We start from the raw sequence: 246,967 nt of genomic DNA on the forward strand, positions 1-246,967 counted from the left end.
CATGGGAGGCATTCCTGCAGATCTGGCCTCTGAGGTGTACTTCCAAGGAAAGGCCGGAGGACAGGGGCCCCCAGGCTGGGAGAGAATGAGATGTTTGGAAACAACTTAGTTTGGCTGAATGTGGGAGCCAACAGAGAGATGTTTGGATCATGCTGTGGAGAGGCTGACCATGGCTAGAGGCGAGATGATTCAGAGAAGAATACTAAGTGAGGTGACAAGCTATTGGGCCTCTGTTCCCACCTCTACCCTCCTCCCTGCCAGCTTTTCTTTTTTGACCTTGTCTGGAAGTGTGGGTCCTCCCCAGGATTGGCCCACACTCTTCCTTTCTTAAAACGATTCTGAGACTGAGGGCCAGTGGGAAACCTGAATTTGGGACCCTTCTAGAGCAACATTAGAGGAATTCTTCACATTTCACAATCCGAGGCTCACCCCTGGGCTTGAACTTGCCAGTGATGAGAACCCCAGTCCCTTGAGCCAGGACAGAACCACACAAGCTTCCCTTCTCCACAGCGGTCTTCAAGACACATGAAGTTTTGATGCCTTGCTTCCACCACAGGCTCCCAAACTGGAGCAGGGAGAAGAGAATCCAGAGGACAGGCAAAGTTAGAAAAAACATCATCCCCTAAGAGCCAAAGACAGAAGTGGATCAATCTGATCCTGTTTCTGATTTTCCATCCAGGCCCTCCTGTGAGGACTTAGGAAAGGTGGTGGGCATTCTGAGAGCACAGGCTGGGGCATTTGCCAGATGGGGTCCCTGTGTTTTCACCAGGGGAGCTTTGGTATTTGAGAGGTTGGCGTCTGTCCCCGGGAAGATGTCTGCCAGGAACAGACAGATAGTGGACAGCACTCACCATAGGGCTGTCACCAGGAAGACCCTGCCGCACAGGCAGGTCTGGGAGGTGTATTCCTCCCAACTATGGGCTGCAGTTTCCTCAAGTGAAAACAAAGAGATTAGATCTGCAGGCTGCTCACAGCAGCCATGGGCTGTGCCGGCCACAGCTCCACCGAGTCCCTCCCGGGATTATAAGAACCAGGAGGCAGGACGTGTTAGTTCTTGCTTCTCATCGGCTTCTCAGGACCTGGCCCAAGGCTGGGACTCCATAAACACTGGTTAACTGCCTGGCAGAAATGAACCAAAGAGAATGGCTATAGCGCATGACCTTGTTAGATCAGGCACTCTAGGATGTCCTACATTCATTCGACAAACACTTACTGACTATTTTGTGTCAGGTGCCGTGCCAGGGGCCAGGGATACAAATACGAAAAAGAGCACAAGTCCTATGCCCAACAAAAACAGTCTGTAACATGGCAGTTTTTGAGTTATAACTCAGTGTGTGCCTGGAGTCAGGGGAGCTGAAAAGAGATTTCAGCCCCTCCTCCACCCGAGCCTGGGCGCTGAGAGAAGCAGAGGTCAGAACGTGCTTCCAAGAGGGGTCTTGGAAAACGACTAGGAGTTATTAGAAGGAAAAGAAAGGCTTTCCAGGCAGAAGGAATGGGATGTCCAGCGCAGGTTGGCAAGAGGGTGAATGTTCTGGGTATCTGTGGGGCGGTGGGGAGTCAGAATGGTAGGCGCTCGGAGGAGGTGTGGGATCTGGCTGGGGAGGCCCCTGACTCGCTGTGCCTGGCAAACAGCAAGGTGGGAGGGCAAGCCCAGCTCCTTCTGCTCCCAGGGTAAGGCAGTGTCCGGCTGCAGCCTGGAAGCTGGGTCTTAAGTTTCCCAGCTAGGCATGGAGGCTCCTATCACCCCGGCTCTGGGAAAGCCTGAAGATTCTTCTCCCACAAGACCCAGGTGAGAAGGGGGCAGGGCAGGGCAGGGCACAGAATGGGTACCTCTCCGACCTGGGTGCATTCCCTTCGGCATCTCAGACTCACTCAGGTGCCAAGCTGTTTTCACTCATTTGCTTGATCCTGAAGAGGCCATCCAGGACCAGGGGGAACTGCCACAGCTGGTCTAACTGGTTGGGCTGTAGGCTGTGGCTCCTGTCTCTCCCGGAGGGTTCCTGGGTCTCCCTTCTCCCCTCTTTGCTGTGCCCAGCTCTGACATGTTCCCGTTGGCCGTGGTGGCCAGTGCTCATCCCTTGACACCATAGCCCTCCCACCTTGAGGATGTGATGGAGAGCCCTGTGCTGTTTTCACTTCTGCATCGTTCTGTGCCTTCCGGACACCTCTGCAGAAGTAGCCCTACTGTCAGACAAAGTGCTCCTCTCCAGAGGTTTGCACGCCCAAGGTGGTTCTGCTCCCCAGAGAGTGTCTGGAGGATGAAGGTATTTTTGATTGTCTTGGGGACTGGGGATCCCTGTGGGCATTCAATGGGGATGAGGCAGGATGCCCTGCAAATCCCCAACAGTGGATTGTCCCACCCAAAACAACAGTAACTTCCGCCACTGAGAAACACAGCATCGGGGTCCACTTTATTCAGAGAAGCAGAGTCTGTGTAACCTCTGAAGCAGATCTTCTCAAACTTCACGAAGCACCTGGGGAGCTTGTTAAAACGCAGACCCCGATTCAGCAGGACTGGAGTGGGGCCCGAGATGCCGCACGTCTAAGGGGCTCCCAGGTGTTCAGGCTGCTGCTTCCTCAGGACCACATGTTGTGTAGTGAGGCTCATAGCACAAACGCGCATGTATTTTTCTTTTAGGGCTTTCGATCCACTGAATGTGTTGAATCAGATATTGCCAAGTATTTGCTTAGGTTGATCGTTTTCAACCAGGAGTGATTTTGTCTCCTCTCCCAGGAGACGTTTTTGGCTGTCACAACTAGGGTGGCAGGGGCAGAGGTGCTCCTGGCATCCAGTGGGTAGAGGTACACTGCTAAACATCCCACGACAGACAGGACAGCCCCTCACAACAAAAAATGATGCAGCCCAAAATGTCAGTAGTGACGACGTTGAGAAACCCGGGCTTAGATAAAACTTTTGAACGATGTGAAATCTATTTGTGTGCGATGTGACTCCATGGCAAGCTGGTGACTCCAGCCATAGTGCTGCTAACACATATCACTGACTGAGGCTCAGGCCTCTCTGAGCATGAGCACATGCAGCCAGTTAGAAATCAGAAGCGGGGCACCTGGGACACTCGGTGGGTTAAGCGTCGAACTTCGGCTCAGGTCATGGTCTCATGGACTCTGATGGTTCCTGAGTTTGAGCCCCATGTCAAGCTCTGTGCTGACAGGGCAGAGCCTGCTTGGGATTCTCTCTCTCTCTCTCTCTCTCTCTCTCTCTCTCTCCCTCTCTCTCTGCCCCTCCTCTACTCGCACTCTCTCTCTCAAATAAACAAATAAACTTAAAAAAAAAAAATCAGAACTGGGTGTGCTCCCAAGGCCCTGGTAGTAGTTGTGATACTTCATAAGCCTTGGCAATCAAATTTAAAAAAAATCAGTGGTGGCGGGGGGTGGTGGTGGGTGGCAGGGAAACCGATACGATGAAGGAGGAGCTCATAGGTAGATGTGGGTATGTCCATGTTTTAGTTCTGGTCCTGGGCGTTCATGGGTGCTCCTTATGTTATTTTGAAATAAAGAATTAACTAAACACAAATAACCACAAAGGTGAGCCAGGCCTGGATCAAAGAAGACAAAGGGCTATAGACCGGGGTCGTGACTAATCCAATGTACTTGGAGTTTAAAAAAAAAAAAAAAAAGTGAATTACTTAAGGTGAGTGACTAATAATAAAGTAATACCATTATACTCAAGGCAAAAATATCTGTGAGGGGGAGAGAACATGACAGGTTATGCAAAAAGACAAAAGTAGGCACCCTGGGAAGAATGCCACTTGCCTCAGATCTGACTCTTTGCGCACGCATAGCGGAGGGGAGATCTGGAAGTCAAGGATGACAGTTTCTTACCTCTTCTGTTCAGCTTCAGCCCTGCAAGGACCCTGAGGACTGTCCCAGTGGACAGTCCCTGAGGGTGTCACAGTGGAAGGCCAATGGCTCCAGGCAGCATCCTGCTGCCCAATGGGGCCGCCCATCAGGCTGCTAGCCAGGGTACCCGCCCCATCCCTGCCCACTCTCCCTCTGTGATCCACAGCCTGGCTCCTCGTGTTCAGTTATGCTGCTAGACAGACAGGGGCAATTGATGTTTTCTCTGGCGACTTTCTGTGTCCCCACAATTCCCCATTGTTCTTATGTCCCATATGTTCCAGTCATCCAGGCTCCTTGTCCCCTCCGTATTTCTTGCAGCATTTCAACTAGTCCCAGAATACCTGGACAGTACAACTTGTTTCAGACTCTTTCTTTCCTATCCAGATCAACACTTACCTCTCCTATGCCCCCGCTCTCTCCAGACGCTTTTCTCTGAGAGTGGCCAATTGTAAACACCACAGAATTTTCCTCAGTAATGCCAGTGGTCTTTTTTATTATCCTAACCCTCCCCGACATGGTGAATGTGTATTTTAACAGGAGATATCTGGATACCTAATGTGTCAGTCTAAAGAAATCAGTCCTGGGACGCCTGAGTGGCTCAGTGGGTTAAACAACCTAGTCTTGATTTCGGCTCAGGTTATGATCTCAATGTTTGAGCCCCATGACCGGCTCTGCGCTGGCAATGCAGAGCCTGCTTGGGATTCTCTCTCTCTCTGCCCCTTCTGCCCTACCCCCCACCCCACCCCCCCACACACGCTGGCACGCTCTCTCTGTAAATAAACATGAATACATTTTTTAAAAAACAACAACAAAGAAATAAGTCTGGAGGTGTTCCTTCATCTATGGTGGGAAGTAAAAATCCTCAAATGTCTGAAGGAGAAGAGGTCTTGGAGATCTTCCAGGGCCGCTCTCTCAGTTGATAGGCAAGGAACCAAGGTGCTGAGAGGCTATTTGCCCAAGGTCACACAGGGAACCGCAGGCAAGACTAAGAGAGCACAACCCAACTCCGGAGCCTCTACTTAGTCACTTAGTCACTCAGCCAGCAAATCTTTATTGAGTGTTTGCCATTACATGACAGGCATTAACTGGGCAGCGGGGTCACAAATAAGATGAGATTCTTGTCGGGAGCCACCTGCCCCCCATCCCCCCCCCCGCCCCGTTGAGTGGGTGAAGACAGCCTAGTGGGAAAGGAAACTGCAATATAGCGGGGGTCAGTGATTGGGCGGAAGTCCCCTGTGCAGCTTTACCCCACAGAGGAGGGAGGAGCTCTGAGGCGGCTGTGGAGGACTTTCCTGAGCAGTTGTCTGATTGGGTCCTCCAGGGTTTCTCTCCATGACCTTCACCAAAAGGGGAGACGGGGCATCAGACTGCTTTAGGGACAGGATTTTAACTACTTTCCACCCCCATCCTCACCTTTTCAATTTTTTTTAACGTTTTATTTATTTTTGAGAGACAGAGCATGAGCGGGGGAGGGGCAGAGAGAGAGGGAGACACAGAATCCGAAGCAGGCTCCAGGCTCTGAGCTGTCAGCACAGAGCGTGGACACAGGGCTTGAACTCACAAACCGTGAGATCATGACCCAAGCTGAAGTTGGATGCTTAACCCACAGCCATGCAGGTGCCCTGTCACATGTTTTTTTTTTTTTTTTAATGTTTATTTGTTTTCTACAGAGAGGGAGAGAGAGCAGGGAGGGGCAGAAAGAGGGAGACAGAGGATCCGAAGCAGAGCTCGATCTGGGGCTCAAATTCACAAAACGTGAGATCATGACATGAACCAAAGTCAGACGCTTAACCAACTGAGCCACCCAGGCACCGCCCAATCCTCACCTTTAACTGCAGACCAGCTTGTTTCAGTTACCTGTTCACCATCACCTTGGGCCCAGGAGCTCCCCACAGCCGAGTTAACTTCACTGCAGCCATCAGTAGTCATTGGCCAACCTAACACCAGTTCCCCCTGCTCTCCTTTGCTAGTAAGGTGATTTCCTGCGATGATGATGGGCTCTGCCCCAAGCAGCAGCTCATGATTTTCCCAACCCAGTCATGACAGTTCTTTTCCCCAGTCTCTCAGCTTCCCTCGCGTCCGAGAATGGCCATATGATCTAGTTGTGACCCATGTAGAAGTATGGAGAGGACAGAGATAGTGGAGACACAGTTGGCATGGCCCTATTGCCCACCTTCCTAACTTGGAGTATGTGATGTCTGGATCTGGGCAGCCTCTTATAACCATGAAGTGAAATTAGGAAGATAAGAGCCAATATGCTAAAAAAAAAAAAAGCAGAATAGAAAACCATGAAGAACCTGGCTTTATGACAGCATCATACACAGTTTGTCCTGGGAGGGAGAACAGTTCCAAGGAAAAGCAGCCATCATGGGGAAGCTGATGAATATGCCATTCCAAAATTCCACCGTATTATCACATTTCACGATCACCAACCAGCTCCCAACAATTCTAACCTTACTATGGTTGCCAGGAAGCTGAAGGTGAGTGAAGAGCTGATCTTTGAGTTTCACCAGTTATTTGTTCTCAAGAATGGGAATCACAAATGGATTTGCTCTAATGATACTTTTAGAGTGGCTTCATATACTTTGATTGAATACTTTGTACATTGACTCTTCACCCTGTTAACAGCTTGGTTTGACTTAAGAAAAATGTAAAGATGGGCACCTGGGTGGCTCAGTCAGTTGGGCGTCCAACTCTTGGCTTTGGCTCAGGTCATGATCTCAGGGTTGTGTCGAGCCCCACATCCAACTCTTCACTGAACATGGAGCCTGCTTAGGATTCTCTCTCTCTCTCTCTCTCTCTCTCTCTCTCTCCCTCTGACCCTCTCCACTGCTTATACTCTCTCTCTCTCTCAAAATAAATAAAATTTAAAAAGAAAAATGTAAAGAGCACAGTGTTTTGTTTTATTTTTGTTTGGGAGAGTTTAAATAAAGGAAAATGCATGGTTTCATTAAAAAAAAAAAAAAAAGCTATCTCACCAATCTGGAACTGCTACCCCCAGACTCTTCATTATGTGGGGAAAAATACCCTATATTGTTTAAGTCACTGTTTGTCAGACTTTCTGTTACTTGAAGCAAAATTCGTTCTTAGTGGAGATATTATTTGTTAATCAGCTGAGCTCCTAGCAGGAAACCAGTGTCATACTGTAAGTGAGACTGAATAGAGGGATAATTTACAATGGCAGAGACAGGGTTAAAGGACCAATAAAGAATGAAGTAATCAAGGACTAGCAGTAGTGGGAAGCTGTTACCCCTACTTCCGATGGGATAATGGTTGGACTGGTTCCTGGAACCCATCGAGAATTATAGCAATGAGAAAGCCTGACAGGAGATGTGGTTGAAGATAGAAGATCACAACCACCGACAGGCGTGACACCACTGAAGAACAAATATCCCAGCGTCTCTCTCTTCCCATCTTTTGATCCCCTGACTAGAGCCTCCCCAAAGCCAAACCACCTGAAAGCTGGAGGGCAAGAGCACTAGTTGATACAGTCCATCTAGGGCACTAATGGGAAAAGAGTAGAGAGTCAATTAAAAAATTAAAAAAAAGAAAGGAAGAAAGAAAGAAAGAAAGAAAGAAAGAAAGAAAGAAAGAAAGAAAGAAAAAGAAAGAAAGGGCGCCTGAGTGGCTCAGTCGGTTAAGCGTCTCACTTCCTCTCAGGTCATGATCTCTCGTTTTGAAAGTCCAAGCCCCACGTCGGGGTCTATGCTGAGGGCTCAGAGCCTGGAGCCTGCTTCAGATTCTGTGTCTCCCTCTCTGTGTCTCTCTCAAAAATAAATAAACATTAAAAACTTAAAACAAAAAAAAGAGAGAGAGAGAGTGAATGAGTTGGGGCAAGTGGGTAATACATAGCACGCCATCCAACGCAGATTTTGAGGGTTTGTTTTTTTTTTTTTAAGATTTTATTTTGAAGCAATCTCTACACCCAACGTGGGGCTCAAACTCACAACCCACAAATTCACAACTCGTGCTCTACTGATGGAGCCAGCCAGGCGCCCCTCCAATGCAGGTTTTTAATTCTCTTCCTCACTGTGGGATAAATCCATTGAAAACAAAGAGCTTGCTTTGTTACATGCCAGCCGTCGCCCTGGCAGAGCCTTATTCTCCCGACCACCCACACTGATAATGGGAGGTACATTAAGTCACCAGGTATCCCTTACTTGACTTGGCTGCCAGGAAGTTAGATGTGAAATGTTGCACGCAGTCACAGTAATTTCCTTCAATGCACCTTTTCTGGAAAAGCTGTCACCCCATTTTTATTACATGCCTCTTATTTCTTTATCCTTGCCTACATGCTTCTATCATTTATTTGTCATTTACTGTGAGTTGTCTCAAATTATTTTTGGAAATAAGTGGAGTGTGAACAAGAAGTCGTCACATACTTAGATCAGTCAGGATTAGGTTTGGTTGTGGGTGAGGGATATTTAAAATAAGCATGGCTTGAAGGAGATAGAGGCTATTGCTCTCTTAAGTGACTGCCTGGGGGTAGGCAAGCCTTAGCCGGCTTGGTGGCCCTGCTCCACAAGGCTTGTGGGAGCACAGGCCTCCGGGTGCTTGGCTGCCAGCTGCAACTCAGCCCCCTGGAGCCCTCCTGTTAATTATTTGCCAGGAGCTAAATGAAGGGCCCTTCAGCTGAGCGGAGGCACCAGGCCCAGGCCCCAGCTCCTTAGCTGACTCTAACCGCTTTAGCTCATGCTCCCTCACACCTGCCATAGGGAGGTCCCTCCCTGAGGCCCAGGAACCCTCTGGACACCTGGGCTCCAGGAACATTTGGGGCTTGGGTGGAGTTTGCCTCCTATCTTGGGGAGCAGCATGTCATAGCGGAGAAAGAGAGGAGAGAGTTGAGTCGGGGCCTCAATCAGTTGCTGTGGAAGGAGGCAAATATGGCTTCTTTAGAGGCAAAGGCCCAGACTGGGCCCCATAGGAAGACAAGTCTGGCATATAATTCCTTGGAATGTGACCTCCTCAGAGGCCTGTAGATGAATTGTGTTGGAGCCAGTCCCCACGTATAAGAAGTCAACCTGCAATGATACTAAGTAGTCAACGAATAGTGTGATTATAGTTTTAATTATCATTAATTAATTGCCTTGCCTTGGTGTAGTGTCCTGGCTTCCTGGTTTCTCCACCGTACAGCCCTTGCTGTCTCGCTGGCCTACCTAGGAGAGGAAAGTCTAATATCATGGTGCAGCTATGTAAGAAGTGTGTGCCCGGTCCCAAGCCCTCCTCCTCTAGGCAAAGGGCTTTGAGTCTGTTTTAGGACAGCCCTGGCTGTCCAGCACCAAGGATGAGCCTCCCAGGCACCCCACAGAGTCCTGAGCCCAAACCTCTCCTCCTTCCAGTGCTAGGTACTGAAGGTGTGTCCAGAAGGCTCAAGGTAGAGCAGGGACAGGGAAGGAAGGCCCCATGGGGCCAGGGTAGGGTCTTGGGATCCCCACCCCTCAGCCTTTGCCATCAGAGAAGGAGCTATACCAGGTGACCACAAAAATTACTGTCTAAAACAGCAGCAGTGATGGGTAGTGAAAAGGGGCACTTTTAGTAAGTTTGCTTGCATAGTAAATATATGTGATATGCTGGGATTGTCCTAGGCAAATCTGGATGAAGGCCTTTCTAACTGTGGGGGTGGTACCAATCGGACCTCCCCTCCCACTGGCCCTCCGTCCTGCTGTGTTAACAGTCAAGGTTAACCTCCACTGTTCTCAGCAGCCAAATGGTGGGCTTTCCTGCTTGTTCTGCCTCTTGGGGCTGAATCACTAAGCACATAGCTCTGCTACCTGGCCTCTGAGGATGGCCCCAAAGCTGACAAACCAGCCCTACTCGCCCTGGACCCTCAACCTCAGGCAGAGGATGGGCCTCTCCTGTCTTTGTCCCTCATGCTTTGCTGAGGGGTCCAAGGAGAATTCTATGGGAACTGTAGAGCCTTCTTCATGGCGAGGGGGTGGGGAAGATTGGGGGGCTGGGGAGGGGTGGTGTCTCAGCTCCAGGGAAAGGGAAGCACCATGGGCTATTCCAGAGAGTACCTGGCCTAGTTGTAACTTTGGTGTTTCCTTACCTTAAAGGGACGGTATTGGACCTGAAGAAGGAAGTTCCAGCTCTAAAATCCCATGATTTTATGATGGTTCCTGCTCTGTACAGATACTGAGTGAGGAGCCTGAGAGCAGTCTTAGACTTGCATCATCATGGCAGGTGTTAGATTTAAGGTTGTACCAAAATCTGCACCCCTCAAAAGCAGGCACAATTTGAAAGAAGCAAGCAGGGCTCTGTGCTTTGAAATGACAAGAACTGAAGACTAACCCACAATGAGTTGTACTCTCACTGGCTGCCTGTCCTCCCTGCTGGCAGTTTTCCATTTACAAGAAGGGTCCACCCTGGGTCCTCATATACCTCCCTCTCATGCACTTCTTGCTCATTTCCTGAAAGTTCTCCACAGCCAATCCTGGGCCTTCCTTACCTACAGGAAAACATCCACACTGGCCAGGCCACAATGGTGGTCTCTTCCCCTCCAGCAATCTCTATCAGAATGGAGAGAAGTGAGGATCCCAATAGCATATTCACCTTGGTCATACAGATGTAGGTTTCATCCATACCCCTCCAAGTTTTGGCATACCCGCAGCGCTCTCTCTTGTCAGATGCCCTTAGACATTATACCTGATTAGTGGCTTGAGGTTTGATACCTCCCAAAATCTTTGCATTTTTTGATTGAAACCAATGGAATCATCTCCCTGCTATCCTCTCTGTTGTAGCTCAATTATGGCACTTCTCACCCTCTCATGCTGTAGTGTCTGGATTTGAAGGAAAGTGAAGGCAGGAACTTTGTCGTTTCCATCTTGGAATATCCTCTACACATGTGCTAACCAGAGTGTGGTTTGCACTGTAATAAGAAGTACAGGTGATACGTGAAGATTTGAGCAGCACTGTCATAGGTATCCAGCATGGCACTCTTTAAATATCGGCCTGAGCTGGGAAGCAGGCATGTAGATGGATGGATGGTTAGAGGCACTTTTGAAATGACATGTTCTGTGGGTCTGTTTTACTGTCCCAGTTAAACCATAAGCTCTTCAGGGTGGGGACTCTGGGTTTCACCCCTTTCTCCCAGTTCATATTCAGTCGCCATTGCCCAGGGAGGACAGGGTTTGGCAAGTAGCCCTGGGAACCTGTTTAGCTCCAGTTACCTTGTCTTCTGCCTCTAATGAGTAGATGCCAGCAGAGAAGGTGAGAGATACGGGTGACATGGAGAGCAGTCCTCAGAGGTGGGGGACCTCAGTATGGGAAGAGTGCTTATAATAATTTACAGAGATAGTGGCTCCTTCTCCTCTCCTTTCTAGTCCCTGTCCATCATCCACCTTCTCCTCTTCTACTCTCCAGCTCTCCTGGCTGCATACTCAAGTCCTCAGTGACACCTGAACCCTTCATTACACATTCCACACTAGTTGTGGCTTTCTAGTAAATAAAAAGGACCATGAGAAGGCATCTGGCACCTGTTGTTGTTACTGCTCTTGACAAGCTGCAGTGTTTGGGCAACGCCTTTCCAGAGGTCTCAGGCCTCAGGCTCAAGCCAGGGAAGAGTGAGCACACCCCACATCTGGCATACAATGCTAGACAATTGTCTTGAGGCCACACAAAGGAAAACTAGGAGTTGCTCTGGAGGGGAGGTACAAAATAAAATAAGATAATCAGGTGACATTTGAGTAAAGACATAAAGGTTGTGAGGAAATAAGCTATGTGGATAGCTGAAGGGAAAATTATTCCAGGGATAGGGAACAGCCAGCACAAAAGGTCCTGAGCATGCCCAGATATTAGAGGCCCTGCATATAGATTACCCTGATGAATGTTCCATGTGTACTTGAAAAGAATATACTTTCTAAAGCTCTTAGTATAGTGGTCACTATATGTCAATTAGATGAGGTAGGTTGACAGTATCGCTCAAATATTCTATATCCTTAGTGACTTTTTGTCTATTGGTTCTATTGAGTGTTATACTCTCCAACTATAATTAACGATTCATTTATTTTTCCTTTTACTTCTGTCAACTTTTGCTTCATGTATTTTGAAGCTCTGTTATTAGGATGGTTATTTAGGATAGTTATTTCTTTTGATGAATTGATCCTTTCATCCTTATGTTCCTCTTTACCTTTGGCAATACTCCTTGTTCTGAAGTCTACTTTATGTTGTCTTTTTTTTTAAGTTTATTTGTTTTGAGAGAGAGAGAGAGAGAGAGAGAGAGAGTATTCCAAGCAGGATCCACACTCAGCACAGAGCCCGACATGGGGCTCTATCCCACAGGCCTAGGATCATGACTTGATTTTTGCCTGAGCCAAAATCAAGAGTCAGACCCTCAACTGACTGAGCCATCCAAACGCCCCTAAAGTACATCTCTTGTAAACAGACTTAGTTAGGTCTTACTTTTTAAACTAGTTTGACAATTTCTGCCTTTTCTTTGGCATGCTTAGTCCATTTTTATTTAATGCAATTATTGGTATGGTTGGGTTCATGTCTCCCATTTTGCTATTAATTTTTACTGGTCCCATATGTTCATTGTGTCTTTGTTCCTCTTTTATGCTTTCTCCTGGATTGATTACTTGGTAGTATCCCATTTTGTTGCCTCTTTTGCTTTTTAGCTATACATCTGTTTTTAATGATTGCTCTAGGGATGACAATGTGCATCTTTAACTTCTAACCATCTACTTTGAATCTACATTCTATCACTCCACACATGTGAGAAACTCAGAACATTATACTCTTCCCACCCTTTACTTCTACTTTAACTTCTGTGTATATGTCCCATAATACATGCTTATTACTTATGTTCAAAAAGCCAATTGTCTTCTTAAATTAAGAAAATAGTCTTTTCTATTTACCCATTCATTTACCATTTCCAGTGCTATTCATTCCTTCTGGTTGACCTGTTTCCAACTGATATCATTTCTCTTCAGCTCAAAAAATTTCCTCTAGTATTTCTTGAAGTACAGGCTAGAGCAGCAGCAAGGAGGTTGATTTGGCTGGAGCAGAGGGAATGAGGAGAGGGAGAGGAGATGGAATCTAGGGGGTAATCAGGAGTCAATTAAGCTCAACCTTGTAGGCCACTGGAGACTTGGCTTTTACTTTGAGTGAGACGGGAAACAATTGGATGGGTCTGAGCAGGGGAATGATGCCATCTGGTTTGGGTATGGGTGTTAATAGGATTGATCTGGCTGCCCGGATGAGAATGGACTATAAAGGCAGGAGAGGTAACAGGGAGGTCGGCTGTTGTTACAATCCAGACAACGGATCATGGGTGCTTGGGGTAGCTGTTTTAGTGAGAAGTGGCAAATTCTGGATACATTTTGAAGGCCGATTCAATGGGGTTTACTGACAGATTCAATGTGAAATATGAGAAAAAGAGGAGTTGGGGATGACGCCAAAGTTTTGGCCTGAAAGACCAGAAAGATAGAGCTGCTGGTTGTGATGGGGAAGATTGAGGAGGAGCAGGTTCGGAGGAAGTTCCCTTTAGGCATCCAAACAGAGATGTTGAGTAGGTCTTTGGTCTGCAGTTAAGGGAAGAGAAATTGGTTGGGCTTATCCTTCTTTGGCGGGGGAGGGCAGCAGTAATAAGTGAATGAGTGAATGTGCTTTATCTTTGTCTGTTTTAACATCATAATAGCTAACATTTATTGAGTGCTTATTTTGCCAGGCATTGGACTTTATTCTTATATTCTTACTCATTCAATCCTCACGACAACCCTTGGAGTTAGGTTGTATTATTACCATCCACAAAAAGGTGTATTAGTCTGGTGGGGCTGCCATGCAAAATGCCACACGCTAAGTGGTTTAATTTTCTTTAATGTTTATTCATTTTTGAGAGAGGCAGAGTACGAGCGGGGGAGGGGCAGAGAGAGAGAGGGAGACACAGAAGTTGAAGTGGGTTCTAGGCTCTGAGCTGTCAGCCCAGAAGCCCATATGGGGCTCAAATTCATGAGCCGATGTCTGGTGTTCAATCCACTGAGCCACCCAGGCGCCCCATAGGCTAAGTGGTTTAGACAACAGAAACGTCTTTTCTCACACTTTTGGAGGCGGGAAGTCCAAGACCAAGGTGTCAGTCAGGTAACTGGGTGTCGGGCAGTTTGGTTCCTCCTGAAGCCTCTCTCCTTGGCTTGCAGATGGCTTTTTCTGCGTACACGTGCATTCCCAGTGTCTTCTGTCTGTCTTAATCTCTTTTTCTTATGGGGACACCACTCAGATTGGATTAAAGACCACCCACATGACCTCACTTTAACTTAATTACCTCTTTCCATATACGGTCATATTCCTAGGTGCTGGGAGTCAGGGCCTCAACACAGGCGTTTGAGGGTGGAAACAATTCTATTCATAACAGGAGGGATAGAGAGATGGGGCAATGTTAACAAGGTCACACAGCTGGGAAATGGTGGAACTAGGATTTGAGTTAAGTAGGTCTGAGTCCTAACCTACTTTCTTAACACAGTCTAAATAGTCTCCTGAGCAGCACTATTCATACCTTGGTATAGTTTATTCTTCACCTGTAATAGCATAATATATATGTTCCCAATCCCTTATCTGAACCCTTGGAGCCACAAGATAGGGGTCACATGCCATGTGTTTTGCTACTGCCTCCAGCAGGGGCTGGGCCAGTGCTCCAGAAGTAAGTACTTGACTAACTTGACAGAAAATGTAGTAATAATCACCCTAAATGAGGTAGAAATCATGAATAGCTTCACATCATTTTAACAGGCTTTGTTGCGAAATACATTATACATGTGGGGGATTTTTGGTTGTTGTCGTTGTTCTTGGGGTTTTTGTGTGTTTTGTGGGTTTTGGGTTTTTTTTTTTTTAATAGACTGGGGCCAAATTCCTCCCCCCACTCCCCGCCCAAGTCTGTACCTCTGCCTCCCTCCCTGGAGATTTCCTCACAAGGCTCCATTCTGTTGGCAAGCTACTGCATGTCTGCCCTGCTGTAGCCACTATGTAGATTCTCTTGGGAGGTGGGCACTGCTGACAGGGTGCCCCCTTTTCACACATGCGGGAGCTCTCTGCAGCCTGAAGATCCTGTGGGGCTCAGGCCTGCCTTAACTCAGTGCTTTCAGGAGGGAGTCACTGAGCCATGGCCTCCCCTAGATCTGGAGGGAGAAGAAGGAAGGGCAATTGGATCTGGATCTGGATGGGGTGGGGGGGGAGGGGAAAGATGGGAAGGCACTACGTCTCTGTTGCCCTAGGATTCTGGTCCTCCCCAGAGCAGTAGCTGCTTCTGGCCACCAGCATGGTTTACCCTGTCATCCTGTCACCTGCTTCCCATAGGCCAGTTTTTAATACTGGGGTTGATTGCCATAGCCATTGGGCACCATAATTAATTGATGGTGCATATTTGCCTATAACTGTATGTAAATGTATGCAAATGAGCACAACATATATGGCTGTTCCAAGAGTCTTGGTGTTCTTTTTGTTGACATTTCCAGGCTGGGAATGTGGGGTGCATGTGGGCTGGGGGCATTTAAAAATTGGGACCATTCCTTTTTTAAAGAAAACAGCCCATTTTCCTTCTACTTCCTTTTCTTCTTTCTTTTAGAAATTCAGCCCTAGGTTCTATGAGAGAATGGAGAAATGTGAACCAAACCCAAAAATGAAAGTCCAGAAGAAAGCCCCAACCCCTCGTGGGAGCGGGTAGAACCTTCAAGGCACTGTCTCCCCTGTGAAGAAATAATTGTCCTATTATTTTTACATTAATAATTACAGAATTAAACTTTATGTTCTGTTATTTGAGTTTCTAAGTTATGTACTGGGAATGTAGATTATAATTGAAAGTGCGTTAAACCACAAATTTGCTGCAGCCCCAGCTGGGGAATTATCAGAGAAATATGTAGTACATAAATCTTAACCTGTTCTTAATTAGCAATAGCTCTGAAAGACAGACACTGAGTCGCAGGGACACTGGTGGTTCTGGGGGATCACAGAGGAGACTTGGACAGCTGACCGATCATAGCCCTGCCACTGCTTCCCTTTTCTGGGAAAGGGAAGGGAAACAAACATTTCCTGAGCATCTATGTGGTTGGCAACATGATAAAGGCTTGCTTGTTTGTCATCTTGTTGAATCCCCATTTTTTATAAACAGATGAAGAAACTGGGACTCAAAGAAGGAATTTACAAGGGAGGCAGCAGGATTTCTACGTCTGAGGATTCCAAGCCCCACCCTTCTCTCACTACTAGCTACTTCCCTAAAACAGCTTGTGGCAGAGGAAGCTTCTGCTTTACCAGCAAGCACAGCTGAGGAGCCTGGTGGCAATTCTCCCTACATGCAGGCTAGTTTAGGGGTGAAAATCTGCTTCCAGAGGCCTCAATTTGTACAACCACTTACGTAGGATGACACGTGGGCCCTAGGTTACCCTGGTTTCCCTTTTACTTCCATACTTTGCAAAATTCCGCACCAAGCTCTCTTTCTGCCTGAGAAATTGTCCTGGGCTTTGAAGGCACTAAAGATGTGCCGGTTCAGCCGGAGTGCAGCCAGCATGCATGTTGTAGGACGGCCTGCATCTTGGAGCTCCTGGGGTGCGTGATTATGGCTGATCAAGGATCTTCCTTGTGTCATGACACCCCCGGGTGTTCAAGGCAGTTGCCTCCTTGTCCTCCAGAGGGAACTTAGCACTGAGTGATTGAAAATGAACACGGGCACAAACTTTCAGTGTCTGTTCCTGGGATGACATTCCATCTAAGGGGAAGGGGCAGGGTATGTTTCTTCATGACCCCCAGTTCAAGTTCATTTTGGGAAAGAGGCTCTGTTTTCACCTGTGACTCTTTTTGTAGGGCAGATTTGGGAGGAAGGGGCAGAAGATGAAAAGGGGTATTTTAGGGCCTCTTCCATAACCTGTATTGGTAAATGTATTAATTTTAAAGTTTGAATCTTCCCTTCTAATTGTTAATGCAAAGCCCTACCTAGAGGTATGTTACTAAACCCCAGAAATAGATTTGCACAACCTGGGGAGTGCTAAAAAATTTTAAGGCCTAGATCCTGTCCCCAGAGATTCTAATTGGTCTTGGGAGGAGTGTGGGCATCGGGAATTTTTTTTAAGCTCCCCAGGTAATTCTAATGTGCAGCTAATATTTAGAACCCCTGCATCCAGATAGATCTGGCAGGGAGATCAAGAATTTGCATTTCAAACAAGTTCCAGGTGATGCTGATAGTGTTGGACCAGGGGCCACACTTTGAAAACCACTGTCCTAGAGAGACTCCTAAGGCAAAGGCAACCGTCAATAATAACCACTCTACCATTTATCAAGTGCTTACTATATGTCAGGCATTTTGGTATCAAGCATTCATATATTATAGTTTCATTTATGCCTGTACTAATCACATTCTGTGTAATACGATTTTTAGGTAAATGATATGTGATTTTTATAATGCTACAGTTATTTTGTATGTGCTAGGTCTAACTCCCCAGCTAGAACATGCACATTCTGAAAATAGGACCGCTGTTGTTTTCATTCTTCTTCTGAACTTTCTTTCCCAGTCCTAGGTTGTCACACAGTGCTAAATACATAGTGATAGCTATGATTTGTTGAGCATCTACGATATTCCAAAGCATTCTACTAGGAGCTTTGCATAGTTTATTACAACAACCAGGTGAAGAGAGTACTGTACTTATTTCCACCTGACAAGTGGTATAGCTAAATTCAGAGAAGTTAATTTACTATTCCCAAATCACCACCAGTAGGTGTCAATGCTGGGACTTGAATCCCCATTTGTCTGCCTCCAAAGCCCTGCTCTTATCCTGTTATTCTGGCTTCTTAACTGAGTTACAGCATTTATCTCTGGCCATCTAATTAAATCCCCAAGGAGTCCACGCTCCTTTTTCAATGCCCCCTGGGTGTGGAGTGGGAAAGTAGCTGGGGGTGTCTTGATGACTTTGGGATGCTGGCTAGAATAAAGGGTAAGGCACTAACCAAGACCCATTGGCCTCCGCAGTTTTTATCTCCCCAAGCCACAATATGTGGCACAGAGTTGATGCACAATAAATGTTTATTTAATAGAATAGCCCTGATTGCCTGTATCTTACAGTACTTGGTTATATACTGTTTTACTTTGATATCCTCTATTCCTTCATCTGTGTTAATTGTACCTGCTGAAAAGTCTATAAGACAAAATATTAGCAAACTGATATCAGCAACACATAACAAGGGATTATACATAGAGTGGAAAATGTCCCAAGATTGCAAGTTTGGTTCAGCATATAGAATCAATCAATATAATACCCATTATCAGTAAAGTAAAGGAAAAAGTCACATATTGTCTCAAAAGACACAGAAAAATCATTGACAAAATCCAGTATGTTTTCATAATAAAAACACTCAATAAGCTAGGAATAGAAAGGAACTTCCTCAACCTAATAAAGGACATCTACAAAAACCCCACACTAATGTCATACTTAATAGTGAAAGACTGAAAGCTTTTTCCCTAGGATCAGGCGTAAGACAAGGATGTTCGTGCTTGTTACTTCTATGAAACATTGTACTGGATGTTCCACCCAGGACAGTTAGGCAAGAAAAAGAAATGAAAGGCACACAAATTAGAAAGGAAGGCATAGGGGCACCTGGGTGGCTTAGTCGGTTGGGCTTCCGACTTCGGCTCAGGTCATGATCTCGCGGTCTGTGAGTTCGAGCCCCGCATTGGGCTCTGTGCTGACCGCTCAGAGCCTTGAGCCTGTTTTGGATTCTGAGTCTCCCTCTCTCTCTGACCCTCCCCTGTTCATCTCTGTCTCTCTCTGTCTCAAAAATAAATAAACGTTAAAAAAAATTTTTTTAAAAAGGAAGGAAGGCATAAAACTACGTCTATTTGCAGATGACCTGATTTTGTATGTAGAAAAGCCTAATGAGTGTTGTATGGAAACCAATTTGACAGTAAATTTCATATATTAAAAAATAAAAAATAAATAAATAAATAAATAAATAAATAAAAATAAAAAATAAAAAAAAAAATAAAAAAAAAAAGAAAAGCCTAATGAATCCTCAAAAAAGGGTGGGGGGGGGGGGAGACCCTATTAGATTAATAAATGAATGCAGCAAGATTATAGAATACAAGATCAATGTAAAAAAATTATTTGTATTTCAGTATACAAGCAATGAACAATTTAAAAATAAAATTAAGAAAACAATTCTATTTGCAGTAGCACCCAAAATGAATAAAATACTTAGGAATAACTTTTTAAAGATGTGCAAGATGTGTACATGAAAACTATAAGATATTGTTGAAAGAGGTTAAAGAAGATAATACATGGAAAGACATCCCATGTTCATGAACTGGAGGACTTAATATCGTTAAGATGATAATACTCCCTAATCCATTTATAGACTCAATACAATCCCAATTAAAGTCAGATGGCTTTTTTTCCCAGAAATTGGCAAGCAGATCCTTAAATTTACATCGAAATTCAAGGAACCAAGTATATCCAATTATCTTGAAAAATAAGAATAATCTCGGAGGACTCACAATTCAAAAGTTACTGTACAGCTACAGTAATCAAGACAGTGTGGTACTGGCACAAAGGATAGACATAGATGAAAGAAATAGAATTGAGAGTCTAGAAATAAACCCTCACAATATGGTCAATTGATTTTCAACAAGACTGCCAAGACTATTCAGTGGGGGAAACAATGGTCTTTTCAACTAATGATGCTGGAATCACTAGATATTCACACACAAAAGAATGAATTTGAACCCTTTCTTTATAGTATACACAAAAATTAGCTAAAAAGGGAGCCTAAATGTAAGAACTAAAACTATAAATCTCTTAAACGAAAACATGTGAGTGAATCTTTGTGACCTTGGGTTAGGTCATGTTTTCTTAGATATGATACTAAAACCATATGTGACATAAAAAGAATAGACAAATTTAACTACACCAAAATTTAAAACTGTGCTGCAAATGACATCCTCAAGATGACAAGTACAAAGACAACCAATGGAACAGAAGAAAATATTTGCAAGTCACATATTTTGATAAAGGACTTGTATCCAAAATATATAAAGAATACTTACAACTCAGCAATAAAAAGACATAAAGCCTAATTTCAAAGTGGGCAAAGGATTTGAATAGACATTTCTCCAAAGAAGACATACAAGTGGCCAATAAGCCCATGAAAATACACTAAGCAGTATTCATCCTTAGGTAAATGCAAACCGAACCCACAATAATTCTTTAAAAGATTAAACTTCATTACCATTCGACCCAGCATTTCTGCTCCTAGGTGTGTACTCAAAAGCATGGGAAACAGGTGTTTAAACAAAAACTTTAAAAAAATGTTTATTTATCTTGAAAGGAAGAGAACAAGGAGGGGAGGGACAGAGAGAGAGGGAGAGAAGAGAATCCCAAGTAGGCTCTACGCTCAGTGTGGAGCCCAACACGGGGCTCGATCTCACAACCATGAGATCATGATCTGAGCTGAAATCAAGACCCAGCTGCTTAACCGACAGAGGTACCCAGGTGCCCCTTAGGCAAAAACCTGTACACAAAGGCTTATAGCAGCACTATTCATAATAGCCCCCAAATGGAAACAACCCAAATATCTATCAATTAATGAATAAACAAAAGGGGATATATCCATGCACTGGAATATTATTCACCCATAAAAAAGAATGTAGTACTGATACATGCTACCACATGGATGAATCTTGAAAACATGAAGTGAGGGGTGCCTAGGTGGCTCAGTCTGTTGAGCATCTGACTTCAGCTCAGGTCATGATCTCACAGTTCACGGGTTTGTGACCCACGTCAGGCTCTGTGCTGACAGCTCAGAGCCTGGAGCCTGCTTCGGATTCTGTGTGTGTGTGTCTCTCTCCCCGCTAGTGCTCTATCTCACTCTGTCTCTCAAAAACAAATAAACATTAAAGAAAATTAAAAAAGAAAAACGCATGAAGTGAAAAAACTCAGTTACAAAAGGCAATATAGTATATGATTCCTAGCATGTGAACGAAATGTCCAGAATAGGAAGATCTACAGACAGAAGGTGGATTAGTGGTTACCTGGGCTGGGGATGGCTTGGGCATGGGGGGTGGCTGCCAGGAATGAAGAATGACTGCTAAAGGGTATTTCTTTTTGGGGTGATGAAAATGCTCTAAAATTGTGATGATGTTTACAAAACTTTGGAAATATTTTAAAAATCATTAGTTTGTCCCCTTTAAATGGGTACATTTTATGATATGCGAATTACATGGCAGGCAGTGGGGAAGGTAGGCAGGAGAGGTGTCTTATACCTCATGGCTTCCTTAGTGCTCCTGTTATGGTTTGGGGCACATAGTATGTGCTCAGTAAATACTTAATGTAAAGTAAATAGTTTCTTTTCAGAGAAGAAGTAATAATGATTTCAGTTAAACTTATTGGGACACATAGAAATAGGAAGAGACCCCCATTGCCAAAGAACCAAAAGGGATCAAATGAAACTGACCTCAAAACATAAGACTAAATTATTTTTTTAAAGCACATTTCAAAAAAAAAAATGGCACACACTCTTTTTTCAGTGTCAAAGAAATGGAATACAGAAGATCTCTTCCTTCAAGGAATATTTGACCAATAAACATTTAAGCACAAACTTCCTGCAGGCAAGGAAACTGCTAAACTGAAGAATGCTTTTCAAAGAACTACATTCTAAACCCAAAGCCACATCAAGATTCTTTTTTCTCCTCCCCTCTCAGAGTTTACCCAGTCCAAAGGCACAGTGAAGGTCATAGTCTGTGACCCTGTCTCAGAGCTGATATAAGCTGGAGAAATAGTTTCCCCCTGAGGTTAATAAGAATTTATGCGAGGGGCTTATACAGAGGTCAGTTTTGTGAGAGGGGTTAGGATTGAAAAAAAATGATTCTACTTTGAAGCATCTGGGAATTTTTTATATTTTTCTCCAGCTATGAAGTCCAGGATTGATCCCAATATTTAGTTTCTTCATCAAGAGTTTATATAGGGGCACCTGGGTGGCTCAGGCAGTTGAGTGTCCAACTTTGGCTCAGGTCATGATCTCGCGGTCCGTGAGATTGAGCCTCACTTCAGGCTCGCTGCTGTCAGTGCGGAGCCTGCTTTGGATTCTCTGTCCCCCTCTCTGTCTGCCCCTTACCCGCTTGTGCTTTCTCAAAAATCAATAAACTTAAAAAAAAAAGTTTATGTAGACTCAGATAATGCTTAGGAGTCTATGAACCCAGGAGTAGGCTCCATAACCTGGTCTGATTTTCGGGAAGAGCTCAGAGTTGAGGTCCCTCTCTTCATTTCCTAGAGGTTTATTACATCTAGAGCAGGTTTAGTGATCCTGAAGCCTTAGGAGAGAGCCTGAATGGCCCTATCATTATCCAGTTTCATGTTGCAGTTTGACATTTTTTTTAAAAAACAAAGTAAACCAGTATTGGTAATGTAAAGCTGGGCTGGTCCCAAAAGAACAACTTGGTATTTATGTACACCATTGTTTCAGGTGCCCTAACCCCTGCCAAGGAGCAAGTCGGGTTAGTGGTGCAAAGAGCATCTGAGAGCTGGAGAGACCCGTATAGCGGTCACTGGTTTAGCATAGTGCTCTCTCTCGCTGTGTGGGTGAAGAGCTAGGGATAACCCCATTCACAGAGCCATTTAAAATGTCACCCAGACTCAAACAGACCATTTTCAAATGGGGATGATAGCATTAAAGGAAGCAGCCTCTCTACACAGAATGACTTCTACTAAAACATTGTGCAGTTTAGAAGTCCATTTTATGAGCTGACAGTTGTTGTTGTGGACCAAAGAGGCCAGATGGAGGTGGCAAATGCAGGAGGAAAGCAGGGTAGGAAGAGAGATTAAGGAGATAAACAGTGCTGCACTGGAGAGAGGGAGAAGGAAGTTGGCAGAGAGAGAAAGAAAGTCCAGGATGGGCAGGAGCAGACCGACAGGGGTGAAGATCTATCCTCAGTTCCAGATGATTCCATGGTGATGTAGGGAGGGAAGCAAAGCCAAGTGCAAGGTGTCTGCCAATCTAATGGGCTTGAGGTACAACAACAGACATCCTGGCTATGTTGATAGGCTCTTCAGCACCTTGGCCCAGACATGCAGGGACCAATCTTTGAAAGGCAGGTGCAGGGTAGTGGTGGCTGCCTGGGACCTGTCTTCTGCATCCAAGAGACTTTTTCTTTGAGCCCATGGGATCTCTGATTGGTTGATCTCCTTGGCTGGGAAAGCTCCATCAGCCTGACCTCCCCTCCCCCATCTGGCAGCGTTCAGAAAAGGGATGAGGGGCTCCTATTGGTCCTGTACAAATCTCATCCAAGCAAGAGACGACAGTCCCTTGGCCAGGCATGCACGTTGGCCTAAAACCCACAGGGCCAGGGCAGGGGTAGAAGACAAGGCAGTAGGCTCAGTTTAAGCAAGGATAGAAGTAGGAACTGAAAATGTGCCCCAGAGCTGATGCCGGGCTGCTGGACCGCTTCCTGCGGGTGATGCAATCGCTTCTGCAGCAGGTGGTGGTGGTGGGAGTGGTAGCGACTGAGAGAGGCTGGAATTTACCTCGCTAGGCTGCCTCAGGCTCTGCCTTCCTGTTCTGGGGGCACAGGGGACAGTGTGTTATTGATGGGGGAAGGGGAGTGAATTCTGTCTGTGGGGGAGGGACTGGGTGTGCCTTTAAGGCAGTAGTAGATGCAGGGGATGTGAGCACTGGCTTTCACTTCACACAGATTGGCCTCAAATCATGGCACCGTTGCCAGTTTGCCTGTCTTTGGAGAAGTGACCTTAGTTTAGGTCACTAAACTAAATCAGTGCCAGTAAAATGGAACTGATGGTGATAGCTCCCTCTTGGGGTTGTTTAGGATTAAATGAGCTCCCTTTTGTCCAGCGTCTTGCATTCAGTAGGTGCTCAACAGGCGGGAGTTGTTTTGATTATCGCCCCAGGACCTCTGGCAGAATTGGGATCAGAGGCTGCAGTTGTCCCCAAAGTCCTAAGCCCTGCCAAGCCAACCTGTTTAGCCAAGGTTAAAGCTTTGAATCTGTAGGGTAAGGACATAAATGTGGTGGAAGGTCACCTGTTGATGGCAGAGGTGGGAACTGGACACAGATCTCCTGACATCTTTCCACTCGACCTGTTGATGGGTGAGCCTTGGGGACAGAGAAGAAGGGGGCCTTGGACATTTCTACGATACTTCTGTGTGAGGAAAGGCAAGACTGCTTTGGGGGAGGCTCAGCCTCCCTGGGAAATCTGTTTACCTTCAATTGTAGCTCTCCGTGACAGACCTTCCTCCTGTCCCCAGTTTCTCTTTGAGGTGGGCATATGAGGGTTCATGTTTGGGAGAAAGGGTGTGGATACGGTCAAGGATCCCCCAGGGGTATCTGTACCTCCAGCCTTTACATGGCAGAGGCTCAGTAAATGTTTGATGAACTCACACCTGGGTGATTGAGCCCCTCCCTCATCGCCAAATAGTGACGCTTTCCTACACCTGTTCTCTGGCCTCAGCTGAACATTTCTGAGGCTTCCCTGCCAATCCCAAGTATATTTGACATACTGGTGTACCTTTGCCTAGGAAAATGGCTGCATCCTGGGGGAAGCAGAGTAAAAGGAGAGTATTTTGATAGGATTGCTTCATTTCTTGACAGGAAAAAGCTGACTTCTTTTTTGTGGACTGGGCCTGCTGAGCCCTGGGCTGGGGAGGAGGTGGGGGAGAGGGGAGATGAGGACTAGGGCCATGCTTTTAGTTTTTCTGTAAATGTGTCTCCACTGTCTTAGTTCTAGCAGGTGCCAAGCCGGGAGGGGGGTGTTCTGGGGGTACCAATATGAAACTATTCATGTTTTTAAAGTCTGGAAATGTACATTCATTCACTGAAAACTGAAACTGAACATGTGCTGAATGTCATTAAGTCATGGCATCCTGGATGTCACCTTATCTTTTAGGTTCCACTGGGCTTTAGCACGGCAGCCTCAGTCTCTGCATTTTCCTTTACATCAACGTCTGAGCTCCTAAATGTTTTCTCTTTGGCACCCGTTTTTTCTATTTGAATCCCACTGAACCAGTGACTGGCAAATAGTGAACTCACTGACTGGGAAATCAAGTCTTTCCACTTGCTTACCCAATTAACAGAAGCCTCTCTCTCCCCCCACCCCCCATCTCTCTCTCTCTCTCTCTCTCTCTCTCTCTCTCTCTCTTACACACACACACTCTCTCTCTCTTTCTGCAACTCAGAAGACAATGACTGTTCCTTTGCAGACAGATGGAATGATGCTCCGAGAGATAAATTCATTCTGTTAGACCAATACCAGCAAGGGAAGGACATTCAAGTCTTCCAGGTTCCTGGTCTTACTTATGGACATGATCCCTCCTGAAGGGAGTTAAAAGGCAAGGGGGTCAAGCACTTTGGACTCCCCTACCAAGACCCCCATGTTACCTATAAATCAGTTTCCAATCTAACCCCTCCCTGGGGGTTGGGTTACAAACCTCAGCAACCCCAGGGCAGCCTGCCTGGTAATTCCTATTATTCAGCTGTCAGCTGGTTTTTTAAAAACCTCCCTTCCCAGTGATCCAGTTACCAGAGTTTTAGAGCCCATTCCTTGTCTCAGAGAGAAATCCTATAGCCAGGTGAAACAATGGAGAGGGCTGCTGCCTGCTTTGTATAGGGAGCTGGGTTTTCTCTTCTGTTGAAAGCAGCCTCCTTTTAACTCTTTGCATCCCTCCCAGATTGTTGGGAGGGTCTGACCCCATCTCCGGGCCTCCATACTGATGCCTTTCAGAGCAACTTTGCCTTTCTCAGGGGACCCCACAGCCAACATCAGTCAGCAGAGGAGAAAACAAATTGGTGCAAGGGGTGGAAAGAGAAAGAGAGAGAGAGGGAATTCTTCAAAATAAAGATGGCTGTGGCTTCAACTAGGGTGCTGCTGTTGGTCAGGGATTGAGAGCCCAGATCTCCAGCCAGGCAGGTCCTGACACTGCCCTGTGCTGGAAGGGGAGGAAAGGCACAGAGGAAGGGGTCTGCTTTAACAGTGATGAGAGGTGGGGAGTGAGGCTCCTGACCTCCTTGACCCCTTTATCCCTGACAGTCTTTTCTGGTCTGGCAGCTCAGAAGGCTGGGCCCCTGCTGCTTGACCTTAGAGGCTGAGAGCACAGGAAGCCAAGCCACTGGGTGTCCTTCAGAACCAGCCTGAGAGAGCAGGCTGGGAAGGCCTGAGAGAGAGGTCTTAGAAGAAATGTCACTAGAGGGTATGACCCCCCTTCCATCTTGCAAACTACCCAGACCTACTAAGATGATCCCTTTTGTTCCCAGCCACACTCCCCCTACATTGGTGATTTTTAACCTTTTATGGGGTCACAGGCCCCTTTGGGAAACTATTGTAAGCTATGGAGCCAACCCCCCCCCAAAAAGTCTGTGTGAACCCACATACCCCATTTAGCCAGTTTCGGGTTCATAGACCCTAAAGCTGAGGAGACCCTGGTGAGTTTGGCAAGTACATGGATCCCAGATAAAAATTTTGCTCTACCAGCTTCCTTGCCTTGTGGAACCAATTCCACCATGCAGAGCTGTGATGAAGCAGACAGAGCAGTAGCAGCTTGGGGCAGGGGGTAAGGAGAATTAGTATGACCTCTGTCCCCCAGGGCCTGTGCTGCCCAAGAGGACAGATCCAGAGCTGGTTTGTCCTTCAGTTCCATTCTTGATCCTAAGTAATATCCATGGTCATCACTGGCCAGCTTGAGACAATGGCCCAGGAAGAAAACCATTAAGAAGAGAAGGATGGAAGAAAGGAGAAAAAGAGGTCTGTGCGTGGTGACTGTGGTAAGGGCTCCCCAGCGCCCTGCAGGGTGGCTGGGCTTGATTTCCTCATTTCCCCACATGTGTCGTGAATGAGAGGTCACCCTGACCAGCTGATACTCCCTCTTGGCCAGGGCTCCTGGTAAAATACTATACCTGCTTTTGGCTCTAGCACCTGTTTTTGGACATCTGTCAATTCGTGGTGGACTGGGCTGCAGGCCAACCTTGACGCTCCCCTCTTTCCCTTTTCCCTCTTCTCTGGACTTTGGGGATAGTGTTTTCCTGCCCTAACAACCCCAGCCCTCAATATGCCTGGCTGGCTCTCTTTCAGGTACCCTTTGAAGAAGCTAAGGAAGGAATGGGTAGGGAAAAGGTGCAAGGAGACTTCGGCCTCCTCTGGGCTAAGAGTCCTAGCTCCACTTAACTCAAATCTGTCTGAGTTTATAACCAGAGAGAGCAGCTTGGTGGTCAGAGCATTGTCAGTCCCTACTAACCCTGGGGTCAGGCCCGTCATCGACCACCTACCTAGTCTGTTGCAGGGACTGGCTGTCTCACTGATTTCTGGCTTCTTCATTTATCTTTCCTAAAATGTAGGCTTGGTCAAGTTACTCATCTTCTATAAAATCTTTGCTGGCTCCCCTTTGTCTCCAGAATAAAGTAGATTCTCCAGCCTGGAATTGCAGGGACACCTGTGTACTCTGACCTGAATCTACCTGTCCATGCCCAGCCTTCCGAAACCTTGGGGTGCACCCCATAACCCCTCATTCAGCCTGCCGTGCTCCCAGGACAGATTCGCCAGTTCAGCACTTGATTCTGCTGTGCCAGGCCTGGGCTGCTTGGTCTGTTTTCTTTATTGAAAAACGTCCCCATCCTTCAAGGCCCACCTCAAAAGACGTCTCCCTGAAGCTTTCCCCAGTGTTTTGCATTCTGAATTTTTCTGCCCCTTCCGGGTAGTCACTGTCCCTGAACATTAACACATTTCATGTCACATTCCATTATTTTCAGATCTTTTCCTCTGAGTAAACTGCAAGCTCCCTGGGGACAGGCACCAGGTGTTTGGCTCCTAACTCAGTATCTGGCACAATGTAGGTATTCAATACATGAGAAATGGCCTGGGGACTCTCGCACTGAGAGTACGAGATCTGCAGGACACATTACTCTCTTGGCAACAACCAGCACCACCTCTGGACGCTGCCATAAACAGGCTGCTCAAGCAGCCCTTGCATTCCTGGTCTCTCCTCTCCTCAGCCAGATGCTCAAGAAGAAGACACGAGGGTCCCTTTGGATGTGTTTGATCTGAATGTCACCCACTAACAGCGCCAGACACACGTGTTCTCATGCTTCCTACAGATTTGCACCTGGAGTTTTTTCTGACAGCCTAGGCAGGCGGGAGGGTGCTTTGCTACCAGGCCGGGATCCACAGGGACCCGCACCTTGCACCCAGGGGACACCGCCAGTCGCTTCTAAAAGCTTCCGGCTTTCCTCCCCTCCGGTTTGTACGCTCCGTAATTATTCCGGCCATTCCCGAGAAAAAGAAGATAAAAGTCACTTTGGCGCCCCCTCTCTCCCTTCTAATAGAGCGGACTCAGGGACTCTCCAGCCCTTCCCCAGCTTGCGTTAGGAACGGAATCTGCTAGGACTATGGCGCTGCAATTGCGTTTCTGATTGGAGCCGGAATTTCGCTCGGCCCCTTGCAATGTTTCCAAGGGAAGGTTCGTACATTCGTGACCGTCCCTGGCAGCCGCCCAGCCCGGGACTTGGGGCTCCACTCGCCATTGGCCAGCCGTAGGCATGACGCGCTGGAGGCGGGGCCTCATCAGCTGTTTGCGGGATGCCCCGAGCGGGCGTATTTTGGAAACAATACCGCGCGGTGCACAGTGGCCTCCTCCCGCGCCAGCCCGCCAGCTGCCGCTGCCGCCCCTGCCAGCGCCTCCCGCCACCCGCCGCGGCCCGGTGAGCGCGCCAGCGGCCGGGGACCGGGCGGAGTTGGATCGCACCTCCTCGGGGAAGTGGGGACTGGAGTCGTGCTGCGCTTAGGGGCCCGGGAAGGGTTGGGCTGCGGGCGTGTGGGGTGACCATGAAGGACTGGAGCGCTGGGGTACGGGAACGGGGTACAGAACCCTCATCTAGTGCTCTGCTCCACGAGGGAACTTGAGGGTAGTAGCATTTAAGACCGCAAGCAGTTGGGTCCAGGTGGGTAGGGGAACCTGCGGCTCACTGCTGAGCAGACCTGGGCTCCCGCGAACGGCCCTGCCTCTGGATCTGACTTTGGGGTAGGACAGGGAGTTGTGGGGCGTCCTGCCTCCCTGCGGAGTCTGAAGGCTCCTCTCCTTAACAGCTGGGCTCTTTCCCTCCTTCCCAATTGAGTCTGGGCGCCAAGCCCCCGAGTGCTCGTCACGCTGGACCCTGGCGCGGAGCCCTGGCATCACGACTCGGAGGCTGAGACTCTCTCCTGGAGTCACCCAGGTCTGCTGTGTGTTGTGTGGGTGCGTGAGTGTGTATGCTTGTATGTGTGCGTTCCTAAATTTTAGCTCTTGTCGAAGTTCAGAGTGCGTGGCTACTGCCTTCTCCTGGGAGGAGGAGTCTTAAATTCAGCATCCCTGTTAGAGCCCTTAGTGGCTGGGATGGCTCCAGAGCGCTTTGGTTCCCCTTGCTAGGAATAAAGCCTTCCCAGGCAGTCCTCTCAGGAAGTGTGCTCCTCCTACCAGTTTGGACATCACCTCCTCAGCAAGGGGAGAAGAGGGTCTCTTTGCCTATCCCAGTTTACACTTGACCTTGCCCAGCTCCCCTCTGGAGGCTCCCACTTACAGAAGAGCCACCTGCAGTTCCTGTGGAGAATGGGTAGGGTCCTCAGGGCTTGCAAAGACACACCCTATGGCTGCATTTCCCCCACAGTCCAGTCCAGGCAAGGCTTGAACTTTGGGGCTTTGCTGGGAGGAGGAGGGGGAGGGGGAGGTGGCTGGCTTCAAAGGAAGAACCAAGACAATGACTCCTGCTTGTGATTAGCTTTGGAGGGCCTCTTCTTAGGCTGGGATTGCCAGCTTGTAGAGAGAAGGTTGAGGGCCAGAGGGGAGCCCCTGCCAGGTGACTGGCAAGATAGCGCTCGGTCCTTTCAGCCGGAAACTTTGTTTCCTGGTGCTGATAAGCTGAAGATCTCCTACCCTTCTTTGGGAAACACTTCCCAAAGAACACCACATGCCTGTGTTGCCATCCGAGTGGGCGTCTCCTCACCAGGGAAGAGGACAAAGATAGGATCACACATTGTTCATGGACTGGTTGGGATGGAGGGAGTTGAAGCAAGCACCTCAGAGAGAGCTTGCATTTGGGAAAGCCAAGATTCTGAATTTAACTGAGATTCCTTTAAGTACTTTACCAAGCCACAGACCATTTGGCTTGTTCTTCAAAGGCAAGAGATGGAGAGACAAAATTCCCAGGGGATCGCTCAGTGAGTCTGGCAGTGACAAACAGTGTCCCTCTGTATCCTTAACCATTCAGGTAGTTGCTGCTTCGGGCTGCCCCAGGGGTCCTAACAGGTTCCTCCTGTGTGTGTAGGGGGCTGAGTTGGGAGCTAAAGATGCTGGGTGGCTCCAAACTCAGACTTCCAAGAGCCATCAGGTGGAGCAAGAGGAACTTCTTTATCACCAAGAAACTCATGCCAACAACCTGAGTAGTATACAGGCGGTGAGTGAGGTCACAGAAAGAGGGCTGAATTTCACTTCCTTCTGTGAGGAAGGTTATACCAATCTCACGTTCAGCGCTGACAGGAATGGTAGGCTGTGGGAAAAGAAGATTGAAGTCATGGAGACTCGTGAGTAGTCATGGAGGCTAGTGAGCTGGGGTGGGGGAGGCTGGCCACCTGCCGGATGTTGGACCTACCATCTAGGCCAAGCTGTGGTGGGCAGACAGCTCCCCTTTGCTGTGAGGGCAGTGTCTAACTTGGGTCTTTCTGCCCTTTCTTCCAGGACACACTCTTACCACAGCGTGGAGCCTGTTTGTTGTGTTGAGCAAGCAGGGGGTGGAGACTAGAGGAGATGGGCAGCTGGGCGGGGCCTAGCAGGTTTGGAGGGAACCTGGCTGCCCTCGGATTGCTGGCTTTTGTTTTTGCTGCTGAGCCTGGAGCTCAGCTCAGACTGGGATGAGAGCTTGGTGGTTACTTCTCAGGGCAGTGAGTGAGTGAGTGAGTGTGTGTGTGTGTGTGTGTGTAGTGACCACTGTGTGTACAGCCAGTCACAGCACCCTCTGCCCTCCCACAGCCACTCGCAGGGCCTAGTCTTGTTGACATTTCCCCGGGTGTCCTGAGTACTTGCCGTGGTTAATCATGCCTCTGCTATTGCTCAGAGTCAATTGCAGTCAGACTTCATGACCAGAACCAGCCCGGGTCAGAAGAAAAGGCCAAGGTGGGAGTGGCTCTGGGAAGGCCCAGGGAGGAGGTGTGGAGCCTCCTTGAGCAGTGAGGCAGGCCACATTTGGGGAGGGTGTCATCCTCAGTGGTACTTTATCACCAGGTCGTTTGTCATCAGTATCGGGCCCCACTTCCCCCAGGTAGAAGGGAAAGGAGAAAGGAAAGGGGGAGTCCTTCAGGTTCGGCCTTGGGGCAGGGGACAGCACCCCAGATGCCTGCATTGCACCCCAGCAGGGGAGATGGAGCCGCCTCAGTGTGTGGAGGAGCTGGAGGATGATGTGTTCCAGCCAGAGGATGGGGAGCCGGGGACCCAGCCTGGGAGCTTGCTGTCTGCTAACCTGTTTGCCCAGAGCCAGCTGGACTGCCCCCTCAGCCATCTGCAGCTCTTCCCTCTCACCCACTGCTGTGGTCCTGGGCTTCGACCCACCAGCCAGGAAGACAAGGCCACCCAGACCCTCAGTCCGGCCTCCCCGAGTCAGGGTGTCATGCTGCCTTGTGGGGTGACCGAAGAACCCCAGCGACTCTTTTATGGTGAGTGCTCTTAGCCTCAGGACTCCTCCCATAGAGACTGGGGGAAAAGAGGGGACTTCCCCTCCCCAAACCTGCGCTTTGTTATTTCCTTCCCCAATTGAGCCGCAGGGGCTATTGATTCCTCGACTCTTGTCACCGTGCTTCTCTGCTTGTTCATGCTCTTCACCTGTGCTCCATGGGCACCAACAAAGGCAAATTGCTGTGCCATTATTTCTGCCTTTTTGTCCCTTTCTGCAGGGATCCTTGGGTCCATGGTGTCTTCTTGGGTCGGAGAGGGGGTACCTGGGCCTCAGCTTTTACATCTTGTGGCCAGTTGCATGGCCCAACCTTTTGTGTCCTGGTAGTGCTATGCCTTCTGCCAATTGGCCAACATTGCCCTGGAGAGGGTTACGGGATCTGTGACTCGCTGTTGACCCTGAAGGGAAAAACCCAGCCCTTTCTGGGAGGGAAGGTTTTTGAAGGCACAAGGTGTCACTTGGGACTTTCTGGGCTTTGGAAGGGGAACTGGAGAAAGAGGTTGGGCCTGCCAGGGCTCAGTGCCAGCAGAGGGGCTGTTTCCAAGGCTCGATCAGACAAGACCCCTTCATTTGTGGTCTTAAATGGTTTGTTTTATGAGTAACATGTCCCTCCTCTGGCAAAGGCACAGTGTTAGACACTCAGTCTTCTTTCTTCTTTTAGCACAAAGCTTATGGAGGGAGAAAAAGGGTTCAGAAGCTATCTTGCTATGTCTGATGGAGCATATTGAAGAGACGCTACAGTTATTCCTGGAGGGAGCTACCCCGTAGTTCTTTCGGGAGTCTGGGAAGATGGATAAGGCCGGCCCGGCCGGCAGGGAAGAAGGAACAGAGGGAGGAGGCAGGCGGGCACCCCTAGCGGCAGCTCGATTGCCAGCATTTGGTTAGGGTGCAGCGCTGGTCTCGAGGTCTTGCGGTCTGGCCTGGGGCTCCTCCAGAGAGGAACTTGGCTATCCAATGGGTTTGAGGAGTTTTCTCTCCCTAGTTTTAGTTCCATTGCCCAGGGCTCCAGGACCTGAGCCCAGCCAGAGGCAAAAGCGAAGGCACATTTTGGTTTTCTCTTTCTCTCCCTTGCTTTGCTCAACCTAGGAACTCTAGAGAACTGCCTCCAGTGCTTTTCCAGAGTAGAGCTTCAACCTGCTACTGCATGAAAAATAAATTGTGGTCAAGCGTAGCTTGGTAAATAAGGACAGAGGGCTGGCAAGTTCACCCACGCATATTACTTCTGCCCTGGCACTGCCTGTGACTAGAGAACTACAGGGAAGGCTAGGACCATTCTCTCCTGTTCTCTGAGTATCAGCTTTTCAACGCTTGGGTAACAGGCAGGTTAGGCTACCCAAACTGGGTGGAGCACCCCGATAAAGTCTCAGCCAGGAGTGTTAGGCATGGGGTAGGTGGTACAGTCGTGGAGAATGCTGAGATGTGGGCCCTCTGTCTTTGCAGGCAACGCTGGCTACCGGCTCCCTCTCCCTGCCAGTTTCCCTGCAGGCTTGCCCCTTGGTGAGCAGCCCCCTGAAGGGCATTGGCAGCATCGAGCAGAGGTACAGATTGCCCGAAAGCTTCAGTGCATTGCAGACCAGTTCCATCGGCTTCATATGCAGCAAGTAGGCATGGGGGCTTGGGGCGGGGGGAGAGTCTGCTGGGGCTGGGGGGCCAGGACCTGCCTCAGCAACTCTGTCTCTGCCAGGCCTCGAGGATATGGTCCCAGAGTTTTAGCCTCAGCTATTATGATCCCCGTGAATTGGATGGGCCCAACTGGCCGAGCACACTTGCCCTCATCTCTGAGCTCCACCTTGGTTACCTGCCCTCTGTCAGCTCGGGCTTCATGAAAGCGATTTGTCCCACGGTTTGTCAAGAGACACTACAATCTCTCCTAGGGCCTGGGGTGGCTTTCCTCAGCCTTGCTCAACACACTGTGTCTTCTTGAGGCCAGGTTGGAAGATTGTCCCTCACAGTCCCGAGGGGAAGATTTTCAGGGTGCTGCAGTGAAACTGGACGGTTGGGGGTGCCTGGCCGAGGTGCAGCGGGGAACTGGGTAACCAAGGCCGAGGGATGGGCCTGAGTGGGGGAAAGTGGTGGAACCGGTTGTAACCTGACACTTTCCAGCTGGGGAGGCTGCTCCTCATTGTCTCTGTCTGGGAACCGGGACCTGGGACTCTGGAGAGTGAACCTCGGAGAGGCTCTCCAGACTGGCGGCCGGGTGCTTGGCCGGCAGCCTGGCACCAGCCCCGCCAGGGCGGAGCATCGCGTGTCAGTCGAGCATGTGGCAGAGTCCATCAACAAAGGCGGCGGCTGGCAGGCTCGTGCTGGAGGAGCCCTCCGTGCCACGGGCTGGAGGCTGCCCTGCTCTGCAGCCGCTGTCTGGGCCGGCCCCCAGACACTTAACCCTTCCTCTCTGGGCTGGCTTTCTGGATGGCTGCCAAGGCAGGGAGAGGAGCCCAAGCTGAATCTGTGCTAGTACAACCACCACTGAAGCAAAGGCACACCACCTGGAAATGAACATGTTCCCCACCTCTGGGACTGTCCCAGCAGTGTGTGTGTGTGTGTGTGTGTGTGTGTGTGTGTGTGTGTGTGTGTCTGGAAATCAAGAGAATAAATATCTCATCACTCTTGGGCAGACCCTGAGGTTAGATGGGTAACTTCAGGGGATCAGAGTAGGTTTGACTTACGGGCCAAACCACTGCCAGCACCAGGAGAAAGAGAAGTTGTCTTTTGGTCTCCTGGTCTCCTGAGAACAGACCGCCGGGGGTTAGATATGGTTAGTGCCTTCTGCCAAAGAGTTCTGAGGGAAATCTAGGGCTAGACCTGGTCCTGGTCAGCTCTCCCAGTCCCTCAGTGATCTGGAAGAGAGAGTGGCCCTATGTTTAGATAATAAGGCAGCTTAGCCTCCTCCTTTGGCCCCACGCTCCAGTCCCCAGTCCCTCCACTAATTGTTTTCTGGAAACTTGGCTTTGAGTCTCCCCTTCAGTCCACGTGTGGACTCACTCTGATTCTGGATTTCCGGCTCTTGGCCTTCTTCCTGCCCATTCACTCTAGCCTGGTTGTACAGGCCGATGGCTGAGACCAGCTCACAGCTTCCAGTCCCGGTGCTGGAGCTGCTAGAGGACACGGGAGCTGTGGGTCTCCTGGACTCATCTACAGGAGTGTCTGGAAGGTAGCTTTCTTCATTCCCAGTGGACCTCATCTCTCTCAACAGTTGTTTCCCAGAATATTCCTCCCTCCATTGGTGAGTCCCTGTAGGCTTGGTGGCAGGCTGGGAGGATAGGACTAGAACATTGCCCAGGGCCCTTTCTTGCTAACTCAGTCCTGAAAGAGAGGAGACGGTCCTCATCCCAAGGTCTGACCCTGCTCTTTGCAGCTTGGCATCATTTCCTCCAGTCCAGGGCTGCCTCTCGGAGGGCAGCTTTCAGCTATCAGCCAGAGCCACCCCAGCCTGGGGGAGGGGCAGAGCAGCAGAGCTGAAGGAGAACCGTGTCTCCTGCTCTGCACCTCACCCCAAACTGGCTCCTGAGTTCCCTGTGCCCCTCCCCCTCCTGCCTGCTGTCTACTCCTACCTCACAGTGGCAGGAGGCTGGTCAGCTAAGCCTTTCCAGCCCAGAGCTGGTTTTCCCAAATTTTCCATTACAGAGAGAACCAATCTTTTTGTCTGTGGAATCCTCTTGCTTTTAACCCTGTCCTCCCCACTAACCCTGCTCACAGACCTTCTCCAGGAGCTCATCCTGCAGAAAGGGCTAGGATGCTAGCCACAGGCAGATGGAACACTGGCACGCAGAGGAACTTTTAGTAGCTAGTTTTGTTTTGTTTTTTTCTTTTTTTAAGATTATTTATTTGGGGGGGGGGCGCGCGAATGCGCGTACACAAGAGTGGGGGAGGGGCAGAGAGAGAGAATCCCAAGCAGGTACTGCACTGTCAGTGCAGAGCCCAACATGGGGTTCAGGGCTCTGGGCTCAAGATCATGACCTGAGCTGAAATCAAGAGTCAGACGCTTAACCCGCTGAGCCACCCAGGCAGGCTCCCCTTAGCAGCTAGTTTTAAGAAGTGAGTCATTTTCTGACCTTGATTATTACATAAACCAGTCTACTATTTCATATCTAGAAAGTGCTGTTGTGACTCTTACATTCTTTTATTTTCTTTCTCTATTCCCTTCCCTAATCTTTGCAGGCAAAGAAACTGAGTTACTAGGATTTTTAAATTTAAGCCTCTAGGCTTTGAGTCCAAAGTCAGAAGGCCCAGATTTGAATACCAGCCCTGCCACCTGCTAGCCATCAGGAAGGCACTTGACCTTGCCAAGTGTAGCACCTCTTCTGTAAATTAGAGCTAATACCACAGAATTTTATTGTGAGGATTAAGTGAGAAAATACCAATGAAAGTTCCAGAGACACAGTGGGTACTCTTTAATGCTAGTTTCCTTTTGTCTGTCTATAAGCTTGATCATCTCTTACATTTGTTCTTGTCAGTTCACAGTGCTTTTCCCACTGCTCCCACCAGGCTGATCCCTTAGCTGCCTGCCCTGAGCTCCCCTCCACCTGCCCTGCACAGAGAAATTGGTGTCCATGCTGTTCAGTTGTAGGACTCAGCCTCACTTGTTTCTCCTCAAAGAATGGTCATTCCTCATCATTATAGGCTGAGTTTAGAAAGCCAAGAAACACAACTCAAGAGGCAGTAAGACGTTGAGTGGGCTTGGCCATTTCCTTTCTCCTTAGATCTGGAATGGTGTCCAAAGACCAGACCGTGGCCATTGGTCCCTGAGTCCTGTAGGGAGTGTGAGCTCCCACTTTTTGTCCCTGGTTACGGACCTCAGTTATTCTTTTTCTGTATCAGGGGAAGCCTTCTTCCTAGGAGATGTGGACCAGAGGGGGTGGGGGTGGGGTACGATGACCAGGTAGTGCGTTGTAGGATGGCATTATGGCAAATTGAGTGCCATGACCTCAGATTCAAATGGTTGCAAATTCCACTGGATGTCAGTTTTTGCTGGCCATAAGCCCTCCCAACATGCTTCCTAGGGAGCATACAGGATGGGCTTCTAGCCCCATTACCCAACTGATCAGTTCTGGGTGGCTCCAGTAGATGGAAAGGCAAGGATTTGAAGGCAGAAGATCAGTGTCAGTGAGGTGCTTGCTGTCAGCTCTTTGGGTCTCCAAAGCAGCAAGAGAGGTGGAGGCCAAGTGATTGGAAGCAAAAGCCTTTCCAAACCGGGTCACATGCCCCATCTTCCTTTGACTGGGCCAGGAATAGAACTTTCCTCTCTTTGTTGCTCTGTAGCAGGTGACTTCTTGTGGTCTGCTGACCATGGTCTGCCTTGACTCAGGCTCTGTGAAGGTGCCCTGGTGTTTTTGTGTCTATCCAGCTTCAGCAGCAAAGAGGAGGTACAGGTTTGCTCCCTTACTGTGTTCACGGGCTACTCTGGCCAGAAGGTGTGGGTTCTGGTTTCTTTTCATTCCACCTGCCATGGTCTCCTCCAGCATGGGCCTAAGAATGGATAGTAGCTGCTGCTGTCCTCTCTTGTTCCAGCAGCGCTATCTTGAAATTTATGGAGGGTATTTCTGGGCAGTGTTAAGAACCCAAGAATCCTCAAAACAAGTAGCTACTGTAAACCATTGAGTGAGTAAAGCTACAGGAGCATTGGAATTCTTTAAGTCGGAAATGGCTTTTTCACTTGGACCAAGAGTGGTTTCATTGAGAATAGTCAGATTTGGAAAGTCTTTGAATAGTAATTAGACTTTCTGGAAAATGCCATCTGAGGAAAATTTCAGCCACTCACTAAAAACTATCTTTAGTTGTAATATCACAGAAAGGATCCTAGACTTAGAGGCAGACCTGAGTTCAAATCCTACCTCTGTCACTTATGAGTTCTGTGTCCATGGGCAAATCACTTAACTTCTCTGAGCCTTCATTTCTGATACCCAGCAGAGCAGATGTGAAAGCCCATTGGAGATTATAATACATATAACTATTAAGGTGTGGGCAGTTTAACACTTTGGGAAATGTGTCAAAAGATGATGTTAGGATTTTGCTTGGACCTGTCTTTATAGTTCTCAGGGAGCTCATTTGGAAGTTGTACCCAGAGTGGTGTTTACATCTGCCAACAGTCTGGATCCTTTGTTCAGGGTGCCCTTGAGTGCTTCCTGACCCTTTGGGATGCCCTCCTTTTTGCTGAGTGGTTTTGGGGGCTCAGGCTGTGGCTAATGAGGTTGTTCAGGCCCTAGATGTGGCAGCCCGGGCAGGAGCCCCAGAGATTTGACCTTAAAGTGGGAAGGTCTCTGTGGAGCCAGCCTCTGTTCCAGCAGTGGGAGGTCTACCTAGGAGGGCGCCTGGGGAAGAGTGAGACTGGGGGAGGGGCCGTGGAGGGCCTCTGTGCGTGAGAGCCAGGCCGGGGCTTGGGGGCCCTGTGTTTGCTCTGTGGCTGGCTCTGTTTATATCGCTCACTATATTTAGCTTCTGAGTCATCAGCGTGGCTGACTAGAGGCCGAGTTCCCCACACAACTCTGCACCTGACTACTCTCTCTTCCAGGAGAAGGGCCTTGTAGTTCCGGATAGTTCACTCCCTCCCCACCAAAGCCAGGCCTTGGGAATGGGAGTTGTTTTTTTTTTTTGTTTTTTTTTTTTTCCTTAGGGGTGAGGGGGGGTGATGGGAGAGGAGGGGTTGGGAGAGGTACTAGAAAAGGAGAATAAAGAAAAATCTTTGGTTTGCCTTTGGATCATGTCTGGCAACCAAGAGGGCATGCTCCCTGACCAGAACGAGAACAGTCAGTGTATGTGGTGAGGAGGAGGGTCCAGCTTTCTTCCATGCTTAGCTTGCCTTGTCCTGGCCAGGGAACCGGCCGCAGGCAGGACAAGAACAGCCGGCTGCCAAGGCCCCAATTTGGGAGTCAGAGCCTTGGGGTTCCTCCTCCACAGCCTTGTGGATGTACAACGGATCTGCCACTCCTCAGTCCCCTCTCTCCCTCACTCTCGGCCAGAGCACACACCCCAGAGTTACTTCGTGAGTTCTTTAGAAGTTGTTCAGTAGTTCCCATGGAGGAGTTCTCAGGCTGCGGGAAGCCAGGTGAGGGCCCCAATGGTTCCCGCCCCCAGAGGCTGTGGAGATGCAGCACAAGGCTCTGGGGATGTGGAGGGGCACATAGCCCATCCCTCCTCTCCCACCATTCCCCAGTGGCTGAAGCCAGTGGCCTTCAATTGCATTAGAGGAAGCCCTCCTGTCTTCCACTGAGAACCGGCTGGCCCCAGGCTGCCGTTTCTTCCTTGAAGAAGGGATTGGTGTTGCCACGGTGGCAGTCGGTGGCTTCAACGTCCCCATAGCACTGCTGGCTGCGCTGAGGAAGCTCTTGGCGAGGGGTATTTTTTTTCTTTTTCCGTTTTGCCACGTTGCTCGTTCCTCCCGCGTCTGGGTCAGAAGCTTTCCGGGGCAGTGGGCCCCTGGACCCAAGGGGCTGCCCTGTGGGTTTCAGAATCCTTTGCTCAGCTTGGCAGCCTGGAATTCTGGGCCCAGCTGCCTCTAGCTGCCTTGGCCCATCTCAGAGTGAAAAGTCAGGGATTTCCCCAGGACTTCCTAAGTCTGTTGAGAAGATAGCGCGCTCCCGGGGCAGGCGCTCTGAGCACAGGGTGTTGAGGGAAGTGCTCGGCAAGGTTAAGTGGGGCCCGCGTTTTCCCTGTCCTCACTGTGGAGAGGGAGCTGCTCGGTGCAGCCACCAGGCCAAGGCCGTACATATACTTTTCTCGTTTGATCGCCACAGCAACCTCATACTTCTAGAGCCCATTGTCCCCATTTTATAGGAAACTGAGGCTCCCAGAAGGGAGACAGCGTACCTGAGTCACACTGTAAGTGGCTGCACTGGGAGCCATACAGCTCTGACTCATCCTAAAACCACGGTCTTCCCGCTACCTACCTCTGCTCTCAGCGGGAACCTCCTAGAAAACAAGAGCCTGAGGGACGCCCACTTACTGCCCTGACCCGGCTCTGCCTCCTGTAAAACTTGGTTCTCTGCTCTTGTTTTCTTCCCTCAGATTGGAAAATAATTGAGGACAGTTTACATCTTGCTCATCTTTACGTCCTTCGAAAGTCTTAGCTCGGTTGGGTACTCGATAGGAGCTTGCTGAATTGAACAAAAATATCTTCTCGACTTCTCTCAAGTGGAATTTTCCTGAAGTGTCTCTTATCTCTGTGTTCCTGTTCTCAGTGGCAAGGTTCTTTCCCTCACCTCCTGCCAGGGTGAGTTTAGAGTGTGACGGTAAAGGGAAGAGGTAGGAAAGCGTCACTTTGGGGAGTGCGTGTCTCCCTTAAAACAGCGTATATGAAACTCTGCATTTTAAAGAAACTGAGCGTGGTTTCTGAACATGATCTGAAGTTATCATTTCGGAGCAGTTTTGGCTTTATTTCTGTTTGATCTTCAGTTAGCTCTGCCTCTGAAAGGTCTATTTTTTCTGGTCCACAGCATCCTTACTAAATAGTTAATGATCTGGAAACAATGTCTTTAAGCATACTAGGGGAGCAGTTCAGTGGCGATTCTCTTTGAAAAGTTAGTACTGTTTTCATGATGCGACTAAACATACTGTAATCTTTTAGTGGAAAAATGTAGCTCTGGAGTCAGAGGCCAGGGGTCCAAATAACCTCCCCTCCCAACGGACTATGCTTAGGGTAATGTTTCCGAGCCTTTGTTTCCCCATCTGTAAAGTGGGATTGATCACGCCTGTCCTTCCTGTGTCCCCAGATCTTTGTGAAGAGCAAATGGAAAGATAGGAAAGTACTCTAAGTATGAGATATTATAAACTGCTGTCAGCTCAGTAAATTGCCACTGTTTCTTTCAAGCGGGGCCACAGCATAGATTTGCTCTTTCCTCTGTTCTTTGGGGTGGAATTAGCTTTTTGCTAGAGCATCTGGAACACCGGTGACACACAAAGCCCCCAGAGGGTGTGAATTGGATCCAGAGGGAGAGAGGCAGAGGGAGATTGTTATCCGGGGAGGGGAGGGAACGCTCTTTGTGCTTAGGGCAGAGGCCACGTGGGATGAAACAGAGTTTGATTTGTGTAATCCAACCTTGTCAGACACCACAGCCAGCTCTTTTAAAAAAAAAAAAAAAAAAAAAGAAGAAGAAAAAAAAGCCTTTTACTAGTTGGGCCTCTCCCCAGGCAAGAGGCTGATACTATCACATCAAGTACATCTTTAGACCTGGCCAGACATCAGTTGTTCCTGGCCTCAGACAAGTGGGTTATCTGGCGAGGCTGACTCTTCTGTAGTTGGTCCAGCGTGCACTTGTTGAGTACCTACTGTGTGTCCCTGCGAGTTCCCTGGTACACAGGATGCATGGCTGTGCAGTCACTTGCCGTACCTTGTGCACAGTGGGGGTAACTTGAACACTTGTCAGCTGATTGCCTTCCTCTGCCAGCCACAGCCAGAAAGCGGGCCGGGGTCAAAGAAGAACCCTAGGTCTCCACTGCCTGGCTGTGCTGTCTTAACTAGAGAAGATATTTTTATCCACTATATTGAGACCCTTTCCCTTGGACCATTCACCTCCATTTTTTCCCTCCATGCCTTGGTCTTACCCTCTGAACTCTGAATTCGAGGGCTTCTGGTGTAAGCTTAAATTCCCAGCAGTATCCCATCCCCTGTACCTCAGCCCCCTATCCCTGAGGGTACCCTGACTATGCATCCTTAGAACCCCCGCTTTTTTGCAGGTTCCCTGACTTAGAGGGGTGCGCAAGCTGAGTTTGGGAGAGTTGGGCCTTGCTCTGGGGTGGGGATGGGGCGTTGCATTCATTGATCTCAGATTCTATGCTCTGTGCTATGCCAAGTGCCTGAGAGTCAGAGGCCAAGCATACTCCTTCTTGCTTCCCCCTTCCTTTTGCCCTTCTCCTCCACACCTTCTCCTGGAAGGATCCGTGTTCTCTGGTGTCTTGGTGTCTTTGTATTCCTCATCCTGTTCAGTGAATGTCGATTTCCTTCCTCCTTACTATTTCTCTCCCTGGCCTCCCTTCGTGCCTTTTTTTCTCCTTTTGTTTAATTTTTTTAAATATTGTATTTATTGTTGTTCCTCATAACCAGGGGATTCTCTGATAGTCTTGGTATGAAGCAGCTTGCTTCATTTCAGAAAAGGGCCTTTTGGGGGCTGCCCTGTGACAAGAGAAGACCAAGCGGAATTTATGTGGCATCTGCTAGTGCCCAGAGAAGGGACTTCTGAGGCTGTGCACCGGTTACTAGACCCTGCTCTTGCTGGTCTCCAAGCCCACCCAGACCCTCCAACAGGCAGGCTTGACTCAGCTGAAGGTAATCGTGGATGACAAAATTCCCGTCACAGACCTTAGGGTCGGAAAGCACCTCAGTGGTTTCCAAATGCCTGTCTGTGGCCTGGCTGCCTCAGAACCACCTGGGAAGGATTTACCTCTGGCTTGGCCAAGTCATTATTCTGATGGGAAGAGATTGAAGGAGACCGAAAAAAAATACTAAGTCATGAAGTGTTTTCTTCTAGTCCATAGGATCACGAGTGATTTTATTTTCTCCTCTCTCATGTCTTGTATGTTCCAGTTTTTCTACAGTTAACATGTATTACTTTTATGACTGAAATATACAGTAAATGTTACTTCTGATTTTAAAAATGTCAACCCAGGGAATTTGTTCAAAGTACAAATTCCTGGACCCCTTCCATAGAGATTCTGACTAGCTGGTCTGGGTGGAACCCTGGGACTCTGTATGTATAATAGCTCCTCAGTGGATTCTGTGACAGTCAGGTTTGGGAACCACTGGTCTAATAACCGTGCCTGCATTTCACTTATTAGGGAAGTGAGGACTCACAGACAGGCTGGTGGGAAATCCCAGCCTACAGCCAGGTCCTCTGATTCCTGGCCCAGGGACCATCCACCGCCCAGTGCCTTCCTTGCTGATTCATGTACCCTGAGGCCTGTCACAGGCAGAAGCATGGGACCTGGGTCTTCCCGAAGGTGGGCCTATGTGCCCTGCCTCCTGTATCTAGGCCTGCCTGTGTCACCCAGCAAGACCTCAGCCTTCTATTCTGACAGGGCTCTCTGGCCCACAGCTGTTTCTGGGTCTCCCAACACCCCCAAATGATGGGAGTGAGAATGCTGCATTGCCTCATCCCCAGACGCCTCAGGCCCCAGGAAGTTACCCAGGCAGCAGGTGGCCTCCATTAGGGGAATTTGGGGGAAAACTGAGGCGTACATAAATGGGATTGGCCTAGGCCCCAAATCATAGAATTGTAATCTCCCTTCCTTGGCCATTGAGCTCTTTTGATATGATTTAGAGAAGGGGAGGAGAGAGAGTCTGCTTTGGCATAAAGAAAGGTATATGCTGGCACTCAGAACCTAATGATAATGGGTAAGGACATAGCTCTAGGGCCAGGTAGTCTGGATTTAGTTCAGTCCCTGCCACCGACTAGCCACGTGGCCAAGTTACCTAACTCTTTCAATGTTCTCATCTGTAAAATGGGGATGAGAGTATATAGCAACCTCATAAGGTTGTTGAGAAGGCCAAAGGAGTTTAATGTGTCTCCAAGTCCCCCGGGGATCTTGTCAAAAATGCACGTTCTGATTCAGTAGGTCTGCATTTCTAGTAAGCTCCCAGATGATGCTGAGGCTGCTGGTCCATGGACCACACTTTGAGAAGCAAGGACGTAAAACACTCAGAACACAGCCTGGTACATTCAGTGTTACTATTCTTGTCATGATCGTGGTTGTTATTGTTACTTGGCCTTTTCAAACAGGCACCTGAAGAGACTTGGAATTCCAGCAGACTGGCCTCTCTGGGGACCGGTGTTTTCCTGGATTTTCCTCCTGTTCCGCCAAATGACCTTTGCACCTGTCCTGGGCAGCAGCTGGGGGCGGGAAACAGGAGGAGGGGTGCTCTGCCCAGCTGCTGCAGGCAGGCCAGAGTCTTCAGGTTTTGCAGCTGAGTTCGTTTTCACGCTACTTTACTCTAACCAGATTTTGTTAAGCCGGGTGTGTTTCCTCTTTTTACTCATCTTTGTTTACAAAACACAAGGAAGCCATCATTCTCCTGCACAGTCTGCCAGGACTCCTCTGTGGCACACCCCAATTTCCCCTCCTGGCAGTAACTGCGACTCCAACTTTCTGGGTTGTTTTCCAGGCTTCCTTCCTTGGGGGAAAGGGGCATGCTGTTGCCCCACACAGTGGGGGCGTCCTCTTCACCTACCTTAGCAGGGCCCTGAGGTCGGCCTCAGTTGACATCTCACCTCCCTTCCCTTTGTGGCCTAAGGTAGGGTGAACGGAACCCGTGCTGTTTGGAACCCACATGGGTCCCCGGGGGAAAGTCCCGGAGGCCAGGGCCAGCCGTGCCCATGAAGCTCTGTGGGGGCAGGAGACCTGGGCTCACTTTCCATTCTGCCACTGACTTACCCTATGCTCTTCATCTGAGAGGAGTTGCCTGGTAGGGGCCGGGGCAGTGATTAAAGACAGCCTAAGAAGCGCCCCGGCTCTGCTGACGCTTCACACGAACATGCTCACTGCCACGGCCACTGAAGTAATCCAGGTCCAGCCCGTGCTGGCTTCCTCCTGCACACTAGCTTTTTATTCCCTTATCCACTGAGGACCCTGTGGAGAGGGCCCCCATCCAGTCCTCCTGCCTGGCAGACAAAGACAGCCTCTTCCAGCACCCCAGTCCCTTTGGGGCCTCCCCTAGCCCCCGGGGACATGGTACCTGTGTGGGTGGGGCACCAGCCGCAATCCTGAGAGCCACTGACCCCTGCCCTTTGCCCCCAGCTTCCCTGCCTGACAGTAGGACCTGGGATAACCCCCAGAGAGTAGTGTGCATTCTTTGTTTTTGTTTTGTTTTCAAGTATGTTCTTGCTTAACGTTTAATTGGCTCCAGTCAGTAGGAAAGCGCTCCAAGAGGGATTATTTATGGCTTACTGTCAAGAGCAGCTATAAAAAGGGCAGCACTGAGCTGGAGATGCTGGGAAGGGAGAGAGGGCAGGCACACAAGTGTGTGTGTGTGTGTGTGTGTGTGTGTGTGTGTGTGTGTCCATGTGTGTGCGTGTTTGCACTGGATGAAATCAGATTTTTGCTGCCTCAGCAGTGTGGTTTAAATTGAAGATTAACCCTTTGACCTTCACAGTGTCAAATCACTTGCAGATGGAGACTCCCCCCCTTTTCCCCCTTGTTCTCTGTGTTACTTTGGAGTTGGGGGAGGGAAGGGGCACTTCTCTTTCTTTCTGAAGAAAGTTTGTTGTTCGTGCAGCTGAGGTTTGAGGGGCTCAGGAGCCAATCTGATTAAAAGCAGCACTTGGCTAAACTCTGGAAAATCCTGCAAGCAGGGGAAAAAGTTTAATCCTCTTGTGCACAGTGCATAAAGAGCCTGGTCTTTTCTTTTTAATGTTAAAACTGCAATTGTTTTTGGAGCACTCAACTATCTCCCCCTCCTCATCAGCCACTCCTCCCATTCCCTCCCCCCTCCCCCAGGGTTTGCTGCACTGATAGGATTAAAGTGCTGCCCTCAGACTTGTCGATCTGCACTTTTATCAGGAATGATAAGGAGTCATCAAGGCTACAGGCTACATTTAGGAATTATGTTGATTTTTTTTTCCCCCCACTGCCTTCCAGCACCAGCAAAACCGCCGTCGAGTGTGGTGGCAGATTCTCCTCTTCCTACACAACCTGGCTTTGAATGCAGAAGAGAACAGGAATGGGGCAGGTCCCAGGTGAGGCTGGGCTGCCCTCCTCGCATGGGGCACCACAGGAAGGACATCAGCGAGGACTGAGCCCGCGTCTTGTGAAGTTTATTCATTGCTGTTTTGTGTTTGCATTTTAAAAGTTTCTGTGTACATAAGACGTACCCAAGTGAGACCTCTTTCCCTGTTCAGGACCTCACCAGGAATGAGGGCCTTTGTCAAACACTGTTGAAGTAGAGGCTGATGTGTCTGTGATGTGGGACCTCCCAAGGGCTCTGACAAGTCAAGTCTTCAGTGAGCCATTGAAGATGACCAGGTAGTGATGTTCTCCAGCGAGTGGACTGTAGTTTTCCCATAGGAGCTTGGTTAAGAAATTAGGAGACTGGATTAGACTCCTGGTTGCACCAAAACTATCAGCCTTCTACTGTGGACATGGACGGGGCCAAGACCTGACAGTCACACTGCCTTCAATCCCCCAGGGCCTCAGCCAGGGGCTTTCCAGCTGAGCAACTTCACTAGGCCAGTCCGCCAGCCCCGTATCTGGGTTCTCCTTTGGCCCAGCCAGTGCCTGCCCCAAGGGCTCAGGGATTCTCGCCCAGCCCCTGTCATCTCCAGCAAGACCTCAGGGAGGGTTGGGTTTCTCCAAGGACCCCCTCACATATGCCGCAAAATGAACCAAACTTCTGGGTAGGCCTCAAGTCTTACTTGGTCTCGCCCAGAGGCCCCAGGATTGGTCCCGAGGTGCCAAACCTCTGCCACCTCTAGCTGCCTGGGACTGGCTGGGTGTCAACCACGGATGAGCCACATAGCCAATGAACATGCCACAGACAGCAGCTTGTGCCTTCGTCAGCTCTTCTTTCAAAAGAGCCAGCCAACACACTGCTTTCCTCCCCCAGGATCAGCACTCTAGAGCATGAAGGGGCAGGATTACGGTGGGGCTGGGAAATGCGGTGGCCATCCCATCTATAATAGGAGTCAGCCCTCGAGGAACCCAGACCCCCTGGTTTCCTTGGAAACAACATACCTCCTCCCGCTTATCCCCATTCCTTTTTCACACCTAGTGGGATACAGGCAGAAGCCAGCACAGTGGCTTTGTCAGCTGAAATGTGTCTTTTAGAGTAACCGACAATGATTAGAGTGTGGAAACGGCAGAGCTGGGTACACGTTTCCTGTCTTCCTTCAGCTTCCAGCTAGGCCAGGAGGGCGTGCTCTGGAGCTCCGTGGGATCACAGCTGCCTCTGAACTTCCCTCCTCTCCCTGCTGTGGCACTAATGGAGAGAATTTAAAGCAGCCAGTCTAGCAGCTCTGATAGTAGATGCGGGGAATCTGGAAAGACACGGGGAATCTGTTAACCAGACACCGCAGAAATTAAATTATAATTTTTGCATATGTACGACAAGATAACATTGGTGCTAATGTGAAGCAAGGCCCAAAGAAAAGGCAGAGAAGACCTCAGGGCTCCCCAGGGAAATTGGAAGAGCCCAAGTAGACTCTTAACTCTAAACAAGTCCAAGCTCCTCCAGTTCTACAGAGAGGAGGTCTTCAGTACTGTTGAAGGAAGCATTAATCTACTGGATGTACAGTTGGGCAGGTTGTTCACTGCACAAGGGCACCTGCAGAAGAAGAGAATAGATGCTAAAGTCCAGCTCATGCTCTGCCCGCCAGGCTACATGCCCTGGTGTCAGGCTATGTCTGCTCAGAGGAAGGGGTGCCTTTCCTAATTTGCACGAAGGTGCCATATGGGCTCACAGTGGCCCTGAGGTGAAGGACCTCAAACTGTGCATTAGCCTTTGTTTTGTTCTGCTTGGATGTTCTGAGGTATTACCTCTTCTTGGCTAGAATTCCATTCTCAGGGTGTGTACCATGGTTTGTCTGCTAAGAAGATGGGTTCCTGCTTACAAGAAGGAGCCCAGGGAACAGGTGAAGACCGGCTCTGGGACACGCTGACTATTGTGAAATGCAGCCTTTCTTGCGTGTCTCCACGCCATTTTATGATGTGCATCGGACATGTGTCGTTTCCCCCCCTCTCCTGGACCGAGACTATGACGGGCAGGGTGCTGATGTGTGCTCCAGTGGCACACATAAGAAAACCACGATTATTTCTGCCAGCCGCTTTGAACCCCTCCTAGTAGACTTCCCACCTAAGCTGAATGAGAGAGCAAAGAAATAGTCTAGGTGCCGAGAGGCAAAGCCATCAGCTTCAGAGATCTTGCTGGCCCAGGCCGGATGTCCTGTGGCCTGCCCTGAGAACTGAGCCCAGAGTTTGACAAGCCCACCTGAACATTGAGCCTGGGGCCAGGTGGAGGGTGGTCTGACTAGCTGTCTCCATTTTAGGTGATGCCAGGAACTAGCTCACTTTCCTAAGCAAGCTGGGGCAAAATTTTAAACCCCTCCTTCCTCTTCCCCAAAAAACACCCAGGAGGTAAATAGCCCCAGGAAGGAGAGAGGTTCCTCCTGACTGGCTGTTTTTAATTGGCCTAGTGATCTAGACTGGCCCCTTCCCCCTCGGCCTGCTGAGTTGGTCTGAACATTCCTCAAGACCAGCCTCAGGAGACACATCCCTCCCTCTGGGCCCCCTTTCCCCATCCCCCCACCCCGAGGAGCATGGCAGTGTGTAGTTAGGGGGTGGAGAATCAGATTTGGAGGGAGGGAGACTCTGACCTGCCTCCTGACCTGTAACCAGCTGAAGACTTATGGAGTTGTTGTGGTTTGCCGAGGGTGAGGGGTGGGAGAGGGGCTGGAAATGTTCCTTTCATTATAGAAAAGCCCTGGAGGGAGGAAGCCTGATATTCAGGGTCAAAATAGCCCTTCTAATTCAGAACCCTAGAGTAGGGGTTTCTGGAAGCTGGTAGACAGAACTGGGAGAAAACCCCACCCAGGCCAGACATCTGACCCCTTCAGTGGGTTGGAGGACCTGAACTGGCCTCTCTGCCTTTGCCTGCTTCAAAGTTTGGGCTGCTGGAGAGCTGTCCCCGTGGCCTTTTCTTGCTTAGTCCAAGGGAGCGAAAGATCACCTCCCAGTGACCTCTCCAAGCCCTGAGGGGTGTGGGTCTGTGTCCAGAACTTACGTGTCAGGCGTGCTCAGAGGGACCCAGCTGACTTGTCTCACTGCCCCCAGTGGCCCAGCCTCATACAAGGATGGCTCCAGCCGGGGCTTGGCAGGGAGGGGCTTGTTTGGGATGGTCAGCCAGGGCCTCCACCGGAAGCTGGAGAGCCACTGTGCCTGTCCTGGTCAGCAAGGAGCACACTGAGAGCTGGCAAGCTTGTGTCGTCTGGTAGACTTGATGAAGAGGGGGTAAGGAGAGTGGAGAGCAGCAAAAACAGAAAGACTTCTGCCTTCACGGTTCAGCGGGGCTTCTGGGAATCAGTGTTCAGCCTGGGCTGCAAAAAGCTACAGGGCCCTCTGGGTGCTGAACCCTGGCTGGACTCGGTCCAGGAAGGAGTTAACTTATCAGCCTTCGAGGCTTGTGGGCACACTGTGGGCAGGGGGCACATCGGCTGGTGGGGACTTTGAGCTTTGAGGGAGTAACACAGAAAGCCGAGCTCTTCCATAGATGCACCAGCCTTGCAAGCACAGGTGCTGAGAACAGGCTCCGGGTCTCCCCGCCCCCCCACCTCCCCACACCCCCGCTGCCTGCACAAGTGGCCAGCGCCTCTCCCTCCTCTGTGAGCATTGCCCAGTGGGCTGCCCCATCCCTTGGTCCACAGGGGCTGCAGGGGGAGACCCAGTGAGAATGTAGCATTTTGCCCAGCCCAGGTTAGTTGTCCTGGGCTCTAGGCACTCTGCCTCTGAGAAAGAGACAGGGAAAGAGAGGGAGGGGAATGGGGATCCGTTGTTTTTTAACCTGTACAGAGTATTCGGCTTTATGTTCTTCACATGCGTATATGTGTGTGTGTGTGTGTGTGTGTGTGTGTGTATATTTTCCCCCATCAATTGGTACAATTTTTAATAAAACCATTTAAAGCAGAGCTGGTCTTTCTTTTTCATGGTGTGGTAAAAATGCAAGGGGATCTGTCAGGGAATTAGATTCTTGTCCTGAGTTACCCCCAGTCTCCCTGCTTTTGTCAGGACTTCCTTTCGACTCTGCGAGTGGACAAGAGCCATGCTGACCTCACCATAAGCAGCACAGGGAAGGCCTCATGAGGTGGAAAAACGAGGGAGGGGTGGGGGGGAGGGGCGGAGTGAGGAAGCTTTGGATCCAGACCTGGCTTTGGATCTGGGTCCAGCCTTCTGCAGGATGAGGGAGGGGGTAAGTGCGAAGGCACTCCGAGGTGGCAGGCAGCCTCGGTGACAGATAATACCCTGGCAGACCCTCTTCTCAGCTCTCCCCTCTGGTGTCAAGCTGGGCTTTGGTTTCCTTTTATCAAGGTAGCATCTCAGCAGTTATGCTAGTTGTAGGGGGGACTTCTGGCTTGCCTTTCTTTGGGGCTTAACAATGTGTCTGATTCCAAAGGGTAATTTAAGGCCCTTGACAGAATTCTGAAAATCCCCGGGGGGGGGAGAACTACTTTTGGTCCTATCTGCAGAAAGCTGTGAGCCCAAGGTCACAGCCAAGGTCACGCCTTATCTGCACACAGGGTCCCCATGATTTAGGAGACCTTCAGCTCTCTGAGGGCCAGCTTTGGACTCCAGTTAGTACTCTCATAGAGCGTGGGAGCTAGAAGTCCCATCAGTTGTTTTGCTTTACCTCTTCATTTTATGGATGAATAAACTGAGGCCCAGAAAGGGGATGTAAGTTTCATTGTGGGCTTTTTAAGTAGCTGAGTCAGTTGGAGGGGGGCCTCCCCTATCCATCTAGGTTTCCATTTGGAAATTGCAGTGCCCTTGCCCAGATTTGCAGGGAAGCTAAAGCTTGTCTATTTTTAATGCCAAATAACTGCCTCTTATCCTGTAAAACATGGCACTTCTGACCGCTCTATATTTGGATGGAGAGGTTTATTTTTGCTGGAGTGTGGTAGAAGCGGGGCCTGGTGCCACATCCGGATGTTATTGTACAGTTCACGTGCTGGGTTATAGTCGAGCCTGTTAAGCAGCTCCTATGGGGAACACAGGGAATTAGTAGGTGATTGGTGATGGTAATGTCTTTCAAGTCATCTGCTGCTACTTTGGGTAAGGCTGCCCTCAGCTGTCCAGGCCGGAAACCTGAGAGCTCACCCTTGTCCCCGCCTCTCCCTCCCTTTCTCCCACCCATCCCTCCAGAAGAAGTCCCAGGAGATGTTAAAGGCACAGGTGCCCAAGTTTGAACTCAGGCCCTGCTGCGTACCAGCTAAGTGGCATTGGGCAGGTCATAGAGTCTTTCTGTGCCTCAGTTTCCTCATCTGTAAAATGAGAATAGTACCGCATAAGGTTGTTGTGAGCATTAAACATGGGAATACATATAAGAGGCTTACGAAAGTGCTTGGTACATACTAAGTTTTCTATAAATGTTAGCTGTTAATATTATTGATAATATTATTCCTTTTATTATTATCTGTAGGCAGCTGATCAATAAGCTCTGAGCATTCTTGCTCAGCCTCTGGCACCAATTTTCTTACTATCTCTGCCACATCGTCTTAATATATGTCTGTCTAGACAACTGCAGAGTTCCCTAACTGGTCTCTTTTCTGGTTGCATCCCTCCATCCTTCCGTGCTGCCAAGGGATCTCCCTCCCCTCCTTCCTTCCTTCCTTCCTTCCTTTTAAATTCAAGTTAGTTAACATGCAGTGCAATATTGTTTTCAGGAGAATTCAGTGATTCATCACTTACATGCAACACCCAGTGCTCATCACAGCAAGTACCCTCCTTAATACCCTTCACCCATTCAGCCCTTCCCCCACCCCCACCCTCCATCAACTGTTAGTTTGTTCTGTCTTTAAGAGTCTCTTGTGTGGGGGGAGGGGGCCCTGGGTGGCTCAGTCGGTTAAGTCAAGTCATGATCTCACGGTCTGTGAGTTCGAGCCCCTCGTCAGGCTCTGTGCTGACAGCTCAGAGCCCGGAGCCTGTTTCAGATTCTGTGTCTCCCTCTCTCTGGCCCTCCCCCGTTCATGCTCTGTCTCTCTCTGTCTCAAAAATAAATAAACGTTAAAAAAAAAAAATTAAAAAAAAAAAAAAAGAGTCTCTTGTGGTTTGCCCAGGGGACCTTTCTGAAAGACAGACCCAGTTCCATTACCCCCTACTGGAAAACTTGCCCTACTGGATCAAGTCCACGTTCCCTGGCCTGCCTCTCCAGCTACTCCCTTGTAATAGCAGTCTGTATTTGTATTCAGCGCAACCAACTATCCTGAAATTTACCAGTGTTAACACCACAGGCATTTGTAATTTCACGGTTTCTGTGAAATTATTCCCTCCTGTCAGGGATTCAGGAGTGCAGCCTGAGGTGGGGTGGCAGTGTGTTGAGAAGCTATTATTAAGGTGGGGATTCCTGAATCCTGTGGCACCCATTTAAATTTTTTTTAATGTTTTTTTTTTGTTTGTTTTTTTTTTTGAGAGAGAGAGAGAGACAGAGTGCGAACAGGGGAAGGGCAGAGAGAGGGAGACACAGAATCTGAGGCAGGCTCCCGGCTCTGAGCTGTCAGCACAGAGCCCGAGGTGGGGCTCGAACTCACAAGCCATGAGATCGTGACCCGAGATGAAGTCAGACGCTTAACCGACTGAGCCACCCAGGCGCCCCTTTGGGGCACCACTTAATTTACATGAAGTCAACTGTACAAGCCCTGGTGGAGGTGGGGAGAGCAAGAGAAATGGATGTAGTGATATAGGGCTCCAGATGGGTCTCCTGCCCTCTACTCAGTGAACATGTGCCTGGAGTGAGTGTGACATGGGCATGTGCATGACAGCCCTTTCCTGGCCTCATATCACACCAGCATCTTATCATACTCGAAGGTAAAATTTTCTGGTCCAGGATAGCCCTAAATGTCAACGGTTTCCTCCATTGCTCAAACTGAGGCAACAGAACTCGCTTCCAACCTGAAGGAAAAGCGGGCTGTCTGGAATTTCCCGAGAAATGATGTGTCTGCTTGTTGTCCTTCATGGGTGTCTGAATGGGTTTCCAAGGGCATTTTCTACTTTGTGTGTTTTTTGCTTTTAGAACCAGTTCCTGTGGAAAATGAGACTCAGTCGGACCATTCAACCCAGCCACGCTGCCCTCATTTCCCTACTTCCTAACAGACATTTTTGCCCACCTAACTGGACAGGCTCAATGTGGAATTAGAATTGCAATGGGAATTACCCTAAAGAGTAAGTGATATATGTGGTGTCCTGTCTGTCTGCTGCTTTTGCTGCCGTTCAAAGGCCCCCAGTTCCATGCTACCTGCAGGTGGGTCTGTCACTAGCATATGAAGTAATGTCAAGTCCTACTCATGAGAGAAGACAAGGTCTGTTAAGTGACTCCACAGTACTGTCTGAGCCCCTCACCATGAGTGGGACCCCACTCCAAGCCCATGCACAGATTCAAAAGAAACAGGCCACGTGATCCCTGCCCTCAAAATTATATCTTAGGGGCACCTGGGTGGCTCAGTCATGATCTCATGGTTCATGAGTTCGAGCCCCGCATCGGGCTCTGTGCTGACAGCTCAAAGCCTGGAGCCTCTTCCGATTCTGTGTCTTTCTCTCTTTCTCTGCCCCTCCCCTGCTCACACTCTCTGTCTCTCAAAAATAAATGAACATTAAACAAAATTTTTTTAAGTAAAAAAAAAATAATATCTTAAAAGAAACCCAGTTGCTATGAAGCAATGGAAACACTACCTGACTAGGTTTAAGTAGACTGGATTTGTAAGCTGTTTCTGTCCGTAACTGCCTGAATTACTTTGGGCAAGGACATGACTTGCCTGAATAACTTTGGGCAAGGACATTCACCCCTCTGGTCCTTGGTGTCCTCATCTATAACTCGGGGTAGGCCCAGACTGTGTATCTATGACCCCTCCAGCATGTTACTCAGCAGTTTCTTTGTTGGATCTTGAACTCTCTTGAGATTCTGCTGAAACTATATAGGAATCTTCTCCTTGGGCGATGGCACAGAATATACGGACCCAAGAATTTAAGATTTCGGGAGATTTACCGAGTCTCTTTAGCTGTCACTTGGTCCCCGGGTTTAAGGACTATCGTTGCACCGCAAAGGAAAATCAAAGGAACAAGTACTGCAGAAGCTTAGAAACCAAATGAGCCCTTTCCTCATTCTGTTCCTGACTTTGCTCATAACACAAGAAGTCACCTCTACCTCATGTACCTTTCACCCTCGGGAGCATTGTGAAGGAGGGCAGGGCAATTCCTGGAGGCACTCATATTTATTGTGCTGCATTCTTGGTTTCCGAGATGCACCCTTCTCCAACAGCACACTCGGAGACTAAAGCTGTGACAACGGGCTGGCCTTTTGCAGGCCACAACCCCAGCCCGGACAGGGTGTCCGTGGCCACCATTGTCTTTGCAACCCTTCTAGCTTATCCAGCTTGAAGGAGGGCAGTGGGCCTGCGTGCCTTTCCATAAACTCAGGGAGGAAAGGGGCTTCTGACTCAGATGTTCATGCTGAATGAGCTGGTAGGAAGCAATCAGACGTTGAAGGTGAAGGAGAACATGGCCTGTGGCTGTGGGGCACCCAGAAGCTGTCAAGGGCAAAGGCCTGAGAGCTCTCTATGCCCCAGATAAAAGGTTCTTGCTTTTCACCTGAGTGAGCCCAGGGTTCTGCTCAGTGATTCCATCTTTGAAGTGGTGAGGGTTCAGTGCCTGGTGGCAACCTCATTTCTAACACATCATTACATTTGCCAAGTGCCCTTGAGCATGGGGTATAAACTCCCTAGATACTGTACACACACACACACACACACACTCAAGTGGGCTGGGTACTGTTTTAAATTGCAACCACACAAAAACCCATTAGCCCCCAAATCTGATAGATGGCACCTTGGGCCAGCGAACCCCTTGCCTGAGCACTAGGGTTTGGTGCTACTTCAATATGCAGCTGCTTGTTGCCATTTCAGACACATAACTTCAGCGATTCTCTCCTTGAAACGTAGAGAAGAGCCGGTGGCATTTCATGGACTGGAGAAATGAAATCCACCTGGAAGACTGGATTTCATACCATTAGGACCACCTTGTGCCACTGGCAATCACCGTTAACCTGTTAACACCGTCACCATTTTCTTGACTCCCAGTGGGCATTGGTATGTGAATGGCTCTGTGCATGTCTAGATAGATTAAAGGCTCCTGGTGGCAGGAACTGGTCTGTCTCATTCACCGCAATATCCTCACTATCCAGCGAACACCTTGACATTTGCAAGGTGGTCAGAGATCTTTGTGGAAGGAAGGAGAGTGGAATAACAACCGGAGGAATGAGCTGAGTACCACTGTGGTGTTTAGCAAGATAGGCCATCCACCGCCATATTTATTTCTGAACTCCCACGGGCCCAAGCTGTGGGTGGCAAAATCAGCTTTGTTTCCTTTTCCTCCCCCAGCCAAAGTCTGGAAGTCAGATTCTGCCGACTTTTTTTTTTTTTTTCAATTTTTTAATGTTTATTCATTTTTGAGAGAGAGAGACAAAGTGTGACTGGGGGAGGGGCACAGAGAGAAGGAGACACAGAATCGGAAGCAGGCTCCAGGCTCTGAGCTGTCAGCACAGAGCCCAACGCGGGGCTCAAACCCACGAACTGTAAGATCATGACCTGAGCCGAAGTCGGATGCTAAACCGAGCCACCCAGGTGCCCCAGATCCAGCCGACTTTCAAGAAAATTGCCTTGCTCACTTCAGTAAGATTTGAAGCAGCAATTTCTGGGCCGGGGCAGGATAGGGGAAAGTGCACCCTGACACTGTGCCAGGTGGGCCATGAGTAGTGTGGCACGGTGGACCAGGCAGGGGGCCACCTGCCTTGCTCAGTGTTCGCTGCGAGCAGAGCCCAAGCTCACTAAATGTCCGTGGGTCCCCAGCACCTTGGTGCCAATGATGCTGCCAATGGCTGCTGGTGCCTGAGGGTGCAGCCGGGGTGGACTGAGTCAGCAGCCTGCCGTTTCCCTCTGGCAGTGCTCTGCCAGCCACAACCCTCCCCTTCCTGAAAAGGAGCCATGAGGGGGAGATGTGGTCTAGGCTGCCCTGGTTCTCTTCTTCTGCTCACCCCAGCCATCCGGGATGGGAAGGGGAGGGGCTTCGAGGGGCATGGGCACAGGAACAGCCTGCCTTGTTTAGATGTGAGGACTCCGGGGAAGTTCTATTGGGTAATCTATCAAAAACGCCTCCTCGGACATTGCTCTTGCTTCCAGTGGCTTCGGCCTGTCTCATCCCAACAGGAGCATGGGTGTCCCTTTGCAAGCCACAGAAACTCCAGTTTCTGTTGAAGTTCTCTGTTCTACCATGAGGCAGGGAGAGAAGCTCCCCTAGGAAGCCTCAGAGCCTGACACAAAGAGGGAGCCTCCCTCCAGTGGTCTCCTCTCAGACCCTTGAAACCTGTGTCAGCGCTCTTTCCCGCTCCCCCCGTGTGTAGCCTCAGGACTGCCAATCGCTCCCTTCCCTCACACAAAGACTTCTCTGTTTCTGGCCAGGCTGGAGTCACATGCTTTCACTCTTAACCCCAGAGCTTTAAAACTAAACACCCACCCTCTTTGGCCCCAGATGACCCTGTTTACGTCTGCTGAGCCAATGGCAAACAGCAACAGTAGTGAAAACTTCTGTCGGGAGAGACTTCTTGACTATTGGTGTGAGAGGACAAATCTTCACTTTGTATAACGTGAGGACTTTGAGAAGTTTTGGGAAATGACTTAGAGGAAAAAAAAACACAAGGAAGCCAGCAGCCTGCCCCAGCTCCTCTGTTTTCTAAAGCGTCTCTTCCCAGAGACCTCGGGGGCTCAGGATACAGCTCGAAATAAACAGAAAATGTGAGCAGAGTTTTCACGGCTGAGGGGAAAGACAGTCTAGATTTTCTTTTTGAGATCCTACTTTGTTTAACCCTTAAGAAGGATATTTTTATGAAGGATATTCTCTTTGCTCCATATCACCAAAGATATGAAAGAAAGATTCCCTTCCTTGGTTTAGGGGAGTAACCTGTGAAACTATGGAGGCTTCTGGAGAGGAGGTCTGGATTGATCCATTTTAAAGTTGTGGGTCAGAAGCACTTGCATTTCTGTTTTCCCCTAGAGATTCCTTTCTTTCAGTCTATGCGGTAGCCCATGTTAGCTGCGAAGGAAGTCAAGTTTCCTTTGATTGTTCTTACTCTGATCAAAGTGGTAGAAGCTGAAGGGAAAATACCAGTGCCCAAGAGTGCTGGTAACATTGGAGACTCCAGATTAGGTCGTGGAGGGGGGTGGAGCCAAGCAAGCCCGTTCCACGTCCTTGGGGGTGGGGGAGGGGTGCCAGTGAAATTATCTCGGCAGGAATGGCAAATAAATTTCATTCATAGTGATGATACTGAGAAACTGGCAGCCAGCTGTGTTAAGAAGGATTCTCATGCTACGTCTAGGCTTAGCAGAAAAGAGAGCCATGACCAATGAGCCATGTCTGCCGGGCACAGGGAGGAGGAAATGACAGCACGTATTTGCTATCCCCAACCTTCCTGACGCGCTCTCAGAAAGTTACATTATTGTACATATGCAAAGATAAGTAGCAAAACGGACAGGAGGAAATGGTGGACAGTTACAGAGAAGGGGTAACTACGGGCAGAGACAGGGTGCTCAGGAAACACTGTATTGAGTCCTGCATGTTAGGTGGGCCCATGACAATGAAATATGAATGAGCAGTGAAATATAAGCAAAAATGATGTGTGTCACCTCCAAGCTGGGGCAGAAAATGCCCTCGTGCCATTCTTTATTCTCTCTTCCACGTCCAGCGATCTTGTTCCAGATAGTATAGCTATAACATGGTGCAACCTGTCACCCCGGGCCTCTGAGGACTATGTGGAGTGGAGCCCCTAGCCCACTTGGGGGCTTGGAATGAACACCCAGTATAAGACAGAAATAAACTTCTCTGTTGTCCATTGGAATTTCTGAGTTACTTAGTTACTGCAATATACCCTGCCCTATCCTGGCTAACGTAGTTACCAGTGAGAACAATTTTCTCTTTTCTTTTTCTTTTTTCATTGTCTTCCCATACTGGAGATCACTATTTACAAAAATGAATAAAATGAGGGGCGCCTGGGTGGCTCAGTAGGTTAAGCATCAGACTCTTGATTTCAGCTCAGGCCATGATCTCCAGTTGGGCACTGCGCAGGGCATGGAACCTGCTTAAGATTCTCTCTCCCTCGCCCTCTGCCCCTCCCCTCCTTATGCTCATGCAGATACTCCCCTCACCTCTCTCTCTCTCTCTCTCTCTCTCTCTCTCTCAAAAACAAAAAAATTGAAATTAAATGAAAGAAACTTGATGGGGCGCCTGGGTGGCTCAGTCAGTTAAGCATCCAACTTCGGCTCAGGGCATGATCTAGCAGTTTACGAGTTCAAGCCCCACGTCGACTCTGTGCTGACAGCTCAGAGCCAGGAGCCTGCTTTGGATTCTGTGTCTCTCCTTCTTTCTGCCCCTCCCATGCTCATGCTCTGTGTCTCTCTGTCTCTCAATAATAAATAAACATTAAAAAAAATGTTTTTTAAGTGAAAGAACCTTGAAAGTCAACTCTGGTATATGTGAGAGTCGCCATTCCAAAAGTTACCATTTTTGAGGTGGAGAGTCTAATCTGCAAACTAGTGAAAGCGTATGAGAAAGTAATTTGAAAGTATAAGCAAAATACAAATATAGTATGTATGTATGTATGTATTTAAGAGAGTAAGAGGGGCAGAGGCAGAGAGAATCTTAAGCAGTATCTTAAGATCCCATGACCTGAGCCAAAATCAAGAGCCAGATATTTAACCGACTGAGCCACCCAGGCGCTCCCCAATATAACATATTTTATTTTTTTATTTATTTATTTTTTTTTTATTAAAAAAAAATTTTTTTTTTAAGTTTATTTATTTTTGAGACAGAGAGAGACAGAGCATGAACGGGGGAGGGTCAGAGAGAGCGGGAGACACAGAATCGGAAGCAGGCTCCAGGCTCTGAGCCATCAGCCCAGAGCCCGACGCGGGGCTCGAACTGACGGACCGCGAGATCGTGACCTGAGCCGAAGTCGGACGCTTAACCGACTGAGCCACCCAGGCGCCCCAATATAACATATTTTAAACATAACTTCTAGTATTAGTACTTACTCTCCCAGTATTACCATCACTGCCTGGGGCCAGACAGGATGGTGAGAAGGATCACTTATGAAAAGGAAAAGAAAAGTCTTCAGATTTATGAAAATACTAACATTAGGGTACTCGGCTGGAGAAACCTAGACAGAAAAGGTTAAAGAGACTGTGGCAACTTAATCAAATGTCAAAGGATTTCTTAGGAAACAATGCTGATTATCCCTAATCACAATTAACAAAGTATTGCCATGCCAGGATCTATTCACCAACCTCTGCCAAAATGTTTGTACAGATGGTTCGGTTTATACACGTGTTAAACACAGGGTTTGTTGATCAGTTTTTTGATTGTCTTCTCTGCTGCTCTTCCTTATTCCCACCACAACAATTAATATTTGCACTACTGTGCAAGTGCCTGGTTTATTTTCACTCTGCTGCCGGCCACTTTCCATCCCCGTACTTCAGAGGCCTGTGCGGCATTCACTGTGATTCTAACCAACTATGGTTTTGGTTATTGTTCTTTGGCTGTATAAATCTTTGCATCTCTGATGATTTTTTTAGGAAACGTTCTTTTTTCTTTTCTTTCTTTAAGTAGGTTTCATGCCCAGCAGGGAGCCCAGTGTGGGGCTCAAACTCACAACCCTGAGATCAAGACCTGAGACGAGATCGAGAGTCAAATAAATGCTCAACCGACTGAGCCCTCCAGCAATGCCAGGAAACTTTCTTATAAGTGCAATTTCTGGGAGATGGAAGGAATGCTAACTGCTATATTAGATAAGCCCCCAAATCTCAAAGGTTTAACATAAAAAAGTTTCTTTCTCACTTGCACAGCCGTCTAGTGTGGATGTTTGGTGGGTGGCTTTCACCATGGTGATTCAGGGATCCAGGTTCCTTCCAGTTTGTCACTTGGTCCACTTCAGCACATACCTTCAAAGCCATTACAGATGGGGAAAAAGAGGGTGGGTCGAGAAGGAACATCTGCTTCTTAGCCATGTCTATTTGGAAGTGATACATGCCACCTCCATCATTTCCATTAGTGAGTACTAGTCACATGGTCCCACCCTTACTGCAAGGGGAACTGGGGAATATAGTCCCTGCCTGGGGGTGGGCACTTCCCAGCATCACCTGCACCCTAAGGAAGGGCGCGTAATTGGCGCACAGCTAACCAACCATCTGTGGCTACAAACAGTATTCCGAGTCCATCTGCCTTAATTCTGCAGGGAAAATCCCAGGTACTGTTGGGTCACATGATTGACTAAGGTGGTTAAAATTTCACCACTTACTTGATTCCCTTCCTTCTCTTATCACTAAGCTCGGAGTTAATCACTTTGATTCTGATGGTGTGATTTTCCTGCCCTGGGTATATCTTTCCCCTTTCACTTTTACCCAGCATCTTGACAATCTTTCTTAGTGGAAATTTCCAACCTCACTCCTCTTCCCTTTTAAGGGGCAAGACATAATTTTTGCTGACTGCCCTCATTTGCAGCTCTGGCCTTCTCTTGCCTCAGGGTGCCTTCCCCCTTTCTCCAGAGCCACAACATACATCCTTCTGCCATTTGAGCCTTCTCCAAGGTCCTCCCTAGAAACCAGCCCTCTCTAATCTTTTGGGGATTTCAATTTTCAGAGCGTGTTCCTGCTCGCTCTGGGCTTACTGTTCACCTTGTCTCCTGACCTGCTCACAGTCTTACCTACTTAGTCCTGTCCCCAGATTCAGGGACGGTGCCCAGTTTGTCTCTGGATGGCTTCAGTGCTGACCTTCAAAGGAAGACTTGAAGCTCTGGGCTTATCCTTGGGCCCGGCAGGCTGTTCTGCAGTGAGCGGTTGTATCTGGCATGGCACCTCTCCCTCCCAGGTCCTGTGGACTCATTGTAATCGGGAGGAAAGAGGGAGAACAGGGACACAGGAGTGACATGAACTGTGTACACTTTCCTGAGCACTGCACTAGGTTTTCTGGGGCAGTTAGAATTGACCAAGTACAGTGCTGAGCGACCCTAACACCTTGGGAGAACTGGAAAACTCCCGATCTGGGCCAGAAGTGACTGCCGCACATTCTCAGCTCAAAGGCCTCTTCCGAGAGCCCTGGGATCCAATAAGGAATAGCCTCAGCCACTAAGCTTCATCCACAGGAAGGTAGCAGGTGCAGCAAATTCCGCTTTGTCACCGGCCCCTAGGAAGTGTTGCCCAGAAGCAAGTTGTGAACAATCCATCACCTTCTTTCAGAATTGGTGACTGCAGGTGTTCTAATGAGAGGTACTAATGTTCCTCTAGTCCCTCTCTTTCTGAGCTTCTCCTTCCGAAAAGCCGCTGAGAGTCTAACTTCACCCAGGGTGTTGGCGAAGAGATCCCACAGCCAGGGTTGGCTGACTTCTGACCTGCCTTGTACTTCAGATGTTCCCCCCACCTGCTCTTAGGATAATCCTCACGAACAGACTTTTCTTGGTGGGGGGGGGGGGGGGAGGGAGGAGGAAAGACATCAATTTCCTCGAGAGAGGTAGAGCAGGGGAGCAGCCGAGAGAAAGCTTCTCTGTCTGGAAAGGAAGCCAGAAAGGAAGACAGAGTCTCTTTGAACTTCTCCCACCAAGCTGACAGGAAAATTGCAAAAACACCATCAGACTGGATCAGGATGCAAGGGAGCAACCAGGAAGGCATGGCTGCTTTGAAGGTTCCCCGCTCTGCGTGAGGTATAGCTTCTGGAGGGGAACACCAGCTGTAGTGAGGCACAAACCTGGCTGCGTAGACAGACCCCACACTGGAAACGGGCTCCGTGTTGTTGTAGTGTTCCCGATGGGTCACCAGAGCCAGAGCAAAAGAGGGCGTAAGAAGTCGATGCTGACCAGCTCCCCTGGGGATGGGGGAGGATCAGGCAAGGACCAGATGAGGTACGCAGGGGCCTGCAGAGAGGAGAGGGAGTTAAGCAAGGACAAGGGCCATCCTGGATCCTGGAGAGACTGTGCCAGTGAGTCCCAGTAATGGCCTAGAGGGACCAGGACCGGGACGGTCAGCATTGGCCTCAAGCAGGGGGATTGGTGGGGTGTGGGTGGAACCCTCTAAGTCACTTGTGGGGCACAGCGCAAAATGAAAATGGTGTATCCTTGTTCAAAAATTATGATGAATTTATTGTTTTTAAAACTGTTTCAGGGGCGCCTGGGTGGCTCAGTCGGTTAAGCGGCCGACTTCGGCTCAGGTCACGATCTCACTCTTCGCGAGTTCGAGCCCCGCGTCGGGCTCTGTGCTGACAGCTCAGAGCCTGGAGCCTGCTTCAGATTCTGTGTCTCCCTCTCGCTCTCTGACCCTCCCCCGTTCTTGCTCTGTCTCTCTCTGTCTCAAAAAGAAATAAACGTTAAAAAAAAAATTAAAAAAAAATAAATAAAATAAAACTGTTTCATTTATTTTTGAGAGAGCACGAACAGGGGAGAGGCAGAGAGAGAGGGACAGAGGATCTGAAGCGGGCTCTGCACTGACAGCAGACAGCCCAATGTGGGGCTTGAACTCACGAATCGAGAGATCATGACCTGAGCCGAAGTCGGACACTCAGTCGACTGAGCCACCCAGACACCCAAAATTATGACAAATTTAAAGATGGCAACAGCAGATATTAAGCTGAGTGCAGGGCCATGTGCAGCTGGCTCAGGTCACATGCCCACGAGGCCAGCCCGGGGTGTGAGGTACCCAGGGTGGAAGGGCTGTAAGCTCCTGTGTAAACAGACGTCACAAGGATGAGTCCAGGCTGTAGAAGTGAAGGCCAGTGGTGAGGGAGGGGGTGCGGGGCGGGGGGGGGGATCAAACTCCCAGAGGAGTCTTTTGGTTTTAAAAAATATGAGAAAAAATAAAGACTCTCCATTAACAACACGTTTTTAACTGTTTAACAGGCCTTCACATCTCTAAAACCATATAACAAAGGTGACAATTTTACGAGCCAAGTTATGCATAGCACATTTTATGTTCCTAAACGACCTAAGTGATTTTTGTAGGTCCTCAAAGGACACTAAAAAAGTGTAGCGGAGGAAAAGAGAATTGTACGTATTTCGATTTCTCCATCAAATAGCCATATTTCTTTAATAGAAAAGTCATTCCTCACCCCCCTTCCTCCTTTTGTCCAAAACATCCCGTTTCTCCTCTCTAGTCCGGACCTGTTTTGTCTGTGACCTGTCACTGTGTCGTCTGCCACAGTTCGGAGGCCACGACTCCCCAGTGTGGTTGGAGCTGGTGTCACTTGGTGGGCCATGTATTCTCCCCACCCTCAGGTGCTCAGTCCTTCCATATAGCAAACTCCCTCCGAGAACAGAGCTCACGGAAAAGGGAAAGATCTGGGCCTGGAACTTGAGGAGGGAGCCGGGGAAACAGGACTAGAGGTGGCATGACAGAAAGCTGCTTGTCTTCCGCTCTCAGGGGTCTGTTTCACCTTCCCTCCCTGGGTAAGGAGGCCGGGTTGGGGGGTGGGGGTCGTACCTGCCTGCTCATCTGGGATGCCCCCCTCCACCTGTAGCTCTCCAGCCATGGCCTCAGGGAGCAGGGGCTGTCACCCTGGGCATGTGGTCGCGTGTTTTCTCTTCTCACTGGGACTTCTCAGAGGAGTGACGTCCTGACCATCCCCTAATATTTGGAGACTCTGCCCAGCCGAACGAGCTGTCTCCCCTGCTGTCAGGCCAAATCAGCAAAACCTTTGCTCAGCAAGACTGTGAGACCTTGGATCTTCTCAGAATAGGATGAGGGGTCAACTTGAGAAGACACGTGCGCTGTTCTGTGAAGACACTATACTTCATCGCCCAGGGGGGAGTGTCCAAGGAGATTCTGGGAGCTTGAAGTAAACTTTAAAAAGCAAAGAATTTCCTTTCTCCCCAGCCAAGCCCTGCTTCGAACTGCAACATGAACAGCTTCATAGCAGAGGGACTTGGGAGAGCTCTCAGGTTGGTTCCCCTGACACTCCCTCCCACTCCCTCTTCAGGGTGGGGTTGCTGAAATGGAGCGGAGCCAGTGGCCCTGAGGAGTTCCTGAGGGACAGGAAAAGAAAGGCCCACTGGGGACTCAATCTGAAGGCCAGAAATGAGGCCTGCCTCACCTGCTCTTCCTGCTGACAGACACCAACAGAGCTTAGCTATGCCCCTCATTCCTTGCCACTCACCCCCCACCCCCACTGTCACCCTCCCCTCCCCCCCTCCCCCCCCCCTTCCCAGTCTGTGAGGCCACATAGCAACCTGGAACAGGAAGAGGCCCTATCAGGGACAGTCCCCTGGGGAGGACCAAAGGTCAGGGCTGAGGGTCTGGGGGCCCAAGGGGCAGCCCTTCCCCACCAGCGGTGCCGGCAGCCAGCAGGAGTGGGGCCAGCGGGTGGCAGCGGCCCCAGGGGCAGGCCTCATGCCCTCATGGCCAGGGTGACTGAATCTGCCAGCTGTGGGGCCCGCCCGTGCCAAGTCTGCCCTGGCTCCGTCTAGTCGTAATCGATGCTGGCGCCAGGCCAGGCCCCCTGCCAGCTCCGGTCACACTCGGCTAACGCGAGAGGCCCAGCCCATTAACTCCTCGCCAAGGCCCATTGTCTGGGTCCCTGCCCAGTGGTTTATTTACGTGGTTTATTTACTCCCAGGGCTGGACGGCTGGGGTTGGGAGAAGGGGAGGGCAGGGGGGGAGTGGGGCTGGAGGCCGCTGGCAGGGAGGGGCCAGCCATGGAGCCCAGTGGGCCTGGTGGACAGGACGGCGGCATCCAGAGCCCCAGGGCAGGTCACACTGAGGAGGGTGGTTTTTTGGTGTTTTTTTTTTTTTTTTTTTTTTCAAGCCACATCAAAGATTCCCTGTAAAGGCAGAGAGGGACAGATGCTGTAGACAACTGGATGGATCCTTAACTCCCAGACAGTGGCCTTCCAATCCTCTCAAAGAAGTTTTAACGTTATATACCCTCTTGTATTAAGTTGTCGTCTGAACTTTTTCATCACAAGTTTAAATAGTTCCAAAGGATATGATTTCTAGTATTTTATAAGCATTGGTTTCTTTCACTTTCTATGTGCCTTTATTTGACTGTATACCCTATGTGACAGTCATTATGAAAATTTAAAGACAAATGAATATTGATATTTTTATTTTATTTTATTTTATTTTATTTTATTTTATTTTATTTTATTTTATTTTTTAGAGAGGGAGAGAGAGAGCATGTGTGAGTGGGGAAGAGGGGCAGAGAATCTTAAGCAGGCTCCAGGCCAAGCAAGGCTCAATCCCACGACTCTGGGATCGTGACCTGAGCCGAAGTGAGAGTCAGATGCTCAACTGATTGAGCCACCCAGGCACCTGAAACATAGAAATTAAATTTTTATTGGAAATACCTCTCTTAATGAGATGGCAGGGGTAGGTTTTCTTCCTAGTTAATGTGTGTATATGTGGACGACGATTCCTTATTGCTGGACTGAAGGTTCAGCATCTGTTTCATTCCAGTGATAGATTTAAACACTGAGAAACATTGTTCACATAAACAAATTCGTAATAGAAACCAATGAGTTTTGTTACAGGGTGTCATTTAATTCTTTGAACTTCCAAATTGTACGCCTCATCTTACTATCACATTTAATGATCACATTTTAATGATCTGTTGACAACTTGATTAGCATCTCCTTCCCTTTCCTTGAAAGCAAAGAATTGGAAGCCACTTGACTTGCAAAAAGACTTGTTACCCCATCCTTGGAGTCCTTCAAGTTCTCATACCTGCTCCACGATGCCATGTTCCCAGGGGGGTCACATGAGTGAGAGGTGCAGCTTCCTCTGGTAAAGCCCTGTTTCCTCTCGGTGTGAAAGAGGCTGTCTGGTGTTAGGTGCCTTTTTAGGAAGATCACTTTTAGGAAAAAGCATAGAAAAATGGAGAATCAGAAAAGGGATTCTCTTCAAGCTGTCTGGAGTCACAACTTCTGGGATACAACACCCCAACTTTATGACTAAGACTGAATGACTTATTGAATGACTAAACCCAATAGGATTTAAATACACAGATCCCTGTGGTCACTGCTCCAGTTTTTCATGGCCCTCAGACTGTCCTTCGAAGAGCTAATTGCCCTTTAGTCCGACCTTTCTCAGGTTCATTCCTGCAACCTGCTATTTATCATTGCCATTTATGGAAAGTCCCCTGAACTAAAGGGAGGAAAGCAGCTGGAGGCTGGGAGAGACCTTGTTCATCTGAGTTAGAAACATTCATCTATCTCAGGATCCTAGAGAGGTAGTTTCCAACCAAATGGCAACATATTGAGAGGCATCACCCCCACAATATTTGTATATTTATAAATCATACACATGTACTACCGTCAACCCATATATTGTGTAGATTAAGCTTTATTTGAGATTTTTGCAAACATGAAGTTTATTTTATTCCCTACTCCCCATGGATTGTCTCAGGAACCTTCTGTGTAACCCGGTGCTTAAGAGCTTTCACTCAGGTTTGCTCTCAAAGCCCCAGGGGAACGTGTGGGGGAAGGGTAGGAGACAGCACTGGAACCTTTGCTCTGGCTCTCTCCAAAGCATGAAGCTCCAATATCCTCCAGCCAGTATTTACCAAGATTATGTGCCAGGCACTGTGCTCGGTTCTGAGAATACACAAGGATACAATCTCTTGTTGCACCATAGCTCAGACATAGTGAATTCTCCTGAACTATACACTTAAGAATGGTAAAGATGGAAAATTTTACGTTATGTGGTTTTTTTCCACACACACAAAAGACACAGTCTCTGCCCTTAAAGAGATTATAGAGTAGTGAGGGAAATGGAATTCACTCACTTGTCTATCTGGCAACTTTTAATTAATGGAGTGCCTGCCAATCATGTTCTGGGCCCCGTGTAGGTGCTGGGGAGAAGCCTGTAAGCAAAGTCAGACACAGTTAATGTCTTATGGAGCTGACAGTCCGTGGCCTGGCAGGAATGTGCACCCACACTGCCCCAAACAGTAACTACTAGCCACACATGGCTCTTTAAATGAATTAAAATAAAATAAAAGATAAAATTCAAACCTCCATCTCACTAGTCAAATTTCAAGTTCTTGACAGCTGTAGCCAGCTAAGTGCTACAACATTGGCCAGCATAGAGAGCATTTCCAGCATTGCAGACAGCCTTAAAGCACTGAGCCTGGTCACTACAACGGACAGGGTGCACCAGCTCATCAGGTGGGGCCCCTGTCAGTCTCTCCAGTGCCTTCGTGGCCATTTGTAAAAGCTGCTCATTCTGGGCTGGTGCAGCGCCATGCCAGGAATGAGACCTGTGGAGCAAAATGTGGTCCTGGGCCTGAGAGAGGTCAGAGTCTCGAGAACAGGGAAATGGAAATTACCATGTGGTTACCAGGTCCCCAGAGGTAAAAGACTTGGGAACTCCGAGTTATGGTCTAATCTCCAATCCCACCAATATACCAGGCATCCTTGCTTATGCTGTTTTCTCAGCCTCTCCCCTATCTCTACACCAAGGAAATTCCCTTTAAGGTCCCAGGTAAAACACCACCTCCAGGCTCTCCAAAGCCCTTCTTGAGCCCTTTATGGGGACTAATTAGCATTTATTGAGCACATACCGCATTTGTGTGACAGGTGGGCACAGGGGGGCAGAGTCTGGTTGTGTGGCCACCAGATGAAGCCGGAGCCCCTAGACTTTCATTGTGGTGGTTTTAAGTCCCCGAACCACATGACTGGCCACGGTAGCCTCACCGTCGGCAGCACACATTTGTTAGGCAACAGAAGGCTCTGGCCCCAGTACATTGCCTCTCCTAACCTGCGACTTGTCCTAACTGTGCCTGACACATCTTTGTCCTCACCTCCTGCCTCACGTCACACATAAAAGACACGAGATTCATGGAAGGAGTCCACCCTTCCATGCCTCAGCTATCCAACCTGAGAAATGGTGAGGCTAAGCCTCACTAGAAGACTCCAGAGATTCTCTGAACAGGCTGGAATGTAAATAACCACTTACCCAGCTTAATTCTCACAGAAGACAGAGACACGGGCAGGTCTCACTCTTCCAGGCATCCGAAAATCCACCTCTTTGTCTTCTTCTTATTATTTTTTTTTAAATTTTTAATGTTTATTTACTTTTGAGAGAGAGAGAGAGAGAGACAGAATGTGATCAGGGGAGGGGCAGAGAGAGAGACACAGAATCTGAAAGAGGCTGCAGGCTCTGAGCTGTCAGCACAGAGCCTGACGCGGAGCTGAAACTCACAAACCACGAGATCATGATCTGAACCACCCAGGTGCCCTGAAAATCCACCTCTTCTGGGTGAGTTTCAGGAGGGAGAATACTGCTGCCTGAGTTCTGGAGTGATGGAGATGTATCTCAGCAAAACGCTTCCTGCAAGCATCTGGCCAGCTGCCTCCCCAAACCTGCAAAACCTTCCTGGAGTTAGACTACAATTTCTTCTCTTGTTTTTACAGTTGGGGCCTCATGTAGGGCAGCCTCAAGACTTGTCCTGGCGATGAGGCTGGGGTTCATATGGTCCAGTGAGAAGAGAATCGGCTCTGGAGTTGGGCCTGGATTCCATTCCTGATTCTGCTGCCTGTCAGCCCAGTGACCCTGGGCAAAGAACTCAACCCCTCTGAGCCCATTTTTCCATATTTGCAAAATGGACAGTAGTCCCTACTTCACAGGTTGTGGAGGGACCTTAAAGGACAATAAATCTCTAGCGTATGGTTTGGAAGTTAAGATCCTGGCTCTGTCACTTACTGGCTGTGGGACTTGAGGCAAGTTACCTAGATGTTCTGTGCCTCTATTGCCTTTTCTCTAAAGGGGGACCATAGTAGGGACTAATTTAGAGGGTTATTGTGGGGATTACTTAATGTCTGACTCAAGGTGAGTGCTCAGTGAATGTTGGCATTTAGCACTTCATGTTTCCAACAAATGAGGTAAGCAAGGTGGTGATTATTACCCTTCCCAGTGGATAAGGGAGGATCACACACACATCTAGTTTGTGAAAACTAGATGAGAATCTGACTCCCCCACATCCTAGTCCAGGCTTCAAATCAAGCCCCTGGCGAGGACGTTGTGCTGGCTGGTTCCCTGGGCTGGGCCTCAGGCTCACAGAGCTGCTAGATTGTGAACAGCTCATCCCTGAGCCATGGCTGCTGGCTTTGTTCCCTTTTAGAGGGCCTGGGGAGGCTCTCCATGTCAGTCTGTGGCTTTGTCACTTGTCCCTGCTAGAGTCTTCCCCACTGCCTGTGGGAAGTTTCCTCTCCTTACTCATGCCTGAGGTTCACTTCAATGCCCAAGGGAGGCCCATGCCTAACCCCCTTGGTTGCTTGGGATTAGAGTGGCATGGGACAGTGCAATGAGCATTTTGGAGCCAGGGAGGAGGAGAGGAGGAGGAGGAGGAGGAGGAGGGCAGGCCTTGGCTCTGCATCTCAGCTATCCTGACAGCAGGAGTGTGGTGAATATAAAGTGAGGGGCCCAGGAAGAATTAAGCCTTGGCTAAGTGGGAGGCTGAGGCTCCTCCCAGGGGGAGGCTGAGACAGGAGGTCAGGGAGAGAAGGAGAGAAAGACCAAGATTTTCACAGGTGGGATGGACCTTCTTCCCTTTCCATCTCATAGATAAGGAAAATGATGTCCATTTTGCCCACAGTTACAATAATTTAGCCTCTCGAGTGCCCATTTAGCTTTCCTTCCAGTACCCAGTGCCCACTCACCTCCCATTCTGAACAGTTGGTATCTGGCAGGACTTCTTCCCTGAACCAATGTGGCTGCCTCACTACCACCCAAGGGCCCAGCCTGGAGGAGGAGACTAGGATGAGACCTGTTCTCCCCACCTTCCCTTGAAAGACCGTCAGGATAATCCCCTCATGCCTTGCAGTTCTTGTGTTCCTGGTCACCACCAGAAGCCTTAAAATCTTGGTGACCCTCATCCTCCAGACTTTCACTCCCATATAACTCTGTAATCCCCTGATCTGATCCTATCCCCCCCCATAACTGCTTCCTAGAACCCATAGCTTGCTATCAGCAAAATTTCCTCATAGGGGCGACTGAGTGGCTCAGTCAGTTAAGCATCCGACTTCAGCTCAGGTCATAATCTCAAGGTTCGTGGGTTCAAGCCCTGCATTGGGCTCTGTGCTGACAGTTCAGAGCCTGGAGCCTGCTTCCGATTCTGTGTCTCCCTCTCTCTCTGCCCCTCCCCCACTCATGCTCTGTCTCTCAAAAATAAATAAATGTTAACAAAACTTTTTTTAAATAAACATAAAAAAATCTCCCCATATACTCAACCTTCTTTCTGAAAATTCTTTCACCTTCTTGCTCTAATGGAAACCTCTCTGATCTGCAAAACAAAACTTCCTGGCAGCCACCTCTTTTTGTGTCTATTTCTTCTCCCACATCCCTCATACCAGTGTGCCTAGAGGTGGGGAGTTGTCCTTCTTGCTCCTGATGGCTATTTTTAGGATTTTTCTCCTTCTTCCTCCCACTTTTAAAACTCCATCTTTGGGGCACCTGGGTGGCTCAGTCGGTTAAGTGTCCAACTCTTGATTCAGCTCAGGTCATGATCCCAAGGTCGTGGCATCGAGCCCTGTGTTGGGCTCTATGCTAAGCGTAGAATCTGCTTGGGATTCTCTCTCTCTTGCTCTCTCTCTCTCTCTCTCTCCCTCTGCCCCTCCCTACCTCACGTGTGCTTGCTCTCTCTCTTTCAAGTAAAAAAAATAATAAATGAATGAATAAATAAAACTCCATCTGCCGGAGCACCTGGGTGGCTCAGTCAGTTAAGCATCAGACTTCGGCTCAGGTCATGGTCTTGCGATTTGTGGGTTTGGAGCCCCATGTCGGGCTCTGTGCTGACAGCTTGGAGCCTGGAGCCTGCTTCAGATTCTGTGTCTCCTCCTCTCTCTGCCCCTCCCCTGCTCATGCTCTATCTCTCACTGTCTCTCAATAATAAATAAACGTTGGGCGCCTGGGTGGCTCAGTCGGTTAAGCGGCCGACTTTGGCTCAGGTCATGATCTCACAGTCTGTGAGTTCGAGCCCCGCGTCGGGCTCTGTGCTGACAGCTCAGAGCCTGGAGCCTGCTTCAGATTCTGTGTCTCCCTCTCTCTCTGACCCTCCCTCGTTCATGGTCTGTCTCTCTCTGTCTCAAAAATAAACAAACATTAGAAAAAAATTAATAAAAAAATTAAAATAAAAAAATAATAAATAAACGTTTAAAAAATTTAAAAAACAAAATCAAACTCCATCTTCTTTGAAGGCCACACCATTAGATCAAACCAGCCACCATCCCTTCCAGTTGTACGCGTTTATCATAATCTAGGCCATTCCCACTCCTTCACAGAATATTCTAGTGCCTGGCTCACGATCTACCTCTCCACCACCACTCCTTCATTATCTTTCAAGATCTTAACATCCATTCCTTCATTCAACAAATATTGTTGAGCACATGTTGTACAACAGGCACTGTTCTTAGAATTGAAGGTACAGGAGTAAATCAGAGAGAAAATGTCACAGCCCTCAAGGTCCTCCATTACCACAAGAGCAAGGATAATTAACAAATAAGTCAGTAGTGCATAATATAATGTGAGGTAGAGACACTGCAAAAGGAGAAAAGGCAGGTGAAGGAGCTATCTTAGAGATAGTGGACAGGAAGTTCATCTACACAGATGACCCACCCAGTGCCCACCACTCCTGTGTGGTCTGTGACTACCTCTCTCCACCAGATTCCACTCCTGTGGCCATAGCCTAGAACTGGGCACCGCTGAATCCCACTCTCTGATCACCCCCTCGTGTGTTTCAGTTCATTTCCTCAATTGTCTCTACTCTTTGTCCCCGTTGGGACCTCCATTCCACTGAACTCGCCCTCTTTCGCTGTCCCTCAGTCCCTTTATCTCCTCGTGAACTTCCTCTCCAGCTGATTCTGTGGCCCGTGACAATAATCACCCCCTTGCACAAGCCCTTCCCTCTTTGACCCTTTCCCTTCAGTTGGACTCTGCTGACACACCTCGACCTTGCTTAACCCCAAAGCCCTACCTACTCTGCACCTGCACCGAGTAGCTGAACATCACTGGGGAAAATTCTCAGCCGAGCTGACTAGCCGCACTTTACATTTCTGACCACAAACCTCAAGTGGGCACTCAGCTTGCCCAGTGATCCTATTGTGTTTCTCTACAAAATTCACTGCCCCACTTTCCAGATGAGTGTTTCACATCTTCTTCTCTCTTCTCCAACCCTCAACACCTCCTCTCTGTTCCCCGCTGTTACTAACCACCTCACTTCTTATTTCACTGAGGAAATAGATGCGATGGTATGAAAAGTACCTGTCTTGTCACCATCGCTGCACCTGCCTTCCTTTCTTACAATGGGTGGCCTCCTCTCCATTTCTGCGCCAGCCCCTCCACTGTGCACCAGATTCTAATCCCTTCATTCCTCCAGGACTTCGCCCCAAATCACCCTTCTCCCACCTGTGCTCCCCAACTGCCCCTCTCTATCAGATCTTTCCCCTCAGGGTATCAGCGTGCTGTCATCTCACACCTAAAAAGACAAACTCTCCTCTGACCCTCTTTAGCTACTGCCCCATTTCCTTCCTCTGCACATCCTCACCCCCATGCCCACTTAGCCCACCCCAGCTAAGCTTTTGTCTCTGTCACTCCATTGAAAGTGCACTTGGCCAACTCACCAGTGGCCTCCTTGTCAGCACATCCGAGGATCAGATCATCTTATTCAGTCCCTCAGCAACATCTGCACCCTAGAGAAATCACTCCTCCTATGAACCTTGGTGTCCAGCCCTCCACACTGGTCTGGCCTCCTCCTACCTCGATAACACCTCTTTCTCAAGCCCCTTCACTGGTTCTTCCTCTTCTCATTATCTAAATTAGCACGGTGTGAGGACTTCTTCCCTACTTAGTGTCTCTCCCTCGTTAGATGCCATCTAGGTCCACGTCTTTAAGTTTTTTTGTTTTTTTGAGAGAGAGAGAGTGTGAGCGGGGGAGGAGCAGAGAGAGAAGAGGACAGGGGATCTGAAGCGGGGTCGCTGACAGCAGTGGGCCCAATGTGGGCTTGAACTCACGAACCGTGAGATCATCACCTGAGCTGAAGGCAGACACTTAACCAACTAAGCCACCCAGGCGCCCCAAGGTCTGTGTCTTTAAATGCCATCAAGATGTTGGAATCTTTAAGAGGCAATGGGGAACAGAGTAGAGAATGAAACAGCAGCTCCAGTCCTGGAGCTCTTGCCTGGCTGCGAATCCCTGCCCTGCACTGATGTGCTGTGTGACAAAGTTGTTAAATTATCCCTGGTGCCTCAGTAAGATGGAGACTTACACAGGCTCTCCCAAAAGTGGAGCCTGACACAAAGGCTTAAGTGCGAGTAGTTAATTTGGGGGGACAGGCCCAGGGAATGGAAGTGAGGAAGAGGAAGAGTGAAACATGGATAGAAGGCTGCTGATCAAAGGTGTGGGGACAAGGTGGCCCTCTCTAATGGGTGACTGTTGCTCAAACCCGCAGGACCTTCTGAGAAGCTTTGTGAAATGTCTCAGAACCTGTGGGAAGAAGAAGGGGCACTTACCCATAGGCTCCTGTCAAGTTACTCCATGGACATTAACTTCTGGGTGGCTTATGTGTCAATGTCAAGTGGGTTCCATGGACGTCCCACGCACCATGGAGTCAGGAGGTAAGAGGCATGTGGAGGGACACTGTAAAGCTGCATTTGCACGACACTGGTCAAGGCCTGTGCAAAACTGGTAACGGCAGCAGTGACTGGAAACAGAAGTGAGGCAGTAGGGGATCTGAAGTTGTACCCAAGACATGTGGGAACAATGACAGAGCCCTCCTCATAGGGTTCCTGGCCCTTAGCATTTGGCCATCTCTGTGGTGGTGACTCTGACCCTCATGTTGCCCCTGCCTAGTAGACATCTCAGAGGCCTATCTTGTCCAAAAGAGAGCTCTGATTCTCTGTCCATTCCCCAATCCAAATTTTCTTCCAGTCATCTCCACTGAAGTTTGTTTGCTTGTTTATTATTTTTATTTATTTTTGAAAGAGAGAGCACAAATGGGGGAGGGGCAGAGAGAGAGAGAGAGAGAGAGAGAGAATCCCAAGCAGGCTCTGCATTGTCAGGGCAGAGCCCGATATGGGGCTCAGACTCATGAACCATGAGATCAAGACCTGAGCCGAAATCAAGAGTCAGACGCTTAACCAACTCAGGCGCCCCTTCAACTGAAGCTTAAATGGCCTGGTTTCGTCTCTCTCCCTCACCTCTCACATCCAATTTATTATCAAACCATAGCTTTAAAATATACCCCAGTCTGACTTCCTCATTAACTTTGCTCACAAAGTCACCAGCCCAGGCCAGGTCACCATCCCCTTTGGCTGGCCTCCCAACCATCTCCCGCCTCTGTTCTTGCTCCCTTACAGTTTATTCTCCCACAGCAGACTGAATGATAATGCTACTCCCCTGATTAAAGCAGTCCTCCCATTATCGCTTTTAAATAACAGCTTTATTGAAATATAATTCACATACCATATAATTCACCCATTTGAAGTATACAATTCAGTGGATTTTTTTTTAGTATATTTACAGGATTTTGTGACCATTACCATAATCAATTTTAGAACATTTTCATCATCATCACCGCTCCCCCTCTCCAAAAAACCCTGTATCCATTAGTATTCACTGTTTGTTTCCTCTTGACCCTCCTGGCCCTGGGCTAATCTACTTTAGAGACTAATCCAGTTTCTTTCTTTCTTTCTTTTAAAAAAAATGTTTTAGTGTTTATTTATTTTGGAGAGAGAGACAGAGTGCAAGCAGGGGAGGGACAGAGAGAGAGAGGGAGACACAGAATCTGAAGCAGGCTCCAGGCTCTGAGCTGTCGGCACAGAGCCTGACACGGGACTTGAACTCAAGAGCTGTGAGATCATGACCTGAGCTGAAGTCAGATGCTTAACTGACTGAGCCACCCAGGCACCCCTAATCTACTTTCTATCTCTACAGATTTGCCTATTTTGGACATTTCACATAAATAGAATCATGCAACATGTGCCTTTGTGACCAGTTTCTTTTCTGGTTATTCTTAGGTTAAGACCCAAACTCGTTGCTGTGGTCTGGTACCCACCTGAGGCTCCCCAGTTTGCTGTCTGCCTCTCCTGGTCCGCCTCCTCCATCCTTGCTGATTGTGCTGTGAATAGGCCCCACTCCTTCACCCTGGGGAACCTTGACCCTTGCCTTGCCTTTGCCCCGAAATATCTTTCTCAGATCCATGAACGGGCTGCTCACGATCCAGTTGCCTGCCCAAATGTCACTTCCCTTTTTTCCAGTAGCCTCCCCGCCCCCCGCCGGCTCCTCCATTTCTACCCTTTCTCCTTACTGTCTGAAATGTTTACTTATTTGTTTTCTTTACTTGTTTACCGGCTTTCTCCTCCTCTAGACCTCCATAGTGCAGGGATTTTGTCCTGTTCACGCTTGTATACTCAGCACCTAGAACAGCGCCGGGCACGCAGTTGGTATTTTGCTTTTTCTGCACAAATGATTGGATGATGCTTCTGGGAATCCCACCGAGAGGTTCCCACAGTTCCTTACACTCACTAAAACTGCATGAGATACCTTCAAAGTTACAAGTTGTTCCCTAGGTCTCATGAAAACCCAGCATGCTGTAGTGCACATTTATTCTCTTTCCGCTGGATCTTATGGTCCTTACTCATGTATACCCCCCTCGTCATGCACACGCACCAACTAAACTCACTCTCCTCAGGCTCGCCTCATAGAATCTTTTCCTGGAGTCTCTCATTCCCCTAGGGAAGGGTACCCTTTTTATTGGCTGTGGGGGTTACTACTCGAACAAAAATAAGACACCATGGCCTAGGACACCCAGTCCTCGGCTATCTGTGCACCATCGTCGGCCAAGCTTAGTGCTCCGGGCTGCTGCTCTGGACCTGGCCTTCTGCTTGCCTCACTGCTTTGGTGTTGATATTGACTCCTTCCTTGACTTTAAAAAAATCTCAGCCTGGTGGTAAAATAGGCCTTTTCCCACATTGCCGGTGGGAATGAACATGGCACAACCTCTATGGAAGACAGTTGCAATATTTCTCTAAATTACAAATGTGTGAACCCTTGGACCCTGGTACCTGTGCACATTGGAAGGCACACATCTGGCACCGATTGACCACAAAAGATTAGAGACTGGTCACCTAGTACGTTAATAGAGGAGTGGTTTAGAACAAGAAACATTTGGGGCACCTGGGTGGCTCAGTCGGTCAAGTGTCCAACTTTTGATTTCAGCTCAAGTCCTGATCTCATGGCTATTGAGATCAAGCCCCACCCCACATCAGGCTCCGTGCTGACGGTGCGGAACCTGCTTGGGATTCTCTCTCTCCTTCTCTCTCTGCCCCTTCCTTGCCCACACATTCGCTCTTTCTCTCTCCCTCACAATAAATAAATAAACGTTAAAAATAGAATAAAGAACACTTCGTAGCTATAAGAAAAAGATGGAAAACCCTCTATGCATGGATATAATGCAATCCCTAGAACATATTATCAAGAAAAACCATGATTACTTAGTAGTAAGCTACCTATTGAATAATAAAGAGACAGACTAAGAAAATATATTTACGTAAAGAAATACTGGAAGGATCTGCAAATTTTTATATGAGAAATGGGAACTGTTAGGAGAAAATTAGAAGGAAGACTTCTCACTGAGATTTTTTTATATCATTTTTATGTTGGAACCATAGGACCATATCACATATTTTAAATTTTAAAAATATTTATTTATTTCTGAGAGAGAGAGAAATAGCATGAACAGGTGAGGGGCAGAGATAGAAAGAGGAATGGAGGGTCCAAAGTGGGCTCCACACTGACAGCAGTGAGCCCGATGCAGGGCTGGAACCCATGAACCTCGAGATCACCACCTGAGCCAAAGCCAGATGCTTAACCTACTGAGCCTCCCAGGCGCCCCCGTATTACGTATTTTAAAATAAAATACATAAAAATATATTGAAAAAATCACAGTCCTATTTGCGGGGGGAAGTTCTCATTTTCTAAGGACTTTACGATCTTTTTTTCAAGAAATTGAGAGTGCTCAGTAGTCACGTTTGGGTGCCCATAATTGGGCCATGTTGGGTGCCCATAGTTGGGCCAGTCCACGTTGGCTGTGACGTGAGCTCACCAAGGAGGGGTCTCGTTTATTCGTCAGTGTGTTCCCAACAGCAGCACAACGGCTGGCACACAGTAGGCACTCACTAAAGATTTGTTGAGAGAAATACAAAATAAATGCATGAAGAGAAAGATCCCTAACTCAGTAACGGAGCATTTTGGTCTTGGAGAAGGGTCCAAATGGATGAATTGGAGCAAAGTGAAAAGCAATGCTGTTAAGTCAGAAGTCAGCAGGTGGCACTCCGGATGTGTGCCGTAGCTCTCCCAATGATAGAATTCCTGGAACGTTCCCGACGCCTGGGGTCTGGATGCCAACATGAGTAAACGCTGAACAGTGTAATAACAGCAATGAAAGCATCAATCACTAAATAGACGACCTAGCGTAGGTAGGATCACCTCCTCATGGGCCTTCTACACTGGCTGGCTCCCTCTTCTCGGCTCAGAGTTCTCTCACAGGGCCTTGCCTCTGTATGCCTGAGGGTAAAACATAGTGGGCATCTGACACCCGGCCAGAACTCCCCGCTCTTGGCCACGTGGCGCTGCAGCAAACCGGCCAAGCACAAGTCTGGAGTACACGATGGACTCCTGGCACTCGCATGGGTGGTTGGCATCAGTTATACCCTTAGGAGTGTCAGGTTACGAGAGAGCCAAGAGCAAAGCCTGCCCGGCACGTACCCTCACCTCCCACAGGCCTGGCTGCCACCTTGCAGCAGGCGTCTTCCTGAGGCAGGGGACTGAGGACCAAATTGGGGCTTCTGCTGGGCCCTCTCTCTCCCTCCTCCCCACGTCTGACTCAGGGGTTTCTGCAGATGGGTAGCTCTGTTTCCTTTCAAGCCTCCTTTGCCAAACAGCCCTCCCTCTTTCCATCCTGGGTGGAGGAGTTGTCTCCTAGGGGAAGCTGGGCTTTTTCTGCAGACTGGAGGCCACCGAAGCCCTGAACCAGAGGCCACAGGGCCTCACAGAAAAAGTGTTGAATTGAAGCAATTTGCCTGGAGCTGGACGTGAGATAAGCCAGAGCCCTGGGCCCGGTCCTGGCTTGTGCCTATCAGATTCCTACCTTCCCATTCTTCCATCTCCCCAGCCTTGGCTCTGTAGCCAAGTGAACAACCCTCAGCTGTTACCCGGGGTGGAGCGCTCCTTATGGCATCAGCCAGATGTCCCCCTGAGATCTGGGTACATGCCCAGAGGCCAAGGGCGGGGCATTGGGCAGTTGGGCAGGCTGTTAGCTCTGGGCTGAGCCTCAGGACCTTCTTAACTTGTCCTGAGGGAAATGTCCTAGCAGGAAAGCTCCCACACTTATTGCTTTGTTGCCTTGAGAATAGAGTTCAGAGGCGTCCCTTGAACACATTTGTCTGGCCTAGAGGTCAACTGGGTATCTTCCCAGCCTCTGTGGCAACCTGCCCCTCTTTAGGCTACATAGAGAACAGAGACCGTCAGAATCCTAGTATGGTGGGTTCAAGGCTGTCTTGACCAGCAGAGGTCTGGCTCTGCCAAATCTCACTTCCTCCTCTTCCTTCCTGTCCTTCCCTCTCACCTCTCACACCCAACTCACCCTGTCCTGCCTTTAGAGGAGCTCTGCTCCTCCCCACCCCCAGGGAGAATGCCAAGCCCACACTAAAGAGATCATCAGCTTCTTCCAGAAGTCAGTGGCACTGAAGCAAGGGAGAGGCTGAAAGTCCCGGTGGAGAGGGTCTTGGCCACCTCCCCAACTGGAGTCCGTGCCTTTGGCTTTAGCAGGAAGCCCAGCAGACCCCTCCCAGCTTTGGTCACTCAACCGGAGCACTCCCTATGTTGGGTCCAGGTCAGAGGGCTACAAGACCCTCCCAGGCCACCCCCAGCAGCCTGACCCTGGGTGAGAAGCCCCTCCCAGGCGCCTTAGGCCAGGGGCCTCTCAGGTTCCCTCCAAGGGAGGGGGCTGCTGCAGAGCCAGCTGCAGCTGTGGGAAACCACACACCGCAGCCTGCAGGTGCAAGGGGCCTGGGGGAAGGGGAGAGGATTAACTATTTCTTGGGAGCAAGCCTTCTCCATTCCTCCCATTCCCAGACTGTGGCTTCCCCAAGATGCCAGGTACCATGCTCGGGAGCGTGAGGTGGGTACATGATCACAAAAAGCTCAAAGAACTTGTGATCCAGGGGTGTGAGAGAACCCCCCCTCCCCCCCGGCCAGAGAGTCCCTGAAGCCTGCAGAGAGAAGCCAATGTACCATCACTGACTCTGGCCCACTTTGGAGGCCACTGAGAAACCTTGGGTATCATGTCCCTTTTCATGTCAGGCTTCCTATGTCACGGGACCCTGCCGGGGGGAGAGAAAGGGGACCCTCATCCTCAGAGCGTGGCACACAACACCCTCCAGCCTCTGGGCCTGTCGCAGGGAGCATTAGGCTCGGCCTCAGAGGAGGGGCCGGTGGCCGAGCTGGCCTGCTCTCTCTCAGCCCGGGGCCTCCCAGTGGTAACCATTAGTGTTGAGTAAACCATGGTTTGGACACTGCTCTAGGGTTGTCAAAGGGGCTGGAAGCCATTCAAGGGGAAAGCTTTCACATGGTTCCCAGAAGGGTTCCTTACAGCTACGCCTGCCCCCCAGAGGTTACTGTGGTGCTCCATGGTGTCCATCTGCCTGCCTGCTTGCCCGAGGTCTTCTCATCCTGCCAGTTTCCCTGGCTGCTGACAGAGTACCCAGCAAGAGCAGGCTTCTGGCAAGAGGCCCGGGAGGTGCAGGATCCCGTGGGAAAGGCCAGCCTTACCTCTGTTTTAAGCACCCCCCACCCCTTTCTTCCTGGTATAACTCATCCCCCTACTGTCTTAATCTTTCCTAAATCTGAGAAAGGTGACATTTTCTAGGAGGAAGTGAATTCATTCTACACACATGTCTGAGCACCCACTACTTGTAAGGTGTGCTAAGGCCTAAAATGTAGAGATGTGTCCTTGCCCCGGAAGAGCTCACAGTCTGGTGGAACAGACATTCATACTCTGTCATACTCCATTCGGAGAGATAGACACTCACACTCTCTTCAGAGAGACCGGGCTCTTCAAGGGAAGGCACCGAGTTCTTCAGGGAAGAGGGGTCAGTGACGATAGCGAATGTCTATAGAGAGCTCACAAATGTTATACAGGACACACAGCGCTGGTTGAAGCAGAAAGGCGTAAGGCAAGGTGCTTAGAATCTAACTGGGGAGATTATAATTATGTCATGACATAGGGCAGTAGGGGACTGACTGACTCAGACGGCATTTGGAATTCAGAGCAGGGTAACTTCCCACTGGGGAATCAGGGAAGGCTTCAACAAGGAGGTGGTATATATATATTTTTTTTTTTTAGTTTTTTTTTTCCTCAATGTTTATTTATTTTTGAGAGAGAGACAGTGGGAGCCAGGGAGAAGCAGAGAAAATGAGAGGGAGACACAGAATCTGAAACAGGCTCCAGGCTCTGAGCTGTCAGCACACAGCCTGATACGGGGCTCTAACTCACGAACTGGTAGCCGCGAGGCCCCTATGGCCGTGAACACTCACAACGTGGCTAGTCTCAGTGCAGATGGGTTGTGAGTACAAAACGCATGTCAGATTGCAAAGTTTTGGTACAAAAGATATAAAATATCCCAAGAATTTTCCTACTGATTACTGAGCGGAACTGGGAGATCGGGACCTGAGCCCAAGTTGGATGCTTAACCAACTGACTTCGGCTAAGGTGGTATTTGAACTGGGGGAATGACAATAGGTAGGGTTGAGAGAAGGCAGACCTACGTCCTTCGGGCCTTGGTGCCAGTGCAGAGACTGAGAGATCCCTCTTCCTTCTGGATGAAACACCTTGGGGTAAACTAAACATATTACTTACATAAAATGAAAGATTGTCAAGATACTAAATTCGGGGAGTTGTCTCTCCTTTTGCTCTGCCTCCACTTTCTTAGGCTGGAAGTTGGTGCTTCCTCCCTCTCTTACCATTCCGTTTCTGACCTTATAAAATTGCCCCTTCCTACCTTTCCAACCTCAGCTCCACCTTATTTGCCCCACAGGAATAGTCTATTATAACCGTGGTATAACAAAATATGTATATTTGGTCTTTGACCCCCTTTCCTGGCACAGAGCTTCAAAAACCCTTATTACATCCTGAGTAATAGGAGTGTCTTTTTTTCTCTTAAGGAGCCCTTTCCACCATCCCTGTTTGTTCTAATAAGATGACTTAGGGTGGGCTCTTCGATAGTTTTCAGGGAGGGGCTGGCCCTGCCGGAAATGACAGTGGGAAGACCAGAACGGTATGACTAGAGGGTTGGGGATTTCACCCTCGTCCCACTCCCGACCTCAGGGGAGAGGAAGGGGCTAGAGATGGAATGCACTTGTGTGGTTAATGATTTAATTCATCATCCCTATGGAATGAAGCCCCGTATAAAAACTCTGGACACTGAGGGGCAGCTGGGTGGCTCAGTCAGTTAAGCATCCAATGCTTATTGATTTCGACTCAGGTCACAATCTCATGATTGGTGGGATGGATCCCCAAGTAGTAGTGCAGAGCCTGCTTGGGATCCTCTCTCTTCTCTCTCTGCCCCTACCTTGCTTGCTTGCTCTCTCTCTCTCAAAATAAATTAATAAACTTCAAAAAAAAAAAAACCCAAAACTCTCTGGACACTGAAACTCAAAGAGCTTCCTGGTTGGTGAACACATTGATGTGCTGGTAGGTGACACACCTGATTCCATGAGGAGAGGGCATGGAGCCCTGCTCCCCCCACCCCCCACCCCCAGCTTCCCTAGATCTCTTTCCCTTGGCTGGCATGCTCAAGTTGTATTTTATAATAAAACTCTAAGTATAAGTATAGCACTGTTAGTGAGTTCTGTGAATCATTCTAGCAAATTATCGAACATGAAATGGGGTAGTGGGAACCCTGAACTTTTAGCTGAGTCCTACAAAAGTGTGGGTAGCCTGGGATCCCCATTTACCTCTGGCATCTGAGTTAAGAGCAGTCTTTGGGGACTCTGCCCTTTTTTTAAAATTGTTTTTATTTTTTTAACGTTTATTCGCTTTTGAGACAGAGAGAGACAGAGTGCAAGTGGGGGAGGGGCAGCGAGAGAGAGGGAGACCCAGAATCTGAAGCAGGCTCCAGGCTCTGAGCTGTCAGCACAGAGCCCGATGCGAGGCTTGAACTCACAAACTGCGAGATCATGACCTGAGCTGAAGTCGAAAGTCGGACGCTCCGCTGACTGAGTCACCCAGGCGCCCCAACCCTGCCCTTTAACCTGTGGGATATGACGCTAACTCTGGGCGGTCAGTGTCACGGCTGACACTGAATCGAAGGAATTCAGTTGGTGTCAAAGATGTGTCAGAACAACGAAAGGGGCCTCCTTCTAACCTTCCCTATAAATCACGTGCACTCCCAATCCCTCCTCTCGCCTGAAATGTCGCTTTCACTTCCCACTGTACTAGTCCAGGACTCTTTGCCTTCCCAAACCCTTTCTTCCTTCCGAGTCCACCTCCTTCACAGCTTGGCACTGGAGAAGCTGCCCCGAGGCCCATCCGTGTTTGCCCAAAGTCTTCCCTTCCTGCTAGACAGCAAATATTTTGAGGTGGTACTTGGTGAGTGCCTCAGGCAAAGGAGTGGCTCAGTCAATGCTCCTTGGTGAGTAGGAGGGAGCTGTACTGCCGTGAGGAAGGCTGCTGGCCTGGCCAGTAGTCCTAGAAGACGAAGCCTCTGCTGCAGTCCTCTCCACCTCTCTTCCTCCTCTGTTTCTATGAGAAGCAGATTGGGGGGGGGGGGGGGATGGGCAGGCGCCTGGCGGTGGGAGGCTCTGCTCTAGAGCTCCCGGCACCATTGGCCTTGATGGTAAATGCAGAGTTTCGGCATCTCCTTTTTTGTGATGACCAGTGCACGCCCACGTTAACAAACACCCCCCCTCTCGTGGTGCACGTATGCCTATGTGCCCACGTGGGTGCACATGTGTCCGGGGCACGCACAGGTGGGAGCATGCCAAGCCCTTGTCTACATTGCCCTGGGCTACGGTGGAGAAGCACGACACATTGTCTCAGTTTGGCCTTCCTCCTCTCTCCCTTTGCTTTTTGCCAGCATCAGTCTTGGCAGCGTGCAGCCCTGCAGACTAAAGGCCAGTAGAGAGTGACGTGTCCCCTCCTCCCACACCCTCGCCCCCTCCCTTCCACTCCACACACTCCACCCTGTGCTGAAGCTGCCTTCAAGAGCCTAGGGTTGTGGTTCCTTTTTAAACAGCTTCAGGCAGAGTCTGTTGCACCTAAGCCACACGGGTGATCTGATGGGGAGGCCAGAGAGGAGTGTTACCAGCCTCTCCCCCACCCCGCTCTGGAAGCCTAGCAGGTAGCAGATCTATGGGAGCTCAAGTGGGCTCTTCTTCTCAGGGGCTGCCGGGGCCCGGAAAGTACATTGTGGAGGGTCAGAAAGCAAACCAGACACATTTAGGAAGCCCAAGGTGTCTCCCACATCACTGCCCACAGGGAATTGGTCTGAGCCAGAGGGCCTAGATCTGGCTTCAGAAAAAAGCATGACTTCTGTGATATCTGGACCTCCCCTTTCTTCCTCTCCCACTCCTCACAGCCTGGTAAAACCTCTCCCGGCATACCCTGGGGCCGAGAAAGGTAGACTCTTGTCAATTGCACCATCATGAGAATTAAATGCTCCCTGGCAAGGTTTAGCTGTAACTGTGGCACGAAAGGATTGGTCCCCAGATGAAGGAATTGTAAGGAGCAAATTATGTGGGGAAGAGCATTGGGAGGGCTGGGATCTTTCCTTTCTGTTATCTCCACACCCCATCCTCTGCTCTCAAGCTGCCCCTTCTCCCAGTTCCTTCCTTCCAAATTGGGCATGAGGGGCTCTGACTGAGGATGACCTCAAACTCTCTGGAAGGATTCTAGCTCTTCACCAAGCATTGGGGAATCCTGTATAAAATTAGCTCTTCTTGAGGTTTTCTCAGTCCAGCAGACCCACATCTCTTTGTCAGGGGGATCTGGGGAACTGAAACCATCCATCTCAGGTCCTAAATTGAATCTGATTCCATTTTATGTAGGCCTCAACTGGATTCCCATCCTAGCATCTCTCCCAGCACCTGCCAGCCCCAGACAGTCACTATAGCAAGCCCACAGCTATCTCGGAGTACCAGATTCTCATATTTTAAAACTGGAAGGGGGGGCGCCTGGGTGGCTCGGTCGGTTAAGCATCCGACTTCGACTCAGGTCATGATCTCACGGTCCGTGAGTTCGAGCCCCGCGTCGGGCTCTGTGCTGACAGCTCAGAGCCTGGAGCCTGTTTCAGATTCTGTGTCTCCCTCTCTCTCTGCCCCTCCCCTGTTCATGCTCTGTCTCTCTCTGTCTCAAAAATAAATAAACGTTAAAAAAAAAAATTAAAAAAAAAAAAACTGGAAGTACCTCAGAGCTCACGAATTTCAACTTCCCACGTTACAGGGAGGAGACTGAAGTCCAGCCAAGGGCCCTGTCGTGTCTATGGTCACACAGCTGCTAAGCGGGAGGATTAAGATTAGAATTTAAGATTAAGATTAGAACAAGTTTTGACTTTCAGCTGCCATTCTTTCTGCACTCAATTTAGACTTGGGGACCTGGAGTTTAGCTCCTAATTATTATTATTATTTTATTTTTTTTAGGTCCTAATTTTAGAGACACCTCTGGAAGTTCCAGGATGAGGTCCTTATTAAGAGTCAGTCCTGTTTCCCCACAAAGGTCTTGTTTTGGGTTTTGTTGCCTCAGTGAACTGCAGCAGGGCTCCAGGGGAGGAGGCGGGAGTGAGGGGGGCTGCTGAGCCGTGTCACAGCTCTGCTGGGCTCCCAGCCTGGGCTGATGGGGGCTTGTCCAAACCGACCTGGGGAGCAGGTGTGGGCCCTCTGTCCCCAGAGCTTCTCAAAGAACAGTTTGTTCTGCAGGGGCTGAACCAGGGTGGAAAGAGAGTGACAGACACCAGCACAGCCCTGGAGCCTACCGCAGCTGCTTCCTGTTGTCAGAGGGCTTCTCTACGGAGGGGCTGAACTCCTGGGCACCCCCCACACCCTGGCCAAGCTCTCCACGTGGTCACCTGCCTTGGTAGGCCAGCCGCGTCCCATGGACACAGAGAAGGACTGTGTTCAAGGAATGAGAGCACAGAGGAAGAAAGCAGCTCATGGCCAGGCACGTTTCCAGTCTTGTTACTGTGCAAATGTGGTCTTGCCTCTTGAATGTACATGTACATTCCTGCCTTGTCTCCCCTTCCCTGTCTTGGAGACCTCTCCCACCATCTTTGCAGAGCCATTCTCCCCCAACCTGTGGGCCCCCTCGGCCTTGTCCGCAGGGACTACCCCTGCCTCCCCACTGGCCATACTGGACTGTCCAGCATGAGAATGGGGGCCCCAACCTCACACTACCTTGTTTTGTGGTTTGACATTTTACCTGGGTTTGTCTTGTCTCCTCTTTAAGACTTAAAGACAGGAGAATTTGGGTCCCTAACCACTACCTCCTTCTTTAAACAAGATCCCTTATGGAGCTGAGCTCAGAGCTGATCCTGCTGTAAGGGCACAATAAATCCCCATGGAAGGTTCCTAATGTCTCTGTCTTGATTCCTGCCTGAATCACAGTCACCCCAGACTAAGGCATGTTGGGAAGAGAAGGAAGATGACTTGGGTTCCCCTCCCTGGAATTTTCTCCTGGTAGTCATGATGCCTCATTACAGGAAGCTGATCAAGGCCTTTCCTTCTCCCAGCTTGTTTACAGGTTCCCCTCTGACTACTGAAAAGAGTGTTATGAGCTGGTCTGAATGGAGCACCTCCTGCCCTACAAAGAATTTCCCCAGCACCACTGCTTGCTGGTGCATGGGAGAAGAAAGAAGGGTGGGCAGCTGCCACAGGTGGCCCCCACGCCCAACTCCAGGGCACTGCCCCTAGAACACTACCAATGGGGCTCTCCAGTCTCCGTCTCCCTTCCTCACCCCAAATCTCATGAGGGGCCTGGCTTATTCTCCCCAGGGGGTCTAAGAGGGGCTGAGGTAGGGGTGGAGTGAGCAGTCACCCGGGACTCTCAGCCCAGCGTTCTTCCCCCCATTGTGAAATGGCCTTGGATGAGGGCCAAGCAGGAAGCCGCCTCCTATAGCCTCTAATCCGAGGCCTGGCGCCGGGGGTGTGAGGATGGGCCCCAGGCTCTTCCCTCCCCAAGGGAGGGCTGAGGCTGACACTGAGCCCACCTGCCAGGAGACAACCTGAAGGGCCCTTTGGCTAATTATGAGGCCCATGCCTTCCATCCTACCCTCTGTTCCAGCCCCGTGGGGGCATTCACAGGGGTATAAAGGGCAGTGCAAAGTGCATGGGGCTGGGACTCAGGGCTTCCAGCCTCTTCTCTACCATTACCAAACTTTGTGAGCATGGGCAAGCCACTTTCCCTCTCTGGGCCTCAGTCGGTTTTCTCACTTGTGAATAACTCGATGGTAATGGGTTGGACTAGAAAGATCTTGGAACCTCTTGCAGTTTGATATGGTGACTCACTAAAGTCAGTGATTCATTGATGTTATTACCAGGACTTGGCTCGGATCTGACAGGGAGTCTGTTCATTGTGTCTGTCTAGGTTTCCCTATATAAATCTGCGTCTGCTGGTCTCTTGGAGCGGTGGAATGGGCTCCCCCCGGACAATCGAGGATGAATGATGACAGAGGCCAAGAGATGAACAGCATCTGTTACTTTTGGGAGTTAAGACACCTGGGTAATTTGTGCAGAAACTCTTGCCATGTAATTATCTGTCCTTGACTTCCAGGCAGGAAATTAAAAATGTTGGGACCCGTAATCATTGTGAATAAAGGGGCTCCTCCTCCCACTCACTAGACCCATGGGGGAGGAGGAAGCCTGGCTGGGACCGATTGAGCAATAGCCATGCACGCTTTTCTTGGTCCTGGTTTCCCCTGTACAGTATGGGGAGTGGTGGCCCTCTCCTTCCTGAGGTTCAGCAAGGAAGGAAATTATTGATGAGAAGGGGGGAACCTGTTAAAGGTCACTGTTTCATGAGTGCCACCACCCGATTCTGTACACAGCAGACCTTCCAGGCACGTGGCCCAGGGGCGCTGGGATTTCCTTTGCATGTCCCCACAGTCCCAGCACCTGAAATCCCACCATTAGAGCCTTTGTTTAATGTTGCCCAAGTTTCTTCCAAAGATGGAGTGTGACGTATGTAATCATTTGTCATGAACCTGTTAGCATGATTTAGCTGCCAGATGGGTTGCCTCTGTGTGGTTAGCTGAGGTCAGTGAGAGACTAGGGTTTTGGTGGGGGTGGAGGGGAGGGTGTTTGGAGGACAGAAATTTGTACTCGGGGCACTGTCTGAGTAGGAGGGGGAAATAATGATGAAACACAGCTTTCCTACCAGGCTTTCTCACTTATCAAGTACTTTTATATACATTATCTCATTTAACTCCCGCATAGCAGTGGAGGAAGATATTCCCATTTTACTGTTGAGGAAATGGAGGCCATAGGGATCAGAGAAGTGACTTTCCTTTAGAGATAGCCAGAAAATGCTGAGTTGGGCCTTGAATCCGAGGATTAAGGACCAGAAGGCAGGATTCTGCCAGTGCATGTGGTGGTGGGGTAGGGCTTGGGATGGGGATACATACCAACGAGGAGGGAGGGGATGGTGATAGGTGGAGAGTGGAGTCCCGGGTTTTTCTACTCTGCCCAGAGTTGGCCAACTCTTCCCTCCCTTTTCACCGTCTCCTGCTCCCTTCCCAGAACCTCTTTGGGACATCTGAAAGTTTCGGGCTGTGCTCATTTGCCTCTCCTGCACGGAGACCGAGCATCAAGGTGGGTGGCCCTGAAGGCAATGCGCCCAGATTCAAATCTTCATTCCACCTCTTACCGGTGTGTGACCAGGGCACTTCATTTCGCCTCAGCCAGAAGATGAGCATAAAACAACGTTCACCTCACAGGATCATTATGAGGGCTCAAGAGAGAATCTATTTAAGGCACCTAGAAGTGAACCTGGCACTTAGTAAATTCTCAATAAGTGTAAGTGAGCTGTTATCTGAGAAAAAAGCAATGCCTCCTCTAATGCAGAACGGGGTCGGCTTCCTGTGACCCCAGCACCTAGAGTAGTGCCTGGCATGAGAGAGTGCTGATTTAGTCCTTGCTCAATGATCGACAAACGTTCGTGTCCGTGACGCAGACACCTCTAGCCTCGGTAGAAGTGATTTTGAAAACTTTGGATGTCCTTACGTCCCTGGTGATGGGACAAGGACTGGGAAGTCTGGGACTCCCTGCAGCTGCACTTGTCTGGCGAGGTCAGGGCGTCCCCTGCTGGCCCCAAGTTGCCGCTGCATGCAGTGGGGCTCTCTCGCCCCTGAGATGCCCGCCTGGAGGGAGGGCCCTTAGGAGAGAAGCAGTAGCTCTCATAATTTTGGAAGTGGGAGTGACCATAGCAATCAAGTCTAAGTCCTTAACCTAATGGTGAAAAAAAATTTTTTTAATGTATCTTTTCAGTGCTTACTGAGTCAGTCTCTTGCAAGGATTATCTTACTGAAACCCGAAAACAATCCTTCAGGGTAGGTACTATGCAGAGCAAACAGAAGATAAGTAACTGGAACAAGGTCCCACACAAAGTAAGGGACCAGCGGCTGACCCAGGTCCCCTGACCCCCAGTCCAGGGCTCTCGTGCTCTTTCTCCAGGACACTAAATCCAGGACTTCACCGGAGTGGCACAGGAAGAGCAGACGTCCCCAGAGCCCAAAGTCTCTCAAGAAGATAACACTGTGAACACTTGTCGATGGACTGACTGAAGGAAAGAATAAAGAATGGTAGGTCCAAGTATCTGGTTGGATTCGGTCCAGGGAGTGTGGTTGCCATGGCTATAGAGAGGCTATTTGCTCACACTGGGCACTACATAGACTCCCAGGACATACCCTCACCTCCCTCTGGCCATTTCTAGGATGCCTCCACCAGAGCTAACCACCTCCAACAGACTCAGGGGGTCTCCAGACACACTCCTGTCACCCTGAACCCAAACCCACCCAATTCCATTCTCTGCTGCATTTTCCTGATTCCCTCTTTCCTTCCCTCATCCTGAGCTGACCTCAAAGTCAGCGCACTGTGCCTACATGAGACAGTTCAGAACCTGTGGCCCTCCCTCAGAGTGAAATTGGAAAGCACAACTAACACAACATCTGGCAAGGTGGGCACAAATCCATGCGTGCTGCGTTGTGATCTACTCCCGTGGAATGAATCCACTTGACAAATAGGAAGAGAGAACAGCCCCAATTCCCATCTAAGTGACTGGGGTGTATTAATGCATACCTTAGCTCATTTTCTGCTTCCCATGGCACAGTGAGACAGGCACTTGAATTACATCCCTATTTTACTGGTGAGGAAATTGAGGCACAGAAGAATTTAAGTAAATTTGGAATAAGCAAAAAAAAAAAAAAAATTAATGCGGTGTTTCCAATGGAAAACTACGTGCTGTTTAGAGGCACACCGTTCTGTGCCATTCGATTATAGACTTCCATTGCCTTTCAGCTAGTTTGCGACTCTGTAGGTTATAGAGAACTGATGGCAAAGATTCTTGTCTCTGGATATGCAAATGAATTCTGTTCAACCGTCCTGTCTTGTGGAAAATTCAAATTTTCTTCCATTACAAATTCATTTCAATATTTCTGTTCTATAAATATGTCTGTTCTTTGGATTCTCCTTTGAATGGGTTGCAATATCTGGTGGTTCTCTCAGTAATAATAATAAGAGACGTAGAACTTGAATATGAGAGTCATGACTTCACCTCTTTTTTTTTTTTTTAAGTTATCTTCGGGGCGCCTGGGTGGCTCAGTTGTTAAGCATCTGACTTAAGCTCAGGTCATGATCTTGCGGTTCATGGGTTCGAGCCCCTTGTTGGGCTCTGTGCTGACAGCTCAAGAGCCTGGAGGCTGCTTCAGATTCTGCGTCCCCTCTCAGCTCCTGCTCACACTCTGTCTCTCTCTCAAAAATAAACAGTAAAAGTTAAAAAAAAAAACTACTTATAAAATTATCTTTTCACAAGGGTCATGGTATCTGCCTCCAGTCATGTGGACAAGCAGAGGTAGAGCTGGGATTCAAACTCAGGCCACCAGAACGTGGTATCTGTGTTTATCATCATCACTCTATATTCCAGGCATCGCAAAGCTTAACTGCATTAAGTAACTGCACCTGTAAATTAATCAACCTTAACCTAAATAAGGCCCTTGACCATTAAGTCAAACCCAGTCCTAAATAACACCTAATAAACAAAAATGTAGTCTGTCTGAGGAAAGGACACGTGTGACCAGAGCATTTGGTAGGGATGATCTCAGGCGGCACAAGCAGGACACCCACTCCTCCTCACCCTTGGGCCCCTATACTGCTGAGAAGCATGGGGGATTTTTCTCTCCCAGGTTTTCCGTAGCAGCTAAGGCTGGTCAAGTAGATGCTGGTGTTCTAGTGCTGCTTGGACCTTTGCTGAAGGCTTCAGGATGTGGGAGGGGATTTGGGAGCCATTTTTATTTCCCAGTGCTCCTGGGGTGAAGGAGAAGGAGCAGGAAGGTGTCTGGCTGCGTGACTCGGAGACAGTGACCCAGCTTCCAAGGGCCAAAAGCCACCGACTTAATGGCAAGGTAGGATTTGGGGTGCTTGAAAACATTAAAATTTAACCATGTCTTGTTGACATAGTCTCTTAATTTCATTGTTCACTGGGCTGACTGCATTCCTGACTGACCATAAACAGTTCCATTTGTTTCTCTCATTGAGGAATTTGTTTTCAGATATATATTTTTACAAAGCAATTCACTTTATTATTGCTTTTATTATTTTTATTTTTATGTATTGTTGTTTTGTTTTGTTTTTTTATATTTTAATAACAGATGTTATTTTGTTTCATAGGAGTTATTTTTGTGCTGCCTTTCATTATTTAATGATACTGGTTTCCCACCTATGAATATAGGTGTATTACATACACTTGCTCATAAAATGAGTCAACTTAAAGAAAAACATTAGCCAACAATACAGGTGATATTAGGATAATGGCAGAAATCAAGATGGTGGTATCCAAATGATGGAATGTGGCTGTAAAAACAGTAACACTGTTGTTTACTACCATTATTGAGCATTCATTACTGCTAGCATCAATGTTATTGACATATTCTGTAGTGCTATCCAATAGAATCTATCATAATAGAAATGCTCTATATCTGCACTCTCCAAGCCGCATGTGGCTATTGAATCCTTGAAATATGGTTAGTGAGATTAAAGAACTGAATTTTTCTTTTATTTAATTTTATTTAAGTTAAATTTAAGTATTCATATTTGCCCTATATGAGCAAGCCTAAGGCTCTTAAATTTAGTATTTTATAAAATCTTTATAACATCTATGAGTATTATTGTCATTTTGTTGATGAAGAGATTTGGAACCTTGAGAGGTTGCCTGAGGTCACGTATTTAATAGGTAGCAGAGGTAGGATCTGAACCCAGATCCACTGGACTTCAGAACAGGTGCTCTTAGTCACTTCCCACAGAAAAATAGAGTCCAAAGGACACCCTTTCAGTAGCTGAATTGTACTGGGCCAAGTGTGATGCTAAAACTGGAAGACTTGGGTATTTCTCTTACTGGAGTGGTTTGTTCTGTCATGAGACAGGCTTGCGATGTCATGCTGGATGGCTGGCAGGACTGTTGACTCTTTACTGGAACTGAGGTGTGACTGAGCCCATGGGAAGATGAGGCCCCAGATGAATAATGGCCTTCAGTGTTCCTTGAGGGCAGGGCCATTTCCTTCACCTAGGTGCCCCCAGGACCAACCTCATGGCTCGAAAGAACATTGCTCAATGTTCAATGAACGATAGAATTTCAGAGTACATTGGTCACCATTTAGGCCAACCCATAGATCAACACAGCACTGTACCTGGTTCCATATAAACTGATGACACAAATATCAAGTGGGCCCTTACATTCCCTGGCAATCTGACAACACATCTCAAATATGTTCACTCTCTGATGATTTCACACTTTCTTTCAAATGTCCAGCACCCTTTGCCCACTTCTCACCCTAGGCTATTGATTCTGTGTAGCAGACCGAAGCTGGCTTTTGGTTCGCTAGGATCTGAATCTATTTGTAATCTCTCATTATGTGGGTCTTGGTGAAAAGCAAGTAAAATAAAAGGGTCACTCTCTCACCTGTCCCCAGGACTTAGGCTCAAGCTTAGACCTATGGTTGGCCAAACTGGGGATCCCAACTAGGACTCTGACTTCTGAACTAGTGATACCCAGACCCAGGGCTTTTTAAAGGCTATTCATAGTGGTGGTCATCACAGAGTGGTCCTGTGCTGGCAGCCCAATAGGAGGGATATTCACCAGACTATTCTCATCTGTTCTAGTCTCATGACATATGATGATGACTCCCTAATTTTTATGTATAACTTTTACCTCCCTGCTGGGCTCTAAATATGTATATTCAGCTGCTTATTTGATGGTTCCACTTGGACATGCATGATGTAATGATTTGTAAGAAATATATATTTGGTCATTCAGGTGACCAGAATATATTTCTCAGATATATTTGGTCTTCATCCACGGTTCCTGAAAACACCTCAGAGTCCTAAAGGTGAAACGGGTGTCTTGTTATTAACATTTATCATATCCTTTAATAAACTGAGAAATTTAAGTGTTTCCTTCAGTTTTGTGAGCTGCTCTAGCAAATTTATTGAATCTAAGGTGGAGGTTGTTGGAATCCTTTGGGCTAGCGACTAGCATTTGAAGTGGGAGGTCAGGGTACAGTCTTACAGGACTGAACCCTTAACCTGTGGATTCTGATCCTATCTTTGGGTAGATAGTGTCAGAATTGCTTGGTGTTGTGTGTGTGGGAACCCCCCACTGCCCCGCTGGCACTGGAATTGGGTCTGGGAACCCTAAAAGGACATGTAATCTCAGTTATTACATGACCAAGACAAAACTCTTAATCTTCTTACAAAACTTTTTACTTCCCTGGTCTTTCCTACCTTACTTAGTAAATGACACCACCATCCATCCAGTTGCTCCAGTCAAAAACCTTTGATTCATTCTTGATTTCTTTTTCCTTGCAATGTTCACATCTAATTGAGCCTGAATCCTGTTGACTCTACCTTCAAAGTATATCCTCATCTGATTGCAAACGTACTAATACCTGCACTTCTGCAGTAACCTCTGTGGTAGCCACTTCTACTCAGCAAAGATGTCTATGACCCAATACTGGGAACCTGTGAATATGTCACCTTACATGTTTAAAGGACTTTATGGATGTGATTAAATTAAGGATCTTGAGATGGGGAGATTATTAGAAAGGCCCAATGTAATCACAAGGTCCCTATAAGAGGGAGAGGCAGTAGGATCAGAGTAAGTATCAGGAGATGTACTGGAAGTAAGAGGTTGTAATGAAGCAAGGAAGGGGCCACAAGCCAAGAAATGAAGGTGACTTCTGGTAGGACAATGAAACAGATTTTACCCTGAAGCTTCCAGATGCAACGCAACCTTGCAGACTCATTAATTTTAGATTCCTGACCTCTAGACCTATAAAAGAGCAAAATCGTGTTGTTTTAGGTGTTTAAGTTTGTGGTGATTTGTTACAGCAGCAATAGGAAGCTAATACAACCCTCTAATTGGTCTCCCCATTTCCTGCCTTGTCCTTCCACAGTGCATTCTCCACACCACAGATAGGGGGTGGGGTGGGAATCTTTTAAAATGTAAATTAAGTTGTCACTGTCCTCTTTAAAACTTCCTTAACAAGAAGCTTCTCTTGGGGCTCCTGGGTGGCTCAGTTAAGCATCTGACTCTTGATTTCATCTCAGATCATGATCTCACAGTTCATGAGTTCAAGCCCCATGTCGGGCTCTACGCTGCCAGTACAGAGTCTGCTTGGGATCCTCTCTCTCTCTCCCTCTCTCTGTTCCTCCCCTGCTCTCTCTCTCAAAATATATAAACTTAAAAAAAAAGTTTTTAAAGCAGTGCCTGGGGAGCCTGAAGCCTGCTTTGGGTTCTGTGTCTCCCTCTCTCTCTGCCTCTGTCCCACTTGTACTGTGTCTCTCTCTCAAAAATGAATAAACATTAACATTTTTTTTTTTAAACCAAGAAGCTTCTCTTTGTGCTTGCAACAAAATCCAAAATTACACGGCCATAGGCCCTATGTGAGCTGGTCACCTGCAATCTCTCCAACCTCTCCATATTCGTTCACTCCTCCTTGTGCATATAGAGCAATTTGCTCCCCTGTTGGGGCTTCTGTTCTAGCCATTCCCTGTATCTGAAACACTCTGTCCCCAGATCTTTGAATGGCTGCTCCCTTTAGCTTTTAGGTCAAAGTTCTCCTCTAAGAGATTTCCCTCACTCTCATTTGTATCACCCTAGTGAGTTGTCTTTACAGCACTCAGCATCTGAAGCTATTCTTACTTATTTCCTGCCTATTCTTTGAACCCAAGTTCCAGGAAACCAGGAACTTAGTTTATCTTGCTGAATCCCCATCCCCTACAGCAGTGTTTGACACAGGCAGGAGGCCCTCAGTAAAACCCCCTTGCATGATTAAATGCTTGACTTCACAGAGGGCCTAGGGTTCAAATTGGCTCCTGGCAGAACTGGGGCCTGATATGCAGGTCTTCTGACTGAATCCAGAGGTAAAACCAAGACTGGGCTCCAGTCCCTCATGCTAGAGTTGGGGTCAGCCTTTAGGGCCACCCAGCGGGGTCAGAGTAGAGGGAGAGTTCAGAGGACCACCGTGGGAATTTATTATAATGATGACAATGATAATGGAAACAACAATAAAAAAACAGCTAATGCTTATCGGGCACTTTCTGGGTGTCAGGCACTATTTCAGGTAAATTCCAATAAAGTCATTTACTCTTCACAACCATGCTGTGAATTGGATACCATTATTACAGGCTGAGGGAACTGAAGCACTGAACTGTCATGTAATTTGCTCAACATACACTGAATATACAAAACTACGCGTTTCCATCAAATCCCTCTTCCACACTCCCTCACATCCACACCACGACCGGACCGAGAACGCCCCGTCTCTGAAAACCCCGACTGCTCCAGGGCCCCGTGGGTGGTTCCTCTCCTGGGAAGGACGGGGCGTCCCAGAGCGCAGGCGCGGGCGGAGGGAGGGGCGAGGACAGAGGCAGGGATTGGTGGAAGAGAGTTGAAACCTAGTAGCGGAAGTCCCGCCCAGCCTGGGTGAAACTTCCGGCTCCAGTTCCTTGGGTCTTATGCTGACGCAGGGGAGCTAGCGGCGCCGGGATGGTGTTGCTGGAGAGCGAGCAGGTAAAGCCACAGCTGTCTGGCCGAGGGATGGATGTAGTTTGGGGCTTAGCTCGGGGCCTCTGTCTCCTGCTGCGGGAGGGACTAGGACTTGACGGGGAGAGGATTTGGGACTGCTTAACGGGGCCTGGCTTATGTTCCAGTTCCTGACGGAGCTGACCAGACTCTTCCAGAAGTGCCGGTTGTCGGGCAGCGTGTTCATCACCTTGAAGAAGTGTAAGCAGCTGTCCACGCGGCAGGGCCAGAAAGAAGCTGGGAAGCCGAGTGATGCCCCGGCGGGGGTGCCAGGTGTTCCCAGTTTCCGGAGCCGAGGGCGGAGTCCGTCTGCCGCGCATCCCCTCCGTCCCCTACCTTCCTTTTCCTGTAGTGTGCACTTTCAGGGCTGGGGGACGGGAGCATTAGGGATTGTGGTGCGTGCGACCCCCGGCACTTAGCCACCCAAACTGGTTCTGGTTACAGTGTGCCCCAAATAGAGCTTTTTTTTTGGTCAAGGATTCCAATCCCCGCCGTTAGTGAGATTTAAGCTGCTTTTCTGTTACTATGTTCCCGTCGTGGGAGTAGCAAGTAGTTTCCCAAGGTTTGGCCAAGCTGTTGGTGATAGCGGATGATGTAGTTATCAGAACTAGAGCAGTGGAGGTGAATTACATATCGTCTTCCTATGCCTTCCATACTCACTTTTTGTCTGCCTGTTAACGTCTGTGGCTGTGTTCATCAGGATGTATTTTTCATGCAGATGACGGTCGAACGAAACCCATTCCAAGAAAAGGTTCTGTGGAGGGCTTTGAGCCCTCCGACAACAAGTGTCTGTTAAGAGCTACTGATGGGAAAAAGAAGATCAGCACCGTGGTGAGTTGGATTCGTGATACTACAATTTTGGAGTTAGAAGACTTGAACCTCACTGAGGATGGGGCATAGCTGAAGCAGGTTTTTGTTTTTAAGGTTTGTAAGGGTTTAGCTCTCCCGCTGTTTTGGGATCGGGGCCTTCTTTTAATATCTTAGTAGTAGGAAATTCAAGAGCAAAATTAAATTGAAAAAGTCAAACGCTTATTCTACTGAAGTTTTTGTGGAAATAAAATTAGCAGATCGGTCCTTACTCATAGTGGCATTGTAAGGAGGAATTGGCATAAATATTTGATGCCTAATTCCCTTACCGTGTTGGGCCTTCAATGAACAGTTTCTTGGTACCAGATGATTTTACTTGTAAGCTGATTATTCCCTTGTGTTTGTGGTTGACATAGCAAATATGTAGCAACAAGACTTCCTGGATTCTGAATGAATTACTTCTTTCCTTTGCTGGGGCAGAACCACAGTGCCCTTTAGTTACATCAGTATAGGGTCCTTAGGAGAATGTAGACCATAACTGGTTGATAAGTTTCCCTTTGTCAGTTATCTTGAGAGGACTTTTATAGTAATGCAAACTTGTGGATTTAAAAAATAAACTCGGGTATCATGAAACGCGAAAACTTTAGGAATCTTCAGAAGTAGAATTTCTCTTGTGTTGGCTTGTATTTTGTTTAAATAGGCCTGAATTAATGGAAGTAGGTTTAACATAAGGTGGGGAGGAAGTAGTTTAAATGTAATTTTCACAAAAGATTAAAACAAAGTTCTCTGACATCTCTAGAATCCAGGGAGAAAGTCGGTGCCACGTGTGTAAGAAACTTCAGAGGGAGGAGCATAGCTTCCTTAGGAGCCCCCTTCTACCTCTTTCTCATCTTGGTACAATTCTCAGGTGGAAAAAAGTACAGAGCTGCTTTGCTTCTTCCTCTGGCAGAGTAGAGTAGGAAAACAGCCATTGGTGTATTATGACCCCTAAAATTGGAAAGAGATTTTTTCGAGATTACGATGTTACGTTGTTTTCAAGAGGTTTTGTTTTAAGATGTTATGTTGTTTTCAAGAGTTGTTGCCTAGGGTGAGACAGAGGATTCTTACATGAGTAATAAGGGTGGACCTTTTTTTTTTTTTTCCCCCCTTCCCCTTTCTAGGTGAGCTCCAAAGAAGTGAACAAGTTCCAGATGGTGAGTTTCTGGTGTACCCTATATGCCCTTTCTCAGGGCAAGGGTGAGCACAAATTGAACAGTGGGTTAAGAATGTTTTGTCAGTAGGTTGAGTGAAACCGCCAGGCTCTGAATTTTACTTTCAACACCGATGTTGTCTTCCATTTTAGTTTTTTAAGGTAGATGTTGCTTTCCGCTTCAGATTTGTTCTCTGTAGTATAGTTAAACAAGAAGTTGCCTGCAATTTTCCCTTTTGGCTTAAAAAATGTCAGAAGCTGCTGTCACGTGAGAGAGTGTTTTCCTCTCACACCATTTTTCCGTAGTATACACGTGTCCCGTGGTCGTCGGTGCTTTATCAAGTAGGTAGGCTTTCTGATACTGACTACCCTGAATTCATTATGGAAATGAGGCAGCTGCTCCACCAATTTGCAACTCTTCCCACTAAGTGGGCGCTGTGTGTCTTTTAGGCTTACTCCAACCTACTGAGAGCTAACATGGATGGGCTGAAGAAGAGGGACAAAAAGAGCAAGAGTAAGAAGAGCAAAGCAGCACAGTGAAGGGCACCAGGTTTCCTGCTTTCACCAACTAACCGCCGAACTACTAGTTTTCCTTTGGTTTTTACTTTGGGCCGCAGAGCTAGGTTTCTGGTTCCCCTGTAGTAACTTTTCCTGGGAGATTAGGGTCATTTTGGGTGGAAGAAGGGCTGCAGTGTTTACAGGGTAGTTGTAAGAAGCCAAGTGTATTTTAGCATTGGCTAATTGGTCCGTGTTGCATGCTTGTATGTCCCCGGGTCATAAAGTCTCTGTAGCTCTCTATGTGAAGAACAATGGATCATTAAACTTCTGTTTATCCGCACTGACCATATCTTATTTATTACTTTTCCCACCCCCTATTAATAGTCTGTGGCAATGATTACTCACCTGTGTTCTAGGTTATTGGAATTAAAACCTGACAGTTTTATAAAAAGTTGTGCTATCTCATGGGTAGTCTTCCCAACGGGCCGTGTAATTTAACATCATGGTTCCTTTGGCAAATTTGAATGGGTTCTCATAGCCAAATGAGACTTTGCTTAATTGCCTTAAAGATAAACATGTTACAGAATAGCAGGAATAACGATTCCAAGTTAAAAATGGTATCGGATTTCTGGAAGCCCTTTGGTTTGGACATTTTCTGGGGAGGGGAAAAAGAATATTTAATTTTTTCAAGAGAGCAAGTTGCATGATGGGTTATTGGACAACCTCTCTTTATCAGATTTCTTAATGTTTACCTACATCCAAAGGAAAAATTGTGTAAAAATTCTAGAATAGTTAAGTGTTACAGTTGTTTCAGGTGTACAGTATAGTGATTCAGCAATTCTGTACATGACTTAGTGCTCATCAGGATAAGTGAAGTCTTAATCCCCTTCACCTGTTTCACCCCTCCCCTGACCCCAACTTGCCCCTATCAGTTTGTTCTCTGTAGTTAAGAGTCTGTTTTTTGGTTTGTCCCTTTTTTTTGCTTGTGGTGTTTCTTAAATTCTGCACCTGAAATCATATGGTATAGGTCTTTCTCTGATTTCCCTTAGCATTATATTCTCTAGATCCAACCATGTTGTTGCAAATGGCAAGATTTCACTCTTTTTTGTAACTAATACTCCACTGTGTATGTATCTACCTCTGCTTTATCCATTCATCTATCCATCGGACACTTGGGCTACTTCCATAATTTGGCTATTTTAAGTAATGCTTCAGTAAACCTAGGGGTGCATGTATCTTTTTGAATTGGTGTTTTGTGTTCTTTGGGTAAATAGTAGTGGAATTACTGAATCATATGGTAGTTCTATTTTTTAGTTTTTTGAGTAACCTCCATACTGGTTTCCACAGTGGCTGTACCAGTTTGCCTTCCCACCAACAGTGCAGGAGGGTTCCTTTTACTCCACATCCTTGCCAACACTTGTTTCTTGTGTTTCTGATTTTAGCCATTCTGACAGGTGGGAAGTGGTATATCTCATTGTGATTTTCATTTGCATTTCTTTGATGATGAGGGATGTTGAGCATTTTTTATGCGTCTGTTGACCATCTGTATGTCTTCTTTAGAGAAATGTCTGTTCATGTCTTATGCCCATTTTTAATTGGGCCCTTGTTTTGGTGTTGAGTTATATAAGTTCTTTATGTATTTTGGATACTAACCCTTTATTGGATATGTCATTTACAAATATCCTGTTTGGTAGATTGTCTTAGTTTTGTTAATTAAAAAAAAATTTTTTTTAATGTTTATTTATTTTGAGGGAGGGAGAGACAGAGTGCGAGTGGGGGCCAGGCGGGTAGGGGAAAGGAAGAGAGAGACGGAGACACAGAATCCGAAGAAGGCTCCAGGCTCCGAGCTGTCAGCACAGAGCCCCATGCAAGGCTGGAACTCACAAACCACAAGATCATGACCTGAACCGAAGTTGGATGCTTAACTGACTGAACCACCCAGGTGCCTCTAGTTTTGTTATTTTTTTTTACCTATGCAGAAGCTTTTTATTTTGATGTAGTCTCAATAGTTTATTTTTGCTTTTGTTTCCCTTGCCTCGGGGGACATATCTAGAAAAATGTTGCTACAGCCGATGCCAGAGAAATGACTAGTTGTGGTCTCATCTAGGACTTTTATGGTTTGAGGTGTCATAATTAAGGTCTTTAATACATTTTGAATTTATTTTTGTGTAGGATGTAAGAGAGTGGTCTACTTTTCTCAACACCATTTGTTGAAGACACTTTTTCCCATTGCATATTCTTGCTTCCTTTGTCAAAAATTGACTAAGCATTAAGCATGGTTTTATTTCTGGACTATTTTATTCCATTGATCTCTATTTTTGTATCTGCACTGTACTGTTATGATTACTACACCTTTGTAAGTGTATCTTGAGATCTGGGATTGTGATATGTCCACTTTTTTATTTTTCACAGTTGCTTTGGCTATTATGGGGTCTTTTGTGGTTCTATACAATTTTAGGATTGTTCCAGTTCTGTGGAAAATGCTGTTGGTATTTTGATAGAGATGGCATTGAATCTGTAGATTGCTTTGGGTAGTGTGGACATCTTTGTTCTTCCAATCCATAGGCATGGAATGTCTTTTCATTTGTGTCGTCTTCAATTGCTTTCATCAGTGTTTTATAGTTTTCAGAGTACAGTTCTTTCATCTCCTTGGTTAAGTTTATTCATAAGTATTTTGTTGTTGATGGAGTTGTAAATGGGATTGTTTTCTTAGCTTCTCTTTTCTGCTACTTCATTGTTAGTGTATAGAAATGCAGTGGATTTCTGTATATTGATTTTGTATCTTGTGACCTTACTGAACTCATTAATCAGTTCTAGTAGTTTTTTGGTGGGGCCTTTAGGGTTTTCTATATGTAGTAATGACATCTGCAAGTAGTGAATAAAGTTGTACTTACTTCTTACCAGTTTGGATGCTTTTTATTTCTTTTTTACCTGGTTGCTGTGACTAGGACTTCCAGTACAAAGTTGACTAAAAGTGGTGAGAGCTTTTCTTTTTCCTGATCTCAGAGGAGATCTCACTTTTTCACTATTGAGAATGATGTTTGCTGTGGGTTTTTCAGGTATGATTCTTATTATGTCGAGATATGTTCCCTCTAAGCCTAGTCTGTTGAGGATTTTTATCATGAGTGGATGTTGTACTTTGTCAAATACATTTTCTGCATCTATTGAAATGATATGGTTTTTATCCATTCTCTTGATGTATCATTTGATCATTGATTAATTTGTGAATGCCGGGCCACTCCTGCATCCCAGGAACAAATCCCACTTAATTGTGGTGAATGTTGGTTTTAAATGTATTGTTAGATTCAGTTTGCTAGTATCTTGTTGAGGATTTTTACATCTTGTGTTTTCACAGATTTTACAGAGATACTGGCCTGTAGTTCTTTTTGTAATGTCTTTATTTGGTTTTGGTATCAGAGTAATGTTGGCCTCATAGAATGAATTTGAAAGCGTACCTCCCTCATTTATTTTTTGCAATAGTCTGAGAAGAATTGGTATTAACCCTTCTTTAAATGTTTGGTAGAATTTACCTGTGAAATCCTCTTGAGAGTTTTTTGATTACTGATTCAATTTCATTGCTGGTAATTGGTCTGTTCAAATTCTTTATTCCTGATTCAGTTTTGGGAGGTTATGTGTTTCTAGAAATGTACCCATTTCTTTTAGGTTGTCTTAATTTGTTGGCATGTAGTTTTCATATTATAATCCTTTTTTATTTCTGTGGTGTCAGCTGTTATTTCTCCTCTTTTTTTTGATTGGAGTCTTTCTTTGATGAGTCTGGCTAAATGCTATCAATTTTGTTATCTTTTCAGAGAACCAGCTCCTAGTTTCATTGATCTTTTCTATCGTGTTAGTTTCTATTTGGTTTATGTTTGCTCTAATCTTTATTATCTCCTTCCTTCTACTGGTTTTGGGTTTTCCTTTTTCCCCTAGTTTCTTTAGGTGTAAGGTTAGGTTGAGATTTTTCTTGATGTAGACCTGTATTGGTATAAACTTACCTCTTAGAACAGCTTTTGCCCACACCAAAGATTTTGGACCATTGTATTTTCACTTTGATTTGTCTCTGTGTATCTTTGATTTCTTGGTTGAGCCATTCATTGTTTAGTAGCATGTTATTTAACTTCCCTGTGTTTTATGCTCTTTCCAGACTTTTTCTTGTGGTTGATTGAGTTCTAGTTTCTTAGCACTGTGGTTGGAAAAAGATACATGGTATAATTTGTTTCTTGAGGCTTGTTTGTGGCCTAATATGTGATCTGTTCTGGAGAGTGTTCCATGTGTACTTGAACAGAATGTTTATTTTGCTGCTCTAGGATGGAATGTTATGAATATATGTTAGATCCATCTTACCCAGTGTATCATTCAAAACCAGTTTCCTTGCTGATTTTGTCTTATCTACCCGTTGATGTAAGTGGGGTGTTAAAGTACCCTATTATTATTGTATTACTATCGATTACTTCCTTTGTTATTACCTGCTTTTTATGTATTTGGGTGCTATCATGTTGGGTGCATAAATATTTACAATGGTGACATCTTGTTGGATTGTCCCCTTTATTATTATGTGGTGTTTTTGTCTCATTACAGTCTTTGTTTTAAAGTCTGTTTTGTCCAACATGAGGATTGCGACCCCAGCTTTCTATTTCCATTTGCATAAGTGCTTTTCCATCCCTTCACTTTTATCTGGAGGTGCCTTTAAGACAGAACTGTCTTGTAGGCAGCATATAGATGGGCCTTGCCTTTTTATCCATTCTGTCACCCCATGTCTTTTTTAACTTAAATTTTTTTTTTTAACGTTTAGTTTTGAGAGAGAGAGCACATGCACAAGCAGGGGAGGGACAGAGGATCTGAAGCAGGCCCTGAACTGACAGCCTGATGTACTGCTCGAATTCAGGAACCATGAGATCATGACCTAAGCTGAAGTCAGACACTTAACTGACTAAGCCACCCAGGGGCCCCTTTTCAAGTTTATTTGAGAGATAGTGTGTGCACACTTGAGGTGTAGGGGAGTTACAGAGAGAGGGGGAGAGAATCCCAAGCAGGCTCCTTGCTCGGTACAGAGCCCAGTGGAAGAGCTCCATCTCACAGACCATGAGATCGTAACCTGAGCCAAGATCAAGAGTTGGACACTTAATTGAATGAGCCACCCAGGTGCCCCAACACCCTGTGTCTTTTGATTGGAGCCTGTAGTCCATTTACAAAGTAATTATTGATAGGTATGTACTTACTGCTATTTTGTCACTTGTTTTATGGTTCATTTTGTACTTTCTTTCTTAATCTCCTCTCACGGTTTGCTGGCTTTCCTTAGACATATTCTTTTTTCTACTTTTTGCCTATTACTGGTTTTTGATTTGTGGTTACCATTAGGTTAGTAGTTAGTATCTCATTTCTTGTGCATATAGCAATCTATATTAAGTTGTTGTTCACTTAAGTTTGAACCCATTGTTTACTCCTCTCCCCACATTCTAGGTATTTGGGATATACTTTACACCTTTTATTTTGTGAATCCCTTTACTAATTTTTATAGATAAACTTAATTTTATGCTTTTGTGCTTTCTACTTTTCTTCTGTCTATATGGTCTTTCCTTTCCACTGAGTCCCCTTTAACACATCTTGTAGGGCTGGTTTAGTGGTCATGAATTCCTTTAGCTTTTGTTTGAGAAACTCTCTCTCTCCTTCTATTCTGAAGGATAGCCTTGCTGGATAGAGTATTTGTGGCTGCAGGTTTTCTTTCAGCACTTTGAATATATCATGTCCCTCCCTCTGGCCTGCAAAGCTTTTGGTGAAAAATTAGCCAGTAGCCTTACAGGGTTTCCCTTGTATGTAACTATTTTCTCTTGTACATTACTTTTTGGCTGTTTTAATTACTACGTTTCTTGGTGTGGACCTTTTTGGGGTGGTTTGGGCATAGTCATGTGCTTAGTCATTAGGATTAAGAAAAAAAGTGGCTGTTTTCTTGTGTTCTAGCTCCACAAAACCTTCAGTGTTAATGGATTTGCAATTTAAAAGCAGCAGATATATGAAAGCATTTATTATATTCAAAAAGATAAATTTATATATTACACATGAAAAACTTACAAAGCTCAACTTTGTGGGACACCTTCTTAGAATGTAAAGTTTAAATTACAGTGAATGTACAACATTTCATAGTATAAGCTCCTGTCTTTCAACAAGATAATGACCATTCTTTAGGATTAAAATAAAATTCTGTAGTAGTCATCTCTGTAGCTATACAGGAATAACACAGATACCCTGCAAAAGAGAAAAGGTAGGATCAATATAATGGGTGAAGAACAAAGTTAATAACAAATTTAGAATGCTTAGTGTAAGGCTAGTCATTGAAAAAACTAAGTTTTACAGAAGTGGTGATGGGCAAGGGTCTGTAGTATAGGATCCTACATAAGGGGGACACCATGCCTTTTAAGCAGCTGGTAACGAATGACTGGCATTCTGACATGAGGACATCTACAGCACAGCAGTCACAGCATTTCCCTTTCATTTAGACATTCGTAGGAGTTACCTGGGTGATGTAGATTCGAAGTGGGATTGCTACCCCTGGGACTGCTGGGTTTTGTTATTGACAAATCATGACTGATTCATAGTCCTGAGCAAGCCTTACTGGTTATCAGGTGCCATTCCAACATAATCGCTTATCAGCCATCACAACTCGACAAGACAATAAAATATGCCATTTCGAAATCCCTCCTTGAGTTTTCACCCACACTGAAACCTGCAATACCTAAGTGGTAACTTACTTTTTTTCTACTTTGATGTTATAAATTTCATCGCAGACTAATTTGAGGTATCTTTGCTTTGGCAGGCGGGACAGCAGCTGCTTCACAGTTGTATTAAATGCCTGTTCATCAGCATCCCACTAGGAAAAAATAGATAAGACTTAATGACAGGTCCTAGTGTTTATTCACTGGCTTTTTCTGGGTCACTAATGAAATGCCAATGCCATTTAAGTGTACTGCAAAAAATCACTTACAGATAAAACTGGTGGGAGATTGTTGGGGTTTTTCCTTTGAAGCACCGATTTTTCTGTACAAGACTCCTTTTTAGATCCTGCTGAGCAATGCCGTAGTGTGCTACGTGACTTTAGACCAGTTATTACTGATTTATTTTGTGTAAAATGCAAATAACACCTCTGTGTGCATCCATTTGAGTGGAGCATAAAGCAGTAACTGCCAGCACAGTGGTATATGCTTATTTACAAGATGACAAGAGAAAAATGTATCAAATGTTACTTTGGGGGCAAAGTTCATTTTTTTTCATCTAATTTAATCTGTGACTAAACACAGAGTTGACAAAAAAGTATTCTTTGATAGGATGTTAAAAAAAATCACCTGCAGCTATGATTGAAGTTTGTTACCTTAAGAATGCTTATTCAGGGGCACCTGGGTGGCTTAGTCAGTTAAGCCTCCAGCTTCACCTCAGGTCATGATCGCACTGTTCATGGGTTTGAGCCCGATGTCGGGGTCTGTGCTGACAGCTCAGCGCCTGAAGCCTGCTTCAGGTTCTGTGACTCCCTCTTTCTGCCCCTCCCCCACTCGTGCTCTCTCAAAATAATATACATTTGAAGAAATGCTTATTCAACTTTTTAGAAGTTTTAGGCTATTTGATATTAAAGGCTACTTGTAAAAAAAACTTTTTTGGGGGTACCTGGGTGGCTCAGTCCATTGAGCATCTGACTCTTGATTTTGGCTCAGGTCATGATCTCACTGTGAAATCAAGCCCGCATCAGGCTTCGAGTTGGCAGTGCACAGCCTGCTTAGGATTCTCTCCCTGCCCTGTCCCTGATCGTGCTCTCTCTCTCAAAAATAAATAAAGGTGTTTTTTACTTTTTTAATTCCAGTATGGTTAACATACAGTATTAGTTTCAGGTGTATAATATAGTGATTTAACGTTTCTATACATATTCCATGCTCATCATGGTAAGTGTACTCTATCCCCTTCACCGATTGTACCTATCCACCCCTTGTCTGGTAACCATCAGTTCTCTTAACTAGAGAGTGTTCCTTAGTCTTTTTTTTTTTTTTTCCTTATTTGCTTTGTTTCTTAAATTCAACATATGAATGAAATCATGAGATTTGTCTTTCTCTGGTTTATTCCATTTAGCTATCTTATTGTAGTTTTGATTTGCATTTCCCTGATGATGGGTGATGTTGAGCATCTTTCCATGTGTCTGTTGGCCATCTGTATGTCTTTGGGAAAATGTCTATTTGGGTCCTATGTCCATTTTTAAATCAGATTGCTTGTTTTTAGTGCTACCTATAAAAACTTACACACACTTAATTCTTGACTTAATTTTTATAAAAATACATAGTTCTAGTTCTACAAATAAGCTTCCCTAGTTGTAATGAAGGTCTGAGACAGCATTGTATGGAGGTTAAGAGTATAGATTTTACTAGTCTGTCTAGGTTCAAATTTTGTCTCTGCTAATTACTAGTAGGTTGACCTCGAGTAAGGTATTTTATATTTCTGGGCACCTGGGTGGTTCAATCGGTTGAGGGTCTGACTCTTGATTTTGGCTCAGGTCATGAGCCCAGAATCGTGGGATTGAGCCCCAGGGTGGGCTCCATGCTAAGCGTGGAAACCTGCTTAAGATTCTCTCTCCCTCTGCCCCTCTCCCCTGCTTGTGTGCTCTCTCTCAAAAAAAAAAAATTTTTTTTAAAGATACTTAGTATCTCTTCTTCCATTCACCATAAAATGTAAAATGCTGCTTTTTATTTATATAAGGGGTTAACAGTACCTATCTCGAGTTTGTTATGATTAAAGGAGTTAATATTTGAAAAATGCTTGGGAATGCAAGCTGGTGTACCCACTCTGGAAAACAGTATGGAGGTTCCTCAAAAAACTAAAAATAGAACTATCCTATGACCCAGCAATTGCACTACTAGGCATTTATTCATGGGATACAGGTGTGCTGTTTCAAAGGGACACATGCATCCCCATGTTTATAGCAGCACTACTGACAGTAGCCCAAGTATGGAAAGAGCCCAAATGTCCATCGATGGATGAATGGATAAAGAAGACGTGGTATGTGCATACACACACACACACACAATGGAGTATTACTCAGCAATAAAAAAGAATGAAATCTTGCCATTTGCAACTATGTGGAGGGAACTAGAAGGTATTATGCTAAGTGAAATTAGAGAAAGACAAAAATCATATGACTTCACACATATGAGGACTTTAAGAGACAAAACCGATGAACATAAGGGAAGGGAAATAAGGAGGGGGCCAAAACAGAAGAGACTCATAAATATGGAGAACAAACTGAGGGTTACTGGAGGGGTTGTGGGGTGGGGGGATGGGCTAAATGGGTAAGGGGCATTAAGGAATCTACTCCTGAAATCATTGTTTCACTATATGCTAATTTGGATGTAAATTTTTTAAAAATTAATCATGCTTAGAGCAAGGCCTGCTCGAGCCTGATACACAGTAAAAATATGAGGTGTGCAGTAAAAATACAGGGTGTTGAAATATTCTCTGAAATTTAAAAGAAAGTCACTAGAAAAGTATGATTCTCTCAAAATCTGATTCAGTAATATATATGTCACATAAAAGAACAATTATTGAATTCCTGGAACTGTCAAAAAATACTCAGTATCACTAAGAAAATAATGCCATTTTAATTTTGTTTTGGCAAATTAACACCCAAACTTCGGAATTTTAAAGGCCATAATGCACAAGAGTTCATCTTGCTTACCTCTAATGATAAAAACTGTAGGATGGTTTCTTTGGGTAGATCCACCTGTCGATACACAAAAATGTAGGTTATCTGTCAAGGAACCCAAGGCAGCACATACTGCCTGACAATGGTGTTGTTTGGAGGGAGCAACATGAATAGAGTTGGCAGAGTCTGGGACACGACTGTGCTATAAAATAAAGCACACTTAGATGAACCATGCAACGGTAAGAGGTCAGCACTGGAAAACAAATATCTCTGGTCCTCACATGTTACACCCCAGAAGCTTGCTGCTACTTTCTGCACTCAGTATATTTTTAATGAGGCAAAGGTCTGAAACATTTTAGGAAAACGGTGATTTTGTTTTTATTCCCCCTGCCCCCCCCCCCCCCCCCCCATCTTTCAGAGGAAGAAAACAGGAGAAACAAACACAGAACCTTCAGTTTTCTCCCCAGTTTTTACAGATTTAGATTGCATGTGGTTCATATCAGTGATAAAAGGCCTGGAACCCAATACTGTGCACAATGAGCATAAATGGCCTGACCTCTGAGGAAACAACTTTAAAAACAGGACAATTCTCAAAATGTTAAAGAAAGAGACTTACAGCCAGAATTTCAATTTCACTGCTTTTCTGATGTAAGTTGGCAAGGGAGGTCTGAAGTCGGGTTTGTACCTAAAACAAGAAAACCTGTCAGAATTCAGAAGCTGCCAACCCAAACCATCTTTCTTGCCATTTTATTTCTTATTGTAGGAAACCATCCATCACGAGTGACAAACTAAGGCCTAGAAGGGCTCCCAAAGATTATCTAAGGACTTGTTCTCAACCCACCCCGGAAAGATGAGTGCTTAGTCTATCCTGATCTCAGGGGAAATGAGATTTTATAGTCTGTTTTGATAATTTAATGCTCCACCTACTTAGTTGTTTAGCATTAAGCTCAGGGCACTAAAACTGTGCATGGGAGCAGGAGGATTTTATTATTAAGCTACATTTGGAAAAAGAAGGTGACAGCAGTGAGGACACGGAACTCAAGGGGGCTGAAAGCAACAGAAAGATGTGAAAATGCGTCACCATCCAACATCCTGAGAAACAGCCAGGAGAGCATAGCAAAATGAGGTCATCTTTTATATTTGTCTAAACGCATTTCTACATAATGACTGTTCTGTAACACTCACTCACTTCCCAAGTTAGGCCAGTGTCCTGACCGGGCTCATGAGTGTGAGGATTGCCCTTATTTCTTTCCCCTACCTATTTAAATCCATCAGGGATTCCCTCCAGGAGGCCTTGGTCTATCATCCGTGCAGACACTGCTCTCCACCCCGCCCCTGTGTCTGTATGTAGCAGTGTGCCTAATGCAGCATTCTGTTACTTTTCCTCTGTTGGTCTCCCAACTGTATCCTGCATATGCTTCTAAGGTTTTATAAACTCTGAGGATTGGGCCATGCCATATGTCTTTTAAATTTTACATGGTATTTCACACCAAATCCGGCATATAGCAGATAGCAAAAACATGTATGCAGACAGAAACCTGCCCCAAGTCTTGGAACAGATCTCATGTGCTTTGTTATTCAGAACAAAACCCAACCCTTTCTGCCATTAGACATAGACCAGAAAGTCTTTGTTTAGATCTAATAACTGACAGCAGGTGCTTCTAGGTGCCCCCAACATACACGGATGCCTCTTTGGAGGGCAAATGGGGCAGAATCCTAACACCAGAGATAGCTCTGAGTTGATGAATTTTCAGAAGCCACCAAGTTACGGACGTGAGGAGGAAAATATTTCCAGGAAACTCTGTTTCTTAACTTCCTTTCCTATTTTCTTCCTCCTTTGTAGCTTACACGAGAAAGCTGAGGCAACTGTGTACCTGAGTTTCATACCGCCTCCTAGTGCTGGCTGACAGCTTCTCTGGGGCGATCACACTCACAATGGGAACAACAGCGGCTCCATGGATTTCAAACAAACCTGAAACAGAGAGTTTCAGAATGTATGGTCTTAACTGATCCCACCCACTTTCTGTAACACACCACGGAGATGGCAGGGATATTCGTAGAAGCCGCCCTGGTGTCATTCTATGGGCTAGGTTCTGTCTGCGCTTGGTTTTCCATCTCTAAAACTACCTGCACTTGACCTGGAGGAGCCCAGAACCCTGATGCTTTTGTCAAAATTACCAGGCTTCTCTCCTCAAGGGAGAGGTGGGGTGGAAGGTGACTAAGGCACAGGGAGGCTATATTTGTCACCAAAACCTGGTGACCTTAAGGAAAAAAAAAAAAATCACACTTAACTATCCCTCAAATTCTAAATTCCTGAAAGTATTTGAAAACCGACAGTGGCAGAAAGTCAATGCTAGCAGAAACAAACCAAAAAGACCCAGTTCTGTTAAAAGCCAAATAAGTCGTCTTGTGGACAATGCTCGGGACATTGCTTTTTCAGTAAGGTTGGTAGATGTGGTGAAACTAAAGATTTAACTATCACCACTGCTCCTCTTGGCTTTCAGGAAAACAAAATGGATGCACAGTGTCTTTCTCAAGGGATTTCAACATATTATTCTTCAATCTTCTGTGTGGGGAAGATTTCCAGGAAAATTACCCACATTTAATCTGTACAATAAACCGAGCCAAAAGAAGATTAAACCAGTTGTGAAAATAAGACAGTAAGACAGGGATGTATTAGGATCAGAGGAATCACCAGACTTCCCATCTTTTTCTAGGATGTGGGTTTCAAAGCACAGAGAAAAATTCCAGCTGGTACATTTAACAGTATATGTTACTTTCAAGATACATTTCTGATGCAGCAAGGAGGCAGCACAGTCATTAGTGCTTACCACAAACGCGCACGCACACACACAGCACGATTATGTTCAGATCATAATTAGTAAATACCTGAAGCATTAGAAAATGACCCCTTCAGATTTTGCACTGCAAGATTATCGGAAGCTTCTCTAAAAACAAACAAAAACAATTACAAAACAGTCAATAAAGCAAAACACAGATAAAGTGAGCCATTTTTTCTATTAAGTGTAAAAACTAAATGGTGGTTATTAGTGGAAGAAAAATAACAAAACTTGAACTTAATTTTGCGTTTGGTCAACAGCAAGTAAAAATTATAAAGGATGTCATTTCAGATTAACAAATGCCTAAAGACAACCTTTTGATGTATTCAGCTATGTCTGAAATCCTGGCTCAACATAAGAAGCTAATTTCAATGAAATATAATGGGCGTTCTTTCCGCCCCCCTCACAATACAAGGAAACATTAGCAATGGCATGCCCCACCTTTATTATGGCAGCAACCTTGGTGATCTCCCACAGGAGAACATTGAGTAAACAAGGAGATTCTTTCAAAAGCTGTGAATGGACATTCTTTTAAAGACTGAATTAGTTTATAGCCTTTGAGAGACATAATAGTTCTCTCGGGGAAAACCTGGAAGTAATCACGCACATGGAAGAAAGATTTTAAACCTTTCCCTGCTAAAACTGAATCCCATCTGGCCTTTTAAGTGTCTTAATGTTCACCTGTACTATTAATTAGTTGAGTATTTTATGCTTTCTAAACCTCTATTTTTTAAAATCCATAATTCTAATATCTGGTGACTTCCAGAACATTATATGCCTTCAGAGAAAGCGTGATGGTGAACTTATTCAAGCTAGGTGCAGATGGGAATTTATTCAAGCAGGGTGAGGGAAGGAGAAGAGAGTAAGAATGTTTATCTTATAGAAGCCAGGATTTTTCACCGTTGGCACTATTGACATTCGGGGCCAGATAACTCTTGGTTGGCGGTCTGGGTGGTCAGTCCCATGTACTGTAGAAGCAGCAGCACCCCTGATCCCTCCTAGATACTAGCAGCACCCCCCAGTTCTAACAACCAGAAATGTCTGCAAACAGTGCCAAGTGTCCCCTACTTGAGAATCACTGATAGAAGCCAAAAAAGGTATTTCTGATTATGAGCATATATGTAAAAGTTACACATTTAAAAAAAAAAAAAAAAAGCCTTAAGAAAATTAGGATCCCTTGTAATCCCACTAACCAGAAATAACTACAATTAAAATTTTGGTACGCCATTCCAGCCTAATGTGGACTGTGTATTTTGATTAAGAAAAATAGGATCGTATATGTTGTCTATGGACATCCTTCCATGTCAATAAATTCAGCTTTACTAGAATCAACATTTAAAAAAAAATTTTGTTTTTAAGTAAACTCTGTGTCCAATATGGGGCTCAAACTCATAATCCTGAGATCAAGAGTCACATGTTCTTTTGACTGAGCCAGTCAGGCCTGGCCCCTAGAATCATCATTTTTGAAGGCTGCATAGCATTTCACTATATTACTATAATCCAGACAATCTTCTAGAATGGATTTTGTGATACTATAAGTGAGAGATTTCTCAGCGTGTGGTCCAGGGACCTCTGGAGGCCCCCGAGACCCTTTCAGAGGTCTGTAAGGTCAAGATAATTTTCACCACAATCCTAAATTGTTACTTCTCTCTTTTTTTTATGCTCATCCTCTCACAAGTGTATCCTGGAATTTTCCAGAGACTGTATGATGGGTGATAGCACAACCGATTGAATGCAGAAGCAGATGACAATCTAGTTTTTTCTATCAAAGTGTTAATGCATTTTTTTTTTCCATTTTTGTCTCTTTATCTGTAAAAAGATGAAAGTGTTGCTCTTCTTAAATTTCTTTGGTTTTGGAAAATAGTTATTTTTCATTAAAATATGTCATTTAGATTAGCATGTAATGGGTTTATTTAAAAAAATATTTTTAAAATATTCATTTTAATTCTACCAAATTACTGATAGATGCAACCCACATAAACAACATTCTTTGATGCCCTCAAATAATTTTTAAGGATATAAAGGGCTTCTAAGGCCAAAAAGTTTGGAACTGCTGTTATAAACAATGCCATGATAGACATCTTTCACATACCCCCATGGGATAATTTTTGCTATAAATTCCTGAAAGTAATATTAATGGGTCTTTCTTTTTAATTTTTAAGGTTCTTAACTTTGTTAAATTCCTATCCAGAGAGTTGAGCCAGTGTACATTTAATATGAGATCTTTTCCCAGAATATATTAGATCTTTCAAATATATTGACAAAATACTACCAAAATTTGCTGCATAACAGACCAAGTAAGATAATTCTGGCTCCTGAGGACTTTCAAACTGATAAAGCATTCTCTGACACGTTATGAGAAAGGAACACTGAAAGTAGGATTAGTCTTATACAGGGGATCGTATACTTCAACTCTTGAGTTCTTCAGAAGCAACAGAATGGTCCATTAAAAGTTATCCTGATGAATCTTTATTTCCCAAAAGGATCAAATTGATTTTTCTAAAAAAGGCACGGAAGTTCTACAGGTATCACAGCTGGTTTTCTGGGCCTTTGTTACCTGATAGTCCTTTCATCACTGACTTTAGTCCTGAGTTTCTGCACAACATAGTCTATAAGATCAGACTCCAGCACGCATTTCTCTGTTTGCCTTTCCTTCTCAAAAGACTTAACCTTAAAAAGAATGAAATAGATCCATCAATTTCTGAACCCGAGTACAAAATGAAGTCAACAGTTCAGGTTGGTGGTTCTCGACCAGAGGCAATTTTGCTCACCACAGGACAGCTGGCGATGTTTGGAGACAAGTTTTGGTTGTGACATCTATAGAGGGTGCTACCAACATCTTGCAGAGAGAGGCCTGGGATGCTGTTCAACATCCTACAGTGCCCAGAACAGCAGCCCCCATAATTATCTGGCCCCAAACGTCACTGTGGCTTTGAGAAACTCTGGTATAGACTAGAAAAGCTTATCACTGGTGATAGAGTTTAAAAAGGGGGTGGGGGGGGGGGCAAGACTAACCAGCTCCTATTTCATTTCTTTCACATTTTCTTCCCCTTAAATATCCCCTGGTCAGTCACCAAGTTTCCACCCCCTCCCCAACCCCCACTCCAAACCTAAGTCCTGTCATCCCATTTTTTTATGATACCTTTCATCTTCACTGGCCATGAAGTGGCCTTGGCTTAGAATAGCTTTATATTGTTCGCACTGCTATCCCTGTCTTCAGTTTCCCCTCACTCCATTCCATGCTACACGTACCTGCAGATTAATGTTTTTCACATACAACTCTGATGTCCCCTTCTGTAGAAAATAGATGCTCTGGAGGCCCCTGAGACAGGTCTCGAGCTGCTACATAAAATCTAAATTCCTCGGTGGGCATTTTGCTCCCCATGATCTAGCTAAAACCAGTCTCTCCTGAAGTACCCCTTCTTTGCAATGTTTCTGCTTCATCCAAAGTAGACTTATTCAGGAAAATACCACAATAGTTCTTTGCTGGCCTCCCTCTGACTTTGGAACAGGCGGGTCAAAGAATTACCATTACCTTTGCTATTCCTTATGCTTAAAAGGTCCTTTCAGCACGTACCTATATGCTACCCATCCATGAGGGTCCAGCATAAACCCCACCTCTACCCTGAAGACTTCTCTGCTACTTCTGAAGTCCTCTCCCAGGTGGTGATGAACCCTCATTGAACGTTCTCTGTAGGACTCTAATGGCATTTAGCATTTTCTAACTCATAATCGTGCACAAATGTGTTATGTTCCCTACCAGATTATAGGATACCTCACAGGAGGGCCTGAGGCTTAAATGTCACTGTATCCTTTAGGATCTTAAATTCCATCCCTTCTACACTGTTAATACTTAAAATGCATTTGTTGACTAGGTGAATGAAGTGATGTCTTGCCCTTCAAATATGAAGGTGATACAGGATTGGAAAGAGCTGGACAGGCTGAAACAATGTTCTAGAATGAACAATTTATCTCCATTAAATGTGAGATAATGGAGGTAAATATGGAGATAAATATGACATCCTGTAATTGAAGCCTTCATTGTAGGTGGCCAGCCAGACATGGTGATAACTGTTAAAAGGCCAATGAATTTTAGCCGATAAGTTCAGTATAAGCCCAAGAGCCACAGGGTTGCTAAGAGGTCACTAGTAAGCTCCATTAGGAGAAATATGGTATCTGGATTGAGGGAGGTCAGAGAGCATTCTCATTTAGTCAGAATATGCTTAGAGTGCTGTGTAGAATTCTAGGATCACATTTAAAGACAGACATTAAGCAAGCGTGTCTAGGGGAGCTTAACTAGGAGGGTCAAGGATCTGGGAAATCATGTTAAGAGAAATGGCTTAAGTAACCAGAATGTTTAAGCCAGAAAAGAGGGAGAGCCTGGGTGGCTCAGTTGGTTAAGCATCCGACCCTGGCTCAGTTCATGATCTCACAGTTTGTGGGTTCTAGCCCCACATCAGACTCTGTGCTGACAGCTCAGAGCCCGGAGCCTGCTTTGGATTCTGTGTTTTCCTCTCTCTGCCTCTCCCTGACTCGTACTCTGTCTCTCTCTGTCTTTCTCAAAGATAAATAAACGTTAAAAAAATTTTTTTTACACCAGCAATGAGGATAGAGTGGCATGGCAGTCTCTGGTCTCCTAGAATTTATTTGAAGGTAGTTGAGAGAAGGAGGAAGAATTAGACTGGCTATTGCGACTACTCAAGAAGACAGAACTAAGACATTGAGCGTTAGATTTTGGGAAGGAGACTAATTCAGGTTTTTAAAATTTGCTCAGCATTATAGCACTGTCTTATGACACGAGTTACCCAGCAAAGGCTTGATGGTCATCTCTCGGTACTACTGCAGGAGCAATCACTACTCTGGAAGAGGCCTGATGAGTAGTTCTTAAGGGCATTTCTAATTTTGACGGGGCGCCTGGGTGGCTCAGTCGGTTAAGTGTCCGACTTCAGCTCAGGTCATGATCTCATAGTCCGTGAGTTCGAGCCCCGCGTTGGGCTCTGTGCTGACAGCTCAGAGCCTGGAGCCTGCTTCGGATTCTGTGTCTCCCCCTCTCTCTGACCCTCCCCCGTTCATGCTCTGTCTCTGTCTCAAAAATAAACATTAAAAAAAATAAAGATAAAAAAAAAAATAATTTTGTGACTAACCAGAAGACTAGTAGTGAGGACTTGCAAATCTTCCCTAAAAGGATAAACTACTCCAGGAACTGCCTTCCTGCCTTCAACAGTTAGAAAACCCGACAAAACACATAAGATTTTTCAGACATTAGACAACAAGCAACAACTCTTTCTCAAAAATAAACCTAAAAAAAATTTTTTTTTTAACTTTTAAACTTTTTTTTTATTGTTCATTTTTGAGAGATAGAGACAGAGCACAAGTGGGAGAGGGGCAGAGAGAGGGAGACACAGAATCCAAAGCAGGCTCCAGGCGCTAAGCTGTCAGCACAGAGTCTGATGTGAGGCTTGAACTCAGGAACGATGAGATCATGACCTGAGCCGAAGTCAGATGCTCAACCGACTGAGCCACCCAGGCGATACTGCCTTATTAGTAATGGGTCAACTCAGAGCTAAACACGGCCCTGGTCTGCCCTAACAAAGCTTAACACCCAGCCTGGAAAGGATCAAACAATTCAAGTATTTTAACTATACCCCAGAACAAAGCCCAGCAGTATTTCCAAAAATGTAAAATTCATAATGTCCACAACCAATCCAAAATTACTAGGCATGCAAGGTGGCAAGAAAATAGGACTCACAGCAAGGAGAAACGACAGAAACAGAGAAATGTCTCAGAAATTATGGAATTAGTAGACAGATACCTTAGAATGACTGTTTTAAATCTTATAAAAAATATAAAGGCAACAAAAACCGTAAGAGAGAAATGGAAGACCTAAAGATCCAAATATAACTTATAAAGATGGAAAAATACAATATCCGAAATAAGAAATGCAGTGGGATTAATAGCATGTAAGATATTGCAGAAAGATCAGTGAATGATCCAGAATAAAGCATGGGGGGGGGGGGGGGGGGAACAAAACAAAGAGAGACTTAATGAGGTGTGGGGCAATATCAGATAATTAACATACTGTAATTGGAGTCCTAGAAGTAAAAGAGGAAAAGGGACAGAAAAATATTTGAGGAAATAATGTCTGAAAATTTTCTAAATTTCATGAGAACTACAAATCTACAGTTCAAAGAAGTCCTATCTACGAATACCAAGTATTAGAATATAGAGAATACCACACTGAGGTAAACCATATTCAAAATGCAGAAAACCAGTGACAAATGAAAATCTTATAAGCTGCCAGAAAATAAAAAAAATCATATTCAGAGGATCAAAGCAGACTTTAACAGAAACGGTGATCAGCTCAGAAGACAGTAAAACACCTCTTCAAAGTGCAAAATGAAAAAAATGTAAATGTTGAATTTTATATCTAGCAAAAATATCTTTCAAAAATGAGGGTGAAGACTTTCTCAGACCAATAACAACTGAGACAACTCATGACCAGCACACCTGCTTGGACCAGAAATATTAAAGGAAATTCTTCAGGCAGAAGGAAAATGAAATCAGAATGATGTCTTCCTCAACAAAGGAATCAGTAGTACAAGAGATGGTAACTATGTGGGTAAATATAAAAGACATTTCCCCCCTTATTTTAAAAACCTCTCTAAAAAAACCCAAAACAAAAACCTCTTTAAAAAATAACTAATTAAAGCCAAAATAGTAACAATGTATTGTGGACTTTACAATATATGTAAGAAAAATATTTGGCAACAACAGCACAAAGAATGAGAGAAGGGAAATGGAAGTATTCTTATAAGGTTCTTACACGATAAGAGAAAGGCATATAACATTTTTTGAAGGTAGAATGTGTTAAGTTAAAGGTGTATGTATATTGCAAACCCTAGAGAGGTCACAAAAACAGTCTCACCAAAAACGAGTAATGGTCAGTAAAATAGTAGATATCAACCTAAAAAGAAGGCATGAAAAGACAAAAATGGAAAAAAGAACAGATGGAATAATCAGAAAACAAATAGTAAAATGGCAGATTTAAACCCAACCATTTCGCTAACTGCATTACAAATTAATGTCTAACAATTCCAATTAAAAGGCAGGAATTGTCAGAGTGGATAAAAAGGCACAACTCAACTGCTGACTGTCTCTAAGAAACGCACTTCAAGACACAGGATGGAAACAGACATGTCATGCAAACACTAACCAAAAGACCTCAGAACAAGAAGTGTTATCAGGGATAAAGAAGAACATTTCATAATGATAAAGAGGTCAATTCATAAAACATATAAAATTCTAAATGTGCATTCACCAAATCCCAGAGCTTCAAAATGCAAAAACTGATAAAACTTTTGGAGAAATGGATAAATCTACAATGATAGCTGGAGATTTCAATACTCCTCTCTCAGTAACTGATTGAACATGTAGACAAAATGATTAGTAAAGATACAGAACACTTGGGCAACATCATCATCTAATGTGACCTGATATTTATCAAACACTCCTCCTAACAATGCAGAATACACATTCTTTTCAAGTGTACATGAAACATCACAGTAAAAGACCATTGTTTTACTTTAAACCATGACTCAGTAAAATTAAAAGGACTGAAATCATATAGAATATGTATGTTCTTTGATCGCAAAGGAATTAAATCATTAGAAATCCTTAAAGAAAGATAGCTGGAAAATACCCAAATATCTGGAAGTAACCCATGGAACAAAGAAGAAATAACCAAAGAAATTAGAAAGTATTCTGAACTATTTTTTTTTTTTTTTAACGTTTATTTATTTTTGGGACAGAGAGAGACAGAGCATGAACGGGGGAGGGGCAGAGAGAGAGAGGGAGACACAGAATTGGAAGCAGGCTCCAGGCTCTGAGCCGTCAGCCCAGAGCCCGATGCGGGGCTCGAACCCACGGACCGCGAGATCGTGACCTGAGCTGAAGTCGGACGCTTAACCGACTGAGCCACCCAGGTGCCCCAGAAAGTATCCTGAACTATTAAAAAAATGAAAATATCCGACTCTTGATCTCAGCTCAGATCTTGATCTCAGGATTGTGAGCTCAAGCCAGGCATTGGGCTCCATGCTGGATGTGAAGCCTACTTAAAAAAAAAAAAAAAAAAATTCTGAACTAAATGAAAATAAAAGCACTACATATAAAAATGTGTGGGATGCAACTAATGCAGTACTTAGAGTGAAATTTATAGCATTAAATAGTTCTACTTAGAAAAGTAAAATCTAAAATCAGTGGTCCAAGCCAGGTGCCTTTTTTGTTTTTTTAAATGCAAAGACTCAGATAGGATTTTAGGCTTTGCAGGCCAAACAATCTCTCTGTCACATACTATTTCTTTTTCTTTTTTTTAAACAAAGAGTGTAAAAAAAATTTGTAGCTCACAGGCCATACAAAATAGGCTGTGTGCCAGATGTGGCCTATGGGCTGTAGTTTACCCCTAACCTAAAGTTCTATCTGAAGAAACTAGAAATGGAATAAACTAAATCCAAAATGTGCAGAATGAAGAGTGGAAATCAATAGAATAGAAAACAAATGAACACAAAATAGGGAAAAATCAATAACATAAAAACACTGGTTTTCTGAAAATACAAATAAGATTGATAAACCTCTAGTCAGGCTAGGGTTTTTTTTACCTCACCAGTGGTTAAAAAAAGAAAAAGTGTGGGCGGGTTGGGGGGTAAGACATAAATTAACAATATCAAGAATGAAAGGGGATTATTACTGCATATCTCACAGACAGCGACAGAAAATATAGGAAAATTTAGATGAAATGGAAACATTCTGGGAAAGATCTACACTACCAAAAGTCACTTATTCAGAAACAGGCAACCAGAATAGCTCTCTATCAAGGCCCACATGACTCTACTGGGGAATCTGACCAGATATTTGAGGATGAAATAATACCAATTCTACACAAAATCTTCCACAAAGTCGAAGAGGATGTCTAATTCATTTATGAAGCCAACATTACACAGATATCAAAACCTGACAAAGATTTAAAAGGGGAGAAATAGGTTGATTTTTTTCTTCAAAAACAGAAATAACGGTTAGGAGGTGGTATATTTATGAGCTTCGTAAGTTAAACGCAACAGAGTAAAACTGATTAGGAAACAGCCATAGGCTATGCCAACCAGCATTTCGGTGTAGTGATGATTACTGTTTTCTTAGATGGAAAAGAGGAGCAAAGGGAGAAAAGTAGGAAAAAGCTACTGCCACTGTGTTTGCATTTTTTAAGCTTGAAGGGAAGGATTCAGATTCAGATTCTCTCTTACTCTATAGTCTTTCTCCAAGAATAGGTCCAGCCAATAAAATAATGGATTTCCACCCACACCCAAGGCCAGGGCCTTAGTGGGAAGTCAGGTGCTCCACAGTTAATACCCAGTTTGGAAAATCTGTTGAATTGTGAAAGATTTCCTTGGGTCTGTACCTTGACATAGCTTCGTCCTTTATCTGAGACAAGGGCCACGTAGGTGATTTCGTGATGTCTGCAGTATTCCTGGAGTTCTTCTTGGGACTGAAACAAACAAACCACAGTGTGTGAAATAAACACAGAACACCTACAGCGGCTTCAAGTGATTAAGGAGACTGCAAACACTGTGTTCAGCTAGATTTTCAAAGTGAATCACTAAACATGCTGACTTCGGGAGATATAAATATTAAGCCAGAAGAGTAAGAATTCAAAGGAGAATAAAACCTTGCTTTTCTTACATTCGCTATTGTCCTAAGGGGCCACGAACAATCAATGTGGTCAGGTTTTCAAAAGCTCCAAACCTTGATGGAAGGTGCCAAAAATTATACAATACACATACACACAATGAAAAGGCCTCTGAGGGAAGCAAAGGCAGCAAAAAGAGTGGAAGGTGAGAAGCAGGACTGAAGCATAAAGTGAGCATCCGAGCGGAGATGCCTGCAGCGTATGTCACTGTGCAGGATGGAAATCCCTGTTTCTGTAAGAGCTCTTCTCTAACAGTTTATGAAACAAGGAAACAAATGCAAGAGGATGCGCCAACGATTCAAAATTATCGCTCAACATACTTCTAAACAAGGGGCTTTTTATAACGCTCACAAAAATGGACGGCAGCAGCCTTGGAAACCTCTTGGTAGGCGATGTGCAAGGAGCAGGAGGAATGGAGGCTGTTTCCCTGGGCATCTCTTCATGCTCCGGGGCACCTGAGTGTGGGTGATCGTGCGTGCAACTTGATTACCTGGGAGCTCAGGCCCTTCTGTGATCAGCTGGTGGCAGTGCAGATGTTCTCTGAAGGCCCCCCCCCCTTCCTGAGGGGCCAGCAGGTTCGGGGGTGCCACCTCCCTCACTTCCATCCCCAGGGCAGGCTGCTGTGGGAGGTCTGAGGATACGTACGCACGCTAAACACGAAGCGCCTTTCGGAAGTGTGGTGGGTTGGGATGGCCCCGCGAAGATGTCCCAGCCTAATCCCTGCCAACTGAATATGTTGCCTTATATGGTAAAAAGGAACTTTGAGTTATGGATCTTGAGATAGGGAGATTATTCTGGATGATCTGGGCGGAAACAGTGGGCCTTGTGAGAGGGAGATGGGAGGGTCAGAGTTAGAGATCTAAGGACAGAAACAGAGGTAGAGAGGAAAGAAAACTCGACACTGCTGAGCTTGAAAGTGGAGGAAGGGACTAACAGCTGAGGGGTGCAGGAGGCCTCTAGGAGCTGGAAAAGTCAAGGGAAAGGATTTTCCCCCTAAAGCCTTCAGAAGGATCCAGCCCTAGCGGAGAACCTTGATTTGAGCCCAGTGAAACTGGTATCAGACTTCTGAACGCCAGAAACGTGAGGTAATAAGCCTGTATTGTTTTAAACCACTAAGTCTGCGGTGATTTGCCACTGTAGCAATAAGAAGCTAACACGGGAAGTAACTCTAACCAGAGAGAAGTAGAGTCTGAGGGAACTCTAGTCTAAGGCTGGAGGGGACGATTTGCCATTGCAGCCGTGACTACATGCACTCAACCCACGGGCATTTTTTTTGTCTCATTACCTGCGACCAGTCATACATGATTTGTGCTGTGATTCCCACCGTCCAGAGTTTCTGGGTGAGGTTGATGGCCCTGGACATGGACATCTGGCCAACACTTACGACCAGGAGGTCACAAGAGCTGATTGTAACCTGGATGAGAAACAGAGTGCTTACATTTAGAGAAGCGAGACCAGCACTAGGAAGGAGGCACCGCTTGAGTGAAGAGAGCACCCTGAGATCTTATATAGTAAGAGATGTGCACATGGCTTGGCTTCAGAATGACTTAGCTTAAAAAAAAAAAAATGACAGTCAAAAAACTTTTATATTAGTTTTTTTTAGAAAGAAATTATTTCAACTATCCTAAGCTGTTGAGAAGATCTTCTTTTCCTCTGGGAAAACTAATCTTGTCTGAAACACAAAGGAAAAAAACCCCAAAAAACGTTTATAGCTCTGTAGAGTAGAGCAGGGTTTCTGAACAAGGGGCTTTGACAGGAGTCTGCTAACAGCTAGAACATGTCACATTTACATAGCGTGTCACAGTCGAGAGTGAGGCCGGCCAGGAGAAGACAAGAGGAGCGTCTGAGGTCCCTCAGCTACAGCTAAGGACACATACACAAGGATGGATGCCAAGTCTTAGGCTGGTCTATCATGGCAAAGATAGCTTCCCAAGGCCTCGGGCTATTGCTGCCACACCCAGGGCTGCATATAAGTGACTACGAGATGAAAAGACCACTCAAAGCCCACTGGAAAGCAAAACTGAACTTACAGGTTCTTCCATGTTGAGGATAGCAGCAGATATCTTGTCTATAGCTATGCTGACCCCAACAGCAGTGGGGATTGGCCCCAGAGCCTGTGGTCCTCTAAACTGGGGAATCTGTGAAGGAAGACACAGCTCTGGTTAGGAAATAGAGAAGAAACTGATCATGAGCAATGACTGAAGGGCACACACTTGTCAGCAACTTAACATCAAAGGGTTCAACAACAGAAGTGTGTGTGTGTGTGTGTGTGTGTGTGTGTGTGTGTGTGTGAGAGAGAGAGAGAGAGAGAGAGAGAGAGAGAGAGACAGACAGACAGACATGGGAGCAAGCACACATGCCATTTTAGGAAAATGTTAACCAATGTTGCATCTGGAGCTGCCCTGTTCAATATGGTAGCCACTTAGCCGCATGTGGCTTGGACATTTGAAATGTAGCTAATCTAAATTGACATGTGCTGTGTATGTAAAATACACGCAGTTGCAAAGACTCCGAATGAATAAAAAAAGCATGTAGATTAGCTCAATAATATTTAGATGTCTGATTACATGTTGAAATAATATTTTGGGTATACTGGGTTAAACATACACTGAATGCAAAGGCTTAGAAAAAAAAAGTAAAATAGCTTAAAAATTTTGATTCTATGTTCGATAAGAGATAATATTAAAATAAATTCCACCTGTTTCCTTTTTTTTTTTTCTTTTAAGCAGGCTCCATGCCCAATGTGGAGCCCAGTGCAGGGCTTGAGTTCACGACCCTAAGATCAAGACCTGAGCTGAGACCAAGAGTCGGACACTTAACCGACTGAGCCACCCAGGCATCCCCCATGTGTTTCTTTTTACTTACTTTATGTCATTACATTATTTAAAATTACATATGTAGGTTCTGATTCTGGGCCAAGATGGGTAGCAACACTTCTATTTTTCCTGCCAAGTACAGCTAAAATTCCTGGACGTTACTTCTGAAACAAACGTAAGAAGCCTGTGAAGTGGAGAGAGGGGAGCAGACTGGCTAGGGACCACAGGATCTGGGGAATAACACATGGGGAGTTCCCTGGATTCGGTCTCTGCTTCATGTTTCTTGGATTGGGTGCTGGAGAAGCTGACAACCCAGAAATGCCAAGGAGAACCGACAAAAAAAAGCCCCCAGGAAAACCTGCTTTGTCTAGACCAAGAAAGGGGCAACCTGGCAGGGCAGAAAATGTTTAGAAAACACCTGCCCTGCTCCAGCCAAACACCAAAGGAAAAAGCATAGGCCCGCTCCCACCAGCAAAGGCTGAGTAGGGACCTACACATTCACCCAGATGTAAGGAGCCTCCTTCTCCTACCAAGTCTGAGCGGGGTGGCATCAGAGAAGACTCGGTGGGAGCCAGGACTCTCTTATCTGCCTGAGATAGTATCCTCCCCTCACCCCCCAGTGTCACTGGAAGCCAGGAACCAAAGGATTTCAGGACGCCCACCTCCATCCAAGCAGTAAGAAGTCCACACTCCTTGGGAGAGTAGAGGAGGCTGAGTCGTCGGAGACTGGAACTTTCTCTGCTATCCAGCAGCAACGAGGTTGCCCGCCACTTCCCCCACCCCTCACAACAGTACCTGTAGAGGCATGTGGGAAACAGGACCAAGGAACCCCTCCCACCCTAGGGATGCTGAAGAAAGCTGAGGAAGGAACCTGAATCTTTACCCTTAGCCAATAGTACCAAGAACCCCCTGCCCCTCCAGTGTGCTATCAGAGGAGACCTGCTAAACCAGAAGATCTGGCTAAGCTCCAGACTCTCATAACATAACACTTAAAATATCCAGGGTGCAAGTGAGAATCATGCATCAGGGCAAGAACCACGAAGATCTCAAAATGTGTAAGAAAAGACAACAGGGCGCCTGGGTGACTCAATTGGTTAAGCGTCCAACTTTGGCCCAGGTCAGGATCCCATGGTTCTTGAGTTCAAGCCCCACACGGGGCTCCGTGCTATCAGTGCAGAGCTCGCTTCGGATCCTCTGTACACTACCCCCTCCCTTGCTCTTGCGTGGACATGTTCTCTTCTTTCTCAAAAGTAAACATTTAAAAAAAAAAAAAAAAAAAGACAATCCACAGGAGTGCCTGGGTGGCTCAATCAGTCAAGTGTCCGACTCTTGATTTTGGCCTAGGTCATGATCTCACAGTTCATGGGATCAAGCTGGACGTCTGGCTCTGCGCTGACAGCAAGGAGCCTGCTTGGGATTCTCTCTCTTCCTCTCTCTCTCCCCCTTCCCCACTCATGCTCACTGGCTTGCTCTCTCTGAAAATAAACATTAAAAAAAAAAAAAAAAAAAGACAACAGACACCAACACCAAGATGACAAAGATGTCAGAATTATCTGACAAGGATTTTAAAGCAACCATCATAAGAATGCTTCAACAAGCATTGTGAACAGGCTTGAAACAAACAAAAAAGGGTCTCAGCAAATAAGGTAAAAACAAAACAAAACAAAAACAAAACTCTGGATGGGCTCAACAGCAGAATGGGGATAAGACGGGATATAGCCAATGAAACTGAAGATGACAGAATAGACTATAGACAGAACAGACTATAGACAGAACAGACTATAAAGCACAATGCCCCAGAACCTCAGGGATAGAACAAAAACTCAAACATTTGTCATCAGAGACCTAGAAGGAGAGGAAAAAGAGAGTGCAACTGAAGAGATCTTAGAAAAATATGCTTGAAACATTCTCCCCCGGTGCTGTGGTGAGGGGTGGGCAGGTGGGAAGTGGCAGAAGACCCTGTTACTGCTGGATTGCAGGGCAAGTTCAGCCTCCCACTCAGCTTTCTCCAGCACCACCACCCCCCCACAGGGAAGGTGGCCATGTTACTGCTTGGCTGGAGGCAGGGGTCCGAAATCCTTTAGTTCCTGGCCTCCGATGACCCTGTTCAGGGAGCACTGCCCAGGCAGATATGAAAGTCCTGGCTCCCACTTAGTGTTCTCTGATGCCACCCTGCTGGGGCTTGGGGGCGGCGGGGGGGGCACACTGGAAAAGGACATAAACCTCTAGATTCAAGAAACTGAGATAATCCCAAAGAGTATGAATCCAACGAAAGTCACACCAAGACCTGTCATGATCACATTGCAAACTAAAGACAAAGAAAAAAAAAATCTTAAAAAGCATGGAGTGAAACCCAACTTTCTTCTAGGGGAAAATTCAAATAACAGCACACTTCTCGTCAGAAACCAGCAATTCTTCTCCTCTTGGGTGTCTCGGAGTTTGGCAGCTGAAGTAAAAAGCATAACACTGTCTGATGTGGATCTCAATGTATGGAGAGGAAGTATTTAAGACAATTATAAGTGGGGGGAGGGGTATAAGGACTTAAAGGGGAGATAATGGTTCTATACTTCGTTTGAACTAGTAAATGTCAGCACCAGAGGATCTATATGTGACAGAACAGCTTTGTATCTCAATTGTGGCGGTGGTTACGGGACTCTACACATGTGGTACAATGGCACAGAATTACACACATACTGTGTACCAATGTCCGTGTCCTGGTTTTGATATTTTATTATAGTTATGCCAGATTTAACCATTCAAGGAAACGGAGTTCTCTTTGTGCTATCTTTGCAATTTTCTGTAAACTTGTAATTGTTTTAAAATAAAAGTTAGAGGTGCCTGGGGGGCTTAGCTGGTTAAATGTTCAGCTCTTGATATTGGCTCAGGTCATGACCTCACAGTTTGTGGGATCGAGCCCCACCATTGGGCTCTGTGATTGCTTGGGATTCTCTCTCCTCTCTCTCTCTCTCTCTCACCCAAACCCTGCTTGCATGTGCTCATGCGCACTCACACACTCCCTCTCTCAAAATAAACATTTAAAGAAAATAATAAAAGTTAAAAACGCTACAAATGCGGTTCACAATACATTTCTATTCCTCGATAAAAGGCATGTGGGTGGCTCAATGATACCACTGGTTCAGTGTTTCTGAAGGTGTGAAATATTTCAAAATATCAAGTTATGAAAGAAATGAAACAATGCCAGAGTAAGTCAATTAATCCAGGGCAGGCTCTCACCAGCAGGTCGTATCGGCCACCAGCCGCAAGGATTTCAGATATAGCCCTTTGCCTCCGTCTGATGACCGCCACAAACTGGAAGATGACTCCGTTGTGCTGCTGCACCTTGTAAACCAAGCCCAAGTTGATCAAGACCTGTGAAGTGCAATCCCATGCAAACGTGTCAAGGGCACTGTTGTCCATGAATCACATCACAGCACCAGTAGGATGTGGTACACAGTATAGCCTGCCAAGTAAGAGAAACTCTGCTCTCTTCAAGAATCCCCGCTTTGCGGAAGCAGAATTGCTGTTCAATAGGAATCATGATGCTTGCAAGGAAATTCTGATTTAAGCCAAAATTATTACTAGATACCAACAGTTCCAAAATATAGAAAGTAGAATTCTGGAAAAATAAAACGCTTACTCGCATTAACTTAAAAAACCCATTTCCCCCTTGTGCTAATGCTACAAATCCATAATAGAATCCAACAGTTGCCAAACCTGTAACTTTATGCCAAATTTCTTCAGAAGTCCAACAATCTCCTCTAGATCTTTTAAGCCGTACTTCACCAACTGGGCAACACCTGTTTTCTGTTTTATTAACGAATTTATTGCTGGCGTGAGATCTTGCAAATCTCCCTTCTGCTCAATAAATTTGTAGAGTCGATACAGCTGGAAAGCAAAGAGGCACATTTAGCTTCCCATCCACGGTCGGGAAGATGCACTTTACGTGGTGTTCTGGACACACGGGGGTCATGGCAAAGCTTGTGCACCTCCACGAGGAGGGATTTTGTGGTCGGAGGCAATTTTAGCCTTTATTGGGATCCTGACTAAGATTACCCTTTTCCCACAACTTGGAAGCACCTCACATAAGTGCTTCTGGCACCTGCTCCCAGTCAATGCTGACCCCTGCAGAGCAGAGCCTAGTCCCCAGTAGAGCCATCATTACAGATTTCCAAGCCAGTACTGTTCCTCCTTACCTTCCTCATTCTCATCTACTCCTGTTACTTCAAGCACAGAAATAGGGGGTGGAAAGGTCAAGTCTGACTGGTTCTCATTCTATTCTGAAGTAGCCAGAAATTCCCTCTCCTCCCTTTGCTGGAGTAATTCCTGTTTGGAGCCTTGGGGCACAGCTCGGGTGTTACCTCCTGCCGGCAGCCTCTAGATCCTTCCTTCCCTCTGACTTATACCTCCACCCCAGCTCTCAGCTGCTGCACCCACTGTCTTCCACAGGAGGGCAGTGGCTAGAGATTTTCCGCGGGCCCGGCCCAGTCCCTGGCACATAGCAGGTGAAGGAGGAAGGAACTATGGTCATACACCAGAAAGAAAATTCGCACTTTAGCTTCTGGGAGTTAAACAAAATTCTAGCTATTTTAAGACTATGTAAGTATAACCTGGCTCAACAATAAACTGGCACATGGAAACCAAGAACTGAATGAAGACTCAGCTTAATACAGTTTAATAACCATAAATTACTTGTATTTCTTCTCAAGTTTTAACATTAAATTACCCCCATGAATGAGGTGCAAAAACAGTAGAGTCAATATCCCCAGATCTGGGTCCTTCACCCCGTCATCAACAAACTCCACGTGACTTTGAACAAGTCACAAAATCTCTCTGCGCCGAAGATCCTTCGTCGTTAAACAGAAGACTGGGCCAGACACTGGCTTACAACACTTCTACCTTCTAAGATCCTTAGAGTTCCATCTGTACATAATGAGAGCATTCAATGTCTTTTATCAAGTGCTAATTCTTCCGTTTTTAAGCCAATCAAACTTCCCAGAGATGTAGCAAAAAAGAGGCTGACATTTTGACAACGGATGCAGCTATCTATCATGTGCAAATGTGAAATATTTTTGCAAAGTGGCATTAGTTCCAAGAACCTTTTGGGTAAGGAATCGCTGGATTGGGCAGTTTCCTGAGTAGATTCCTTGTGCTATTTATGTCTGGGATTCTATCTGCTCATCGCTATGTGCTGTGTAATGCCTACAGTATTATGTAGGTACTGTGCTTCATGTTAAAATATTACGGCTCTGGTCACTTTGTGTTTCATTAATATCTCTTACAATATTTAATATCTAAAATTTAAGCTGGCTTAATTTCTCGAACTCCTAGTACTATGCAATCTGGTTTACTCTCCCTACGCCTACAAACTGTGTGCTGATTGCTTCGAGCTGAGGTCTGGGTGTGCCATGTGTGTGCAAGTTGTGTTAGAGAGCCGCGGGTAGACCTGTGCTGCACGGATCCCCCCATGGCTTTTTACAGGCCAATATGAATGGAGTTGAAAGCAGTCTATGGACTCTTCAACTGACCCCTTTAATATCCCTAGTGCTGTGCCTACAGCCCACACTGTAGGGGTCCTCAAGAATGAACACCTCTGCCCAGTCTGTGCACGATCATATTTTCATCTATCTCATACATGAATTTGGTGATCATCACAAACTCATGTAACTGAGTGCCCGCCCGACCAGGGCCAGAGGGATTCGGGGCAAGTTTAAAGAAGTATCCCTTCTTGTATAAATACTCAGGAAAATGTCAGAAATCCCTGTTGTCTTCTGCGATTCGTGACTCCATGAAGTGTGGGTTACTGTGTCAAAGATCAGAGACCAATCTGAAGCCTGTCGAGAGAACATGACAAACCTGTTTACCCCACGAGATATATTGCCACTGCGATCAAATATAAGATTTCAGGAAGAAATGTACCAAGAAGGCAGGAGCTTTTTCTCAACTCTGAGGTGTTAGGAGATCGGGAGGAGGGGATACAGTGGTGGGGGAAACCCAGATGATCTGCGGAGCTCTGTGCTTCAACCCAGTCCCAGAGGATCTATTTCAGAAGAGGACATCTTGTGCTAGACCCACTCGGCAGGAGGCCATGGCAAGCACAGCCCTTACACGGTTTAAGAGCAAAGCATCTGGTGATCAAGAAAGAAGGGGATGATGACTGCACATTAAGCAGCAGCATGGAGACGCATGCTTGGATCACAGCGCTGGGCTCTCTTCCCCTGATCCCGGAGGTTGCCATGGTACCGATTAACACTAGAGGAAAACCGGTCTGTGAGGCGACAGGGGACATTCTCTGGTATCACAAAGTTACAGAGACATGTAGACGTAGTAGCGCCGTGACAAGGTACTTACACTATTAGACGACAAAGACAGATTACAAAACTTGGCTTCCACTTCTGTCCTCGTCAGCTTTTCTGTCTAATGTGGAGAGAAAGGTAACAGCGAGAGTCACCAAATTTGGCCCCGGACAAGATATAATATCCAGGCTAATTCTGACAAGCATATCCTCTACTACAGACAAACTGCTTTCTAATCATGGAGGGTGGATTAATTCTGTGATTAGAAAAAAAAAATTTTTTTTTCAATTCACATAAAAGAATTAAAAGGGGGAAGGTGCACTTGCTGAATGGTGAGGCAACCCCGAGCTGGACCGGCCGAACCAGAGTGCTTCCGTTTGGATGGCACGGGAGTAACTGATCCGTGTTCCCCAAACAAAAGCCACGTGCGGACAGGCTCTGAGCATCGCGTCCCATGCCGGCAAAGAGGCTGTGGCTGTGGGATAGGAACAAGAAGGACGTGGAGCCCCCTGCACAATCCCTGGTGTTCCTGCCAGTGTCCTACTGACGTAGTAGGTCTGTTACAGCCCAACAGCAACAATATTTGGGGCTAAAGCACCACTGAGAAACACACAGTGAAATTAGGGCCCTGGATGCATACCAGTCAGATAAGAGAAAAGCTAGTTAGGTTTTGGGGGGCGTGCGGCGGGGACCTGGGTGGCTTAGTCAGTTAAGCATCCAACTCTTGATCTCGGCTCAGGTCATGATCTCCCGGGTTGTGAGTTCAAGCCCCACGTCAGGCTCTGCCTTGACAGCACGGAGCTTCCTTGGGATTCTCTCTCTCCCTCTCTCAGCCCCTCCCCTGCTCATGCTCCCTTTCTCAAAATAAATAAAGGAACTTAAAAAAATGAAAATAGTTAGCCTTTTTTGATGTACAGAAAACCAGTACAGTAAGCCAGCAGAGGCTTCCACTATCTGTTCTGACTCAATCACACAGCTTTGGCCACTTTAGATTACTGAATCTCCTGGATGCCTTAGTTGTTATAAAAACCGTATTTAACATGAAATGAAATCAGAAAAGCATTCACCTTCAATTCAGCACTGTAACACTATTTAAGATTTTCGGTGGTTCCCCTCCAGGCTCTGCACGCATACCGTAGAGTATCTACACACATACTAGAGAGGAATGAACACTACGATGCAGCTAAATTAGCAAGAGTAACTAGACAGCGCTGCCCCAGCCCCACAGGAAGGAGGTGCTAAACGAGGCCCCACCGAAGTTGAGACCACTCTCCCCCCGTCCAGCTGGTCCAAATCTATACATTAGTTTACTGATGTTAGTTTACAGGTGTTGTTGGAAGAACTAAGGGCAGGGCATAGCCTTTTATTCTCAATATAGACACTCCCTCCAATTGTTTTTTTTTTTTTTACCTTAGAGCAATGAAGGAAGGAGACAAAACTCCCAACTCAGTCTTATGGTTACATCACAAAGAAAATATTTATCAACTATCAGTATCTTTCAATCTCAAGTCCAAGTAATTAAATGCTCACCACGGCATCATACAGAATAACATAGACTTGATTGAGTTTATCTTCTGGGATCCCACAGTGTAAGAGGATTGCTTTCAATAACATGGTATGGTTCAGGTAAATACTGTAATTTCTTTCCTAGGATACAAGAGAAAAAACGTTGGTTTCATTATAAAAGTAGTATAAGTACGTGACCAAATCCAGAATCTTCCCACCAACTTGCCATCCCTGCAGGGCATTGTGGGAGGACTGAATCTTAGCATATTGCCTTCTAATTTCTTTTTTTTCATTAACATTGCTTTTACATTGTTAAAACCAGAGTATAATATAATCAAACGCCTTTTTTTAAAAAAAATGTTTATTTATTTCTGAGAGACAGAGCGCAAAGAGGGGAGGAGCAGAGAGAAAGGGAGACACAGAATCCGAAGCAAGTTCCAGGCTCTGAGCTGTCAGCACAGGGCCCGACGTGGGGCTGGAACTTACGAACCGTGAGATCATGACCTGAGCCCAAGTCGGACGCCCCATAATCAAACACTTTAATATAGAAATCCAAAATACTTTGGTTTTCAGCTATGGTGAAAAGCCTGAGTGAGTTTACACAGATTTCAAAGAGGGAGAGGATCTGGTTCAACAGTAACTGATGTTTAAGGACGGGCTGGTGGAACAGCTGTCATGACTTCTGTCCACCTGAGGTGATTAGCCAGCATTCACGGAGCAGTGAGCTACACGCGGCAGGGTATACAGCAAAGTGGACACAACAGCTCTGCCCTCAACCAGCAGGTGGCGCCTCACCTCAGGGGCTGTTGGGTTGAGAAGGAAAGGTGGCTGGCCAGCTGATGAGGGAGCAAGCAGGCTTTTGGGACAGAAGGGGTGCAAATGGCAGCTGGGAAAAGAGGTCTTTCTAGACAAGGAACAACGTGACTGGCACGGTGTGGGGGGGGTGAGTGGGCTCTTATGTGGGATGTGGAGGGAAGGCTTGAGGAAAGCAAACAGTTATGCCAGAGCAGTCTCTACTGGCGAGGCAGGATGCAAGCTCAATGGAAAGTAAAGTTGGGGAGCTGAGAGACAGCGTGGGGTATGGGGGGGCGGTCACAAAGGGTTCTGAACAGGGTGAAGGTACTAAAAGCATCCTGGTGGTGGGGGGGGCACCTGGGTGGCTCAGTTAAGAGTCCAACTTTGGCTCAGGTCATGATCTCACGGTCTGTTAGTTCGAGCCCTGCATCGGGCTCCGTGCTGATGGCTCGGGGCATGGAGCCTGCTTCAGATTCTGTGTCTCCCTTTTTCTCTGCCCCTCCCCTGCTCATGCCCTCTCTTTCTCTCCCAAAAATAAAAATAAAATAAACAGATAAATAAATTTTTTAAAAGCATCCTAGGAATCTTAGCTGATTTCTTGCATGTTGGAAGAACGGGCAGAGAAACAATGCCCTTCCCTCGAACCAGATAAAAACAAAACCCATTCTTTTCAAGGCAGAGGGAAGAGCCTGAGATAAACCCAGAAGTAACTTCATCAAACTCTTAGTCATTTTAGTAAAATGTGACCCCCTACTGGTAAAGCCCGGGGTTTGGGGGTGGGGGGTGGGGAACAGGGTCAAGGAATCTAGCGGGATGACCTTGGCATGTTAGACTCTGGAAAGTCACCTGAAGCGCTGGGAACTCCTGGATGATTTCACAGATCGTATAGATGATTTCCGCAGTGGGCAGAGAGCTGTTGGTGGTAGATGTGACAATATCAAATGCACACTCCAGAAGCTCTTTGGGATGAAATCGGTCTAACTTGCGAGGTCTGAACACACGTTCTATGCAGTATCTGGAGAGAGAAACCCAGATTTACGAGGTCACTGCTTCCTGGAATCAAATATGCTTAAGAGGTTATGGAACAAGAGAAAAGAAATCTGAGAAAATGAATCAGTGGTAGGATCAAGAGGCTTTAAAGAGACATTAAAGTGCCAATTCCTAGGGCTGCCACTAAGTACAGGGCTTGATTTGTTCTTTAATGTTTGAAACAGAGATGAAGTTGCATGCAAGAAATAATTTTACCTTTAGTGCTTGCTTTCTACCCAGTGACACACCTTAGGCCTCTGCCTGTTCATTGTTCACTTGCAGCTGAGAGTAAAACCATTTGTAAAGAGCTCTGACTTCCTTTGAAGAACGACGCTTTAAAGCAGGGTGCCTCGTTGGCAACAATACCGCTCCAATTTATGGAGATCACGCTGTTTGACCCCTGTGGCAGCTGAATGTACAGAAAAACCTTTTCCACTGCCAAGTGCCTGGAGGTCCTCAGCATCCAGCATTCCTGCTGGGTTTACTCCACTTCTCTACAAGCAGCTTTTGTTCAGTTACCTGCGTCGGCAGTTTTCACACAGAGACCACTGGCCGTTTGTCCCTCCAATTAAGGTTTACAAGGGGCCATCTGTGATCCAGAGCCGCCAGATGTTTTTGTCAAGCAACCATTTGTGAAAATAATTAGTTGTGTTGCTTGGGGACGTTAGAAGGCGCAGAATAGACTGCAGGGGCCTTGGGGTGCCTGCCCAACTGCTATGTTTGTTCTAAAGAGAAGGCCGACAGTCGGTGTCCCTTTTTTATTAAAAGGGGTACTGTGGTTGGTATTTTAATCATACTCCAAGCTCATGACTTTAAACCCCAAATTCAAACCCCAAATTCTTTGCTGTGTCAGGAGCATAGATGACAAAACATCCTCCTTTGGCTTCTTTCCCACATCCACCAAATGAAACTGAAACCCCCATTGTTTCGTACCGTTTCAAATTCAGTATATTGTTTCTCGCAACGTATCTTGCAAAAGGAACCTGAAAAGCAAAGTTTCAAAGGTCGATGTTAAAATGTGCCAGAACCCACTCCTTTTGGTTTTTTAAGAACAGCTTTGTTGAGATATAAAGTCCACCCTTTTAAAGTGTACAATTCAGTCAGTCAGAGAAAGACAAATATCGTTATGACTTCACTTACATGAGGACTTTAAGATACAAAACAGGTGAACTTAAGGGAAGGGAAGCAAAAATCATATAAAAACAGGGAGGGGGACAAAACATAAGAGACTCTTAAATATAGAGAACAAACAGAGGGTTGCTGGAGGAGTTGTGGGAGGGGTATGGGCTAGATGGGTAATGGGCATTAAGGAATCTACTCCCGAAATCAGTGTTGCACTATATGCTAACTTGGATGTAAATTAAAAAGTAAATAAATTTAAAAAAATAACTCAGTGGTTTTTAGTCTATTCAGAGTTGGTCACTGCTCATCATTCACATTCCTTGAAATGTTCCTGACTCGGTCAGTCAGCAGTAGACCTACTGTGGGGCATGCTACCCACCTTATTCACTGTGGCACTTCTTAGGTTTTTCAATTTGAGAAAAACTTTTTTTTTTTTTTTAAAGTTTATTTATTTGAGGGGCTGGGCAGAGAGAGAGGGAGAGAATCCCAAGCAGGCTCCAGCAATTTCAGCACAGAGCCCGATGTTGGGCTCGATCCCACAAACCTTGAGATCATGACCTAAGTCAAAACCAAGAATCAGGGGCGCCTGGGTGGCTCAGTCGGTTAAGCGGCTGACTTCGGCTCAGGTCATGATCTCACGGTCCGTGAGTTTGAGCCCCGCGTCGGGCTCTGTGCTCACAGCTCAGAGCCCGGAGCCTGTTTCAGATTCTGTGTCTCCCTCTCTCTGACCCTCCCCCGTTCATGCTCTGTCTCTCTGTCTCAAAAATAAATAAACGTTAAAAAAAATTTTTAATAAAAAAAAAAAAACAAAAAAACCAAGAATCAGAAGCTCAACTGACTGAGCCACCCAGATGCCCCGAGAAAAACTCACTTTTAATTAAACACACTCTGTCCAATTTTATTATGCCAAATTGCGATCAGCAAGATCAGCACAAGTTACAGTAAAACCTTGGTTTGTGAGCATAATTAGTTCTGGAAACATGTTTGTAATCCAAAGCACTTGTGTATCAAAGCGAATTTCAAGAACCACTGTCTCAGTTGTGATCATGTGACATTTGGCATCATGTACTCCTCATGATGCACGACATCACTCATTTATCAGGTTAAAATTTATTAGAAATGTTTGCTCATGGGGTACCTGGGTGGCTCAGTCAGTTGAGCATCTAAATTCAGTTCAGGTCATGATCTCACGGTTCTCAGGTTTAAGCCCCGTGTCAGGCTCTGTGCTGACAGCTCAGAGCCTGGAGCCTGCTTTGGATTCTGTGTCTCCCTCTCTCTCTGCCCCTCTCCCGCTCATGCTCTTGGTCTCTCTCTCTCTCTCTCTCTCAAAAATAAATAAAAATATTTAAAAAAAAAAAAAAGAAGAAGAAATGTTTGCTTGTCTTGCAGAACACTCACTGAACAAGTTACTCACAATCCAAGGTTTTACTGTATTTGGTTACCCGTGAATTTTTTTTTTTTATCTATTTTGCCCATTCCCCTCCCCCTGCCCTCACCCCCGACTTCCTGCCTTTGGCAGTCACCAGTTTGTTCTCTGAATTTAAGAGTCTGTTTTTTGTTTTGTTTTTAGATTCCACATATAAGTGAAATTATATGGTACTTGTCATTCTCTGATGTATTTTACTTGGCATAATACCCTCTGGTTCCATCCATGTTGCAAATGGCAAGATTTCATTCTTTTTATGGCTGAGCAATATTCCACTGTATGTATATACCATATCTTCTTTATCCATTAAACTATCAGTGGACACTTGGGCTGTTTCCATATCTTGGCTACTATAAATAATATTAATTATACAAATAACTGGATGTTTTTTTTAAATTAATTTATTTATTTGAGACAGAGAAAGCGAAAGGACAAGAGGGGCAGAGGAGCTGAGGGGGGGGAGACAGAGGGAGAGAGGGAGGGGGGGAGGGAGGGAGGGGGAAAGACAGGGAGAGAGAGAATCTTAAGCAGGTTCTATGCTCCGTGGGGAGCCCCATACACGGCTGGATCCCATGACCCTGGGATCATGACTTGAGCTAAAATCAAGAGTTGGGACTCTCAACTGATTAAGCCACCCAGGCGCCTCTGACTGAATTTTTTAAAGTATCATGTATGATAATGCAGTCAAAATGGGTCTAATCTCTTATGATAAATTCCCTGATTTTTCCATGATCTTCTAGAAGTTCTTAACCACCTGCTAATAATAACCACAACTTATAAAATCATTGTCTGACTGTCCCAAGAGATCTGACCCAGTACCATTAACTACAGATCAAATTCTCAAAGGTACTCACTTTTTATTTGGGAGGACTGAGTATTAGCTTACAGAAAGGGAGCTCAGGTTTAAAAATCTGCACTGTAGGGGTGCTGGGTGGCTCAGTGGGTGAAGCATCCAACTCTTGATTTTGCCTCAGGTCATGATCTCACTGTCCCTGAGTTCAAGCCCCACATAGGGTTCCATGCTAACAGCGCAGAACCTGCTTGGGGTTCTCTCTCTCCCTTTCTCTGCCCCTCCCCAGCTCTCTCAAAATAAATAAAATAAATTTTTAAAAAAAATTTTTAGTGTTCATTTTTGAGAGAGAGAGACAGAGCACAAGCTGGGGAGGGGGTGGGTGCACAGGGTACAGAGAGTGACAGAGACACAGAATCCAAAGCAGGCCCCAAGCTGTCAGCACAAAGCCCGACACAGGGCTCAAACTCACGAGCCATGAATGAGATCATGACCTGAGCCGAAGTCGGAGCTTAACCGACTGAGTCACCCAGGCACCCCAATAAAATAAACTTTAAAAGAGGCTGACCATCTTTTCCGAAGTTTATCAGCCCAGCGCAATTTCTCTTCTGAGAACTGACTGGTTACAGCTTTTGCTCATCTCCCTACTTGTCAGTGCTTTCTGTGCATGAGGGGAATCACACCCTTGTCTGCCTTAGGCATGTTCATTGCTGCAGATGGCTTGTCAGCAACCAGCACGAGAGGAGTGCATAACCAGTCACTGCTGTCAAAGGGAACCCCGAGGGATCGGGAGAAAGCAAGCATGAGCGAAATTCGGCACACCTCATTATCAGACGCACTTGCAATTAGAAAAATTTCATTGTTCTCGACATTAACAGGTTAGGAAGTTAGGGAAGATCTAGTTAGGAGGTAAAGAAAAAAAATGCATTGATTTGTCTGACTTGGCCAGGTCCACCTGCTATGGTCACTCGGCAGAGCTCAACACTGAAATGCAGATGTGGCAATCCTAGGATCAGAAGTACTTGCTCCATAAGCAAGGTGGATGTACACAAGGTCAAGCGTATACTAAATTCCAGTAATGCTCTCACTGCAATAACTCCCTCAAGAATGTGTTTCTTTTTTTTTTTTTTTTTTTTTTTTTTAAATTTTTTTTAACGTTTATTTATTTTTGAGACAGAGAGAGACAGAGCATGAACGAGGGGAGGGTCAGAGAGAGAGGGAGACACAGAATCTGAAACAGGCTCCAGGCTCTGAGTGGTCAGCACAGAGTCTGACGCGGGGCTTGAACTCACAGACCGCGAGATCATGACCTGAGCCGAAGTCGGACGCTTAACCGACTGAGCCACCCAGGCGCCCCACAAGAATGTGTTTCTTAAAGGGGACATTTAGAATGGAAGCCTAGGGGAAAACATGACGGGCAAGGGTCAACCTGTCACACAGATGCCACCCGCGACCAGACATGATAGCTGGCCTGTCCCAGGGCGTTCCCAGCCTCACCCGCAGGTCGAAAGGAAGCATCACCAGCATCCCGCTGTGGTCCATGAATAAGGCAGCTTCGTTGTGCTCATATATTTGCCTATTTTGGGGAAGCAGGAGTGGGGTACACAGCTGGACAGCTCCTACACCAAGTCAGAAAAAATAACTGATCATCATGTTCTCATTCTTCCTGGGGGGGCAACTAAAAACGAACACCAACCTGACAGGTAAGTATCTGCTATTGGCTGCTGAAACCATCACCAGGCTCTCTCTGGTTCTCTAACCCCACTAACGGACAGCTCGTCTATTAAGTTTAACGTAGTCTTCCTTCTTTCCCTTTTTTTTTTTTTTTACGTCATCTTATTTCTGACTCCACGAACCAACTGTATTTTAGTAGCAAGCCTAAATATTCAAATCATAAATATTCAGATCTTCTCCTCTCAATAAGTTGAGTGTTAAAAATAAGCCTAAATGTCACATGATGTCAAGTGCCTGTAACCGAATTTAAAGGTAAAATATGGCTGCACCCAAATCTGTGAACAGTACTTTTTTTAAAAAAAATTAACAGTACTTTCTAATGATGCAACAGAACACCTTTTGAGAAGGCCTAGGATTTTTTTTAAAAAAGGACATACCATGTCTTTTAAAGATGCGGATGATGGTGTCACACACATGTTGCTGTATCTTGGCTGTACGGATTGAGAAGGTGCCCTAAAATATGACCAATTAACACATCATCAAAAGTCAAATTAAAAAGTTCTCTTAAAATGGTTATGTGTAGCTTGCAATAAATACCACATTGCTTATCCCTAGGACCACAAAAGGGATGTCAACAATGAGTCCCTTTTTGAGCATGCTCAGGGGGGCCATCTTGAAGAAGGCCACCAACAGCTCAAAGGCCAGATTCTTGTTTTTAAAAAAAAATTTTTTTTTTTAACGTTTATTTATTTTTGAGACAGAAAGAGACAGAGCATGAACGGGGGAGGGTCAGAGAGAGGGAGACACAGAATCTGAAACAGGCTCCAGGCTCTGAGCTGTCAGCACAGAGACTGACGCGGGGCTCGAACTCACGGACCGCGAGATCATGACCTGAGCCGAAGTCAGCCGCTTAACCGAGCCACCCAGGTGCCCCGTCCAGATTCTTAACCATGTTGAAATATGCCTTTCAGATAGAGCTGATCACACAACACGTTCTCCCCAAGGATTCTTGGGGATGCAACTGTCACAGAGCAATCAGACATCTGATAGCATCAGACCCCCTCCCACATACCAAGGTAATCCATGGTGGCCCCCTTGAAAGCTACCCGGCGTTTATCTGTTTTATAAAGAGCTTTTTCATTTGTTTCTTAGTACACAAGTAACACCATTTTGCTAGAGAAAATTTAGAAAGAACCAACAAGAAAAATGACAAAAATAAACAACTCACCTATAATCCTGTAAGTATCTTTCTCATATTGCCAGCCAGCAAAAACTGGTTTGGCCGTTGATAAGTACACTAATCTTCCACAAACCTTACCACTACTTTACTACTCTTCTAAAATTACATCATTCTTTCAAGCATACAGAAACATACAAAGAAAATAACAAATATGTTATTCATCCATGCAACTTTTTCAAATTTTAACATTTTGCTATATTGTTCCAGACTGTTTTTGTTTAAAATGGAATGGGCGGGGAGGGGAGGAGAGGGAAAAGTGAAAAAGTTGAAGGTTGCCAAACCTGGCAATGTTTCAGAAACCACCCGGGGTGATTTTAAGAGGAGACACTTGGAGTGCCTCACACCTAGAAATTCCAAGTCACTAGATCGGATATAGGGCCCAAGTGTCAGAAATGCCCAAGGGCCTCTCAGATATACCTTCAGGTGCAGCCAGCATTGGGAGCAACTGACCCCATATGGATGTGAACGGGTTAGATGCTTTCAGCTCTGGGCAGCTGCGCCCGGGCTCAGTCTCTAAAAGCACTGCTGCTTAATCTGTTAGGTGGATGGAGAAGGGCATGGGTCAGGAACTCCTTAGAGTTAAGCAATTAAAAGTATGGCTCTTCCCAGGGGCGCCTGGGTGGCTCAGGTGGTTAAGTGTCCCACTTTGGCTCAAGTCATGATCTCACGGTTCATGAGTTCGAGCCCTGCGTCGGGCTTGTGCTGACCGCTCAGAGCCTGGAGCCTGCTTCAGATTCTGTCTCTGTCTCTCTGCCCCTCCCCTGCTCATACTGTGTCTCTGTCTCTCTCAAAAAATAAACATTTAAAAGGAAAAAAAAAAAAAAAAAGCATGGCTCTTCCCAGAATGATACATATGTGCCTATTTTGCACATAACGGACCTCAGAATAAGAACATACGCTGGAGGCATTAAAGGAATCCATGAAAACTAAGGAACTGACTTGCCCCGTCTGTGAACCAAGCTGAGCTCTCTTTTGGAAGCTGAGCTCAAGCCCACCTTCAGCATGTTGCTGTCATAGGTGTAATCGATGGCGGGGGAGATGCGCTGGGAGAAGATCTGGGCCATCATGGTGCGGTAGGCCTTGCCATCCACGTTGGCCAGGGTGTGGTGCAGAACTTCGTGCAGCTCCGACTCCTCCATCTGGGGTGGGGGCAGCAGCTCACTCTTGAGCAGTTCTGTGGCCGTGGGCCGCTTGGCGGGATCATGGTTCAACAGCCAGGAGATGACAGATTTCTGTAACGAAAGTCAGGCACGCTGGTGACCGGATGCAACAGAAGATGCTCTGGAATTCTGACAAGCTGGTGGTTGATTCAGGTCAAAGAAAAGACACCACACTTCTTGCACTGAGTTGGTGCATTGTAATTGGTAGCTCTGAAATCACTCAAGCTGTCATTTCTCGCCCTGCACTTCATTCTGGCCACAGAGTTGTGAGATAGTATAATAGAAGTGTTTCTTAAAAGGCAGAGCCCCTTTTTACATTTTATTGTTATGAACAACCAGAAGATCCTCAACTCAACAACACAGAAGCAGAACTGAGGCCTTATAAACACACAAAATACTTTATCAAAACAGGTATAGGAAGGAAAATAATTATCCCTAGATGCCTAATTTTAGTAAAAATTATAATGCAGAGTAGCTGCTGGAATCCTTACATCTTGTTCTAATTTTTTCCTCTCCATTTATGTTATCTGTATTAAGGTCATTCCCTGGAATTCTCTTGATTTATGTTACTCATTTATTATGACCTCAAAGCCACTACGTCAATAAGCAGGGAACTATGTGAGAACACCCTGAACCTTGAAAGGTTCCTTCATGAGTCCTTAATTCTCCTGTTTACACTAAGGACTTATAAAGAGAGGAATATGTGAGATGAGAAAAATGTCAATTTTTAGATGAATCTTATTAAGCATTTTTTAGTTACAGATTCTTAATATATTCTCTCTCTGCGGCCCTCCTAACTCCTACTGCTGTCTTAGGCTGAAAGAAAAACACATATAAAGAAAGGATGAATTAAAAAAAAAAAGAAAATAAATGAAAAGAAAGGAATGAACAAGACACCACTTTTATGAAAAGTTAAATTAAACTGGTAAAGGGGTGCCTGGGGTGGCTCAGTTGGTTAAGCGTCTGACTTCAGCTCAGGTCATATCTCACGGCTTGTGAGTTTGAGCCCCGTGTCGGGCTCTGTGCTGACAGCTCAGAGCCTGGAAGCTGCTTCAGAGTCTGTCTCCTTCTCTCTCACCAACTCGTGTGCACATACACACGCGTGCTCTCTCTCTCTCAAAAATAAACGTTAAAAAAGTTTTTTAATTTAAACTGGTAAAAGCAATTCCATATTTAGCAATACAGACCCTATTACAATGCTCGATTTCTGTTGTGTGGCAACAATTGTATCATATTCAGTACATATGCATTTTCTACGCTGTTTCTTTTCAGATAAAAAGCAACAGCTATGATGTGGGGGACAGCACGGGCTGCGGTTCCGGGACCACGTTTATCTGGCTCAAACACAAATACTTTCGGGTACCCAGTACATACCTCTGGGAGGTGAGCAATCACCGTTGAGAGAAATGGTTGGTACAGTTGCTCTTGTGTTTGTAGTTTAATAAAACAGACCCCACAGCTGCCAACACGTGGAAATACTAAGAAGAACTTGTTATAGGGAAAGGCTATGAAATGAACATTTATTTATGACATCCAGAAACACAGGAAACGACTCCGTTCAAATCAATGATAATAGCTAACAAAAGCAGCAGAAACACAATGCAGTGTATTTTCTAATGGTCCTTCGCTAATGGAACAGATGAGGCAGAACGGGTTCCTCCAGCCATAAATAAATGTCCTGTTTAATACTACCGAATTACAGAACGTTAGTGTTAATATAAATAAAGGGCACTTAATCCTTTTATTTGACAGGTGAGGAAAATCAAAATCTAGATAAGTGACTCGTCCAATCAGATACATAGCCAATAAGCAAGAAATTGCAAACTAATGCCATGTTCTAGCGAAGCTTCTGTTCTCAACACTAATAATTTAAATAAGCGATTTTGCCTTGATAATAAAGAAAAGTCAGGATAAACTTCCATATGCCAGATTATCAACCAAGGAAGGCTTCGCCAAGATAAACCACCAAACACTAAGAAGAAATGCACACCAGAAGCACAATACACAGGTTCACCAATAATTACTCATTCACATTAGCTGGATGCCAAATAAGCCATGACATGCGTTACATATACACATACTCAGGTGTTTATAGTATGGAGGATAAATTATTTTACTTTAAAATACTATCATCATCAGACTGTCGAGTCTTCTCCTTTACAATCTGAGCTACTTTAACTACAAAACTGAATGAAATTATAGTTTTAAACTGTATTCTTTTCTTAAAAAGTTCCAAGCTTTCTCTAACATAATGAAATCTAAAAGCTTTCTCTTTTTTTCCAACAGCTAAGCCAAGGTTCCAAACAGCACTTCAAAAGCACAATGAACCACACAAAAGAACCCTGTAGCTGGTTAATTTTCTGTGCCAGTCCTTGGCATTTTTATGGTGTATTTCGAGTCTAATAACATTTAAAGCATTTCATCTTTTGATGTTTTTCCCCACGGTGTTCCCAGGGCACGAGAGAATGAGTGGCAGAACAGTACTAATTGAAAAAGAAGAAAAACAGTAATTAAAATCCTAGGGTGAAGACACAGTAATGGAAGTGTCAGAGAATTACCTGCTTTGTATTCTCTCCATCATCGAAGTCTTCTGGAAACTTAGGCGACGTGGGCTAAAAGAATATTATATTCAAACCAGTAAGTGCTTGGCAAACTGCCACAGTGAAAAAGCATTTAAATCACCAGACGTAAGAAAATCGAGTATAAAAATGAAAACAAGGAAAGACTGAAGTGATACCTTCTTGAAGCCCAAGGCCCACAGTTCCAAGCACATAAATATTATTTTAACACAAATTTTACCCAAATGACAGCCAGATGATAGAAAGCACCTCATCTGAGGACAAAGTATTTTAAAATCTAATGGTTTCAGAGGAAGACAAAGTAGCTTTATAAAACACACAGATGAAAAGAAAAAAAAAAAAAAACCCCAAAAAACAAAACAAAAACCCAAAACAAAAAAAACACCAAAGCACCAACACACAATAACAACAACAACAACAAAAACCAAACATTAATACTTAAAACCCGTATCTCCTGAAAAGCTCCCACCTTTCTGGTAAATAAGATTTCAATCATAGCATCAACTTGACAGCTTAGATATTCTTCAAATGAGGGAACAAACATGAACTTTAGACTAAAGAAAGGCACTTCATCAAGGAAATAATCCTAGAAGAGCATTCCAAGTCAAGGCAAGGACATGGTAATCACTTTATTTACTTCCATACTTTGTGAACATCGTGGTCTATGCTGTACTGGCAATAAAATAATTCTAGTTTTCAAAAATACCTAGAGGAATATTCTCAGTCATGGTGGATAGGATTTCAGCTCAGGAAAATAGGTGGCTTTTTGCTTTGCTCATGAACATGCAAATCTAAGCCACCCCCATTCACCCAAACCTTGATGCTCTCCACTTTGTCCTAAAGCTCTTTGTAATGGGCATCCTGGGCCTCACACACTGTTAACACTGGTCCCTTTTAGTTTGGGCAATAGGTGAGGCAAGGATTAATCCCAAAATCACTAAGGGAAATTTCCCTGGGGAAAAAAATTCAAGTGGCTGCTATCTTCCCCAGACCCTTTTAAATTTCTGGCCATAGGGGTATTCCTGAGGCATTACTACCATGTCCTTTTGGTTAGAACCTTTCATTTCTAGAACTAAATCTCCATTATCCTTATAACTCATTTCCCACCATTGCAACTACATCAATATCATGCAAAATTTTTTGATTCTTCTTTTGTTTTAAAACCAAGAGTAAATCTCTAAGAATAATTTTTTAAAAGTAACTATGACCTAGCAATCTCTCCAAGTAGGATTTCCAAAAACAAACAAAACTGGGGAAAGTTTCTCATGACTGGAAGTGTATAAGCAGAGGAGATTTCCTTTTACTAGAAATATAGATTATAGTGAAACTGCCTCTTCCATGTTATAAATACCAGAAGGGTCCCCTGCATTAAATTCTGATGTCCACGCTAAGATTTGGGTTACTGGAAGTTGAGGCATTAAAACATCTGATACATACATCTCTGAGTTGGTTGAGAACAAAGATCCTTTCTGAGGCCGTGACCATGGGGTGGTAGGACATCTCAAAGAAGATAATTCCCAGGCTGAAGAGATCCACTTTCTAAGGAGTAAAAAGAACTGTATTTAGACAGCCTTGATATGAACATGTCATTTACCAGGAAATTATACGATGAGCACTGTTAGCTGGAAAAAGGTTTACTAAGGGAAAAACAAGCCACGCTAGAAAAAACTTGGTTTTTTCTAAAAAAATTATAGGTATAAAGTGCAGACAAAATACTTGCTGTGGGGGCGCCTGGGTGGCTCAGTCGGCTAAGCGTCCGACTTCGGCTCAGGTCATGATCTCGCGGTCCGTGAGTTCGAGCCCCGCGTCGGGCTCTGTGCTGACAGCTCAGAGCCTGGAGCCTGTTTCAGATTCTGTGTCTCCCTCTCTCTCTGACCCTCCCCCATTCATGCTCTGTCTCTTTCTGTGTCAAAAGTAAATAAACGTTAAAAAAAAATTGAAAAAAAAAAAAAGAAAACATCTTTCCTTATAAAAATAAATAAATAAATAAATATTAAAAAAAAAAACAAAATACTTGCTGTGATTTCTCAATGCTTTCCTTGAAAGTTCACTGAAATTGGTTTAGCGATATACACAGACATAGAAAATCACTGGCTGACCACTGAGAGTGATCCCTAAAGAGCAAGGACAAATGAAATCTGTCCAAGGAATTTGCTTTGCTTTGCTTCCTTACCCATCATCTCAAAAGTGAAACGCAGACCAAAATCTGCAGTTGATGGCAGAGGTCAACTACTGATTGCAAAGCCATACCAATGAGGATAGAAAAATGGCGCAAGTAAAAAAGCAAAAGGGCAAGTCAGTGCACAGAGTCTCAGGTAGGGAGCTGGCAAGAGGAGGATGCAGTGTGGAAGGCAATGTGCCTGAGGCAGCCGGCAGGGGTACCCTGCCGAGAGGGAGGACTGTACGTGGCAAACTGCACACAGGCACAGAAGCCACTTTCAAGGGCAACTCTTGCATGAATTTGGACTCAAGGATTAGTAGGGGAGAATCCAATTATTACCAGTGATGTCCCAAGTCTTAGAAACAAACACTGGCTGTGGCATTTCCTACACACTGTCTGTAGAAAATGGTGAACATGCAGAAAAGCACCAAGAAAAACAGCAATCACCCCTAATGCCACTGCTCAAGGATATTTACTACTGGTCTAAGACAGGCCTGCTGGTTTTTAAACGCATCCACACACATACACACACCCCCTATAAAACTACAACCATACTATGGTTTGTAACTTTTATCCCCTTAAGATAGCGAGAATATTTTTCAACGTTATAGCATTTTTCTAGAACAGGCTTTTAAAACATGATATTAATGACGTACAGTATTCAATTACATGGAAGTCCCAGAATTTATTTAACCATTTCTTTTTATTTTTTTTAATGTTTTTATTTATTTTTGAGACAGAGAGAGACAGAGCATGAGCAGGAGAGGGGCAGAGAGAGAGGGAGACACAGAATCCGAAGCAGGCTCCAGGCTCTGAGCTGTCAGCACAGAGCCCGACGTGGAGCTTGAACTCACGGACCGTGAGACCATGACCTGAGCTGAAGTCAGACGCTCAACCGACTGAGCCACCCAGGCGCCCCTTTAACCATTTATTTTTAAACACCATTATTTTTCACTGTTCTAAATAATGCTGTGATGAACCCCTTTTACACCCATCTTTTTGGATGTCGTTGTTTCCTCTGGATAGCTTTCAAAAGGGGGAGGTGCTGGGCCAAAGGGTGGATAGAGCCCCTTTAAGGATTTCATTACACCTTGCAAACTGAACTCAGAGAGGTGACGTTAAAGGTGCCCTCACATGCCCATGTCGCATGCGCACGCACCTCCCACACCCTGGCCCTGCTGGGTATTTGGAGGCCTGGCTCTATGTCACTACCCAGCGATCTCTGTCAGAATGGAAACCCAAACCTGGGTTTTACTGCAAGCCTGAAAATATGCTCTGATGTGAATGGCCTAGTCTATTTTTGAGATTTAGCTCTACACTCTTTCCCTAAGTCACCCCATCCAGTCCCATGGCTTTCAATCCCTCTTGGGCTGATGACTCTCATAGGTATACTTCTGAGTCTGACCTTTCTTCTGAATTCAAGTCCTGAGTCTTCAACAACCTACTGGAAATCTCTAACTGGATCTCTCATCAGGCATTTCCAACTCAACGCTGCCCCCCAAATGGAATTTTCCTGCTGTCTCCCCCTTTCTCTTTCCCCATCTCAGTCAGCTAGCTTTCCCCAGCTGCTGCAGCAGAAACCTGAGGACCATCTCATACCCTCCTTTTCCTGACCCAACATCCACTCCGTCAGGAAGCCTGTCAACTCCCCTCCGCAGTGTCTTACAGGAAGCACGGTTCCCATCTTCACTGCTCCCGCTCTAGTTCCAGCTAGCAGCCACCCCGCCTGACTCCTGCAAAGCTTCCAGCAACAGGTGGAGTGAACTCTCTTGCTCCAGACCCTTCACTGGCTCCTGGTGCAAACTCCTATTGTGGCTAAGCTGGCCCTGGATCATGTGACCCTCATCTTCCTTTCCAGCTTCACTTCATGCCTCTCTCCCCCATAGCTCACCAGGCTACAGCCGCACGGACGATCTTTGTGATTGTCCCAAACGTGCCAAGCAAGCTCTCACTCAGTTCTCTCCTTATGCATGCTATTTCTTCTGCTTACCCTTTCTCTCAGCTCCCAGCTTCTTGTGGGTTGTCCCTTATCCTAAAAGCCATCCCCTTGGGGAAGCCTTCTATGGTCAGTTTATCTAAAGATGATGCTCCCTATTATACTCTGGTCACTGGAGTTCATTTCTTTTCTTTACAATTTGTGATTCTTTCCTTTATTTTTTACTTGTTTATTGTCTATTTCATCCCCAAAGGATAAGCTCCCCAAGAGCTGGAATACGACACCCGTCTTATTAGTCAACTGTACTGTTCCCTGTGTTCCTGGAGCCTAGCCTAGGACCAGGTTAGTGCAAATCCTCTTTGGATAGATGGACTGTAAGGTCCTTGGCAGCAAAAGCCAGTTTCAGTTACTGTTCGGGGACACCACGTGCGCTATGTGGAATAGTCACCTCAATTGGCATGTGGACACATAGCAAGGAAATGAATGTTCCTGAACATCTCAGCTGGTAACTAAACCTCAAATACTGTGATCTTGATGTTCTTACTAATGGGGTGTCTGGGTGGCTCAGTGGTAGCGTCTGACCATGGCTCAGGTTATGATCTCACGGTTCATGAGTTCAAGCCCCACGTTTTGGTCTGTGCTGACAGCTCAGAGCCTGGAGCCTGCTTCGGATTCTGTGCCTTCCTCTCTCTCTCTGCTCCCCCTCACCCCTCTCACACTGTCTCTGTCTCTCAAAAAATGAATAAATGTTAAAAAAAAATTTTTTTTTTTTGATGCTCTGTTATCTTACTCTTGAGACCTTTCTTTTTCCCCAGAAGGCTTCCCCTTTACCTGGTTATACGTGGGTCTGGTGCTTCCTTGGACCTCTGGGCTTACGTACAAAGCAGTGCCAACCATCCCCGTCAAATGACCTACGTGGAAGAAGGCAGAGGGAAGGCTTTCTAATGACAGGAGTAAGGCAAATTTTTATTTAAAAAAAAAAAAGTTTTTTAAGAGTGAAGCATGATCTGTTAACTATTCACTGTACTCAGAGGAAGAAACAGCATGCAATTCACTAAGGCATTACGTCTAAGTCATGTATGGCCACACATTGTGTTTCACACAGGAGGTCTTTGCTGTTGCACACGGGCGGTGCCAGAATGAACACCCGAGACGCCCAGGTCATGAGGTAACCTCACACTGCCATGTGGGGTCAGACAAAGCGTAACTATCTACCTGTGGGAGCCAATTACTCTAACCAAAGCTCTAATTTCTCAGAGTTCCAAAGAACAAATAACATAGTAAAAAGGGGATAAAATTAAAGCATTTTCATGATTTTGTTAATTTAATGAGTAACTGTAATTTGCTTTAGAGTAAAATCTTTCTAGATGAAAAACAGGTTTCAGATTAAGAAATTTTATACTGTATAGTATACATAAAATTCTCCAAAGAGTAGATCTTATGTTGAGTGTTCTTAGAAAATTAATAATCATAACCATTATTATTATGATTATTATTATAATAAATAGAAGGGCAGGAGGGGGAGCCTGGGTAGCTCGGTTAGTTAAGTAGCTGACTTCATCTCAGGTCATGATCTCGCGGTTTGTGGGTTCGAGCCCCGCATCGGGCTCTGTGCTGACAGCTCAAAGGCAGGAGCCTGCTTTGGATTCTGTGTCCCCCTCTCTCTCTGCCCCTCCCCTGCTCACGCTCTGTCTCAAGTAAATAAACATAAAAAAAAATAAAAATTAAAAAACATAATAGGGCAGGAGGAAACTTGGAGGCTATGAATATATTCATGACATAGACTGAGATGATGGTTTCATGGGTATAAATGTATAACCAAACTCCTCAGGTTATATACATTATATTTGCAGTGTTTTGTATTTAAAAAAGAGAGACAGAGAATAAGGGATAAAAAACCTTTGTGGTCTGCTTTTTAATACACTACATATACAGGTTTCTGGATTTACCTGAAGGGTCTGGCTTAATCAAGTGATCTGCTGTATCATCTTGCTTGCCATCAGCCTAAAAAATATAAGCCAGTCAAATATCACTCTTAAAATGTTTTATTATTCTACAGGAATAGCTTCTCCATTTCTAAATGAAGACTGAAAAATTATCCACAGAACACAGACTAACTAGAACAATGCTTTTTCTGAGCTTTAAATATGTTTTGTTTAGTTACCCTACTAATGCAGGACTCAGTGGAAACCCAATGAGATTAAGGAGAAGGGCACTTTGTTGTAGAATTCTTTCTTTGTGGCAGGAAGCTCCAACAGCTTACAGAAACCAATGTATTTTCACATTGCAGATGGCAAAACAGAGTCTATTTACTAGGAAAATTAAGAGTATGATAACAACAACAACAAACTCACTTTCTAACTTTCCCACTGCTGTTTCCTTATCTGGGTGAATCTGTATTCTTCTTTCCAAGAGGCTGGTCACCAAATCTGTTCCACTCTCAGTGCTAGCAACAATCAGGTAGCCTCACCTTCCTCAACTGTGCCTGTGACAGCACCGTCTCACAAGTGACCCTAAATCACTGTCTTCTGGGGTCACTCCACAGGCTCCTGTCACAAGAACCACCATCCATAATAGCATCTCTGACATTAATGCCATTAAGCCTTCCCCAAGAGGGAAATGCCAGGCACTGTTCCAGGTGCTTTACCTGTATTCTCATTTTATCCCGCCAGCAACACTGAAGTCGGTATTAGCATTAGGTACATTTTATTTTTTAATTTTTTTTTTTTAACGTTTTATTTATTTTTGAGACAGGGAGAGACAGAGCATGAACGGGGGAGGGTCAGAGAGAGGGAGACACAGAATCCGAAACAGGCTCCACGCTCTGAGCTGTCAGCACAGAGCCTGACGCGGGGCTCGAACTCACGGACCGCGAGTTCATGACCTGAGCCGAAGTCGGACGCTCAACCGACTAGGCCACCCAGGCGCCCCAATAGGTACATTTTATACAGGAGGTATTGAGAGGTTAACTAGCTAACCTGCCCAAGGTCATGCCACAAGGGACCAGCAGGGATAGGATTCTAGCCTAGGTCAGGGCCTCCAGAACCTGTGCCCTTATCTACTCACTATACTATAGCCTCCAGATATCAAGTTAAATTATTTCGTTTGGGGATCAAGATGCCATCATCTGGGCCTTCCTTGGTCTTAGCACTTCAAAATTCCCTGCTGTTGGGGCACCTGGGTGGCTCAGTGGGTTGAGTGTCTGACTTCGGTTCAGGTCAGTATCTTGCAGTCCATGAATTCGAGCCCCACGTCGGTCTCTGTGCTGACAGCTCAGAGCCTGGAGCCTGCTAAGGATTCTGTCTCCTTCTCTCTCTGCCCCTGCCCCACTCGTACTCTGTCTCTCTCTCTTTCAAAAGTAAATAAACATAAAAAAAATTTTAAAAATTTAAAAAGCCCCACTGTTCTACTCAGGCCCACACCCTCACTGTCCCCTTCTGTTTCCTCCCTCTCCTCTCCTAACCTCACCTTCTGGTTTTGCTCCTATAGTTGGAAATTTTGCTCCTATGGCACCATTGATCCTGTTTTCTTTCTCTGACCCCCCTGAAAATTAACTGCATGTACTAGAGATTTTATGCCTAGCAAATTTGTCTTACTGTAAGTAAAGACTCTTCCTCTGGCACTTAAGGCCTGCCAACTAGGAGAATCCCAGCTGTCCACCATCATCACTGCTCCCGTTTGACTCATAGCTTTAACCAACCAGACAGCCTGCTGGCCTCCAATCATGTCTGTTCACCCCAGGGCCTTTGCTTACGCTGTTCTCTCTCTCTGGGATCCCCTACCCGGTCTGCCCTCAATCTCAGCCTGCTGGACTCCCACCCATCCTTTAAGGCCCATCTGAAATGTTCGTTTCTTTATACCGCCCTTCTGGGTCTTTATAACTATATCAAAATTTTCTCGTGCCTTTGGTCTTATATCTCGATTTCTCTTACTACACATTATTTTAGCTTTGCATGTTAAAGAATTACTCTGTAATGTTGTAAAGAATAAAATAAATACCTTCTGAGTTACATGTTGTCTAGGACTGGCTCTTCTCATATTTGTTGTTTGTTTTTAGCTTTGTTTCCCTAAATTAACTAAAAGCTCCTCAAGTGTAAAGCATCTAGCCTAGTGCCTGGCATGGTAGACCAAACTAGCAAACTATTTCATCAAGTATTATATGTCTTTGACCTAACTCTCATCCACAAACCGGTAATTTTATACCTCTCAAGTGGAACGTCCTCACTAAGATGTATTCACCCTTGCAAAGCCTAAAAGATCAGTGGTAGTTCACCCCTTCAGACTTGCAAAATTTCCTGAAGATTACATGGCACAGTTCAGTCAACCTCGTAACTGTCAAAGTTATGAGGATAATGAAGGCATACAGGGCCATTTTTCAGGCATAGTCTAATCTGAAAAATACTCACCGTGAAGGCTAGATGGTCTGTCGCCAAACCAAAATCACCTATTTTTACATGGTCATCGGAATCCAAAAAAATGTTGACAGGCTTCAAATCCCGGTGAATCATTCCCTGATGGAAGAGAGCAAAGAACGGTTTCCCAAATACAGTTTATAGTTATACCTGTTTCCTAATTTCAAAGGCCAACCAAGCAAGTAATGAGAAGCAGATGAGGTGTTCCCCTGCAGACCACACTGGTCCAGGCCATATGGCCTCTGCACGGTCTCTCGACTGTCCTGCCAATGACCTTGCCACCCTCTCCCAGTTTACCTCCTAATGGTCCTGGATCAGATCAAATCCAAATGGTTCCACGGGGCAGTCAAGGGCCCCTTCCACTAGGTTCCCAGTCTTTCTCCTTTTGGCACCCTAAAACCCTTGCTCTGGTTGGGGAGACAGACACCATTTTCAACCCGTCTCTTATTTTCTTCACTATTTTTCCTAAGAAATTCTTGTTTTCTCCACTCATTTGAATTGTGCCAGCAGTTCCAAGCGCCAGCTCACCCATGAAGGCTTCCACAGTGATTCTAATTCAATTGCATCCCTAGCACACACGTAAGTGCCCAATGATTATCTGTTACGTGAACTCGGCTTTCTCCCCTTCCTAACGGCATCCTCATGATGCTTATTGTTTTAGGTATGCTAATACAGGAAATAATTAGAATGTAATGAAAACACCTTATTGTATGATCGCTTCACTGTCACGTGAAGGTAAAGTGTGGCTCCTTCAGACCACAGCAAGTCCCTTTCAAGCATAGGGTTTGTCATATCCTCGTGCCTGTCTGCATTTCGAGGTGTGGCACAGTATTAGACACCCAGCAGATGATTAACAGATGCTGAACGGACTAGATGGAGAGGAGGAGAGGGCTCGGGGCACACTTCTAGGAACCCAGGTGATCTCACAGCCACAGAGTTCTAACGGCTGCCGTTAGAACTCCTTTTTATTTCCAACCTTGCAAATCGTGCCCCACCAAATCATTTATAAACTAGATGAATTACAGGCCTAGCTTTTTAGTATCAATATACTATAGTATGAACATTTTAAGTTAAAGAAAATTGAAGCAAAGGGGGGAAAAAGTACCTATACTGACTGATGCATTAGATAATCCCATTTTTAAAATGTAAGCAGTGTTTCATCCTGAAGCTAGATCCGTTACCATGTGCATTGATGTGACATTCTCTAACTCTCTAAAATGACATCTTATACCATGTGGCGAGCTGTGTTTCTCAGTCTCATTTCTACTCTTGCTAGGTGGCTTTCTGGTCTCTCCATGTTCCTAGGAAGGACAGCACTAAGCCATTAGAATCAAATAACTGGGCCTGTGTTAATCACACTCTTCCTTTATTTAAAAAAAAAATTTTTTTTTTAACGCTTATTTATTTTTGAGACAGGGAGAGACAGAGCATGAACAGGGGAGGGTCAGAGAGAGGGAGACACAGAATCTGAAACAGGCTCCAGGCTCTGAGCTGTCAGCACAGAGCCCGACGCGGGGCTCGAACTCACGGACCGCGAGTTCATGACCTGAGCCGAAGTCGGACGCTCAACCGACTGAGCCACCCAGGCGCCCCATACTCTTCCTTTATTTTAAACAGCTCAAGGAATCATCTTTGCTTTTGGTATGTGTTCAAATATTTCCACTTAACCCAGAGGCTGCAGAAATCTCTGTAAATCAGATAAATATTTTAGGCTTTAGGGCCATGCAGTCTCTGTCACAGCTACTCAATCCCACCCACAGTTTTATAGCACAAAGATAGCTATAGGCAATGTGTAAACAAACAAGCATGGCCGTGTCCCAATAAAACTTTATTTGTAGACACCGACATCTGAATTTCACAGAATTTTCTTGTCATGAAATACTCTTCCTCTTTTGATTTAAAAAACAATTTTTAAAAAAAATTTTAGACAGAGAGAGCGGGCAAGCAGGGGAGAGGGGCAGACAGAAAAAGAGAGAGAATCCCTAGGAGGCTCCACTCTCAGTGCAGAGCCTGACATGGGTTTGATCCCACAACCCGGGAATCATCACCTAACCCGAAATCAAGAGCCAGAGGCTCGACCAACTGAGCTACCCAGACACCCCTCTCTTTTGTTTTTTTTACAACCCTTTAAAAATGTAAAAGTCATTCTTAGCTCACAGGCTGTATAAATGCAGGTAGAAGTGGAATTTGAGCCCACAGCCACAGTTTGCTGGCCCCTGTCCTAACCTTCAGTGTTTTCTTTGAACTTTCACACTTTATACCCTCTGTTTCTGTGTTTCTCCAATCTCACAGTATTTTTTGTCATAAGTTTTACATAAAGTTTTCAGGTATGAAATGTTATAAAGTTTACTTTCTCATGGATATAAGCCAATCCATCCAGAATCTCTCGAAAAAGCCTCCAGAGTCTGATGGTATCCTGATATAGTCCCTGGTCAATGGTGTCTCGCAAAGTGCTCTTCTCACAGTACTCCATCTGGGGGCAAGAACAGACCAGGCAGCATTTGATTGTACAGGGTTTCAATTAAGGAGGACAATGGCGATTAACGTAATCTTCCATTTTAAAACTTGTGCTGTGGATTTTAAGTAGTTAAAGGAAAGGCTTGTTTTTACACTGAAAACAGAAAGCAACAGTATTAAAAAACTGGGGGGAAAGAGACATAATCATAGCACCCCAGCATAACCATTTTAGTTTTCATATTATCGTTCACTTAAAACACATAAGACTTGTTTAAAACCTTGTGATAAATAATTTCATTATTTTTCAAATAATGAAAAAACTGAGAACTACACAAAATTTTGTTTTACAAGACTGTTTCCAAACCCCAATTTCCAAGAAAGGCTAATTAAAAATCTAATGATGTCGTTAGTCTTTCTCGTTTGTACTTTTTTTTTTTAAAGATTTTATTTTTAAGTAATCTCTAACCCAGCGTGGGGCTCGAACTCACAACCCCAAGATCTGGAGTCACATGCTCTTCCAATTGAGCCAGCCGGGTGCCCCTATCATTTTTACTTTGAATTCATGACAATGACCTGCAAGTCTAGAGCAAAACATTACAAATATCAAAACATTCAGGATAGGGCTCTTTCTCACCCTTCCTTATATATTAATGTATCAGAAAACAAGGAAGTATCATTTAAATATCTTAGATCAACACGTAGCATTTGATTTATGAAACCAGTAAAACGAGCCTATCGGTTTCCAACCAGTGCCAGAGTTGAGATTTCTCATGAAGAAAGATTTTACTGTTTTTAAAGAGAGGAACATGCCATTTTAGAGGACAGGAATACACTCTCGTGCTCAGGTTAACCATCTACAGATTCTGATTCCTCCTCTAGTCCTCACGAGGGCCTGAGACTCCCAGACCATGATCCTACTGCACCTCGGATGCACCTCCCTTATATACTTCTGACTCCTGTCTAGAGCCTAATGGCACATAGTACATACTTCAGTTAGTGGTTCGGGGGACAGATGCTTTATTATGTGTGTTGTATGGTACCTGAAAGACGTTTATGTTAGGGAATACTTAAAACCAGCTCCAACTGTAGGAAAGCAACCACCTCATTAGTCTCTTTGGAAACACTACTTCTGGCACACGGTACCGCGTCTCACACTTAAAGATCTCCCTCCTTATAGATATGACTGAAAATACTAATAATAACACATGGCCCTATTCACTTGGGGAGAGACAAGTTTTCCTCGTTGATACGTGGCTGTCCCTCTGCTGCCAGAGCTCACCACTGCCCAGGACTCTGTCCCTCAGACACGTGAGCAGGCTTTCCTTTCAGTAAAGCCTCACTGGAACTGGTTTGCCTACGGCACCTGTCTGCCAGAGGTTCCAGGACACTCTGCCTAAAGCCACGTTGGTGTTTCTTCCGCACATGCAAGGATGTGTATGCATCACGCCTTACCTGTCCAGATTCAACTTGTTAGAGTGAAACTTCTGTCCATGCACAGTCTGGCATTTACGGAATTCAAATGGTTCTAATTACCCTAGAGACATTACTTCTTTTTTTCACAAGTCTTTACCTCTTCTATCTCTCACAAGTCTTTGAGACAGCGAGACGGGGAACCAGAGGCACAGGAGGCGGAAGCAACTCGCCTGAGCTCACACAGCTGTGACTGGGGGATGCAGGAGGAGAACTTACGCAGCCTGAGTCCAGAGCCCTGTGCCGTGTGCTGCTATGGTACAGAAAGCATGAGTTCAAGGCTAGGGGGAGGGGCGCCATGTTACAATCCTCTCCGGCCAATTAATCTTTGGCAGTGCGGGTGAGCCCTCTTCTGCCCACTGTCTTGTTCGAGCCTCCTGAAACACACCCGCCAGCAACCACTGGGAGTTGCCATGTCACCAAGACGCACACGTGCCAGGCCCTACCTGGATATATAGGTAGTGCACAGCCTCAGTGGTCGCCGATGGCTCACTTTCATGGTAACTGTCCTTCCCATTGCAGTCTTCATCCTAATCCAAGACGAACACATGAGAACTCAAGAACGGGAGCTGAAATGGAACACGAGCATCACTGCCATCAAGTCGGTGGCACTGATTTATAGTTTGTTTGTGGGAGCATTTTTCAACATTTTTCCTTTTTATCGAAGAAAAAAAACCCTGACCTCTCTGTTGTGCAAACCATCAGGTTCTACTCTTGAATCATTTAAATACCCTGAGGATTATCTGCAGAAGACTGTTAATCTCTTGGAGGCTTTTACTCATCAAGTAGAATGTCCCCTGGCATGTTGCCCTCAACCAAGTAAAACCAGGATTATAAACTTGGTGCTCCCACAATACTTCAATGCATGACTAATGCTGAAACCAAAGCAGTAGGTTAGGTTACTTATACTATTATTCCCAGTTAAATTTACAATTTGTAACTTTAAACCAAGAGGAGTCTAAGGTGATTTTAATTAAAAAAAAGGAAGTACCTAAGAAATGTTGGCTCATGCAGTCGACCCTCCTTCACCTCAATGTAACTGCTTATCTAACAGGGCCTACATGTAGACTTCTTTACCTATACTGAATGCACCCTTATAATTCTGTTTCTATTCGTAGAGAATAAAGCCATGACACTCGACCCTTTTTTCAAACTGGTTTTTCAGACCAGTTTGAAACAGAAACAGATGTATCACACCCAGTTCGCACACTCACGAGAGCCACGGTATACAGCTTATCTTTACTAGTGTGACGCACTTCGGTGTTCTCTACTCTTCTCGACGGCATTAAAAATTAAGTAAAGCTGGTTGTGGCCCCTCAAAATTGTTTTCATAACCCGTTACAGGATCATGACTCTGTTAAAACGCTGTTCTTGAGGACGGTGTAGGGAGAATAAAATGATCAAGATTAACTGGTCATAGAGACCAACATAACTTCACAATTATGTTATTTAATTACTTAATTCAACTGGCATCCCCAACCACATAAAGTTTCCCCAAATCTTCTAGGAAACGGTTTGTACTTAAAAAACAAAACAAAACAAGGGGCACCTGGGTGGCTCAGTCAGCTAAAAGTGTCTGACCTTTGATTTTTGTTTCAGGTTCTGATCTCCTGGTTTGTGAGACTGAGCCCCTTATCAGGATCTGCACTGAGAGCACGAAGCCTGCTTGGGATTCTCTCTCTCACCCTCTCCCTCTGCCCCTCCCTTGTGCGCAGGCACGGTCTTTGTCTCTCAAAAACAAGACAAAATGAAATAAAACCAGCATGTCCATTTACTCCTCTCTTCTACAAGCGAGCATGTTTGATTATGTGGATAAATTAAGGCCTATAAATAAACATAGGAGTGGCAAATAAATGAAATAACCACATTTTTAACATTGAAAGTTTCTATATTTGCATATCAGAGCAAGGCTTTATTATTCTACCAGAGGTTTATAATGTCAAATGTTAGTTTTCTTACAAGCCCACCCATGATAAAATGGTGTAATTTCTATTTACATATTTACCTGATTCTGACTCTTACTGTTCTCATCTTCAAAGATGATATCACTGTCAGAATCTGAAGCAGGTCTTAAAAAGAGAAATAGAGAAATACTGAAGAAATCAAATTCCCTGTTATAAATTCAACAGCTAAGAGTTATGATCAACTGTATCCAACTGGATAGAACGAAATCCAACCAGGAAAGTAAAAGATGACCAGGGTGGCTTCTGAGAAGCATAAACTTCAGGATCATAATTATTGGTTTGGTAAACCCTTTTTTAGAACTGCAGTTGGCCCCAGGTCAAGACTCCAGGTTAGTTTTTCAACGTCCCAGAGTTGGAAACCCTTATCCAAAAGAATGCTCTCTAGGGGCGCCTGGGTGGCTCAGTAGGTTAAGCGTCCGACTTCGGCTCGGGTCATGATCTCGCGGTTCGTGAGTTCAAGCTCCGCGTCAGGCTCTGTGCTGACGGCTCAGAGCCTGGAGCCTGTTTCAGATTCTGTGTCTCCCTCTCTCTATGACCCTCCCCCGTTCATGCTCTGTCTCTCTCTGTCTCAGAAATAAATAAACGTTAAAAAAAAAAAAATTAAAAAAATAAAAAAAGAATGCTCTCCATAAACTTTCTACCAAATGTACTAAAGTGAGGTATTGGAAGGAATTCCTATTTTTCCTTCCTTCAGGGCTTGGATTTTGGAGATCTTGTGACAACAGTGGGGGAAAAACACCTTTGGATTGTATCTGGTTACTTTTTCAACATGCACACGTTTGTGTATGGAAACACGGTGACAGCCCGGGTCTCTCATTGAATCCCCTTCCCCCAGGGGTGGGCCTGGCGCCCCCGCAGATGATCTTACAGGAAGGGCTGCGAGAAGACACCGTCGTTCTCCTCCTCATCGTCCTCTTCCTCGTCGCTGCTGGAGCCCGGGCCAGCGGCGGGGAAGCGGGCACTGGCCGAGCGCTCCCCCGAGGTGCTCCACTCCACTGAGCTGAGGATTGGCGGTGGCGCTGTGGCCTCCACGCTGCCAGGGCCGTCCCGCCTGCTGTCCTGTGCGGTAGGCCGAGACAAACCTTGCCCGTCCCGGGCCTGGGGCATCCCTGGGCTGGACTCCGAGTCCGAGGGCAAGATCCCCAGGCCCACCGGCCGCTCGTATCTCTCGATCCAGGCGTTGTAGTAGCGCACGATGTTCTCATGGTGCAGGCGTGACAGCAGGGTCACCTCGCCCTTGATCCTGCGGAAATGCCTGCTGGCCGGGTTAATGGGGATGCGCTTCACCGCGTAGCAGCAGCCATCCAGCTTGTTCTGCACCTGCCGAGAGAAGAGGGGGAGGAAGCCAGTGCAGGTCAGCGGCTCAGAGCCATGCAAAGGTGACATCTGTATGGCCTCACCAATCCCCTCCCAAGGCGAGCCCTTGGTTCTGAATGAGGACCAAAAGCTACAGTGGAGAGCCACACATTTCAACCTCTTGAGCTGAACAAAGTCTGGACTGCAAAAAAACAGAAAACATCTCACCTCAAGTGACAGGTGTATTTAGCTTAATAATAAGAGACCTGGAGAAAATATGATCTCCATTTGAATCATTAATTTTACCGACAATCACATTCCTGCTTTCCCAGTATCACATATGCTATCTCAATTTCTAAGAAATTGTTGAATTACGAACTATGTTCCAGATGCCTGGGTGGCTCAGTCGATTAAGCATCTGACTCTTGATTTTGGCTCAGGTCATAATCTCACAGTTTGGGAGTTCGAGCCAGGGTCTGGCTCTACGCTGACAGCATGGAGCCTGCTTGGGATTCTCTCTCTCCCTCTCTCTGCTTGCACTCATGATCTTTCTCAAAATAAATAAACTTTAAAATATATATATATAAGAATTATTTTCTGAAATCAGTATAAGGTTTCAGAATTTTAGCTTCTCTCCAAGTTTTGTGTTTTATTTTTTTTAACAAAGTCACTAAACACCAACTCAACTCCAAAAATGTTAAGTTGAATGCAGATTCTAATTCTCGACTTACAAAGCTGTGTAAAATTGGGCAAATGACTTAATTTCCTCAAAATTCAATTTTCTCATCTATAAAACGGTACATATACCACTTCCCTTCCTCAAAGGTCACTATCTGCAAGGATTAAGTGAATGAGGCGAGCAAAGCACTTACAATCAAGGCCTCACTGAGAAAGATGCTCAGTAAAAAAAAAAAAAAAAAAAAAAAAAAAATTGGTATTAACACAATTATTGCCCACTGATTTTGTTACGAAGACTTATGATGGAGGGGCACCTGGGTGGCTCAGATGGTTAAGTGCCGTGACTCTTGGTTTCAGTTCAGGTCTTATTTTTCAGTTCGTGGCCCCATGTTGGGCTCTGCACAGACAGCTTGGAGCCTGCTAAGGATCCACTCTCTTCCTCTCTTTCTGCCCCTTCCCTGCTTGCTCTCTCTCTCTCTCTCTCAAAATAAATAAACATTAAAAAAAAAAAAAAAGATTTACAACTGATGACATGTATTAAGACTAAAAAAATGTGATTAAGAACACAATCAAATAAAAACAAGAAAAATACAAAAGAAAGTTTCAAAGGCAGGTCTCTACATCCTGCACAGAGGCATCTTCTCTTTGGCAGTTGCACCATGCCATTGGGTTGACTGAAGTAGCTTTGAAAAATTTTTGTTCACCAGAACATTCCAGACCCAATGTGCAGGACAAATGAGGTGATAAAAAGCAACAACCTGGCCATGGGCGGAGGGAGGAACTAGTTAATGACAAAATACAAAATAAAGCATCATTCTCATAGGTTTAGATTAGTATAGTAAATAACTTCCAGGATAGAGAAAGGAGTACTATAAAATTGTTTCAGATTACGTTTGTGTGGAAACAGTGGCAAGAAACATGCTTTTGAGTAAAACAGATCTAGGTCTGAAGGCTGGTTTTCATCTGTTAGTGCATGTATGTAACCTCACGCTAATTACATAACTTCTCTGAAAGTCAGTTCCCTTGTCTGAAAAAGGGGGTTAATATTTATTTCATAACATGTCACCAAATTGAAAGATAAGGTTTGCGAGCCACCTGCCACGTGACCTGAAATATGGAATGTGCTCCAAAAAGCTCTATGTAGCCCTGTGTTGTTTACTGCCATGTTAATAGAGTAGAAGACCATGCAAAGTCTTGGCATGGTCTTCAACCTTGAGTCTCAGAACACATCATGAACACTTGGAGTCACTGATCGGGATGTGGAGCTTGCTACACTGCAGACTTCTAGGAACTCACTTATTAAAATGGAAAGGTGCTGGGGCGCCTAGGTGGCTCAGTTGGTTGAGCATCCGACTTCGGCTCAAGTCATGATCTCACAGCTCATTAGTTCCAGCCTTGCACCAGGCTCTGTGCTGAGAGCTCAGAGCCTGGAGCCTGCTTTGCATTCTGTGTCTCCCTCTCTCTCTGCACCTCCCCAGCTGACATTTTGTCTCTCCGTCTCTCTCAAAAATAAATATTTTTTTTAAAAAGTAAAAATAAATAAATAAAAATGGAAAGGTTCATGAATCATACTCAGGTCAACTGCTATTGAAATGCCAGATCACTGAACAGAATAGAAGGCCCTACCCTAACCCAGAAACAGAGACGGAGTGTGAGGGCTATGGCCTCTCGGAACGAAAAACCACAAGAAAACTTAGGGGCTTAAATTACTAGACGTTTTTATTATATGAGCCTACCCAAAATGGAGTTTGGTAATGTTTGTGTTCAAAAATCTAAAATACAAACACATTAAAGGGCTTGATCAAAATTATAGTGGGAGTTAAATGAATAACATACCCAACAATCATCCACTCCCCTGAAGATCACTGTGACTATCCAATCAAGGTATCTGCCCATAGTAGGTCTATTTAACCGTCTAACTAGAGTGTCTATACTTTCACGAAGAAAGTTGAACATTTTCCATGATACTATAATCTCCTTTCAGAAAACTCAAGATTGTCTTTCTGTCCCTGATTACCACAGAAACACCTATTTATTTATTTATTTAGGGGAGTGTAAAAGGCCTTCCACAGTAATCCTAGTAACCTTTCCTAATAACATTCTCAGAATCCTAAATGGGCATATGCCTTCTTGATGGAGGACCATTTTATTCTGTGAAAGATGACAGGTCTTATAGGGATTTAATAGCACAGTATCAGCCTGGGTCTCCTAGGAGGCAAACGGCCAAAAATTACTTAAGAGCAGCTGAAATCGCTTTCTCAAGGGGCAAGTAATCATGAGTCACCCAAATAGACAAGAACGGGGAAGGCAAAACCTAACAACGGCGGCCCTCGTAACGCGCCACTAATTTTCTCTCTCCGGAGCAGCTGGAAAATACAAGGCATGGAGACCGTCTGGGGCCATTTCCCAGTGAACCCCACTTCAGCGCTAACCTCGCAGCCCTTTTATCCACAGCACCTCTGAAAAGCAAATGGGACAAAAAGGACACTTTTCTTTCTGAACCAAAGCTCAGAAAAATGGTCTTCATGGAGAGGTCCTGGCTCCGCATGTAATCATGCGGTTTTCACATTGAGGGACTGCATCAGGCAACGGAGGAGGCATGATACGTTCTTAACGTGTCCAGGGGAACTTTCAAGCCTTTGACTTTGCAAAGGTCATGACGGTCAGAGTTTCAAATGGCCGTGCTCACTTCTCTCCCCGCTCTCAAAAAAGAACTCCCTTTAAAAAATAAAAATAAAAAAAGAACTCCCTGTGTGCAGAAATGAACAGAGGAGGAGCTCTGAAAGCGCCGGGCACAACGTTGTACCACACCTTGATGACAGCCCCAAAAGCTCCTTTGCCGAGAAGCTGTAATTCTTCAAACTCGATGAAGTACCGGGAAAACTGTCTCTGTGTCTCACTGAAGAATGCCGCGCTGGGTAGCTGCTTCCTAGGAATAACGGTCTCAACATAATCTTGTCCTCCCGAGTCTGAGACAAAACAAAACGTGAGAGGCAAACGAGGCATTAGAAAAAGAGCAAGGGATGCAAAACCCAGTAAGGAACCAAGTGCTGGAAGAAGGGGTCCCAACCGGTAGTTTGAAAAAGTACCTCTTCCCTGGCACAGACCTGTGAACACTTCTCCTCTCTCACCTTGTAAGGTGAGGTGGAATACACATGAGCCCAGGTCAGAGGTGGGGCTGAGACTGCTAACAAGGAAATGACAATGCAATAGGGTCAGAACCCATACCCAGGTCTCCTGCCTCATCCCCAGCTCTGCTGATGATCCCTCATCTGCTACTTGAGTAGTGACAGAGAAATCCGGTTGCACAGCAGTAAAGTGATGTGACCAGAAGAGTTAGCCAATGGACACTTTAATCAGTCGAGGCTGGAAAAAACCAGGAGGGCACAACAGTTCCATGTGCATGGTACACATTCAATGAAAGGATTTACGTACAGCTCGGCATAAACCAGATAAAAATCTATGATCCAAGCAGTCCGTTCCAGTTTAAGGTTTACTTTCAAAATAATTAATGTCAGGCAGGTTTTCAAAAAAGAGTGGTAACAGACTCACCTTCAGGACTTTGTTCCAGTAAAGACATTTTCGGCTGAGGATTGATAAAGCTGTGTTTCAACAACTGCTGGGGACTCCATCTTTCCTTATCATCCAAGCAAACACACCTCAGTGAGAGGGAAGAAAGGGTCTCAGTGACACAGAAAACAAGCACTAAACTTGTTAATGCAAGTTTTTTTTTTTTATTGATTGATTTTAAAATAAATACACATTAGAGAATTCATATTGCTTATGGACCAAAATGCACTCATAAGTGAATACATATTGAACACCAGGCTGGGTGTGAGTGGGGAGTCAAAAAATGTATAGTCTTTAGAGGCAGGAAGATCTATCTCATGGAACACTACACTATTTTTTTTTTTAACAAGTTTAAGATAGCACAAGTTATGAATTTCCACTCCCATTAATAGTTCAATGACTTGACATACTAAACCAAGACTCTCCAGGACCAGTGGAAAACAAAGCTTTCCAAAGGACAAGCAAATCTGAAAGCTGATGCAAGATCGGGGCCCAATATGACAAATTTTGGACAAAGCCTGTTCGTCAAAGTATGATGTAAACTGGTAACAATTATGGACTACTTTTTTTAAAATCCCACATTTTGTCACATACTTTCTTTTCATTCTCATTCCTTGAACCTGGTTTGGTGTTCTAATAAATAATTTTTGTTTTTTAATGAAGGAAGAGAAGCCATGCCTTTAACCCAGTGGTTCTCGAGGTGGGGTCTCTGACCAGTAGCATTCACTATCAGTATTGTTGGGGATTTGTTACAAATTCTATTCCAACGCTGTCCTGATAAATCAGCAACTCTGGTGGTCTGGGCAGTAATCTGTGCTTCACCAAGCTGTCCGGGCGGTTTCAATTCAACATAAAACCTGAGAACCACTGTTTTAAAAGATCTCAGCTGTCTGGCTGTATTGACAATGACCCAAGCCAGCACCACTGGGTAGCTCCTGACCCTAATTATCAACAATGTTTCTAACAGAACCAACCATCACTCTGAATTCTATACTTAAAATCTGTAGCTATCGAGTGGTGGCAGCAACTACCTTAAAGGGGAACATTTTACTTTTTTATGTCAGCACTAAAATGCCAAGTACTCCTAATTTCACACCTTGAAAAGGACAGGAAAAAAAAAATCACAATAAAAGCATTTGTGTAAGATATGGTTTTTTCCCCTAAATTTAAGGTTAATTTTAACTACCTTGAAGTAAACCAAGAATGCCTTCTCCTTGCAAAAGTTAAAACCTTATTGATCATGATAAAGTCTTTGACCAAACCGCCAACTCTCTCCAATTCCTCCCTTCCCCTTTAGTGTCTGTCATTCTAGACTTTATTTTTCTATGCATTTAACACAATCATACAAAAGAGACACTTTTTTTTTTCTTCTAACGACTTCACCCTGTACAATCCTCAACTTGCTTTTTTCATTTGATCATGTAAAAGGTTCTGTACTCAATTCCACTGTTGGGGGACTAGCAGGGAGGGGGACCAAGCAATTCTCTAACACCAGCTTGGTGTCCTACAATTCAACTCAATTCTGACACCACCTACCTGGGGACCACATCAGATCCCACAGGTCGAGGGCTCGATCCCATAAGACTGCCCCCCAGTCCCTTGCAGATGCCAGTCACAACCCATGCTTTCAATCAACCAGCTACAGATCAGAGGTTCCAACAACCCCCTCCCTGAGTTCCATTAGTCTGCTAGAGTGCTTCCAGAACTCAGAGAAACATTTACTAGATTACCAGTTTCTTATGGAAGGATATAACTCAGGAACAGTTAGAAGAAATGCATAGAGCAAGGGGTGCCTGGGTGGCTCAGTTATTTAAGCGTCTGACTTCAGGTCATGATCTTGCAGTTCACGAGTTTGAGCCCTGAGTTGGGCTCTGTGCCGACAGCTCCGAGCCTGAAGGCTGCTTCGGATTCTCTGTCTCCCTCTCTCTCTGCCCCTCCCCTGCTCATACTCTGTCTCTCTCACTCAAAAATAAATAAAACGTTAAAAATTTTTGTAAAAATTAAGAAATGCATAGGGTGAGGTGTGTGGAGACATCACAGGGCTTCCATGCCCCCCCTCCAGGCTCACCTGCCTCCCAAAATCTCCATGTGCTCACCAAGCTGGAAGTTCTCCAAACCCCAACCTTTTGGGTTTTTATGGAGGCTGCATTATATAGGCATGATTAATTAAATCATTGGCCACTAGTGATTGGTGAGAGGGGTGGGTTCTCAGGTCAGTTCTCTGGGCAACCATCCCCATCCTCTGGTGTGGTCCAAAATTTACCTCATCAACATAACATGGGACACCCTTACCACTCTCATCACTTCAGAAATTCCAAAGTTTTCGAGAGCTTTGTGCTTCAAACAGGGATGAAGGCCAAATAAATATTTCTTATTATATATTACAAGGCTACACCACGTGTCTTAGAGATCTTTCCAAGATCTTTCTGAACTTACCAGAATTTATTTATATTACATACACCTTCTTCTCCTACTGTTGGACATTTAGACAATTTCTAATTTTTCACGTGCATAAAAAAAATGCTGCAATGAACATCCCTATACACATCCTGTCAGGTTTCTGAAGCACACTGTCAACTCTAACTCAACTGTGACAGTAATCAAGAAAAACTGTAAAGCCTTCCTAGAACAAATCGTATCTTTAAGAGATCTTAGAGCCGGGATGGGGGGGGGGGGGGATGGGTTAAATGGGTAAGGGGCATTAAGGAACCTACTCCTGAAATCATTGTTGCACTATATGCTAACTAATTTGGATGTAAATTCAAAAAAATAAAGAGATTTTATAGCCTCCAGGAGCTCAGTTAAAAAGATGAAATTTTCTGGGGTGACTGGTTGGCTCAGTTAAGCGTCCGACCTTGGCTCAGGTCATGATCTCGTGGTCCGTGGGTTTGAGCCCTGCGTGGGGCTCTGGGCTGACAGCTCGGAGCCAGGAGCCTGCTTTGGATTCTGTGTCTCCCTCTCTCTCTCCGTCCCATCCCTGCTCACGTTCTGTCTCTGTCTCTCAAAAATAAACAGACATTAAAAAAAAAAAAAAAAAAAAAGATGAAATTTTCTGAGCCACTAATTTTGGCACCATGGCAGCCATAAGTAGTGGAGGCAAATGTTAGGTCCAGCTCTGAAAAGGGATGAAAAGCCTGGAAGCTTACTGTACTCTCTCCAGAAGACGGTGCTAACTAACACAACCACAGCACAGGCCACTGGATAGGCGTTGAGCTCACTCAATCCCTCCAACCACCTCCTGAGGGAGGCAGTGCTATTATTATTAAAGGACTAAATTAAAAGTAAATTAGTAAATTAAAACGATCCATTTTACAAGGATACAACTCTGGGTGGAGAACTTAAGACTCAGCGAATTCTAAGGGGGAAAGATGGGATCTGAATCCAGCGGTCCGGCTCCAGTCTGGGCTCTTTCCTATCACGCAGACTGAGCTGAACAGAATCTTTGTCCAGGGGATTCACCAGTAAGTAAAACAAACAACTACAAATGAAATGTAGCCATGCTGGTGCCGTTTGTGAACGATTTCTTTCTTTTTTTTTTAACTGCGGTTGGACAGCAAAGGAAGTACAACACTGTGCGGCAACTTCTTCACTGAGCAGTCCATCAAACCAGTCTAGGATGGGGGAGGAATATACAAAAAGTCTCAAGGACAACCATGTTAAAGAGTAAGAAAGAGGGGCGCCAGGTGGCTCAGTTGGTTAAGGGTCTGACTCCTGATTTCGGCTCAGGTCATGACCTTACTGTTCTGTGAGATCGAGTCCCACATGGGGCTCTCCACTGTTGGTGTGGCGCCCACCTGGGATTGTCCCTCTCTCTCTCTCTCCCTCGCGCGCCTCTCCCTCTGCTCGCGCTCTCTCTCAAAATAAATCAATAAACATTAAAAAAAAAATCAATTAAATTGGGGCGCCTGGGTGGCTCAGTTGGTTAAGCATCCAACTTTGCTCAGGTCACGATGTCGTGGTCCGTGAATTGGAGCCCCACGTCGGGCTCCGTGATGACAGCCAGAGCCTGGAGCCTGCTGTGTCTCCATCTCTCTGCCCCTCCCCACTCACACTCTGTCTCTCTCTCAAAAATAAACAGCAAAAAATAATAATAAATAGATAGATTAAAGGATTAAAAAAGAAATGGAGGGAGTGGATAAAAGTGAATGGTTGGAAAAAAGAAATAGTGAGAAACAAGACAGAGTGCAGGAAAGGGAAGAAACCAGTCCGGGTCAACTTCTGCAGGAGGGCAGGACCAGGGGAGTATCTAGAAAAGCCCAGACTGAAGAGATCTTAGTTCCCTTTTCACAGAGAAACCCAGAGCACCTAGGTCTGGCTTGGACACAGCACAGAGGCAGGGCTAAGCTGCAAAGTCCTAAAGGGAAGGACCCAGACAAAAACCGTAGGCCTTAGGTGAGCCCCTCAGTAAGGATTCTCTCAATGCAGTTAGACTTCGCTCTACAATGAAATGTGCACCTGGAATTTACAAGTATTGAAAAATCCTATGGCTGGTGTGAGACAGTCACTGCCGTCTATGACTTGGCTGAATGACACAGTGAAGAATGGTTACGAAGAACAAGGGGCAGAATCACACTCCTAGACAGCGGAGGCCTTGTCTTTGATCCTTGAGGAACCAGCAGCAAAGGGAGACAAGGAGGGTCTTCCATTTGGAATACTTGGGGCATTTCTCCCAGTTAACTTCCTAGATATACCAGGCTCTCCCCCAAAGCAGCTTGGAAATCTATTACTAAGCCCAAGTGAATTTAGGAGAATGGGCGAACTAAGGGAATGAAAACGTAAGCAAGAAAACAGAACCTATGTGGCTGGGAAAAGACTGGGAGGACAAAGAATAAACTCCAATCCTGCTCCTCACTTTTCAGCTTCAACACATCCCTTAGATGGTGAGCACATTCAAGCGCAGTCCAAAGCTCAGGAGTAAAGAGCAATTAGAGAGAATCTCAGGGATACTCACTTCTTTAGAAAATCTTGGAAGTCAGCTGGTAAGTCGCTAGGGATGGTCACAGGGTACTCTCCACATTCTTGTCCTTGGCTGAGGGAGATCAGCAGAAGGCCAAGACACCAAACGTCTCCTTTCTTTCCAGTTTTATAAGGCAGGGCGCTGTCACTGAAACTAACTCGGCTTTGCTCAAATACGTCCTCCTTGCAAATGTCTGCTAGGCGCTTAGAAATGCTGTAGTCTGTAATCTTGACATTGCCCTCTGCGTCCACCAAGACACTGGATGCGCTCAGAACCTTGTGCACCACGTCGTTGCTGTGCAAATAACTGAGGCCCGACAAGAGCTGAGCTGCGTACTTGCGGAGCTGATGAACGGGGATGGGGCCTGAGTGGCTCAGGTGTGCGGCGAGAGAGACCCCATTAATATGCTCCAATAAAATGTCCACCACGATGGAGTCATCTTGCTCTTTGAGATTCATCGCAAAGTAGTGTACAACATTTGGATGGCTCAATTTTACCAGCGAGTTGAATTCCGTTTCTGCCCCTTGAATCTGATAAGGAAAAACACCACTAAGATAATATTGTATTGGCCAGCATTAAAATGGTATTTCACTTCAAAGGTAAACTATTTAACAGAAAACGTACTTTCAAAGGAGAACAAATATGTTCTGCACTGTATCCTCCCCTAAATTATATGGCCAACCTAATGGTTCATGAAGATGAAAGCAATTTAATTATCAACTTGTGTGATCTCAAAATCTAATGCGCAAATTACTATAAAACTGGTGAACAGTTTTTCCTATTTATTTTTTTTAACGTTTATTTATTTTTGAGACAGATGCACACAGAGTGCCAGCAGGAGAGGGGCAGAGAGAGAGGGAGGCACGGAATCCGAAGCAGGCTCCAGGCTCGGAGATGTCAGCACAGAGCCTGATGCAGGGCTCAAACTCACAAACCTTGAGATCATGACCTGAGTCGGACGCTTAACCAACTCAGCCACCCAGGCACCCCTAACATTGGTGAACAGCTCTTAAAAGCAATTTATTTTGCCATAAGGCCAGCAGAAAAAAAAAGAAACACTAATTATTTTAAAAAACCTTTCCTGGGGCACCTGGGTGGCTCAGTCGGTTAAGGGGCCGACTTCGGCTCAGGTCATGATCTCGCGGTCCGTGAGTTTGAGCCCCGCGTTGGGCTCTGTGCTGACAGCTCAGAGCCTGGAGCCTGTTTCAGATTCTGTGTCTCCCTCTCCCTGACCCTCCCCCGTTCATGCTCTGTCTCTTTCTGTCTCAAAAATAAGTAAACGTTGAAAAAAAAAAAAAATTAAAAGAAAAAAAAAAATCCTGATTGTGGTGCCTGGCAACCTCGGTCAATGGAGTTCCATGTTGGGTATAAAGATTGCTTAAAAAGATTTTTAAAAATCTTAAAAAAAAATAATAACAATGGGGGCAGGGACGCCTGTGTGGCTCAGTCGGATGAATGTCTGACTCTTGATTTCGGCACCTGTCATGATCTCATGGTTGTGAGAGTGAGCCCCACGACAGGCTCCACGCTAAGCATGGAGCCTGCTTGGGGTTCTCTCTCTCCCTCTCTCAAAACCAATAAACATTAAAAAAAAAAAACATAAAAAACAAAAACTAAAAAAAAACGGGGTGCCTGGGTAGCTTCATCAGTTAAGCATCCAACTCCTGATTTCAGCTCAGATCACGATTTCATGGTTCGTGAGATTAAACCATGCATGGGGCTCTGCGCTGACAGGGTGGAGCCTGCTTGGGATTCTCTCTGTCTCTCCCTCTCTCTCAAAATAAATAAACGCTAAAAAAAGAGACAAAAAAAAAAAAACAAAAAAAACCACCCACCTTTCTTGATTATAAGGATTCAGTGTCAACACTTTAATAAGTACTAACACAAAAAAGAGAGACACCCACAAATTATCTAGATGGTCACCACCCAAAGACAACCATTATGATTTCAGTGTATTTCCTTCCAGTTTTTCTATCATAAATATGCGTTTCTTTTTCTTGGAGATGGCTATTAATACCATAAAAGAGGCTGACAACAGAGGTGCAGAAAACAGCCTCAAAATCGTGACCACTCTGTGAGAGTTGTGCCAGAGTCAGCAAGGGGCTGAGGAAACTCTGGAAGCGGGGGGCGGGTCCCCCACCATCCCCTCTGGTTAAACAGATCTCATGCCATTCTGTCATCTTTGCTAGCCAATCAAACACACCGCTCTTTTGTTCTGTCATCTCCTCATTTCAGGGTGAGGCCTCTGCTCAACGGCCACTTCAGATGCCCACCTGCTTTTTGCACTTATCAATCTTCTCCTTCTCTTGACTGGTAAGGAACGGACCCATTTTTTTCTGCCACTGAAGGACCCATTCATACAACAAGACAAAGTTGCCAGTGGCTGTTTCCAAAGCATTGTAAACTAATTTTCCAAGCTGCTCATCACTGCCTGCACATTGAAAGAAAATATAATGAAATCTCACGGGTATAATTTCTGTGGGGGTAAAGAAAGAGGGGATATATCTTCATTTATTCATTCAACAGTGGATATACCATGTGCTAACTATAAAAAATATGATTTCATGGAATACACGCTCTTTTGTAACCAAATTTATAATATTTAACAACATACTCTGAACCCTTAAATATTAATTTTTATAAAAGGAAAATAAACGAGATTTAGTAGCAGATCAGTGCTTTCCTCTACTAGCCATTACTCAGCATGTTACTTTTACAGCCGTTTCCCTTCTGATGACTATGCTACTAAGGCGATAGCTACTAATATGATGGAAGGAATCTGGAAATAGGAACACTCTATCAAGATAACTCTGTTGATGTAGATTAGTGTGCACAGTAAAAATAAGTTTTAATAATTTGGAAATTTTAAGACATCAATGATCTTCTTACTATAAAATTTGAATATGGTCAGCAAATATAAACTGGCCAATGGTTTTAAGGGAAGGAACAAGAAATGACGGTTTAAATTTGAAATCAGGAAGACAGACACACTTATTTAGTGACCTGCATATGGTTTCCACTTGTGCCTGGAAAATTACCAGAAAAAATTGGAAATGGAGAAAAGCATCACCTATAATATCACCATTTTATTTCTCTTCCTGTTCCCTCTATTCTTTTTCTAATTTACCAAATCATAGCATACATTAACAGGGTTTCTCACCCTTGACACTATGGACATTTTGTACTAAGATCTTTTGTCACCAAAGGCTGACTTGTGCACTGTAAGATGTTAAGCAGTATCCCTGGCCTCTACCCACTAGATGCCAACAGCATCCCTACCCTAGTCTTAACCATCAAAAATATGTCCAGACAGCACCAAATGTCCCCCAGGGGACAAAACTGCCCTCAGTTGAGAACTAATGATATACACTATTTTGTCTTTTTCTCGTAGTATATAAATATCTTTCCATGATGCTACACTGTCTTCTAATGAAAAAAAGTGTTTCAAAGAAATAATGGTAATTATTTTTTCCACTTAAAAAATGAAAAGTCAAAATGAACAAATCAGGAGACTATAGATGCTAGAGAGGATGTGGAGAAATGGGAACCCTCTTGCACTGTTGGTGGGAATGCAAATTGGTGCAGCCGCTCTGGAAAGCAGTATGGAGGTTCCTCAGAAAATTAAAAATAGACCTACCCTATGACCCAGCAATAGCACTGCTAGGAATTTACCCAAGGGATACAGGAGTACTGATGCATAGGGGCACTTGTACCCCAATGTTTATAGCAGCACTCTCAACAATAGCCAAATTATGGAAAGAGCCTAAATGTCCATCAACTGATGAATGGATAAAGAAATTGTGGTTTATATACACAATGGAATACTACGTGGCAATGAGAAAGAATGAAATATGGCCCTTTGTAGCAACGTGGATGGAACTGGGGAGTGTGATGCTAAGTGAAATAAGCCATACAGAGAAGGACAGATACCATATGGTTTCACTCTTATGTGGATCCTGAGAGACTTAACAGAAACCCATGGGGGAGGGGAAGGAAAAAAAAAAAAAGAGGTTAGAGTGGGAGAGAGCCAAAGCATAAGAGACTGTTAAAAACTGAGAACAAACTGAGGGTTGATGGGGGGTGGGAGGGAGGGGAGGGTGGGTGATGGGTATTGAGGACGGCACCTTTTGGGATGAGCACTGGGTGTTGTATGGAAACCAATCTGACAATAAATTTCATATATTGGAAAAAAAAAAAAATGAAAAGTAACCTGGATGTACAAGACAAAGTGGTCTTAGCAAAAGCGAACTAGCTCCCCTAGACTTTTTACCTGAGAGGCAGTTTTTATCTCGTAGAAATGCTGGCAATTTAAGAAATTTTAATTAAAATGATTGGTTATGCTAGTTATAAATAATTCCTGACATTCTTAGCCTGAGGGGAAAAAAAACCCTTGATGTTTGAGAATTTGTCAACCAAAGGAAGCAACCTGTGGAATGTGGGGCCTACACAGCACACGTTGGAAAACGCATATTAAAATGTTTATGGGATGGAATGTGATGTTATTTACACAAAGCCTAATTAGATGTGTGTGCATTACACGGTACAATGTCTTGCAATATTTGTCTCCTAAACTGGAACCAGGTAGGTATCTCGTAATTGCTGCTTAGAGTTTGTGGTTTTTTGGATTATAATTTTGTCATCACCACCCTCCTGTCACTTTTTTGTGATGGGGGTAATAAGAGACAAAAGAACACACTGCCATGAGGCTGAAGGTAAATAGGTTACCAGCAGAATTCCGACTGAGACTCTATTATGTGTTAATGGTCATTTCTACAGACGGTGTCTAAAGCGCTTTATCCGTCAGCTGACTCTAACAGCTTTAAGTTGAAAAACAAATGCCAGTGAGTTCATCTTTTATAAAAACATTTCGTAGAAAATCAGGACGTATTTTAAAAATTAGACCTGTTGTGGAAAGCAAAATAATTTATGCAACGGTTTTATAAAAAAATGTTCCGATTGCAAATGTGTCTCCTAATGAGGGTATTAACTAAGGTAAATTGATCTAATGAGTACCAGTGAGACTGAGCTAAGGTAATAATAAGCAACTGGGTTAATTTGCCTTCCTGATTTCCCCAGATTATTGAAAGTAGTGTTTTATGTTGCCAGTTTGGGAATCTGAAATGCCTCTGAGCCAAGGACGTCTCAGGTCCAAGGTCGTGAACCTCACCAAATGGTTGCTTAGTGTGCATATGGCACAGTCAGCGTCCACACAGTCCTGTGCGGTTCAGGCTGCATTCCATCAGCCAAGGTTAAGTGTCCAGTTCATAGACTATTCGGATATCTGGTGTCTTCTCCCTCTACCTGCTGCCTGCTCCCTGGCAACTACCACGCTTATCTGCATCTCCTTAAAGGGAAAAAGACACCAAAAGAAAGTAAACTCCATTTAGAAAATTTGGCTGTTAGCTTTGGCAAAGAATATTTATGAGACTAAAAATTAAATTGTCAGATTCACTATATGCAAGTGATCCCTACACCAAGTAGTGGCTGTATCTGTATGGCTGATAAAAGATTTAAATTAGGGCAAAAAAGTAGATAATGAAAGTGTGATTTTAATATAAACAATTCAAATGATGAATTGCTGAACCAGTTTCACCCCAAATACCCATCAGTAGGCAAAATTGCTAAATAAAACACATAGAAAATGAAGTGCTTTTCCTGGTCAGATACAACATGCCAAGAGAAAAGTGCTATTTAGATGGATATCAACTAAAAAATCAGACTTGGGTTATGAAAGATTATAGGTATTAGAACTCATTTTGTTACACATATTTTATCAGCAATAGATGTGCAAGATACAAAATTCTACTGATTCATATTTCACCCATTTTGGTTTCAAAAAGCTTGACTGATTATAAAAATGACAAATTTTACATTATCTCTAATCTAACAATATTTCTAAGAGCTTAAGTTTTTTGTTTCCATGTTACAGAGGAGGAAACCTGAGTGCTTTCTCATTTTGGTCATTAGGTAATGGGAACGAGAATGACTTATGGTCTTAATAGATTTCCCTGGACCACACTGGTTTAGACCACAGACTCCAATCCACTCTGTTCTTTCATGGTTAACTTTTGTAGTTAGAATAACTGAAATGAAGTTAGCAAGTTTACTCACCAGTGCATTTCCCTTTGTAAACCATGAGCTGATCAGGACTACCCATAGAGAAATACAGGACTTCGCAAGAGCCAGGAGAATCTTCACTACTACATACAGAATACTGACGTTCTCGCCTTAAAAAATAAATGTGGACAATGATTTCTTTCAATTTAAGATTAACACAGGAAATCCTTGCGCTTCCATTTTCTCCTGTTTGCTAGCCCATTCAATGTCTAGCATCTATCTCTACTAGGAACTGAGGTGAAGTGCTAATGGGAATGTTGTTCAACTCCCACCCCCACTCCATTGAGGTCTTCTCCATATGAACTCTACAAACCCTTAACTCTGGATCTGTGCTGTCCCATATGGTAGCCACTAGCCACAAGTGGCTATTTAGATTTAATTAAAATGAAATTAAAAATTCAGTTCTTCAACTGCAATAGCCAAATTTGAGTACTCAATAGCCACAAGTGACTAGTGGCTACCATATTGGACAGCACTGACAGGGTACATTTCCATCATCACAGAAGTTCTACAGCAGTGATTTAGCTCAGTCCCATATTGATCTCACATCTCTGCATTCTCATGCACCTGCACAACTGGAAGAAGCTGCAAATGGGGAGTTTGGAGCATTACAAATTCCTAGTTCCAGTTGGGTCCCCAACCATGGCATGCTCTCATTCATTGTCTCACTTGTCTTTGATAGATACACTCAGCCAATCCCCTTTATGACTTCTCCAAAACGTTCAAAGCCCACCACCTCCTCCCTTCTTTCCCTTTCCCTGCTTTTTTTCTGAGCAAGGAGCAACAGCTGGGAAGCTAGATTATAATGCAAAAATAGTAATTGGGAAATATAAATAAAAATGAATAAACTGGTAGACGATGCAGTAAAGAGACCACGGAGAGACGGTCAGGATTGGACCCCTGTATGAAATGCTTTGATGAGGCACAAGGACAGATCTCTAGAAAGCAACCCTCTCATTCAAAGCAATGAGCATGATCTTGACTTAAACTTTCACCGAGAACATGAAGCAATGGGCAGTGAAGCCCACTCTACCATTCCACCGATAATGTTTCTTGGCATCTGCACTGTTCTTTCTTTTTCCTAGACTTTAAGGACCGTGTTCCTCAGTTCCATTCCCTAGAGTCTCTCTGAGATCTTGGTCCAGCAGCTAGTCCCTCTCTCCTATATGTTCAATCTGCCCCTCCATCTAGGCTCCTTCCCCTCAGACTATAGCTCTCTCCAAGGTCCACATTCCCCTTCCTCAACCTTGCTCTCACCTCCTCTTATTCTTCCCTTTCAAACTTCTACACTTGGCTGTCTGTGTCTTCTCTTTACTCCTCAGGCTACTGCAATCTCAATAAAACCGCCATCACTCTCCTACCCACTCTCAATCTGGTTTTTCCCCTTTGCTCTTTTATTTTGGTTGGTGGCACAGTCATCCATTCTGTCTCTAGTCAGAAACATGTGAGCCTCCCTGAGCCCCTAGATCTTTCATGTGTAGTTGATCCCCGAGTACCACCCTCTCATCTCCAATTCTCCTGCCCTGTTCAGGTCACCACCAACGTTCTCCTGGATACATGATATACTCCTTTATTAACTAGTCTCTCCACCTCCAACCTACCTGTCTTCCCCTACCCCGAGCCCCTCCCACATTGTTGACAAGACCCATTAAGATTTGAGTCTCTCATATCACACATGTGTCTACCTATTCCAAACGCTAGGGAACGGCTGATACACTGTAGTTCTGTTTAAATTTCTACTTCTAAAGTTCTTTGTGCAACCAAGGGCACACTGAAATTTATGGAGAAAAATGTAAAAGCAAAGGTTTAAAATGATATGGTAGGCTTATTAACATAAATTATCTAGAAGCACCTCTACATTTGCTCAGCTCCCTCCAACAGATGGTGCTAACAGACATTTTAGACCATGTCATCTTTTAAGTTGCTTACAGTGTGTAAATGGTTGGTTTAAAGGTGTTTTACATCATGACTGTTAAGTACAAATACAATGAGAATGTTAAGAGTGTTAGTAAGACAAGATGTATCATGAGGATTGAAAGAAAAATAGAATTTTAAAAGTGAAAAGTATCAAGAAAACAATAAATGTGGTACAAACAGAACAGACTGTTTAACAGCAATAACAATTCTGAAAGATAAAAATCACACAAAGTTCGAAGGGATAAAAAGGCAAAATCCAGTGTCATTGATGTTTCCTGTTTTCACCCAAAAGATGTATATATATTGAGTGCTCATATTGTCTATTTCGGTCTCGTCCAGAATTGAGTTTTAGAACAACCTTTAGGAACTGAATTCATTCATAAGTAAAGCAGCTTCTGAACTCCACCAGAAATAGCCATCCCAAAGCAAACAAATGGAATTTAGAAGCAGTAACACTGGTCTCATAGAGGAGGATCTATTCTAGATTATGGAATGTTCACAGGGGGTTGCAGTATCATTAGGGACTTCACCCATGTTACCAATTTTTCCAAGTAGCTGTGGCAGTACGTAAAAATAACAGGTATTTTAAACAAAACTGCCAAATGTTATTAACTACGTCTTATAAAAGAGATAGAGATAAATCAATTTTAGAAGACTAAATTAGGTGTCTGGACCTTGACACCTGAAAAAAGAAGGAAAGAGGATTAAAAAAAAAAAGCCAAGTAGCAAAGGGGTACCTGGATGGCTCAGTCAGTTAAGCATCCGACTCTTGGTTTCAGCTCAGGTCTTGAGCTCACGTTCCCTGAGTTTGAGCCCCACATTGGGCTCTGCACAGATAGCACGGAGCCTGCTTGGGATTCTCTCTCTCTGTCCCTGTCCCACTTACTCTCTCTCTCTCAAAATAAATTGAAAAAAAAAAAAAAATATATATATATATATATTTATAGGCTTTGAAAGAGTTACTGAAACTGTGATCTAAAAATTCCATCACATGGCACTCCAAGTTATCTTATTTCTTCTACAACTTTCTCCTTCCAGATCAGAAATCGTAAGGACTTACTTAGACCTTCCAGAGGAGTTGGTCCGATGTTTGCCATTTCCTACGAAGTCGGGAAGGCCTCCATGTAGACTGGCAGCTGTTCCATGTCCTCCTAGGTCTTTCCTAGAATTTTGATCTTGGTTTGATAAGTTAGCAATTTCTAAACGCTCCTAGAAAACAGAAAAGTAAAACCTACTTTAGATACAAGTCATAAATAAGAGACAATTACGGTACATAATCATTAATTCAGCAGAGAGTGAAAATTTTATTTAAGCTGAATGCTTTCCAGTGGAATAAAATTGAACTTTTAAAAATTTAACATCCAGATATATACTGGTTCAAGAACTGAAGGCCAGGGTTAACAGTTTCAAGAGAATGTGAATTTTATAAATGAAAATGCTTAACATCTCAGAAGATGCATGAAAATTTAGGGAGAAAAGCAAGAGGGGGTAAAGAGAAGAAGACAGTCAAAGAGAATGCTGGCGGGCAGGTGGATCAGAGCAAGAGAGAGCTGGAGGAAACAGTCCCATCATCTTACATTCGTGTACAGCTCTGTATTTTCACAGACGACACTTATCTGTGGGAATAACTACATGAGAAGGAAGGGAGGCATCATCAGCCCCATTTTAAGTGATGAGGAAAATGAGTCACATTTAGTGTCACCTGTCAAGGTCACAGGGCCGGCAGTAAAAATGCCAAAGCTTTAAGCCAGGTGCTCCTTACTTGTACATCAGTGCCTCCTCTCAACACCCCCCATAGTTGCCCTTAAGTTAAATGCCATAATTCTACAAAGCGGAACAAGTAAAACTTTCTCTGGATTTCTCCAAATGTGTGTAACTGGTTTTTTGACCAAGTTGCAGTCAGGAAAAATATAGGAAAAAAGGCTTTTTCCTCTTCCACCACTGCTTTTTAAACCTGCCCTGGGGGATCCTTCTTTTCCATCAATGAACGAAATCTCCAGCAGAACAATATGACTTCCATTCGTTGTATTTTCCAAGTACGTATTAACAATTTTAAAGAAAGAAACGGAATTCCAGTCTGGGTTAATATCAAAGCTTCAATCTCTGCTCTCCCTGGACTCATCTGATAAAGTACTGTGATTCCATCAGACTGTGTCATCTACAGATAACACACAACTCTAAGTTTTGCTTCCTCTTTAGGGGAATCTAAAATACGCAACGAATACCAGTTGGGGGATTTTTTTTTTAGTGCTTCATTTTCAGCTTTACTACTATTACTAACATTGGAGAGGAAAACATCATCAAGGGAAATAACATTTTATGTTTAGCAAAATGAAAGTATTTTAGTATGGTACAACTGATACAGTACCTGCTTAGCCATTTCTTTCCTTTTTCTCTCTTTTCTCTCTTCTTCCCTCCTCTGAATCTCATGAAGGATTTCACGTTGCTGAAATAAAACATACTGCCATCAAATGCCAATCTCTGAAACCCAGACAATATATAAATCCTACAACCACAAAAAAACCTGTTACATTTCTGTAATTCAAGCCCTCCTTTCCCAAAAGGCCTGAATATAAAGAACCTGACAGCAAACTATAGTTAGGCCGGTTGTAGCAGGTCCTCTGCAGTGGTTGTTCCCATTTAGTAAGGTTTCAAGACTAGGGGGAGGGGCAGTGACTCCCCACTCTTCATGTTTCCATGTAGAAAGACTTTCACTACAGCATCACCCTTGGCCTCGCACTTCTCCCCACCTTGACCTATGCCCTCCTCTTTGAAGTCTGCCTGTCTATGAGAACACGCATTTGCGTCTGTCTGCCCTCGGCCACAGGGGTGTAGGGCCAACGTGGTGGAGGTGGGCTGAGCTGTCTTCAGGGCCTTGACCAGGAATGGCAATGACCCGGGCACCACCCCCACATGCTATAGACCTTAAGCGGCATTCTCTAGTTTGCTCAGTATTCAAAGCAGTATTTGGATCTCCATCCATTTAACTCCTGTATTTGTTGTTCAAGTGGATCTGAATTAAGGTTGAGAAAAATAGTGTGTTTTTGAGTCCCCTAAATTCCAGGTGTAGTGAGTTCAAGCCCCACGTGGGGCTTGCTGCTGTCAGCATAGAGCTCTCTTCAGATCCTCTGTCCTCCTCACTTTCTGCCCCTCCCCTGCTTGTGCTCTCTTCTCAGAAATAAACATTAAAAAGATTCTCTCTCTCTCCCTCTGCCTATCTCCCCTACTCATGCGTTCCCTCTTTCTAAAATAAAAAAAAAAAAACAGAAGTAACAAACGAATAGGGCCCACAAAGAGACAGGTGTTAACTTATAAGCACAGGATGAACAAAATGAAGGGGGAAAAAAAAACCCCAAAACCAGCAGTAAGAACCTAAGAAAAGCAGAATAACAAACCCTAGGGGTGCCTGGGTGGCTCAGTCGGTTAAGCATGTGACTTCAGCTCAGGTCATGATCTCGCAGTTCATGGGTTCGAGCCCCACATTGGGCTCTGAGCTGTTAGCTCAGAGCCCGGAGCCTACTTTGGATTCTGGGTCTCCCTCTCTTTCTGCCCCTCCCCCACTCGTACTCCGCCTCTCTCTCTCTCCCCAAAATAAACAAACATTAAAAAAAAAAAAGAAATAGTTACATAATAACATCTACAAGAAGAAAACTAGAAAGCCTCACCAAGAGATAAAAATAAATGAAGAAGAACATTCCTGGATAGGAAGTCTGAATATTGTCAAGACATCAATTCTTCCTAAATGAATATATAAGTCTAGTGCAGAGAGTTTGTTTTGATTTTGAGAGAACAATCCTGCAGTTCACCTGTAAGGATAAGTGGGTAAGAATGGCTGAGGAAGAAAGAAAAGCATAAATAATGGAAAATGAAGAGAGGGGGATGTGCCTTTTCAGATATTAAATTATTATAAAAGATACAGTAATTCAGAGTCTGGTAAGGAGTCCAGGAAAAAACTGAACAAAATAGATAATTCACAAATAGAACTTAGTATACAGAAAGAGTTAAAGTACACTTTAAAGGAAATAATACAAATCAACTAAGAAAAAAAATGGAGGAAAAAAAACTTAGGACGCTCATTTTTATAACCCACATCAAAATGGGTTCTAGGTAAGTTGATTAAAAGACTAAATAGAAAAAAAACCAGAAAACACTAAGTTAAAAATCAAGGAGGAAACTTAGATACGTATTATTTTCTTTGGTGAAAGGATTTTAAAAATAACACAGAAGTGTACACACTTGTGCAAACAGATTAAAGAAAAAAATACAAATGGTTAGTGAACATAAAAAAAAATTCAATCTCTGGCTTTGGTACTCATTTGGGTAGGGGATACTTGTTCCACAGAAGGAAGAAGAAAATTCAGTAAAACTCAGTAAATTCCTAGGGCGCCTGGGTGGCTCAATCGGTTAAGCATCAACCTCAGCTCAGGTCATGATCTCCAGGTTTGTGAGTTCAAGCCCCTCCAATGGGCTCCACACTGGTGGTGCAACACCTGTTGGGATTCTCTCTCTCTCAAAATAAATAAATAACTAAAAAAAAAAACCACAAAAAACCCTCAGTGAATTTGTGCACAGGTTAACAAGTTCAGAAAGACCATAAATAAAAGAAGTTTGGTTAAACAAACCTTCTTCTCTTCTCTTTAAAAATCTGGACTAGACTGAGGGTTCTAGGAGCAGCATTAACATATTGGGAGGAAATACATACATACATACATATATATATATATATACATATATATATATATATATATATATATGGAGAAAACCACTCATAATATTTCTCAGTTACTCTTTGGGCCTCTTCTCATTCGAATCTAAAGTTCTTGAATCAAATGCTGAGCAAAACTTAAATAAAGTTAAGTGTGTAGGCAGAGACAGAGAAAGAACCCACAGGAGCTCGCGGTGTTCTGGGCTCGGCCACCGGTAGGGACAAGGGTCTCACCTCCTGCTCCACTTTCTGCTTGGCCTCCAACAGCCTCCGCTGCTCCTCCTGAGCCCGTCTTTCCAGCATTTCTTCATGGAAAGACTTGGGAGGGGGCTTGTTATGTTCGCTGAGAAAGGACTGCACGTGGTCGGCCAGTTCAAAAATCATCACCTAAACATGCAGATGAAAATCAACCACAAATGGTAAAATGACCAGAAGACAGGGCCCAAAGGAGACTACAGAAAGTCAGGCAGGCTATCAGAGGCCCGCTTACAATGGTGACACTCACTTTGTCATGCCCCGTTCTGAATTAGGTATATATGATACAATCATGGCAGGAGAGAGTTTTGGGGCTCACCAGACCAAAAAAACTTCACTTTTCTTTTACAGTACTTTTTTACTTTATTGGCATTTTCTGTATAATAAATCTGACAAAAATATTTTTCTGTACAAACAAATCTGATAAAAGTATTTATTAACACTGCACAAAAATAAAGTACCTTCCCAACTAGAAAACCTGTCTAGATAACGATAGCTGAAAAATCATCGCCAGCTTAAAAGCCTTCATCTGTCCATACAGTGTACTGAAAACATTCTTTGGGGTACAGAGGCAAATATTTCGAGGCCTCACTCTCTCCCTGCTAGTAACAGGTCAGTAGGAGGCTGATCCATACTAAGAAAGAATTTCATTCCCACTTAGGGCAGCACTCATGGATAATACCAGAAGGAAAAATGCCCCCCTCAGACATTCTTTATGTGAGCATAGGAGCCACTTTCCCGCACCTCTAGGAGTCATAAATCACATCTAAGGTTGGTAAGCTCATAGGACAAGGGTCTCTGGGACCCCAAAGTGACCACTCCAACCCCCAGCCCAACAAGGTCAAGAATGCCAAGCTCCTTCTGCAGATGAGGACCGCCACTGAGAATTTTCTTTTTCCTCAATTACAATAAGGCAGTTTAAAAATTCTTATTTCTAAAGGGACTTGAGAGGGTCGTAATTAATAATAAAAGTTACTGTACACAAGAATACAGTCAGTTCATTTGGTGGTCACTTACCTTCCTCTTGAGGAGCAAATACAAAGACTCCACAGCTCTGGTTGGAGGAAGTTAATGCATTTTCTTTTTTTTTTTTTTTTAATTCTTTTTAGTATTTATTTATTTTTGAGAGAAAGAGATAGAGTGCAAGTGGGGGAGGGGCAGTGAGAGAGGGAGACACAGAATCTGAAGCAGTCTCCATGCTCTCAGCTGTCAGCACAGAGCCTGATGAGGGGCTCGAACCCACAGACTGTGAGATCATGACCTGAGCTGAAGTCAGACACTTTACCAACTGAGCCACCCAGGCACCCCAATGTATTTTCTGATTATAGCAGAAGCTGTGGCATTCACTGGATATGCTTCACTTTATAGTTAAGTCTAGAGTCTAAGTAGGATGCAAATTCTTCAAAGACAAGCTCTTTTAAGAAAAGTTGGGGAAAGTAGGCAGTTTCCGTGATGTCAATGAGAAACCAATATTACACCAGAAAGGAGGGAAGAGTCAAGCGGTGTAGGGGTTTTCTTTTGCCAATCGATTTAATTTAGTAGCATTTTCTGTACAAACACATCAGATACGATATATAGGACTAGATGAAAATAACTACTTTCCACAGTGGCTCCTGTCCCTCTCTCCCTCTGTACCTATATGGCTGATTGTCTTGCTTCTCTCAGCACTCTGCTCAAATGTGACGTCATCAGAAGCCTCTCCTTATTTATACCAGCCACCCCATCACCTCACAACACCTATCTGTATTAGCCAGGGTGCTCCAGAGAAATAGAACCAATAGGATAAGGTAGGGGTGTGTGTGTGTGTGCATGTACAGAGAAAGGGACTGATTTTAAGGAATTGACTCATGCAATTACAGAGGCTGGAAAGTTGAAAATCTGTGGGGTAGACCAGCAGGCTGGAGACCCAGCAAAGAGCTGCTGTGGCAGTTGTGGTCTGACAGCCCTCTGGCAACTCCCTCCGCTTCCAGGGAGGCCAGTCTTTTTCTGTCAAAGCCCTCAAGGGACTGGATGAGGCCCACACATTATGAAGGGTGATCTGCTTAACTCAAACTCTACTAATTTAAATGTTAACCTCATCTAAAAACATACCTTCAAAGAAACACCTAGAACAACACTTGTCCAAATATCTGGGTACCATAGGCTAGCCAAGTTGACCAAATTAACCATCATAACATCTATTAGAATACAACTGAAATAAAATATATGACAACACTGGAGCACCTGAGTGGCTCAGTCAGTTAAGGATCCGACTCTTGATTTCAGCTCACTTCATGATCTCATGGCTCCTGAGAACGAGCCCTGTGTCGGGCTCTGTGCTCACAGTGCGGAGCCTGTTTGGAATTCTCTCTCCCTCTCCCTCTCCCCTGCTTGTGTGCATTAGAACATTCTCTCTCTTAAAATAAATACATAAACTTTTTTTTTTTTTTTAAACGACAACATCAAATGCTGGCAAGGATGTGGAGAAACGGGATCACTCACACATTGGTGGTGGGATGTTAAGTGGTAGAGCCAATCTGGAAAAGTTTGGCAGGTGCTTACAAATTGAACATGCCACTAACATACACCCACAAATGCACTCCTGGGCATTTATTCTAGAGAAATGAAAATTTATATTTACATAAAAACAAATTTTTTAATGAGAGGTATCTGGGTACCTCAGTCGGGTAAGCATCCAACTTCGGCTCAGGTCATGATCTCATGGTTTGTGAGTTCAGGCCCCCCCCCTTCCCCCACCACTGGGCTGTCTGCTGTCAACACAGAGCCCACTTCAGATCCTCTGTCCCCCTGTCTCTGTGCCTCTCCAGCTCATGTGTGCTATCTCCCAAAAATAAATAAACATAAGGGGCGCCTGGGTGGCTCAGTCGGTTGAGCGTCCGACTTCGGCTCAGGTCATGGTCTCACGGTTTGTGGGTTCAAGCCCTACGTGGGGCTCTGGGCTGACAGCTCGAAGCCTAGAGCCTGCTTTGGATGCTGTGTCTCCTTCTCTCTCTGCCCCTCCCCCACTCATGCTGTCTCTCTCTGCCTCTCAAAAATAAAGAAACGTAATAAAAAAAATTTTTCTTAATAAAAAAATAAAATAAATAAATAAACATTAAAAAAAACCCTATAGGGGCGTCTGGGTGGCTCAGTCGGTTAAGCATCTGACTTCGGCTCAGGTCATGATCTCACAGTTTGTGGGTTCAAGCCCCGTGCTGTGCTGATAGCTGGAAGTCTGGAGCCTGCTTTGGATTCTGTGGCTCCCTCTCTCCGCCCCTCCCCTGCTTGTGCACACGCTCTCTCTCTCTCTCAAAAATAAACGTTAAAAAAAAATCCTATATATGAATCACTCAACAGCTTCATTTTTTAATACCCAAAAACTAGAAACAACTCAAATGTCTTTCACCTGGTGGATGGCTAAATCAACAGTGGTATATCTATACCATGGAATACTACTTAGTAATAAGAAATAATAACTACTGATACATGCAACAATCTGGATATGCTAGAGAATTATTCTCAGGGAAAAGAAAGCCAAGGGGCACCTGCGTGGCTCAGTGGATTAAGCAACCACTCTTGGTTTCAGCTCAGGTCACGATCTTATGGTTCATGGGACTGAGGCCCGGTTCGGGCTCTGCGCTGACATCATGGGAGACTGCTTGGGATTGCCTCTCTCTCTGCTCCTCCCAACTCCCAGTCTCTCTCTCAAAAATAAATAAACTTTAAAAAAAAAAAAAGGAAAGAAAGTCAGTATCGAAGAATACATACTGTATGATTCCACTTACATAACATCCCTGAAACTGAGTAAAGGGTACATGAGATCTTAGTATCATTTCTTAAAACTCCATGTGAATCTATAATTATCTCAAAGTAAAAACTGTAATTTAAGAGAAAGCCCAAGAAAGGGCATCAGAAGCAAAAATAAACAAGTGGGACCATATCAAATTCTAAAACTTTTGCACAGCAAAGGAAACCATCAACAAAATGAAAAGGCAACCTATGGAATGAGAGGAAATATTTGTACATCACCTATCTGATAGAGCTAATAGTCAAAATATATAAGCAACTCATACAACAGCAACAAAATCCCAAATACTCCAGTTAGAAAATGGACAGAGGCTCTGAATAGACATTTTTCCAAAGAAGACATCCAGAAGGCCAACAGGTACATGAAAAGGTGCTCAACATCACTAATCATCAGGGAAATGCAAGTCAAAAGTACAATGAGCTATCGCTTCACACCTGTTAGAATGGCTGTCATCAAAAAGATCAGAGATAACAAGTGATGTGGAGCAAAGGGAATCCTTGTGCACTGTTGATGGGAATGAGACTGGTTCAGCCGCTGTGGAAAACAGTGAGATCGTTTTCTCAAAAAATAAAAACAGACTACCATATGATCCAACGACTACACTTCTGGGTATCAAAGGAAATGAAAATAGGATCTTGAAGAGATATCTGCACTCCCATGTTATTGCTGCATTATTCACAAAAGCCAAGTCATGAGAACAACCTCCGTGTCTGTCAACGGATGAATAAGGATGTGGTACACATATACACACACAGGAACACTTTGTGGCCACGAGAAAGGACATCCTGCTGTTGGCAACAGGGATGGACCTTGAGGGCATTATGCTAAGTAAAATAAGTCAGACTGAGAAAGACAAATACTGGATTATCTCACTTATATGTGGAATCCAAAAAAGCCCAACTCCTAAAAACAGAGACTGGGGGTGGGAGAAGGGAAGCGATATTGGTCAAAGGGTACAAACTTCTGGTTATACAATGAATAAGTTCTGGGGATCCAGTGTACAGCTCAGTGAATACAATTAATAATATTGTCTTGTAAAAAATAAAGCAAAGATATTTTCAAAAAAATGTCACACATTACGGATCCAAGAAGCCAGAGGATTCTACAGTCGAATTTTCAATATAATTCCGCGTTATTTTTCAGTTAGACATCAGACTATTTAGAGAAAACTTTGGAATAATTCCTAGGGACTAGCTTTTTATCCAGGCTGTTCTACAATCACCTCTGTAGCTCAACAATCACTGAACATCTTGGAAACAGTACCAGGCGGGGGGAGAGGGGTGAGGGGGTCATGCTGTGACTTGCTGTGTTATAGAACATAATTGGAAAACAGTTCAGTCACTTTACCACAAGTCCAAAAGAGACACAGAGGCCTGGGGTAAGTCCTTCCTTAACTCTTCTCAGTTTTTACAGGATGGGATACTTAAGCATGAGCTGCCTAGGCTCATGTGAATATGAGTGATTTTACACAAAGGCGAGGAAAAGACAGATGATACTTGAAGGGAACTGGTCTGGGCTAAGAAACCCAGAGTAAGTCACCTAGTCTAGCCCTCCAGAGAGACCTACCACCCAAGGGGAAGCTCATGCATATCTTCATGTGCGGAGGATTAAAAGAGAATTAATAACTAAATGGAAATGCTAAGATACAAAAGGGACGTTGAAGGAGTAGAGTATGTCGCTAATCACCAAGAAGGAAAACAATAAGCTCTTCTGATATGAAACACGGGCAGGTGGCAAGGTTTGGTCAGAAATTACTTGTCTGGGGGAATCTGAGTGGCTCAATCGGTTGAGTGTCCGACTGCAGCTCAGGTCACGATCTCATGATTTGTGAGTCGGAGCCCCGCATCGGCTGGCTACTATCAGCCTGTCAGTGCAGAGCCGGCTCCGAATTCTCTCTCCCCCTCTCTCTGCCCCTACCCTGCTTGCACTCTCCCCAAAATATATACAAAAGAAGAAAGAAAAAAAAGAAATTACTTGTCTGCAAACATTTTCCAATGTAAAGGTTCAAGTCAGTATCAAGTTATGATGACAGGTCCAAAGTGTGCACACAGTAGGGCCAGGGTCACATGGACTCTTCAAAATTCTGAAGCATCAATATACCATTGATACACCTCTATGAATTATCATTAATCAAAACCATAAATTAAAAAAAATACACATAACAATGTTCCTGTTTGTACCTATCAACAAGAAACAAAACATTCTTGCCAAAATTGGGTTTGAGGTGCAATGCAACGGCCTCTAAGCCAAAGAAAAGGCAGGAAGGTGAACACTAGTGAACGGGATGAGATTTCTACTGTCCTCTTACAACTCCAGTTAAACATATCTTACCTCTCCACAATGTTTTTTGGCCACTTTCTCTAGGTGGGATTTTAATAAATGAACACTCTCATTTGACAGACCTTTGGCATTCTTTAACTCTATTTCGGGGACTCTGGAAAAGAAAAAGACAAAAAGGAGTTACTCCAAAAAAGTATGGCCTCTTTGCGTTAATATTTGCTAAGTGCAACCTTGAGGCCCAGGGATTTCCTACAGGCTTCTATACCACCAGCAGCATTTCCCTTCATCTCAAAGGATTTCAACGGCATCCCAGCAACTCTGCTGACACAGTGCTTGACATGGGGTCACCTGTGGCCCCTGGGGGAGAAGCCCGCGGGGACCAGACTTACTGGGCTCCATTCTGACTTGCCCCCAACAATTACCCAGCTCTCACAGTTCACCCGCAAGAGTCCAAGTGCTCTGGGCTCATTAGTGCTCCAGCATAAAACAGACCAAGCACAACCAGGCAAGATGAAGCCTCGGTTGGGGCACCTGGCTGGCTCAGTCAGTGGAGCACGTGACTCTTGACTTCGAGGTTGTGAGTTCGAGCCCCACGTTGGGTGTAGAGATTACGTAAAAATAAAATCTTTAAAAAAAAAACCCAAAAAGCAGATGAGGACTCAGCGATCCATCCAGCATCCCCACTACATGCATGTTGTGTCACTCCTTGTGATTGCCAACAAGGTGGAAATGCTCACTCACCCACTCACATCTGAATCTACCTGTGTGTGCTCTGCAAGGATGCCCAGCACGCTCGTCTCCCTGCAGAGCACAAGCGAGACTCAACACTTTTCTGTGCGAGGTACGCAGCCGCCACTCCTCAGCTTCCCCTTGATTCCCCATCAATAGATATCCAATAACAGTTCACTGACATCAAATCGACTTTGATTTCGCTGAAGAGAAGCTGACTCTACTTCCGACCAATTATTTCTGAGTAACTGATGGGATTTTAGTTTAGCAAAGCCTTTACTATTTTACTACCTCTGCGTTCTCTCACTGCCCTGGTGTGGTAGGTTGCTACATCATTATCCCCTTGGATAGATGGAAACCTGAGAGAAAGGAGTTCATACATATGAGAACAAGAAAGGAAAGGCCATACATACAGTCCTGAGTATGGTCCATCTAACCCACAACTCTCTCACATCAAAGACTATCTGCATCCAAGACTATCTTGCAGAAAAACAAAGTTTTCCTGTACCATATCATCTCCAACAATAAGAATGCTCCCCCAAGTCAAGCCTTACATAACTTTTTTAATTCAGCAGTCATTATATAGCAATCAATGTTAACAGAATGATGAAAAAACCCATCTACAATAATTAAACTTTAAAAATCCGCCCCCCCCCAATTTTTTTTCAGCTTTCTATGTCCTTGGCACATAATTTATAATTTTATATAGCTGAGATTATAATGTCTACTTTATGGCTCTTTTATAATCATTTCCGTGTTTTTTTTTCTTTTTTAGAAATCATCCCAGGGCTCCTGGGTGACTCCAATGGTTGTCTTTTTTTTTTTTTTTTCAATGTTTTGAGAGAGAGAGAGAGCACAAGCAGGGAAGGGGCAGAGACAGGGGTGGGGGTGGGGGGTAGAGCAGAGAGAAAGGGGGACAGAGGATCTAAAGCAGGCACTGCACTGACAGCAGTGAGCCCTACACGGGGCTCAAACTCACAAACCATGAGTTCATGACCTGAGCCAAAGTCAGACACTCAACTGACTGGAGCCACCCAGGCACCCTGAGTGTCTGACTATTGATTTTGGCTCAGGTCATAACCTCACAGTCATGAGATCAAGCCCCCGCCCCCCCGTCGGACTCCATGCTGGGCATGGAACCTACTTGAGATTCTCTCCCTCTACCCTTCCCTTGCTGGCACACAGGAACACACACACTCTCTCTCTCAAAATAAAATCAATCAATAAATCATCCCAAAATATTTTTATCAATTAGACACATCAAGATTTGCCAGAATGGTCCCCTAGTGCAGTGGTTCTCAATCAGGGGTGACTGTGTCCCCAGGGAATACCTGTCAATGTCCAAAGGCAGACAAACTCTGCATTCCTTGCCTACATACCTATTTCATTCGGCTCATCCTGTGTTATATCCTTTATAGTAAGCTGATAATTAGTTGAAAGCAAAGCCTTCCTGAGTTCTACAAGCTGTTCTAACAAATTTCCAAACCTAAGGACAGGGTTGAAGGCCATATTTACGGCTGGTTGACTGGAAATGCGGTACGTGCAACCAGGGTTTGAAGTTTTGTGGAACTGAGCCCTTAACTCGTGAGGTCTGCAATAACCACAGCTAGTCTGTGGGGCACCTGGGTGGCTCAGCTGGTTAAGCATGTGACTTCAGCTCAGGTCATGATCTCACGGACCACGAGCCCAGCTTTGGGTGACTTCGTGCCCCCCAGTTCAGGAGAGCACGAGCTCCACTTCTGGTGAGCACAAGCCCCACATCGGGTGAGCCCTGCTTCTCTCTCTCGGCCCCTTGTGGGATTCTCTCTCTTTCTCTCCCTCTCTCTGCTCCCCTACCCCCCACTCACTTGCACCCTCTGTCTCTGTCTAAAACAACGACAACAACAAAACATGGCTAGTTCATATCAAAACTGAACCCAGCTGTCAGAAAAGACACCACCTATTTGGCATCAGGCAAAATAAAACCTAGAGAGACACTGCCTTGTTTTTCTTTCATAAATGTAATTACCCTTTTACTAATTCATTAATTAACTTTCTAAATACCTACTATACCTACTCTAGGCGCAGTGTTAGAGGCAAAAGAGGGTTACTAGATTCAAGCAGCTCATCTTGACCTCTCTGAATTTTCTGGATAACAAATTTCCATAAATTTACCACCCACTCTGTGAGGCACTGCATCCTTTTATTTGTCACTTTTCTCCACTGGTTCCTGCACAAGAAGCTCAAGCCACAAATATCATCCAAGCCAATCTGCCTCTCCGTGTGTAATGTCTCAGGAAAGATTACATGAAATATACATATACTTCAAAAAGACAGTATGTGGGGTGCCTGGGTGGTTCAGCCAGTTGAGCGTCCGACTCTTGATTTCCGCTCAGGTCACAATCCGAGGGTCGTGGGATCGAGTCCTGCATTGGGCTCTGTGCTGATAGCATGGAGGCGGCTTGGGATTCTCTCTTCCTCCCTCGGCCCCTACCCCAGTTGCTCACACGCAATAGTTGACTACTGATGGCCAACGCTCTTGCAATACCAGTGGTTCTCACCTAGAGGCAGTACGCTTTCAGGGGGAGTTTGAAAATGGTGGTGTCTTGTGGTTGTCTCACAGATTGAAGAGCACTTCTAGCATCACTGGGTAGGGCCAGGGATACAGCAAGCCCTGCATGGTGGAGACTCATCAGCAGTGCCCCTAGTAACAGAGGGACTCAAAACTCCTTTTTCCTCTAGGGAATAAAACTTCCATTAGGCCCAGAAAGCTATTGCTACTCTAAGTTTTAACACCAACCACATTTTAAAACTAAGTATACAAGGGTTCTACTGGTTCTCACACGTTTATCTTTTTCTCTTTTTAATTTATTTTTATTTTTTGGGAGAGAGAGAGTGTGTGCACGCACGCACACACACATGCAAGCAGGGGAGGGGCAGAGGGAGATGGAGAGAGAGAATCCCAAGCAGGCTCCGTGCTCAGCGCGGAGCCCAACACGGGGCTCGATCTCACAACTGTGAGATCACAACCTGAGCCAAAATCAAGAGTTGGATGCCTAACCAACTGAGCCACCCGGGTGCCCCATCCCTTTCTTCTAGATTATTCCTCTTTCCAATTTAGGAAGAATTAAACAAAAATTAACACATCAGAAAAGAAGAAAAAAAGCAAGAAGAAAATTAACACATCAGAAAAAGCAAACAATTGGTCACGGAGCAAATATTAGTATCTGGAGTGACTATTCTACCACTGTAAGCAGACTTAACATGAGACAGGTTTCATAACAATGTTTACTGATGTAGCTTTGATGAAATACAGGTGACAGGGAATGAAATTTTAAGGGGAATGGAGGCAGGAAGAAGAAAATACCATTAATGTCAATCTGCTTCCATGATGTCAAAACAGAGAAGTGATGTCACATCAAAAGGTATTCATAAATGTACTCACACATCTGGATAGGTTGGTGGGCATTTGACCCTCAAATCCACTTTCACGTATACTTCTTCACCAGTTAGGCCCTGAGGGTACAGAACTAAATTGATTTCAGGAGCCTCATTGACCTAAAAGAGAAAAAGAAAATCTTTTTTTTTTTTTTTTTTCCCTGCCCCAGAGAGCAAACCATGAGCAATTAAGATAATGACCATCTAGCTCTAATGTTCAACTTTTCAAATAGTACGAGTCGTTGTACTTTTATATAGGTGTTCGGTCATCTTTTCCTAAAGTGTGGTTTAAAAACAAAACCTGTGCCAGAGAGACTGCATTTCCCCTTTCAAAGTTATCTAAGGAGTGAGCCAAACATTCCACGTAAGCTTCCATTCATTCAATAGGTGTTACTGAGCGCTGATCACATGATTATGCATGGGTACTGATCTACAGGCTAGGAGTACAGGGGTAAATTCAGACAGACATGAGCCTAACTGGCCAATACAGATAAGAAGGCAAATGAGTATTCTCAGTAGTGATGAGTGCTGTAAAGAAAACAAGGCAGGGGCACCTGGGTGGCTCAGCCCGTCAAGCATCCAGCTTTGGCTCAGGTCAGGACCTCACCGTTCCTGAGTTCCAGCCTCGCATTGGGCTCTCTGCTGTCAGCACAGAGCTTGCTTCAGATCCTCTGTCCCCCCCCCCCCCCCGCACCCCTGCTCACTCTGTCCCTCTCCTGCTCTCTCTCTCTCTCTCAAAAATAAATCAACATTAACAAAAAAAAAAAAGAAGAGAGAAAGAAAAGAAGGCAAAATGATAGAGTCAGACAGGTGTGCCAAGGAAGGACCTCTTGAGCAGGAAGGGTTTCAATTGGAATCTGAGTAATGAGATAATAACAAGTGAAAACCTTATCATGGAAATCTGATGGCTCTTCTAACTTGGACATGCTTCCATCCAACTGCTTTTCACCAAATAACTAAATATTCTATTTATTGTTCTTTAACTTATTAAATGTGTTTTTTCCAAAAAAGGTCTGAGGCAGCTGATATTATCTATAATATCTATATTATCTATAATATCTATAATTATCTATAATTTCATCCCTGAGAGAAGGGATGCTGAGGGAAGAAACGTGTACTCTCCTGGTCCAGGCACTTCACCAACTGTGCCAGGTAGGCCCCATCTCCATTCTACAGAGCAAGCAGCTTGGGCTCAGGAAGTTTCTGTTTCTTGCCCACAGGTACACGGCGACAAGGCCAGATTTCAGATCCAACCTTGACTCCAAACCTGTGTCTTTCTCATTAGCTGCTCCCTTGCTAGTGCCGATCCGAGTTGCTGGGGCTGAGCCTTGACTTTGTCTTGAAACACACAAGTTGCCAGGGCAAAAAGGGAAATGTGACATTCTTTCGCACTTCCCAGAAAAGGAAAGGCATAAAAATCTTTCAGGGGCAAGAAAGCACTTAGCAACACTAAATTCTAACAGATATTTACAACACACGGCACCCCGAATTACATAATAAACAAAATTCTCATCAACCATGTGTATGAAATACATAAGGTCAGTTTTCATGAGGCTTTATCCTAATCCTTGCTGAAAGCTGCGGTAAGGCTCTGCTGGTCCTGGAAGGGTTAAACACCCTGTGAGCCAGGAGGTCTTTTATCTATTCATTCAGCCATCATGCCTCATCACCCACACTTATTGGGCATCGCTCTCTCAGGCACTGGTAGCACACCAAAGAGAGAAAACAGACGTGGTTCCAGCTGTCACGGAACTTGGGAACACAAATAATAAATACACAGGTTCGAGTTCGGAAAGTGCTGTTGAAGAGGTGTGATGCCCTTGAACGGTGATGGAACAGGGCACCCCAAAACACGCCACTTTGGCATAAGCATTATTTTGAGCTAAGGGTTCTTAAAAACAGAAGGTGCACGAAAGGCCCTCCAACCTTCTCTTTTCTTCCTGAAAGCAGGCGATAAAACTCTCATGTGAAACATGCCCTCCTATATTAAGAAGGAAATCTTCTCACTACCAGAGACAGAATATCGAGGCCGAGAGAATTCTGTACAAACAGAACTTGGTAAAAGGACTCTTGTCTTTCTTCAGCCTCCCCAGATTTGTTAGTTACTTTTCCACAATTCCCTCTCTTTGTTCAACCCGCCATCTAAACACTGAGGTCTGGCCACTTCTTTGGGTCTTCATTTTCCTATGGGGTTTCCTATCTACGTGTAAAAATCTGTATGCTATTCTCCTGTCGATCTGCCTCATCTCATATCAATTAAATTCTCATATCTAGCCAGAGACCCCTAAGAAGACAAAAGCAAAATCTTGTCTCTCTACACTCTAATTAGAGAACGACTGGCAGTGGATGTGAGGGAACATACTTGGACGTGGTCATCAGGAAGGCCCATCTGAGGATATCACACCTAAGGTGAGACAAGCCAGAGACGGAGCATTCCAGACAAGGGAAAGGCACGTGAAGAGGTTCAAAGTGAGCAAGAGGTTGGTGTATTCCAAAAACCAAAGGGAGGCCAGCACGCCTGGAACAGAGGAGGGATGCGGAAACCAGGTAAGCAGGTGTGATGAAGATCGGCCGGGGCACAAAGGGCCTTGTCAGCCAGGTGAAATATCGGGCAGGGTTTTGTTTTGTTTTAACATTTATTTATTTTTGAGACAGAGAGAGACAGAGCATGAACGGGGGAGGGTCAGAGAGAGAGGGAGACACAGAATCTGAAACAGGCTCCAGGCTCTGAGCAGTCAGCACAGAGCCGAACGCGGGGCTCGAACTCACATACCACGAGATCGTGACCTGAGCCGAAGTCGGACGCTTAACCGACTGAGCCACCCAGGCACCCCTCAGGCAGGGTTTTAAGATGGGAATGATATGATCTAACATATATTTTGAAAGATCACTTTGGTGGCTGAGTAAAGAGTGAACAAGGTAGAGTAAGAGCAAGGGTCAAAAGCTACTGTAACAATTCAGCCTGTGTTGGTAGCAAAGGAGAAAGAAGGTGTATGTGAGATAAAGTGGACAAAAAGACTGGGTCTCCAGGGAGGGAAACGGAAGGAACAGGCCTTGTCCCAGATGCTCCTGAGGTGGAACAGGATGAGAACAGAGACCATCCCCTGCTGGGGTAACACGGGCTTGTAGGTGACCTTGCCAAGAGCAGGCTCCACAGGCACCGAACGCAGGCCCTGGTGTGATGAGGGGTGAACATGAGACTCAGTGAGTCTAGACAAGCCCTTCAGTGAGGTTTGGGTTTGGGCATTAAGTGCACAGAGAATGGGGCCACAGACAGAGGAGGATGTGAAAGCAAGGGAGGTATCTCTTGCTCCGTCTTTAAAGATGAGAGATACTAGAGCATGTGAGGATGTTGATGGGAAGGAATACTACAGAAGAACTGGAAAGAGACACAATTAGGACGTATCAGAGGGCTGACAGCCATGGATCCTGGGCACAAGAGAGACAGACAGGAGGAGGGGCCCTTCTTTAGAATGACAGAGGAACGTGAGAAGAACAAGCAGGGAGAGGCTGGTGGGTTTCCGCAGAGGAGCCTCAAAGGTTTGAGTGTGAGACTGAACTAACAGGGCTCCAGGCCTCCTAGTTCCCCTCTAACCACGGCAGACAGCCGTTCCCTGCTCTATATATTAGACAGAACTTTGCATAGGAAGCATTTAGCTGCTAAGAGCAGCTAAGATACTTAGTTGCTAGGAAGAAAAGGAAAGATTATTGCCATGACCAGCCAGTCTTCTTCAACAGACTCACTTTTGGAGAAACTTTTTCTTATGGAAAATTTCAAACAAGAGCTGGTAACGATACAATGAACTCCATGTGCCTACCATACAGTTTCAACAATTACCTACTGATGGCCAACCTTGTGTATCTATATGTTACCCCTACCCGCAAACACCACCTGAGATTATTTTGAAGTAAATCTTTCCAACCAGTCTTTGCTGTTACTGTTATTCATTTTCTAACAAGAATCCAGCATGGTAGGGATGTAAAAATTGAGAGAAAGGCTAGACTCAAGCAAAATTTTACCAGTGCTTTCTCCACCAGATCAAACCTTTTCAGCCTTTCTCATCTTACAGGCCACAAAGTTTGGAAAGACATTATGATCACCAACTTATCATTTTGCCAAGAGAATACTCTTTCGGGAGCGCCTGGCTGGCTCAGTCAGTGAAGCATGAGACTCTTGATGTCAGGATTAGGAGTTCAAGCCCCAAGTTGGGCATAGAGAGCTTACTCTAAAAAAAGAAAAGAAAAGAAAAGAAAAGAAAAGAAAAGAAAAGAAAAGAAAAGAAAAGAAAAGAAAAGAAAAGAAAGAATGAAAGAAAGAAAAGAAAGAATGAAAGAAAGAAAGAATGAACGAAAGAAAGAAAGAAAGAAAGAAAGAAAGAAAGAAAATACATTTTTGCTCCCTATTATATATTCATTTCAGAAAACAGAGAATGCTGTAGTATCAAAATTCGGAGGGGGGTCAATTTATCTTATACTAATAAATCTTCACTTAAAAAAAAGAATATGGGGCCCCTGGGTGGCTCAGTCGATTAAGCATCCAACTTTGGCTCAGGTCATGATCTCACGGTTCCTAAGTTTGAGCCCCATGTCAGGCTCTCTGCTGTCAGTGCAGAGGCTGGAACCTGCTTCAGATTCTGTGTCTCCCTCTCTGCCTCTCCCCTGATCGTGCTCTGTCTCTCTCTCTCTCAAAAATAAACAAACATCAAAAAAAATTTTTTTTCAGAATAAAAATTAAAAAAAAAAATCTTCACTTACACATTATTCTGCCTTTCATTTTCTAACTTGGCTGTTGACCAGTGAAAATTTTATTTCAGAACAAACCAGTGAGAATATTGCTCTAAGTCTGTATGACTAATAGCTTACAAGAGGCCAAAGAAATAGGTAAGAAAATGAGGGGAAATGCCACACAAATGATTTTCTTAAAGTAAAATACTCACCACCTGACAAGCCCAATGTACGATGGGCAAGTCAAGATGTTATAATGCAAGCACACCACCCAGGAGTTAACAGCAGATCTTCTGTTTTTGAAGCAACAAAATGAGAGTAGCCCTCTATAGCTTCAAGGAGCAAGAATTAGGTCAACGTAAGCAGAACTAAAATTATCAGCAAGCTGCGTACAAACAGCAAGCTGATTTACAAACGTAAACCAAAGGACAGGTCTTTCCTGGGCCCAGGGTGGAAATGAACTTCCAACACACAGACACGTACCCCATGAAGTGAGGTATCCCCGGACAGGTAAGATAGCAGATCTGGTTTAACATTCCCTTTTGTCTTCATCAAAGAAGTGAAAAGTGTATGTCAGTGTAACTAGGCCTTACAGGAAATGGTACAGAGAGCCCTTCACTGTGCACCCAGAGTCACAGGAACAGGAAGCAACCTTCAGAAAAATGAGGCCGATTGGGGGATTACACAGGTTGAAGATATTCCTTACTAAAGGGAATGCTTAATAAAGCACAGTGAATCCAGTTACAGATTGCTGGCAAGCCTCAGGGGAGGAGGCCTCTGGGGCAGTACCTGAAGCACAAGGGGGAACAGCATATACAGAACACTGGGGCCTAAAGAAGTTGTAAGCACCCTGCAGACCCTCCTGGGCTGGACCAGCCATACACCATGCAGGTCTAGCAGTGTTCCCATTATTTCCACAACAGAACACCAAGCACAGCAGTGACAATGGCGGTGAGCCAGGTAATGCCAAAACAAACTCTGAGGAAGAGGAAGGAGTTTTGTAACAAAGTGAAGCAACTCCTGGGTGCGTAGAGGTTGCAGAGCTTTACCAGGCGCACGAGCCCAGTGACGGTGGCTTGGATGAAGGAACAGACCGAGGCCACTGAGGAATGACCTACTACTGGATGAAATCTACCAGCTTGTCTGGTTCTGAGTACCAAGTAAAACTAGCTCCAAGAGCGGGGCACTGAGCTATCAGGTGTCTGTTACCCATTTTTTTTTTTTTTTTTTTTTCAGAGAGACAGAGCACAAGTGGGGGAAGGGCAGATAGAGAGACAGAGGGAGAATCCCAAGTAGGTTCTGCACTGTCAGTGCAGAGCCTGACGTGGGGCTTGAATTCATGAACCGTGAGACAGGACTTGAGCCAAAATCAAGAGTCCGGTTCCCCAAGTGACTGAGCCACCCAGGCACCCCCAGGTGTCTGCTACTTTCGAGGCCTTCATCTTTGGCTCACAATTTAACTGGATCAGAATGACATTCTTCACCATAGGACATAAACTTCAGGGTATTTCCCAGCAGACTATTAATTGTTCCCCCAATATCCATTCTCTCCCTATTTCTTGGCAACAGAGCTCCTGATTTTTTAGTTGGATGCAATCCTTTGCAGCTGAGTGTGGCCATTGGGTTAATCACTGGCTAATAAGATGAAAGAACTAACACAGGCAACTTCTTCATCCCTAGCTCCTTCCTGCTGACTGGAATGCAGATATGATGGTTGGAGCTCAGGCAGCTATTTTGGGCAATGAACAGAAATTTAGAAAAATCCCTAGACCCCAGACTTCTGCTTGCAGCAAACTGAATTTTGTTAAGTTTTCTTTAACATGTAGCCAAACTGAATCCTACCCAATACAGGCACATTGGGGGTGGGGGGGGGGGGGGAAGAACAGTCCAGGAAAAGTGACTTTAGACATAAGAACAGACTATTTGCCAGGCTTTCCTTGAGCAAACCGGGAGGCTTCTCAACATGAAAAGAGGCTTTTAGACAAGCTATGTTTAGGATATCAAGCATTAGCTCACATAAAAGCATTCAAGGAGTCCTGGAGCTGAACAGGGCTCCATTAAAAATGATGTAACAATCAGGATGTGCTGGGGAGGGGGTAAGGAGGGGATCCTTTGTGCATTTGAAAGATAAATGGTTATTAGAATAGTGTTGGTAAAGTTCTCTGACTTAACCTACACAAGGAAATAACAAATTCCTGGAATATTTGCAGGCAGATAAAATAAGGGATAACCAAAAAATTTTGAGAACACTAAGGAAGAGGAAAACACAATGCAGAATGTATCAGATACAAAATATATTAACTATAAAATATACATGAGAAAAAAACCAATTTGTTTCAAAGATTAAAATGCAAGCGAAATGAAAGCAGCATAAAAAGTAGCAATGGAAGCAACTATAAAATAGAAGTTGTATGTGCTTCTCCTTGGGATCGTGAAGCCAGATGCTCTCCTCCACTGTTACAGAGGAGCCCACAGCCAATGCCCCCACACATCCCCTGCTGCTGAGTCTGATGTGCTTTTCTCTGGGCACTTCCTAACACTCAGGGCCAACAAAATAAACTGGTTTAAGAATGTGTCTCTTTTCTCCTCATTAAGATAAAAAAAAAAAACTTCTGCACAGTGAAGAAAACAACAATCAACAAAACTAAAAGGCAACGGAGGGCATGGGAGAAGATGTTTGCAAATGACGTACCAGATAATGGGAGATGTTTGCAAATGACGTACCAGATAAAGGGCTGGTATCTAAAATAAACAAGGAACTTACCAAACTCAACACCCAAAGAACACATAATCCAGTGAAGAGATGAGCAAAACACATGAACATTTTTCCAAGGAAGACATCCAGATGGCTAACAGACACATGAAAAGATGCTCAACATCAGACAGGGAAATACAAATCAAAACCACAATGAGATACCACCTCCCACCTGTCAGAATGGCTAACATTAACAGCTCAGGAAACCACAGATGTTGGCAAGGATTTGCAGAAAGGGGAACTCTCTTGCATTGCTGGTGGGAATGCAAACTGGTGCATCCGCTCTGGAAAACAGTGTGGAGGTTCCTCAAAAAATTAAAATAGAACTACCCTATGACCCAGCAACTGCACCACTAGGTATATATCCAAAGGATACAAATACGTTGATTTGAAGGGGCACATGCACCCAATGTTTATAGCAGCACTGCTGACAATAGCCAGATAATGGAAAGAGCCCAAATGTCCATAGACTGATGAATGGATAAAGAAGCCTGATAAGGCAGCCTGCTTGAGATTCTCTCCCTCTCTGCCCTCCCTCCTCTCAAAAATAAATAAATAAAAACTAATAAATAAATAAATAAATAAATAAATAAAAACAAAGTCATGAAAGAATTAAAAGAAGGAGTCCCTGGATGGCTCAATTACTTAAGTGTCCGATTTCAGCTCAGGTCATGATCTAGCAGTGAGTTCAAGCCCCCCCTCAGGCTCTCTGCTGTCAGCTTGGAGCCCACTTCTTTTTTTTTTTTTTTTAAATGTTTATTTTTGAAAGAGAGAGTGAGACAGAGTGGGAGTGGGGGAGGGCCAGAGAGAGGGAGACACAGAATCGGAAGCATGGAGCCCACTTCTTATCCTGTTTCCCTCACTCTGCCTCCTCCCTCAAAAATGTTTTAAACATAAAATAGCTGACAAATGAATAAGAAAAAAAAAAATACATGAGGTGCTTGGCTGGCTCAGTCAGGTGAGCGTGTGACTCTTGATCTCAGGGTTCTGAGTTCGAGCCTCACACCGGGCACAGAGACTACTAAAAAAATTAAAATAAAGTAAAATAAAATAAAATAGACAATACAGCAGGAAAAAAAAATGTTTCATCCACCTACTGGAAAAGATGAAAAAGCCTGACGTTCACAATATTGGCAAAAATGTAGGAAAACAAGGACTCTCGTATACTATTGGGAGGTCCAAGGACAGAAGCAAGCTTTTGGGAGGAAACTTTGCAATGGACAGACATCAGATTATAAATAAACAGACCTTTGCTGACATGGAAAATAAACCAAAATAATTAATAATAAACATGTAACTCTAGAGTAAATTAAATTTTAATCTAGTAGTATCTGATCTTTAGTATATAAAATAATTTTTAGCGTTCACTCCCAAAATGTTTATAAATGATATACATATGCTCGTAAACTGAAATCTACATAATAACACATCCCCCCAAAAAGTTCAAGAAACCTGAAACTTATTCAGGTCAATAAATTCTGATCTGAATTTATTGGCAGCAAAATCGGCAGCAAATTGGCAGCCTGACATGATGAGGCTATTAAAAGCCTTTATTGATCCCAGTCAGTGTGAATAGCTGAACATTCACATTTCATGGTGTTTAATTCTGGATGCTGCCCCGCCAGCCCCCACACCAAGGTATGGAATGTGCACACAGGGACGTGAACACAAACACTTCTGAATTTTTAAAACTAACAACAGATCGCTAGCGTTTTCGAGAAAGGATTGTGGACCTGCGTAACCACTCCCCGAAGACTGGCAAACAGCAGGTGATAATAAGTACTTGTTGAATGACTACACTTCTACTTCTGGTTAATGGCCATCAGTTATTTGCCTGCAAGGCCTATGAAAGTATAGAGGCTATTCACCCTGGGCCAGGAGCCACAGACAGCTATCTGAATTCTTCTACCAGCCTTTCATTGCTTTTGTTTGCTTTTGTTAATCTTCTTTCTTGTTACAAAGACCACCAACTGTAAATTCTGGGATTACTGATATCCCCACGTACAGCAGCACCTTTTCCTTTCATTTTTCTGCAGCCTTAGAACTTGATAATTAAGCATGTATACGTAAATAAAGTAGCTTGGAAGGGAAGTCTTACAGGCTTTGCCTGGAGTACAGCGGGTACACCTTGTAACTCCCATTTCGGCTGTTTAATGGGCCTATGTCCTGATTCTCAGTGTTTAGAAAGAGAAGTTACCAGATCGCCAGAAAGTTATGTTTTTATTTTAGTATAAGGGGGATATTTACCTTTTTTACTACTTCAGGTTAAAAAAAAAAAACTCTTGAAATTTAAGTACTAGAAAAGTAAGGTCCCTGGGGTGCCTGGGTGGCTCAGTTGGTTAAGCACCTGATTTCGGCTCAGGTCATGATCTCAGGGTTCGTTTGAGTCTGAGCCTACACCAGGCTTGCAGATGTCAGCAGAGCCTGCTTGGGATCCTCTGTCCCCCCTCTCTGCCCCTCTCCCATTCACACCTGTGCTCGAGGCACTCTCTCTTTCTCTCCCAAAAATAAACAAACATTTAAAAAAGAAAAAAAGAAAAGTACGCTCTCTGAGGACCGGAGGTTTGATCTGTTTTGCCCTGGGCTGTTTCCCTGATGGCTGGAATAATAAATATTTAATGAAGGAAGAAGCCCTTGGAAGAGAGAGGGAGAAGGTTTGCCTCTGAAAGCTACAAAGAAGATCCTGTTTGTTGAGGAAATCCTGGAAGTGTCCATAAGACAGATGTGAAATGCAGGAATTACAGGCAGATGAAGGGAGGTCCTACTTGTTAAATGACAATACTCAGAGATAATTCTCCAAAATTGGGGGAAAAACCATCAAGGTCAACAGCGTATAATAAGCCTTTACTCCATGACAGAAAGGGAAATAATATTTTAAACCAAATGTCATTTAAAAGGTCTAACTCAGCGCACTCCTTTGCACTCTCCTTACCGCCAAGATGAATATATTCTATATACTCTCTGTTAAGTTCCTTCAAGGAAGTTCCTCCACCTCCGAAAACAGAGAGGACACCTGGGGAGTACAGTGGGGTATCACACGACTTATAGTTTTGAACACAAAGGAGGGTGAGACTTAAAGAGAATTCTGACTGGGGGGATCCGTAAGGTCTGTGAAAGTCGCTCAAAGCGTTCTCAGAACAAAGTTGCAATCATCTCTATGATACGCTGTTGTATCAAACTCAAGGGCTTTCCGGGGGGGGGGGGGGGTAGGACAAGGCTGGAAGGAGGCAGAGATGTTACGGGGTGTCAGTGGAAATGAGAAGCAGTGTCAGGTAAGGGAGAGGAGTCCACCTGGAGACAAGGCTGTGAAAGAATTCGGCCCAGGTGGGGGTTCCGCAGACCAGCCAAACGGCTGCGGGTGCAAGGACCAAAAGTAAGCGTGGGTGGAATCGGGAGAGACTAAACGACTGAAGAATCCCAAAAAGGGCCTGTGGCTCGGCCTCGGCAAGGCCGGGCCTGGCCTAGCCAGGGGAAGTCACAGAGAAAAAGCTGGGCCGCAACACGCCAGCACCGCCCGGGCCAGCCACGTTCCTACCGATCTGCACGCGTCCGGCCGCAGGTCCTGGAAGTCGGCGCCGTAGATGGCCTCCAGAGCCTGCAGCTCGTGCTCCTGCCGCTGCGGGTAGCTCTCCGGCGGCTCGTCCGGGCCGCGCCCGGGGCCCCCACGGCCCCCAGCCATGGCGACGCGGAGGCCCAGGCCGGGCAGCCGTGCGGTGGCGGTGGTGGGCCCGGGGCGGGCTCCGGAGCTGGGCTGGGCTCTCCAGACTGGCCGTGGGAGGGGTTCGGCGCCGGGGGCGGGGCAGTGGGAGGGGTTCGGCGCCGGGGGCGGGGCCCCACCGGCGACAGGCCCTGGGGCGGAGCGAAGCTCCCCAAATTGCCTCCAGCGGTGGGAGGAGCCCCAGCGAGGGAGCCAGGGAACAATGGGCGGAATACGGCTTTGCACCGGTATATTGCGGGAGAACTAGAGCAAAGAAATCTGCAGGAACGTGAGAAGTTAAATCAGTGAGAATGAAATGATAAGGGCAAATATTTTCACGAAATAAGTCTCTTTAACAGAAATGCCTTGGGCTTCTTTACGTTAGCACCGGTAGTGACAAGAAACTCAAAAGGGCAGACTTTGATGAATTTTCAAGGCCCTTAGGGTCTAACCTTGAACCTTCCCAGGAGACTACTAGGAGTAAAGATCGTGACCTCTACTTCCCGTCTCCCCAGCTTCGTGCCCCCAGCCAGATGGATTCAACATCCCGTGCATGTCCTGTCCCTACATTCCCATCTTTAAGAATCTCCGGTACCACCTTGCAATTTCAATTGAAAAATTCCTTTCCCTCAGGCATCTTCATGAGCTACGGTCCCCTGGAGAGAATTATGTCCGATGGCCAGTTTACTTAATGTGAACTTAGGAGGTCTTTCTGTTATATCCTGCCTCCAATCATATTTTTTCAAGTTTATAAAATAAACTACCTACCTAGACGTTGTCATGGCACTTCATTTTCAGTTACCTACTAATGCAGCGCGTCAATTAAGAATAATCATATTAGGGACACCTGAGTGGCTCAGTTGGTTGCGCTTCCAACTTCAACTCAGGTCATGAGTTCCTCCTTCAACTCAGGTTCCTAGGTTCCAGACCCCCCTTTGGGCTCCTTGCCCCCCCCTTGGGAGGCCTGGAGCCTGCTTTGGATTCTGTGTCTCTTCCCCCACCCCCGCCCTTTCGGCTCCTCCCCCACTCGTGCTTTGTCTCTCTCAAAAATAAATACACATCTTTTAAAAAATTAAAACTAGGGCCGCCTGGGTGGCTCAGTCGGTTAAGTGTCCGACTTCAGCTCAGGTCACGATCTCCCGGTCCGTGAGTTTGAGCCCCGCATAGGGCTCTGGGCTGATGGCTCAGAGCCTGGAGCCTGCTTCGGATTCTGTGTCTCCCTCTCTCTCTGCCTCTCCCCCGTTCATGCTCTGTCTCTTTCTGTCTCAAAAATAAATAAACATTAAAAAAAATTTTTTTTTAAATAAAAAATTAAAACTAAAAAACAATAATCATATTACTGGGGCACCTGGGTGGCTCAGCTGGTTAAGCGCTGGACTTTGGCTAAGGTCAGGATCTCATGGTTCCTGGATTCAAGCCCTTATCAGGCTCTGGGCTGATAGCTTAGAGCCCAGAGCCTCCTTGGGATTCTGTATCTTCTTCTCTCTCTGCCTCTCTCTCTCTCCCTCCCTCTTTCTCTCTTTCTCTCTCTCTCTCAAAAATGAATAAACATTAAAAAAAAAATCATATTACCTCAAGTTAGATTTCAGGTCTCAGTGACACTTCTTTATCTACCTTTCCTACCCCTGTACTGTTTGCTAAATAATGATTGCTTAAATATCTTGCTGTCATTTATCACTCAATTCTGGCCCAGATAACACCCTTATCTGGCTCAGATAATGTGATAACACAAATGTAATCCTTCGACCCAAGGCTTCTTCAAACCATCTTTTCCTTCCTTTCCCTGGGATTCGTTTTTTTTCCCCCCCAGTGTTGTCTAGGTAAATGGTGCCACCCTGCCCACCTTGGGCCAAGCCAACAAAGAGGGATTCTGCATTCCTTTTCTTTCATCTTTCACATCCAGGTAGTCCATTTCTTCAGTCTGTCCACTTCATTCCCTCCCATTACCACTAACTTAGTTCAAGCCACTATCACCTCTTCCTTGGATGACTTCAACAGCTCAAAAAACAGTCACCGTTTTTCATTCTTGCCCCACTTGACATTTTTTCCTATTGTATCCAGAGTAATGTTTCTAAATCACAAATATGATACCACTACAATCTTTACAATCCTTCAATTTCTCCATTGGTGTTTCATTTAAAAACTCTCAAATTATGGAAAATTTGAAACATATATCAAAGTAGAAGAAATATTATAATAAACCCTCCTGTACTCATCACCCAGCTTCAACAATGATAGATATCTTGCCAGTCTTGTTTCATTTTTCACCTTCCATTCCACCTCCCTGAGGATTGAATCTCAAAGAAAATCTCAAACATCATTTTTTTTTTATAAATACTTAGGTATGTATCTCTAATATGCAAAGACTTTTTACAAACATAATGTCATCCTTACAGATTAAAAATGTAACAATTGTTTAACATCATTTAATACCCATCTGTGTTCAAAATTCTCTATTTGTCTAAAATTGGAATCTGTACTGGATGATGGACCTATAAATGACATAATCAAAGCAATCAGCAAAATTTGAGGGGGAATGGTGTTTGTAGATTAGATGGCAGGAGTATGTTAGTGTTCATTTCCTGACATTAGTTGTACTCTGGTCACTTAGAAAAACGTCCTTGTTACTAGGAAATTTCCACTGCAGCCTTAATAGGTAATAGGAATATGCAGTTAGCTCTCAAACGATTCAGAAAATGGAGAGATGATGATAAGTCACATGCAGAATATGGGCTATTGGGGAATTTAGTAAACGGATATATATATGAAAGTTCTTTGGACGATTCTTGTAACTTTTATGTAAGTTTGAAGATACTTCAAAGTTGAAATTTCACAATAAAAGAAACTGACAAACTGTTTTCCAAAGTGGTTGTACCATTTTAAATTCCTACCAGTTTAGGAGAGTTCTAGGTATTTAACATCCTTGCTAGTAATTGGTATTGTCAGTCTTTTATATTTTAAACATTGTAATAGCTGTGTAGTAACAATTCACTGGGTCTTAATTTACATTTTCCTAATGACTAATGATGTTAAGCATTTGTTCTTGTGCTCATTTAGCATTTATATTTTTGGTCTGTTCAAATCTTCTGCCCATTTTATTTATCTATTTATTTGTTTGTCTGCTTAAATTTACTTATTTTAAGTAGACTCCATGCCCAGCAGGGAGCCCAATATGGGGCTTGAGCTCAGGACTTTGACATCAAGACCGGAGCTGAGATCAAGAGTTAGATGCTTAACTTGACTGAGTCAGCCAGGTGTTCCTCTTCTGCTCATTTCAAAACTTGAGTTACTTGTTTTCTTATCATTTTGTTTTGAGAATCCCTTATATATTCTCAAAGTAAGTCCTTTCTCAGATGTGTGATTTACAAAGCTTTTCTCCCAGTCTATGGTTTCTCTTTTCATTCTCTTAACAGTGTTTTACAAAAAATTTAGTTCTTTTATTTATTTTTTTTGCCTTCCACCTCCCTCCCCCATGTAGTCCTTACTTTTGAGGAAGTGCAAATTTATCAGTTTTTTTCTTCTATGAATCATGTTTTATTGTGATATCCAAGAAATTTTTGCCTAACTCAAGATCACAAAGATTTTTCCCTTTATTTTCTTCCAAAAGTTCTATAGTGTTAGGTTTTACATTTAGGTCCCAGCATGCAGTTTTAGTTAAAAACTTAAATATATACTTACCATATGACACAGCTATTCCACTCTAAGGTTTTTAACCCAGAGAAGCGAAGGCACATGTATGTGAATGTCCATGACACCTTCATCCCCAAACTGGAAACAATCCAAAATGCTTATCAAGATACAGGTGATGGAAAAATTGAGGTAAAAATAAATTGAGATCTATCAATATAATGGGATATTATCCAGAAATAAGAAGGAATATCCATGTAGTAATAAAATAAAAGAATCGCAAAGTAATTGTGCTGAGTGAATAATGCCAGACATACATACACTATGTTCCATTTATATAAAATTCTAAATACAAACTTAGTAATAGAAGATAAGTGACTGGCTGGGATAGGGAGGATAGGGATAAGCCAGAGGGAGGGATTCCAGAGGGACAAGAAGAAACTCTTGGGGCTCAAGAATATGGACATTATTTTGATCGTGGCGATGGTTATGCTCTCTTCAACAGCACATATACTAAAATTGGAATGGTGGTGATGTTTTCACAGATGTATGCCTGTATCACTATCTATCAATCAGTACATTTGAGTATATGCAATTTATTGTATGTCAGTTATACTTAAATAAACTGTTAAAAGAAAAAGGTCATTGTTTGGCTTTGTTTTACAGTGTTGTGTTTTGTTTTGTTTCCCAAATCAAGATCCAGATAAAGTCCACACATTGCATTTGGTTGCTCTTTGTCATTTGGTTAGCTCAGCAGGCTTGGGATGTACAAACTCTGTACCTTCCAAAGGAAAGACTGGCTCTTAAGTGGATCCTTGGAGATAACTTCTGAGTCCTTGAAGCATCCAGCCTGAGAAGAGCATCACGGCATAAGTAGGGTTTACAAAGAACTTTTCAGAATACCCCAAGATTTTCTTGTTCTCCAGGCCTTCTCTAAACCCTTAGATCAATTCCTCAAGGAACAGTCTCTACTCTCCCATTTACTCCTTGCTTCCCCAAAGTACCTCTCCTGATCTTACCGTTTCCCCTTACCTTCCCAAGGAAAAGATGCCAGATTGGCTGTTGTACCCCAAATCTTAAAAACCACAATCCCTTTTCCCTTCATTTTTTAAGGTTATTTTAACTGGATGGGGAATTCTGGGTCAATAGTTTTTTTCTTTCAGCTCTTGAAAACTGTTTTGCAACTTCCTTCCGGCCCATATGGTTTCAGTGAAAACTCTGCTGTCATTCACATTGCTTTTTACCCTATAGGTAATGTGGTATTTCTCTTTGGCTACTTTCAAGATATTTTCCTTCTCCTTCTCCTTCTCCTTCTCCTTCTCCTTCTCCTTCTCTCCCCTCCTCCTCCTCCTCCTCCTCCTCCTCCTTCTTGGTCTTAGGGTCCAGAGTTTGACCATGATGTGTCTTGGTGTGGATTTTTGCCACACCAAGCTTCTCGAATCTCTAGATTTTTGCCAAATATGGAAAATCTTCAGCCATTACTTCTTTGAATACTTTTCCTGTATCCTGCCTTCTTTTTCCTCTCCATCTCAGAGGTAAAGGCACTTATTTGTTCTTGAAGGTTGGTGGCCTGGCAGCCAGAAGCAGGAGAGGTAATATAGCTTCTGCTGTTCAAGAAAGTATGAAATAAAAATTACTTAGTGACTTTTGTATTACTTTGTGGGTATTTGTGTACATTTACACATTATATGCCCTAATGAATCTTGTCCTTTAAATTCTGGAATAAGTTAATATAAGTTAATAATATACTTTTATTCCAAACCTGTGCTATTAATTCTAAGTCAGACTATGAGTCATAGGATTGTATAGTCATATCTCAACTTTTAGCAAAGAAGATATTACTATCTTGATCATTTAATTAATCATAATAGGTCTGAGGTAACTTTTGACTCCTTCCAAAAAAAATCAAATTTATTCTTAAAGGATATATTTGTTGTGATCAGGGATATAGGAAAGAATGTGTCGACTTCTGAAGTCACAAGATGATGTTGGAGTCACAAAAAGAGGTTGAGAAGTCCTGATTCTTCAACAGCTAACCAGCTTCCCAGAGTGATTCCTTTAAAGGTGATAATACTCATGTGTATTTTAATTTTGGCATATTTGCTATTAAAAAATAGTCAGGTTTGTTCATGTGCATGTATGTGTGAGACTACTGAGGCTACCTGGGGGAGGGGAGTATTAAAGCTTCCACCTCCCAGATATTTGTGATGAATTTAATAGCAATTTATAGGTGTAATGACTATTACAAAATTAGGAAACTGAATTGAGAGACATATTCATGATTTATATCATTAGAAAACCATTTCCCAGTCCACATATTGAGATAATTTACAGTACATGGGAAGACTGTATCTTTTAAGCAGATTACTGCTTTGATGCAACTTAGCATATTAAAAACTAAGAACCACAGAGTAAACATATTTATCCCAATAATGTAAAGGCAAATTTCTGGACTTCTAAATCTTCAAGTGAAATTTTCCAAAGCCACACTGTCCTTTGCTAAATGCAAATTAAGTAGTTCTCACATTTTTTGCAATACAAGGCTTGTTAGGCAGTGTTTGATTTAAATATACAAAGAGAATTATTTTTCTCCTTTGATATTTGTTAAGTGTAAATAAACAGAAATGGATCTTATAAAGTTACCTTTTATTGATTTCTTATAATGTGCCAGCTACCGTTAGAGGTTTTCATTACTTGAATATTTTATAGTCCACAAACTAACCTTACAAAATAGACATTTTAAAAAAGTAATCCCTACACCCAACAAGGGGCTCAAACTTACGACCCTGAGATCAACAGTCACATGCTGTACTGACTGAACCAGCCAGATGTCCCCCAAATTGGCATTTTTATCCTTATTTGGTAGATGAGGAAACTAAACTTAGAGAGGTCATGTTAACTGCCCAGTGTCACAAATGGAAACGGTAGAGCAGGCATTCAAACCCAGGTCTAACTGACTCCATTCCCCAGAAATAAATCAATACCCTCCATTCCCCAGAAATAAAATAAAGTCTGTGCTTTTTTTTTTTTTTTAATATGGAACACTTTATAAATTTGTGTGTCATCCTTGTGCAGGGGCCATGCTAATCTTCTCTGTATCATTCTAATTTTAGTATATGTGCTGCCAAAGCGAGCACAAGTTTGTGTTTTCTTAAATATGCAGGCCCCAGTTTTCATAATTATATCTGGCAGGATAGTCTGGGTTATGCTATGATATTGAGCAGCTCTGAAAATCTTGGTTGTTTAGTATAATCAAGATTTATTTCTCGCTCCTACAAAACTTGTTGTGGGTCTGGGTGGCTCATCAGGGCTACCCTCCCCTTATCCCAATCCACAGTGGTGGCTCAAAAATATAGGCTACCTCTGGGGTGCCTGGGTGGCTCAGTTGGTTAAGCATCTGACTTCGGCTCAGGTCATGATCTTGCAGTCCATGGGTTCGAGCCCCATGTCAGGCTCTGTGATGACCGCTCAGAGCCTGGAGCTTGCTTCAGATTCTCTGTCTCCCCTGCCTTTCTGACCCTTCCCAGCTCATGCTCTGTCTCTCTCTCAAAAATAAAAAAAACATAAAAAGGATTTTTTTTGAAATATAGGCTACTTCTGAGCCCATGTTTTATCTCTTCCAGTTCCACCCAAGATCCCTTCCACTACTGCAATGACAAGGCAGCAGAGAGACTTGAGAATCACAAACAGCTTTACACTGCCACAGCCCAGAAATGATTTGTCACTTTTGCCCACGTATTGTTAGTCATAATAGTCACATGACCCTGCTCACTTGCAAGGGCAGCTGAGAAAAGTAGTCTTCTGTGTATCTGGAAGAAGAGAATAAGATAGTGTTGAAACCTAATAATAGGTACATAATAACATGCATTAGCCATGTCTCATACAGGCATAGAAATAGCCATGTGGAAATAGAACCCCTTGTTCCAGATGGGTAGCCAGGGGCCATAAGGACCCCTCTTCTCTCTGCAGGCTGCTGCTTGGGCTTACCAACTCCAAACACTCCCATTTCTCCAGCTTTTCTCTTCTTTTCACCTTTAGTGAGAGGCCACACAGGGGCAGGTGAGGATGTGGTGTCAGGGACCAGAAGGAGGAGGAGAAGACCCTCAGTGAAGAAAGAAAAGAAGGGAGAAGGGAGGAAAAAATAAAACCCCAGGCTCCTCCTCACTTACCCCCACATCTTGGGCTTTGTAATTATCCTAAATCCTATTCCATCTCTTCTTCCTGCTACCTAACCCCCTCCCGCTGTTTAATAAATGCCCAAGAAAGTTGGAATCTGGGAATTCTCTTGAACATAGATGAATCCTATTTTTTTTTTTTAATTTAAGTTCAAGTTAGTTAACATACAGTACAGTCTTAGCTTCAGGAATAGAACCCAGCGATGTATCTCCTACATATGACACCCAGGGCTCATCCCCAGAAGTGCCCTTCTTAACACCCATCACCCATTTAACCCATCCCTCCACCTTCCACCCCTACAGCAACCCTCAGTTTGTTCTCTGTATCTAAGAGTCTCTATGGTTTGCCTCCCTCTCTGTTTTTATATTATTTTTCCTTCCCTTCCCCTCTATTCCTCTGTTGTGTTTCTCAAATTCCATGAGTGAAATCATATGATACATAGATGAATCCTATCATAGTTTATAATTAGGGAAAGACATGTTATTACCACCCACATGCAAATTTTGCCTACCACTACACCATAGTAATATAAGGAAAAAAGAAAAGAGAGACAGAGTGGGCTTTTTAAAATTATCTATTACCTTATTTGTTCTAGGCAGACTTTAACTAATTCGATGAGACCCACCCACAGTAAGGACAGGAATCTTCTTTACTCAGTCTGCAGATTCAAATTTTTTAAAAAATTTTTTGGTAATGTTTGTTTATTTTTGAGAGAGTGGCAGAGAGAAGGAGACAGAATCCAAAGCAGGCTCCAGGCTCTGAGCTGTCAGCAGAGCCTGATGCAGGGCTTGAACCCACGAACTGTGAGATCATGACCTGAGCTGAAGTCTGACCTTAACTGCCTGAGCCACCCAGGCGTCCCTGAATAGTGTTTGGCCAAATACTTGAGCAAGTCAAGGGGTCTAGTCAAGTTGACACATAAAATTAACCATCAAATCTATCTCACATGGTTCCAAGAATGAAAATCCCTAAGCAAATTCCAGTAGGTGTATGATTAAGAAAGGTGATTGGAGAAAGCTATGAGAAACTGTTCTATTCCACACTACTGTATTCCTGCCTTCCCAGCAAAAAGGCATAAACTTTTGTTAAATGAGTGAATTACTGGCATAAGAAGAATTACTGGCTCTTTTAAATGCCATGGAGACTAAAGAAAGTACACCTAAAGACTAAGTAGGACCTCCCTGGGAGTCCTTAATCTCTAGAGCCTCTCACTCCTTTTTGTCCCCACTCTTCCCGAGAGCCCTATCATTATGTTTATTATTTCAGTAAGAAAATGGACCCTGAGTGCTAAAGAACTTATTTAAGAACTTTGGGAACACAGCTGTTTTAAGTTGGGAGAATGCCTTAGTAATATTATTCATTATGGGAAAGGAATGTTACTTGTAACAGTATTATCTAAGAGCCAGCGGTTTCTTATTTTCTCCTCCATTTCCCATTAAGACAGGGAAACTGAAAGACCCCATAAATGATGGCTTTTTTACTGTTGTTGTTACTATTCCTGCTAGGACCTGCACCCTGCCTTACACATGGCTTATTGTATGTCCTCTTTGTTTTTTAATTTTTTAAATATATTTAAATTTTTAAAATGTTTATTTATTTTTGAGAGAGACAGACCTAGAGAGACAGCATGATTGGGGGAGGGGCAGAGAGAGAGGGAGACACAGAATCCAATGCAGGTTCCAAGCTCCACGCTGATAGCACACAGCCCAATACGGGGCTCAAACTCACCAACCTTGAGATCATGACCTGAGCCGAAGACGCTTAACCAACCGAACCACCCAGGCACCCCACTGTATGTCCTCTTTGTAAAGGTGAAGGAGTTAATGAATGGTTACTTTGGAGGCTTCCAGCACAATAGGCAACAGATAGGAGTGACTGGTCAAGGTCATCATGAATGTTTTCCAAGACCACTGACTCCTCACACCTTGATGCCAACACCCCTAGCTCCAGGGCGTAAGTGACTTATGGAGGACACTTGAGCATAACTTGTTTTGACCAATGCCTGGATGCCTGAGAGGACACATATGGCAGACCACCATCACCAATTAAAAACAAAAACAAAAACAAAAACAAAACAGGGGCTCCTGGGTGGCTCAGTCGGTTAAGCGTCCGACTTCAACTCAGGTCACGATCTCGCAGCCTGTGAGTTCGAGCCCCGCATCGGGCTCTGGGCTGATGGCTCAGAGCCTGGAGCCTGCTTCCAATTCTGTGTCTCCCTCTCTCTCTGCCCCTCCCCTGTTCATGCTCTGTCTCAAGAATAAATAAACGTTAAAAAAATTAAAAACATGGGGCGCCTGGGTGGCTCAGTCGGTTAAGCGGCCGACTTCGGCTCAGGTCATGATCTCGCGGTCCATGAGATCGAGCCCCGCGTCGGGCTCTAGTGCGGGCTCTGTGCTGATAGCTCAGAGCCTGGAGCCTGTTTCGGATTCTGTGTCTCCCTCCCTCTGACCCTCCCCCGCTCATGCTCTGTCTCTCTGTCTCAAAAATAAATAAACGTTAAAAAAATTAAAAACAAAACAAAACAAAAACACAAAAAAACAGACCCCAAGCAATGAAAAGACTCTTTTCTTTCCTTGCTGAGTCTCTCAGACATTCTATCTGTATCTTCTCTCTCTGTACTTGTCTTTGATAAACATCACTCTCACTTCCTCTTGGCTAATGTTTGATTTCCATCCTGTGCAAGGCCAAGGATCCTCCTGGCTGGTCCTGCAGAACCCCCTCTGCATCCTCAGACTCAGCTAGCCTGCATCACCATTATCTGACTTTACTGTAGTTCCAGAAATTTTACTGTAGTTTCAGAAATTTTTGGATAAAAATTAGGTAGCACATAAATGTAGGCTTGTAGTCCTTCCACCTGCTTTTAGCCATCGCTGTGTACTTGACTGTTGTTTGGTATTAATATTGACCAGCTCATATCTACATAACACCTGGACATGGTAAGTAATTGGAGCAGACTCCAATTAGCTTGTTTTTTGTTTGTTTTTTTTACCTCTTCAGGTTTAATTCTGAAAAAAATATATATCGAAAAAGAGACCTTTTGAATGATTTTTTTGGACAAAATTTTCCTTAAATGGCCACAATATTTCTCTTTCCACATGCTCTTCTTACAATATAACTGTTACTTCTCCCATTAAGTATAGTCACGTTCTCTCCCCTTAAATGTGTTTGTTTTCCATTGCTTCAACAAATAGAATATAGTGAAAATGATGTTATTTGACTTCTGAGATTAGGCCATGGAATTCAATGGATCTTCTGCATTTGAAAGAGGACTTCCAGCTACCTCCAAACATTCTAATTAAGTTCTTTCTAGCTTATTTCTTCTTTTTTTTTTTTTAATTTTAATGTTTTTATTTATTTTTGAGACAGAGCATGAGCAGGGGAGGGGCAGAGAGAGAGGGAGGCACAGAATACGAAGCAGTCTCCAGGCTCCGAGCTGCCAGCACAGAGCCTGACTCGGGGCTCGAACTCACAGACGGTAAGATCATGACCTGAGGTGAGGTAAGACGCTTAACCGACTGAGCCACCTAGGCGCCCCTCTAGCTTATTTCTTAACTCAGGCAAAAGACCCTATGGGCAAAGCATCCCCTGAGAGAAACTGAAGGTACTCCCTCAAGCAACAAGGACTGCCCTGACCCAGCAACACCCTGCCCATGATAGACGTCAAGACAATGATCGACCTGACCTTCACTGTCCACCTGCACATACCAACTGACCTTTGCCCTACAATTTCCTTATATAAACCTGGATGCATTTTCAGCCCTTTGGAGACAGTCTTTGAAATGCTAGTCGGCTGTCCTCCCAGCGTTGGTCTCACTGAAATAAATTCCTTTCTTGTCTCACCACTACTCATCTCTCTGCTTTTGATTTGGTGAACGGTGAGTGGCCCAACCTGGTCTGTTGGGGACACCCAGAGCTACGTGCTCTTGTACCCCTGTGCCCCAGCTATACCTTGTCCTCTTGGGACTTTCTCTTGGAGTGCTCACTTTTGGAACATAGTTGCCAGGCAGGGAGGAAGTCAAGCAACCAGATGGAGGGGCCACGTATAGGCATTCCAGCTCACAGTTCTAGCTGAAGTCCCAACAGCTAGCATCAACTGCCAGATGTGTGAATGATCAAGCCTTCAGATTCCAGACCCTGGCCTTGATTTGGAGCTGCGCCAGCTGATGTCATGTGGTGCAGACGAGCTGTTCCACTGAGCCTTGCCCAAATTGTATATCTGTGAGCAAAATAAGGAATAGGTGCTGTTTAGGCTACTAAGTTTGCAATGACCAGACAAGTATAAGTAACACTACTATAGACACAACTTCTATTTAAATCATATCCAAACTCTTCTATCAATCTTGAATTTTCCTGTACTTAGTGAAAAGTTCACAAAGCACACAGCCATAAGAATCTTGCTACTCTATTCCTGTCCGTGATCTTATATTTTCACAATGCAATCCATCCCCAAGTCTGGGGATCATGGTCACCTCAGCTGATCAGGTTCCTTTTTTTTTTAATTTTGTTTTTAAGTAATCTCTACACCCAACATGGGGCTCAAACTTGTGACCCCAAGATCAAGAGTCACATGCTCTACTGACTGAGCCAGCCAGGTGCCCCAAGTTAATTCTTGATTCTGTTACGGAACCAGGCTGGAACGCTGGCGGAAAAACCAAGTGGCACTCGGAGATCTTGGTGGATCAGAGATTTATTTAACACCGGCAGGCTCAGAGGAGACAGTTTTTCCAAAGATTTGAGTGCTGAATGCAAGCGGGAAGGGTCATTTATAGTTGTCAGCCTCCATATTTGTGTGTGTGTGTGTGTGTGTGTGTGTGCGCGCCCGCGCGCGTGCACGCGGTGTGGCGGGGGGTGGGGGGGGCTCACACGCGCAGCAAACAGGGCAAGAAGAACTCGGAAGAGGAGTCTCTAAGCTAGAGACCAGAGCTTATTTTAGTCCCGTTGACCATCTTATGGTGTAAAAATTTATTCATTTTCCCAACATCCCCCCCCCCCCAATGCCTTTTTAAAAATCTTTTATTAGGCATCACTTTTTAGCTCTAAGGGTTGTACCCTTGGAAGGCTAAGATACGTGCTCCGGTTTGGCAAGCAACAGTGTCTTCAATAAAACGTACCAGGGTATTTAGTATACAAGGGCCTCTGGTCACAAGTAAAATTTTGGAAAGCAGGGAGCCAGGATGCCCAGTCTGTGAGATCCCATCCTTTCCATTGACTGATACTTTCCTGTTGTGTATGTTGAATTCTTTCCTTGAGTTCCTTAACCTTAGTCCTGGCTATTCCTGATTGGTTTACAAAATAGCAACATCCCTCCCCCAGAGAGATACAAGTCCCTCCTTCTTCTGAAGTGAGGAGGTCAAGGGCTCGCCTATTTTGCAGGGACACTGCTGCCAGGGAGTTTATTTGGTTTGTAAGGTTACCAGAGATTCTGCCATCTGTCCCATGTCCAGCTTGTTGGTGCAGTCTCTATTAGCCCAATAGCAAGAAGCAAGATCAGGGCTATGACACCAGTAAGGGGCAAGGGCTGGCAGAGTTGCATCCAAACCGTTGGGCTCGGTGCACACGTTGATTCCTCAAACTTCTGCCGTGCACAGGCCAGCCAGCTTCTAGGGTGTGGCTGGGGCAGGGCTGGAGATCTCAGGGGCCAGTGTCTTTTTGGGGGTCAGTTTAAGCGGGTTGACTGGATCCGGATCACTTTGCCAGGTTGAGGGTTCTGCTGAGTTGGCCTTCTTAGCTCTGGAGTGATGGACCCATGGGGTGATACCTGAAACTGAATCCTCTATTTGGTTGTACGTCTGTAAAGTCCACCTCCAAGTCTTTGAAAGGGGCAGGTTTCTGGTAACTGTCAGATCAGATTTAGGGAAGATATGGTTTGCATATTTAGAGATCCATCCTGTTTTCCAGGTGTTTAAATAATCATATGCCCACGGGGTCTTATTATTATCCCCACAGAATAACAAGCACAGAAGATTGTCTTTACATGAAACACTCTGACAATTTTTCTCAAGTTTACCTGAAGTTGTCTAGTTTAGGTAAACAACAAACATTTAAAGACAATTGTAACTAGACTTTAACATCCATAATGGTGCATTGTTGAAACATAGTTTTTTCTCTCTAAAAAACCCGCCTTTCCAGAGATAGCCAAATTGAGACCAATGCATTTGTAGAACAAGTCCAGTCTTAACAAACCCGGCCTAATTATTTACATAAGCCCAGAAAGAATAGCGATTGATCATGAGGATCTTTTAAAGTTTGCTTTGCTGAACCTTTTATAAAGAATCTCTTGGTTGAACTTTTAGTAGCCTCTCCAGGCCAAAAGCCAAGCCAAATACTTGCCATCAGACAGGCCTGCAATACCTGTAGAATTGGGCGAATTCCTCTTCATGAGGTCCCCAAGATATCCTGAGGTTCCTGCACCTGCCAGGAAGTGACCTTCTTTGCTCATCTGGTGAAGCTGCTGGGAACTCTGTAAGCAAGGTACCAGGCCAACATTTCCAAGGGGCTTTAAGGCTCCATGTTTCATAAAGTCAACCTTAGTTCCTTAAAGCTGTCTGGTCATATCTGAGTCTATGAATGTCACTCTCACATATGACATTCCAGTCAAAGCCTTGGTAAAATAACCAGTATTTCCAATAGTGACCTGTTACAAGATGAACAGGTTCTTATTGAACTTATGCAAACAATTGTAATTGCAATGAAAGAAAGAATACTCATTGAGAGTTTTTGAATTTCAGGGGAGTTATGTAGAGAGAAAAGATAAATGCTTCAGTTTACAAATGAATACTTTACGACACTTCTGTATATCATAGATATCTTAAGAGAAAGTTTCCTTAGTCTGGAAAAGCAAACATTAGAGAACCAGCGATTTTTTCTTTTTTTTTTCTTTTCTTTTTTTTTAACGGTTATTTACTTTTGAGACAGAGAGAGACAGAGCATGAATGGGGGAGGGTCAGAGAGAGAGAGGGAGACACAGAATCTGAAACAGGCTCCAGGCTCTGAGCTGTCAGCACAGAGCCCGACGTGGGGCTCGAACTCGTGAACCATGAGATCATGACCTGAGCCGAAATCGGACGCTTAACTGACTGAGCCACCCAGGTGCCCCAAACCAGCAATATTTTTTTTTTTTAAACGTTTATTTATTTTTGAGACAGAGAGAGAGACAGAGCATGAACGGGGGAGGGGCAGAGAGAGGGGGAGACACAGAATTGGAAGCAGGCTCCAGGCTCTGAGCCATCAGCCCAGAGCCCAACGCGGGGCTCGAACTCACAGACCGCGAGATCGTGACCTGAGTGAAGTCGGACGCTTAACCGACTGAGCCACCCAGGCGCCCCAAACCAGCAATATTTTTAACAAGAATCACAAAACTATAATCTTCCTCAGTTCATTTAATCCCATGTTCCTAATTCTTGTTCAATTTGAATGCAGCTTTTTAGTTCTGGAAATTCTTACCCATTTTACTATTAATCTTAAAGATGTTGAATACCTGTATGTGTCCCCAAAGTCCTTTTTATAAATCTCCTTGAAGAAGAAACACATTTTGTGAGAGAATAAGAACAATTATAAATGACAAAATCTCAGAAATAGACATTGTTAAAGATCTGATGAGAGTTCATTATGATGCAATTGACAAAGAAATTCAGTTATTTCTGTGACACGTAACACTTTAAGTAATCAGAATACTAAGTGATTACCTTATACCAAAACATTAAAACTTTAGGAACTGCATATATATTTGGCAGTTACAGTATTTACCTGCGCAAAACAAGCTAAGTTTTATCATTGTACGACAGTGCCTTTCCAAGTAACTTAGCATCCCAAATAAAAGGGCCTAATTGGTCAAAAAGACTTCTTTTACCATTTAAATCCTGGGAAGTTTGTTAAAACCTTAGGAAGTTATAAGTACATCCTAAATAGGATTACAGATCATTGCAAATCTTAAAACTGTATTCAACCACGGTGGCAATAAAAGATCCTAAAGGTGAATGTACAGCATTATATAGTAGTTACCAAAACCTAGCTCCTTTCACATTGAGAAGTTTTAACTAAGTAATCAAAGACCTGATAAAGATGAAACCTAAAACTTTGGTTTTCCCGGAAGACAAACCATTGTTTGCATTGTCTTATCAAGAGCAGATCAACAGTCCAAGAAAACTTTGTCATTTGAGCAGAGAGAAAAGCAGAATTTCAACCTTATACCAGTGTACTTTTAAAATTCCATTCATCTCAACCTTAGTTCATCCTGAGCAAGCATAACATTCCTTTCCAAAGATTTTCCTTCATGAACCTTCTACAACTTTCCTTTGCCTTCAAATTTTATCCCAGAGCCATTTCTCTCCAAATAACCAATCTCATTTAGGGCAAAATTACTTTCTTCTACCCTCAACAAAAATGTATTTCCATTCCTTATATCTTTCTTACATACCCCCTACTTTCCTACACACAGGGTTGCTTTTCTTATTTCCATCAGTCTTAAGTACACTTGGCAGAATTTTAACTCTTAGGAAACCTTAATCTCCAATTGAGGACTTAGTAACCAACTGAGAGGTATTTACACCAGAATTTTTTTAGGTGGTAAATTCATGAACCAAAGAAGTACAAAGCATGTTTTCCAATAGGTCCAAAAAGCCTTAATTTCTCTGCAATAAGAAGTTAAAAACACAAACCTATGTTCAATAATAAAAGCTTTAGCAATTTATTCTATTTGGAAAAGACCTAGATGTCCAAGGGGGTGCACTTTACTCCTTGACCTTGAGGATGGGAGGAGGAACCCAAGGCACCTGAGGCACTGAGGAGGGTATAGGAACCAGTTATGCAGACCACACCCAAGTTGGTGCAGAAACAGCAGGGGGACGGGAAGGCAGAAGAGGCAAAGTGCCAGTAGAAGGCAGAGAAGGAAAACCTAATTCAAAGCCTTAACTCAGACAGAGGAGCAGACACCATGTTTTTTCCATCAAAGTGGAAATATGGAGTCCCCATCATGCCGGAGAAGATGGGGAATTTCCCGGAAACAAATGGAGTTTCAGCAACTGCTTGGGAACATTCCTTAAAATCTCCATCCTGAGGTACACTAACCACAGTTGGCTCCACTTATAGCTGTTAACCTGGGAAATGAGAGAGAATCCCTCACATCTATTAGGCAAAGGAACAGGGTAAGAGAGTCAGTGGCCCTTCAGTCTGATTCTATCTTAGCCAGACCAATAAGGTCCCCTTCTCGGGGTTCCTCCTGATATCGGCTGGGTTTCTGGGACTTTCGCTGGTTGGGATATTCTTTTAATGTCCTTTCTCCTTGCAGTACGCTAATGACGCCTTGCTAAGGAGGTTCTGGGCCTCCCCCCTTTTGGCGGCTAGACCTTCCTCATCCTTTTGTCTGGCTCTCTTGTGCCTCTGGAGCAAACAGGGTGTAAGCCTTGCATTGTCTCTCATAATAATCCCTGGGGGAATCCCTTTGCTACTGGGCATATTCATGGGATTCTCAGCCCCTGCTCTGATCCCCAGAGGAGAGCCTCTTGGTACTGGCAGATGTGGACTGACATCTGGAGAGTGCCTGCGCCTGGCCAAGGGCACAATCTGGCCTCTGGTCCTTGTGGGGGAGAGTTCTCTGGGTCCGAGAGGGGAGGAGAGATGGGCAGCTGGGCAGCATAGGGGGTGGTGGAGGAGAGACAGACTGGGGAGGAGTTTCAAGCTCAGGGGCAGGGGGGAGGGAGCCCGGTGAGTCATAAGGTGGCGGAAAGAAGGGATCCTCCTCCGGGTTTCTTGGAAACACTAGGGGAGCAGTGGGTTGCTCCTTTGGCTCCCTGGGTGAGTCTCCGGATAAAGCAGCTAAAACCTTTGCCTGGCTCTGTTTGCTACGGATGAATCACACCTAAGGCAGAGGATTTTGGGCAATTTCAAGCCAGGAGTCATGTATGGAAATTGATCAGGGTGACCTGGGTCTCTGGAGACAACATTCCAGATGCAACAGACCTTTGGGACATCCAAGGTTCCCTCAGAGGGCCCTCCTACACCAAAAGTGGGCCATTCATTTTTTTTTTAACGTTTATTTATTTTTGAGACAGAAAGAGACAGAGCACAAACGGGGGAGGGTCAGAGGGAGGGAGACACAGAATCTGAAACAGGCTCCAGGCTCTGAGCTGTCAGCACAGAGCCCGATGCGGGGCTCGAACTCACGGACTGCGAGATCATGACCTGAGCCGAAGTCGGCTGCTTAACCAACTGAGCCACCCAGGCGCCCCAAAAGTGGGCCATTCTAACTCACATAGGGTCCTTAACGTGCCAGGGGTTATCTTAATTCCATAGTCTCCCCACCCCTTCTTTGCTCTGTCCTGACCCCATAATGTTTCCGTGAGGCAGAGTCACAAAGACAGACAGAGGGATAGGAGTGACCCCTCTAATGTAGAGACCAGTCAGATGCCCGTCTGTCTGGCCATGTCCGAAGGAACTTAGGTGACACTTAGCTCTAGCGGTTTCAGCTGTGACTTACTATAGGAAACTATTCTTATGCCGCCATAGAGTGTGTGCCATTCCCCACTGAATCGCAGACAGGCCCACTCAGACTCCGTGGGCTTTTGGGGACCTTAAGGGTGCCCGCCTGTGGAGCCACAGAATCGAACTCGGCAGGCAAGCTAGACCGTCACACAGTCACACTCACATACACACCAGAGATTATTACATTCCCTCCCACAGAATTCCTACCTGTGAGACCTCTGAGGTCTCCTGGGAGTGATCAGGTCCCCCTTCCACTCTTGCGAGTGGGTCTGACTGTAAGGGTTAAATTGTAGTGTAGGGCTAACTTGTAGCCTTGAGAAATAACAGCTTTGTTTTGACACTGTAGGTTAAGAGATAACAGCCTTGTCCTATCAATCAAGGGAACAAAAGTTCAAGGAAAATCAACTGGATCGGTGATTGATTGGATTGGGACAAGGGTGAATTGAGAACTTTGAAAAAGTGGAGCCAGAGGCAGGGTCAAGGACGTCAACTGGTTGCAGCTTAAGGGCAGAAGGTGTGAACTGTTTCCACCCCCATCTGGAAACTATTTCTTTGTTCTGTTCCCAGGTGATGATAAGATGATGTGGTTGGCTATAAAAACTCTGTACCCCGGCTCTTCGAGGCGCACTCTGGTCAAGAGCGTTGGTCCCGATCGGTCTGCCTTACCTCTCGTTGCAATAAACTTTGCTGTGACTGTCACTGGTGCCCGTAGCATGCTGTTTCAGGAATGTAGCATCCTGTTTCAGGAGTCGTGTGGATGCAACATGACTAGATTGGGCTCTAGCCTTACTGGTTCCGACGTCAGGTCCACGTCCTCACCTGCCAAGTCTCCTTGAGTCCAGTGGGAATGGTGGAGTCAGGGGCCAGCCTGAAGCAACGAGCAGGAGACTGACGAAATTCAGGCAGGGCGTGCCTTCTCCCTTGCAATCCCTGGCTCCGTCACCGCTTCACCCTTCTCCCAAACCGGTGGCAACAATGGGCCAGAGTGGTTGGGTTTCCTGGTCAGAGAACCAAATATGTTACAGAACCAGGCTGGAATGCTGGTGGAAAAACCAAGCAGCACTCGGAGATCTTGGTGGATCAGAGATTTATTTAACACTGGTAGGCTCAGAGGAGACTGTTTCTCCAAAGATCTGAGTGCGGGAAGGGTCATTTATAGTTGTCAGCCTCCATATTTGTGTGTTTGTGTGTGGGGGGGGGTGGTCACGCATGCAGCAAACAGGGCAAGAAGAACCTGGAAGAGGGGTCTCTAAGCTAGAGACCAGAGCTTGTTTTAGTCCTGGTGTAAAACTTTATTCATTTTCCCAACAATTCAACTAACCCTATACCCTAACACTGTCATCAGCTAGATCCCAAGACCTGACCTTTGTTGCTCACCTGCTTGTACCCACCAATCTTTGTCCTACAGTTTTCTTAAGCTCTTCTTCCCAAGTTACCTCTCAACTCAGGCAAAACACCCTACAGGCATAGCGTCCTGTGCGGGGGAGGGGGGGGGGCACGGGACACACAGAAACTACCCATCAAGCAATAATGACAGCCTTGTCAAGAGGTGGCGTAGACCACCCGGCCAGTTTGAGCTTAACTCCTGACTTATACCTGTGCAAATGGACCATGGAGTGACCCATGGGGTGATCATCAGTTATCTTTACCTCATTATAATACTAAAATCTCCATCCAAGGAGGAGCATGAGCCTTATTTATATACCATACAATGGTATAGACATGTTTTCTTAAGGCAAACGTGAGACCTTACACCTGCCTCTATACAATAACAAGACTCCCCTATCTATTCATCCTAACCCTAGATAAAAGGAACCCATTCTTCCTTGCTCCTAAGTCAGGCTTTGGAAGTTATTCCCCCTTGATCTACTTATTCGCTGCAAATAAAGTTTCTTTTGTGTGACAACTCACCTGGTTTAGTTTCTATTTGTGACTCACCAAGAACCTAACTCAGGTAAGTTTGGTTACAATACCAATTTAGGGCCTGTAGAGGATTTACTGGTATCTTTTCAGAATAAAAAAATGAGAGGGGCGCCTGGGTGGCACAGTCGGTTGAGCGCCGACTTCGGCTCAGGTCATGATCTCGCAGTCCGTGAGTTCGAGCCCCGCATCGGGCCCCTGTGCTGACAGCTCAGAGCCTGGAGCCTGTTTCGGATTCTGTGTCTCCCTCTCTCTGACCCTCCCCCATTCATGCTCTGTCTCTCTCTGTCTCAAAAATAAATAAACGTTAAAAAAAAAAAAAATGAGAAGTTTCTTTCTTTACTACTTTTTGCATCTACAAAACTAACTCTTTCCTACATCTTTATCCCAACTTTTCCTAGCAGTTTTGAATAGGGAGTTGATGAGGGAGAGTGGGGTAAGCTGTGGGCAAAGTGCAGGCTAACAGCACCCCTCTTTCCCCCCACCGGGTGGTATATGTGTGATATTCCTTGGACACTCACAGCTACCCAAAAACCAGAAAGGACAAAAAAACAGAGTTAAACTGATAAGAGTCTCCACCAGTTTACCAGAAAAAGGCAATCCCATCAATTTCAATGTCCTAAAATCCAGAAACTCCCTACTCTTTTTTTTTAATGTTTATTTTTAAGAGGAGAGAGAGAGAGAGAGAGAGAGAGAGAGAGAGAGAGAGAATGAGCAGAGGAGGGGCAGAGAGAGAGAGGGAGACACAGACTCCGAGGCAGGCTCCAGGCTCTGAGCTGTCAGCATAGAGCCTGACTAGGGCTGAGCTGTCAGCATAGAGCCCGACTAGGGGGCTTGAAACCACCAACCCATGAGATCATGACCTGAGGTGAAGCCCAGGTGCCCCTCCCTACTGTCTTAATGTTAATGCTTTGCAAGAGGGAAAAACCTTGGCTTGACAATAGCCAGGACTCCAGTTAAGTCTTCAGCATGTGAAAGACTCTTTGGAAACTCCCTCTGGACTTTATTTCCCCAGACTCCATACAAAGGTCACTGCTGCCCCCTCCCCCCTTGTAATGCAGCTCTTTCTGCCTACAGGCCCTGTCCCTGTACTTTAATACAATCACCATCTTCAACAATTCTTTCTTGGATGTTGGCTCTGGACCTCACGAAGCCCTCCGTCATCCCAAAACTTCCATCAGAGTGGCAGGTAAAGAGGTATTTTTATAACTGCTACTAAACTCATTTACACACATTCTTCTGCAACCCTTCCTGACAGAATGTGCTGGATGTTGCCAAACAACTACTACATTTTGTTACTTCTGTAATGATTCCAGTGCAAGGGGTTTCATCTTAAAACTTTGGTCTCTGAGAACTAATCTTAACTACTGGGAATGCCTTTAAAAATTCAACTAGTCAGTAAGTTTGCCTCTTCTTTTTTTATAGCCTCTGAAATGTTTAAAATAACTGCTTACATAGAGGATTATTATGTGTAGGTATTGTGGGAACTCAAAGATACAACACATTTGCTTTTTAAGACTTCATTGCTTGTAGAGCAAAAGTCGAGTAGCCATACTGTAGCAGCATCAGCCTTGAGACAGGAAATTTTTTTTTAATCTTTATTTTTGAGAGAGAGACAGAGTGTGAGCAGGGGAGGAGCAGAGGGAGGGAGTCACGGAATCCGAAACAGGCTCCAGACTCTGAGCTGTCAGCACAGAGCCCAACATGGGGCTCGAACTCACAAACTGTGAGATCATGACCTGAGCCACCCAGGTGCCCCATGAATTCAGTAAACTTTTTTTTTTTATTTAAAAAAAATTTTTTTAACATTTATTTATTTTTGAAAGGCAGAGAGAGACAGAGCGCGAACAGGGGAGGGGCAGAGAGAGAGAGGGAGACACAGAAACAGAAGCAGGCTCCAGGCTCCGAGCTGTCAGCACAGAGCCCGACGTGGGGCTCGAACTCACGGACCGCGAGATCACTACCTGAACCACCCAGGCGCCCCTCACTAAAATTTTTAAAGTAACCTCTCTACGCCCAACATAGCGCTGTAACACACAACCCGCAGATCAAGAGTTGCATGTTCTATGGAGCCAGCCAGCCAGCCAGGGACCCCCCCCGCCCCAAATTCTGTAATTTTATTCAATTTTGAAGAGTTAGTATTCTGGGACCTAATGCTATCGGTCAATATGTTAAAAGCCCTCTACCAAGTCCTTCATTAATTAAAAAAGAAACCACTTTCCATAAGCTCAAAACAAGCAAATCGTTAGCTGCCTTTTCCTGTCTCATTTCTCCTTTTCTCCAGATCCTTTCTCTGGATGCGGTACACGTTCCTTTTACTACTCAGTTTCTCTGTACCGTTTCTTCTCCACGTGGTTATTGCAGCTTCCCAACTTTTTGCATTAGCTCGCAGGAAGTTGCTCCCTGCCCGAGTTCATCCCCCGGAACCCACCAGACTTGAGCTGTACTGCAAACCTTTTAGAGATGAGACGCAGTAAAGAGGCCCAGGAAACCGTGCACCGGCTCCTAAATTCCATCTTTCACCTTCAGCTGCAGCCCAGACTCACTGAAGGGCGGGAGGCTGGGCTTCTGGCCCAGGTGGCAGCGTAGTGTGTAATCATGGGCCTCTCACGCAGCCCCCCTGCTGACGCTACAGGGAGCCGTAACCACAGGAGTAAATAAACCGAAGCCCGGTCAGCGCCTTGAACACGTCCACCGCAGCCAAAGGACGATCCTCCGCGCTGCCCACGCTCCAGCCGTGGCAATCACTCTCGGAATGGCCAAAATGGCGCCATCCCCGCGGCCCCCTCCGGCGTGGGGGGGGGGGGGGGCGGAGTCGCGCGTCACGTGACCGCCCCACCCCCGCGGGCCGCGCGCCCTCCTCTGCCCCCGGCGTGCTCTGGCAGTCGGGCTGTCGCGCAGACGGTTCCTTGACTTTCTAGGCGCGTTCTCCCTTGTTCCCGAGCATCCGCGAGCGTCTCTCCCGGTAGCAAAGGCGGGAGCAGGGCCACGAAGGGGGGCTCTGGGTCGTGCAGAGGCAAAGGGGCTGTAAGAGGGGGTCCCTGCCGCTGGCACCGAGGCGGGAGGTCGGATCCCCGCACGAGGGGCTGGGCCAGAGGAGACTTCGCGGGCGTCCTGGGGGACGGCCGGCCGCGGAGGGCGAGGCTGTTGCGCGTAAATTCAGGGCATTCCGCCCAGACCGAGGGTGCCGTCGGGGACTCGGGGGTCCCCTCGGAGCTCCGGTCATTTGGCTTGGGTATTTCGCAGCTTTCCCATCGCCATCCAGCCCCTCGAAGCCAGCAGGATTGAAAAACGGCTTCAGCCAAATGTTCTCTTCCTTCTGAGAGAGGCCGAGCGGGTCAGCCGGCTGGGACTCGAGAGGGATGGCCCGGCCCTCGGGGCGTGGAAGGAGAAGTTGAAGGGGGCGGCGGGAGCGGGGAGCGCCCTCCTTGACTCTCAAATGCCTCCCGTGTTTCCATCTCTGCTGAGTGAGCTTGGCGGCGCTGACTACCCGGGAGGAGGGACGGACGCAGCTCAGCGGTCTCAGACCATGCCGCCTCCATGTGGCTGCTGACTGGGACCCAGGAGGGAACCGGCTTGGGGCGCGGCCTCGATCTCCCCCCTCCCCGCCTCCCAGGCCGCGGGGCTGGCGATGTGGAGACGTGAGGGGACCCGCGGCTGCCCCGGGTTCTCCAGGACTCCACCAGGCGCCCGCGTGTTGCTCCGCACCCGGGGCGAGAGAGACCCGGGCGGGGCTCCGTGGTGGGCGGACGGGCGGGCGACGATCAGAGCCGGAACCCCAGCCTCGCTATGGGGCACAACGGCAGCTGGATCTCCAGAAACGCTAGCGAGCCGCGCAACGCGTCCGGCGCCGAGGCTGGGGGCGCCAACCGCAGCGCGCTCGGGGAGTTGGGCGAGGTGCAGCTGTACCGCCAGTTCACCACCACCGTGCAGGTCGTCATCTTCATAGGCTCGCTGCTCGGTAAGCCACCCGCGGGGGCGCCTCCCGGGTGGGCTTCCCTGAGCGCACAGGCTCGGAGAGGGCACGGGATCGGGGGGTCGCCGGAGCCGCCGTGGGTTTCGGAGTGCCTGGCAAAGTGGAGATAGTGGGGTTTAAGAATGCCCGGGTAACTGCAGGGAAGTTAGGCAGGGACCGTCGACTCCAGCCCCCAAGCTGGAAGCAGAAGAGTTCTGGTAGGGCTTTATCCCGGCTGGCCCGAGGACCGAGCTTGTTGCAGGCGGAGGTCCGCCTCCCAGGGCGACTCGTGCAGAACACAACCCCGTGCCCATCATACCAGGTGGGCGCGGTGGCCCGAGCTCTTGTTTACAAATAGTGAGCAACAAAGATTCTGTTTTGTTACTGACGACTGATGTGTTTTGCACTACCATCTATTCCTATATACAAAATTATTGTGAAAGTCTTATTTTGTGCGTGTTTTATGGCTGGCTTCAGATCACCGACCTGCTTGCTGATAAATAATCCTGTGGAGTTCATCTCTGTTGCCTTCTGATATTTTTAGAAACCCCAAACAACAAATCCCAGTCTATTTCTCTACCTGTGTTTTGTTTGAAGTGCAAAATAAAGACAGGATAAAAACCTCAAAACACCACTGACAGATTTAGGTATACTTGTTCAACTAACTGAAATGAGTGGTTAGTAAAAAACGTTTGTCCACTAGCATGAGAATTACCTGTACTTCTGGTAGTTACTCTTTAAATGATAAATGATGACAATATTCATTTCTGTTGAGGTTAGTTGAACATGTTGCATATTACTTGTACATATGTGGCTTCCCTTCAAATGTAAATTTTCTGATGTGGCATTTAAAAGATGTAAAAAGATGTGATTATGTGTGATATTATGGCCAAGAGCAGCCTTAAAGTTTCAAAGTAGGAATAGATTACTTTTTTGCAGACACCTGTGAGTTTCCATGGCAACGAAGATACGTGACATCAAAAAGACTGGAAGGATTTTAAGTGCTTGGAATTTCCCTTCATTATTTCTCTAATTGTCATCATCCTGTCCTACTCTATCATAATATTTATCTTCCACATTTTCTTACAAGGGCATTTTCAGGATTAGACATCAGTGTGGCTATGTGTGTGTGTGTGAGAGAGAGAGAGAGAGAGAGAGAAGATGTATTTTTATGAAAATGATACATGCACATTAACAAAGAAAAGGCTTGTGTCTACCAGTTATTTTCAGTATTAACAAACAACAAATACTGAACACCTAATAGGTACCATGCACAATGAATTGTAGATTATTGGGAATTAAATTTTAGTGTTGTCACATTTGCTTAAAGTGTAGATTATTGGGGAGGCAGTAGAAGTGGCTGCATTTTTATTTCTGCAGGGGTATATCTATATCTAAACATATCTATATATCTAAAACATTTATATCTATATCTATGTTTTTATTTTGCTTTGTTTTCCCCATTGGTAACTTTAACCATGAAGAAAGATGGTGTTGGGAGAAATTTTCCCATAGTTTGACTCCAAAATTTTGAGTACTATTGAAAGAGAAAACAGCATGTATGTGAAGGGCACAAGAGTGCACACTTAATAAATGTTAGTTCTGCTTCCAGTTACCTTCTATTTTTGTAAATTACATTGGATTCAGAAATCCTAGGTAAATCTGCCCTTATATCAACTCTTTTCTCCCACAGCATCTTTTGTTTTGTTTTTGTTTTTTTGGTTTTGGTTTTGTTTTTTTGAGAGAGAGAGGGAGGGTCAGAGGGAGAGGGAAAGAGCCTCTTAAGCCAGCTTTATGCCCAGCATACAGCCAGACACAACCCCGGAGATCATGACCTGGGCAGAAATCAAGAATTGGTTGCTTAACCTGCTGAGCCCCCCAGGTGCGCCCTGCCCCTACAGCACTTTAATTGACATGCAAGAACAATATTTGTGGGTTTTTCCCAAGAGGAGACGGATTTCCCCCTTGATCTCTAGTTATGCCTCACTTGGCCAAGGAGGACATATTTTTTCCCTTCCATGTTACTTGGCCTTCCAAGGAGAGAGAAAATTCCATTTGTTCCTGTTTATTTTCAGAAAAACTATAAATATGGTTAAATTTATTCAAGTCACAAGTTAGAGAACTTGTTCAAAAGTGAAAGCATTTCAGGTTCCCTTAAAAGTTTAGCTGAATCATAACATTGCCTGTGTACGTACTTATTTACTACTGTTCTTAATTCATTGTTGTCTGAGGATTTGACCTGTATAAACATATCTATGTAGTTGAATCCTCCTAAGTAATGCCAGAGTTTAAGTTGCAAAGCCATGTACATTTAGTTGCAGGGCAAGTAAACTTGGGAAGCGTAGTTTCATAAAGTACTCCCTCTCAAAACAAATAGAGCAAAATCATAGATTAGGAATAAAAGAAAAGAATTTATCATGGAAGAATCTATAAGACTGAAAAGTAAGTGGAGGATGGAACAGCATCTGGAATAGCATGAAATGCTTATTTAATCTGTTTGTTTCTCTTGTCCTCAAACAGACAAATGAGTTTTATTTTTTTCCCTTTAATCAAATTCAGACTTACTTCCTAGATTGCCTCCATAGATTTTTTTTCATTAGAATTTTCAGAGGCCCGCTGTTAGGGGAAAATAATTCCTTTGTACTGCTGATGTCTTGCACTCTTTTTTTTTTCAACGTTTTTTATTTATTTTTGGGACAGAGAGAGACAGAGCATGAACGGGGGAGGGGCAGAGAGAGAGGGAGACACAGAATCGGAAACAGGCTCCAGGCTCCGAGCCATCAGCCCAGAGCCTGACGCGGGGCTCGAACTCACAGACCTCGAGATCATGACCTGGCTGAAGTCGGACGCTTAACCGACTGTGCCACCCAGGCGCCCCTGTCTTGCACTCTTTTTTGGAAACTTTTTGCCCTGTATGAGGAAAAAAACCCAATTTGGGATAACTGTAATATTCCAGCCCTAGGGAACATTAATTGCCTTTTGAAAATGAACTCAAGAATTGTATATGATATTCTTTCAAATAATGCCTTTTGAGGGCTTGTGTAAACTAGTGTTTCTCGGCCTTCTTTATGCAACATCTTGGGATATCTTCAGATACGCTGTAGTTCTTGAAAGAGTGAAATAATTTAGATTCCCCTTTAGTAAATATAGGCACACAACACTTTTAGTATTGAACAGGATGAAATCAAAGACTCAGAAGGATATGAAATCACCATTTCCAATAAGTGTTTTGGATCTAACTCCTCATAGTTGATCTTTCTTTCCCTTTTTCCCGCTCTTGGGATTCATAGTCTAAGTGCGTGGAAAGCTCAGCTACTCTCTGGTGCTTTCACCTGACAAAGGTCAGTGGCTGTTAACTAGCCTATTACCTCTAGCCTCCCCTGTACAAATTGGAGGCATCTGCTTGTCATGATTAGAGGCAGGAGATTTTTATAAATGAATTTGCTCTTAAAGAGAATGAGCATTGTGGAAAATAACCAACAAGCTATCTCCTTCCTTACCAATGGTCTATAGTATAAAACTGATGACCCTAAGTGAAGGTCCATCTTGTCGATGGCCTGATACCTTGAGGTGCTTATTGAAGTATTGATTTCAAAGGAAATGTAGGGAACTGTCTTACTGATTTGACAGATGACCTGGATAGACACCATTTTTGCTCATGATTGTTCATGAACAGTCTTTCAACAAAACCAAGTCTTTGTACTTGGCAAGTCTTTCAACAAAACCATATGGGGCACCAAAAATGTTTATGGAACTTGTTTGACAGAAATATACTTTTGTTTTTGATACTGGTCGAAATGAACCAGATAACAGCTGGCTAATTCTTGCAGTTCCTTCGTTAAAAGTTTGTTAGAAACAGTGCTAATACTAGTGTGTGCTTATGAGTCATGATTATACAGGATGATTTTTTACTTAACTATAGTTATAGCCAGTAATAATGTGATATCAGCAGCCTTATTCTACCTGCTGTTTTGGTATTTGGTATGCCTGGAAACCTAGTAGACTAAATCAAGAGTAAGATGTCTTGGATTGACCTAAGAAGTTTGAAATGGTGAAGTCAGTTGTTATCAGCCAGTGATAGTAGGTAAACTCATAATGTATTGGCTCAAATTCTCTCACGTTGTCTTTGATTTCCATGTGATGTATGCATTCCCACCTATTCTTTTCTAATGTAGGATATTAGGTGCAGAAAATCCATCTGACCTCCATCTGCATGAAACACTTTTGGTAACACTATGCTTCTCCCTACTAGGTCTTCAATGTATATCCTTCCACTTTTTAATTCTTCCTGGAAATTGAATTCTGTGAAAACTTAGAATAGTAGATTTATTGACGTAAAATTTCTATACTACACAATTCACGCAATTATAGTATATAATTCAGTGATTTTAAATTTATTCACAAAGTTAAGCAGCCATCATCACTGTTAATTCTAGAACTTTTTTTTATCACCCCCCCCAAAGAAATCATGTACCCATTAGTATTGCTTCCCATTTTCCCTCAATACCCTGAGACCTAGGTAACCACTAATCTATGTTCTGTGTCAGTGAATTTGTTCTGGACATTTCATATGTATGGAGTCATACTATTGTATGTTCTTTGTAATTGGCTTCTTCTTTCACTTGGCATAATGTTTTCAAGGTTCATTGGTGTTGTAGTATATACTTTATTCCTTTTCTGTTGCTGAATAATGTTCCATTTTATGGATATATCACCTTTTCTTTATCCATTCATCCATTGATGGACATTTGGGTTGTTTTCACTTCTTGACCATTATGAATAATGCTACTCTGAACATTTGTGTAGTTTTTGTGTGGACTTAATGTTTTTAATTCTCCTGGGTATATAGCAAGGGTGAACTTTCTGAGTCATATGGTAACTCTAAGTTTATTCTTTTAGGAATTGCCAGACTGCTTTCCAAAGTGATTGTATCATTTTACATTCCCACTGGCAGTATATGAAGGTTCTAATTTGTCCACATCTTTGCCAATATTTGTTATTGTCTCTTTGATTATAGCCATGCTAGTGGGTATTAAATGGTACCTCATTGTGGTTTTGATTTGCATTTTGTAATAACTAGTGATGTTGCACATCTTTTCATGCTCTTTTTGGCCATTTGCATATCTTCTTTGGAGATTTGTCTATTAGGATCTTTTGTTCATTTTTTTAAAGTTTTATTTATTTAAGTAATCTCCACACCCAACTGGGGCTTGAACTTACAATCCTGAGCTCAAGAGTCACACCCTCTTTTGACAGAGCCAGCCAGGTACCCCTCTTTTGCCTGTTTCTAAGTTGGGTTTTTTGTCTTTTTGTCTTGAGTTGTAATTGTTGTTTATATATTCTGGACACTAGATTCTTGTTGATACATGGTTTGCCAAAGTTTTCTCCTGTGGATTGTCTTTTCATTTTACTTTTGGTGTCCTTTAAATAAAAGGTTTTATATGTTGATGAAGTCCAATTTATCTAAATTTTTTTTCTTAATTATTTTATTTTAGAGAGAGAGAAAGAGTGAGCCAGGGAGAGGGTCAGAAGGAGAGAGAGAGAATCCGAAGAAGTCTCCGTGCTTGTCTTCTGTTTTATCCAGCATTTCTAGGTCTTCATAGCAGTCTTCCAAGTTCTGCCATGTTGCCAGAATCTGGAGTTGTAGAATAAGCAGAATCCAATAAAAGCGGAAGGTGGAGTGATTGCTAGACAGGATTCTAGGAGATACGTAACCAAAAGTTAGGTCATGGTAAATTGGGGTGGTGGCATCTGGTCAGAGGAGGAATACCTTAGAAGATTAAGGAAAATAAGTTGGTAAGTGGAATGAGGGAAGGGGAACTCAAGAAAGTTTAGTCGGAAAAACATTACGAATGTGTATATCTGTTTATATGTTTCCAATATCATTTTGACCTTTGACCGTATTTTACTGCAGTTTCATATGGTTCAAACTAATAGTCTGTTTTTTTTTTTTTAAGCAAACATTTGTGTTGAAATAAGTTAGGGTTAATAGTAGCATATCTTAAAACAATTATTTAGGGAAGATAAAATGGACTATTGGTCCAAAATGGACTAATGGGCTATTGGACTATTGATGATACACAGATTTGAATTGGGTATGGAGAAAGGAGGCCCCTGTCTTTTGTTTATTTATTTTTTAAAATGTTTATTTATATTTTTTGAGAAGGAGAGAGACAGAGCGCAAGCAGGGGAGGGGCAGATGGAGAAAGAGACACAGAATCTGAAGCAGGCTCCAGGCTCTGAGCTAACAACAGCAAGCCCAATGTGGGGCTTGTACTCACGAACCACGAGATCATGACCTGAGCTGAAGTCAGATACTTAACTGACTGATCCACGCAGGTTCCCCGCCCCCCTCCCTCCCCCCCCCCCCCCCCCCCCCCCCCGCCGGCTTTGTTTTTTAAAGTTTATTTATTTATTTTGAGAGAGAGAGAGAGTGCAAGTAGGGGAGAGGCAGAGAGAGAGGGAGAGAGAGAATCCCAAGCAGCCTCCACACTGTCAGGGCACAGCCCTGTGGGGCTGGGACACACAAGACTGTGAGATCATGACCTGAGCTGAAACCACGAGTTGGACGCTTAACCGAATGAGCCACCCAGGCACCCCAGGAGGCCCCTGTCTTTTGAGGGTACCCGGAGGGAGTAAAGCAGTCGAAGGTGAAATGGATGTTTGGAAAGAAGAGTACTGAGACCCATATGGGTCTGAGTACCTGTTTCTCATATGCTACTTTTGCATTTGCAAGCAATTTTCAGGGAAAATGCCTTCAAATGGACTTAAGCAATATGTATATTTTTTGAAGATTTTATTTTTAAGTAATCTGCATACCCTGTGTGGGGCTGAACCCACAACCCTGAGATCAAGAGTCACATGCTCTACTGACCAAGCAGCCAGGCATCTTGGACTCAAGCGATATTTTGATTGGTGTCCACACTTGATTCAGAGGAATCCTGGGAAACAGTTTTCTTTTTAAGTTTGTATGTATGTGTATGTATGTATGTATTTAGAGAGAATAAGAGAGAGCACAAGCAGGAGAGGGGCAGAACGAAGGAGAGACAGAATCCCAAGCAGGCTCTGTACCATCAGCACACAGCCGGATGTGGCACTTGAACTCCTGAACTGTGAGATCGTGACCTGAGCCTAGATCAAGAGTTGGACCCACTCAGGCTCAACATACTGCACCACCCAGGTGCCCCAGAAAATAGTTTTTTCTGGCCTGCAGTGAAATCTTGCTTCATCAAATCTGAGCCACTCTGAAAAACTTCCAGATTAATCCACAAATATCAAGGCACCTTAGCACTTTAAATACATTTCTAACAATGGTTTATTACAAGTTTTGGACTTTGATTAAAAAATATTATTTCTGGGGCGCCTTGGTGCTCGGTTGGTTAAGCATCTGACTTTTGGTTTCGGCTTAGTCATCTCTCTATTAGTGAGTTTAAGTCCCGCGTGGGCTCGCACTGTCAGCACAGAGCCTGCTTGGAATTCTCTCGTCTCTTTCTACCTCTCTGCCCGGTGCCTGCGTTCTCTCTCAGAATAAATAAAATTAAAAAAAAAAATGTTCACATACATTTGAATCTCCTCATGCCTCTCCTCATGCCATTCTCTCCCATGTCTTCAAGAGCTGATGGCTACACTGAATTGGGTATCCAGTTTAAACTCCCTTCCTGTCTGTCCTTTTGGTGCTCCTGTCGCTGACCTGTGATCGTGAAGTTTTTGCCAGTGATGCTTAGTCAATGCCTATTGCATGGACACATGACTCTGTATGCAGTGTTGATTTACAAATAATGGTCTCATCTAGGAAGACTACATGTGGGCAGTTTAGGAAAGAGGGTCTTTAATGAGGAAAGACTAGGAAGGTTTTGCTAGTAGGAGATGGGTGTCTCCTGTGCAGTGCAGGTACCCGTGACTTACCAGCCAGTGTGGTAACTACCAGTCAAGAATATTCCTTTTGCCTTACATTTACATTGGGTTTTGCAGTGTATAGCATAAACCACATTGTTCAATTCAGTCACGATAACCTTATGAAATAGTATAGGGACATTTTCTGTTTTTGTTTTCTCAACACATTTTCTTCCCCACATAACACTGCCCTCCCTCTATAACGTGTGCACGTCTATCAGTGAGCCTCCCTTCCAGTATTCATCAGGGATTTTAGTTGCAAACAACAGAGCCTATTGTCAAAAGAAGACACAGCTACAAAAGCATTCAGTAAAGAGAAACATTTTACCTGCAAAGCTGACTTGTAAGGGTGTTCAGATTTTATTTATTTATTTATTTATTTAAAAAAAAATTTTTTTTAACATTTATTTTTGAGACAGAGACCGAGAATGAACAGGGGAGGGGCAGAGAGAGAGGGAGACACAGAATCGGAAGCAGGCTCCAGGCTCTGAGCCATCGGCCCAGAGCCCGACGTGGGGCTCGAACTCACGGACTGTGAGATCGTGACCTGAGCTGAAGTCAGACGCTTAACCGACTGAGCCACCCAGGCACCCAAGGATGTTCAGATTTTAGAGGGACTATTGCCAATTGAAATGTACAACAGGTATTTAAAAGCAGCCACAAGACTACCATGTTTATAATTACTGTGTTTGCTGTGGGGAAAAAAGTAGTTACCTTACACGAGTGTTACAACCTCTAAGAGTGTGTCACATCAGCATCGCAGGAGTCAATAATGTTGTGAATCAATAAAGTTGTTTTTATTAGGAGTCAGTGACTTATAGAAAAGTCTCAAGATTTCATTTGTTTTGTGGACCAGAACTAGACAGTGGACCCTGAGTCTTTTAATGTTTTTATTTTGGGGGAGGGAACACGGCTCAGGGAGCAAGTATTTACTGTCTTGTGGTGGGACATAATGTGCACATTTTTGCATAATGCAGCAGGGCAAGGTGTTGTACTTCTACATCAAACTAGCCAGTTTATGAAGAAAGAAATTTATTACAGGATATTAGGTTACTTTCAGAATTTATGGGAGAGTTTGGGAACCAGGGACACTCAAATATGCACAGTCATACCACTGGTTCTAGCAGGATTTATGAAGCTATTGTCATATACTACCAATGACGAGGGATTTGACTCTAGAACCCTAGGGCACAGCTGGCCCAGATCTACAACCAAAGCATCTGTCTTTTTTTTTTGTTTTTTGTATTTACAAGAACCTGATCACTGCACCCAGCCACCACCTCACATAAATCATGTCTGCTTGGGAACATCTTCTGGACAGAATATAGATCATAAGCCTGTACCATAACTGCAAGGCTCTGAAAAGTAGTATTTTTAGCTTTCCAGCCTTTATAGCAGAGGGTAGCAGCTGGTTGAAAGATTATGGAATGAATATTTAGCGAATCAAACTAATATCTGCCGCTTTGTACTTCATGTGGTTCCTTGTGTGACTATCCTTCCCAGTGCTCAGTAGAGCCTCCCACCCTGGGAGACAAGGGTGGGCACATGATCCAGGCCTTGCTGGTCCCAGGATCCTATTTCCCTTTCCCCACTGATTAGTTCGGGGATGGTCATGCGATCCAAGCTTGGTCAGAGTACTTGACATTAGAGATGCTGGTAGAAAAGCCTTTTTCCAAAGGGGCTGTTAAGCAGGGATGAAGGAAGCCAGGAGCTGTCTGCTTCGGAGGGAATGAGGGCAGAGAGACAAGCAGACATGAGGGTGAGAGAAGAGAGGGGGAGGAGGAGGGAGAGAGGATGAGAGAGAAACCATCATGATATTGTGGGAGTCCCTGGAAGAGCTTGTATTTCCCAGTTACATGAACGGAAAAACCCAAAGTCTCAGGGTTTTTTTGCTTAAACTTGGATGACATAGGTTCCTGTCACACGCAATAAAACTATCCTGGTATCTATATCTATACTAAGTATATCTATACTGTCTGTATATCTATCTACCTATCTATGTATCTATGTATCTATCTATGTATCTATCTACTATATACCTATATATTTATGTAGTATTTTTCTTTCCATGCATATCCATCATTTGGGTAAACAGATTCAGAGGGATAGTGACTTGCTGATTAGCACACTCACAGGTGGGCAGGGCCTGGTGCCCTGGAAGTCTGATGCCCAGGAAGGAACTGAAACCCAGAGCTCTGAGAATTGAGCAGGAGCAGGATGTAAGTCTGGTAGATCAAGAGGTCAGCAGTGGAAGGCTGTATCCAGGTCCAGGAAAATAAAGGCGACTGAAAGCCATGGGGTGTTAAAGCCCATGTGTGTGCAGAGGCAGAAGGCCAGAAATTTTACTGGGCCAGGAAATACTGTGGGAATTGTTCCTAATCAGCATTTAGCCTCATTCTTTTTCTCTCTCTGTTAAACATCTTTATGGAAAAAAACCAACGGTTACTTATACATCGTTATTGGTAGTTAATTGATACAAAAACCTAGTAGCAAGAAAAAAACCTGGCTGTGTTAGAAGAGGGAAAAGTTGCCACTGTTAGACGAGCCCTGAGCTCAAGTCTCTGGGTTATAAACTGGCTTCTGCTTTCTTGAGTTGTTTCTAAGAGAGTTTGGGAGGTCATGGGGCAAGGCTATGGGTGAGTCCTGGGAACAACCCTCACCAGTCACTTGGAGGGTGTGGATGAAGTCCTGGACATTTGCTTGGTCCATTGTTGAGGGAGTGGGCTGCTCTACATTTTCTCCTTCAAATTCACCATGGCCAATGTCCAGCTCTCAGGACTGTCGAAGCAGAATCCTTTTGTGGGGGTGAAATGTGTATCCTCAGCTGACCCAAGCCCAGGGCATGGAGGGGAGAACAGGGGCTTTGTTAGTACGAGGTCCAGGCCTCCAAGTGCAAGGAAGAACCTGGGCCAGACTCTTGTGGGCATTGTCACGTTAAACAGATAATATAAAGGCAGAAGGCACAGAACAAGTGGCAGAAGGTGGAGAGGAGCAAAGCAGAGATACTTATCCTCCACAGCTTCCAAACCATCTTTCAGTTTCTTTAACATGTCAATTAAAATTTTTTTAAGTTTATTTATTTTTAAGAGAGAGAGAGAGGCAGACACAGATTCTGAAGCAGGCTCCAGGCTGTCAGTGCAGAGCCTGACATGGGGCTTAAACCCACGAGCCGTGAGATCTTGATCTCAGCCGAAGTAGGATGCTTAACTGACTGAGCCACCCAGGAGCCCCTAACATGTCAATTTAAATACTACTAAAGGCTGTGGTATTGTCTTTGCTGTTCTCTCTGCCCTGGAATATTCTTCCCTAGGCGTGTTCTGTGGCTGGCGTGTGTTCCTCCTTTAAACTGCAGCTCAGATGTCACCCTCTCCAAGATAGCTTACCTAAACTAGTCCCCCCTTCACTTTTATCACATCATCCTCTCCATTAGGATGCAGGATGTCCTCCATGAGGACAGAGACTTTGTTTCATTCACTAGCATCTAGAATGGTACCTGGCATGTAGTTGGTGCTCAGTAAGTACTGATTAGTTAATTGAGTGAAATGCTTAGGGACCATTAACCAGAACAAAGAATTAAATAGCCACAGTCTTGATTTGCATGCAGCTTAGGAGCTTTCTGGAAAGGAACATGAATTTTGCCCAAAGCCAGGACTCAGCCACACATAATCATATCCAGTGGCCTGGAGAGTGCTCACAGAAGCCAGATATTTGGAGGGACAGCAGGTCTCTTGATAGGAAATTCACAAGGACAGGAGTTATAGCCTGATTTAAGAGTGAGTCTATGAAATCAGACAGGCAGCATTTTGAACCAGGCAGCATAATGTGTGTGGGGATGTCACTCTAGCTTTAAAAGCTTTTGGATCCGAGACAAAGTCAAAATTATTGCTTGAAGCAGCTTGGGCATGACCCAGCCTATGGGAGAGTGGCTGAGAGATAGTGTTGTCATCAAGGAGCTACAGGTGGCGTTTGACTGTTTATACTGAGACAGATGGCTCCTAGCTGTGTGAGATCAGAGTGGTGCCCGTGAGTTTCTACCAACTATTCTGGAAATACTCCTTCCTCCTGTCTATCCGGGAAGCTCAGTGGACGGATGGGAGTGTTCAAGAAGTCTGAAAACAACAAATAGGATATTTTCACTCAGCCAATTATGGGTTGAATTATGTGCCCTCCCCACCAAAAAGAGAGAGAGAGAGAAAGATATGTAAAAGTCCTAACATCTGGTACCTCAGAAGGTGACCATGTTTATTTGGAAATAGGGCTGTTGTAGATGTCATTGCTTAAGATGAGGTCATAATGGAGTAGGGTGGATCCTTAATCCAACACAACTAGTGTCCTTATAAAGACCACAAAAAGGCAGAGACACACTATGTGCTGGAGAACACTATGTGATGAAGGCAGAGTTTGGAGTTTCACTGCTGTGAAGTCAGGGAACACTGAAGAGCCTCTAGAAGTGGGGAAGAGGCAAGGAGGGATCCCCTACAGGCGTCAGAGGGAGCACGGCCCTGCCAACACCTGAATTTCAGACTTCTATCTTATCTAACTGCAAGATAAGACATTTCTGTGGCTTTAAGCCATCTTGTTTCTGGTCCTTTGTTCTGGCAGCCCTAGTAAACTACTACACCAAAGCAGTGGACAGATAGTAGGTTGAAAACCCCGATTGTTGCACAACATTGAATGCAGTGGGTTTTACAAAAGAGTCAGAGCATCTTCAGCCGATAGAATGTGAATCGATGCAATGCAGGCTGGTCATCACTTGTTCCATCCACTTGTGCATACACAGCTTTCAGCACCTTTTCAAAACTTTAATTTTTTATTTTAAGGTAATCGTAGATTCATGTGCGGTTTTAGAAGATAATACAGGCGTGCCGTGTATCCTCTACCTGGTTTCCCGGAATAGTACACGTGTGGTATGTGTGTATGCTGGGTACAGTATCACAACCAGGATATTGACCCAATCCAAATACATCACTGCAAGGGTTCTTTTTGTTACCTTGTCATAACCATATCCACTTTCCTCTGGCTCCTACCCTTTTCTTAACTCTTGGCAACCAAGAGTTCTATGATCTCCATTTCTATAAATTTGTCATTTCAAGATCTTTACATAAATGGAATAATAATATAACACTTTGGGGATATATAAAAATAATAACACTTTGGGGATTGGCGTTTTTATCCAGTATTACTTCCCTGGAGATTCATCCAAATTGTTGTCTGTATCTATGGTTTATTGTTCCTTTTTATTTCAGTTCTCTTTACATGACCCTCTGGAATCAAAGCATATGGGCAACTCCACAACTTTTCTGTTCTTAAGTCACGAAACACCTTTGATTTAGTACATAAGGTGTGCAGTCTGATGAAAGAGGCAAAGCTCCAAACTTCATAGAAAATGAAAACTTGTCCCCTCCTCACAATCCCCAGTCCAGGCCTATTGCCTGGGAGAAGCTTGAAGTTGGACAAGAGAGTCTGGTTGGCTTCCTTTTCCATCTTGAGCTTCTGGCTAAGGTTTCTTGGCCCTCCAGGATTGGTGCTGAGGTGGGGCTTGGTTGATGCAGGGGTGGAATACGGAGATGTAGGAGGGCCAGAAAAAAGCCATAAAGATGCATCCTGGTGTAAGTGGGTTCATACTCTCTGGACTGTCACTTGTCCCTTGATAGTGGTGATGTCTTCCCATATTCATAGTTGGTAGCTTACTCTGTCCTTTGTCCTTTGAATGCTGCTGGACCTCCAGCTTCTCTCTGTTGAGGGCTGTTTGCCCCTGCAGGTGGCCCTCTTGGACAACTGTCGTGACCCCAGGCCATTGCTTTCATTCCTTGGCCCTCACCTGGTACAAGGGAACACATATGATGAATTCTGAGAGTGCAGGCTGCCCCCTGTAGCTTCTTCTTTGAGTACTCATCAGCCCATCTCTGGCCCTTTAAGTTTCTCAGGAACTAGTCATAATTCACTATAAGCCCTGATTGCAGAGGACACACATCAAAGCTGTCTGCATGGGCTTGCTGAACCCCCCCCCTTACTCACTAGGCTTGAGGAAAGATGGGCAACGCCCTCCCTTCTCTTCTTGGTGGGTAGGACTCAGTGCCCACCCACAGCTCTCTGTCTATTCTTGTATACCCTCCAGGCAGGTGATAGTTCAAGTGTTGTAACCATTGAACCATAACTTTGAAAAATTCGCATCTTATTCTGATACCTTACTCTGGTATTTATGGTATCTTGATGCCTTGGCAAATTTTCCCAATTCCAGTGACTAAATAGTATGTTAATTTAGAAATACTTTATTTCTACTTAAAAATTTTGAAGCAGTTTTGCTCATATCTCTTTGACATCTGCAACTGTTTTTGTTGGGGAAACATTTTGGAATCTTCTCATCCAGTTTTTCAGGGCCCATCACCATGACTTCTAAGCTCTGTGAACGAGACACTGTGCTTCCCCCCTAACCCCCCAACTTCTGCATGACATGGCCCCTGAAATTTCACCCTAAGCCGCAAGGCCAGTAACTGGTTTCTTTAGGGCAGGAATGGTGAATGATACTGTTGCCTTCTTTCTCAATTATTCCATCAGATGACTCTTATAGGAAGCCCAAAGTAACATTGACTGAGGTAATTTCAGGTCATTGTGCCTTCGCCAAACAAAATTCTGAATCAAGTAACTTATTACTTGTTCCAAATAAAGTAATTGAGCGAATGCCTTGTATTAATAGAGGTTTTGTATTTTCTGAGCGAGAATGTTTGAGGACATCTCTGCTCTGTGTTAGAGGGTCTGAGATATTTACTCCTTGATTCCCTGGGTATCCCTGTGTGCTCATTTGCACCTTTAATTACAGCTACGTTTTGTTGGGGCTTCCTGGGCAGTTTCTTAGGGCAAGAAACACTTCCAACGGCTGCTAAATGGAAAGGAAAGAATAACTCTCTGAAGTCCACCTAAGTGTGAATTTAATTTCCAGGAACACAGAGTTCAAGTGAGACTCAAGCAGAGACAAAATAATCAAATTTTGGTTTTCAGACCTTCTCACTGATGAGAATAGCACCTATTGTATTTGTCCCGTTGTTTCTGTGGCCTTCTCCCAAGGCTGCAAATCTTTAGCAGCAATGATTGTACAAATTATCAGAAGCCCTAAAGTGAAGCCCACGTGAAGGTCAGGATTAGGGGCTTGAGAGTTAACTGCCTGTTTCTCTGTGGGATGCTGTTATTCTTAAGAGTACATGGGACTTTTCTCTGTAGAGCACCAAATCATTTTTCTGGTTAGTAGCAAGTCAGTGGGCTCTAGCTAGTGAGGATCACATTAGGTGTTTAGGAAGGGTAGCTTCTAACCTGGCCCTGCTGTTCGGTGATGGGTTTACTGCCTCTCTTTGTGGTTGTAATTGTGAGGCAGAGATTCTTAAACCTCCTGTGCATAAAGATCACTTGTTAAAAATGCAGATTCCTGGGGCGACTGGGTGACTCAGTCGGTTGAGCAGCTGACTTCAGCTCAGGTCATGATCTCACAGCCTGTGAGTTCGAGTCCCATGTCGGGCTCCGTGCTGATAGCTCAGAGGCAGCAGCCGGCTTCAGATTGTGTCTCCTTCTTTCTCTGCCCCTTCTCCCTCCCACACTCTGTCTCTCTCTGTCTCTGAAAAAATGAATAAACCTTTAAAAAATAAATTTAAGAAATGCAGATTCCTGAGTTCCACCATCAGAAGTTTCGTTTGGTGGGTTAGACATGGAGTCTTGGTGTCTATATTTTTATTTATTTGTTTGTTTGTTTTAAATTTTAATGAATTTTTTATTTAACTTTTAAAAAGTTTATTTATTTTTGAGAGAGAGAGAGAGAGAAAGAGCAAGCACAAGTGGGGGAGAGGCAGAGAGAGAGAGGGAGACACAGAATCTGAATCAGGCTCCAGGCTCTGAACTGCCAGCACGGAGCCCGATGCGGGGCTTGAACTCACTCACTGTGAGATCATGACATGAGCCAAAGTTGGATGCTCAGCCAACTGAGCCACCCAAGCTCCCCTATTTAATTTATTTTTTAAATTTACATCCAAGTTAGTTAGCATATAGTGCAACAATGATTTCAGGAGTAGATTCCTTAGTGCCCCTTACCCATTTAGCCCATACCCCCTCCCACATCCCCTCAGGTAACCCTCTGTTTGTTCTCCATATTTAAGAGTCTCTTATGTTTTGTCCCCCTCCGTGTTTCTATATTATTTTTGCTTCCCTTCCCCTAGGTTCATCTGTTTTGTATCTTAAAGTCCTGAGTGTCTCTATTTTTAATGAACACTTTCTGTGATTTTGATGCTGGTGTTTCACACACATTGATCTGAGGGATGGCTGGCTGACTTCTTAGTCTGTGGAGATGACAGGTGGGCATCATGCACACTCCCAGGTTATAGAAGGGAGACGACTAGTTATTTAAGGTAAGTGCTTGAACCATTAGAAGCCCCGCCCCAACTTCTAGGGGAGTAATAACGTTGTCTTCAGACTTACTCTTGCAAAGAAAGTTGTTGGGTGGGGGGGAGTAGGAATTTAATTTTGGTGTTATTGGTACCAGTTCTACCCACCCATCTTTTAATGGCTAGTGTTGCTTAAAGTCTGAAGGTACTGTGGAGAGAATATATACCCTAATTATGAATAGGCCGAGCCTCTTCTCAAATCGGACTTAGAAAAAGGAACTTACCTTAAAGTTTTATGAATGAGGTAATCTGATTTCCTAATTCCTCCCCTGCTGACCGTCTCCATCTCAATATATATCCTATAGGTAATAACAGAATTATTTATTTAAAAAGGCAAGAGGGGGAGTTTCTGACAGTTGCCTTTTGAGACAGACCCTTTTGTAAAAGCCATGGAGGGTTATGTGACTCCTCCCTTGTACGTGTGTGTTCTCTGCCTCTCCACCTAATGTTTCATTATGAGGTTCAGCTGGAATACTTGACTGTCGAAAAGAAACATGAGAGAACTGTCCGAAGCCACGTAAATTGGCAAACACAAAGTCATCCTAATAATTCTATGCAGACTCAAGACATTTTTTCAGAATTTCCACTGAGATTGAAACCAAAAATGTTGACAATTTGCACCATCTCATGGGGATTTGTCATATACTCACCCCTAGTGTCTTGGGCTGCTTTGCCATCAGCCATTTTGGTCGTGCTGTGCTCTACCTTCTTCTGGGACTTTTTTTTTTAATTTTTAAATCTTTATTTATGAGAGAGGGACAGAGTGTGAGCGGGGGAGGGGTAGAGACAGAATCCAAAGCAGGTACCCGTCTCCGAGGGGTCAGCAGAGAGCCCAACCATGGGGCTAGAACCCATGGACCTGGAGATTATGACCTGAGCCAAAGTTGGGTGCTTCACCAACTGAGCCACCCAGGCTCCCCCTTCTGGGACTTCTTGATGCCTCTATAATTGAGGTCTTGAAATTCCACCCACGTGCCACCACTGTGGACTTTCCAGTGTCCCTGAAATGTTTTAAGCCTAAGCGTGTCCTCCAAATATCCAGTATATGTGCAGCAAGAGTCCTAAACTGGGAAACTAAGTCTTTATCAAAAGAGCCACAGGCAGTTTAGATATGGGAGTTCACATAATATAGTTATGGGTCATTTTTAGCCTGGCACCAAGGAGAACAGAGGGGGCAAGTGAGTGACCAGAAGGACCAATTCAGGGCCATTTGGCTTTGGAGAGTATTGTGGTGTGCAAATCTCTTGTTAGAATACGAACAAGGGAGCAGTTGGGCAGCTTTAAAAGTCTACTCCACTGCAATTTGGTGTGCTTCTTAGGCCTTTTTATTGTTAATATTAGGTATCTTTAATTTTGACTGTGGGATCTTTGTGTACTGTCTCAAGATATAGAATGCAAAAATCTAGTTTAGCTGCCCCTTTGTAACCTTTTTTTTTTTTTAAATCTTTATTTTTGAGAGAGAGAGAGAGCAAGAGAGAGTGAGACACAGACTCGGAAGCAGGCTCCAGGCTCTGAGCTGTCAGCACAGAGCCCGCTGCGGGGCTCGAACTCACAAACGGTGAGATCATGCTCTGAGCTAAAGTCGGACACTTAACCAACTGAGCCACACAGGTGCCCCTGCCTCTTTATAATCTTACCATGAGTCTTGCGCTGTTGGGGAGTTTGGCATATAGGTTGAATTGAACTCATGTACGCTGTTAACTTCGTGTTAACGTCAGTATGTCGACTCATATTGAATTGAACAGCTACTGAAACTCCCAAGCTTTTATTTCATGTACTGCTGTTATGCTTCTTTTTCATCATTCTTGTTTTGATTCAGTTTAGGAGCCCAGCTTAGTACTTTGGTTTTATCATCTTTTTAAATTCATCATTCATCTAAATTCTCAAAAAAATTATTGAATGGTATAGGGAGAAAAGGTTGGAGATCTTGTGACTAGTGATCTGGTCATTGAGGTTAGTTTTAATTTACTATTCAAAAACCCTTTTGGAATAATTGTTAACAAATTATTAACTAGAACTCTCAGGTTATGTTTCTTTATCTTGTTTACAAAAACATTTGGAGACACCCTCTCAGATATTTTACTGAAAGCCAGGTATATCATGTCCACTATAGCTCCTAGGCTTACTGATATAAGAAAATAAGGAGATTCTGGTATGATTGATTCTTAGTGCATCTGGGCTGGCTCCCAGTGATTACTTCTGGCCTTCCTGTCAATAATTAATTCTATGTCAGGTCGGGCAAGATGAGTTTTGCTGTATTTTTCTTCTTCCTCTTTTCCATGTGTCCAGTCTTCTGGTTCCTTTCCTCTTCTCCATAATTCATGAAAGTTCTCCAGAGTTGGTCTGGAATAGTGCTTCTCAGACTTTAATGTGTGAGTGAATCTGCTAGGGGTCTTGTTACATTGCAGGTTCTGATTCAGGAGGTCTGGGATAGGGCCTGAGATTCTGCCTTTCTAAGAAACTACTAGGTGCTGTCGGTCCTCAAACTATTCACGCTGTGTAGGTAGGAACTAGAAGACTTGGTGTTCTCGGTAACAGATCTAGATTTGAGTGCTCCGGTAGAGCAGGAAGGAGATCTCTGGTGGAGGTCTCTTATTTCAACACTTATAAACTCATCAGCATCTGTATACTTCAACAGTTATCTCCCTCGTTCCGTTATTTTCAGTGTCTCTTACTCCCACTGGCTCCTTTGCCCCATCCTTCTTGTATCTTTCACCTTATAGTGCCTTTCTTCCTTCTTCTGTTCACAGACTTCTTGGGAGAATAGCCTTATATTTCATTCTTCCATTTTAGTCGCTCCTGATTATTCCTCAACCAGCGACTCTGATCATGACACTCTCCTCTTAGAAACCCTTCCATGGCTCCCCAATCCTTCTGGCTCCTTATAGTGACATTCCACAACCTGGCTCCTATTTCCTTCACCAGCCCACTCATCTTACACTCCAGGAATTCCAGTCTACTTGTTGTTCCCAGGGCACATTATTTTGTTTCCAGTCTCCTTGCCTTTGCTTTTGTTGTTTATTTGTCCATAAAAGCTCTTCCCTGACTTAGTACCTGGCTAATTTCCCTCATTCTTCAGATATTCCTTTCTCTCTCTCTCTCTCTCTCTCTCTCTCTCTCTCTCTCTCTCTCTCTCTCTCTCTCTCTTTCTCTTCCTCTCCTTAGAAACTTAAGTTAAGGGGTGCCTGGGTGGCTCAGTTGGTTAAGTGTCCGACTTCGGCTCAGGTCATGGTTTTGAGGTTCGTGAGTTTGAGCCCCGTGTCGAGCTCTGTGCCGACAGCTGAGAGCCTGGAGCCTGCTTCAGATTCTGTGTCTCCCTCTCTCTCTCTGCTCCTTCCCCACTCATGCTGTGTCTCAATCTCTCTCAAGAATAAATAAACGTTAAAGAAATTAAAAAAAAAAGAAACTTTAAGTTAATATCTCTATTTATATTTGTTATTTGTATAATTTAAGAATGATTGAAATGAGGTGTATTGGTGCTTTTCCCCCTTTAGGCTGCAGCTATAACTGTAGAATTATTGGAAGGAGGTATTAACCTGACATGATGGTGGTCAGTTGTATTGAAGGATTTTAAGGATACAAAGTCACTTGGCAGTCATCATAAATCTTATTAAATTTTTTTTTTAAACATTTATTTGTTTTTGAGAAAGAGAAAGAGAGAGAGAGAGACAGAACATGAGCAGGTGAGGGGCATAGAGACAGGGAGACACAGAATCCGAAGCAGGCTCCAGGCTCTGAGCTGTCAGCACAGAACCTGACATGGGGCTCAAACCCACAAACTGCAAGATCATGACCTGAGCCAAAGTTGGATGCTTAGCCGACTCAGCCACCCAGGTGCCCCCATAAATCTTATTTTTTTAAAAAGGGCATACTTAATACTCATCACTTTCTAAATGAAGAGGGAAGATACTTTTATTTTCTTTTGTTTAAGTTTATTTATTTTTGAGAGAAAGAGAGAGAGAGAGAGAGGGAGGGAGCATGTGCATGGGGGAGAGGCAGAGAGAGAGGGAAAGAGAGAATCCCAAGTAGGCTCCATGCTATCAGCACCGAGACCCATGCGGGGCTTGATTTCACGAACCATGAGATCATGACCTCAGCCAAAATCAAGAGTCGGAGGCTCAATGAACTGAGCCACCCAGGCGCCCTGAGGTAAAATATTTTTAATTAGTTTATCATGTGTGAATTATTCCAGCTGACCTGTACAGTGTTCATTGACATAGCTTCATGGGAATGAAGCAATAAAATAAAAATGGCAAGTTTTATCAGATGAGAATATTTTCACTAATGTGGTCCACAGAGACAGTGTGAACGGTGAGGTTTTCAGATGATACTTCAGAACCTTGATGGCGTCTTGCATTGCCTGCCCGTGGGTGCAGAGTAACAGACAAGGTCACTTGCTGGCTTAGAGAGGAGCCTCTTGTAAATCACTAAACTAATTGGGGTTACTTGACAGTAGCAGGGAATACAGATGGAGAGCTGCCCGAAAAGATGCAAACACTGAGGACTTGATGGATTATTAGCTGATTATTCAAACTAGAGAGGCTCAGGACTTGAAATAAGTGAAGTCCAAAAGAAACTAGACTCACATCAGATAAAAATTTTTAATAAAATTTAAAAATATGTCCCATAGGTGTGGTTATGATCTCTCAGGCAACAAATGCAATTTGCCACCAGATGTGTCGTTGCTATGACACTTGCAGATATACGAAGGGATGGTGAAAGGTGGAGATTGAAGGGCAATAGATTTGAAACCTTATTTGCCAAATGATCTTAATGTGTGTGTTTCAGAGATAAATCTTAATCCTTTGAACATAATAGGTATTCTGTAAATGTGTGTGGAGGAAACGTGATATATTTAAAATTCAGTGTGGGAAATAACCTTTGCTTTTCTTAAGGAATTGTTTTTTATGGTGCGGTTTTGTGCCTGCTGGGTCACATTGTGTCCTATGTTCCTGTGACTATAGAGAAAGGCATGCAAAAGAGAATAAGAATTGTCAGCTTCATTAAGGATATAGCATGTACTGATATAATTTCCTTTTCTCCAGGGAGGTGGAATTGTGGATGAATTACTTTCTAGCCGAATTGCCTGAGTTGGAGCTCTTGTCTCCATTCTCTTCCCTGATTTCCCGGTCAGTCTGTCTCTGGGTAATGACTCTTTCGGTGTATGTTGCCTTTCAGCATAATGTATTTATTTGAACTGAACTGTGTGTCTGGTAGGTTGTGCCACAAAACCAAGAACCCACAGCTATAGTCATAATAGTCTATTTTGTGAAATAGTACTTGCCCGTGCCAAATTATTTCTCTTTTGAAAATAATGTTCCTGGGATAAAAATAGGATTTTAGATAAGATTAGTATTGGTTAGTGGGCCACAGGGCTTAAGAATCAGATAGTTCCTTTTATTTTATTTATGTTTAATTTTTTAAGTTTATTTATTTATTTTGAGAGAGAGAGAGAGAGCACAGAAGGGGCAGAGAGAGGG

The 246,967-nt window shown here is 44.9% G+C and overlaps 4 protein-coding genes, 1 non-coding gene and 1 pseudogene across 9 annotated transcripts in view; 3 read left to right on the forward strand and 3 right to left on the reverse strand.

The window, feature by feature from the left end:
* The first annotated feature begins 28,398 nt into the window (after window positions 1-28,398).
* BMF (Bcl2 modifying factor) lies at window positions 28,399-49,069 on the forward strand. Its single transcript, XM_042989170.1, is given in 7 exon segments — window positions 28,399-28,463; window positions 28,465-28,520; window positions 28,906-28,944; window positions 28,947-29,033; window positions 31,204-31,500; window positions 32,958-33,118; window positions 45,081-49,069. Coding segments are annotated over 7 exon segments (807 nt in total). The 3' UTR covers window positions 45,183-49,069.
* A 45,362-nt stretch (window positions 49,070-94,431) lies between these two features.
* On the forward strand, window positions 94,432-97,387 carry SRP14 (signal recognition particle 14). Its single transcript, XM_007081647.3, has 5 exons — window positions 94,432-94,541; window positions 94,682-94,754; window positions 95,272-95,384; window positions 96,521-96,553; window positions 97,000-97,387. Exons 1-5 carry the CDS (start codon window positions 94,518-94,520, stop codon window positions 97,087-97,089), a joined length of 333 nt encoding a protein of 110 aa, XP_007081709.1. The 5' UTR covers window positions 94,432-94,517; the 3' UTR covers window positions 97,090-97,387.
* Window positions 97,388-102,751: 5,364 nt separating this feature from the next.
* On the reverse strand, window positions 102,752-201,033 carry EIF2AK4 (eukaryotic translation initiation factor 2 alpha kinase 4). Of its 5 annotated transcripts, none has more exons than XM_042989171.1 (39): window positions 200,850-201,033; window positions 189,842-189,954; window positions 185,740-185,842; window positions 179,601-179,753; window positions 177,030-177,107; window positions 175,722-175,870; window positions 172,739-172,854; window positions 168,901-169,058; window positions 166,622-167,157; window positions 161,653-161,759; window positions 160,912-161,069; window positions 156,995-157,446; window positions 156,168-156,231; window positions 154,609-154,692; window positions 152,586-152,708; window positions 150,230-150,334; window positions 147,773-147,827; window positions 146,655-146,734; window positions 143,164-143,265; window positions 141,706-141,759; window positions 138,983-139,219; window positions 137,185-137,260; window positions 136,571-136,692; window positions 132,669-132,718; window positions 131,553-131,721; window positions 129,936-130,052; window positions 128,461-128,526; window positions 125,827-125,997; window positions 125,347-125,481; window positions 121,327-121,434; window positions 120,582-120,710; window positions 119,009-119,095; window positions 112,118-112,230; window positions 109,610-109,668; window positions 108,595-108,692; window positions 107,337-107,405; window positions 106,754-106,798; window positions 103,794-103,912; window positions 102,752-103,290 (listed from the first exon to the last, which is right to left on the reverse strand). In XM_042989171.1, exons 1-39 carry the CDS (start codon window positions 200,991-200,993, stop codon window positions 103,233-103,235), a joined length of 4,962 nt encoding a protein of 1,653 aa, XP_042845105.1. In that variant the 5' UTR covers window positions 200,994-201,033; the 3' UTR covers window positions 102,752-103,232. The 5 variants fall into 5 exon arrangements, 4 of the variants coding, with proteins under 4 accessions (XP_042845105.1, XP_007081706.1, XP_042845106.1 ...); XM_007081644.3 differs by lacking the exon at window positions 200,850-201,033 and adding an exon at window positions 192,197-192,447; XM_042989172.1 differs by lacking the exon at window positions 200,850-201,033 and adding an exon at window positions 186,709-186,776 and having other exon boundaries at window positions 189,842-189,947.
* Window positions 201,034-207,668: 6,635 nt separating this feature from the next.
* On the reverse strand, window positions 207,669-207,775 carry LOC122239786. Its single transcript, XR_006219170.1, has one exon. It is a non-coding gene; the product is annotated as a U6 spliceosomal RNA (small nuclear RNA).
* A 16,330-nt stretch (window positions 207,776-224,105) lies between these two features.
* The window catches only part of GPR176 (G protein-coupled receptor 176), a 124,645-nt gene continuing 101,783 nt past the window's right edge, over window positions 224,106-246,967 (forward strand). Inside the window, exon 1 of the mRNA XM_042989174.1 lies at window positions 224,106-225,174. Within this exon, the coding sequence (XP_042845108.1) occupies window positions 225,003-225,174 (172 nt within the window). The 5' untranslated portion in view covers window positions 224,106-225,002. The remainder of the gene's footprint in view (window positions 225,175-246,967) is intronic.
* Window positions 225,306-246,967, reverse strand: part of LOC102959205 — a 25,770-nt pseudogene continuing 4,108 nt past the window's right edge.

The sequence above is a fragment of the Panthera tigris genome, chromosome B3 (genome assembly GCF_018350195.1).
Source record: "Panthera tigris isolate Pti1 chromosome B3, P.tigris_Pti1_mat1.1, whole genome shotgun sequence".
Classification (NCBI taxonomy): domain Eukaryota; kingdom Metazoa; phylum Chordata; class Mammalia; order Carnivora; family Felidae; genus Panthera; species Panthera tigris.

Coding starts and splice junctions, on each gene's coding strand:
- SRP14 (XM_007081647.3), top strand. CDS start 94,518: ATGGTGTTGCTGGAGAGCGAGCAG. Junction 94,755..95,271: donor GTTCATCACCTTGAAGAAGT/GTAAGCAGCTGT, acceptor TTTTTCATGCAG/ATGACGGTCGAACGAAACCC. Junction 96,554..96,999: donor AAGTGAACAAGTTCCAGATG/GTGAGTTTCTGG, acceptor TGTGTCTTTTAG/GCTTACTCCAACCTACTGAG.
- EIF2AK4 (XM_042989171.1), bottom strand. CDS start 200,993: ATGGCTGGGGGCCGTGGGGGCCCCGGGCGCGGCCCGGACGAGCCGCCG. Junction 172,855..175,721: donor AACTCCTCTGGAAGGTCTAA/GTAAGTCCTTAC, acceptor TTATTTTTTAAG/GCGAGAACGTCAGTATTCTG. Junction 157,447..160,911: donor CTTTTGGGGCTGTCATCAAG/GTGTGGTACAAC, acceptor TTCTCTCGGCAG/GTGCAGAACAAGCTGGATGG.